Source organism: Cricetulus griseus, chromosome 8 (assembly GCF_003668045.3).
Source record: "Cricetulus griseus strain 17A/GY chromosome 8, alternate assembly CriGri-PICRH-1.0, whole genome shotgun sequence".
Taxonomy (NCBI): domain Eukaryota; kingdom Metazoa; phylum Chordata; class Mammalia; order Rodentia; family Cricetidae; genus Cricetulus; species Cricetulus griseus.
In genome coordinates this window covers 28926195-29168584 of record NC_048601.1, presented here as the reverse complement: position 1 = coordinate 29168584, position 242390 = coordinate 28926195, and the positions used below count along the sequence as shown (strand labels likewise).

The 242390-nt window shown below is 48.2% G+C and overlaps 7 protein-coding genes, 1 non-coding gene and 1 pseudogene across 21 annotated transcripts; 4 read left to right on the top strand and 5 right to left on the bottom strand.

Annotated features, from left to right (window-relative positions):
• The first annotated feature begins 33909 nt into the window (after nt 1–33909).
• On the top strand, nt 33910–34143 carry LOC107978802 (annotated as a pseudogene).
• A 9794-nt stretch (nt 34144–43937) lies between these two features.
• Nucleotides 43938–78063, bottom strand: Tmem40 (transmembrane protein 40). 10 transcript variants are annotated; one of them, XM_035448844.1, is made up of 13 exons: nt 77789–78063; nt 66713–66844; nt 56755–56835; nt 56022–56147; nt 52866–52940; nt 50596–50649; nt 49003–49038; nt 48648–48680; nt 48256–48303; nt 45829–45900; nt 45655–45729; nt 45102–45164; nt 43938–44483 (listed from the first exon to the last, which is right to left on the bottom strand). In XM_035448844.1, the coding sequence occupies exons 2-13, from the start codon at nt 66723–66725 to the stop codon at nt 44464–44466; spliced, it is 696 nt and encodes a 231-aa protein (XP_035304735.1). In that variant the 5' UTR covers nt 66726–66844; nt 77789–78063; the 3' UTR covers nt 43938–44463. The 10 variants fall into 10 exon arrangements, with proteins under 10 accessions (XP_035304735.1, XP_027284973.1, XP_027284974.1 ...); XM_027429172.2 differs by lacking the exon at nt 77789–78063 and adding an exon at nt 72281–72371; XM_027429173.2 differs by lacking the exon at nt 66713–66844.
• Nucleotides 78064–88275: 10212 nt separating this feature from the next.
• Nucleotides 88276–116643, top strand: Cand2 (cullin associated and neddylation dissociated 2 (putative)). Its single transcript, XM_027429178.1, has 15 exons — nt 88276–88343; nt 94267–94410; nt 95028–95182; nt 96163–96286; nt 98525–98790; nt 99428–99533; nt 99706–99848; nt 101614–101906; nt 103456–103597; nt 103933–105435; nt 107774–107869; nt 109932–110101; nt 111972–112136; nt 113399–113506; nt 115545–116643. The coding sequence occupies exons 1-15, from the start codon at nt 88276–88278 to the stop codon at nt 115770–115772; spliced, it is 3711 nt and encodes a 1236-aa protein (XP_027284979.1). The 3' UTR covers nt 115773–116643.
• Nucleotides 116644–118407: 1764 nt separating this feature from the next.
• Rpl32 (ribosomal protein L32) lies at nt 118408–122636 on the bottom strand. Its single transcript, XM_027429179.2, has 4 exons — nt 122528–122636; nt 121558–121658; nt 119973–120154; nt 118408–118588 (listed from the first exon to the last, which is right to left on the bottom strand). The coding sequence occupies exons 2-4, from the start codon at nt 121651–121653 to the stop codon at nt 118459–118461; spliced, it is 408 nt and encodes a 135-aa protein (XP_027284980.1). The 5' UTR covers nt 121654–121658; nt 122528–122636; the 3' UTR covers nt 118408–118458.
• Nucleotides 121727–121866, bottom strand: LOC113837062. Its single transcript, XR_003487677.1, has one exon. It is a non-coding gene; the product is annotated as a small nucleolar RNA SNORA7 (small nucleolar RNA).
• A 2023-nt stretch (nt 122637–124659) lies between the features above and the next one.
• On the bottom strand, nt 124660–147273 carry Efcab12 (EF-hand calcium binding domain 12). Its single transcript, XM_035448636.1, has 9 exons — nt 145548–147273; nt 137979–138427; nt 136772–136957; nt 133778–133934; nt 130543–130739; nt 129258–129471; nt 128180–128336; nt 126027–126086; nt 124660–125083 (listed from the first exon to the last, which is right to left on the bottom strand). The coding sequence occupies exons 1-9, from the start codon at nt 145564–145566 to the stop codon at nt 124822–124824; spliced, it is 1701 nt and encodes a 566-aa protein (XP_035304527.1). The 5' UTR covers nt 145567–147273; the 3' UTR covers nt 124660–124821.
• A 482-nt stretch (nt 147274–147755) lies between these two features.
• Nucleotides 147756–158582, bottom strand: Mbd4 (methyl-CpG binding domain 4, DNA glycosylase). Of its 2 annotated transcripts, none has more exons than XM_027429180.2 (8): nt 158306–158582; nt 155957–156178; nt 154386–155218; nt 151231–151305; nt 151005–151139; nt 150226–150375; nt 149765–149868; nt 147756–148284 (listed from the first exon to the last, which is right to left on the bottom strand). In XM_027429180.2, exons 1-8 carry the CDS (start codon nt 158389–158391, stop codon nt 148207–148209), a joined length of 1683 nt encoding a protein of 560 aa, XP_027284981.1. In that variant the 5' UTR covers nt 158392–158582; the 3' UTR covers nt 147756–148206. The 2 variants fall into 2 exon arrangements, with proteins under 2 accessions (XP_027284981.1, XP_027284983.1); XM_027429182.2 differs by lacking the exon at nt 158306–158582 and adding an exon at nt 157766–158201.
• Nucleotides 158583–158740: 158 nt separating this feature from the next.
• On the top strand, nt 158741–227943 carry Ift122 (intraflagellar transport 122). 4 transcript variants are annotated; one of them, XM_027429183.2, is made up of 30 exons: nt 158741–158929; nt 168977–169043; nt 170629–170713; nt 177108–177186; nt 179001–179077; nt 182659–182725; nt 183488–183634; nt 184669–184845; nt 186668–186743; nt 189647–189838; nt 189983–190121; nt 192350–192552; nt 193607–193744; nt 195069–195233; nt 197592–197789; nt 201165–201305; nt 204619–204672; nt 208390–208551; nt 212582–212748; nt 214840–215011; nt 216454–216556; nt 218473–218613; nt 219679–219776; nt 222507–222607; nt 224192–224357; nt 225052–225163; nt 225501–225626; nt 226576–226655; nt 226950–227114; nt 227478–227943. In XM_027429183.2, the coding sequence occupies exons 1-30, from the start codon at nt 158889–158891 to the stop codon at nt 227565–227567; spliced, it is 3729 nt and encodes a 1242-aa protein (XP_027284984.1). In that variant the 5' UTR covers nt 158741–158888; the 3' UTR covers nt 227568–227943. The 4 variants fall into 4 exon arrangements, with proteins under 4 accessions (XP_027284984.1, XP_027284985.1, XP_027284986.1 ...); XM_027429184.2 differs by having other exon boundaries at nt 219682–219776; nt 227478–227567; XM_027429185.2 differs by lacking the exon at nt 184669–184845 and having other exon boundaries at nt 158742–158929; nt 227478–227567.
• Nucleotides 227944–234119: 6176 nt separating this feature from the next.
• Nucleotides 234120–238834, top strand: Rho (rhodopsin). The gene is given in 5 exon segments (NM_001244407.1): nt 234120–234480; nt 235943–236111; nt 237196–237361; nt 237475–237714; nt 238724–238834. Coding segments are annotated over 5 exon segments (1047 nt in total).
• Nucleotides 238835–242390: the final 3556 nt, after the last annotated feature.

The window sequence follows — 242390 nt, the reverse complement described above, 5'->3', positions numbered from 1 at the left end:
GGGCGGGCGAGCGGGCGAGCGGGCGGCCGTGGGTGCAGCCCGGGTCGGGCCACCCGCGAGGCAGTGGGGGAGCCCGTCTGTGGCGCTTCCTCTCTGAAGTTGGCATCCACGGAGAACGGCGGTTTAGGGGTGCTTTAGGAAAGCCCTCCTACTATTAATATTAAGCCTGGGGTTCCTCGTTTGTAAATGAAGGTTTTACTGGTTGACCAAAAGCTAAAAGTATGGTGGTGTTACACATCTGTAATCCCAGCGTTTGGGAAGTGAAGGCAAGAGAATCAGGAGTTCACGGCCCTGCTGGGCTTCGTGAGACCCTGTCTCAAAAAAAAAAAAAAAAAAAAATTTTAATTGTCAAGCCAATACGGCCCACCGTGAACTGAATCCTGTGGTGCGCCTTCGTACAGCCCTGGTGGAGTAGACACCTGGCGGGCAATTTGATACCGTCAACGTTTTTTTTTTTTATTTTTTGTCTTTGAAATAGAGACTTAATTCGGGGCTGGTCTTCGCCTCTTTTGTAACTATTGTCATAGCCATTTTGGGACCCGCAAAGTGGCTCAGAGAGTAAAAAGTTTGCAGAGTATATAAAACCTGATGACCTGAGAGATCAGTCCTCTCATCCCCATTATGGAAGGAGAAAACAGACTCCTGAAAAGTTATCTTCTGACCTCGATGGTACGTGTGCAGCCTGCAACCGCACTTACAAACACACATACAGTTTTTTTTTAAGTAACCATTTCTAAGTAAACATCTATTGGCATTTAGTACATTCACGGTGTTGTGTAACCGCAACTTTAGTTGCAAAACATTTCCATCACTCTGAAATAAAACTATCCACTTAAGTAGTTTCTCACTAGCTTCCCACCCAGGGGCAATCACCAATATTCATTTTGCTGCTGCAGACTTAACGTTTTCTAGATTATCTTGCATGTGTGGATATTTCTAGGGTGTGAGGCCTTTTATGACTTATGTTTTTCACTTAGCCTGTTTCCAAGTCCATCATCTGTATTACTTGTGTGCTGATACTTCATTTCTCTTTAGGGCTAAACTACTCCATCATAAGCTTACACCAGATTTTCTATATCTGAGATAACCATAGATACTAGGCTCATCCCATCCTTTGGCCAGTGGTTTACTTTTCTGGTTTCTGTGACAAAACACTGGACAAATTACAAGGTAGAAAGAAAGGCCTGATGAGATGGTTAAGTGGTTAGAGCACCAGCTACTCTTGCAAAGGACTCAGGTTCAATTCTCAGCACCCTCATGGTGGTCACAACCACCCATAAAGTCCAGTTATTGAGGATCTGATGCCTTTTGCTGACCTCTTCGGACACCAGACACATAAAATTTTTAATACAAAAAAAATTACATGCAGGGAAAACATTCTTACACATAAATAGATAAAGATAATAATAATAAAGGAAGGGTTTGTTTTGGCTCACAGTTCAAAGACACAGTCCATTCTGGTGGCAGAAGATTAAGGCCGCTGGTTATGTCTTGTCCACAGTCAACACAGAGAGAGAAATGCAAGTCTCAGATCACTTCTTGTTTGCTTGCTTTTTCAAGGCAAGGTTTCTCTGTGTAACAACTCTAGCTGTCCTGGAACTTGCTTTGTAGCCCAGGCTGGCCTTGAATTCAGAGTTCCACCTGCCTCTGCTTCCTGAGTGCTGGGGTTAAAGGTGTGAGCCATACACCTGGCCCTCACTTCTTTTTATTTGCTTTTTTTGTTTTGTTTTGTTTTCTATTCAGTCTGAGAGCACCCAAACATGAAATAAATGGTGGTCACTTTTAGAATGGGTGTTCCAACATCAGTTAACCCAATCTAGAAACTCTCTCACAGACACTCCCAGAAATGTGCCATCCAGGTGATTTCAGAACAGTGGTTCTCAACCTTCCCAACACTGGACTCTTTAACACATTTCTGCATGTTGTGGTGGCCCCCAACCATAAAATTATTTTCATTCTTATTTCACAACTGTAATTTTGCTACTGTTACTAGCTGTAATGTGTTTTCCAACGATCTTAGGTAATCCCTTGAAAAGGGGGCATGACCCACAGGTTGAGAACCCCTGGAGCTTGTGCCATTGGCAGTTACTAGTAATCATTACAGTTATTGTGAATGGTGGTGCTAGGAAGAGTGTATTGGGTGTACTTGTTTGAGTTCCTTTTCTTCTTCTTCTTCTTCTTTTTTTTTTTTTTTCTTGGTTTGGTTTGGTTTTGATTTGATTTTTGAGGCAAGCTCTCACTGTGTAGCCCTGGCCAGCCTGGAACTCACTATGTAAACCTAGCCAGCCTGGAACACTGAGAGAGATTTGTCAGCCTCTGCCTCTGGAGTGCTGGAATTAAAGGTATGCTCCTGGCTAAGTACTTGTTTTGTTTTGTGTAAGGTTTATTTTTAATTATGTGTGTATGCCAGGAGGGGTGGCATGCACATGTCAGTGCAGGTGTTCATGGAATCCAGAAGAGGGTGTTGGATCCCTTGGAGCCAGATTTACAGGTGTTGTGAGCCACCCAATGTGAGTTGAGGACGTGAGTACTAGGACTAGAACTCAGTTCCTGCAAACTGAGAAGCACATGCCTCAGCCACTGAGCCAACTTGCTAGCTCCCTGTTGTTCATTTTCTGGAGTATATATCTAAGAGTGGAATTTGAGGCGATGCTTTGCATTCTGCTGGTTTGCATGTCCCCACCTTGGAGACCTAGTTTGTTGGTAGGCGTGCTAGAGTTAATTAGGAAAGACTGGCAAGAGGAGCTGGGTGGGGGCTGATAAGTAGTTTGAAGAATGAATAAGTGGTGTCAGGTCGGGAGGGAAAGAATGGAGATGTCACAGGAGAAGAAGGTGAGAGCGAGGGCTGAAGCAGCCTTTGCCAGTGGCAGAATGTCCCCAGAAGTGGCAACGCTAATGTGCAGAGATTTGAAAACTGATGCTAATGTGTATAGATGTGAGAAAGTTATACCTTTCTCAGCTCAATAAAATTTCTTCTAGAAGATGCCACAAGCTCTAAGCCTGGTAAAAGGATTTTTTTTTTTTTTTTTTTTTTTTGAGTGGCTGGAGAGCTGGCTCAGCAGTAAAGGACATTGCAGTTCTTGTAGAGAATCTGGACTCTGCTCCCTGCACCCACATGGTAGATCACAACCATCCATAACTTCAGTTCCAGGGAATCCAACACCCTCTTCTGACCTCCTCAGGCACCATACACACAAAATTAAAAAGTTTAATACAAAAAAGTTACTTTAGTCGGGCGTTGGTGGTGCACGCCTTTAATCCCAGCACTCAGGAGGTAGAGGCAGGCGGATCTCTGTGAGTTTGAGGCCAACCTGGTCTACAGAGTGAGTGCCAGGACAGCCTCCAAAGCCACAAGGAAACCCTGCCTCGAAAAACCAAAAAGAAAGTTATGTTAGAGATGAAAGAAAAAATATCTGTCATTTATGAAGTCTTATCATTTATCATGCATTTTCCCAGTCTCCAACACACAGCAAACGAGAATTCTTCAGAGATTATAAATAATGAATGCAAAGACAAAGATGGTAAAGGGTGCCATAGAAATTCAGACCCATTCATTTGTCCTTGTTCCTTTCAGTTAAGGATCCATGTAAAAAACTCAGGCCATAATCGTACACACCTATAATCCCTCACTCAGGAAGCTGAGGCAGAAGAGCCGAAAGTTCAGACCAGCCTGGGGTACGGGGAGAAAACTTGTCTTAAACGTGTATATAATGCCAGGTATGCCATGCCAGACTCTGTGTTAGCCTTGAGCCCATAGCAATGAGCAAGCCAAAGTCCCTCAAGGGGGCTAATGCATCGAAATAGCACCAGACAAGCAATCCGAGTGCCTGTGAGGCTGGTTAGTGAAGATGATGATGGGAATGGAAGGATGGGATCCAGGACAGGCTGGTCTCCCTTAGAAGACAGTTAAGCTAGGCTCTGAGGATGAGAAGAGGCCAGGGAAACAGCACTGTAAGCAATCGAAAGGGTACGTGCAGGAGAAAGGCAAGCATGTTGACAGCAAAGAGCCAGGAGGAGATGGAGCTGGCAAGGTGAGCACAGAGGACAGTCATAACCAGTCTGACACCCACGCCCTGGCCCTTCCTTGCCATCTTGCCTCTCCAGTGAGTTTAATTTTAGTCACAAATGAGCTTGGAGTGTGGGCCCTGCCTGGGCTGGGTACTCAGAGAGAGACAGCCATGTAAATAAACAGTTACCCTACTGGGTGAGTGCGAGGGCACCCAGAGGAGGAAGGGAGAGATGGCCTCTGTCACAGTGGGTCAGGAAAGCCTCCACAGGGGCGAGGCTCATCAGATGATGAGTCGGAATTTTCCAGAGAGAAGGGCAGGAGGCCAAGCAGAACAATCAAGAGCGCAGAGTGTGGCTGGCCAGCATGGCGTATTGGGGAACAGCACACCACACGGTCATCTGGTGGGAGATTGCTTCCCAGGGCAGGGAATGAAGAAAGGTGAAGCGGAAGTTTGAAGGGCAGAGATATCTGGCCCAGCATCAGTTCCCCTTGGGCCAGGACATGCAATCTGTGGTGTGTGGTGTCACTCAAAGGAAAACCTAATGCAGCCACTTGGAGAGCAGAGCGCCAGCCCACAGGGAAGAAGCAGGCTAGTCCTTTGCGAACTAGTCACCTACAGTCTCTGGGCAGGATAAAACAGTCACAAGCACATTCACCCACCATCAAAAAGAGGAAAAAAAAGACACCACCTCTCTAGGGCAGAGTGAAGTTACTTGGAGTCCTATGGGGCAGGAGCAATGACTGCTGTCATCTTTGGAAAATAGAATCAGCCATATATATGAGCTGCATTTTAATAAATCTTTTATCTTGTAAAAAGCATCACAAGGGGCTGGAGAGCTGGCTCAGCAGTTAAGTACCCTTATCTCTCTTCCAGAGAGCCTAGATTTGATTCCAGCACCCACATGGAAGCTAACAACCCTCTGTAAATTCAGTGCCAGGGGCCTGACACCCTCTTCTGGCTTCTGTGGGCACAGCATGTATGTGGTACACGTACATACATACACATAAAAATAAATGCAATCTCCAAAAAAGGTCTTAAAAAGCATCACAGACTGTCCTTAAGTTGCAAGGGAGGATTGAGTTTAAAGTACTGCTTTGCTGAATATAATGATGAACACATCATCCTTGGTGGTTATATGCCTATTCAGCATGCATAAGTACCACAAAAGGAAAAAAGCCAAAACCAGAAAACACTTAAAGTGCATCATCATCATCATTTTATACCAACTACTTACAATTCAAGCATGAGACCAGAAAAAAATACAGCAAAATAAAAATTATATCGGGTATTTAAAGGGGGAGGGGGTCTTAGGCCTCTCTCAGCACCTGGGGTGAGTATGACTAAGTTAGTGCCTAATGTGCACTTCTTTTTATTAGCTAAATGCTAACAGAAGAAGGCTTATTGGATGACTAAACCCTTGGATAACAAAATCTTCTTTTCAAGTTATTTCATTGTTGCTGTTATCCGGAGTCTAAAGTGGCTGGTTTCCCTCAGTAGATCACATTAACTGTTCCAATACAGGGACAAAAGCCAGAGAATCAGGGCTGAAGATGCCCTAGTGTTGATGTTTGCTAAAATTGCACAATCAAGCTTTCTTTTTTTGGAGGTTAGAGCTGGAGGGTTTTTTGAGACATGGACCCATGCAATCCAGGCTGGCCTCCAACTGGCTATACAGTCAGCTGTGGCTGTGAATAGTGAATCTGTCCTCCACCTCTCAGGTTTCTGGGATTACAGACATGTACCAATAGACTGGGTTTTCTTTCTTTTCTTTTTAAAAGATGGATTTATTTATGTTTAATATGAATATGTATGTGCCTGTACTATGTGAGTCCCTGGTGCCCAAAGAGGCTACAAGAAGGCATTGGATCACCTTGAACTGGTTTTGTAGGCACTTGTAAGCCTACATGTGGGTATTGGGAATAGAACATGACCCTCTGCAAGAGCTCTTAACCCCTGAGCCAACTCTTCAGCCCTTTTCCTTTAGATCTTTTTTTGTTGTTGTTTTTTAGAGATGGAGGTGTGTTATTGACTATTACTTTAACTAGGCAAAGGTGCATTACATTTGTTTATGCTGAATTTGTTCAAGATGTAAAGGTGCGTTACATTTGTCAATGCTGGGCTGCATTTCTTCAACACTATAAAGATGTGCTACAGCTGGGCACACGCCTATAATCCCAGCACTCAGGAGGCAGAGGCAGGTGGATCTTTGTGAGCTGGAGGCCAGCCTCGTCTACAAAGTGGGTTCCAGAATGCCCAGGGCTACACATAGAAACCCTGTGGGGGTGGGGGGCAAAAACAAACAAAGAAGACATGTTATATATGCTTATGCTGCCTTTGTTTAATTATGTAACAATGTGTTGCTGTTTCACCTTGCCTGCCTCAGTCACCTGATTGGTCTAGTAAAAAGCTGAATGGCCTGTAGCTAGGCAGTATGAGTAGGAGAAAGAATCTAGGCTTGAAAATGAGAGAGGTGAGAGAACTAGGGAGGGAAGGGGGGGGGGGCAACCAACCAGGTAGCTGCCAGACAGACAGACATGGAGGAAACAGTGAAAGTAGGACATACAGAATGAAAGAAAGGTGAAAAGGCCCTGAGGGAAAACACAGAGGAAGAGAAACAGGTTAAATAAAGTTAAGAGCTAGTGGGACAAGCATAAAATATGGTGGAGCATTCATAACTAATAGTGTCCTTGTCATGATTTGGGAGCTGTTTGGCGACCCACAAGAAAAAGCCTGTTAGAGGATTACGGTTGTTTCTCTCTATGTAACTTAGACTGATGGAGAACTCATATCCATCTTTCTGCTTCAGCCTCCCAAGTGCTGAAGTTATCAGCACGCACAGCACAGCCGGCTTCGTACTAGTCCTCCAGTTCATTCTCCACTATCTCCAACGGGCATTGACTGAGCAAGAACTGCATGCTGGACACCAAACATGGAACTAGCCACTGAAGATGCTGAGACATAGAGCCCTAGGAGGACTCACTGTGTCCTGTGGAGAAAGAAAGAAAAAAAACAAATAACAACAAAACAGAAAACAAAAGAATCACAGGCCTGTACAAAGAGCCCAACCATGAAAGTTTTGGCTCCATGTTGTGTTGTGTCACATTATCATATGCTTAAAATCCCAGCACTAGTAAGGCAGAGGTGGGAGGATGAAGAGTTCAAGGCTACCCTGAGCAACATAGTGAGATATTGGCTAATAAGGAGGGGGAGAAGAATGAAAAAATTTAAAATTAAGAAAGGAAGAGAGCAGGAGTGAGGTACTGGGTAGGGATGTAGCTCAGCTGGACTGCTTGTCAAATGTACACAAAGCCCTGGGTTTGATTCCCACAACTTCATAAAGTTGGCATGACTAAAAATAAATCCCAATTGGTCCTGAGCCCAGTGGTAGTACACTTGCCTTAACATGTACAAGGCCTAGGGTTTAGTCTCCACCAACACACACACACACACACACACACACACACACACACACACACACACACACACAGACACTAAATGATTGTAGGGCCAATGGATAAAGACACTTGTTGCCAAGGCTACCAACCTGAGTCTGATCCCAAGGACCTCTATGGTGGAAGGAGAGAACTGGCCCCTTCAGGTTGTCATCTGACCACCATGAACACTGCTGCCCCAAAACAAAACAAGGAAAGAAAGTATCAATATACTCTAAATAATTTCAAAACAAGCATTGCTCCTGGCTGAAAGCCCCAAGGCTGAGGGGCAAATGAAGTGTGTCTAGTTTCTGCTCACTCTCTGCTTGTATAACAATAAAGAGCCTTCAAAGCCCAGACCTGAGGGAATCTTAGCAACACTTCACTGTGAGCACGGTTGGCAGAAGGACCAGCCGACCTGAAAGCTGGTTCAGAGTTCTGCCTCCACACAGCAAGAGCCCAGGGCGGTGGAACCGGACAGACCATCCAGGTCTTTTGTAAGCTCCTATGACCTTGACAAAGGCCTAACCCTACAGAGCTCTGGTTTCCTTATCTGTCATGCAGGGAATTAAATGAGATAAGACACACAAAAAGGTCTGCATCCACTAAGAATCCCACAATTGTTGTTTCCCACCTTCTCAAATAGCTTGTCCATACTTCAGGTTTTTCCTATGTAGAATAAAGAAAAGCTGAAAACCGGGATTAACTGGCATAAAGCGTTTTATAGCCCTTGATCTATGTTGCTAACCTGTCTCCTTTAGGTTACCAGCTGAACTGCCACCACAAGTACATGAGCCTGCCAATCTCAATACACTGTTGGCAGCACAAAATATTAGAAATGTTTCCTATTGGCGATTAAAAAAGGGAAAGTCCTTTATCATGTTTTAAGTTGTAAGTCTTTGGTTAGTCATGGGAATGAATATTTTCCCACGTATATGTTCCCTGTTCAGGATTTATCTGTTTGTGACCTTTGCCCATTGGAGCATTGCTGGTTTTTCTTATCAATATGTGTGAAATATTTTGTGTGATAACAAAGTTAACTTCTTATGATCTGTTTGTAGCAAATGTTTCTTCTGGTCTTTGGTTTGCCTTTTTATTTTTAAGCGGTTTCATACTTGATGACTTGGTTGGGACAGTTACTACTGCATGATGACAGGTTTTGAAGAATTCCATATAGGGGCCTTGAATAGATTAGGCACACTCTACCACTAAGCTAAATTTCTAGCTCTGGGTAATTAAAAACAATTTTATTTGTGTGTGTGTGTGTGTGTGTGTGTATCTGTCTGTCTGTCTGTCTGTGTGTGTGTGTGTCTGTGTGTCTGTGTGTCTGTGTGCGTGTCTGTGTGTGTATCTCTCTCTGTGTGTCTGTGTCTGTGTACCTCAGTGTGCCTTTGTGCCTCAGCATGCCTCTAGAGGTCAGAGGACAACTTGTGGGACTTGATTCTTACCTTACACCTTGAGGGTTCCAGGAATCAAACTCAAGTCATTAGGCAAGTGTTTACACCCACTGAAACTTTGGTTGTCTTCTTCTCCTTCTTCTTCTCTTCTTCTTCTCTGTCTATTTGGGGGCTGGAGGCATGCAACACCACCGCCCGGCACGAGGTCAATTTTCAAAATACCTTAAATACAATCAAAAGCCAAATTGGATTTTGAAAAATTGCAAGGTTCCTAGCAGGGAGATACCAATGGTCAAAAATGTGGTTTGGAAGCTGGGCAGTGGTGGCACACGCCTTTAATCCCAGCACTCGGGAGGCAGAGGCAGGTGGATGTCTGAGTTCGAGACCAGCCTGGTCTACAAGAGCTAGTTCCAGGACAGCCTCCAAAGCCATAGAGAAACCCTATCTCAGAAAAAAAAAATGTGGTTTGGGGGCTGGAAAGATGGCTTGTCAGTTGTGAATATTGGTTGTTCTTGCAGAAGACACAGGTTCAATTCCTAGTACCCACATGGTGACTCACAACCATCCATGACTTTCAGGGATCCAGCACCATCTTCTGACTTCCTCAGGTACCAGGTACTTACATGATGCACAAACATACATGCATATAAAACTCAAATGCACATAAAATAAACAAATAAGGTTTTCCTAGCTTGAAGCTCATCTATTCCAATCAGGATATGCTGACCCTGCAATTTGCTCAACTCGCATAGTTTCTGATAGTGGGGGACTACATTCCAGCTCTTCTCAAAAAAAAAAAAAAGTCAGGGCCCGGAGTGGCCAAAGACAGTGCATGCCTGTCTTTGTATGTTTGAGACCAGCCACACTGAATTTTAGCTCAGTCATACATAGTGAGACCCTGTCTCAGAAAACAAAACAACAGCAGTTCAATCCTATGTGAAAGATTCGTTCCTGAAACAGAAAAAGAGCTCCAAATATCAGTCAGAAACCAGAAACCCAATAAGGGGAAGAAAAAAAAAAAAAGTAAAAGGAAGCAGGGCTGGGGATGCACCTCACAGGCAGAGAACAGGCTTGCCTGGTAACTTGAGGCCTGAGTTCAGTACCCATTGCTGTGGCAGAAGGGAGAGGTCATCAATATGAATAGATAAGCTGCAGAAGGGAACATAAAATATCAAAAAATGGAAATCTCAGGATCACCACAATAGGAAAGAAACACACTGTGAGACCCTGAGGTCACACCCCATTTCTCCCCTGCCAAGTCAAAGGCATTAGAACATTTGTGTTTTGTGCCAGAGGTAGAACCAGGATCTGGAGAGATGGGCAAGTGCTTTCCTACTGACCCCCCATGTCCAGCTCTTTCAAGTACTCTTTTTGTTGCTGTTTTTATTTATTCATTTATTTTTAAGTCTATGAGTATTTGCCTGTATGTATAGGTACCACGTTGTGCAGTACCTGAGGAGGCCAGAGAGGGCATCAGATTCCCTGGAACTAAAGTTACAGACATCTGTGAGTCATCATGTGTGTGCCGGAAACTAAACCCAGGTCCTCTAAGATGCCCCATTGCTATTTTTCCTTTGCTTCTTTTTATGCTGGGTCTCAAGTAGCTCAGGCTGGCCTTGAACTCACTATGTTGCTGGGGATGACCTGGAACTCCTCCTACTCACCCAGATTCCACCTCACAAGTGCTAGAGCTACAGTTTTGCACTACTATATCCACCTGTTCTAGGTGTACATTCTTGCCTGGGAAAGGCAGAGGTTAAAACCAAAAAGGCTGGCTGACCCCTTAACATTCTTTGGGGTGCTGGGGTGTTGCAACTAACTGTGCTTGTTTGGCTCTCGCTGTTGATCAAGAAACCAGCTATAATTAAGAAAGGACTGGCCGGGTGGTAGGGGTGCACACCTTTAGTCCCAGCACTGGGGAGGCAAAGGCAGGTGGATCTCTGTGAGTTCGAGACCAGCCTGGTCTACAAGAGCTAGTTCCAGGACAGCCTCCAAAGCCACAGAGAAACCCTGTCTCGAAACAACCCCACCCCCCACCCCCAAGAAAAAGAAAGGACCAATAGTGTGTGGTTAGCCATGTGTAACTGTGCTTTTGAGTCCTGGTTCTGTCACCTGCTACCTTAAGACGCTGGGTAAAGTGTTAACCTCTTTTTTGTTTCTGATTATTTGGGACAGGATCTCATGTAGCTCAGTCTGGCTTCTAATTCCCTTTGTAGCTAAGTATGACTTTGAATCCCTGATTCCCCTATCTTCACCTCCCAAGTCCTGGGATTACAGTCTTAATGCACCACACCAAACTAAACAGTTACTCTCTGAATCTCAATTTCCCCATGTGTGAAAAGAGGCTAGAGAACACAGTGCCTATTTCATTGGGTTGCTAGGGCAATAGGTGAGTTTATATAAGGAAAGTATTTACAACAATGCCTGGCACATAATATCGTACCATTGTTGTTGTTGTTATTATTAATTACCACAAGGTGACCCTAAAGTCTGGATAGAGAGAGAACACCAACTCATGTATTCAGGAAACCAGACATGGTAGCCATCCTGTATGAACTAGGGTCTTTAAAATGAGCCATGTTCATCAATTCTCCAATGTTGGTTTAAGCTTGACTTTGTTATTTTCATTTTACTAAAAGAAAAAAGCAAAAGGTTAGAGAGGTAAAGTTACCTTCTACATCACACAGTGCAGGAGGACCAGGGCCAAAACTGAAAGCCAGGTCTGGGCAGGTTCTTTCCACCTGCATGAGACCATAGAGCAAAGATTATCTTTTCGGCCTCCAGGAGCACCCTCTTGTCCACTGAGGCTGGAAAAACCCAGCCTAGTACTAGATGCTGGGCCCCAACTGGAATGCCTGCCAGGTTGCTGTGCAGTCATGTGATCATCTGATTTATAGAGAAGTTGGGGAACATTCCCGAACCCCAGTCCCACCCCGAGGCTGGATTCCTCGGGCCGGAGTGGCGCCTTCACTCCTTAAAACTTGGCTGATCAGGAGCCAGACGCCTATGGATGCTCAGGCCTTGTGAAAGGCTGGGCTTTCCTCTGCTTGGAGCATAGGTCTGAGGTCCCTCAACACACGTGCAAAGTGTGCAGTGACCTGTTTCTAAATACATCTCATTTGGGCCGTGACTTTGAACGCATGCCAACAGGCACCAACCAAAAATAGACAGCTTACTGCACTGTTATTTTCATGGCTTAAAAAAAAAAAAAAAAAAAACCTGCAGAACATAGCGAGTATTTTTATCCAGGGCCTGGCTTAGAATAGCGATGCCTATTTACTGGGAGGGTGGAGACTGCGGTTGGTTTCAGGCTGGGACTGTGGGGCCCCGTGGATCAGCGCATGAGTATCCTCTGCCTCCCAGGGACAGGCCACAAGCCTGCAGCTCCTGGCCTTTGCCCCCAGATGAATAGCGACCCTAGTCTTGTTTCTTCAGAAGGAGTCTCAAGTAGCCCAGGCTGACAATGCTGAGAGTACAGGTATGCACGCACGACTACTACATCTAAGCCCTCCTCCCTCACCCCCCTGACTGCTGGAATCACAAGCATGGACCGACATGCTCATTTTAACACTTTTTTTTTAACTACCAGAAAAATTAAGATTAGTTTATTTTGACAAAAATAAGTAAGAGAAAGCTTGCATTCCCCTGGAGGAAGCATCGTGTTGCAGTAGTCAACACCACACATTCTGGAGCCAGACTGCCTGAGTGTAAAAGCAGACGCTTCCCATCTGTGAGGCCCTGAGTCACGTGCTGAGTGACTCTTTGCCTCCCTTCCCTCACTCCTGGACTCCAGGCTAACAATAGCTTTGACCTCACAGGACAGGCACGAGGCCTTATATGCAGAGAGTGATGGAAACGGTTGCTGACATGCTGTGTGGGTTCTGTAAACCCTGCCCTCACTGAACCCTCAGACCAGGGAAGGCAGGAGAGGTCCAGGTGGGGCCTCAGCTAGCAGCTGTTAGAGCAGGGAGGAGAGGCCAGTGCTGTGAAGCCTTTTAAGGTTTCTTTGTAGCTCACATTGACTGAGAAGACTGAGAGGGGGTAAAGGGCCCTTAAGCTTCAGCCACAACACACTCATGTGTACTCAAGTCTCTCAAGCTCAGGAACCCTGACGGCCACTAGCTGACCAACAGGAACCACACAAGTGCCCAGGCACTGGCCCTTTAAGGAGAGGAGGTGCTAACCAATCCAATGGTAATTTGCTTCTTTGATTTACAGGTGAGGACACCCAAGGTGGCTCAGAGATGGGTAGCAATTTCCTCAAGGTCACAGAGTATCATTATACTTCATTAAGGGGACACAGAGTCAAACCGGGGAATTGAACCCAGGATCACAATTGTGAATGCCAGGCAAGGGCTCTACCACCGAGATACATTTGTAGCATTCTCCCGTGTGATTTTAGGGCAAGCTAGGGTTGACAGGCTGTGATCTCGCTCCAAGTGATTCATTGACTTATTCATTTTTGCACCGAGTACCACATTCCTGGACAGGAATGTGAAGGATTGGCTGTCAAGAGGCTGACACAGGCAGATCTCTGTGAGTTTGAGACCAACCAGCTCTACAGAATGAGTTCCAGGCCAACCAGGTTTATATAGTGAATTCCTATCCTATAAAGAAGGAGGAGAAGAGGAGGTAGGGGAGATTGGGTAAAGAAATGAAAAAGGTAAGGGCCTATCCTTATAGGATCCATGCTTCTGCAAGGGAGGGGAAATGCTCCCTAGCCCTCTCTGCTTCATTAACTGAGTCCATACAGTAAGCCAGTCACAGACAGGAAAAAGCCATGAATGAGTGAAAAGGTCCAGAAGTATATAACATACCTGGGGCATCATAAGGAGCGAAATGAATATTCCAAACCCAGTGAAATCTAGACACCTCCATCTACCCGCTGCTGGGCAAGCAGAGAGAAATGTAGACTGCAGAGAGGTGAGCTAATGGCTCTGAGAGCATCTGGCATTTGGAAGTTGGTCAGCCTGAGTGTGCACACTTTCAGAAAAAACACCCCACACAATGTCTCTTTAGACTTCAGGAACAATGCAAGGAAACTACCCTGACCGAATCAAAGACAAACTCTCCAAGAGTACAGGTGTCACTCACCCCCTCCTGAAGTCTCACACAGCAAGGAAGATGAACTCACCCTGGGGATGGAGACAGGAGGCTAACTCCACCCAAGACTGTCAATAGCCAGTATATATATTCAGACCTTGTATCAAAACAAAACCCAAACAAATAAAAATGCAATACCTAGGGACTAGAATATTTCAGTGATTAAGAGTGCCTGCTGCGCCGGGCAGTGGTGGTGCACGCCTTTAATCTCAGCACTTGGGAGGCAGAGGCAGGTGGATCTCTGTGAGTTCGAGGTCAGCCTGGTCTCCAGAGCAAGTTCCAGAACAGCCTCCTAAGCTACAGAGAAACCCTGTCTCAAAAAACAACAACAACAAAAACAAAACAAAAACAAAGTAATACCTGGCATGAGTTTTTCTTAGGTTCATTTAAATCAAACCATCATTTCCTGGTCTTTGTCTAGTATAGCATGAACTCTCTTAGGACTTAATAATAAAAACCCAGAGTCAGATATTAGGGGGGAAAGCTGAAGGATCTGAGAAGCAGAGCAGCCAGCCATTAGTTCTTACCTCTACCAATGCTCAGACCAAAGGGGTGAGCCTGTCCTCAGACTGCATCTTCAGACTGCACTGCCTAGACTTCTTCAGACTGCCTGCTTCAGACTATCTACTGCCTCAGACTGCCCTTAGCCTCTGTCTCCTCCTGCCTTATATTCCTCTCTCCACCCAGCCATATCAATCCTGTCTCCACCATGTCACTCCAAGTGCTGGGATCACCTTTGTGTGAGCTCTGTTTCTCTTTTAGACTGGATCAATTTCGTGTAGCCCAGGGTGGCCTTGAACTCACAGAGATCCTTCTGCCTCTGTTTCCCCAGTGCTGGAATTAAAGGTTGTGCTACACTGCCTGGCCTCTATGGCTGTGGCTAGCTTTGCACTCTGATCTTCAGGCAAACTTTATTTGTTGATCTTTAAAAAAAAAAATCACCACAGTCTGGGCCCAGCTTCTGTCATTTATCTCAATCTTTTTCTTTATGTCCCTTATTCTGAGACAAAGAAAATTACTCAGTCTGGCTGTGTATAAGGTCACTGACATCCTCGTGATCTCTGACACTGCAAAGCCTTGGGAAGATGGTTCTAAACGGAACATCTTGAGTTAATTGAAGTGTGTTGTGAAATGTTTGCCTTAGTTCCCTAAATAACCAGTGTTGGCAGGGCACAGTAAATTTGCATGAACCACTACAAAAAAAAAAAAAAAAAAAGCCAGTACAGAGAGAAACTACATGTCAAGTTCCCATTGTGGGGCTCATCACGGAACATAGGTAAATGGCTCTAAACAAGAAAAACAAGAAGTTGGCACTTTCTCAGGGAGAATTGGAGGATGGGCCACACCTAGGCCAGAGCATTTGCAAAACCTGTCCTCAACCTTCCTCCCTGATTAAAGAATCCAACAGGAGAGAACACACAGGAAAGTCTATCAGAAAGGGAGAGGCCCGGTGACCCACTGTCCTAGCTGAGTTCAGGTTTCCTTGTCTCCATCATGTCAGTAGTCATGTACATGAGCTATGTTGGGCATTTCCCGGCCAGTTAAGGCACAAATCCTTTCTGTCCCCACTAGCACGGCATGGAGCTGAGCCCAGGCTATCTGAAGACACTTCAGTGATCACCATCATGTCCCCTGAAGCTTGCTGGCCTGGTCCCTAGGTGCCCATGTACATACACTGTACAGCCCAGAGGAAACAAGAGCCTAGCTCAGAAAGTGATATTAAGTGTAGCTTTATTTTTTAAGGAGACAGGGTTTACTATGGAGCCCTGGTTAGCCTTGAACTCGTGGCAATCCTCTTGTCCTAGCATCTCACCTCTTGGGATGACAGAGGTGAGCTGTCACTCCAGACTAAGTACAGCTGTGTTGGAGTTGGTCCTAGTGACTGTCTTAGTTGGGATTTCTATTGCTGTGAAGAAACACCATGACCACAGCAACTCTTATAAAGGGAAACACTTAATTGAGATGGCAGCTTACAGTTTCAGGGGTTTAGACCAGGACAACAGGTGCTCTAGAACCATCTCTCCAGCCCCTACAATTTTATTTTATTTTAATTTACATGTATGAGTGTTTTGCCTGCACTTGCATGGCTGATAACCACAGAAGCCAAAAAGTGTGTTATATCTCCTGGAACTGGAGTTATAGTCAGTTGTAAGCTGCCATGTAGGTGCTGGGAATGGAGCCCAGGTCCCCTGCAAGAAGGAAATTTTATTTGGGAAGGGAGTGGGGGAAGGGAGAGGGAGAGAAGAGGAAGAGAGAGAAGAGAGAGAGAAGAGATAGGAGAAGTCCTGCCTGCCCCTTCAGAAGAACAGTGGGGGGGGGTGGATAGAGAGCAGAGGTGGGTGAAGTTTGCCTCTTAAAGGAACCTTTGGCCGGGCGTTGGTGGCACATGTCTTTAATCCCAGCACTCGGGAGGCAGAGGCAGGTGGATCTCTGTGAGTTCGAGGCCAGCCTGGTCTCCAGAGCGAGTGCCAAGATAAGATCCAAAGCTACACAGAGAAACACTGTCTCAAAAAAAAAAAAAAAAAAAAAAAAAAAAAAAGGAACCTTTGAATCTGCAAAGTGACATAGCAGCCATAGGACCCTGGGCTGGCCAGGGCATTGGTTGAATGCATCTTACCAGGTGACAGAGGACAGGCCAGCATAATGTCTAAATCCTAACAGTCAGCATCTGTGATTCAGGCATAAGAGGCATAGCTCTCCACTGCACACCCTCAGTAGCCCAGGGAATCCCCTGGACCTTTTAGGGTCCTTAACTCAGGGCAAACAGATGTTGGTGGCTTCTACAACACAGAAAGAATTTCAGGACTATCCAGTTTATGAAGCAGAGTTGGGGTTAAATATAGATATATTATAGGGTGCTGTAAAGATGACTCAGCAGGTAAAGACGCTTGCTGCCAAGCCTGATGACCTGAGTTCAATCCACAGGGCCTACATGGTGGAAGGAGAGGACAAACTCCTGGAAGTTACTCTCTGATCTTCTATGTGAGCCTTTGCCCAAGTGCACATACACACAACAAAGAAATACAATGAAAAATTCATTAGCATAGGCTTAAGAATAAAGGTTAAGAGAAAGCAGTGCTCAGAAAGAAACATAAAATGAGCAGAAAAACTTGGATGTGGGCTTCACATCCAGATGAGTCTCTGAACATAAGATGTATCCAATGCGGGTGCGGCTCCTAAAGGGAGAATGGCTGCTCAGTGTTTTTACGATAGTTACATATAGGAATTTCATCGGTTTGAAGTTACTATATTCAGAGGGTTGTTAAGAAACCTAAAATAGCTGGGTGGTGGTGGCACACATCTTTAATCCCAAGGCAGGAGTCAGAGGCAGATGGATCTTTGAGTTCTAGGTCTATAGAGCAAGTTCCAGGACAGCCAAGGCTACACAGAGAAAACACAAGGAGAGAGAGAGAGAGAGAGAGAGAGAGAGAGAGAGAGAGAGAGAGAGAGAGAGAGAGAGAGAGAGAGAGAAGAGAGAGAGAGAGAGAGAAGAAACCTAAATAAGGACCCCAACACTGCAGTATACCCCTTTAAATCCCAGCACTTAAGAAGTAGAGGCAGGTGGATCCCTGTGAGTTTCAGGCCAGCCAAGGGTACATAGAGAGAGAGAGACCCTTGTCCCAAACAAATAAAACAAAGAAAGGTAAATGAGGTCCTCCGGTGGGTCCAGAGGGGAGGGTCCCAGTTGATAAGGTAAAGTCCAGCCCCCAGGGACACAGGAATGTCAGATACCTTTACTGCAAACACAGGTTTTGTTTGAGATTCTCAGGCCCTGTGGGGAAAGGAATGAAGCCCCACCCAAGGTCACATATGCCCAGGCATTCAGCCTGGGTCCTTGCTACTTTACATAAAATATCTGTATGCCAAGGGAACATTCCTTTGTGAGAACAGCCTTTACAATAAACAAGGATTATGTTAGAATCCTTGCTTCTCTGCGGGAGGCAGGCTCTAGTCAGATTCTTGTGTGAGGGGTTCCTTTCTCTCCCTGTGTCCCATAACGTTCCTGACTTCTGTCTGGCCTCAGATAGGTGGGGTCTGAGAACTTGTCACTTGGGCTCACAGGCCTTTCACCCCAGGGCCTCATCAATAGTAAATGACAAACTTTACCTTAAACCTAGGTCTAAGGCTGAACTCAGCTGAGATTTTGAGGGGCTATGGAAGGTGGGAGAATGTAGGAGATACTGCTTGCTGGCCAGCCTACCCAAGCCACAGTTGCCCCTGCCCAGGTGCCCAGGCCAGCCCGTATGAGCATGCAAGGCAGGCACTTCCTCCCTGAACCATGCCTGCCTCTACACCAGAGACTGCTGATGAAGAGACACCTGACCCAGAGACAGGACCCTGACCCTGATCCAGAGAAAAGGACAATACAGCAGAGTCAGTCACCTGAGCCAATGGGACTTTGGGTGGGGGTATAATGCAGGCCTAACTTCCTTAATAAATTAGTCTGCAGCACGCTCTGCTACTCACTGACTCCCAGTGCCTGAGTCCTTGGTGCTGAGTCTTCTCACCCTCTCTCCCAAAGGATATCTGAGCTAGGTCACTTGCAACAGGAGAATAGTTGGTTTTGCACATGAGAGTTATAGGTGCCATGGAAGGCCAGGAGAGGGCTTCATTTTCCCCTGGAGGTGGAGTTTTGAGTGGTTTCTGTGCTACCTTATGTGGCTGCTGGGAACTAATCATGGGTCTCTTTGAAGAGCATCAAGTGTTTTAAACTGAGCCTCCAAAGTAGACTATGTTGACTAATCTCCAAAGACAACCCCTAGTGAGTTTTGCTTCTCAGTGCTCATGCCTTTGGGTAGATTTCTCCCATGTGGGACCTGAGCTGGTCCTATGGCTTGCTTTAGCCAATAGAAGGAGGTGGAAGTAATGTTGGGCCAGCTCTGGATTGATATTGAAGTCCTAGCAGGGTCAGTTGAGGGAACCATGACCGACCTTGTGTTAAATTTTTGTTTAAATTAAAGATAAAGAAAAAGAGGGAGAGGATGAGACATAAGACTAAGAGACATATTAACCAATTTATTATAGGCCTGGCAGAGTAGGAAGACTAAGAGAGAAGAGGAACAGGGGTAATGGTTGAACGCCATGGCTGGTTGCCATAGAGAGGCAGAGAAAGCGCATAGGTGGAAGAAGAGAAGAACAGAGCAGAGAGAAGAGTAAAGAAAGAGAGAGTAAAATGAGGGTAAATGGGCAGGGTCTGTCTTTTAAACGGGTCCTCTGCACCTGCATGCAGACTTAATTCCCATGGAACCCTGGACTGACCAGGGTACTGCCTGTTCCGCCAGGTAACAGGGGCAGGCCAGTATCATGCCTGAACCTTTCACCTTGAACCAAGAAAGACTTCATAGAAAGCTTTGAGAGGAGGAGAGAAGACTGAAATGAACTGCTAGAGAAAACCCAGCAGAGTCTTAGACATTGTGGTGGTTTGAATAGATGTGACTGACCCCTTAGACTCATGTTTTTGAAAGCTTGTCCCATAGGGAGTAGCACTATTAGAAGACGTGTCCTTGTTAGAGTAGATGTGGCCTTTTGGAGGAAATGCGTCACTGTGGGGGTGGGCTTTGAGGTCTCCTATGCTCTAGCTATTCCCAGTGAGGCACACAGTCTCCTTCTGCTGCCTGCAGATCAAGATGAAGAACTCTCAGTTCCTCCAGCAACATGTCTGCCTGCATGCCACTATGCTTCCTGCCATCATGATAATGTGAGACGTGAGCCTGTAGATTAAGATATCTTTATTCAGATAATACCAGCCAAGCGCAAGCCAGAGCGTACCCAGAGGCAGCAAGCTAGGGAGGCCAGAGAAGAGGATCTTCCACGTGTCTCCCGCACCTTAAGAACCACCCCCACGTGTCATCCTGTACATCCCCTGACCACGCCCTGACAGTCGTGGTTAAACACACCTGTAGCCAGCCCTTAGGAGGCGTGGTTACGGTGTCTCCCTACAATAATGGACTAAATCTCTGAAACTGTAAGACAGCCCCATGTAAATGTTTTCCTTTAGAAGAGCTGATGTGGTCATGTTGCCTCCTCACAGCACTAGAAACCCTAGCTAAGACAATATCCCTCCATCCTAAGCTCCAGCTACTTGGATGTCTCCCCATAGACAACTGCCAAGCTTGACAGTTGCATAGCTGGCCCCAGTCAACCTAAAGAGCCCCAAGAAACAATAAAAATGAAGGCATTTATTGTAATCATTCTGTCTCTTTGAGATAGGGTCTCCTGAGCCCAGTCTTGTCTTGAACTCCTGATCCTCCAGCCTCCTTATCTATCTTAAGTACTGGAATTAATAGGCATGCATCCGGTACCAGCAAGTTCAAATGCCATTTTTAAAATTGTTGTTGTTTTACATGTTTTGTTTTGCTTGTGCATATATGTTTTTGGGTTCAGGGATGTGTGTCACTGCATGTGTGTGGAAGTTAGATGACAACTGATGGGACTTGGCTCTCTTCTGGAAGCTGGCTCTCTCTCTCTTGTGGAGTTGGTTCTCTTTCTACCCTGTGGGTTCCTGGATTAAATTCAGGTCATCAGGCTTGGTGGCAAACCTGATTTTGTTTTGGGATTTTTGTTTGGTTGTTTATTTGTTTGTTTGTTTTTTCAAGACATGGTTTCTTTATGTAACAGTACTGGCTGTCCTGAAACTCACTCTGTAGACCAGTCTGGCCTCAAACTCAGAGATTTGCCTACATCTGCCTCCCAAGTACTGGGATTAAAGGCCTGTCTCACCATGCCCAGCTTTGTTTTTGGTTTTGAGACAGGGTCTTACTCTGTTGCCCTGGATGACTTGGAACCTGCTACCGACTGGCCTCTAACTCAGCAAGGGCTGTGACAAAAGGCGTGTGCCACCTTGCTCAGCAATGATGGCAATTCTTTTTTAAGCTTTTTAAATAAGATTTATTTTTAATGGAGCTGGAGAAATGGCTCAGCAGTTAAGAGCACTGACTGCTTTTACAGAGGACCTGGATTCAATTCCCAGCACTCACATGGCAGCTCACAGCTGTCTGTAACTCCAGTTCCAGACACCCTCATGAAGACATACATTTAGGCAAAACACCAATGCACATACTTTTTTTTTTTCTTGGTTTTTCGAGATAGGGTTTCTCTGTGGCTTTGGAGGCTGTCCTGGAACTAGCTCTTGTAGACCAGGCTGGTCTCGAACTCACAGAGATCCACCTACCTCTGCCTCCCAAGTGCTGGGATTAAAGGCGTGCGCCACCAACACCCGGCTCACATACAAATTTTTAAAAAGATTTGCTTTTGTGGGGAGGGGTGGGAGAGGGAGAAGGGATTAACAAGTGAAGCAAGCTTGTTCCTAATTTGAACTAATAAAAAAAATTATTTGCTTTTATTTTATGTGTATGGATTTTTTTCCCTGCATGTGTACCACAAGCATGCATGGTGCCCATGAAAGTCAAAAGAGGGCCCTGGATCCCCTGAAACTGAAGTTCACAAATGGTTGTGAACCACTGTATGGGTGACAAGAACTGAACCTAGGCCCTCTGCAAGACCAAGACCAGTCTTTAATCTGATCCATCTCTCCAGCCCCCATGCGGGTCATTTTAAGCCATTAAGTTGCAACATAATTGCAACACTCCTGCCAAATTTATTGAGCACTTAGAACAAAGAGACCCACTAAAAGTGCTCTGCAGTCAACTTGAGGCCAGTGTAGGCTAGAGAGTAAAACTGTCCTCAGAAATGAAGCAAGACCATACTCCAGTTAAGGGCTAAGGTGAGCTTCTCCGAGTAAGATAGAGTCAAGGACTGATGGCTCAGGACTCCCAGCACCTAACCAACAGTCCGGCAAAGGATACAGGGACAGCGAAGAGGTGGGACTAACCTGACTGTGCAAGGCAGAAAGACCAAGACAGAAGCTGCAGGAAATGTGACCAACCAAATCGTTCCCCAAAGCTTAGAAGTCCAGTCACAGGACGGCTGAGGACATTGATCAAGGTGAGTGGCCTCTGGGAATCCATTCCTTCTTTCTTTTTTAAAAGATTTTTAAAAGTAAATCTCTCTCTCTCTCTCTCTCTCTCTCTCTCTCTGTGTGTGTGTGTGTGTGTGTGTGTGTGTGTGTGTGTGTGTGTGTGTGTATTCATGTAGTGCCCACTGAGATCAGAAGAGTATCAGATCTTCTGGAGCTGCAGGTAGTTGTGAACCACCCAGTGTGGGTTCAGGGAACCAAACTTAGGTCCTCAAAAGAGCAGTATGCGCTCGTAACCCCTGAGCCATCTCCAGCCTCCCATTTCCATTTTCCTTGAGATCACACCTGCACTCATCCTCCGGTCAGCCAGCATGAAAGGCAAAGGTCTATAAAATGGGGACTGCAAGAGTGCCAGGGGTGTTTCCAAAGAGCGTCTGAAAACACAGGTGTTCAGCATCACTACTCACTCCAGAAACATAAGTTAAGACTACCACCAAGCTGCCTATGCAAGACTGTGGTTCAATCCCCAGAACTAAATTAAAAAACAAAACAAACAGACAAAACTACCCAAATTGCCATGATGTTTCAGTTGACACCGACAGCACAGTTATAAAGGAAAAAGAGCAATCTCAGCACTTCCTAAGGATGCTGAGCAATGGGACTCTCTTCTATTGTAGTAGAAGGGTAGTGTGCGTGGTACCACTCTCTAGGAAACAGCCCAGCATCAGTAGGTCTGATTAAAGATGCATATTGGGTTTGTCAGGTTCCCTGGGAAGCAGACTCTGAACAGGAGATTGAAACGTGGGAGATGCCTTAGTTACTCTTCTACCTTGATAAAACACCATGACCAAGCCAACCTATAAAAGGAAAAGTTTATTTGGCTTATGGTTACACAGGGATGAGTCCATTGTGACAGGGAGGCACAACAGCAAGCAGCAGACGTGGCGGCTGCAGCAGCAAACAGGAGGATCACATCTTGAAGCACAAGCTGAAGCAGAGAGAGTCAACTGGGAATGGCGTGTAGCTTTGAAAGCTTGAAGCCCACCCCCAAGTGACAGCTTTCCTTCAGCAAGGCCACACCTCCTAAATCTGCCCAAACAGCACCGCCAGCTGCTGGCTTGCGAGGGACAGTCTCTTTCAAGCCATCACAGAACACTCAGGAACACAGGTGAGGAGTGGAGGACGTGAAGTCTCACACAGGAAGATGAAGAACTCCAGCACCGCTTTTACAGAGATTTCTGCTATTGAGATGGCCCTCAGAGTGTATAGTAATCACGGCTCTTGTCACTGTGACCTGCAAGAAGCAAAGACAGATGTATTGTGGCTGTCAGTTTGAAGAGACACGGTCTATCCTGTCAGAGGAAGCAAGGCAGCTGGCAGCTCCATGGTGATGGGAGCACAGGGCTGCTGGCTCATATTTCAGGGTGCTGTGGCCAGCTGCTATTTCCTTTCTGCTATCTGCTTTCTCATTCACTCTGGACCCCCAACTGTGTGATGCTGCTGCCCACATTTGGGGCAGGTCTTCTCCACTCAGCTGTGCCTCCCTAGAAAGACTCTCAAAGAAAGATGCACCCCAAATTGCACCTCACTGATGGCCTGTGCCTTTCTTAGTCCAGTACAGTTGACAATCGACATTGTCCATCTCAAGTTCCCATGACTTTGGGCTTCTCTGTTGGCCCGTCGTTGGCTAGGGCATGCCCCAAAGAAGCAATAACCTCTTCGTTGGCTGATAGAGAGCAAATACCTGGCCCTGTTGAGATCCAGGCAACACAACACAGTTCAGCCTCATGCAAGATAAATATGAAAATATGATCTCACTTCGTAAATCAATTTAACCTCATCTGAGATCAGGTCCTTTGTGACCCTGATTGTGTGTGTGTGTGTGTGTGTGTGTGTGTGTGTGTGTGTTTGTGTCTTGCAGGGCCTCTTGCATGCTAGGCAAATGCTGTAACACACTCCTAACCTTAGATTTATTTTCTGGGGTAACATAGGAGGATAGATGGGATGTCTACAGCTCTCAGGCTACAGCTGGCCTCAGGTTTCTACTGACGGTTGTTGTCTCCCCATCGACTGCCCATTCTGGGTCGCCTCTCCCTCAGCCAACATGTCGGCTTCTCTAGGCACCTTACCTAGTGAGATAGTTCTGAGCTGTCTATGCTCCTGGACACTGTGCCTGTGTTACCTAGATCTCCTCCTGGCTGCTATATTTTGTTGATTTACCATCAAGAATTCCAAGAATAATCATGGAAGAAGCAAGGGGTCCCTCCAACAGTCAGCTAGTGTGAGTCACATGTACTCTTCCCTGCCCTTGGGTGAAGAGACACTACTTCCAACTTCTTCCATATAAGAATGTTCAATTAATTTGCAAGACCAATAACTGTTTGTGACAAGGTGACAGAGTCTTGCTACATAGCCAAGCCCGTGTGTGCTTTCGTGAGTACATATGTATTGTATGAGGGTATGCCAATGTTCAGATGACTGTAGAGGCCAGAAGAGGGTGTCAGGTCCCCTGGACTTGGAGTTAGAGGGTACACAGGATTGAACTCATGTCATTTGGAAGAGCAGCAAACACACTTAACCACTGAGTTTCTCTCCAGCCCCACAGGATGATCTTTTAAATATTTGTTATCAGTATGTGCAGATATAATGTGCCTGTGAGTATGGACACCAGTGTGTCATAGTGCACATGTAGAAGACAGGAGAGTCAGTATTCTCCTTTCCCCATGGATTCTGAGGATCATACTGAGGTCTCAAAGCATCCATGGCCAGTGCTTTTCACCCACTGGGCCATCTCACTGGCTTTTGTTTGCTGGTCTTGGCCTCCCCATCCTCCCAGCTCAACCTCCTGCCGGCCTGTGCTGCCATGTCTAGACGGAGCAGTCTTAGGAGAACATGAGTCCAGGCAAGCAAAGAAAGGCACAGGGTCTGCATGGTCACCCCAGGTGGCCCCAGGATATCACACTCCTTCAATGTGTCATCACAGCCTCTAGAAAATGACACATCGAAGTGAGAAGTGGAAAACGAAGGGTACAGAGTGGAGGGTATCCTTCGTCAACTTTCTGTTGGCCATGTCTTTTGGACAGAGAATAGAGTTCTTAAGGGATTTCTAGGCCGAAAAGAAAGAAAGAAAGAAAAACAAAAACAAAAACCCAGAGATGAACAGAAATGGAGTCTGAGTCTCCTTCCTCTTGCCACAGTTCCCACCATGGCCCTGGAGACCTGAAGGGAGTCTGCAGGGAAGGTGAAGGAGCCACAGAACCTTTGGCTTAGGTGGGCTGATAGTCTTCCAGGCACTGATAGAGAAAACCTCAAGGCAGACAGGGGGCCTTGGGAAGCAATGATGCTCCAGGGAGCACAGCTGAACTGATCACATGCACTGAAGAAAGAAGGGACAGGACCAGGAAGAGTAAAGAACTGCACCGCCCAACCCTTCTTCCGCCCTTTTCATCATACCTGTGGAGTAGAGGGAGGTGACTAGCCTCCAGATGGGCTGGGAAAATGCCAAGAAACAGAGAGAGAGAGGGAGGGAAAGAGAGGGGGGGGACAGAGAGAGACAGACAGAGGAAAAGAAAGGTAAGAAGAAAGAAAGAAAAGAAAAGCAAAGAAAGCAAGCAAAAATGCCTGAGGGTCCATGAGGAGCTTGGATATAGGCTACAGTTCCAAAGTCCTCTAGGCCAGTGGCTCCTGGGACGAGTCCATGAGTCATATGCAAACCACTGGACCACCTCAGCTGACTCAGGTATGCTAGGATATTATCTGAGATCAAATCTTTAGATTGTATCCTAATTTGGTCCTCTGTTTCAGTGATAAAGAGCATTACCAAATCAACTTGGGGTGGTAAAGGTTCCATTTAGCCTACAAGTTCCAATCACAGTCCATCACTGAGGGAAAAGTTAGAGCAGGAACCACGGAGGACCAGTGTTTGCTGACTTGTTCTCCATGGCTTGCTCAGCTTGTTTTCTTATATAGTCCAGGACCACCTGCCCAGAAGTAGCACTGCCCACGGTGGGCTAGGCCCTCCCACATCAGTCATTAATCAAGAAATTGCCCCACAGGCTTGCCACAGGTCAGTTCGATGGGTGGAGGCAATTTCTCAGTTGAAGTCCATCTTCCCTAGTGATTCTAGTCTGTGACAAGCTGACATAAACCAGCACAGACAAATATACGCTGGTCCCTGTCTAGATGACTGACTCTGGATTAGAAAGACCTCATGTTATTACTTTGTCACCAAGTGATGTGGCCTTCCTTGAAGGATGGTAGTCATGCTAAGGGATCCTTCTCAATATGTGTCACTGGAAAATCAGACATTCCCAGTGGCCGCACCTAGACTGTTACTAGTGAATTCAGAACCTTTGACCATGCCATGCGATTCCTTTGTTCATGAGCCCACAGATGTGGCAAGTGACAGAGGCCAACTTGAGCACAGACTGACTCATGAATCAGCTTGCTTAGGTGGCACCAACCAATGACAGATGCTTTCTAGTGACACAGACACGGGATGCCGACACCTTCGCACTTTGCCTGTCTTGAGTCCACTTCCTATTGCTAGAGCAGAATACCACAGATTGGGTGATTATAAAGGAGTTCTGCTCAAGTGATGGAGGTTGGGAAGCCCAAGGGCACGATGGTGGCATCCAGCATCCAGCCTCACAACTGAGCAGGAAGAGGAGGAAAGAGAGCCAGGAAGAGGGTGGGGCCAGAGCTGGGCGTTTTTACAATAACCTACTCTGGAAAAAACCAAGACCCCAGATGACAACATTAATCCATTCATGAGATGCCATCCTTTCAATTCAATCACCTTCCACCAGGAGTCACCTCTCTGAGTTTGGGGGACACACCCAGACTAGAGCAAACCCACTCCCAGGTCTGCCCACACCACTTTTTCAGATTTCCTCATCTCTGATTCTGTTATAGTTCTCCTTTGTTTTTGTTTAGTTCTTTTATTACATTTATTTATGTACATGGAAGGGGCACACACCCCTGGACACGTATGAAATGAAGGACCAAGGATAAGTCGCTGGAATTGATTCTTTCTCTACATCATGTGAGTCTCAGAGACTGAATTCACGTTCTTGGGCTTGGCAGCAAGTACCTGCCTAATCCTCCCATTTTCACCACTGGCTTTCTCTCTTGCCCGGATGGATGTTGCTAGACACTGCCCTAAAGCTGTGCCTGTTGGTAGGCTTGCTCCTTATTTTTGACTTGATTGGTCACTTCAGCACCTTGTCTACTCTCAGTTTGTACCTGAAAACCACACGCACTCACCTGTGAATCAAACATGGCCCTCCTTGACTCCGAGTCTGAGGAAGACCCACTGTAGCCGTGGTGGACTGGGGAGACATGCTGGTATGCTGCTGATCTGGGGAGCTGGGCTGCTGTGAGGGTCTTGGGAAGCCTTCTTGTGCCCTGAGACCCTGCTTGAGCCTGAACTCATCTGTGCTATCTTACTAGAGAATACTGACAGGCAACATGATATAATGATTCCTAGGGCCTGTGACAGGCTGTAGGGTCAGTTAAAACCTGTGGTCAGATGTCTATGAGGGCCCACTCTAGGAAGTTTCTCTGCCCCTTCCTTCCTTCCTTCCTTCCTTCCTTCCTTCCTTCCTTCCTTCCTTTCTTTTCCCAAGACAGGGAAGACAGGGTTTCTCAGTGTAGCTTTGGAGCCTGTCCTGGAACTCATTCTATAGACCAGGCTGGCCTCAAATTCACAGAGATCCGCCTGTCTCTGCCTGGGACTAAAGGCATGCACCCCCAACGCCTGACTCATCTGCCTCTTTCTTAAAGTCTTATTTATTCATTATTTGTGTGTGTGTGTGTATATGTGTGAGTTTATGTGCACTGCAAGTGTACAGGAGTCCTTGGAGGCTAGAAGAGAAGGCATGGGACCCCCCCTAGATCTAGAGTTACATGCAACAGTGAACTGTCACATGGGTGTTGGGAACTGGACATGGATGGGTCCTCTGCAAGAGCAGTAAACACTCTTTTTTGTTTTTTGTTTCATTTTGTTTTTCGGGACAGGGTTTCTCTGTATTGTTTTTGAGGCTGTCCTGGAACTAGCTCTGTAGACCAGGCTGGCCTCAAACTCACAGAGATCCTCCTGCCTCTGCCTCCCGAGTGCTGGTATTAAAGGCGTTCGCCACCACTGCCCAGCCAGTAAGCACTCTTAACTGCTGAGCCATCATCCCAGCCTTGAGAAGTTTTGCAACTGGCAATGATTTATGCTGCAGACTGAATGGTCTTGCTTGGAATTCTAGGGTTCTAGATGGTGGTTTTCACATCGTAGATCCCACTGTGACAAAATTCCTGAGAAAAGCAACTGGAGAAGAAAGATGTATCTCAGCTCACTGTTTCAGAGGGTTTCAGTCCATCACAGCTGGGAAAGGAATAAGGAACAACTGTGGTGGCGGGAGCATGTGTCTAAGGCTGCTTACATCACAGTAGACCAGGAAACAAATAGCCACACCAGAACCAGAGGGGAGTCTATAACCTTCCAAGGCAAGACCCACCAGACTTGACTTCTTCACCTAGTGAGGTCCCACACCCTACCTGTTCCACAACCTCCCAAAGTAATGTCATCACCTCAGAAACAAAAGGAGCTGTGGGGGACATCCCAGGTTCACTGCTACACTCTCATAATACCAGGTCATCCGGATCTGATGGACTAAGATGGAAAGCTGCTTATATCAAAGCCTGGAGCAGCTACAGAGCTCTTGTTTGCTCTGGGACCTGCTCAAATCCCTTGTTGTTCAGAAAACTAATTAAAGGAATAAATCAGCCCTTAGTGTACATGGGACTGCTTCTAGGATTTCCAGGGAGGTCCAAAGCCTCATTCTGTCAAGTGTTTGCATGCCACCTGGGTATATATCCTCATATGCTTCAAACCTTTAGATGACTGTATAATCCATACAATGTAAATGGTATATTAATAGTTATTATACTGGGTTGTTTGGAGCACTGGAATAAGGGAAAAAATGTGCACCTGTTCTGTACAAGCCCAGGCTAGCCTTGAACTCACAACAGTCCTGCTTCAGATTTCTGAGTGCTAGGATTGCAGGCATGAGCTGCCACACATAACTAGATGTAAAATTACCCTTTCAAGTGTTTTCCATACGTGGATCATTGAATTCAGGATGTGGAACTCATGGACGTAAAAGGCTGGCTGCATTCCTGAGAAAGTGTGCTGACACTGGACCCTGAAGAGGTCATGGGTGCTGTGCTTCCTTCCAAGGGAGGCACAGGAATGGTCACTGGCCCTTCACTTCAGAGAGGACACCCTGTCTTCTCCATGTCCACACATATCTGTATAACGAGAGCCCATCTGTAGTCCGTATGGTTAGAGATATCTTTATTCAGATAAACACCAGCCAAACGCAAGCCAGAGCATGCCAGGACAGCAAGGCAGCCAAACCAGGGAGAAGGGGCTCCCATGTGCTTTGCCACCCCTTAAGAACCCATCAAGCATCATCCTGACCTCACCTTGACCACGCCCTGACAGGCGTGGTCAGGCACACCTGTAGCCAGCCTCTAACAGGCATGGCTTATTGTCCCCTACACATCTGTTGTGTCTTTTAGTCTAATTATTTATTCATATATTTTGAGACAGAATCTCTCCATGTAATCCTGGCTGTTTTGGAATGCTCTATGTAGACCAGGCTGGCCTTGAACTCAAAGGGATCCACCTACCTCTGCCTCCTGAGCACTGGGATTAAAGGCGTGTACCAACACACTTGACTTGTATTAAAAAACAAAACAAAAACCCCAAGATGTGTCTATCTTTATTTTTATGTCTGAGTGTTCTACCTTTGTGTGTGTGTGTGTGTGTGTGTGTGTGTGTGTGTGTGTGTGTGTGAGCACACACATTCATGCTCGTTTGTGCACCATGTGTAAAGTGCCTGTAGAGGACAGAAGAAGGTATCAGATCCCCCTAGAATTGGAGTTACAGACAGCTGTGAGCCATCATGTGGGTGCCAGGAATTGAACTTGGGTCCTCTGGAAGAGCAGTCAGTGCTCTTAACTGCTGAGCTATCTCTCTAGCTCTCCTCTGCCTAATTTTTTAAAAGCAGTAAATCCGAGCTGGGGAGGTGGCCCATCAGTTAAGACTGCATAGAACTCTTCCAGAAGACCCAAGTTTACTTCCCAATACTCTGTGTAGCAGCTTACAGCTCCTGTGGTCCATCTGCAGGGGATCTGACACTATCTTTTTGCCTCCATGGACACCCCCACCATACACAGACAAACACACATAAACACAAATAAATAAATATTCCTTAAAAGTGGGAAATCAAACTCAACATAAAAAGTGTTAGCTTTTACTCCTGGCAGTGTTTGGATAGGCTCTCTCCCAAGCTATATAGCAATACATTTCATCATTTGATTTTGTTTACAGGATTGTAATGGAAAGGAGAAAAACAAGTTGTACCCAAAATTAAAACACCATCTCCCCCAAGATCCAGAGCATCCCAAGGATGCTGGAGGCTCCTCCCCCAACCCCAGACAGGGTCTTCCTGTGTATACATAGCCCAGGCAAGCCTGGAACATACTATGTAGCTCAGGCCGGACTTGAACTCCAAATCCTCCTGACTTGATCTTTCCTGGCTGTAATATTCTGCTGGCATTACAGGTGAGCATCACCACCCTCAGCTCAGAGACACACAAATGTACCAATGAGGGAGCAGTCTCTGGCAGTGTTCTCTGGCAAATCACCACCCAGGTCTCAGTTTCCTCATCTGTACAATGGGCATACTAATAGTACCTACCCTTACATCGTGTTCAACTCTGAATTCCCAAAGTACTTGACACAAAGTATCATTTGACAAGTACAGATTGCATTAATTAATTACTGCCTTTTGAGTATTAAATGACACACACACACAGCCCACAGTACATGGCAATCATTATATTCTAGGGCCTGAAACACATTCCTATCTCTCACACTCCTACAAGGTCTCACTTATATACTTATAAAACCAGGCTGGCCTGGAACTCACTATGTAGCCCAGGCTGGCCTCAAATTGGCAGTAATCCTCCTATCACAGCCTCCCTAGTGCTGGGCTTGTGGTGTGTGCCACCACACCCAGCTCACACCTGTCTTCTGACTCAACAGCTCCACTTGTAGAATTGGAGACAATACTAATAATTTAGGTAATTAAGGGAATAAATGAACAATTATGATAATCTTATTCAGGTGATTGGTAATTAAGGACACACCAACAATTTAGATGTAAGGGAGCCACTGGAAAGGCAGGCACCTATCTTTTGAGGGGTGAGGAGTGTATGTATGCAGCACACTAAAAGTCACAAATATGCACAGGGGTGGGGGTGTCTTATGTAGCCCAGGCTGGCTCCAATCATATGTAGCTGAGGATGACCCTAAACTTCTGATTCTCTGGCCTCTGCCTCCTGCATGCTGGCATTACAGGTGTGCACCGTAACAACCAGCTCCATTCAGTGTTTCCTGGATGCATGAAATACACTGGCCTACATCCTCAACCTGCAGAGAGACCCCACGGATGATAGATACACTAAGGTTATGGTTCTCAAAGTCGGTCCAGGGAATGGCAGTATCAATGCTACTTGGGAATGTGTTTAAAATTTTATGTTTACAGGGGGTGGGCCTAGGACCTATCCCAAAGGATACAATAGACTCTGATGACACCCTATGGAAGGCCTCACCATCCAGGGGGAGCAGAAAGGATATGTGATAGGTAGGGTTTTATTTGGGGGGATGGGCAGGGGAGGAAGGGAGGGAGAGGGAACTGTGATTGACATGTAAAACAATCTTGTTTCTAATTTAAATAAAAAATGGAGAAAAAATTGTGTTTAGTAGATGTGCATATACATGCCCATGAATGTGTAGCTCTGTTTGGAGGCCAGAAGCCAATGTCAAGCATCTTCCTTGGTCACTCCACCTCCGTCTTTGAGATGGGGGTCTCTCACTGAGCTGGAGCTCATTGATTTATCTAGGAGGGGTGGCCAGTGAGCATCCTTCTGTCCTGCATCCCCAGTGCTGGGATAACACTTGCCAGCACCACACCTGGCCTGGCATGAGTGCTGGGAGTGGAGACACTGCCTTTGCGTGTGCACAGCAAGCACGTCACTGACGGAGCAATCTCCCCATCGCCCTTCTCCATGAATTTGTTTTTGTTTCTTCTGAGAGAGGCCCTTACTATTTAGCCCAGGCTGAGATGGCGCACACTGTGTAGCTCAGGCTGACCTCAAGTTTTCAGTACTCCTCCTATCTCAGCCTCTCCAGTGGTTGAAAAACAGACATGAGCTTCCACATTCAATTTAAGACATGTTTAGGGCAAGGAAGTTGCCCTCTGACCTCTGAGCTGTGGCAAGTGTGCACGAGTGTGCAATCTCGAACACACACAAATACATAAATACACACGTAAATAAATAAATGTTAAAGACTTTCTTTTAAAAAGGTGATTGTGATGTGTGCCCAAGTTCAAGGACCACAAGCCCTAAGATGTTTCTAGAGTGTTTCCTTTTCAAAGGAAGCATACATTTTTTTTTTCTCAAGATAGGGTTTCTCTGTGTATCTCTGGCTGTCCTGGAACTCACTCTGTAGACCAGGCTGGCCTTGAATGAACTCACAGAGATCTGCCTGTCTCGGCCTCCCAAATGCTGGGATTAAAAGTGTGTACTGCCACCACCACCCAGTGAGTATGTTTGTTTGTTCTGAGACAGGGTTTCCCCTTGTAGCTGTCTTGGAACTAACTCTGCCTGCCTCTGCCTCCCAGGTTTAAAGGCATGCACTGCCACTGCCTAGTGAGTATGAATATTTTTTAATATTTTTGTTTTAATGCTTTTAATCTTCCTGACTTTCTTGGCACAAGCATGCCTTACCAACTGATGATAAACTAGGTGTAGTAGTGAGCGCCTATAATCCCAGCACTCAAAAGGCTGAGACAGAAGAGTTGCACATTTGAGGACAGTCTAGGCTCTGTAGCAAGATTGTCTCAAAATAAAACAAAGACTCAATGGTGGTGACTCAGTGAATAAAGGTGGTTACAATAGCCTGAAGACCTGAGTTTAATCCCCAGGACCACATATGTGGTGGAAGAAGAGAACTGTCTTCAAGTTGTCCTCTGTCTTCATTAGGGTTTCTATTGCTTTGAAGAGACACCACAACCATTTACATGGGGCTGGCTTACAGGTTCAGAGGTTTAGTCCATTATCATCACGGCAGGAAGCACGGTGGCACGCAGGCAGACATGGTGCTGGAGAAGGAGCTAAGAGCTCTACATGTTGATCTGCAGGCAGCAGGAAGAGAATACCACACTGGGCAGGGCTTGAGCATCTGAGACCTCAAAGTCCACCCCCCTCCAAGTGACACACTTCTTCCAACAAGGCCACACCCACTCCAACAAGGTCACACCTCCTGATAGTGACACCACTATTGGGAGCGATTTTTATTCAAACCATAACATCCTCCAACCTCCACACATGAACCAGGGGATGTGCACCCACCACCCCCAATAAAAACTACATGTAAAAAATAAACTTTGTTTTTTTAATTTAAAAAGATGCTTGAACCCTTGGCTTTGGGTCTTTTCTCAGCAAAAGGAGCTGATACATTTATTTATTTCTATTAGTACTTGGGGTGGGGTTGAGACAGCATGTATCTCTGGCTAACTTGGAACTTGCTAGCCTTGAATTCATAGAGATCTGCCTGGCCCTGCTTCCCGAGTGCTGGGATCAAAGGCCTGTGCCACTTTACCAGGCCTGAAAAGGTGTAGCCCGGGTTGGCCTCTATCCCTTTAGCATATCCTGCCAGCTTGTCCCACCAACAGCAGCTAGTAAGTTGATTTTTAAAAAATATTTTATTTATTATGTATACAACATTCTGCTTCCATGTATATCTGCACACCAGAAAAGGGCACCAGACCTCATAAGGGATGGTTGTGAGCCACCGTGTGGTTGCTGGGAATTGAACTCAGGACCTCTGGAAGAGCAGTCAGTGCTCTTAACCTCTGAGCCATCTCTCCAGCTCCATAAGTTGATTTTTTAAAAATTATATTATAGGCCGAGCCCGCAGAAGAGTCTCCATGAGCAAGGCCCACCCTCCCAAACTGAAGAAACTTATGGACAAGAAGTTATCATTGAAGTTAATGGTGGCAGACACGTACAAGGAATGCTGCGGGGCTTTGATCCCTTTATGAATTTTGTGATTGATGAGTGTGTAGAGATAGATGGCAACTAGTGGGCCACAGAAAAACATCGGCATGGTGGTCGTACAAGGAAACAGCAGCATCATGCCAGAAGCCTTGGAAAGAGTCTAAACAATGGCTGCTCAGCAGAGGAGTTCACATCCTTCCCCAAAGGGCTGTTTTGACGGGGGTGTATAATTGGGTCCTGTACATTTTCTTTTTTTTTTTCTTTTTCTTCTTCTTCTTTTTTTTTTGTTTTGTTTGTTTGTTTGTTTGTTTGTTTGTTTTTCGAGAGAGGGTTTCTCTGTGTAGCTTTGGAGCCTATCCTGGCACTCGCTCTGGAGACCAGGCTGGCCTCAAACACACAGAGATCTGCCTGCCTCTGCCTCCTGTGCTGGGATTAAAGGCGTGCGCCACCAACGCCTGGCCCATGTACATTTTCATAAGAAACTTTTTGCTAAATAAACCTTTGTGATACTCAGAAAAAATTATATTATATACATATATATATATTTAATTTTAAGGCAGGCATATCTCCAAGTTCAAGGGCAGCCTGGTCTACAGAGTGAGTTCTAGAACAGCCAAGGCTACACAGAGGAACCATGTCTTGAAAAATCAAAAAGAAAAAAATATTTCAGATTTCTTTTATGTGTATGGATGTTTTATCTGCACCACATACATGTCTGTTGTTCACAGAGGACAGAAAAGGATGTCAGTCGCCTGGGATAGGAGAGTTATGGGTGTTTGTGACCTGTCACATGCTGCTGGAAATTGAACCCATGCCTTCATGATTGTTAGGCAAACCCTTTGCTGCAATCACCTAACCATGAGCTGTCTCTTCAGCCCAGAGTCTCAATTTATTTCTCCACTTGTTAGCCAGATTTCTGCTACTTTGACAAATTCTGCAGAGAAACAAATTAAAAAGACGAAAGCTTCATTCTGGCTCTTGGTTTCAGACATTTGGGTTTGCGGTGAGGACAAACATCGAAGCTGGAGCCAGACAAAGGAGCCGCTAGTCTCCCCGTGAGCGGTGAGCAGAGCCGGTGCAAAAGAGAGGCAGGAAATGGCTGGTGCTGGGTAGCAGATGCCTCAGAATCCAAACTTTCCCTCCAGGGTGGGGGGCCCTCGGTAGACCGCAGAGGTAAACAAAAGGCCACATTCTGGGAAAGTGGAAACTTGCAAGATTCTGGAAGGCCCCTCCCCAGCTTTGGAATAGGCAGCTGTTGGAGGAGACTCGGAGCAGCCCAGCTGCAGAGGAGGTATCTCGGATCTGTCAGCTGCCTGCATGTTGTGCAGACAGCTCCAGGGTTGCAGCTTTTGTGAGTCCTCAGCCTGTTGGGTTCTTTGGTGCTGCAGCTGTTTTTGAGTCACACCTGCTCCTGTAAGTAACCCCTCACACATACTCCTGTTAGTAAGTGCAATAAAAACTCGCTAGTTTATAATGTTGGACCTTGGATGTTACTTGGGTCTGTCATGGGGTTTCCTTCCTGGGAGAGAGAGAGAGAGAGATAGAGAGAGAGAGAGAGAGAGAGAGAGAGAGAGAGAGAGAGAGAGAGAGAGAGAGAGAGAGAGATTTCTTTTTTGTCCCTGCCTGCGCGTTGTGTCTCCCCGGGAAAAGACTGCCACAGGACAACTGGTCCATCTGGTCCCTTCAAGGACATGAACCCCTGACATAACATCTTTCAAGTAGACCCCGCCTCTTAAAGGGCCCAGCACCTTCTGACAATGCCACAGGACCAGTCAACATCCAAACTGTAGCAATGCCTGTACTGCATGCAATACCAGAACACTCAGCCATGGAGCCCCGCCCCAGCCTCTTCACAGGGATTCTTCCCGTGTTTGTTATTTTACTCTACAGGATTTACCTAATACTTACCAAAATTTGCCTAATACTTACCTGTTAAAACAGTCTTCATCAACAAACCTGAGAATGTTCATTGCATCCCAAATCTTTCTATTTTTTTTACAACTGGTAGTCTCAGCAGGCTGGAGGCAAACTCCCTCCTCTTTATATGCCTTCCTTATTTCCCTAGGGATTTGAGGGAAACACCAGGGGTTTTTACAGAACCAGGAGTCTTACCGAAAAGATCGGGGAAGAAGGCAGAACAAGGGCTCCGCACCTCAGCCCTACAGATCTGACCTCACATCCAGGAGAACTCCATTTTCCCACAAAAGGTCAAGGACACTCAAGACTCAACAGAAGTCTCCAGGTGCCAGGAGCGAGCCTGCCCCCAAGCAGGTGCAGAGTTGAAAGGAAGTCTCAGAAACTTCCCGCTCAATGTTTTTCTCCGTTGCTAGGGAACCTGGCTCCCTTCACTGCTCACTGGTTAGCACCCCCTCTTGTGTCCATATACAGTAATAGACTCTACAACTGAGCAAACTTCCCACTTCCCGCTTGCCCTCTCTCTCTCCCTCTCCACCTCTCTCTATCTCTTCCTCTCAATCTCTCTCTCTCTCTCTCTCTCTCTCTCTCTCTCTCTCTCTCTCTCTCTCTCTCTCTCTCTCTCTGTCCCTTCCTCCCAGCCTCCCTCCCTTCCTTCCTGCCCCCCCAAGACACTTTTTAAAATTTAATGCATGGTTTAAATATTTTTGTGTTCAGTGCTGGGAATCCAACCCAGGACTCCATGTATGCTAGAAACATCCTCAGCCCTGATTATTTTTTAAAGATTTTATTTTTAATTACGTGTATGTGTGAATATCTGTGTGCCTGTGGATGCAGGTGGCCTCAGAGATAAGATGAGTTGGAGTTATAGGTGATTATGAGCTGCCAAAGAAACACACCCTGAGAAGAGCCAAAGAAACACTTTGGCCCTGAAACCAGAGCCAAATCTGACCCTAAACCTGTGCAGAAAACCAACCAATCCCTGAGCAGATCTAGCCATTCTGAGCTCACTGAAATCTGATCAATCCCCACCCTGGAAATCTTCCTGGAAAAATTCTGCCCCCTAAGAATCCCTATATAAACCCTGTGCTGTGTCTGTTCAGCTTCTGGCTGGTCAGGCTGCCCAGCTGTCTTCTGCCACCCTGGATTCTTCCCTTCCAATAAATCTCTTGAATGAGGTTTGGGTGAAACCTCTTTTGCCCGGCAGACCATGGGTGGAGTAGAGGGGAGTTGTAACACTTTTTGCGGGGGGCGGGTCGGGGGACGGGTCGGGGGACGGGGACGGGTTTGGGGGCGGGTCGGGGGACGGGGGGGAGAACGGGGGGGGGACACGGGGACACGACCTTCTCTTAGGGAAGCTAAATTGTTACACTCCACTCTCCAGGGGACTAGAGCAGAACTGTAACAACTTCCCCCTGGAAACTCTCTCCTGTCTGAGCAGAGCTGATACACTGGGGAAGCTTTCCCTGAAGCAGGGCCGTAAGCTGCTAAGCTTATTGTGACCTGTGGTATTCCTTGGCTCCCGATTACCAGAATACCTTTCCATTAGAGCTGTAACACTTAGTATTCTGTGGGTCCCCAGTGCCAGAATGCTTTCCATCTGAGCTGTAGCACTCAATATTCTTTGGCTCCAGTGCCAGAATCCCTGTCTATCCCATCCAAGCTGTCAAAATGCTTACAGAACCTGGGTCCCCTGGAAGAGCAATAAGTACACTTAACCACTGATCCACCTCTCCAGCTCTAGCTCTTAATTTTTATTGTGGAATTTAATATATAGAAAAGTATTCAGAAGTCTGGCATGGCAGATGCCTTTAAGCCCAGCACTCATGTTGCTAAGGAAAGTGAATCTGAGTTTGAGGGGATAACCTGGGCTATCTGTACAGGCTGTATCTTAAAAACCAAAGAACTAGATCTTGGTCAATACCTTGGGCAACACCTGCCCAGGGAATCATATGTTTCCCCCTAGCTGCAGGAGTGTGCTTGGATCTCTTTGCTTTGTGTTTAATTACCAGAATAAGTATCTTTAAACAAGATAGTCTCTGTTTGGGAAGTTTGTATAAATAAAGTCAAATATTTCACTCAATATTGTGCTTGTGGGCACTGGAGAGAAAGTTCAGACACTGAGAGCAATTAGTGATCTTGCAGAGGTCCAAAGTTCAGTCCCCAGAACCTTCATGGTGGCTCACTACTGCCTGTAACTCCAGGCTCTGAGGGTACCAGGCACTCATGTGCACAGACCCACACTCAGACACTTACACACCGTTAAAAATTAAAATGACCTGACAAATCACGTCTGTGAGGTTCATCAGTGCTATTGCATGAAAATGTGCTTTCTCGTTTTCTTTTAAAATTAATTTATCATTAGTGTCTGGGTGGCTGGTGTAGGGGTTCTGGGGTACACACTACAGCATGCACATGAAGGTCAGAGGACAATTCTATGGAGTTGGTTCTCTCCTTCCACTTTGTGGTTCCTAGGGTTGGAACTCAGTTTTCCAGGCCTGGGTGGTAAGTTCTCTTACATGTTAAGTCATCTCACTGGTCCAGATCATTTATTTTCTTTGCATGCCCAAGTATCCTGCTGCCTCTGATTCCCAGCACTGAAATCATAATTGACACTGCCATGCCAGCTTTATTTAGTTTTAAAAGATTTGCTGGGTGCCCTAGAGTTCCTACTACTGCAACGAACCACCATGCATCTTTTAGGGTTTCTATTGCTCTGAAGAGACACCATGACAATGTCAACTCTTATAAAGGAAAACTTTTAATTGAGACTGACTTACAATTTCAGAGCTTTAGTCCCTTATTGTCATGGTGAGAAGCACGGCAGCATTAGACAGACATGGTATTTATTGGAGAAGGAGCTAAGAGTTCTACATCTTAATCTGCAGGCAACAGGAAATGAACTGTAACCCTGGGCATGGCTTGAGCATATGTGAGACCTCAAAGCCCATCTCCACAGTGACACACTTCCTCCAAGAAAGCCACACCTATTCCAACAAGGCCACACCTCCTAATAGTGCCACTCCCTATAGGCCAAGCATTCAAGTTGACCAAGACCAGGTGAGCACCTTTAATTGGATTACTCAGAGGGCAGAGGCAGGTGGATCTCTTGAGTTCAAGACTAGCTTGGTCTATGTAGTGAGTTCCAGGACAGCCAGAGCAACAGAACAGAGAGACCTGTCTACAAAAGAATTATTATTTTTAATTTGTGTGTGTGTGTGTGTGTGTGTGTGTGTGTGTGTGTGTGTGTGTGCGCGCGCGCGCGCTCTCTCGCAAGAGCACGCACAAGAGTTTATGTGCACCACCTGTGTGCAGATGCCTGAGAAGGCCAGAGGGTATCAGTTCCCTCAGAAGTGGAGTTACAGGTGATTTTGAGCCACCATGTAGGGACCAAACCTAGGTCCTCTGCAAGAGCAGTAAGCACTTTTAATTGCTGAGTCATCTTTCCAGCCCTGCCTTTTAATTTGGGTTCTGGGATTGAATCCAAGTTCTATGTGTGTGGCAAGCACTTCAGAGATTGAGCCTTTTCTGAATCCCTGATTTGGGTTTTTTTAGACTGGGTCTTACTCTTGTAAGTCTAGGATGGCTTGGAAGTTATTACATAGTCCAGGCTGGCCTTGAACACACAGTGATTCTCTTGCCTCAATCTCTTGGAGCCACAATGATCGTTTCTGTGACAGTCTCACTCTGCAGCCCAGACTAGTCTTGAACTTGCAATATTCTCCTGCCTTGGCCTCCCTAAGTAGCTGGGATTATAGACATGAGCCACCATCCTGGGTAGTATGTTCTACAGAAGACGTAATGTGTAGTCAGCCTTCAGTGATCTGCAGCAGTAACAGTCTATCTTGGGTGACCCTGGGAACTTTCATGCATGCTAGCAAGCAAATCCAAGTGAGCACGAAATAAAAAGTTCTCAGGTGTCTGGAGAGATGGTTCATTGGTTTAGAGTACTGGCCACTCTTTCAGAGGACCTAGATTTGATTCCCAGCACCCACATGACAGAGCACACCACCTGTAATTCCAGTTCTAGGGGATCCAGCACCCTTTTATAGCCTCCCCAGGTCCCATGGATGCAGTCAGTGCACAGACACACATGAAGGCAAAATGTTCAGACACATAAAAAGTAAAATAGAAAGTGCTCTGACTCATTAGTAAACAGAGAAATGCAAATTAAAACAGAAGGCACCCCCTCTGCCTAGGATGTTGGCCCGTAGTGCATGGTGGGTAAACACTGTCCACCACACAAACCGATGAGGAGTAAGAGCTAGAAACAACTCAGAGAGAGTCTGATGAACTTTCACCTCCATCTCCTTCCTGTCAGTCTCCAGTACCTCATCTTTACTCTTCCAAAAACCTCAAGCCCCAAGCACCCCTTAGCACCCTCAGTAAGGTCCCCAGTCTAGGCATAGGCTGTTTCCACTACCTTTAGCTGCTCTAACCCCAACCCTCCACCTGGGAAAACATGAGATTCAGGACAGAGAAACCCAAGTCCTCAGGCCTCAGGAAGAAGAGGTGTGGCTCTTAGCTGAGGCCGTGGAGAAGACCCTCTGGGGATCTCCAGGTGTCCTCTCTACACTGTTTCCCTCTGATGCTCTGCCTTGAGAACTCCAGTTCTCTTGACCTCCTCGGACCCCAAGCTTCATGTCTAGACTTGGTGACATGTTTAGACTACCCCTTTATGTCAGTCATGAAGTATCTTAGACTCTGGTGGCTCATACAGTGGAGGAGCCTTGCCTCTCGTAGTCCTGGAAGTTGCGTCGGGGCCCCAAAAATATTGACTATAATGTTTTAGGGTCCAAAGACATCAGTCTGGAATAAGTAGCCTCTGTAGCATGGGACTAATACAGGCCCTGGCAAAGCTGTTAAGTCCAAAGTCAAGCTACCAGCACAGCTGGTTTATGGTGGAGTGGCCGTCTTTCGTGGTCAATAGTGGCAGGAGAACACTTTGACGTCTCTCCTGATTTGGGCCCTGCCGTTGCGAGCTCATACCTCATCACATCTTCACAGTCTCCACCCCCAAGTACAGCCTGATTGGGGGTTAAGGTGTCAGTAGGAATCAGAGTCAGGGGCAATCTCAGCTCAGTCTACAGCACCTCTCTGCCCTGGAGATAGAGAGTTGAACCAGCTGTTGGACTGGGGCGGTTCTTTTCCAGTCTGTGGGACCAGCACCCTCCACCACCTTCAGACAACCAGTGTCTGAAGACAGCTGTCCATCCACTGTGAAATGCTGAGTTGCTTCACACAGGAGGTCAGGACAGCTCAGGCACCGCTCTCCTTCTGCCTCTCTGCTGGCTTTACAATAGGGAAGGCTCTGGGATTCTGGATGTGAGGCAATGGGAAGAGCACTTGCCTAGTGTACAGGAAGCACCAGGTTCCATCCAGCGCTACATAAACTAGGCAAGGTGTCACAAGCCTGTAATCTCAGCTCCGGGAAGAGTGGAGGCAGGAGCATCAGAAGTCCGAGGTTATCCTTGGGTGTATATGGACTTTGAGGCCAGCACGGGGTAAAAGAGACCTTGTCTCACAAACAAACAAACAGGAAGGATGTGGTGTCAGGATGTCAGGCTGCTCCTGAGCCACACTGAGGACAGAATGCAGGTGGAGACAGACGAGAGAGAAAGAAGGATGGAAAGAAGACACTGAGATGCAGAGTAGAGACACTCAAATAATTCATCCCGAAAGGCTGTCCCAGGGCAACCCAGATCTTTGCACTGGCCTGAAGCCTTCTCTGCTATAATCTACTTATCGGTGAGGGAGAATAAATTGAACAATTTTGAGCTACTCCAACCCTTGTAGCAGCACACAGTCCATCTGTCATTTATTCACTCATCAAACCTTTATTTGCACCCTTCGGGGTCACATGTGTGCAGTGTCTGAAGAGACTAGAGGGTGTCAGATCTCCTGGAAACTGCAGTCATGGGTGGCTGGTAGCCATTGTGTGGATGGTGGAAATCCAACCTGGGCCCTGTGAAAGAACAAGTGCTCTTAACTGCCGAGCCATCTCTCCAACCCTATTGCACTTTTTAAAAGATTTTTTTTTCCCATTCTGATACTTTTTCAAATTTATGTTTGTGTACCTACTTGTCTATATGTGCTCAATGGAAAGCGGAAGAGGACACTGGATCCCTTGGAGAAGTTACAGACAGTTGTGGATTGCTGTGTTAGTGATGGGAACTGCCTTAGTTACTTTTCTATGGCTGTGATAAGACACCATGACCAAGACAACTTATGAAAGAACGCGTTTAATCTGAGCTTACACTTTCAGAGAGTTTGAGTTCATGATGGCTGAGCCAAGGCATGGTGTCAGGAACAGCTGACATCCTGAGCCGCAAGTACAAGGCAGAGAGAAAGGCACACTGGAAATGGCACCAGTCTTTTGAAACCTCAAGCCTGCCCCACAGTGACACACCTCCTCCAACAAGGCCTTTTATAGTCTTACTCTAGTCTTACTTTCTGTGTGTTTTGAAACTAATTTTTCAACTTAGAATACGAAATAATTGATTTTGTCATCTTTTTTTTACTCCTAAAAGAAAAAAAAATCTCAGTAAGTAGCCATTTCTAGCTTGGAAATGTAGATCAGGCTAGCCCCCAGCTTGCAGTGACTCTTCTGCCTTTGTCTCCTGAGTACAGGTGTACAATGGCATGCATGGTCTCTTTGTGTGTTTTCTAGATTGTCATTGTTGCCCTTGATATAAAGTCTAGAGCTGAATCAGCAAGATGGCTCAACAGGCAAAGGCACTAGGGCCAGCCTTGCATACCTGAGTTAGATCTCCTCTATCCCACAGAGTATGCTCTGAGCTGGGACTAAAGGCATGTGCCACCATGCCTTTAGTGCCAGCACTTGAGATACAGAAACAGGTGGATCTCTATGAGTTCCAGAGCAGCCTGGTCTACATAGTAAGTTCCTAACAAGGCAAGGCTACAGTCTCCTTTGGTATTTGTTGATCTCAAAATACCAAATCCCTGACCCCCATTATTTTTTGACATAGGATCTCATTAATTCAGACTGCTCTTGAACTCCCTATGTAGCTGAGGCTGGTCTTAAACTCCTGATCTGCCTGCCTTCACCTCTCCAGTGCTCAGGATTAGCAGCATGCAAAACCGCAATACCATGCCCAGTTTGTGTGGTGTTGGGGTTAAATCCAGAGATTTGTGAACTTGAGGCAAGTGCTGAGCCCATCTCCAGTACACACACACACACACACACACACACACACACACACACACACACACACACACACACACACACAATTTTTTTTTCTATAGGAATGTTTGCAAACTCCCTCCTAACATCCTCACCTGTGCAAATGAAGTCCTGAATTTTGTGCTATGTGTACATTCTTATTTATACTCTATGCAATTAGATAAGTGCTCACTCACCTAGATGGCTTCAAAGGAGTCCCCAGATGTGTTCTCACGCTCATGAGACCTAAAGGAGTGCCAGGGATATAGCTCATCTGGTATTCACCTACCAGGCACAAGGCACGGGGTTCAATTCCTAGCACCATGTTACAATGGGTATGGAGGAATACACCTAAGATCCCAGCATTCAGGAGGTGGAGGCAGGAGAAGAAGGAATTCAACATTAGCCTTGGCTACTGTCTTAGGAGATCTGTTGCTGTGAAGAGACACCATGACCATGGCAACTCTTATAAAGGAAAAACATTTAATTGAGATGGCTTACATTTTCAGAGGTTTAGTCCACTATCATCATGGTGGGACATGGTGACATACAAGCAGACATGGTGCTGGAGAAGGGGTTGAGAGTCCTACATCTTGACTCAAAGGCAACAGAAAGTGGTCTGAGACACTGGGCGTATCTTGAGCATGGAGACCTCAAAACCACCCTGCAGCGACACACTTCCTCCAACAAAGCCACACCTCCTAATAGTGTCACTGCCAATGAGCTTATGGGGGCCAATTACATTCAAACTGCCACAGCTACATAGAGAGTTTGAGCCAGCATGGGCAACATGAGAACCCATGTAAAAAAAGTAAAAACAAAAAAGAAACTTAAGGAATATTTAGTCTACTCTTTTTAGCATAGAGAACAGAATATTTATTTGGATTTTGAAGACATCCAAGGGCAACAGGGTGGTCACTGGGTGATGGGAGCACAGCTTTAGTCCCAGGCATCTTACCTGCAACAGGTTCCCCTAGGGACCCAGCCTGGTAGCACCCTGCAGTAGACCATTTGTCCCAGGATGGCTCTGCAGGAACTATGAGCTCCTGGGCATGGCCTGAGGACACAAGAGAGACCGGAGCCCACAGATGCCAGCCTCAGTGCCCAGGACTCATGTTGCCCCTAAGAGCAATGGTGTCCCAGGACCTTTCTGCTGACTTATATACCATCCCTTCTCTCTTCCCCATAGAGACTATGCGTTAATCTGCAGAGGGAGAGCCTGCCCACTGGTGCCAACACTGAGACCGCATGGAAGGAAAGAGCTCTTTATTGCCCAGGCAGGGCCTCCTGGTGTCTTCCAGCATGTCGTCTGTCTTCTGGACTCAGGTATGGCAGTGGTTACAGTGGTCACATTGGGGACTGGCTCAGATGCCATCAGGCAGTGTTCTCAGTCAGTTCTCCTGAACCCTGGAAGGCAAAGCCGGCAGGATGATATAGGGTTCTGCAGGCAGTCAAGTCCTGCCCCCACCCCCACCTCAAATGACCAAACAGCACAGTGACGATAGCAACCTTCCTGAAGGTTCTGGGGTGCCCTGTGGTCCATAGTTATGGAGATATTACCACCTCCACCCTCAGCACAGAGACACACTATCCCTGCCTGGCTTCCAGACTCTGAGGCACAACACCACTAAATACAAAGCTGCAGGGCTGCTGTCAAAGACAGTGGGTTGGAGTGTGGCTCTGCAGAGCAATTTCTTAGCATGTGTGAAGCCTTGGGTCCCATCCTAGCCAAACCACACACACACACACACACACACACACACACAGACTCATGGAGACTTTTCCAGCTGGGAAACCTGAGGTTCAAAGAGGCTGCAGACAGGTGGGTTGCAGCTTGTCTAGCATGCTGCTGGTCTTGGACTCCATTGCCAGCACAGAAAAAGGCTGTCTGGGGTCACAGAACAGAGGCAGAACTTGAACCTGAGCCTCTTGCCTCTAGGACTTTCCCTAGATGGCAGATCTCTTTCCAAGATAAAAGCCCTGACCAGGAGAGAGTTTGGATGGGGAAATGTGTAGCACCATTACCTGGCAGCCTGAACTTCTGAAGGAGGGGGATGAAACCCTGAAGTACACTGTGGATCCGGTACACTGCTCAGAAGCAAGGGAAAATGTTGGTCAGGAGGCTGGCCCCTCAAGGGCCCCAGGGTCAGGCTCACTCCCTGTCTCCCCAGGACCGAGGCACACCCCACGCAAACAAAGCCTAACATGCAATTTTAGGCTAACGTCAAAAACAGTGCTGTGGTTATTACACGGAAAAGAGTCACAGGCAATAATAACAGGGACAGGAAACCCAGCGACCTCGATGCCTGGCTCCACTAGCTTGTTTTCAGTATCTGAGGAGCTATGCGTGTTTGCCACTTTAAACTGTTTTTGTGGGGCTGCCCCCTTTTTCCACAAGGTTCTGCCAAGGACCTCTCACTGACCTCACATGCAGTCAGGAAGAAAACACAAACATGAGGAATTTATTCTTAAAAAAAAAAAAAGTTTAAATCGTGACTCTTGGTGGGTATGATGGCAGCTACCACTCCAGCCTCCAGAAGCCTTCCAGTCTGTGTAGCTTTTCGACAGGACCACTTACCCAGCCCGAAGTAGATGCCAATGGTCTCCAGGGAGGCAAAGGTGAGCAGGCCAACCCCAAGGGACATGAACCAGTCTTCAAGGGTAGCAAGGAAAGAACAGTCAGCATTTGGGCTGTAGGTCAACTCCCTGACCTCCCATGCAGCCCCTTCGCAGGTCCCCAGGGAGTCCCCACCTGCGTAGTAGTGGTAACACACCAGCAAGGCTCCAATGGCGAAGCAGAGGAGGACGAAATGGAAAAACTCATCTGCAAGAAAAGAGCGGAGGCTGCTTTCTCTCTCTCTCTCTCTCTCTCTCTCTCTCTCTCTCTCTCTCTCTCTCTCTCAACTAAGGCCATCACCACAACCCCCTGGTTTTTATTTTTTGCTTTGTTTTCTGAGGCAGGATCTCTATGGAGCCCAGGGTTACCTTCAACTTAGGATTCTTCTGCTTCCGCCTTCAGAGTAAGGGTTCCAGGTGTGTGTCACAATGCCATGCCTGTTGTCTTGTTTTAATTTGGGTGTGTGTGTTTGTTTGTTTGTTTTACCCTGTAACCCTGGATGACTTGAAACTCTCTGTGTAGACCAAGCTGCCCTTGTTATCACAGAGGTCCTCTGCCTTCAGAGTACTGAGATTAAAGGTATGTGCCACGATGGCCAGCTATTTATTTATTTATTTGAGATAGTGTTTCACTAGGTCACCCTGACTGGCCTTGAACTCACAGAAACCCGCCTGCCTCTGCCAGCCTAGTGCTGGGATTAAAGGTGTGTACCACCATGCCCAACTGTTCTTTTATTGTATTTGTATGTAGGTGATTGCATGCCCCTACATGAGAGTGCATCAAATACCCACAAGTCAGAAAGGGGCATCACATCCCTTGGAGCTGGAGTTACAGGCATTAGTGAGGGACCTGATATGGGTGCTGGGATCCAAACTGCAGTCCTCTGACAAAGGGGAAATGCACTTAACTGCTGAACCATCGATCCAGCCGCTTCTTGTTTTATAAATGATAGCGATCCTGCTCCTGACCAGGCTGTGTTAAAGAGCACCCCAGGAGCCCCCCTTTCAGCCCTATCTTACTTCATTATTTTTGAAACATGTACAGCCACACAGCTTGGGTTTTATTTCTGTGTTTATCGGTTTCCTCCTCCCTGGGCTCTAGGTCTTCGAGAAGGAGGATCCCAGTGAACCTCCTGTCTGAGGAAACTCAGAAGTTAGAGCAGCCATACGGATGCTCAGAATTCATTTGTTGAGTGAGCATTAAAAATAAAACAAAAAAACCACAACTGTGAAACATGCAAAGGCACTGAGTGCAAAGTTCTGAGGCTAACAGGCATTCGAGAGGCTGCACCTCGGGTGCGAGGCACTGAGGGTAGGCATCTCACCCGGGTCAATAGTGGTCTCCCTGCTTCCTCATAGACGAATACAAAAGAAAGCTTAAGGGAAGTCAGGAGTGGTGGTGCATGCCTGCGATCCCAGTACTGAGGAAGCTGAGGCAAAAGCACCCCAAGTTTGAAGTCAGTCTGGGTTACGAAGGAAGAATGATCAAGACAAGACTCAACAAAACACTGCCTCCCACACACTAACCAAAACAAAAGCCAACCTAGAACAGAGAGCGCAAACCCTGCAGTCTGGGAAAGGGTCTTTCTCAAGGCTGATGAGTAGGGCCAAGGCTAAATCAAAGACTCGAGCTTCCAGAGGCAGAAGGGAATTGCCTTCCTTTGGAGCATAACACACTCTACATGTCCTGAAGCAAGTACGAGGTCTGTACTTTGAGACTCTGGGTTTCAGTCCAATGAGCCTTTTTATGCCTAGCCCCACCCCCAGCCAGAGTGCTCTGGTTGTCAGGGATCAAGACTAAGAAAGGGCTTAAGCCCAGGTCTCTCCTCTGAAAAAAATGGGAGTGTATGGGGACCTTTTGAAGTAACTCAAGATTTTCCTAGAACAGCTACCATTTGTTGAATCAAAAAGCATGGTGAGAGTCTGGAGAGATGGCTCAGCAGTGAGTACTACTGCTATTGCAGAAATCCAAGTTTGATCACACAACCCATCTCTACCAGTGTACAGCCAGCCACCTGTAACTCTAGCTTCAGGGGCTCTGACACTCTCTTCTGGTCTCCTTGGACACATGTACTCATATAAATATTTTTTTAATCTTATAAACAAATAAAAAACCAAAGTCACGCTTTCCTATCCTCACGGTCTTCCAGGAAGTCCTCATGGATTCCAGGCTTGGAGCAGAGGAAGGCCTGGAGCTCTCATCACTTCTTCAGTGGAACCTCATGAATCCCACAGCCTGACTATGTCCCACCACAGAGCATGAAACATTTATCTCCCTGTGTTTGCATGCAGAGCAAAGAGAGCTTTTGACCAGTGTCAAGCCCAGGCCATTCCCTTCAGCGCTATTGGAAGGCCCTAACCAACTGTGGGCCTCCGTTTCTACATGACAAGATGGGCATCACTGCTTGTATTCCAACCCCACCCTCCCAGGTGATTAGAGCTGAGGACTTTGCTAACTGTGGGGTGCCTGGCAGAGGTGACTGGGGTTACTGTGGTTCTAGTTGCACGCACAGAAATCTGGACCAGCCAGGTGAGCATGGCTCCTGAATGCCGAGTTACTTACCATCCTTCTTTATGTTCAACCTTCTTAACTGAGATGCCTCCATTTCTCCTTCAGAATTAAAGAGAGAGATGTGTTTTGTAGATTGCTACTCTGGCCTTAGAGACTCGAGTGCTGGGTGTCTCTGGATCAGGCGGTGACCTCAGCAGGAGCACCAGACAGGATCCTGAAGATAGGGGTGGCTGTCCCCGGGACCCTCGCTGACTTCCTCACCCCTCTATAGGCCTAGCCCTGTTCTTCCTTCCATTTCCCTTCTAACGGAGGCTTCTTTCTAAGTTATATGGGTGCTGACATCCCTGCTAGAACTGGCCCACCCTCTCAGGCCATTTGTGCTCCTCTCTGGACCCTCTGGGATCCACACAGCCTCCTACTGTCCTTGGAGCTTATATATTTACCCCCTGTTGAGCCGGAACCTCTTCTTCGGAGTCCTAGAAATGAGAGACTCAGTGTTAGTGCCAGGTTGGCCCAGGCTCCTTGCCAGGGGCTTTCACCCCCGTGACTAGCAATCCAGAGGTGACTAAGAGAAGGCTCTTGGTAATTCTCCAGCCATGGGATCCAAGGGACCTTTCCTAACTGGCTGATGTCTGCTTCCTCTTGCCTGGGCCCCCATCCATTGTCCCACAACTCCTCTCCTGTCCATTGCATGCAGCCAGGTCCCTAAGTGGCCCTGGAGTTCCCATGTCTCACAGCCGTGACCCTGAGAGTGCTCATCAGGACAGTGCCCAGATGACACTCAACTCTAGTACTCACCTGACTCCCCAGCAAGCACCATTTCCCCAGAATCACCTGCATGGAAGGAGAATCGGTGAGCACACACATGATGGTGCTCTCCCGAGAAGGGGTACTATGGAGGGAAGTAGGGCCTACTTGGAGTCTTACAATGATCTAGTGTAGGCTGGGTGGGGACCGGAGCTGGCTGAAAGGTTCCTGCGCTATCTAATTGGCAGTCACCGCCCCCCACCTCAAGCCACGTAAAACTAGTACTTTTTATGTAAAACAAAATAAAATAGGGACCAGAGAGATGGCAGAGTATTTAAGAGTCCTAGATGCTCATAACCTCCTGTAGTTCCAGCTTCAAGGGAATCTGATGCCCTCTTCTGTCTTGTTTTGGCACTGCACTCATATTCATAAACCACACTCAGGCACATACGTGTGTGCGTGCCTGTGTGTGTGTGTGTGTATGGGTGTGTGATACAGGAGAAATAGCACCTCTTTCAGAGGACCTGGGTTTGGTCCCTACCCTCATGGCAGCTCAAATCTGTTTGTAACTCTAATTCTAAGAGATCCAACTCCCTCTTCTAGCCTTCACAGGCATACACATAATAAACAGACATACATGTAAGCAAAACACTCATAAAATAAATAAGTGAAATAAAAATAGAAAGTTAAAAAAAATCTTTAAGACAAAGTAAAAATAAAAATCTTTTAAAAATCAAACTAACAACAAAGAAAACATTCTTGAATTCAGTCTCTAGTACTAAAATAAATGAATACATTCAAATAAACAAATAAGACAATATAAAGAGCCAGGTGTTGGTGGCACACGCCTTTAATCCCAGCACTCGGGAGGCAGAGGCAGGCGGATCTCTGTGAGTTCGAGGCCAGCCTGGTCTCCAAAGCGAGTGCCAGGATAGGCTCCAAAGCTACACAGAGAAACCCTGTCTCGAAAAACCAAAAAAAAAAAAAAAAGACAATATAAAGATCCCTCACAATGCCAGCGCTAAAAGACAGCTGTGTGTTATATTCCAATATGTGCTCTGAGTGTACTCAACCCTTGTTTCTTGCTGTTTCTCTGGGTCATTACTAGGAATTGGGGGACGAGGTGGATTTTGGGGGCCCTGGCTCTCACTGGGTAGTGCGCGTCTGCCAGGTTCTTTGATGAACTAAGTCAATCTGTAGACTTCCCTCCTTCATTGTAGTGCTACGACCAAAGTGCCCCAGTATTTGCCCTTCATTTCCATGTTTCCTACGCCTCCTCACCATCGTACAGGGCTCTTGGAAACAGTTCATAAAAGGGGACTGGGGTCTGCCATTCTTAAACAGTACAGGGTTCCAAGAGAGTGAAGTGGATCACTCCCATTTTGCTGATGGCAAAACTGTGGCCCAGATCTGTTGGGTGACCAGTCAACTGTGCTGAAAGCAGGGGCTCCAGTCAGTAGAGAAGACTGACTGTCCTTGAACCGTCGTAATTGCAGTAGAGGGCACCGGGGTCCCACCTGGATTGCTGTGGCCTCACTACCTCATCTGTCTGCCTGGGAGTCTTCCGATCATGAGACTCCACCCTTGTTCTGCCCACTCGGCCCTCATGATTCTCTTCTTCAAAGCCAGGGGACCAGCAGTTACCTCCATAGAGCTGAAGGTCATCTCTCAGCACCTCCAGTTCCCCGTGGTCAGCACCTGGGTGGAAACAAACCTTGGTCAACTTTCCCCAGTGTCCCAGGGCCACCTCCATATCCCCACATCTGGTCTCCAAAAGGTAAACAGAGTCTCAGGTACGTACTTACCCTCAGTGCCCCTAGAGGCTACTATGCTCTGTTACTGATATGAAACTGCAGGCCTGGCTGGGCCCAAGGCTCAGTGAAGAACAGTCAAGAACAGTTACTGCAGTGGGAGAGGTGGCTCAGAGGTTAAGAGCACTAACTGCTCTTGCAGAGGGCCCAGGGTTCAGTTCCCAGCATCCACATGGCAGCTCACAATTGCCTGCAATTCTAGTTTCAGGCAATCTGAACCCTCTTCTGGCCTCTGTGGGCATAGGCATGTACATGGTACGAATACATATAGGTAGGCAAAACACACATACACATAGATAAATTATATAGTAAGTTATATAGTAAGAATGCTTGTCATTTACTAAGCTCTAAGGTGTGCCAATGGTGTACTAAGTTATTTCTTTCTTTCTTTTTTTTTTTTTTTTTTTTTGGTTTTTTGAGACAGGGTTTCTCTGTGTAGCTTTGGAGCCTATCCTGGCACTTGCTCTGGAGACCAGGCTGGCCTCGAACTCACAGAGATCCACCTGTCTCTGCCTCCTGAGTGCTGAGATTAAATGCGTGCGCCACCAACGCCCGTTGTACTAAGTTATTTCTATTAAATGTTTCCTTTGGTTCTCATTGAAAGAGTTCTCAGAAGGCACCAATGCACACCTATCTATTCTGCAGACAAAGCAGCTGAGATGCAAAGGTTCAATTACAGCTCAGGGAACAGCTTGGTGGGAGAGCTCTCCTAACATGTGTGAGACACTGATCTGATCCCAGCACAGGGATGTGGGGTGATGGAGAGAAAAACAAAAAGTAAAATGATTCTACCAAACACACACAGTAAGGAGTGACTCTACAGGTCTCTCATAAAACCTCAATTCTTGGTTTGGTTTTTTTTTTTATTTGCTGTTATTTTATTTATTTATCATTATCATTTTTGGTGTTGGAAATACAAGGCTAAGCACAGACTTCACAATTGAGCTCCATACCCAGATCCCCAGCTAGCTGTAGCTCTAGAAATAGAACCTAGGCTCAACTCCAGCATTTATCAAGCACTTTGTGCATACCAGGCTCAGCAATAGACATTCATTCATTAATTCTCATTCTTTCCCCGATGCTCTTTTCTTTTCGCAAAATTTATTTATTTTGGCAAAAGTGATTTTCTAGGACTAGAAAGATGGCTCAGGTTAAGAGGTTAAGAGCACTGGCTGTTCTTGCAGAGGACCCAGGTTCAACCCCCAGACCCCATCTACCAGTTGGTCCAAAACAATCTGTGGCTCAAGTTCCAGGGGATCAGACACCCTCTTTTGGCTTCCCTGGGCACTATGCATGCATATGGTACACACACATACCTGCAGGCAAAATACTCATACATATAAATACATATGAGTGATACATTTTTCAAAAGGGGCAGGTTGAGGTTGGAGCTCAATGTGGCTCAGTGGAAGAACACTTGCCAGAACCCTGGGTACCACCCCAGTATTGCAAAAATACATACATAATAAATATGCCTCACAGCTTCACTATCATAATTACTGTTAATATCTTTATGCTTTGTAAACTATTCTTTTGAATATTTATTTACTTGCATGGGGCATGGATCTCATGCCACGGAGCCCATGTGGAGGTCAGAGAACAACTTTTTGGAAGTCAGTTCCCTCCTGTGTGGGCATGCAGCTCAGGTCATCAAGCTTGGAGTCAGGTACCTTTAGCTTGCTGAGCCATCTCAGGCCCCTTCTTCCTGTTTTGTGTAAGATTTCTTTACAAATACATTTGAGGTCAAGTGAGTTCTGTGATTTGCCACCCATCATGCCAAAGCTAGAAAAGTGCTCATCAAAAACAAACAAAGCTGGGTGTGATGGCACACGTTTTCCCCAGCACTCCGGAGGCAGAGGCAGGCAGATCTCTGTGAGTTTAAGGCCAGCCTGGTCTACGGAGGGAGTTCTAGGACAGCCAAGGCCACACAGTGAAACCCTGACTCAAACCATACAAAAGGACAACCATGACTACCACCAAGGCAGAGCCCAGGGGGGTGTTAAGTAGGCTATTTCCGACTAATATGGCTGCAAACAGCATTTTGTGACGAACCTTCTCACATGGCCCCACTAGCAAAGGAAAGGTGAGGAGCCTGCTGCCTACCGGGAGAGCTGTCCCTGTGGGGCTTCCTTCGGTGTTCCCTGGGGCCTCTGGGGTGCTGGTCCTCATCGCTGCTGTCTGTGAGGAGCAAACACAAGCTGTAGGGCCTCAGGCTGGAAGGCGCCAGGCCACTGTCACTCTGATAGACAGTCTCGAAGATCCCACTTTGAGGAGAAAGGAATTTTGCCCTGCTGAGGACAGTGGCCCCTAATTTTCTATGTCACTCTCTTCTTTGTATTTTCTGGCTGAGCCCTACTTTTGCTGCTGCCCAAGGAGGCTTTCCTGAAGAGGCAACCAAGTTCCATGACGTGCCATCTTATGGAGAGTCCACCACACACACAATGCTGTTAATCATGTCTGTCCTGGTGATGCCACAGGACTCTGGGTTTCTGCTCTGCTGGTGTGTGTCTGCTGGCCTGGAACTCTTTCCCACTTGTCTCCCAGATTGTGAAGCTGAGCTGATGTCACATGTCCTGTAGGAACCCCATTCATGTTGTTCAGACACTCATTGACCTTATCCTTCCCACCTGGGGTTTCTATGGCACTGTCTTGTGCCTGAGTCAGTCACCGTGAGGGATAGACAGTGTCTGTTTTTCCCACTATCTGAGCTCCTGAAGGCCACAGCCTGTATCTTCCATTGCCTCAGGTTGCCTAGCCTGGAGCAGGAGGCTGAAGGGATATAACCCATGGCTGAGTTGTATACATCTTAGACTAATCAGTCATTTGTCCCTGGCTACAGGGCTTTCTCCTAGGACTATCAAGATGGCCCCAGATGAGTTCCCTCAGTGTGCTTAGGGACTTCCTTATCAACCATGGATTCATTAAAATTCCAGGAAGCCAGTCAGCTGTGCTTCCAAGTCAGTATTCACGTACTTTCAGTTGACACAGTGCAAGAGCTGGCTGGTACTACGGTTGTCCCTTGGTATCCATGGGAGAAGGTTCTAAGACTTGACACATACACACATCAAAAGCCACAGACACACCAGTCCCTTATACAGGACTTTGTAGCATTTTGTATGGAAACTGTATGTGTCCTCTTGTGTTATTTTTCTTAATTTAAAAAGTATGCAAGCCGGGCATTGGTGGTGCATGCCTTTAATCCCAGCATTTGGGAGGCAGAGACAGGCGGATCTCTGTGAGTTCAAGGCCAGCCTGGTCTATAGAGCTAGTTCCAGGACAGGCTCCAAAACAAGACAGAGAAACCCTGTCTCGAAAAACCAAATATAAATAAATAAATAAAAAGTATGCATTTATGTGTGGTCAGGGAAGCACATGCCACAGCACATGTGTGGAAGTTCAGAGTACAACTTTCAAGAGTTGCTTTTCTCCTTTTACCATGTGGATCACATGGGTCCTAGGGATTGAACGTGGGTGGATAGCTTGGCAGCAAGCACCTTCACCCACTGGACCATCTTGCAGATCCCCCTTTGTTATTTAAACCACCTCTAGATTACTTGTAATGCTTACTATAACGTAAATGCTATATAATTCATACTTGGTGTTGTTTAGTAATATGGCAATAAAACAGCCATCTGTGTTCAATATAGACAGTTTATTTTTTTTCACCCCTTGGTTGGCTGGATCCAAGCATGCAGAGTTCATGGATGTGGAGGACTGACTGCAAATCAAAATAACAGATGTGTGTTTACCTTTTTTTAAAAGATTTGTATTTATTTATTATGTATGCAGTGTTCTACCTGCATGTATCCCTGCACACCAGAAGAGGGCACCAGATGTCATTATAGATGGCTGTGAGCCACCATGTGGTTGCTGGGAATTGAACTCATGACCTCTTAAGAGTAGGCAGTGCTCTTAACTTCTGAGCCATCTCTCCAGTCCCTGTGTGGTGTTTATCTTAATGAATAAAACAGTCTGGAACTCATTATGTAGAGCAGAATGGCCTCAAATTTGTGGCAATCTTCTTGCCTCTGTCTCCTGAGAGCTGGGCTCACAGGCATTTGCCACCATGCCCAACTATCTCCTTCTTTTCTATATTTTACAAATATATATCAGTAAGAAGCCAGGCAGTGGTGGTGCACGCCTTTAATCCCAGCAGTCAGGAGACAGAGGCAGGCAGATCTCTGTGAGTTCGAGGCCAGCCTGGTCAAACCCTGTCTCATATATATATATATATATATATATATATATATATATATATATATATCAATGAGAAAGAAAAAAGTTCTTCATTGCAAAATATCAAACAATATGGAAAATATAAATGAAATAAAACTCTAGATTCTATCAGCCAGGGACAATGTCCATCAACAGGTGATTGACAGTTATTTTAGCTTTGCTTATGATTTATTCATAACATAAGTTAGGTGTTTAAAGAGTGTGTTTATTTTCTGTTTGCTTGGGGCAGTTTCTCTGTGTGGCACAGGCTAGTCTGGGATGGCCTGCCCATCTTTCTGCCGCTACCTCCCAAGTGCTGGAATTACAAATTTATATCACTCTCCTTGGCTTTATTTAGTGGCTATTCCTTCATGTAGCCCAGGCTAGCTAAGGATGATGGATGCTCCAGCCTCCACTTCCTGAATGGTAGGATTATAGATGTGTGTCAGCATACTAGGTTTGTGCTATGATGGGCATGGAACCCAGAACTTTGTGCTAAGCAAGAACCCAACCATGCAGAGTTATACCCTCAGCCCAAGCCTGGGAATTGTAAGCTCAGGCCCGCCGTGTAAAATAGATCAGAGTGCAGAAGCTCCAATTGACCAGTCAGAGAATCCACTCCCACAAACTCCCCAGTCCCAGAAAGACCTTCAAGGACTTTCAAGTTTGCTACTTAAAGCAGGTCACGTAGCCTCCTGTGCTTCACCTGTAAAATGAGACTTCCAATAATATTATATCTTCCTTGATGAGGTCCTGGGACAATTGAGTTCTTAAGTGTAAAGTACTTGAAAGAGTACCTGGCAGTAAGCACTCACTAAATGACAGCTCCAATGTTGTTATAAATTCAGCCCTGTATGTTTTCTAAATATATTTCTATTACTCTCTCTCTCTCTCTCTCTCTCTCTCTCTCTCGTGTGTGTGTGTGTGTGTGTGTGTGTGTGTGTGTGTGTGTGTGTTGCTGGGGATGGAACCCAGGGCTCTGTACATATGAGGTAAACACTGTACCATCAAGCCACACCCCATTCCTAAGAATGTTTGCTATACCTGAGGAGGAGGAGGAAGATGATGAGGAAGAGGAAGAGGAGGATGAGGAGGATGAGGAGGAAGACTTGTCTCTCTCACATCGTTCTCGGGCCTTCCCATCTTGCTTGTGGAACTCTGTCTCTTGGTCTGGAGGCGCACAGGCAAGGTGGTGAGCACTTCCTGACCCCTGACCCACCCCTGGCAACAGTGCAGCCTCTCCATGGAGCACTCATGGAGCCAACAGGGGGGAACTATTCCCCTGAATATCCAAGGCCAATGGAAGGTGTCCAAGATCAAGATTCTCAGAGACCCCTGGGTAGAGGTGCCAAAGACAGCCCAAGGCAAACATTCCTCTGCTTACAGACCCTAGAAAATAGTCTTCTAAGCTCCCTTTCCCCCGTCCCCACTATCCCACCTGGAGATCTCCAGACTCAGTACTGGTTCAGGGTTCCCTCAGTTACACAGAGGGCAGCCTGTGGTCAAGCCCCAAACCTTCCCTTTCTTCAAGGCCAGATGCATGAAATCCTTCCCACTTTCTCGAGATGCTCCCCACTTCCAAAACAAGCTGCCTAGAAACTTCTCAAAATCTGGGGAGCAACTGAAGACCTGCTCAGCTAGGCAGTGTGGGGAACAGTCTGGAACGGGCATGTGACTGGAAAATCACATGACCTGGGCGGGGTCTTTGATGGCCTCACCCATTCTGCACCCACGTCCCCAGAGGCTGTGCTCAGAGGGTCTGAGAAGATAAACTTACAGTTTAGATTTTCTGTTTCTCTGTGGATTCCACTGGCCTCTTCAGACTGGGAAGAAGATCCTGAAGCCTCCATCTCTTTCCCTAGAGGAAGACCAGCAAGCTGTTTACTTCACTTTAGTTAATATCCTTCATATGTAAAGAGCTTGGCAAATGAATAAGGAAAGGGAGGAAAACACACAGCATTTGAAGTAATATGATTTTTTTTTTTTTTGGCAGTCTGTCTATGTAGCTCTGGCTGGCCTGGAATTTGCTATAGAGACTAGGCTGGCCTTGAAGTGACAGAGTTCCACCTGCCTCTGCCTCCTGAGTGCAAGGACTAAAGGCATGTGCCGCCATACCCAGAACCATTTTTATTTTTAAAACATATTTGTTTGGGGGCTGGAGAGATGGCTCAGGGTTTAAGAGTACTGGATGCTCGTCCAGAGGTCCTGAGTTCAATTCTCAGCAACCACATGGTGGCTCACAACCATCTATAATGACATTGGGTGTCCTCTTCTGGCCTGCAGGCAGAACACTGTAAACATAATTGCTGGGAGCCAACCTAATTAACAGGTAAAGATCCTGAGCAACGCCATTGTGATAGCCCTGAAGCTTAAATCTCTGCTTCCTCTTCTTAGCACTGTTTCTCAAATGACTACTTGCGGTTGAGCAGGCAGGCAGGCGATAGCACATTTTCTTACAACAGTTCCTGCCTGGCTGAGCATTCCTTTACTGCCACCCCACCCTGGAAATCACTCCCCCCACCCACTGCTATAAAAACCCTGCCCTTCGTTCTAATAAATTCAGAGCTTGATCAGCTTTTCCAACTTGTTCTCATTCTTTGTGTCTCCTGTCCTTCATTTGTCTCCCCCACCCAGTTTCCTGCGTTGATGAGTGTCCCACGGGCCGGGTCATATAATAAATAAATAATCTTTTAAAAAAAAAACTTGTTTGTTGGTTTGTTTAATGTGTTGCTTTCAAGAGCACAGCACTTATGGAGGCCAGAGGACAACTTATGGAATCCGTTCTCTCCCTCCATCATTTGGATTCCAAGGACTACTTTCTGGCCATCAGGCTTGGCAGCAAGTGTCCTTTACCCACCAAGCCATGTCACCAGCTTCAAGAATATAATTTAGGGGAAAAAAAAGAGTGGGTCAAGGACACACAAAGATATATTTTCTCAAATAAGCAAAATGAACAAACAAAAAACATGCAGTAGGGAAATTTTGAATATTGACCATCTTTTGATGATTTTAGAGGCTGGAGAGATGGCTCGGTGCATAAAGCACTTGCCTCATAAACCTGCTAGCCTGAATCAGATCCCTAGAATCAACAGAAACGTCATTGGAATCTGTAATCCTAGTGTTCCTCTATACCAGTAGGAGACAGGAGAACTGCTGGATCGCAGACTAGCTATCCCAGCAGTGAACAGCAGAAACACCCTGTCTGAAATGAGACAGAGGGCAAGGATCAACAGGCAAGGCTCTCTCTTCTGATCTCCCACTCTATATACATGCCTGTGAACAGACATGAACCCTTTTTTAACAAAGTGGTAAGTGTCCGTAGTTCCCACTTTCTGGGAGGCTGAGGACAGGAGCATTGTCTGAGGTTAGGTGTTTGGTGTCAGACTATGAAACAAGACTCTCAAAATCAGCAATATCAACAAAAACATCCTTTAAAGTGTGATATTTATGTTAGTATTAGGTTTTTTGTTTTATTTTGTTTCTTAAAGACAGGGGCTCACCGTGTAGCCCTGGACAGTCTGGCACTTGCTTTGTAGAACAGGCTGGCCTTTGACTCCTGAATGCTGGATTCAACGTGTGCCGCCTGCCCAGAAGTTTTTTTGGTGTTGTTTGTTTTTAACATTTATTGTTATGTCAGTGTATGTGGGTTCGTGTGAGTAGAGGTCAGAGAACAGCTTTCAGAAATGGATTCACTTTTCCACCATGTGCATCCTGGGGATTGAACTCAGGTCTTCAGGCTTGGCATCAGGTGTGCTACCCTCAGAGTCATCTCACCAGACCTGTTTGTTAGTTGATTTGTTCATTTGTTATGTAGTCCAGACTAACCTCAACCTAATGACAAGTCTTCTGCTCTAGCCTTTTGGCCTTTTTACTTTATATGATCAGAACCATGGAGCTGAGCCTTTTGGCCTTCTTATGTCTCTCTATTTTTTTTTACATTTGTTTATGTAAAGATAGAAAAACAACAGGAGTTGGGGAGATGGGTCAGCAGTCATGAGCACTTGTCTTGTTACAGCCGGGCATGGCAGCACCCAGCAGTTGGGAGGCAGAGGCCAGGGGATCTTTGAGTTTGAGGCTGGCCTGGTTTACATAGGGACTTCTAGGCCAGTCAGAGCTACATAGCAGGACCCTGTCTCAAACAAACAAAGTAACAACAACAACATAAAAGAACATTTGTTGCTCTTGCAGAGAAGCTGGTTTCCATTCCCAGCACCTCCATGATGGCTCCCAATTGTCCATAACTCCATGGGATCCCTACTCCCTCTTCTGGCCTTGGAGGCGCACTGCAGGCACAAGATGTACAGACATACATGGAGGCAAAATGCCCGTACACATACAATAATAACAAACACACATGCCACCCCCCGAATCTGTATTATGTCAATCATGTTACAAAGGACATATGTCCACGATTCCTCTGCACTGCTGACAAGCAAGTCAGGTAGGAATCAGCCCTCACCTGTGAATTTCCAGGCAATAAAAGATCTTTTAAAGGATGGTCTCATTTGACCCTTACAATAATCCTGCAAGGTCAGCTGTTGTGGGATATTTGATCACATTGTGTTAATCTTGGATCAAGGGGCGGTGCCAAGGACTAGTTGACAAGAATTAGCCATAGAGAGGATGGAAGATCTGGGAAGGCAGATAGAGCTTCTCTGATCTAGCAGATTTTCTTTCTTTTTTTTTTTTCTCTCATTTAGAAATGTTTTAATGAACTTATTGGAGGCTATAATGCTAAGGATGGTGGGGGAAATAATATCCACAGAAGACAGATCACAGTTGAATAATGACAATATTGTATGCTCAACATCAGTTCTTTCCTCAGTCAAAGTTAGTGTTCAAAAATGCTTCTCTCATCTGAATCAATGAAAATATATTATTTTCAAATAATTCCAAAACCCTTGAGATCTAGCAGATTTGCACCCCAATATCTGACTCCTGAGACTTATTGGTAAATAGAACAACATAGATTAAAAACAACAGTCAGGGAGGGCTCAGGTTCAGAAGCTGCAGCCTGGGCAGGAGTGTAGTTCCGTGGCATAGTGGGCAAGGTCCTGGGTTCCTTGCTAGCACCATAGAAACCAAACCATATAACACGTGATTGCCTTTGAGCTGAAATGTGCCCTGTGAAGCTGAGAAAAAGAAAAGTGAAGAGAGAAAACGGAAGAGAGAGAACATAGCTTGTCCTGTTACCTGAAGTGCTGAGCTGTGCTCTATTCTGATTTGCTGTGCTGGGGATCAAACCCAGGACGTGCTAAGCAGACTCTCTGCTGCTGAGTGACACCCCAGACCCTACCTGTCCCCTCTTATCTGTTTGTTTGGTTTGGCTTAGTTTTTAAGACAGGGTCTCACTATATAGCCCTGGCTGGCCTGGAATTCTCCACGTAGACCAGGCTGGCCAAGAAGTCACCGAGTTCTCCCTGCCTCTACTTAAGTTCTGAGACTAAAGGTGTGTGCCACCTAGCTGCCTCAGGCCCACTGGGAGGTGCTGAAGACCGCAGCAAGTGCTCCCAGCCTCACCACTTGCTCCTTCCAAGCCACTGTCACACCACCCAGGAGGTGTGGAGGTACCAGAGGATTCTGTTTCACAGAGGGGAAAGCCAAGGCCAGGAAATAAAGAAACGTATGAGGCCACTTCTGTGGTCTGAATGTGTGGCCGAGGTTCATTGGGAAACTTCATCTCAAAGCAACAGTGCTCTGGAGAGCTCTAACAGGGAATCAAATCCCTAGGATCTGCCCTGGCCATCACACTGACTTGTAAAAGCAAGTTTGTCAGGCATGGTGGTGCACACCTTTAATTTCAACACTCAGGAGACAGAAGCAAGTAGATATATGTGAGTTTGAAGCCAGCCTGCTCCACATAGTGAGTTCCAGGACAGCCAGGGATGCATAGTGAGATCCTGTCTCAAAAATAAAAAGGAGAATGAGGAGAGAAGGAGGGAGGGAGGGAGGGAGGGAGGGAGGGAGTAAAGAAAAAATGAAAAAGCAGGACAGGGGCTGTGTCTCGGTTGGTAGAGTGTTCACCTAGCATGCACAAGACTCTGGATTCACCTCCTGAATCATATAAAATGGTTATGGTGTCACAAGCCTGCAATCCTAGCCTTTGGGGGATGCAGGCAGGAGATTCCAGAATTTAAGGTCATCTTTGGCTATACAGAGAGCTGAAGGCCATCCTGGGCTACATGAGAATCTGTCTTAAGCAAACAGCAATAGCAACGAAACAACAAAGGAAGCCTGGCCCTGGTTTGTTTCATCCCCTGTTAGGAGGCACAGAGGTCTTTGTGCTCACAGATAAGCACACAGATACTCTGGAGTGTGCCACCCCGTTCTTGTGGGTTTTCACCCACAAGATTTCATTATATAGGTGTGACTGGCCTTGGTGACCATCAGTTGTTCCTCCAGTCCCTGGATGAACGTCCCAATCCTCCAATCATACCTTGCCTTTCTAAGACCTCATCAACCTCCACTATTCACTAGGATGCAAAGGCACAAGGGCCTTGGAGATATTGGGGATTTCAGGAAGTACAGGACAGAAATGGGGGAAAAATCAAATAGACTTTACAAGACCATACCACCTAGGACCTGGTTCAGTCCCTTGAGCCTTTTTTATGACTTCTGTAAGAAATGTTCACATTTGCCAGGCGGTGGTGGCGCACGCCTTTAGTCCCCAGCACTCGGGAAGCAGAGGCAGGCAGATCTCCGTGAGTTCGAGGCCAGCCTGGTCTACAGAGCTAGTTCCAGGACGGCCTCCAAAGCCACAGAGAAACCCTGTCTCAAAAAAACAAAAAAACAAAACAAACAAACAAAAAAAGAACAAGAAATGTTCACATTTACAGTGGCTCAAAACAAAACACACTTAGTAATTCACACAATGTTAGAGGGAGGTCAACATGGGCTTTTCTTTTATTTCAGTGCTGGGGATTGAACCAGGGCCTCAGCATGCTGGGCCAGCATCTACCGAGCTTACACCCTCAAATCCTATTTTTTTCCTTTATTTATTTATATGTTTATGTACAGAGGAAGGAGGGGGAGGAACAGCCAGATATAAGATAGATATTTCTGGGCTAGAACCTAGATGTAGACATTCCTCTCTGGAGGCTCTCCTGAAGACTTTTTTTATTTACTGAGAACAGATCTTATGCATGTCAGACTGGCCTTGAACTTGCTATGTAACCAGGGCTGACCTTTGAGCTCCTGATCCTCCTGCCTCAATATCCCAAGTACTAATATTACAAGCATGAACCACCCTGCCCACCATAAACAGATTCTTTTTGTTTTGTCCTTTTTCTATCATCCAGACTAATGTCCCCCACCCCCTGTCTCATGCCTCACACCTGCTCTAGGGTCCCCAAAACATTCTTTTGCCTTCAAGATGTACATGGTCAGTTCAAGTCCTCCTACAGCCTTGCTCTGCCATCCACCTGTTGCCCCCTGTTGTCTGCCCATCTTCAGGAACCCTTGTGGGCATGCCAGGCCCAGGCTGGAGTGCAGTGGCTATTCTCAGGTATGATCCCATTACTGGTTGGCATTGGGGTTCGACCTGCTCTATTTCCAGCCTGGCTGGCTCCCCACTCTTTGGCAACTTGGTGGTCTCTGCTCCTAGGAGGTCACCATATTGATGTCAAACAGTGCAAATATCCAATTAGCATAGCACACTATAGCCTAGAACTCCTGGATTCAGCTTCCTGCTTAGCTGGGACTATAGAAACGCACCACCACACTTGGTCCAGGTACAGTTTTAAATCCCTGTGGCCATCAACTTAATTTACAGATTCTGGCATTTGAATTCGAGCACTATGGAGGACCTACTTGATCTGGTTCTTTGTTTGTTTTAAAAATATTTATTTTAGGGCTGGAGAGATGGCTCAGAGGTTAACAGCACCGACTGCTCTTCCAGAGGTCCTGAGTTCAATTCCCAGCAACCACATGGTGGCTCACAACCATTGTTATGAGATCTGGTGCCCTCTTCTGGTGTGCAGACATACATTGGAAGCAGAATGTTGTATACATAATAAATAAATAAAATCTAAAAAAGATATTTATTTTAAGCTGCATTTATGTGGGTGTGTACACTTGAGCACAGCTCTGGTCTCCCATGGAGACCAGAGGTATCAAATCACATCCCCTAGAACTGGCTGTTGGGAGGCATGGGAATTCAGGTCCTCTACAAGAACTGCACATGGGTCTTAACTACTGAGCCATCTCTTCAGCCCCAAGGACCTACTCATCTGTAACTCAGTTTCTAGCACAGAGGCATCCCAGCAACCATGAGCTTCCTTCTTCCAAAACCAGCTACTGTGGCTACTGTGTGTGTGTGCATGCATGCGTGTGCACCTATGTGTATGTGTCTGTGCATACATGAGCGACTGTGCACGTGTGCTCATGTGTGTGTGTGTGTCTGCATGAGTGAGTGCATGTGCACATGTGTGTATGTGTCTATGCATGCATGAGTGTGCACGCATTTGTGTGTGCATGTGTGTGTGTATGTGTGTGCACTTGCATGTGTATGTGTACATGTGTGTGTGCAGATGTGCTCACTCGTGCATGCATGTGTAGATGAAGAGGTTGGCATCAGATCTGCCTGTATTGCTCCATTTGTATTTATTTGGATTTATTTTTTGAGACAGGGTTTTCACTGAACCTGGAACTCCCCAGTTTGACCATAGTGACTAGCCATCAAGTCCCCAGGGTCCGTTGGCCTCCTCTCTCCCAGCACTGGCGCATGCTACCATGCCTAGCTTTTTATGTGAGTGGTGGGGATCTGAACTCAGATATTCATGCTTGTATAGCAAGCTTTTGCCCACTGAGTCACCTCCCCAACCACCAGGTTTCTTCTCTGAGCCCATCATGCTCCTGGAACCCCAAATTCCAAGGTCGGGAAAGTCAAAAGTGTTCCTTCCTCACTAGCAGCCAAAGTCTGAGAAGGCTCCAGAAGGCCTGGTCCACTGTACCTTCCCATGAGGCCCTGGAAGGGGATCGGATTTCAAAACTGTTCACTGCTGATTTCTTGTCCTTGTCTCTGCTGCCCCACCTGTACAATGGGGAGCTAATTTCTGCTGTTTAGAACACTATGGGAGTTAAATTATAAAGCCTAAAATAAACTGGGCATGATGGTATATGCCTTTAATCCCAGTACTCAGGAGGCAGAGGCTGGTGAATCTCTGTGAGTTGGAGTCCAACCTGGTCTTCAAAGTGAGTTCCAGAACAGCTAGGGCTGTTACATGGAGAAACTCTGCCTTGAAAAACCAAATGAACAAACAAACAAACAAACAAACAAACAAACCTAAAATATTGCACATAAAACATAAGCCTCCTCCTTTCTAGATACGAAATGTCTCCTAAGTTTAACTAATGATCTGGTTTCGTGGGAGCATGGTGGCCATGAATTCCTGTGACTCTCTGGTTTTTAAGTCAGGAATCCAACGTCAGGAGAAATATCAGGTGAGAATGTGGTTATCTAATTGTTCTCCACCTGTAGCTAGACTGTGGCCTGCTTCCAGAACCTCTCCCATATGGCCGACCTGCTTCCAGCCTCCCCTCTCCAAACTGCTGGATTGCTTGGGACCTGTTTCTCCATCTCTGTGGTGCCCTTCCAGTGCAGAGGAGTACTCCCTTCTAGATAAAGCCTTCAAGGTTAACCTGTCTAATCACAAAGAACCTTGGGGCTCAGGCATGATAGGACCTGTCAGAGAAACTAGAACAGCATTTAACAATCTTGGGAGGACAGCAGGGAGTTTGAGCTTTATTGCATCATCAGGCTTGTGCAATATCAATATTAAAGGCTCTGAGGTCTGCAGGAGAGAACTCTCCTTCATGTGGTCTCTCCGCTAGACTATGCAGGAGCCCAGTCCTTCTCCCCAGAATGCAGTTAGTCCACTGCTTTCCACACAGCCTTGATAACCTCAGGGTTGAATTCTGCCCCTGGAATCCAGCCTGGGTACTGTCACTGCCCACTGTGGACAGTACCATCAATCAAAACAGCTGGGGCACACAGAATCAAACATAACCCTTGTGGCTCCAGGACACAGACCACAGAGGTCTTTTTACCAGCAGCAGGATCTGAGGTGTGACTGACCAGTGTAGGTACCTTTGGAGCCTGTCCCACAGCAGGGCTGCAAGACCTGCAGAGGAAACTGAGTCAGCAGGCCAAGAGACTGACCCTGGAGTATCTCAAGGCTACCACTATCTCCTCTAAGCCAGTGGACATGTCACTCACCTCCTCCATATCCCTCTCCTCCTATACAAACAGGGACAAATGCAACCACTGGTCTTTGGAGCTCATCGGGCTGCAGGCCAGAAAGTGCACAGGCTCTGATACCTTTTGTCTTATTCTTCAGAGACAGGGTCCGTCCGGATTAGGCCATTCTAGTGTGTGTGTGTGTACAAAGCCTGTGTCCCCACTTCACTCCCACTTTGCCATTTCGCTTTTGCAAGTCCATTCCCCCCCCCCCCCCCGTGTGTGATGGTTAGTGTTATCATTATGTCGCAAGGGCTTCTATGAGGGTTGAGCTAAGGTCAGTGAGCTCCTGTGAGCAGGAACCAAGTGTTTCCCACACACAGAAAGTGCTTCACGATGGGTTGTACACGCCTTTAATTCCAGCACTTGGGAGGCAGAGGTGGGAGGATCTCTATGAGTTCAAGGCCAGCCTGGTCTACAGAATGAGTTCCAGGATAGGCTCCAAAGATACACAGAGAAACTCTGTCTTGAAAAACAAAACAACAACAAAAGAAAATGCTGCATAAAAAGCAGTTCTGAATTTAAGAGCTGAGGAGATGGCTCAGTCAGTAAAGTGCTCAGCTTGAAAGCATAAGGACCCAAGTTCAATGCCCGGAATCAATGCAAACAGCCAGGCTTTTGATGCACACTTGTAATCTCAATGCTGGAGAGGCAGAGACAGGCAGATTCCTAGGGCCTTGATGACCGCCAGCCTCACCTAATCTTTGAGCCCCAGGACCAGTGAAAGATCCTGTCTCAAACAACAAGATAGGTGGCTGGAGATGTAGTTCAGCAGTTAAGAATACTGGCTATTATTCAAGAGGACCTGAGTTCAATTCCCAGTACCTACATGACAGCTCACAATCATCTAAAACTCCAGTCCCAGGGATCCAATGCCCGCTAGGCACTCTCATGCAGGCAGAACACCCATACACATAATAAAACAATAATAAGAATTTCAAAGAACAAATAAAGTGCGTGGAATAAGAACTGAGCTTGTCCTCCAGTCTCCACAAGCACACGAGCTGATGTGCGCATGTGCAAACACACACACACACACACACACACACACACACACACACACACACACACCTGGAAGAAACAAGCCTAAACTGGCAAGGAGGCTCAGTGGGTAAAGGCACCTGCTGCAAAGCTGGACAACTTGAGTTCCATCCTCTGGACTGGCTCCCACAAGTCGACTTCCACATGCATGCCTTGGAACACCGTGCACACACACAAATAAGTAAATAAATGTAATTAAAATTGTGGGGTTTTTTGCTGTTTTTATTTTAAAGAGTGCACTTGCCACATTCTGCAGCTTCCCAGTAGGAGGGGCCTATCAGGAAGGAGCTAGGTCACTGGGAGGCTTGTCCTGGGAGGGGACCGTGGAACCCTGGCCTCTCTGGCCTCACTCTCCCACACGCTCCTGCCATGCTGTACCTCTGGACCACAGGCCCAAAGTGAGTTGGTCATGGGCTAAAACCTCCCAACCCCTTCCCTTACTCCACATCACTCTCACCTTTTTCCATCATTTCTTTGGGCTTCCCTCAATTCTTTCAGTTGTCTGAAAATGACCTTGAACTTCTGATCATCCTGCTTCCACCTCTCCCATGCTGGGATCATAGGGCCACCATGTATGGTTTTTCCAGAGCTGGAGAGAAAACCCAGGTCCTCATGTATGCTAAGCAAGTACTCTACCAATTGAGCTGCATCACCAGTCTGTTTTTTTTTTTTTTAACTATTATTTTTTTCTTGAGATAAGGTCTTGTTGTGCAGCCCAGGCTGGCACCTTCTGCCTCGGTCTCCTGCGTGTTGGGATTATAAGCATATACCACAGGTCTGGCAAACCTTCTCGTGTAAGTAGATTATTTCGGGTATTTTGTTATGGTGATGGAAACCTGGATGAAACAGAACTGCTCAGAGGGAGAGAAGGAAGACATCACAGTTTCTACTTTGTATACTGTTTTGTCCCAAGTCAGGCTAGAGGATCTAATAGTGGGACAACAACCCACACTGTAAAGCCAACCTCCCAGACTAGATTGACCTGTGGCTATGGCAGAACTAAGGATGCTGCCAGGGCTTGGGAACTACAGAGGGTCTGAAAATGGCACCTAGGCTGAACCAAGATGATGAAAGGGACTATCGAGGGTGACGCCCCTGATTACAGCTACTGAGAAAGGATGGTGGGCCAGCTTGAAGACTGCTCAGACAGACCTAAGGTGGGGTTGCTTTTTGTTTGTTTTGCTTCATTTTCTGAGGGAGGAAGGGTTTCTTTTGGCTCATGATTTGATCCATGGGGAAGGCTGGAAGCAGGAGCCTGAGGAAGCTGGTCACACTGTCCTGAGTCAGGAAGCATTGGGAGATGAATACTTGGTGCTTGAGGTTTCTTTTTTATTTGACCTAGGACCCCAGCCCAAGAGGCTGGGAAGCCCACATTCAGGGTGGGGCTTCTCACCTCAGTTAAACCTTTCTGGAAACATCCTCAGAGGTGTGTTTCCAAGATAATTTTAAATCCTATCAAGTTAATAATCCAGACTAAGCAATTTAGGAATGCTTTTGTTTTCTACTGAGACATGCATGTAGCTCAGGCTGGCCTCCAATTTATGACCTTCCTATTTCAGCTTTCCAGGTGCTGGAGTTACAGGTGTGCACCACTACACCAGGCTTAGAGCTCATATGTTTGTTTGAGAAAGGATTTCATGTAGCTGTCTGGCCTTGGACTTCTGAAGATCTGAGATTTTTAAAAGATATCTCAAAAGGTAAGCATCTAGCATTATGTGCAGCACATAGTAGGTGGGCAGCTACTGCTAAAGAGGCAGTATAGACCAACAAAGCAGCAAGCACAGAGCCAAGCTAGCATAGCCACATGAACAGAAGCAGAGTCCACAATGAGGGAGACGAGCCCCATTTCCCCACCTTTCTTCCTTGGGTTCATGCTCTGCACAGAACTCGATCTGGAGAGACCAACAGAACCCAGAGGGTGTGGAGGCCCAAAACTCCATCTAACAGACATGCTGGAGGAACAGGGACTCAGGGATGAACACCATCTGAACAAGCCCAAGCTGCTACCCAGGGTCAGTGCAGGGTCACTCCCATTGGGCTGTGAAACCATCCTGCTCAGTACACGAAGTAATTTTTTCAGAACAACTGCTTTGGGTGGCCCTGAGCACAGTCAAGTGTGGAATCAAGTAGCGGTTAGTGACCATGTTCTCAGCCCAGCACCTGTTTGTCCTTGGGACAAACATCTCTAGGACAGAAACAAAGTCTGTTTGTCTCTTTCTACTAATTTGATTTTTGAGACAGGGACACTGTGCATCCCTGGCTGTCCTGGAACTCACTATGTAGAGCAGGCTGGCCTCAAACTTAGAGAGATACACTTGACTCCTGGGGTACTGGGATTAAAGGTGTGTACCACCACACAGAATGCTCTCTCTCTCTCTCTCTCTCTCTCTCTCTCTCTCTTCCTGTGCATTGGTGTTTTGCCTGCATGTATGTCTGTGTCAATACATCAGGTTCCCTGAAACTGTAGTTACAGACAGTTGTTAGCTGCCATGTGGGTGCTGGAAATTGAACCTGGCTCCTCTGGAAGAGTAGCCAGTGCTCTTAACCACTGAGCCAACTCTACAGCCCCAGGATCCTTTTTCTTCTGCATTCTTAATGAAAAACAGCTAATAGCACATAGTACAACTCTGCTGCGCACTCTTAGTCCGTGTCAGGCAGAGTACAAGTGTCCCTGTGCAGTGTCTCCAAGACCAGTGAGGAGCCGCACAATTCAGGCTGAGGCGCAAACAGTGTGCAGGAGCCCCACTGAGTAGATGAGACTCAGACTATACAGTTGTCACTGAATCAGCCCCAAGGGTCAACAAGTGGCTTCAGAGTCCCCAGAAAGAAACCGCGGATGGAGATAGAGCTAATCGTGGAGGTACAAGGGAGCACAGGAAAAGCTCAGCTGGCCCAGCTGCTGCACTAAGTCCTCTGCCAGCCTTGCTATCATTGAGGACATGCAACTCTCACCTGTACAAAATTGCTTATTGGATCAATAGCGAGAAAAGTGCTTTAAAAAAACAAAGAGGCTCTTCCCCCTTTCAGTAGCCATCTTCACTGCCTGTGGATACCAGCCCTCTGGACACGACTGCATGACACCCAACGTGTAGACTCAGATGCTTACCAGCTTACAGTGGGATTGGGTCCTGAAAATACACTGTGAGTTGGATGTTAAGTTGAGAATGCATTGCTGTACCTAACCAAAGCTCGCCAGCTCAGCCTGAGTGCTGGGTATTCACCAAGTGGCCAATCTGGAGATGGCTGCTCCATGATCTGAAGTGGACTAACATTTGCTCTATATGCCTCCTGGCTGGTTTGTGTTGTGGCTGGTTTATGTGTGTGTGTGTGTGTGTGTGTGTGTGTGTGTGTGTGTGTGTGTGTTGCAATAAAATGACATCTAGCCCATTTTAAAAGTGGGCAGAGGATATGAATAAATGTTTCTTGTACACATAGCCAATAGATCTCTATGTCATTAATCATTAGGGAAATACAAATCAAAATCACAATGGGATTCCACTTCACTCCCACTAGCACGGTTAAAGTTAGACAGACAGTAACAAGTGTTGGCAAGGATGAGGAGACACTAGAGAGAGCCCTCATGGATTGTGGTGGCAAGTTTGTGTAGCCTGCCCTGGAGAACAGTTGGGCAGTCCCTCAAAATGCTAACCACGGTTACCAGCTGATCCAGGATTCCACTCCTAGGTATACACTCAAAAGAACTGGGTTCTGGGCTGGTAAGATGGCCCAGTGGGTTAAGGTGCTTGCCACCAAGCCCGACAACCTGAGTTCAATCCCCAGGACCTAACAATAGGAGAGAACCAACTCCAGCTAGTTGTACTTTGACCTCTGCACATGGGCTGTGGCATGTGCACACACACTAAATAAGTCAGTGTAATTTTAAAGGAAGTGAAAACCCCTAGCTATACAGAGACCAACAGGTGAATGCTTGTGCTACATCATTTGAAATAGCCAAAGAGTGGTGACAGCACAAATCGCCACCAACTGGTAAATGACATAAACACAAAATAAGGCATAAACGGAACTGTCCAGCCTCGCAGGGAAAGGAAAGGTGACCTGGTACAGTGTGGGTGAGCATCAAGTCAGAAGGGACCACATACTCCATGCGTGTGAATTGCCCAGCCACGGGCTAGAGAGCTGGCTCAGAAGGTAAAGATACGTGACACCAAACCTGACAACCTGAGTCCCATTTCCCATGACTCACACTGTAGAAGGAGAGCACTGGCTCCCAAAATCTGTCCTCTGATCTCCACATTTGTGCCATAGCATGCACACACATGTACCCCATACAAATCTACAAATAAATAAACACATTTTTACAGAGTCTGAAATGCCAAGCTACATCCATTGGGTCAAGGCAATCAGTTCTCATTGAGGAAGTACCATTGTGGGGCACCAGCTTTATCTAAAAAGTGTTTTAAATTTGATAGTCAAGGTTTTATAACTCAGTGAGATATGAGAAACCTCTGAACTGTACCTTGTAAAAGGGAAAGTTTGCCGGGCATGGTGGCACCCGCCTTCAATCCCAGCACTTGGGAGGCAGAGGCAGGCGAATCTCTGTGAGTGTGAGGCCAGCCTTGTGTACAGAGTAAGTTCCAGGCAGCCAGTGCTGTTACACAGAGAAACCCTTTCTCGGGAAGAGAGAGAGACAGACAGAGACAGAGAGACAGAGACAGAGAGAGTGAGAGAGAGGCAGAGACACACAGAGACAGAGAGACACAGAGACAGAGATGGAGAGACAGAGACAGAGAGACAGAGGGAGGGAAGTAGGGAGGGAGCAAAAGAGAGATTATGGCAAGTAAATTCCATCTGTCAATAATGTAGTTTTGGCTGGCAGAGTCAGGTGAGACAGGGTCTCATGTAGCCTAGGCTGGCCTTGAGTTTACTATGTAGCTGAGGGTGACTTTGAACTCCTGATCCTTCTGACCCCACCTTTCTAGTACAAGGATTAACAGTATATGTTGTCATACCTGGTTCAATAAAGCTGTTTCAGAGAGAGAATGAGAGAAACAGAACAAAGATAGACAGCAAGAACAGCCATGGCTGAGAAAGCAGCTTTAGGGGAATTTCAGAGTCCAGGTGGCATTGCAGAGAGCCATATCACCCTGAGTCCAGCCCTATTCCTTACAGACATGCTAGCTTGACTTTAAACAGGACCCCCACAAGTTACGTTTCACCATGCCTCTCCTAGCACAGGCTCCCAAGCTCTAGGTAGGGCTCTGGAGTCTCTGGGGGCAATTTTAAACAGAACAAAAGAAAGCAATAACCTCTCGGATAACCTCTCTGCCCCCTTAAAAGGCCTGTTAGAGGCTTGAGGACCAGGATGCTCTGGGCAGAGACCACAGGGTGAGGATGGCTGCTATGGAGAGAAGTGACCCAAGAGGGGTGGGTGGGACTGGCTCCCTGGGGTCTGCCAGAACCCTCCCCCCGGGGGGGGGGTGTCATCCCTGAGAGGCTCTGCTTGGGAGCAGGGTCTGCCTGCTCCATGTCCCCACTGTGTTCAGCATTTTCACTCTACAGGTGCCTTTCAGCATAGGCTTCTACCATGTCTCCCAACCTGGCTGGGTCTCCTGAGGGGGAATGGGGAGGGGTTACCTGATCTAAGCCAGAGGCAGAGACCCTTTGCATCCCTAAGCTGGAAGGTTCCACAACAGCAGGGTGAGAAAAGCCTATAAATACTTAGTTAAACCCTTCATTTCCAAACAGGGAAACTGAGGTTCAGTGAGGTCAGAGGTTTTCTAAAAGTCCACACAAGCCAGTGACAAGAATCAGAGCTGGTCATGGGCGGTGGGCAAGCCTAAGCTGGTGAAGTGTCAAAACAACTCTCGGCAAATGGTTCATCCTGCCTGACTTCATCCACAACGGAGACTAGGGGCCTCACCCGCCCAGAAGAAACAGAGTTGGGCTTCCATCCCAGGTCCCCAAAGGAAGCACACAGAGCCAAGCCTAAGGATCAACCATGTCTCCTAATCCTCCTAAAACTACCCACCTACCCCTCTGCCTGACCAGTCCCATGTCCCATTACCTGGAGTCCCTGGGCTCATGTAAGCAGCAAGGCGAGTCGGTGTGCTGATTGTGAGTGTGGCCAGGCTAGGGAAGGAGAGGCCATGGCATCCTGACAAGCAGAGGGCGGGGCAACCATGACGTTGCCCCTGGGCCTCACTGGCTCACCGGGGTGTTGTGGCATTCCTTCCTGTGGTGCTATCAGCCCCCAGGCCTTCCTGTCTGACTTGCCTCTTCCCCCAGCAGGCTAGGAGGGGGCAGATGGGGGCATATGCATCGCAGCAGATCCCAGGATCCCACTGTAACCTCAAGCCCCCAGTGGCAACCATGTTGGGTCGCCCTAGGTTGTGACAAGCTCCCAGGAAGGTTTGTCTTGGGCAACCCCTCTTTGCTCAGGAGGTTGATTCAGGCCCCAGCCATGTGTCCTGACCTGCCCTACAAGTTAGAAGACACTGTCATACTCCCTGCTCCTGGAAGCTGAGGCTGTAGTGGTATGTGTATGCAGAGGAACAGAGAGCTCAGGGACCATGGAGAGGGGCTGAAAGCTAGGAGCAGTGCTTCTCCCGGGAAGGGAACTGAACCAAAGCTAGGGCAGAGCAGGAGAGAAGCACCTGTCTAGGATGGGTAGGAACCAAGTCTTCAAGAGGCAGGAAATATCACACAACTGCCACCTTTGTCTTGTCACCCTGTGCTGCCACTGTCTAGGGGAGTACCAGTCAGCAGGGACAAAAGGCAAAGCCACGAGCTTTCTGGAAAAGGAGCCACCCACATCCTAAGCTCAGGCCCAACCCTTGACTATTCTCTCAAGCTTAGTATACACTTGACCTGTGAGGCAAGTCCTACTGGACAGCCTCTGATTTGTCCTAAATCTGGCTCCCACTCACTTCCACAGCCACCATGTAGGTCTGCCACTACCATCACTGTCACCTTGCTTCTGCCATGCCCTTCACTGTTGTCCAATTGGGCAGCTACTTCAGTTCCATACCCACTATGCAAGCCCTCGGGTTCTCAGGACACAGCCCAGATAGATACCCACCTCAGGGCCTGTGCACTGGCTGTGCTATTCAGAACACTCTCCCCTAGAAAGCCACCTGGCTCTTTCATTCTTTGTCTCGGTTTAAATGTCACCTCCCCCAAGGGGCCTGCCTTGATCAACCTGCTAGAACAGGAGCCCCAATTCTACGTCCCCTCAGCTACTTCACTCATGGTTCCCCCCCCCCCACACACACACACATGTTATTTTCTTGTACAGATTTCCTCATAGAGTATTTGCTGTAGGACCTGGGACAGTGACCACTGTGTAGTAGGCATTCAGTCAATTTTGCTGAATGAGTGAGAGATCTGAATAGCCTGATGTGTGTGGCGGCAGTGGGGGGTTGGGGGGTGGGGGGAGTGAGGGGCACACCAAGAAGAAGGAAGTAACACACAGATCATTCCATAGGGCTAGGGGGTTGGGGATCATGGAGTTAAAAGAGACAGAGGAAGCCAGAGAGGCAGGAGCTCTGAAGCCACACCAAGGGGTCAGTGGGGTGCCACATGGTCAGGTCTGTTCAGAAGACAGCCCTTGGAAGTCATGCTGTGGACTGACAGGGGTGTCTTGAGGGACAGAGAGACAGGGGACTAGGGGCAGGGTCATGGGAAGTTCCAAAGTATGCTGAGAAGGACTGTGCCTGCCAGCCACAGAGATGACAGGGCCTGGGGACTGGGACTGAGTTAACTGAGATGCATGCGTAGGGCGTGAAAAACGCATGCTGAATTGTAAAGGCTGGACAGAAAATAGAGAATGATTCTTTTTGAGACAGAGTCTCACTATGTAGCTATGGCTGTCCCGAAACTCACTATGTACACCAGACTGGCCTCAAATTTACCGAGATCAGACTGTCTCTGTCTCCCAAGATTTTTTTTTTTCCTTGGTTTTTCAAGACAGGATTTCTCTGTTGTAGCTTTGACTGTCTTGTAACTCACTCTCTAGACCAGGCTGACCTCGAATTGACAGGTATCTGCCTGCCTCTGCCTCCAGAGTGCTGGGATTAAAGGTGTGTACCACTGCCCGGCTTCCAGGGCTATTACTGAAAGCACGCACCACCACCACGCCCTGCTCATCCTTCCTTTGTTTTTTGCATTGATGATGTTAAATGAGTTACTGTTGGGTAGACTTGGTTTATAAAGTATGTTAGTGAAAGGGGTAAACTAAACTCAAAGGTTTCACTTTTAATAATTTAGAAATAAAGGGACCAGACCCTCACTAAGCCCCTGCTTTAGCAGCCATGACAGGAAAGATACATAGGCCTCTGAAATAGGAAACTCCAGATCCTCTGGTCTCCTGGAACCTAGAGCTAAAACTGAACACAAAGAAACTCCAGACACCCCCCACCCCACCAGCCTCCTAGGTACTTGGTTCCTGGGAACTGTTTGGCCACAAAAGGAACTCCAGAGGAGACCAAAACCTCCCCTGTAGTCTCCAGGATACAGTTCTAAAAACTATTGGTATCTATGTACAACATGCCACCTGCAAGTAACAAGACAAAGCCATAGAAACCACAGAATGTTCCCTCTCAGCACTGACCAATAGAATACCTGGTACACAGGTATTTCATGCCAAAATATGACTTTGAGAAATTCTCAAATTCTCCCAAATGTCAACCAATCAGAAAACAACCCGTACCTACTGATGTAATCCTGTAACTTTTGTTTTTAAAATCTAGCAGTAGAAAGGGACTTCACCCCCTCTGGAGGCTGCTGTGTCAGCTTGCTAGAAAGGGTCCCTCTCGAGGTAGGATGGACAATTTAATAAGCCTAGTGCATTAGCATCAGTGGTCTGTCTCCCTGGTCTCTTTGGGGATCCTTGTGACTCGGGCAATGTTTAGTAGTTGCAGTGTATGATGGGGCTGATTCGGAGAACACAGCAGCCCACAGGTCTCAGTAATGTGGGGGTGAGGATGTAGGGGTGAGGGAAGCCCACAGACTTAACTGTAACTCTCCCCCTTTCTCCAACAGTTCCTATCTGATGAGACTGTGTGATTCAGAGGCCCGGAGATGAGCCTGGATGGCCATTGTTCAGGGGCACACAAGCAAAATTCCACCTTTCAAATAAGAACTTGCTATGAATGAAATGTGTTGATAGGCTAGGCCATGGGCTCTCCTCCTAAGAGCAGTATATAAGAAACTTCAAGACCCCTATTTTTTTTGTTTGGTTGTTTTTTGAGACAGGGTTTCTCTGTGTAACAGCCCTGGCTATCCTGGAACTCTGTAGACAAGAATGGTCTCGAATTTATAGAGCTCTGCCTCCCTTTGCCTGCCTCTGCCTTCCTCTGCCTCTCTCTGCTGGGATGAAAGGCCTGCACCACCACCACCCAGCTCAAGGCCCCTTTTAAGACAGTATAAGGAGGCTAGACTAAATTAGGTATTCTTTTTTTTTGGGGGGGGGTGGTTTCGAGACAGGGTTTCTCTATGGCTTTGGAGGCTGTCCTGGAACTAGCTCTTGTAGACCAGGCTGGTCTCGAACTCACAGAGTTCTGCCTGCCTCTGCCTCCCAAGTGCTGGGATTAAAGGCTTGTGCCACCACTGCCCGGCCTTAAATTAGGTACTCTTAAACTGGCCATAGTAGTTCACACTTATAATCCTAGCCCTCAGCAAGTTAGTCAAGATGATCTTGGCTTCCAGGCTAGCCTGGGCTGCATGGGGAGCTTCTGTCTCCAAAACAAACAAACAACTGACTTGGTTATTTTCATAATGTCTCACTTCACTAAAGGAGCAAGAGACAGAATTACCCAGAAACCTCTTAGACACTGCTAAGTCCCCAGGCTCCTTCCCAAACACTAAAGGAGCAAGAGACAGAATCACCCAGAAACCTCTTAGACACTGCTAAGTCCCCAGGCTCCTTCCCAAACACCCAGACATGCTCAATCTGCAGAAGTTGTAGATCCCCAGGCTCTCTTAGCACACCCATGCTGACATCTGCTCATGCCCAAGGCCTTCTGCCTTCTGTAGTTTAAATGCCTAGCACACAGAAAGTGCTCCCCCAAAGCCATCCTCTATCTTTGGTTTGCCTTCTAATCCTGTCATTAGGCACCGCCCTCCCCGAGCCTCAGTTTCTCTCTCTGCCTCTCCTGCAGCACCTGCTTGGCTAATTTCCTGGAGCATGACAGATACAGATACATCTGCCCACGTGGGCAGATGTCACAGTCAGGACAGACCTGTCTGAGGTGTCAAGGAGCCCTTGCTCCAGCTTAGCTCCACCCAGGTGACTTCAGTGCCAGAGTGTGGGTGATTCATGGCACAGCCTCCCACCATGATGGAGTGCAGCTGACAGTCCTGGGGAGTCAGCACAGCAGCTGAGCATGACTTATGGCTTTCCCGCATTCCAGAACTGCTAGCCAGGCCCCTGACTCAGCAGGCATGTATTCTCTGCAGACAACTGTCTGACAGCTCAGCCTCAGTTTCCCCATTTGTCAAAATGGTGAGGCAGTAGCTCCCTACACATGACAAGGGCACTTATGTATACTGCCCAGTAACACTCAGCCTTTGCTATGCCTTATTGTTCTTGGAATGAGGCCATGGGGAGTCCTGAAGAAGTCCCTAGTGTCTTCTTAGGCCTGACACATATGTCCATAGATGTAGAAGGAAAAGAAAAGAAACCACGTACACTGTGAGCACCAGGCCTCTGTCTGTTTACATCCTCCCAGAAGGATGTCTGCGGTGGGGTGGGAACAGAACATATCTTTACTATCTGAAATTGTCTAGTGAATGAATCCTCTAAGGCCAGGAGTGGTGGCTTAAACTTGTACTCCCAGTGTACAAGTGTACTTGTACTCAAGGGCTGAGGCAGGAGGATCTCTGTGAGTTTGAGGCCAGCCTGGTCTACAAAGGGAGACCTTACCTAAACAAATTAATTAATTAGTTAATTAAGTATAACACAAACAGGCACTAGAGAGATGATTCAGAGATTAAGAGCACTGGCTGCTCTTCCAGAGGTCCTGAGTTCATTTCCTAGCAACCACATGATGGCTCACAACCATCTGTAATGAGATCTGGTGCCGTCTTCTGGTGTGCAGTCATACATGCAGGCAAAACACTGTATACATAATAAATAAATAAATAAATAAATAAATCTTTAAAAAAACTAACACAAACAAACACAACCCTAAGTTATACAGTATTGTGTCCTTTTCATGGATATGGAAAGTGAGTGGAAATGATTTTTCTCAAGGTCACAAGGCTGGGTTGAGAGTTACACCAAGGTCTCTCTGGCTTGAAACCCCAACCCTTTCCATTCCTCCATGGAGAAACTCCAAGTTAACCTACAGGCTTACACAGCCCCAGTTTGTGCCAGTCAAATCTACATCTGAAACCTGAGCTTTCCCCTCCTCCTCCTCCTCTTCTTCCTTCTCCTTTCTGTGGTACTTGGGATTAAGCTGAGGACCTTGTGCAGCGAAGCAAGCCCCCAGCACAGAGCCACACCCCACCCATTGGTCTCCTGAATCTTTCCCTAGTGGCTGACATGTTGGACACCTCTCCATACGCTATTTACCTTTCTCTTGGTGAGATGTCAGTCCATACCTCTTGCCTGCTTTCTGCTTGCTCTCTCTCGTTTTTTGCTGCTGGGCTAACAGATTTGAATCCTTTGTCAGCTCGTGGTGGACAGATATTTCCCGTGTCCACAGGCCGCCCTCTGAAAGTGCTGAATAGCCATTCCTTGTCTATTCACAGCAGTGAAGCAGACTGAATGAACAGTTTTTTAGCGGTTTGGATCCTCCCCTCACCCCTCCAGAGCTGGGAATAGAATGCATGCCAGGCAAGGGTACTGCTGAGCCACACCCTGAGCTCAGCACCTCACTGGTGGGTGCTGGGCAAGAGTTCTATGAGTGAGTCAAGTCTCCAGCTCCTGAATAGTCATTCTTTTCCAAAACAAAGTGTCACTGTGTGGTTATGGCAGAGTAGAAGTGTTTTGTACACCATGCTGGCCTTCAGCTCACAGAGATTCCCCTGTCTCTGCCTCCCAAGTGCTGGGATTGAAGGCGTGTGCCACCATGCCTGACCCCCGAATAGTCACTCTTAGGCTCACTTTACAGATGAGGAAGTCTAGGCCTAGAGGTAGAGAGACCTGCCTGTGAATGCCAAGGACTTCGGGGGCAAAGGTGGGACCACAAGTCAGATTCTCTGACCTTCAAGCAAGCCCTCATGGGCACTCTGTGGAAGGAGACACTTTGCTTGCTCTCCTCTCTCACCTCAGACAGGTGTGCATTGCACAAAGCCTCTTTCCCTAGACTAGCTTGCCAAAGTGAGAAAAGGCAGAGGGGTCTTACACAAGGCAGAGAGGCCACTGTGGCAGGGACGGGCCAACCTCCCCAGAGCAAACGAACGTCAAGGTGACCCTTATGCCAAAGGTAAGTAACTTATTTGAGGTCACACAGTCATTACTGGTAAAATTTGGAGGTTCCAAAACAGATGTGGTGGCTTGTGCCTCTAACTTGAGCACTGAGGCGGATGAGGCAGGAGGATTGTGAGTTTGAAACCAGGTGGGATAATATGTGGAGACCTTGTCTTAATCCAAATAACAACAAAGGAATATATCTGCGAGTTAAGCTGACCAGGCTCACTGTGGCTCCCTCCATTTGGCACAAACACTAGCTTTCTATTACTGAAGGAAAATAGAGCAGCCAAATGTAGCTGATAGAAACTGGAGAGACAATTCATACAGCAGCCAAATGTATCCAATAGGTCCTGAAAGGACCAACCTCACAGAGCAGTCAAATGTATCCAATAGGTCCTGGAGGGACAAACTTCACAGAGCAAATGTATCCAATAGGTCCTGGAGGGACCAACCTCACAGAGCAGTCAAATGTATCCAATAGGTCCTAGAAGAACCAATTTCATAAAGCAGTCAAATGTATCCAATAGGTCCTGGAGGACAAACTTCACAGAGCAGTCAAATGTATCCAATAGGTCCTAGAAGAACCAATTTCATAAAGCAGTCAAATGTATCCAATAGGTCCTGGAGGGACAAACTTCACAGAGCAGTCAAATGTATCCAATAGGTCCTAGAGGGACCAAGGTCTGGATTTCAGGGAAGGGGAAAGACTTTTCTTAAAGTCAAGTCAATAGGGGCAGTCATGAAGAGACCCTTTTTCCTGGGGACCAGTGCACCATTAGGAAGGGACAGGGATGGCTTCTAAGGTGGCTCAACGTGTGTGTGAGGTACACATCGTCCGGAGGTGGAGTTACAGGTGTTCAGAGTCACCCTACCTGGATGCTAGAAATTGAACAATCTAAATGATCAAATAAGAATTCCTTGTTTTGTTTTGTTTTTTGTTTTGGAGACAGGGTTTCTCTGAGTAGCCTTGGCTGTCCTAGAACTCACAGAGATACACCAGCCTCTGCCTTCCCAGTGTGCCACCACCACTGGGCTGGTTTTTTGTTTGCTTGTTTGTTTGTTTGTTTGTTTTCAAACGAGAGGAGGAAGAAAAGAAATTAGACTGGAAGGAAGAAGCCAGGAGAGAGGGAGGAAGATGGAAAGAACATTCTTATGAGTTTCATTACATTTATTTATTGAGGAAGAGTCACAGTGCGTGTGTGGAGGTCAGAGGACAACTTACAGGAGTCGGTTCTCCCCGTTACCATGTGCTTTCCAGGGATCAAACTCAAGCTTGACTGCAAACACCCACTGGGCCCTCCCACTAGCCATGTAAAGGTTCTTGAAGAATAATTTGTGATCAGGGATTTGGACCAGGGTCATCTCTGTATCCAGACCCTGCTTCCAGCCCTGAATCCTCCAGTAACTACAAGTGACTCCCCTAGGAGTAGCGTCTCAGCACAGCTCAAGCCAGGGCAGGTATCCTACACCTTACCATGGGTGTGACAGGCAAGGAGGGCTTGTGGTGTGAGTCTGTGTAATCCCTCTCCCAAGCCTGCCTCTTGTCCTCCTCCCAAGGCCTTGTCCTGGCTTGAGTCACTGCTTCCCGCAGAAAAGAACCAATAGGTCCTACAGGCCTATGATTGTGTGACTTCTCCTGGGAGGACACGAACATACATCAATTCACCCCACAATAGGACGGACACTCGTGACAAACTGAAGAAACAATTCCACCCAAGTCCAGTTGGGAGGACCAATGAGTTTATTGGGTTTATTTAAAGAAGCATGGGTGGCCCCTAGGCAGCCACATTCCCACCAGCATCCGCCCTAGGAAGGCTGACTGCCTCCCACAGCTGCATAGATGGAGTATGTACCTCTCTCCCCACCACCTTCCACCTTCAACACTGTGGTGCTTCCCCAGACCACACTGCAAAGGGGGTATGTATGGGGAGCAGGGGGCGGGGACTGACACTCAAGAGAGTCTGACACTCTACATCTCTCCTAAGTTGTCAGACTGATCTTGTGAGGTTAGATACAGCTTCTCTGATTTCAAGATGCCAGAGGCCGTGTCCTGTCCAAAAAGGAGACTTCCACAATATACACAGAAAGAGATGACTCAGCAGATGGCTTGGGTGGGTGGGTAGGTGGGGGTAAAGAAAGCACTTGCTATCCAAATGTGAGGATTTGGGTTTGAACCCCCGAAATCCATCTTAAAAATAAGCAAAAGCCAGGTGTAATGGTGTACACCTCAGTGGTAAGAGAATCGCAGGTGAGTTCAAGGCCAGCTTGGTTCTCATGGAGAGTTCTAGGCCAGCCGAGGATCTATAGGAAGACTTTGTCTGAAAATGAAACCAGGCCAGGACAAGCTTTGGAGTAAGCCATAGACCCAGCACTAGGATGCTAAGACAGGAGTTTCGGGGGCTCATTAGCCAGCTAGTCTAGCCAATCATTGAGCTTCAAGTCCAGTGAGAGACCTTGTCTCAAAAATAATGTAGAGGGGTTGGTTAGATGGCTCAGCAGGTAAGGAACCTGCCACCAAACCTGATGACATAATTCCATCCTTAGGATCTCCATGGTAGCGGGAGAACTGACCCCTGGAGGTGGTCCTCTGATCTCCACTGGTGTGCCCCTGTACCAATGCACCCACACACATCCCAACACACACAATAAGTGAATTAATTAAATACAATATTTTAAAATTTTGTGTGAATGTGGTATACCTGCTTGTTCATATGTGTTGCAGAAGCCTGCAAAACCAGAAGCCATTTGATCTTATGGGGCTGGAGTTGTGAGCCACTGTGTGGGTGCTGGGAACTAAACCCTGGTCCTCTGCAAGAGAAGTAATATTCTTAACCTCTGAGCCATCTCTACAGCCTTAATAAGTTAAATTAATCCTAATGAATAAATAAAGCTTGGTAGGGTGGATTGAATGAGAATGCCCCCTTCGGCTCATGTATTTGAATGCTTAGTCTTTGTTAGTGGAGCTGTTTAGGAAGGATTCAGAAGTATGGCCTTGTAGACAAGGTATGTCACTGGGAGTGGGCTGTAAGATTTCAAAAGCCCATGTCTTACCCAGTTAGATCTGTCTGCCTCATGCCTGTGGATCAGGGTGTAACTTCTCAGCTAGCTCTAGCAACACCTCTGCCTACTGCCATGTTCCCCACCATGATGGAGTCTAACCCTCTTTTGTTTAAAATGGTTGTGGTGTCTCTTCACAGCAATAGAAAGTAACTAAGACACTGGGCATTGTGGCACATGCCTTTGAGCCCATCCATTGGGAGGCAGAGGTAGGCAGATCTTTATGAGTTTGAGGCTTGTCTAGCCTACAGAGTAAGTTCCAGGACAGTTCAGGGCTACACGATGAGATCCTGTCTCAAGATTAAATAAATGAATAAGATAAGTTCATATTGGTGGTGTGACTCAGCTAGGAAACACACTTGCTTTCCAGGCTGATCATTGATGTTCAACTCCTGGTACATGCACTGGAGAAAAAAGAGAACTGACTCCTGGAAGTTGACCTCTGACCTCCACACATGCACCACCCTGGCTGGGGAGGCATGGTAGCAAGTGGGCAGAGCAGGAAGCGCATCCCAGTAATACAAAGGAAGAAAGAGAGTGAATCTGAAATAAGGCAAGGCTGTAAACTCTCAAAGCCTGCCCCCACTAACACACTTCCTCCCGTATCACACCAAATCCAGTAGATTCTGTGTGACGAGTTCCACAGACTGAGGCGATAACTTCAAAAGAAGGAGGTCTCCGGGAACTGGTTGTGAAACTCTCTGTTGGAGAAAAATATTGGGCTGTGATTCTCGTGGCAATTTCTGTTTGTTCTTCTATTCCTTTTTCATTTTAACAAAATGTTCCTAAAAGCCTATGCTGACATTTTAAGCAAAAGAATAGATAAGAAACCATCCCCTGAGATGGGGTCACTAGCCATGAATGACCTCATCTCAGGAAAAACCAGCGCTTTCCAAATCATTCATGTCATTCACATAAGTACAAATAGTAAACACTTTCCCAACAATAAAATTTCATATGGCTGTACATATGTCATAGAGAGTGGGCTTAAGTGTCTGGTAAAAAAAAGCTTTTAATAAGAAAGAGTTAAAATATCTCAATGTTTCAAAAAGTCACAGGAACTAGGTAATAGATGTTAAACAATAACTGACCATAAAAATTTATTAATTTTATTTAAGAAATATGTGGTTAATCAAGGATGATTTTGTGTTTTGATTAATGCTGGATGATTCTATGTTTTGGATTTCTGTGTCACTGTGCCAAGTAACAATAAAGTCATATGTTTGGGTTTGCTTAACAAAAACATCCCCCGAGAAAATATCTCTATAGAAAAAGCCTTGTTTGAGAGCTGCAAAATATACTCAGATTCAAAGTGCCTGTGTGTTTGTTTCTGTTTGTCATTGCTAAATCCTTACTCACCTAGTCTTCCAGGACCCTAAATTCCAGGGACTCCCATACCCAGCTGGGGTGGTCCGTGGCACTCCAGCCAAGCTCCATGTCCTAAAAATTCCATCATCTGGCTTGCAGAGATGACTCCTGTGTTAAGAGCACTTGTTGCTCTTTAAGAGACCCAAGTTCAGTTCCCAACAAGCATACAGGGCCTCAGAAACATCCATTAACACCAGTTCCATGGAATCTGGTGCCTTCTTCTGACCTCCCCAGGCATCAGGCATGCCGGTGGTGTACATGAAGGAAAAACATTCAAGCAAATAAAATTAAATAAATAAAAATGGATGGGCAGTGGTGGCACACACCTTTAATCCCAGCACTTGGTAGGCTGAGGCAGGCGGATCTCTCTGAGTTTGAGGCTAGCCTGGCCTACAGAGTGAGTTCCAGGACAGCTAGGGCTGTTACACAGAGAAATAAAATCTTTTAAAGGAATTCCAAAGCGTCACCATACAGTACTATCAGTAGGAGACAAAGTGTTCAAATATATCAGCCTACGAGGGGCGCTTCTCATTCAAACCAGGATGCATAGGTTCCAGGGTTGAACTCAGGTTGCCAGGATTGCTCAGCAAGTGCTTTGACCAGTTGAACCATCTTGTGAGCCCTACACTGTTGGGTCTGAGGCTGGGTCTGATCAGGTCATACCCACTTTCAGTGGCCTCTTTCCTGTAGCTGAGTAAAGGAAATGGCAAGGCTGGTACCCAGATCCTACCTATGAGTCTATAAACAGACTCCTCAGGCACCCAGATTCCAGGACAATGACAGGTACCAGCTGCACTTCCTCAAGGAAGTGTACAGACCTCAGGTTGCCAGAGTCTGAGGTGTCAGAGGGCTACTGCACATCCCTAGCCTGGCATGGTCACCATCTGTGCAATGAAAACAACTCAACTAGGCATGCCCCTCCTCCCCCACATCCTTAGAGTAACACGTTCCTTCCTTCCCTTGCTGCTTAGGAATCAGGGAGAGCCCGTGAAACCTGGGCTCTGTCTCTGAGATTTGTAAGAAGTATAAACACCCTCCACCACTCTGCCTTCTGGGCCAGAATTCTCATAAGAGCTCCTACCATGCTGTCTGTCTGTCCGTGGCATTAATAACTCTCCTAATGCACTCATTACCCAAAAGGACAATTCACCTCAGTCTGTCCCTTAAACCCCCAACTGGAGACCGTTTATAAATCTACAGTTTTCTAGGAACTGCACAAGAAACCCCTTCTACAGTAAAAGTCATGTCCTGAGTCCCTTGTGGAACCCTAGTGTCCTGGCTTTACTTTTTCAGATTATAATCACACCCAGGGCACCCACCTCTGAAGCCACTCTAGAACCTCAATTATTGAAACGGAGAACAACTCTCTGTTTCCTGTGTGCATGTGAAATATGGTCTCTCTGCTTCCTGACTGCTAGTTTGGCTCCCACTCTCCTGCTGACATGATGGTGTTTTCTGTACCCCTTCTGGAACTCATTACCAACGGCTAGCAAATTTCTTGAGGTGCAGCCTGGGCCAGGAGATAGGCTGAGGACTCTGTTCAGATTCCAGAGACCCCTTCCTTGGCCTAGCAGACCTAGTCCAGTGCCTCCTTCTTGCCCCTCAAATCATCAGCCTCCACAATTGCCTTTCATCCACAAGAGGCTTGAAACAGGTGTCTCCCATAGGGTTGAGACATCAGGGATGGAAGCAGACCCATTCACCTTCAAATTCTATGGTATTCATCATGGTGTCTCCACATAGGCATCAAAGAATGAAGAATAGTTACAGAAGGATGAGTTTCTGACTTTCCCACAGGTCAAATGCAGTCACCTGCTATTAGCTACAGTTTGTTCCCCAGAGTCTAAGCCTAGTCGGAGGAGGGGCAGAAGGGACTTTAGTGTCTCACATTTCTGCATCCCTGACTGCTCCATATGACTCAGGACAGGCTCCTTTCCACTCTGGCTGTGGGCTTGGCCCTGTGTCCTTGATTTTAATTAGATTTCTGTTACTGTGCTAAAACACCATGACTTAGGCAACTAATAGAAGTAAGAGTTTATTTGGGCCGGGTGGTGGTGGTGCACACCTTTAATCCCAGCACTTGGGAGGCAGAGGCAGGTGGATCTCTGTAAATTTGAAGCCAGCCTAGTCTACAGAGTGAGTTCCAGGACAGTCTCCAAAGCTACACAGAGAAACCCTGTCTTAAAAAAAAAAAAAGAAAGAAAGAAAGAAAAGAAAAGAAAAACAAACAAATAAAAAATGGATTTAAAAAATAAATCCCAATTTTTTATTTTATTTTGTTTTGCTTTTTCCTAGTGCTGAGATTAGAGGAATTTTATTTTTTTAAAGGATTCTGGGGAGGAAATATGGCTCAGTGGTTTAGAGCACTTATTACTCTTGCAAAGGACCTAGCTTCGATTTCCAGCACCCACACTGTGGTTCAAAACCATCTGTGTCTCCAGTTCCAGGGGACCTTACGCGCCCTCTTGTGACCTCTTTGGGCACTGCATGCACACAGGTGCATGGACATACATGCAAGTAAAACATTCATATACATAAAACAGAACCAAAAAGTCTTTAAATTCCTTTAAGAAGTGGAATACGGGCTGGAGAGATGGCTCAGCGGTTAAGAGCACTGACTGTTCTTCCAGAGGTCCTGAGTTCAATTCCCAGCAACCACATGGTGGCTCACAACCACCTTGAATGAAATCTGGTGCCCTCTGCTGGCATGCAGGCAGAAGACTGTATACATAATAAATAAATAAAATCTTAAAAAAAAAAGAAGCAGAATACAGCAAGATGCTGCACCCCATAGTTAGAAATTGAAAGCTTTAATCCAACACAAGCAGAATGTTAACAAGAACTATTCACTCTATCATAACTATCATAACCAGAGTCAAGCAAGCACTAGGTAGGATTCTGAAGCTCTAAACGGTTTACCAGAAATAGCAGCCTTTGCTTGCATCAGTCTAATGTTGTAAGAAGTAAAAAGGAGAGCTGGAGGGCTGGTTCAGTAGTTAAAAGCATTTTCTGCTCTTGCATAGGACCTGGGCTCTGCTCCGAGCACCTATATGGCAGCTCACAACAGTCGGTAACTTCAGTTCCTTAGGTTCTATTGCCCTCTTCTGGTCTCTGTGGGTATGACAAACACATGGTACACATACGTATGTGTAGATAAAGCATTCATGTGCATAAAGATAAATAAAAACAATAAAATTAAAAAAGAAAAGGATCCACCAGGCGTTGGTGGTGCATGCCTTTAATCCCAGCACTCGGGAGGCAGAGGCAGGTGGATCTCTGTGAGTTTGAGGCCAGCCTGGTCTCCAGAGTGAGTGCCAGGGTAGGCTCCAAAGCTACACAGAGAAACCCTGTCTCAAAAAAAAAAAAAAATAAAAAATCCAATTTTGGCTTCACTGTCATTTACTGAGTCACTGCCCAAGGTGCCAGGTGACTGCTATGTTCCTCCCTAAAAGTATTCACAGTTCCCTGAAGGGCTGTCTCCCCTTCCCACTCATGAAAAACCGACCTCCTCTGGGATGGCCAGATGGGTGGTGTGATTAAGGCAGGAGCAGGGAGACTAGAGGAAATGTAGAACCCATCTTTCTGTCCCAAGGCTTAGGGACTTTGTTACCACCATTCAGTCACTTAGGGGAAGAAAGGTTGTAATAGGGACAGGAAAACAGATGCCATTAAAATGAAGTATATTTTTTCCTTTACTTTTTGTTTTGATTTTTGAGCCAAGGTTTCTCTGTATAGTCCTGGATATCCTGGAACTCACTCTGTAGACCAGTCTGGCCTCAAATTCACAGAGATCCACCTGCATCTGCCTCTTGAGTGCTGGTATTAAAGGTGTCTGCTACCTACCCAGCAGTTTTTTGTTTTGTTTTGTTTTTTGTTTTTGAGTTGTTTATTTGCTTTTGTCTTTTGTCTTTTTTGTTTTTAATGACAGGATCTATATAGCCAGGGCTGAACTTTTTATTCTCCTGCCTTCCTGCCTTCACCTGCCAAGTTCTAGAATTACAGGTATGAGCCATCTTGACCCCAGAAATTTCCTTTTACCAGGTTGGGTGTGTAGCTCAGAGGTAGAGCAGTACCAAAAATAGATTTTAATACATGTAAGATAAAAATTTCTTTCTAGGAGTTGGTGGTACACACCTCTATTGCCAGCACTCTGGAGGCAGAGGCAGACGGATCTCTGTGAGTTCAGGCCAGCCTGGTCTACAAAGTGAGTTTCAGGACAGAGAAACCCCGTCTTGAAAAACAAAACAAAATAAAAAAGATATAAGCTTCTTTTATGAGGTTGTGACTAAAAATAGCCAAGAGAGGTTGTGTGACTCTCCCAAGGCCACCAGGCGGGGAAGCAGCCTACAGAGATTTGAAGTCAGGCTTCCTGTCCTGTTTAATGAGTCCTCCTGGGGCCGGAGAGATGGCTTAGCGGTTAAGGGCACTGATTGCTCTTCCAGAGGTACTGAGTTCAATTCCTGGCAACCACATGGTGGCTCACAACCACCTTGAATGAGATCTGGCGCCCTCTGCTGAACTGCAGGCAGAAGTCTGTATGCATAATAAATAAATAAAATCTTTAAACGAGTCTTCCTAAAGATCTACACTCCCATCACTCCTGATCAACTTCGGGGAATGGCTGTTACCCAAGTCTTTAGGAAACATCGGTCAATCCCGACTACAGGTTCACTGGTTGTGTGCCCTTTGGTTCCCAGGGCACAATTAAATTGTAGAATGAAAAAGCTCATCCTGGCAGGGTAGGGACCTGGTATGACTGAATGCACCCTCCATGTGGGTAAGTCTGGCTCTGGACAGGCCACCATGGGAACTTAGAAGTCCAGCGAAGGGTGCTTAGGCTTGCTTGACTAGCTCCTGTTTCCTGAATGATTGTAGATGAGAAAGTTGAGGCTCAGAAAAGTGAAGCCTAGTGGAATCTGGGACTGCCATCCCACATCCAAGCGTGCATGCATGCCACCGAGCAAGGTCAAAGATCCTCGAGACAGAACCAGGAGGTGTAGTCAGTGCTCGACGGTGAGCTCCCTGTCTCTAGAGTGTGCAAGTCAAGCTGAGCAAGGTTCCCCAGGAGAAGGGGCCAGGTCCTGCAGTCCAGCCTTCCCCGGGACCGGAGGGGTGAGGGTGACCGAAGGGGCGTGGCCGAGGCGGAGGGGGCGTGGCGGAGGGGAGGGGAGGCCGCGCCGCCATATTCGTTCCCGCCCGCAGCCCGCGGCGCAGCAAGCATGAGTACCGCTGCTTTCCACATCTCCAGCCTGCTGGAGAAGATGACGTCCAGCGACAAGGACTTCAGGTGCGCCCTGCGGCGGCCCGGGGCTCCTTTCCAGGGGCCTTAGCCCGTTCCGGCCGCCCACCCCCACCCCCCTGCAGACCCCCGCGCGTGCCCCCAGCCTCTTCCCTGGGCCTGGCTAGGCCTGCTGCCCTGCTGCAACAGCCCCGCCCCCAGCCTCTTCCCGCCTTTGCTGTGCTGGACCCTCAGGTCCCCCCACACTGGGCGCCCCCCGGGCCCTCCAATTAAGTTCCCGTCGGCTTGTGGAGATCCCAGTGCAGACCTCCTTTGACCCGCATTGAAACAGGCCCCTTCCCTGTACCACCTCCATCCTTTCTGATACCCGATCTTCTTTATCCAGTCTCTAAGTAACCCCATCCCCCAGCCTGTATCCCTGCTGGGTCTCCTAATCCTAACTTCCCTTTCTTTCATCTTTTTCTCTTCATCCCCCCCCCTTCTCCCCGGCCCATTACCATCCATCCTCATTCTTGTCCTCTCCTGAGAAGTTTAGTTAAGCATGGTTTAAAGGCAGGAAGCAAAGGTTGGGGTAAGGGCCACGTCTCCCCCATTCTCTTTCTCCTGTCCCTCCCTCCAAGCATTCCAGAAACACAGGAACAGAGCCATCAAGAAGGATGGAACCATCTGGTACAGCGCAGCCCTCATCTTGCAGGGAAACTGAGGCTCAGTGACAAAAAGGGGTTGACCCATGATCCTATAGCCAGTTCTGTACCCTCAAGTTGAGAGGACACTGCATCCACTGAGTTTCTGTCACTTTTACAAGCAGGGATACTGAGGACCGGGGGAATGAAGGGCCTGGGTACAATGCCAAAGGTAGGACCAAGCAGAGATGGAGGTCTTAGTGATGTCTTCAGTCTAACCTGAAGGGGTCTTATCCCTACTGTGTCCAGTAAGCCCATTTCTCGAAATTTCTGCAGCCCCAAGTCCCATGGTGGTAAGAGGGCTTTGGGCCCTTAACCCCGGCTTCAGATCTTGGCAGCCATAACTTGCTGGCTCTGTAAGTGATGGGCAAATTTCTCCACTCCCTCTGAACAGTAGCTACTGTTTGTGGTTTAGGTACCAGGTAAGTGCTTTGTAAATGGCTGCCCCTATGATTCTGCATACTTTCTCTCTTTTCTGGATGTTGATTGAGCATCTCTTCACTTCTGGCTCCCACTGAGTTGTTACCAGGGTGCCTCTGCAGGGGGACAGGGTAGGTCCTAGTGGAGTGTTCTTTGGTCTCAGGCCCTTCCTGTTCTCCAGAGGCCTGAAGGGGGCTTTGGTTTACCCAAAGTCACATGTCCTGCCAGAGCTGAGGGACCCTCTGTCTCCTGGGCCTCTGGATTGGGGAGTTGGCCCTTTCAGTCAGGGCCAGATAAGTCCTTTAAGCCTGTCCCTGCATGCAGCCTCGAGGACACTTAAAACCACCCTGAGCATATGAGAATAGTGTCTATTTTTAAAAGTCTGAATACCAGGAAGCTGAGTCCCCTGGCCAGCTGTCCAGGCACCATGTGGCCCAGTGTCCCAATGGTGCTGCCTCTCGAATGACAGGAGACCATGGCCTGTGGTTCCCGGAGGGGAGCGACTGACTGGGGTTCCAGGCAAGGGACAGGAAGCCTTGTTTCCCAGATTTGCTGGGGCTCAGACTCTGACAGGGAAAACCAGGGACAGAGATCTGGCAGGAATTTTTGAATCTTCTCATGGTGATACAATACTGTTTGAGGAGGCAGAAGATCCATCTCACACTGGTATTCTCTGGTGTTCTGTAACCTCTTTGAGCCTACTTGTCCCAAGTTGACCTATTGAAACCCTCAAGGATGCTGTGGGAGAGAGGCAAAGGAAATTTTCATTTTATTCATGGAATAACTGAGACTTGGAGTTAAGGAGGCAGCTGGCCAAAATTTACCCCCCTGATAGAGGCAAGACAAGTATGTTTCCTTAAAGCCCCACTCTGTTTGGAGTTCTAGCCTATCAAATTGTTATCACCACCACCCAGCACCGTGGTGTTTCCTCTGAGAGTGGTGTCTGCAGAATTCAGGTGTCTGAGCTGCTGAGGCTTATTTGCAAATGCTGATTTCTGGGTTCGGGTTTCCAATAAGGACTGTTGAGCACTAAGTCTTTCCTGCCTTCACCTTGCTTCCTGGTCAAGCCTTTTCTTGGTAAGCTTGGAGTATTGGAGGTGAACCTGCTGGGTATCAAGCATGTATGTGCACACTTATGTGTATATGTGTGCACAGGTGTATGTGTGTGTGTGTATGTATGTATGTATGTATGTATGTATGTGTGTACATGTGTGGAATTACATGTATTTGTGTGTCCGTATGTGCATGGTGTGTTCTTGTGTGGGGGGGATTGCTTGTGTGTGTGTATGTAGAGGGTATTGTATGTCTGTATACATGTGTGTGCATGGTGTGTGTGGGGATATTGTATGTTTGTATACATGTGTCAGTGTATGTGCATGGTGTGTGCTTGTTGGGTGGATTGTTTGTGCGTGTATGTGGGGGATATTGTATGTCTGTATACATGTGTGTGCTTGTGGGGGGGTATTGTGTGTCTGTATATGTGTGTGTGGGGGGGTATGTGCATGGCATGTGCTTGCTTGTGGGGGGATTGTGTGTGTATGTCTGTGTGTGTGTGTCTGTGTGTGTGTGTGTGTGTGTGTGCATGGCATGTGCTTGTGGGGGGATTGTGAGTGTGTGTGTGTGTGTGTGTGTGTGTGTGTGTGTGTGTGTGTGTGTGTTTGTGTGTGTGTGTGGTCATGGTCTATGGAGCACTCTCACACATTCTTTGCTGCACAGGAGAGAAGTGCTGTAATGGAGGGGTGCCAAGTCCTGAAGTGACCTGTCTAAGGAAACTGTAATGCTTAGGTGTGTACACATCACAAATGATCATGGTCATCCCTGAGGCAGAAACATTTGAGTTAAACGCTCTCTCTTTTTTTAAATTTTATTTATTTATTATGTATACAACATTCTGCTTCCATGTATATCTGCACCCCAGAAGAGGGCACCAGATCTCATAATGGATGGCTGTGAGCCACCATGTGGTTGCTGGGAATTGAACTCAGGACCTCTGGAAGAGCAGTCAGTGCTCTTAACCTCTGAGCCATCTCTCCAGCCCCTGAGTTAAACTCTTGATGGGTGTGCTAGCTGGGTTTTTGTCAGGTTGACACAAGCTAAAGTTATCTAAAAGGGAGCCATAATTGAGGAAATGCCTTCCTAAGATTGGCCCGTAGATGAGACTGTGGTAGCTTTTGTTAATTAGTGGTTGATGGGGAGGGCCCAGACCATTGTGAGTGATGCCAACCCTGGGTAGGTAGTCCTGGGATATATAAGAAAGTAAGCTAAAAGAACCATGGGCTGCAAGCTAATAAGCAGTGTTCCTCCATGGCCTCTCCAGGCATGGTGGTGCACACCTTTAAACCTCCATGACCTCTGCCAGTTCCTGCTTCCAGGTTCCTGCCCCGACTTTCTTCAGTGATGAACTTTGCAAGCTGAAACCCTTTTCTCCCCAAGTTGCTTTGGTCATGATCTTTATTGGAGCAATAGAAACCCTAACTTAGGCAGTGATGAATAGGAGTGTGACAGGTACATTCCCTGGTTGTTGGGCTCACCCTGTGCCTCCTGGAGTACATTCTCAGGGTTGCCAGGCCCTTCTGGGCCCCATGCAGCAGAAATTCAGAAAAGCCCAAACACAAACTTTAAATCCTTTCCCTTAAAGTGCCTGGGTGGTGGATGGGACAGCAACAGCCCCCTCCTCTCCTTCAGCTCAGCTTCCTGCCTTCTCTCAGCAGCTTCAGGCTGATCTGGCTGTTAAAATTAAGAAATGGTGGCATGGACAGGGTCCCTCCAGGCTCTGTGGGTTGCCATGACATCAAACAGCAGGTCTGGGCTGGGGCCCCACTCCAGTGGTGACAGACTTTACCCCAGGAGACTGGGACAGGAAGCGGCTTTCTCTGGACCTCTCTTTATAGCATCTCTTCCACGAGTCTGCATTCAGGCGCTAGCAAGCATGGCAGTCTGTGGGAATGGCTGCACTGGAGAAAGGGCACTTGTCATCTGCAGTTACTGCATTAGGTAGAGACTCAGTGGTATTGGGATGTTGTTCCCAGGAATTAGAAATCACTTTAATGGTGTTCAGATGGTGATGAGTCATTCAAGCTGGGGAAAAACGTGTGCAACCTGGACACAGCTGAGGGTAGCCAGTCCAGTCCTCTGCTCTGTTGTCTTCATTTTAGCTGGAATGATGTCCTGTGAGGCCCCTTCAGCCCCATTCTTTGTTGCTTTCTGACTACTATTGTAAGCTAAATGATAGGGACAGAACAGCAGGCATTTTTTTTTAGAAGATCTTAAGAACCCTGGGGAGTGGGAGGTGGGTGAAGCCCTTGGCTCTGGTTCTATGGCTAGGAATGCACTGGCTAGCTGTTGACTCTGGTCTCCAAAATATCAAAATGTGCCAGTTTCCCATCCATGTGACTTTTAAAGTGTTCATGACTAGCCAGGCATGGTGGCCTATGACTTTAATTCTAGCACTTGGGAAGCAGAGGCAGAGGCAGAGGCAGGGGGATTTCTGTGAGTTTAAGTCTAGCCTGATTTACAGAGTGACTTCCAGGCAAGCAAGGATTACCCTGTGAAACTTGCCTCAAACAAACAAAAAAGCAGGTTTGTGACCTGAATGTCACCTAGGAACTTGGAAATACAGGCTGAGAGGCTGGGGTGGTGCTTGTGGTGATGAACAAGCCCCTTGGATGAGGGGCTCAGGTTCTGATGCTTCCTAAGGGCAGGATGTCTGAACAGGGTTCATCTGTGCATCTAGAGGTGTTCTTTTCCACACCTGACTCTGCCATGAAATTGTCTATCCCATACTCAGGTATTCATGAGCCGCTTAGTACTGTGAGATTCGAATGATGTATGCCATTATCGTGGATCCCACAACTCTATAATCAGAGCCCAAGTCTAATTCCTTTTTTTTTTTTTTTTTTTTTTTTTTTTTTTTTTTTGAGACAGGGTTTCTCTGTGTAGCCCTGGCTGTCCTGGAACTCACTCTGTAGACCAGGCTGGGCTTGAACTCACAGAGATCCTCCTATCTCTGCCTCCCAAATGCTGGGATTAAAGACATGCACCACCACTGCCCAACTGTCTAATTCCCATTTTTATTTCTTTTTTTTCACCTTCAATTAAAAAAGATATTCTAAAAAAGTCTATTTTTATTTTCTGTATATGAGTGTTTATACCACATATGCAATGCCCATGGAAACCAGGTGAGGATCCTGAAACTAGAGTTACAGATAGTTGTGAGTTGCCTGGTGTGGATGTTGGAAACCAAAACCTGATCCTCTACAAAAGCAGCAAGTGCTTTCTTTCTTTCTTCCTTTCTTTCTTCCTTCCTTCCTCCCTCCCTCCCTCCCTCCCTCCCTCTCTCTCTCTCTCTTTCTTTCTTTCTTTCTTTCTTTCTTTCTTTCTTTCTTTCTTTCTTTCTTTCTTAAGGACAGTGTCCTGGTCACTATGTAGACCAGGCTGGCCTTGAACCCAGAGATCCAACTGCCTCTGCCTCCCAAGTGCTTAGATTAAAGGTGTGCACCATCACTTCCCGGCCAGCAGGTGTTTTTAAACACTGAGCCGTCTCCAGTCCCTGAATTCCCATTTTTTCAAATAGATAAACGGAAGCCAAGAGAAGGCAAGTGACTTGCCCGAGTTCCCACTTTGGCAGTGGCAGTAACAGGAGCCCTCCTCCCTCAGGCCATGAGCATTAAGCCACCCTTTTGTTTTAGTCTCCCACCCTGTGGCAGTTGGTCTAGTTGAGGTGGTTCAGCCCTGCCTGCAGCCTTGGCTACCCACCTGCCTTTGAACCCTTGCACTGAGCTTCAGTTCTGGGGAACTCCGATACACCCACCAGTCTATCAGGGCCTGGAAGCTGCTAGACAGCACTCCTTCTCCCTGCCCCTCACCAGGTTCATGGCCACCAGTGACCTGATGTCAGAGCTACAGAAAGACTCCATCCAGCTAGATGAGGACAGCGAGCGCAAGGTGGTGAGGACGCTGCTGCGGCTCCTGGAGGACAGGAGTGGTGAGGTGCAGAACCTGGCTGTCAAGTGGTGAGTGGAGAGGGGTGACTTGGGAGAGGGCCGCTGCCCCTAGGATGCAGCCTGTGAGAATAATCAGGCACTTTGGGGGCAACAGTAGTTTCGAACACTTAGCCGGTATTGCTCAGAGGTAGATCCTGTGCCAGGAGTTCGAATCTAAGTTATGTGGGAGGTTAGCCAGGAAATAGGAAGGGAAGTGGGAAGAGGAGTTGGGAGGGGAAAGAAAACCTGCAGCGGGGTTCTGTAGCTCTGATATGTCCTCGGGTGACAGTCTGCTACCAGGCTTTGAGAAACGAGGCTCCAGATCTCAGGTTGATGACCAGCCTCAGCCGGTGAAAACCAGTTAGCCAGGCATTGGAAGGCACCACCACCTTCAGGGGTTGCCCAGCAGTCTGTGTTTAGTAATTCTCTAGGGCATATGACACCAGCTCAGGTGGGAAAACCCTTGCTTTGGGGCACTATGGAGCCACAGGGGGAGGTGCAAGTCATAGGCTTGGTTGCACCAGCTTCCTAGCAAGAAAGGGCCCTCTGTTGAACTGAGGTCTTCGTCAGGGTGTGTGTTCCCACAAGCCTGACTTAAGACATACCTGGGGGCTTGGGGTCCTTCTCCCTCCCTCCCTGTGCCTCAGCCTGGGTCCCCTGGTGGGCAAAGTGAAGGAGTACCAAGTGGAGACCATTGTGGACACCCTTTGTGCCAACATGCGTTCAGATAAGGAGCAGCTCCGGGACATCGCTGGCATTGGCCTGAAGACCATCCTCTCAGAGCTGCCTCCCACCACCACAGGTACCCGGTGCTCAACCCAGCTATGTTACTGGGGCCAGGGGATTCTTCTCTGGGAAGCCCACACCTATGTTCACAGTGTGCCTTCTGCATGCCTCTATTTCTCTTCACCAAGTGCTTACACCTATATGAAATATCAGTAGTGGCCCACACCTTTAATCCCAGCACTCTGGAGGCAGAGGCTGTGGATCAGTGTGAGTCTGAGGTCAACCTGATCTACATAGTTCTAGGACAGCTAGGGCTAAGCAGTGAGACCTTGTCTCAAAATAAAAAATAGAGAGAGAGGACTCAGGGAAGTAAAGGGACCCACGAGGTGTCCCTCTGTGGTAAAGAATTCAGACCCAGATCAATTTAAATTCATGGCTGCCTAGTTGTTAGGAATGCTTCCTGCCACAATTACACAGTGCAGATTCATGGTAGCTTAAAGACTTGCCCTGATCTCTCTGGAGGACTGCTGCTGCTCCTCTCCTCCTTCCTCTCCCTGTCCTCCCTTTCTTCCTTCTTTTCCTCCTCATTCTTTTTCCTGGTGGTAGAGCTAGAGGTCTGTATGCGCCGGGCCAGGCCACTCCCATTCTTGTAGCTGTTGTTCTGTAGCTCAGAACCACAGGGTCACACTCTTCTCCCATATCCTCCCTCCTTTGTAAGAAAAAACACTTTTTCCCAATCCATTCTATCCCATGGCCAGAGCGGGCCACTGGCTGCTGCTAGCTGAAAGGGACTGGGAAAAGAAGTGTTTAACTTGCCCCCTCCCTAGTAGAAGTATGTGAGTCAGCCAATAGCTCAGCCATCAGTTTGTCATCTCCTCTAGCTGATTTCTGTAGTTGTTCCTTAAGACTCAGGTCAACCGTGGACCACTGAAGCCCAGGCTTTCCTGGACCACTGACTTCTGGGGGATGTGGGCTCAGAAACCAGAGCACAAGCAGGCCAGAGTTGGCTGCCCTCCCAGCCCAAGGCCTTACCCTGTCCACTTGTGTCCTGCACAGGCTCAGGGCTGGCTATCAATGTGTGCCGCAAGATCACAGGCCAGCTCACCAGTGCCATCGCCCAGCAGGAGGACGTGGCTGTTCAGCTGGAAGCCCTGGACATCCTCTCTGACATGCTGAGCAGGTGAGCCAGGCCACTTTGGGCAAGAAAGGAGGGGATAGGCAAGACCAAGATGAGTGGCCTGCATGCAGTAATGTCACACTACAGAACAGGCTCTAGGAGGTCATTAGCTCCAAGGTCACACAGTCAATAAACCTCCCATGGCTTCTGCTCTGGGGGCAGGAAAAACCAGGCATTAGCCTAGTGGTGGGCCCTGCCTTGCTCCTGGATTCATAGGCAAGTTGCCAACTGAATGTAATAGTAGAGCAGATAGGTCAAGTCAGGGCCCAAGCTCAAAAGGCCCTACCTCAGCTTCTGGGAGGCTTCTTACTGGAGCAGAGGCTTTGGGGGCCTAACAGAGCTAAGGGCATCACAGGGCAGGGGCAGGAGAGGATCGTGAAAGGTTTTGGGTTTGGGGCTCAAGGGAACACTGATGCAGATTGTCCTTTTAATTAAGAGTAGAAGGGTTGGGCGTGGTGACATACACCTTTAGTCCCAGCACTCATGAGGCAGAGCCAAGAGGCTCTCTCCGAGTTCAAAACCAGCCTGGACTATGGTTACACAGAGAAATCCTGTCTCAAAAAAAAAAACAAAAAACAAACAAACAAACAAAAACCAAACAACAACAATGAAACCAAGATCAGAAGAGTTTTTCATGGCATGGAAAGACAGCATGGTGGGCTCTGCTTGGAGTTCAGGCCCATGTGGCAGAGGGGTCCCTTAAAGGTTTCAGAGGGGTTGGGAGTTTCTATACCATGTTGGTGATAATAGTCCATCGTTGGTGCTTGTACTCTGGCCGCCTCTGATCCAGGGGTTGGGGAAGGAGTCTTGGATATGGAGAAAGGAGTGTGTGACCTTCAGGGAGTCCAGAGGTGGGGCCTATTGATTAATATGTATCTATCATACAGGGCTTAGCCTGGGGCCTCTACACCATATCAGCTACATATGATCATGACCTAAGCAGTCTCTGCTCTGGGTTCTAACAGACTTGAGCCCAGGGCTCCTGCCTGGTGAGCTGACTGTGGAAGCTGGTATTCAGGGATGAGGCTGGAGAACTGGGCAGGAGCCCCAAGGACAGACTTCCGTCTTCCTTTGCTCTTTCCTTCTGTCATCTGGACAGGCAGGCTGGGGAGGAGTGTCTTTGTCTTTATGTTCATGGTGGGATTGAACCCAGGGCTTTACCCATGCTGGGAAAGAACCCTACCACTGAGATGCGTCTCTAGCCATTACTTTTTATGTCTGAGACTCCATCTCTCAGAGTTGCTCAGGCAGGCATTGAACCCTGTAATCCTTCTTCAGCCTTCCTAGCAGGTGAGGTTATAGGCCTGTGCCCCTAGGCCTGGCTGGGCTTCCATGTGTTCTCTGAAAGAGTACAGGATCCGGAGCGGGCAGACTAGAGGCTGGCCCTATCGGTTTTAGAAACCAGGAGATAGAGGATTGGGGTGGGGCTGCTCCAGGAGCAGGTGGGTACAGTAGGAGGTGATGGGTTCCATCTGAGCAAGTTGAGTTTGTAGTGTTTGAAAGGCACCCCTCAATTATGAGCTCCTAGAGCCAGAGTCTGTCCTTAGGGTCCGACCTCCAGCATAGGCTTTATCACCCAGCAGGTGAAGAAATAGGTAAAGACTGCAGCGGAGTGATCTGGGCTGGACTCGGGACAGTGAGGTCGCGGAGGGCAGCAGAGCAGGAGGAGAAAAGGCCTCAGGACATTGTGGAACCAAACTCACCCAGAGCTGGTTTGATTATGGAGAACGAACTGGGGCCATGTAGAGCCAGGTTCTGCTTGTGGAGAAACTATCGGAGGGTTGTCTCTTGCCTTGAGTTCAGAGCTCAGCTTATCCAGAGGACACTAGGGAGCCATGGCAGGATTAAGCAGAAGACTGAAAAAGTCTTAGGTTTTATACCACTGCAGTCTCAGTAAGGAGGATAGACTTTCTGAAATGGGTATTAAAGCAGACCTCGGGCTCCCAAGAATTTGGAACATACTCACTGGAGACCCCATGCCCACCACACTCCTCCCTAAGCTGACAGATTGGACACCTGAGCTCAGGTCTTGGACTTACACTGTTGACTGAGGAGCCTTCTTCACAAGGCAGTTTCTTTCCGTTTTCTTTCCTGTAGTAAGCTGCTAAGTCACTCCTCACGGTTGTCACTTTCCCAGGGCCTTTGAATATCCTGAGAGAGAGGTACAGGGAGGATGGGGGTGCAGACTCAAGTTGCCTGCTTGTAGTATCTGGCCTGACATTCCCTCCATCCTGTCCCCAGGCTAGGTGCCCCACTGGGCACCTTCCATGCAAGCCTGCTGCACTGCCTACTGCCCCAGCTGAGCAGCCCACGCCTGGCTGTTCGCAAGCGCGCCGTTGGGGCACTCGGACACCTGGCAGCCTCCTGCAGCACCGACCTCTTCATTGAGCTTGCTGACCACCTGGTGGACCGGCTTCCCGGCCCACGTGCGCCGGCCAGCCCGGCAGCCATTCGTACCCTGATCCAGTGTTTGGGCAGTGTGGGCCGCCAGGCCGGCCATCGCCTGGGTAAGGGGATGGGGCTAAAGTTCTGAGTGGACCCTGGTGGGTGGGGACAGAGCCCTAGCAAGAACACAGTGGCTTCCCTTTTCAGGGCCTTATACCTCTGTGTGGTCTTCCGGAAGTAACTTCTGTGGAGGTTCAGGGATAGTCCTCGCCAGTCATGATATCAGACCCTTACATAAATTGTGTTTGAGCCTTCTGTTCTGACAAGCACACCTTAACCTGTGAGCCTGTATTAAAGGGTTGAAGCATTAGGAAGGTTGAGAACCACAGGCCTGGGGACCATAGGTCCCTCTTGTTCTCCCATCTGCAGCTCACATCCTAGGAATAAGACATAGCCCTGGCTGTGACTCAACCACACATGCTACTTATTGCATGCCTGATCTATGCAGGGACTGGAGCTAAGCTCTACCTGCATCATTGTTCATTGGCTTCCATGCGGTGATAGTAGACGGAGTCAGGAAGTCTTGCAAGTGGCCCACAGCCCCATGATACATAGGTAGCCACCAGGCTAGACCCCAGTCAGCTTGGCCCCGAAGCCTCTAAGTTGAATTTACTTTGCAAGGGCGAGCAGTTGGGCTGAGGCTGTGGGCTGGTGACTGAGGGAAGGTGTGGCTACTTTAGTGACCATTTGGCTCTGCAGGGGCCCACCTGGCTCGCCTGGTACCCTTGGTGGAGGAGTTCTGCAACCTGGATGACGATGAGCTGAGAGAGTCCTGCCTCCAGGCCTTTGAGGCCTTCCTAAGGAAGTAAGTGTGCCAGTTGCACTAGAAGCCAAGCCGGGGAGCTGCATGGGGAGTTGGGAGGGATGGGGGACAGGATGACAACGTCAAAAGAGTCAGCTCTCGGCACTTGTTTTTGGGCTCAGTCCTTGCTCTGGCACGCTGGGTTCCAGTGAGGACTCCCCTCCTTGTCCCTCAGGTGCCCCAAGGAGATGGACCCTCATGTACCCAATGTGACCAATCTCTGCCTCCGGTACATGAAGCATGATCCCAACTACCATCATGACAGTGATGAGGATGAAGAGGAAATGGAGGCTGAGGACAGTGAATTCAGTGAGCAAGGTAGGTGGACAGCCTGTTGAGGAAGAACGGGGCACAGCAGCCAAAGCAGGGGCTACATCAGGCCTGCCTGGCTGGGAGCTGCTCTTCTCTAGCTGTGAGGAAGGCTGTGCAGTCATCCTCCTGCCTGCACAGGAGATCAAAATACTTGGGAAAGACATTGGTCTGTACCAACACAGACCAATCTGATGTGATAGCTGGCATTAGGATGTTGGTGTTGTGTCAGGGTTATAAGTGACTTTTAGAGGTGACTTAAAGCTGAGAGGGAGTGTGTAGGGAATGTGTGACCACCCTCAGGTGTCCAGGTTCCCACAGGTCCCAAGCAACAACTCTAATCTTCACTTCCTGAGCATCCACTGGAGTTCCAAGCACTTACCTCATATTCCTCATGGTGACCCTAAAAACCTAGATGTGACTGTCCTCATATTTCAGACAGGGAAGCCGAGGAACCACCAAGTATCTAATCAGGATGTGGGCCAGCTCTGACAGACTCTCCACCTCCACACTACCGTTTTTATAAATGGTTTTCAGGATGATGCTTTTAGCCCAGCACCAAAGCTAGAGGTAGAGTGGGGGGACTTGGAGGGACAAGTCCAATGGGGGCTCTGTGGCCTCTTCCCTCTGGGCCTGAGGTCATCCATCATTCAGATTTCCTAAAGGCAGGGTAAAGATGGAGACTAGGGACTTAGGCCCTCGTGGGCGCTAAAACAAAACCAGGCAGGCATCCTGGAGCCTTGAATGCTAAGCCAGGAGTTAGGGCATTTTCTTGTCAGCCGTAGAGGGCTAGGGATATTTCTGGAGGCTGGCACAGGGTCCATTAAAGGAGATGTCTGCTGAGCTGACCAGTGGGCCCAGCCCACCATGAGAGTCTTAGTTGTCAATGGCATGGCACAGTAGGAACACGTGGTCTCAGATCCAGGATAAAGAGGTACTCCTCATCAACTCTGAGCCTTCCATTTTCCCCCAGCAAGGTGGATGGGATTGAATCTCTGCTCTGCAGTTTCCTAACTATGTTTTCTGAGATCTCTTACTCTCTCTTGAGCCTTGGTCTTGACGTCTGTATAATGGGTCCATTAGCTCCTTTTTCTAGTAGAGTTGTCATTTGCTGACTCTCGGGCCTGTTGAGCAGAAGGCCACACATACCCATTCTTTCTTTGGGGTTTGTCTCATTTGACACCTTTTAGATCAAGGCTTTTGATTGACCAAGACTGGGTTAGCACCAAGGCCACAGTGAGATCACCTTTCTCTTTGAAAATGGCCAGACCTGAAACCCGAGGATGTGCCTCTAAGCCCCAGAAACCTTTTCCATGTCTCCACTGCAGACTTAAGAGTCCCTGTCATTCTTTTTTGGAAGAGGGCAGAGTCTCACTAAGAGGGCTGGCCTTGAACTCATGATCCTCCTACCCCACCTCTCAAGTACTGGGATTACAGGCCTCTGTTAGCATTTCTTCTGTGTAGTCAGACAAGGATCTGGAGGCAGGAAGGGTTGTAGCTGAAGTGTAGACTTTGTTTTTTACATTAGATCAAGCTACGTCTTGCCTCTAGGTCCCAGTTCTCTGCAGTGGGGATTGATCCTTGCCCCACAGGAGAGATTGTGGATAGAAGGGCGTGGTGCCATCCTGAACACACCACAAGTGTTCACTAAGGGTAGTGGCATTCCCGGTAGGCTGTGAGTACCAATCTTCAGAAGGTAAAAGCCAGAGTAGGGCATTTACTGTCTTCTTCCCTGAGCTGAGAGACGGCTCTGTGTGTCTTACTCCTGCCTCAGAGAGTGAGGATGAGTACAGTGACGATGATGACATGAGCTGGAAGGTGCGCCGAGCAGCGGCCAAGTGCATGGCAGCCCTGATCAGCTCTCGTCCCGACCTCTTGCCGGATTTCCACTGCACTCTGGCACCAGCACTCATCCGCCGCTTCAAGGAACGGGAGGAGAACGTCAAAGCAGACATCTTCGGGGCTTACATCATGTTGCTGCGAAATACACGGCCACCTAAGGGATGGCTAGAGGCTGTGGAGGAGCCCACCCAGACTGGCAGCAACCTCAATATGCTGCGGGCACAGGTGGGCTATGTCCTTAACCCACTCTCCCTCCTTCCATTCCTCCTCCCCACCCCCACCTCTTCACTGGCTGAGGAAGGTGGCCTGAGCATCTCTCTGTAGCCAGCCTGGGTGTTCAGATGGAGTCCTGCCTCATCCTTGGTCTGTATAGTGCAGGCTTAGGACACGTGGGCTCCCAGGAGCGAGAAGGGTTTCATTCATTCCAAGAGTGAGCAGCTACAGGAAGGGGGAAGCAGAGTTTCCTTCACTTTAAAGAGCTCTTCTGGCTCCTGGGTGGGGAACGGATTGTGACAGGATAAGAGTCATGGCTGGTGACCAACAGGAGGACATTACAACTGTGTCCAGGTGACAAGAGATGGTGCCTTAGGCATAGTGGAAGCAGAGGGATTGACTGGCTGTGCAAGCCTGAGAAGTGGGTTTTAGAATGAACCATTGGACCTTGCTAATGATAGGTTGCTTGTGTCTGGGATAGGCAGATTGAAATCAGTTGATCTCTTGGCCTCTGAGATAGGGGACACTGAAGAGGAGGCGACATCTGCATCTCTGTATATTTATGTTGAAGTCCTCATTGGCTATAAGTAGTGAATTTTCTGTTAGTATAATAAAATGCCAGAGGCTGGGTCCCTACTAAGAAAAGAGGCTTATTTAACTCAGGTTTGAAACAGTCCAAAAAGCAGGTCCCTGCCCTGGTGTGGATTGCCCTAGCTGTGTGACATCTTTGTAGATAGCATGAATATACAAAAGGAAAACGTCCCATGGTAAGACAGGAAGCCAGAACAATGAGACTAAGCCCTAATTTTGTAATAAATCTGTCCAGTAGAACTAGTTCATCTTTCTTAGTGACTTCCTGATATTGCCACCTTTCAAAGGTCCCACCTTTTCCTAATACTAAACACCAGACTGTGAACCAAACTTCTACTGTGTGGGTCCTTATGGCCACAAACTTTATCCAGACTGTAGCAGATGCCTAGGTTGAGCTAGTAGGTAGGCAGAAAATGTGCAAGCTGGAATTGGAGATACAAATCAGGGTGGCACTAGTACCGCTGGATTCAGGAATATATTGGGAGTGTAACTAGGTAAAGAAGAGAAGGGGTCAGGGGCTGGAGAGATGGCTCAGAGGTTAAGAGCACTGACAGCTCTTCCAGAGGTCCTGAGTTCAATTCCCATGGCTCACAACCATCTATCATGAGATCTGGTGCCCTCTTCCGGAGTATAGGCAAACATGCAGATAGAACATTGTATATGTAATAAAAAATAAGTAAATAAATGTTTAAAAAAAAAAAAGAAGAAGAAGAAGAAGAAGAGAAGGGGTCATAAGCTGAGGACAGCTAGGCCTCTGCTTCTCCTTCGTAGATAGAGGTGACAACCAGACTGCTGGGTCACCTTGAGCCAGCTCTTTGTCTGCATTTATAAGATGGAGGCAGCCGTCACTGTCTGCAGTCTGAATCAGGTGATTAGTAGAGACTGGTGGACACTGAGGTGTCCTGTCTGTGTTGGAATCCTCCCTGGGGAGGCCTCCTGGCTGCTTCCTGAGCTGCCCGCCTGCCCACAGGTGCCCGTTGTGATGAAGGCCCTACAGCGGCAACTTAAGGATCGAAATGTTCGGACCCGACAGGGCTGCTTCAATCTCCTCACCGAGCTGGCAGGCGTTCTCCCCGGCAGCCTGGCAGAGCACATGCCTGCATTGGTATCAGGTAGGCTGGGCTACAGCTGGTTGTCTACTTTTGGGCCTCTTCCAGAATACAGACCCCCTACCCTATATTGAGCCCTCAATCCCTGAGAACCCAGGCATGGTTTCTGGGCAGAGCTCTGCAATGATGGCCCATGAAGGTTCACCTCTGACCACAGGGAGAACAAGGCTGCTTCTAAGCCTACTTTGTGGCTTCAAGTGAGTTCTAGCCTTGCTTCCCTCAGCTCTGGTGGCCTCTGGGAGCTTTGGAGGCTCTGATTCAGTGCAGATGCCTTCCTTGGCCATGCATCCCCAGACTGAACCAGGCTGGAGGGCCCTAACCTTGGTTCCCACCCACAGGTATTGTCTTTTCACTGGCTGACCACTCCAGCTCCTCCACCATTCGGATGGATGCCCTGGCCTTCCTGCAGGGGCTTCTGGGTACAGAGCCAGCAGAAGCCTTCCACCCACACTTGCCCACCCTCCTACCATCTGTGATGGCCTGTGTGGCTGACCCTTTCTATAAGGTGGCAGCTGAGGCTTTACTGGTGCTTCAGGAGCTGGTGCGGACTCTGTGGCCACTGGGTAGGCCTCGGATGCTGGACCCTGAGCCATATGTTGGAGAGATGTCCACAGCTACCCTAGCACGACTCCGAGCTACTGATCTAGACCAGGAGGTGAAGGAACGAGCCATCTCTTGTGTGGGCCACCTTGTGGGTCACCTTGGTGACCGGCTTGGGGATGACCTAGAGCCCACACTTATGCTTCTCTTGGACCGCCTACGGAATGAGATCACCCGGTTGCCTGCTGTCAAGGCGCTGACACTGGTGGCTGTGTCCCCATTGCAACTTGACCTGCAGCCCATCCTGGCTGAGGCACTGCCTATCCTGGCTTCGTTTCTGCGCAAGAATCAGCGGGCACTGCGGCTGGCCACGCTGGCTGCCCTGGATGCTCTGGCTCAGAGTCAGGGCCTCAGCCTGCCTCCACCTGCTGTGCGGGCTGTGCTAGCTGAGCTGCCTGCTCTGGTCAGTGAGAACGATATGCATGTGGCCCAGCTGGCTGTCGACTTCCTTGCCACTGTGACCCAGGCTCAGCCCACCTCTCTTGTGGAAGTCAGCGAACCTGTCCTGGAAGAGCTGATGCGGTTGCTGCACTCACCCCTGCTGCCTGCTGGGGTGCTGACAGCCACTGAAGGCTTCTTGCAGGCGCTGGTGGGAACCCGCCCTCCGTGTGTGGAGTACTCTGAGCTCATTAGCCTGCTCACTGCACCTGTTTATAACCAGGCTGAGGATGGAGGACCCGGCCTGCACAAGCAGGTGTTCCACTCACTGGCCCGGTGTGTGGCTGCCCTCTCAGCTGCCTGTCCTCAGGAGGCAGCAGGAACTGCCAGCCGCCTGGTCTGTGATGCCAGGTCCCCCCACTCAAGCACAGGAGTCAAAGTCTTGGCATTCCTATCACTGGCTGAAGTGGGCCAGGTGGCTGGGCCAGGCCCCCAGAGAGAGCTGAAGACCGTGCTTCTGGAAGCCTTGGGGTCGCCCAGTGAGGATGTGAGGGCTGCAGCCGCATATGCCTTGGGCCGTGTGGGTGCTGGCAACCTGTCTGACTTCCTGCCCTTCCTGCTGGCACAGATCGAGGCCGAACCCCGGCGACAATACCTGCTGCTGCATGCACTTAGGGAGGCCCTAGCGGCTGCCCAGCCTGACAACCTCAAGCCCTATGTTGAGGATGTCTGGGCGCTGCTCTTCCAGCGCTGTGAGAGCCCTGAGGAAGGCACTCGGTGTGTGGTGGCTGAGTGCATCGGGAAGCTAGTGCTTGTGAACCCTCCCTTCCTCCTGCCTCGGTTCCGGAAACAGCTTGCTGCAGGTAAGGGCACAATGGCCCAAGCTGGCCCAGCACAGGGTGGGCACTTGGTCCCCAAGCATCTATACAACTCATGCAAATCACCGGAGTCACGTGTCTGTTAATCAAGGAAAAGAAGCCAGATAGAAACATGCTTCCCAAATGCAGCATGGTGTGGGCTCTGAGATAGAAGAACAAAGTCTTTTGGTTTTTCTTCAAGAATTATTTTATTTTATGTGGATGGGTGTACATATGCATGCAGTGTCCTCAGAGGCCAGAAAAAGGCATCAGATGCCCTGGAACCGGGGTTAAATACAGCTGTGAGCTGCCATGTGGGTGCTTAGAAACAAACCCAGGTCTCCTGCAAGAGTGGCCAGTGCTTTTAACTTCTGAGCAACCTCTCCAGCCCAAGGGGACAGGGTTTTTGGTGTGCCCCTTCCTCAAACAGACCTCTCACCCAGGGGGGTTTGCGTCATAAATTCAACTCACCTGAATCAAAAATAACCCAAGAAAATATTGCATCTGTACTTAACATGTGCAGGCATTGGTGTGTGTGTGTGTGTGTGTGTGTGTGTGTGTGTGTGTGTGTGTGTGTATGCTCTCATGTTGCTGTGGCATACATTACATATAGAGGTCACAGGACAACTTATGGAAGTCAGTTATTTCCTTCTGTCATGTGGATCCCAAGGATTGGTAACAAGGGCATTTATAGCAAGTGCCATCTTACAAGCTCCTCTTTCCTAAATAGTATAGAGTAACTACTATTGACGTGTTTAATGTAAACAACATAGAAAAGATTGGAAGTACATGGAAGAGTGTGCCTAGGTTCTGTATAGACACCATGCTGTTGTGGAAGGGGCTTGTTGTCCTTGGGTTTAGTATCCAAGGAGATCCTGGAGCCTTTCCTCTGAAGAGACTAAGGGGTAAAAATACAATTTAAAGTTCCATGATGGCATTAGGCATATGGGATTATAAATATATAACTGTATAATTAGGAATATATCCTAGCTACTTCGGAGGCTGAGGCAGGATTATGACTTCAAGGCCTACCTGCTTATGGAAGTTGAAGACTTTCCTGTACAATTTAGTGAGACTTTGACTCAAGAAAAGAAATAAGAGGCTGGGGCTGTAACTCTACTTGGTGATAAAGGGTTTGACTGTGATACATGAGGCCCTGGGTTCTGTTCCTAGTGTCTCACACAAATAAAGTGAAATAGAGCCAGGCATGGAAGTGTACAACTTAAATCCCAGCACTCAGGAGGCAGAGACAGAAGGATCTCTGTGAAATATACATCAGCCTGCTGTACATACTGAATTCCAGGGCTATATAGAAAGACCCTGTCTTTAAAAACATCATCATCAAAATAATGATGTCATTTTCGTAATCCCTGCTGTGGACATGAGCAATAGTAGTTACTTTTCTCACTGCTGTGACAAAATTACCTGATAGAAGTGACTTTAGAGAGGACAGCCTTTTCGTGGGTGGGAAAGACATGGTGTGAACAGTCATGGCAGTGGGGTTTACAGCGAGGCTAGTCCACATCTCAGTGGATCAGGAATCAATTAGGCTGGTTTCAATGGCAAATGGAAACCATCAAGGCCCACCATCAGCAGCCTACACCTGCCAGCTGGGTCCCAGTCCCAAAGATCACACATCACTTTCCAGATGGGGACCAAGCTGAACTGTGAGCCATGTTCTGGCATCACCCTCCATCCTTAAGGATCTGTGTAAGCCCTTCGTTTCCCCAGCTACTTGAAAGCCTGCAACAAAAGTAAAATAAAATGAGTCCTTTAGGGGACTTGAGTTCTGTAGGAATATCATTGGCCTCCAGCTTCCAAAAAGCTCCCCTGGCCTCTGCTATGTGACCTTAAATGTGAGCTTGGCCTCTCTGAGTCCTTCCTTCCTGTGTGAAACACAGACCAATAGTCCTTCATAAATCTGTTTTTGAGACACCAGCTGACTTTGTATCCTAGGCTGACCTCGAACTCTTGAAGATACTCCAGGGTCCTTGGTATGACAGGCCAGCGCTACCACACCAGCTTCCTTGTTTTAATTAACATTTCACTATTATGTGAGTTTGAATGGAGAGGATATCTGAAAAACGCTATGTAGTCTCAGCCAGAGGCAGGACTTTTCCCGGGTCCTAGTGTTCTGTTTGCCCTGCAGGGTGGTGCCAAGACCCAGGTGCTTACTCTTCTACCTACAGGAGGAAGAACTGGGCAGATTCAAGGCTGCCACAGGGAATAATAGCATGAACTTCCTGGGAGGAGGTTGTTTTTCAAGGAGGGAGAGGGTGTACTGTGTTTCTACCACAGGCCTCCAGGTTATCCGCTGCCCTACCTGTCGCCTCTCCTCTTGCAGGTCAGCCATACACCCGCAGCACGGTCATCACTGCAGTCAAGTTCCTCATCTCAGACCAGCCACACTCCATCGACCCCCTCCTGAAGAGCTACATTGGTGTGTCCCCATTCCCTGTCTTGGCTACAGTGAGCTAGTCCCTCACCCGGGGTATGGAGCTTGGTAGGATGTCTTACAAATTAGCCAAGGGCGTCAGAGACCCAAAAGTAACTCTCTGTGATGGGCAGCAGGGGCAGACACTTGAGTGAAGAAAGAGATCTGCCTTCAGATCCCCTTGTCACCACCAAGGCCCTGGTAGGCCTAGCATGCCCCTTCTTCCTGATGAACCTTGCTTCCCCATCTGTCAATGGGTATGAGAAGTTTCTGGAAAGGGTTTTCTTGCCTTCAAAGCCAAGTGCCTGCATCTTCTCAGGAGGCCACAGCAGAATCCCAGCCCTCCTCACCCAGTAGGTAGTCCTCCAGCCTTGGCTGTGAATATTGATTTGAGTGGGCAGGCCATTTCAATCTCAACTATAAAGTGGGTGATGACTCAACATGCCAGGGCGCTGTCTGTGGCAGACCACAGGGTCAGTGGCATGACCATCAAGTAGAGAACATATCCTTGTGTCAGTTATGTCATGGCCTGACCTGGATGGCCATAGGCAGATTCCCAGCCTTGAAGAGCTGCTGTGGTTGCATGCCCAGGGGCCCACCAGTTTTTGCCTTATTATGGTTTGTTTTGTTTTGATTTCTGTTAGTTTGTTAGTGTGAGTTTGTGTTTAATATTGATTTGTATTAGTATTTCACTTGTACATGTCTGTGTACTATGTGTGTGCCTGGTGCCTGTGGAGATCAGAGAGGGCATTGGATTCCCTGGAACTGAAGTTATGGATGATTGTGAGCCACCATGTAGGTGCTGGGAACCAAAATCAGGTCCTTTGAAAGGAGAGCTCTTTTTTTTTTTTTTTTTTTTTTTTTTGGTTTTTCGAGACAGCATTTCTCTGTGTAGCATTGGAGCCTATCCTGGCACTCGCTCTGGAGACCAGGCTGGCCTCAAACTCACAGCGATCCACCTGCCTCTGCCTCCCGAGTGCTGGGATTAAAGGCATGTGCCACCAATGCCCAGCACAGCCAGTGCTCTTAATCTCTGACCCATCTCTGACCCCCAAGACTAGTTTAGAGACCGAATCCATATAGTCCATGCTGGACTTAAACTCACTATATATAACTAGGATGACCTTGAACTCCTGATCCTGCCTTTGTCTCCTAAGTGCTGGGATTACAGACATGTACCACTGACTTTAGCATGTTTGATCCTCAGTTTTTGAGCTCCCTGAGTTGGATACCATGAGATGCTCTTGGATAAAATACTCATCAGTTCTCATAGCTCCAGCCTACTAAAGGGCATTGGTCCCACTTTACAAGTGAGGAAACTGAGTCCCAAGAGAGGGTTCACACTTGTCAGATTCCTAGGCCGTATTCTCACAGAAGCAGGACCCTAGAAGCCAGCATAGCACCATGGGAAGGGTCCCAGTCCCAGTGTTGTTGAGTCCTGCTCTGCTGGAAGACAGCCGGTCCTCCCGGTGGGGCTCATCAGGGGTCATGTGGCTGCAGTGGAGACTGTTGAGTTTCTGTACTCTTATTTTTCTGGATAAAGGATGCTGCTGGGTGGTAGTACGTGTGCTCAGCATGTACAAGGCCCTGGGCTCCGTCCTCGGCACTGTCCCAAATAAATAAAACATGCTCCAAATTCCCAAATTAAACCTTTCCAAAAGGCCTACTCAGAGGAACCGTTGAGTCCATGTAGACTCTTGTAGCCATGTCAGCTTAGCACTTCAGACTCTGTCCTCTAGGTGGTGCTCACTTGTCATCCTGCACTCAAGAGGCGGAGGCAAGTGGAGCTATTCAGTGAGGACCTGTCTCAAAACAAAACAGTCTTTCTTCTGTGCCAGCTCTCAGCCCTGTGCTTCAAAGCTGCTGTCATGTCTTCTTCCTAAAAACCCTGCTAAGAGGTCAAGGCTGCCCAAGGCCACAGTTAGTGGGAAACCCAGCATTCTTATGTGGACGGTGAGGGTGCTTGTGTCTGCCCTTTGGCCTGCACAACTCACAGTGCCTAGGTCACCAGGTACAGCATGAGGTGACTTTGTGTCCTGCTTCTACATCCTCCTTTGTCCCTCTGCAGCAGAGTTCATGGAAAGCCTGCAGGACCCAGACCTGAATGTGCGCCGGGCCACACTCACTTTCTTCAACTCAGCTGTGCACAATAAACCATCACTGGTCCGGGACCTGTTGGATGACATCCTACCCCTCCTCTACAAGGAGACCAAGATCCGCAGGGACCTCATCCGAGAGGTACAGGGCAGCATGGGCACCTGGCATGACATAGTCCCTTGTTAGCTGTCCCCTTGAATTTCCTGTGCCTTGCTGGCAAGGCTTAATGAGGACTAGGAGTGAAGCCCACACAGGCACCAGGGCCACATGGCCCCAGTCATGTCATGCCATGCCATGCCCCTCCATCCACTCCCCAGCTGTGACCCAGACAGGGCAACCTAGTGCCCCCTGACTTTGGCTTCGCTGGAGCTAAGTGACGACAGCCACCTTGCCTGTACCACAGGAATGTGTCCTAAGAACTTGGGGCAGCTCTGGAGCTTAGTGCGCTTGTTCATTGTGAGCATCCTAGTTCCCAGATGTGCTGCCACCTGTGACTTCCTATGACAGGTCCTAGTTAAAATGTAGGCATCCTACAAATACTATCTGCAACTGTTCAGGCCTATGAAGAAGGGGCTTGGAGGCTGGAGAGATGGCTCAAAGGTTGAGAGTATTGGCTGCCCTTCCAGAGGTCCTGAGTTCGGTTCCCAGCAACCACATGGTGGCTCACAGCCATCTACAATGAGATCTGGTGCCTACTTCTGGTGTGCAGGGATATATGCAGGCAGAACACTGTATATACAATTATAAATAAATCTTAAAAAAAAGAAGGGGCTTATTAGACATAAATGGAGACTGCATTTAGACTTGGGTCCCTTCTCCAAGATTTCTCTTTGAAAGTGCAAATATCCCAAAAATCCACAGTCCAAAAAAACTCCAACCTCTGAACCTCAGGCTTCAAGCATGTAGGATTTTTGGACTGTAATGTCAGCAACAGTTGTCACTCCTCCAGAATGTCACGTTTCATGACTCAGACAGATAACACCGTACTTGACACTGCCACCATGGTACTCAGCTTGACCTCCAGGAGAAGAGGGGCTTAGGAGGGCCAGACTTGTGGAGAGAGCTAAAGGGGTAGGGGGTTGAAATGACTGACAGCCAAGGTATCTCATGGAGGGCTGAGGAGGAAGCAGTGCTCTTGAGAGGGGTTAGAAGGCAGATCTCATGGTTAAAAGCTTTAGAGGCCTTGGTTCTTTGTGTCTGGTTCTGTCACTTACCAGCTGTCTTTGAGCATATCAGTTATCTCTCTGAACCTAGTTTCCTTGTTTGTTGAGTGAAATTGTCAGTAGCGCCTTCTTCCTAAGGCCTTCGCATTGTTCTTGAGGCAGTCTTAGATAGTCTAGGTTCCTAAGGCTTTCGCTTTGTTCTTGAGGCAGAGTCTTAGATAGTCTAGGTTCCTAAGGCCTTCACTTTGTTCTTGGGGCAGAGTCTTAGATAGTCTAGGCTGAGAATGACCTGAACATCTGCTCCTCCTGCTTCCACCTTGTAAGTGCTGGGTTATAGGGTGTGCCATCAGTCATGTTCTGTTTATTCTGTGCTGGAGATCAAACCTGGATCTCTGTGTGCCCGGCAAGCACTCTACTCTCTGAGCCTTTTCCGGACCCTCTTAAGGTGTCTTTAATACTCAAGTAAGGTGTCATCTGTCAGGCGAGGTTATAGATCAGTTTCAGAATGTTGCAGAATGTGGTCAAAGTACATGAGGTCCTACACACACACACACACACACACACAGAGAGAGAGAGAGGGAGAGACAGACACACACACATTCACACATACACGCACGCGCGCGCGCGCGCGCACACACACACACACACACCACAAGACCTTACTCTGCCTGCTCAGTAGGTGTGACAGTTGGGAGAAAGGGTGCAGCAAGCTGCTGAGCTGATATCTGAAGCTTGAGAACTTAAGGCATGACTTGGGACCAAGATGCAATGCTGAGCAGGTAGGGTGAGTTGCAGAAACTAGGGGAGGGGCTTTGCACCCCCAAAACCTCTGTCCTTCCTTCCTGCAGGTGGAGATGGGGCCCTTCAAGCATACAGTAGATGATGGGCTGGATGTAAGGAAGGCAGCCTTTGAGTGCATGTACTCGATGCTGGAGAGCTGCCTGGGCCAGCTGGACGTCTGCGAGTTTCTGAACCACGTGGAGGATGGGCTGAAGGACCACTATGACATCCGAGTAAGATGTGCCCTGCCAGATGCAAGCCCAGCTCAGAGCATAGGGAGCCAGGCACCATTAGGCCCCTGCCTATTCTTCCCTCCTTTGGCACCCCACGAAAGCGGCTCTGCCGCTTCCTGTCAAGTACAAGGAACTAGTCTTCAGATGTCTGTCAGGTGTGCACTCTAGGCACGCTATTTCCAAATCTACTAGTGTTGAAACAAACGGCTTATGCCATCTTTGCTTTGTATTAATTTGTTTTAAGTGTAACTACATTTAAAAATCAAGAGATTTTACATAAAAAAACAGTTGTTTTTTTTTAAAAAAAAAAAAGAATCTATAATGCTAGGTAAATTCTCAGATTTCCATTGTATTAGTCTGTTTTCTGGTTCTTTTGTTTTTTGGTTTTGTTTTTGGTTTTTTGAGACAGGGTTTCTTTGTGGCTTTGGAGGCTGTTTTCTGGTTCTTATTATTACTTTTGTTGTTGTTGTTGTTGTGTTGTGTTGTTTTTGGTTTTTCGAGACAGGTTTTCTCTGTGGCTTTGGAGGCTGTCCTGGAACTAGCTCTTGTAGACCAGGCTGGCCTCGAACTCACAGAGATCCAACTGCCTCTGCCTCCCGAGTGCTAGGATTAAAGGCATGGGCCACCACACCTGGACTGTTTGATATTGGGAAAAAAAAAAAAAAGCTGTGCCTGGGTGTTGGATGTCTCAAGGGCAGGCACCTGCACAAGTGTTCACATGGTATAGTCGGGCATGAGCCATGTTCATTTTATCATTCACTTTTGTGAGAACCCATGTCCTGTGAGACCTAAATAAACTCCTTCCAACATAGCCACATCCAGCAACCTAGTCACCTCCTGCTGAAGGTTCCATCACCCCTCGGCATTGTATCCTGGGGATCGAGCTCCCAGTACATGGACTTTTGTGATCCACACTCAAGCCTTATCTAAATGCAGCATGTCCAAGCTAGTGTCCATGGGAGCTGAGGAGCTGCTATGTTCCTTCTCAGGCCTGTGCCAAAGGCTTGTGAATATGAGAACTGCCCCTCCCTGTGTCGTTTGTTACCCAGCCATCCTCACACAGCTAAGAGTAGCTGGCAGGATTCAGCATCACCATTTACATCTTCCATAATAGGAAACTGAGACCCAGAGAGGTGGGAGCTTTGGACAGAGCCCTGGAAGGACTTGATTGTGGATTTGTGGGGTGCAAGCCTCTACTTCCCTTGGGTCTGCTGCTGTCTGGGGGCTATTTCACCAAGACTTCCATCTGCTTCTTTGGGCAGATGCTGACCTTCATCATGCTGGCCAGGCTGGCCACCCTTTGTCCTGCACCTGTCCTACAGAGAGTGGACCGGCTCATGGAGCCACTCAAAGCCACCTGTACTGCCAAGGTATGCCCTGCCTTGCCCTGCCCTGCCCTGCCCTTCCCTGCCTGGCCTGGGCCCTGGAGTACCTGGCAGATCTAGTCACTACTCACTGCACTATGTGCTCTGCAGTGGTGGGCTAGCTGCTTCATCATCCCTGTTGCCCAGGGCTACACAGCTTCACAGGCTGAGATTCCTCCATTAAAATACCTCCTGGGTGCTGGGCTGTGAGAGGGACCCAGGGTACAATGCTATACATGCTAGCTTCCCCACTGTCTATGCAGATTCCAGCTGGGGAGCTGGGCCTGATTCCTGTGAATGACTGATTGATTGATTGATTGATTGATTGATTGATTGATTGATTGGCTGCTCAAGGGCAGAGCCACTGGTTACAGGGAGTGTTTCAAGGTCTTGAAAGGAATCTGGGGTGAAGTTGTCATGGAAAGTTGGCATGCTCAGAGTCCCAATGAAGACCTGTTACATGAAAGAACTTTGTGTGTGTGTGATTTGTTTATGTGTATTGTGTTTCTAGAGGCCAGAGGTTGAACAGTTGTTTTCCTTGATCTCTTGACTTTTTTTTTTCCCATACTGTTTCAGTTTGTATCCCTGGCTGTCCTGAACTATGTAGACCAGCCTGGTCTAGAACTCTGATCCACCATCCTCTGCCTCCCAAGTGCTGGGATTAAAGATGTGTGCCACCACACCCAGCATTTTGTTTTTGTTTTTTGAGACAGGGTCTGTAGCTGAACTGGGTTCATTGGTTCAGTTTAGCTGGGTGACCATGAGCTGCAGGGATCTACTTGTATCTGCGCCATGCACTCCATGCCTGCTCTTACATGGGATCTGAACTCCTTAAGCTTGTACAGCAAGCACTTCAACAACTGAGCCATCTCCCTAGCCCTCCACCCCACCCCCCATTTGAGTGAATTTTGAAAGGATAAGATTTGGCCAGAAAGAGGCCCAAGAATGTCAGTTGTTTTTTTTGTTTGTTTGTTTGTTTGGTTTTTGAGACAGGGTTTCTCTGCACTCACACTGTAGACCAGGCTGGCCTCGAACTCAGAGATCTGCCTGTCTCTGCCTCCCAAGTGCTGGGATTAAAGGTGTGCACCACCAATGTCCAGCAAGAATTTCAGTCTTAAGGAGAAACTGAGAGTAGTGGTTTTGTTTTCCTTAAAAATAAATTTATTTTTTTCCTAGGTAGATCTCAAAGAGATCCTTTCTTCCCCTCTTGCCATCCATGTAGTTGGGACTACAGGCCTGTGCCACTAGGTCCAAATTATTTTTTCATTTTCTTTGTGTGGGCTGGGAAGGGGAAGGGAGGGGTTAGGAGGGGAGACAAGACACAGATTGTAGCCCAGGCTGGCCTTGAACTCAACACAGAACCAAAGATGACTTGAATGACTTGAATTTCTAATCCTCCTGCCCTTGCCCCCAGGTGTTGGAATTACCAGCTGTGTACAACTACATCAGATCTTACATGGTGCTGGGGCAGGTTCCCCCCTCCTCCCTTTGTTTTTTTTGTTTGTTTGTTTTGTTTTTCGAGACAGGGTTTCCCTGTGTGGCTTTGGAGGCTGTCCTGGAACTAGCTCTTGTAGACCAGGCTGGCCTCGAACTCACAGAGATCCGCCTGCCTCTGCCTCCCGAGTGCTGGGATTAAAGGCGTGAGCCACCAACGGCTGGCTTGTTTTGTTTTTTTGAGATAGGGTTTCTCTGTAGCTTTGGAGCCTGTCCTGGAACTCACTCTGTTTTCCAGTGGCCTCGAACTCACAGAGATCCACCCAAGTGCTGGGATTAAAGGCATGTACCACAACCGTGGGCTCATGTTGTCGGTGTGTGTGTGTGTGTGTGTGTCCGTCCATCCCACCTTGTATATGCCAGGTGAAGCACTTTATTAGCTGAGCCTCATACCTGGCCCCAAAGTTGTGATTTTTCAAGTAGCAACACACTAGCAGCAAAAGATGAAATCTGATGTGAATCTGATTGAAATTAAGCAGTCATTAATCTGAAACCTGTATGTTTAAAATGGGTAACATGGGCTCAGTAAGGACACTGTCTCCCTCTGCAGGTGAAGGCCGGTTCTGTGAAGCAGGAGCTGGAAAAGCAGGATGAGTTGAAGCGCTCAGCAATGCGGGCAGTGGCTGCCCTAATGACCAACCCTGAGGTACGGAAGAGCCCCAGTGTGGCTGACTTCTCTGCCCAGATCCGATCCAACCCAGAACTCACCACCCTCTTCGAGAGCATCCAAAAAGACTCGGCCTCTGGTCCCAGCATGGATTCTATGGAACTCAGCTAGCTGTCCCCAACACAAGCCTCCCCTCCCACCCCACGGGCCTTGGCCACCACTGTCCTTCCGAGTCAGCCTCAGTGCCTTCCTATTCACAGGCCTCAGGCTCAGTGCCAGAGCTGGGCCCCTTAACTCAGGGTATTCACAGCTGGGGAAACGTTCTGCCACCTTGACACTGCACCCCTCCACTTGATTAGAAGCCAGGATTGGTCTGTAGGGGTTGCTTCCTACTTCACTTACTCTCAACTCCAAATATCAGAAATTAGCACCCTGGCCAAGAGGAGGGCTATGTAGAGCCCAGGCAAGTTCTGGGCCTGGGCCCATGAGACCCAGTTTATACTTTTTTTTGGGGGGGGGGCGTCGAGACAGGGTTTCTCTGCGGCTTTGGAGGCTCTCTTGGAACTATTTCTTGTAGACCAGGCTGGTCTTGAACTCAGAGATCTGCTTGCCTCTGCCTCCCAAGTGCTGGGATTAAAGGTGGGTGCCACCACCACCCGGCTTCAGTTTATACTTCTTAAAACTCAGAATGCCTCATTTCTAGTTAACAGAGTAAGAATTGCTTCCAGGGAAGATAGTGTAGGTCACTGGACAGGCTTGGGCCCACTGTTTGAAACATCTCTGACTTCACCAAGGCATTTAACAGTTTGTGTTCTTCCCAAGGTGTATAGTGGTTAGTACTGAAAATTCAAGTCTAGATCACAGGCCAGAACCACTGTCACCCCCTGGACAGTTTCTGTATAGGCTGGGCTGTTGTGGAACTCACTCTGTAGACCAGGCTGCTCTATAGAGATCCTCCTGCCTCTGCCTGGGATTAAAGGCATGTGCTGCCACTACCACCAGCTGATCTGAATTAATAAAGAACAGATGTAAAGTTCCCACATTTTTAAGACAGGGTTTCTCTGTGTAATAGCCCCAGCTTTCCTGGAACTTTGTAGACCAGGCTGGCCTCAAATTCAGAGATCTGCCTGCTTCGGGTATGCACCGCCATGCCTAGCTTCCTCGTTATTTTTATCCCCAGTAGTTACTTTATTCAATACAGTTCCCAGGTTGATTTGGTCTTGAAAATGCCAGGGTGGACAGCATAGACCTGTTACCCCAGCCACTAAGGAGGCTGAGGCAGGATTTTACAAGTTCAAGATTATAGTGAGCAATTTAGTAAGACCATATCTAAAAGCAACAGGACAGGCTGCTCTTCCATAGGACCTAGGTTCAATTCCTAGTCTTGATGGCAGCAACTCCTCCCATCCCAATGGATCTGAGGCTCTCTCAAGGCAGACACAGCAGGCAAAACACAAAATTAAATGCACACCACCTTAGGTTCAACCCCAGCACTACTGCAAGGGGGAAAAATTCCTTAAAATAATCATGCCACCAATTTGTGGGGATGTGTGGATATATTACTTATGATTTATTAAAGCTTGCTTGAGGATTCAGAAAGCAAAGTCAGCCACAAGCCATAGAAGCCAGGCACACACTTTTAATCCCAACAGCCTCTATTTTTTTGAGACAGGATTTCTCTGTGGCTTTGGAGGCTGTCCTGGAACTAGCTCTTGTAGAGCAGGCAGGTCTCAAACTCAGAGATCCTCCTGTCTCTGCCTCCTGAGTGCTGGGATTAAAGGCATATGCCACCAACGCCCGGCTGGTACACACCTTAATCCTAGGACTCAATCTTAAAAGGTAGATTGACCTAAATCCAAGGCCACCCAGATCTAACACAAGACTGAAATCAGTCTACAAAAGAATTAGTTTACACCTTTTATCCCAACATTAGGAAAGTATAAGACAAAAGCAAGGTCTCAGAGGGGCATTCATACTCCAGCCACTCTAAGGTTACAGTCTGAGGTTTGGTGAGAGCTCATGGAAACAGATCAACCCATTCAGCCAGAGGTAGAGGTAAGCTGCTAGTAGTCAACTGCTTTGCTTTTCTGGCCTTCAGCTTGTCTGAACCTCAGTACCAGTCCTCAGGGTCGTTACAGGGATGAATAGACAGCTGCATGCAGACTAGACATTCAACTGAGCTAGCTATGCCCCCAGTTCTATTTTGACCAGACCTATAAGGTATTTTTAAATCTACAGAATTTAATCCAGACCAGCCTCATTTCTAAAGATGACAACAGTAGGAAAAAAATAAAGGGATGCATTTCTGTCTAGTCACTGTATCAACTGCTACACCACTCTAAACTATACTGTCTCAAAAAAGTGGAGTGCTGGAGACCAGCCAGTGCTACAGACCATGGCTCATGACTAGTGTATTTTTGGATATGTAGCACTGTCCCTGTAACATCTCACGTGGCAGAAATACACCTACCAGTTTCATGAATTCTCAATCCTCCAAAGAACCACACCGGCTGTCAGTCCTGAGTGAGACTAAGCAGGAACCCTGTTCCATGTAACAGCTGGGGCAGGGTAGAATCAGAGGCCGGCCTATCCCCAGACTCCTCACTCCATGCTTGCTTCACTCTGGATTCCCAATGTTGCCAAGCCCTTCCCCCTCTTCCTCACACTGCCTTTGAGCAACTGAGGCTAGTATGGGATTCCAAGCCCTTCTCACTTATGCACAAACCTTGCCAACTGGAGGTCCCAGTGGGTACTAAGAAGCAAAGAAAAATCTCCAGTGACCAAAAAGGCAGAAAATACCAAGGCATCAGCTTTTATGGTTTTATTTAAACACAAATAAAACATGCACACCAGCCATCTACTCATTTTCTTCGCTGCGAAGCCTGGCATTGGGATTGGTGATTCTGATGGCCAGCTGTGCTGCTCTTTCTACAATGGCTTTTCGGTTCTTGGAGGAAACATTGTGAGCAATCTCAGCACAGTAAGATCTGAAAGAGAAGCATGGCAGTGAGCAAGGAGCAAGCCAGGAAAGGTCACCAGGGAGACACTGACTCCTGGCAAATGGCTTAATGAGCCCCGAAGGCACCAAGGCTCCTGCAGTGGTCTACAATAGTGACAAGACTCAAACTAGACCCACACCTGGCAAAAGATCTCTCCCACACCTGAGTGACTAACCCAGAACTCTTCCATGGGAGCCCAAAAGCTTCCCATGCAACCACTGTCAGGAACACAGTTCAAGCAGAGTGAACAACAAACACTGCCCATGTTACTCCAGAGTGTTGACTGTCCTAATGCACACATTTCCGGTAATGGATATGATCATGAAGCCCCAGACTGCAGCTGATGAAGCAGTCACACAGTGATGTGAGTAGCAGGCAGTTTTCCCAAAAGGAAAGCAGCCAGACAGCGAACACCAAGTCCAGACAGACCCTCACTTCACACAGAGCTATCTACACTCAAGTATCTGGGGACAGATGGAATTATCCCTTCAACCCTGAAGCCCATGTCCCTGGCTACCTGCATCCACAAATATAACCGGCAAACCAGGACTCTACCACCCAAGCACTTCCTTTTTTGTGTTTTTCTTTAACTGCCTTTCAACTTCCCTGTCCCTCAGTTATACAGGGGAAAATGCCCAGACAATGCAGGGAGCAGGGGCACCTGCAGGCTTTGTTTGATAAACAATGCCAAGCTGCTCTCATCAGGCAGCTGAGGTGTATCCATAAGAACTGCAGCACCAACCAACACTGCACCCAAGGGCAGAACACTGCCACCAGCCTGCCTTCTGTACACAATCAACTCCCCATGCTGACTCCCTCCATCTGTATTATAACCACCTCAGAGAACAGATTTTATAAACTCTCCCCCAACCCCCAATCACTCTCTGCAGTCCTGTTTTACTTAGGAAAAAATAATGCAGATTCCCAACCCATTTACCAGGAAGGAAAAAAAACTGCATACCCACCCAGACCCAGTGTCAAGGGCATTTCTTAAGAGGTCCTGGCTTTGATGGTGCTGACCATGCATCTCACACAAGGGTTTCAAGTTGCTCCAATTGCTCAGAAAACCCCACAACTTGTCTGTCTGCAGCCTTCTTTTCTCTACCTCTACATATCGGCACTACTCTGCAAATACCCATGTCTCGACAGAGCCAAGCTTTGCTTTGGTCCAAGGTCAGAATCCCTCCCAGTTCCACATCACCACAGTAGCATTCCAGACAGTACACCCACTGCATCAAAGGAGGCCCTCCTCCTCCAGGCTCCACCTTCTGAGCATACATGCCCCCTCTCCTAAGCGGCCTGTCTACTCTGGTGCCTCACAGGGGCTCTCAGCAGGCAGGCACACCTCTAACCAGGCCAGAACCCAACTCACTTGTTGCACATCAGCAGCACTTCCAGCTCCTTGACATTGTGAACCAGAAACTTCCGGAAGCCGCTAGGCAGCATGTGCTTGGTTTTCTTGTTGCTCCCGTAACCAATGTTGGGCATCAGGATCTGGCCCTTGAATCTTCTCCGAACTCTGTTGTCAATACCTCTGGGTTTCCGCCAGTTTCTCTAAAGACACACGGGCAAGTTAGTCTCTGTGCAAACTGCCAGCTCTTCCTTGACAGGAAGGAGAGCTAAATTCAAAGGGGACATGCCATGGGTAACACACCTTCCTACTTCTTTACACACCGTTGTTTCCGGTCTTTTGGTACAGGGTTTCTCTGTGTAGCCCTGACTATCCTGGAGCTCACTCAGTAGACCAGGCTGGCCATGGAACTCAAGTGATCCCCCTGACTCTCAAGTGCTGGATAAAGATTAAAGGCGTGGGTCATCACCACTACCCAGTTTCTTCATATACTTTTAATGGGGGTGGGGAGAGTTCCCAAGGCTGTGGCTCAGCTGCAGAATCTCCCAACGAAATCAAACCTTCCCACATCCGACCACAAATTCAGATCCACACAGGTCAAAGTAAGACAAGACTGTATGTGCCGTACAATGATTGGTATGCGTGCCGTTCTTAAGACCCCAGTTTACCGCCCATTAAAATACAGTTAGTACAACGTTTGCTTGGCTTGCATGAAGCCCTGTGCTCCATCCCTAGCACCTGAGTCAGAGCTTCAACATAACCTCCCACTTCTGATTAAGTTTCAACAAAGGGACAGGGCCCTCCCTGAGGAGGGATCAGCTAAGTGCTGGCTGTGCATGGCCATCCAGCCTACTGGTGACCTCTAGGCCCAGCGAGTAGCCTTGCCTCATAAAAAAAAGGTAGGCATGGGGCTGGAGAAATGGCCCAGAAGTTAAGAGCACTGCTGCTCTTCCAGAAGACCCAAGTTCAACTCCCAGCACCCACATAGCAGCTCACAACTGTCTGCAACTCCAGTCCAGAGGGCCTGACACCCTCACAGACATACAAGCAGGCAAAACAACAAAACACGTAACCTTAGGTGGAAAAAAGCTGCACTGGCTTCTCTTCCAGAGGTCCTGAGTTCAATTCCCTGCACATAAATCTGATGCCCTCTTCTGATGTGCAGACAAACCCCCATACACAAAAATAAATACATCTTTTAAAACTATGGTTAGGACTGGGCGGTGGTGGCGTGCGCCTTTAATCCTAGCACTGGGGAGGCAGAGGCAGGCAGATCTGAGTTCAAGACCAGCCTGGTCTAGAAGAGCTAGTTCCAGGACAGCCTCCAAAGCCACAGAGAAACCCTGTCTCGAACCTCCCCCCCAAAAAAACCAACCCAAAAAACCTATGGTTAGGCTGCAGAGATGGCTCAGAGTACATTAAGTGCCTCCTGCCAAGCTGACAACCCAAGCCTTTTCACCTGGACCCACATGATGGGAAGGAGAATCAACTCTTGATCTTCACACACACAAAAATACTGTCATTTTAAACGCAACTTTAATCAAAGGACTGCCCAGAATAGATACCAGAAACGTGTGCTTAGACCTTAACACCAGCACCCACATACCTTAATTTTGACATATCGGTCTGACTGGTGCCGGATGAACTTCTTGGTCCTCTTTTTGACGATCTTGGGTTTCACCAGAGGGCGGAGGGCAGCCATGATGCCTATAGAAAGAGGCAGATCCACGTTATTGAAGAACCAGGAAGGGAGAGCTGCTCCTGCAAGGCCCGAGTGATGTTGCAGAGTGTCTTCCAATCACCAGCTACTGAGCAAACTGGGAATGGAATGGGTACCTCTGCTAGGTTTGTTCTCCCTCCTGATTCCGAAGCTGGAAGAATACTAGCCACTCTCCAGACGCGATCTCAAGAGGTCAGGGGTCACCTCGCCCATTCTGACATCAATGGATGGCAGCAGCTGACCTACAACCACCCCAAGCAAGACATTCTATCGGGCAAGGGGCACCAAATCCCGCCCCACTAACGCTTCGCAACCACACGGCGGTCGTAACGTTAGGACTTTTGCGCCCTCAATGAAGAGAAAATCAGACCGTTTATCTTACACACCGCCAGACAGTGTGTCCCTCCAGGATGGCTTCGGGGCACCAACAGAAAAGGGACCTTCTCTGTTGCCTCCACAGACAACCTGCTTTGTCGGGCAAGCACTAAACACCCAACGAACATAAATGTTCAGCAGCAATCTCTGCTCCCTGGCACCTCGAAGGCAAGAGAGCCGAGGCCCTTCCCGCAACCAAGGCTGCTACCAAGCGGCCCGGCACCGAAGGAGAAACGGCGTGCGGCCTCCCAAGTCCCCCGGCCGCATGGCAGCAAACCGGCCCTGGCCGCTACCTGGCCCTGGGCGGACGCCGTAGCAGCGCGGGCGGCCAGTAGGCCCGGCCCGTGCGCGCTCGCCACAGCGGCGCCAGCGCGAGCCCGACGCCGCGGCTTCCCCACCTGACGACGCTACGGCCTCCCCACCCGGCGGCTGGGCCGCGCCGAACCCACAGACGGGCAGATGGCAGGCGATGCAGACTTACCGCAAAAGAGATGGCAGCCACCTCGCAGGTAGCGCCGAGGAAGAAGGAAGGGGCGGGGGCGCGCAAGGGATGATGGGAAGGAGCCTCAGGTCCTGGTAGAGAAAAATGAAGCATTTCCGGTTCTGGGTCCTCTAAAGGAACTGATAGTAATGCTTAAAAAAAGGGAAAAAAAGTGTTTACCAGTGTTCTATAGCATACATTAACATCTTGGAGCTAACTAAAGACGGACCTTTCTCTTGGGACTACTTAGGAAATTTGGAATTCTTTCTGAGCTAAGACCTATTAGGTCGGCATCTACTTCCGCCCTAAGTGGAAACTCATCAGTTTTAAATATATGTTTGCTCCCTTGTGCGCCTCCTCGTGGCTAGGAGGTAGCAAAACAGATACTTCTTTGACAGGTCCCCCAGACGGTTGGTTGAGCAACCGTCCTAAAACATCAGAATATACAGTTGCTCAAACCCCTGGACTATGAGGTGCTACGAAACCTGCCCGCATCTTCCGTATGTTCTAAATCCTCTCGTGGTACGTACTTAGGGCAATGTGTTAATTAGTGCTAGATTGATATATTGCTTAGGAAATATTGACAAGAAAAGTGGTGGTACACGCCGTTTAATCCCAGCACTTGGGAGGCAGAGATAGGCCGATCTCTTAATTCAAAGCTGAGGGAGTTCCAGGCCAGCCAGAGGTACGTAGTAAGACACACAGACACAGACACAGACACACACACACACACACACACACACAGTCTGTGTACTTAATACAGGTACAGTTTTATTTTGAATATACTCATTTTTCAGTTGGTTGAATCGGTGAATGTACTTGTGGAACAAGGACTATGGAGGGCTAACCTTCCTTATAAAACAAGGCTATAATAGCCAGCCTTCTGTGGGGTTTCACGTCCTTGTCACAGCTGCACGGGAGGATCCTGTTCTTTCCTTCATTTGTTATATGTGGGGAGTGAATTTGGGAGACATGGCTCCAAGATCCCTGCCTCCAATCTTTCATCTGCCTCACTTTAAAATTGCCCTGGTCTATTTTGCTTAGCTTTTGTTTGTCAGATCATTATGAAAAATCTAATTTTAGGAGGATATAAAATCAAACCAAAGGCTGGAGAGATGGCTCAGTGGTTAAGAGCACTTGCTGCTCTTGTAGAGGACACAGGTTTAGTTCCCAGCACCCACATGTTGTCTCACAAACTTGTAACTTCAATCCTAGGAGATCCAATGTGCTTTTCTGTGGGCACTACATGCATGTGGCCCATACACATGCATGCAATGCAGTCAAAACACTCAAGCACATAGAATACATCTTTTTTGTTGTTTCTGTTTTTAAAAACAGGGTTTGTCTGTGTAGCCCTGGCTGCCCTGGAACTCACTCTGTAGACCAGGCTGGCCTTGAACTCAGAGATCTGTCTTATCTCTGCCTCCTAAATGCTGGGATTAAAGGCAAGTGCAACCACTGTCTGGAAGAATAAATCTTACCAAAAAAATTAAACAATCTTGATTCTACAACTCGAACACAGCAGACATCACTGGTGATCTTGACAGTGATTCCAGGAGATGGGGACAGATGCTAAACTGGATGTTTTGCCCCAACAGGAAGTGAGATGGGATGGGATGAGGGCAGGAGTGCTGACAACTCACCTTGAGGTACTGCCTGTAAAGGGGAGTAGAGACCCAGAAAGTAAAGCGTCTTGCCTGAGATGGCTGGCTAGCATGCAGAAGGGTAGGCCTGGAGCCCTCCTGTGCCTGTGTCTTGCCCTCTCTTCCCCAGGACTGCTTTTCTAACAGGCTACATGGAATCCAGTGGTATGTGGAGCGTGGAAGTGCACGGCTAATGGCAGCTTGCAGGGTACATTTCACAAAGGGAAAGTGAATCAGGGAAGGCCATACAGAGAGTGTGGCTCTGATTTTTGAGAACCCACAGGGATTGGGGTCCCCAATCTGATGGGGAGATAAAAATGCTGCTACCTAATTTTGCAGTGGACACTCTGTTGCATCCCTGTGGGCACTAATGTCCCAGGGTGAAAGGTGTCTTGGGGAACCTGTGTCTTACACACTCACATCTTCAAGTTTCCCAGTCTTTAAGCAGGAAATGACATCCACTATGTTACAGCTCAGTTATAACCTGGTTTATTTCAAAAGGGCAGAGGTCATCACAGGGTAGCAAGCACATGCACACTCCCAGCCCTGGACACTGGCATCAGGGGACACGGCTCTAGACTATCCCTGGGAATGTTTCTTTTGCATGGCTCTTTGGTATCTTGTGTCTGCAGCTGTGGGCCCCCGGTCACCCTAGTTGATGGAGTACACCTTGTTTGCATCGTAATTGCCATATACCATGTATGCCCAGTCTTTCATGGGCCACCACTCCTTAGAGTGATGGGTAACGGAAGGGCAGGCGAGGCGCTTGTGTTCCACACGGCTGAAGATTGCCAGGCTGTTGTCCTTGGCCACAGTGGGCAGAAAGAGCCGCAGCTTATCCAGAAGGTGACCAGGCCAGAAGTAATTGGGGTGTGTACGTGAGGGACTACCAAGCCTCTTGGCCTTCAGCTTCCTGCAAAAGGAAAAGACACAGGTCAGGTTGCTGTGGCAGAGAGACCAGGCAGGGCTCCTTCTCAGCAGATCACATGAGCTGTGACCATGCTCTCCAAATCATGAAAGCACTACACACCTCAAGTCCCCTCGACAGTAAGGACGCAGAGGTCTAGAGACCAAGGCCACACAGTGAATGAGTGGCTAAGTTCAGGCCCCAGTCACTGCTTCTTAGACCCAAACTTAGATGTGTGCTGTCCTTGCCCTAGAACAGTGTGTCTCAACCTTCCTAACACTGCAAACCTTTAATATAGTCCCTCATGCTGTAGTGACCTCCAATCATAAAGTTATTTTCCATGCTACTATTCATAACTGTAATTTTGCCACTCTTATGAATCGTAATGTAAATAGGTGTTTCCCGATGTTCTTAGGAGACCCCTGTGAAAGAGTCGTTCAACCTTCTAAGGGGTCACAACCCACAAGATGAAAACTGCTGGTCTAGAGTAACTTCCTTCCCCCCAACCCCACACCTTACCTGTGCAGTGTTGGGTATAGAAATCAGGGTCTCACATGCTCTAGGCTAGTGCCCAGCTGCTAAGCCACACCCAGCCCCATCTGGAAGCATTTGGATATCACGTCTGGAATCTAGCCTTAGGAGTCAGCCTCCCTGGGTTCAGTTTCTCGACTGTGTGTCATTGTCCTCTCCTATAATTGGAATGTGCAGAGCAACTCAGGCGTGTTGGTAACACCTCAGATGAGTTCACTCATAGGAGGCCCCGGAGCGGCCATGCCTGGCACTCTGAATGTTCTTCTGCTGCCGCTTAGGCTCTGGGTCTAGAGCCCCACACCAGCCCTAGGATCTTGTCCAATGTGCATGGGTCCCAGAGCTACCTCTGGTTGGAGGGGAGGCCAGCTCTCTTATCTTCACCCCTGCCCTCCAACAGACACACAAGACCACTACAAACCTAGTAAACTGCTCGAACTCCTGGAAGTGCATTTTCTTGAATTTCTTTGATTCAGTTTTCCTAGCAGGGAATAGAAAGAGGCATTGTTAGGAGAGAGAAACTCCAGGAGCTGGGCAGTGATGGCACACATACCTTTAATCCCAGCACTGGGGAGGCAGAGGCAGGCAGATCTCTGAGTTTGAGGCTTCCTGGTCTCCAGAGTGAGTTCCAGGACAACTAGGGCTACACAGAGAAACCTTACCTTGAAAAGAAAACAGTAGACTTTGGGGAGCAGGTGGGGCCCATTAACGGGTGCATTTCTGGGTCTCAGACCAGAGTGCTGAACATCGTTCTTTGTGGTGAGGCCCTAGCCATGTCTCCATACACCAATGCGTTTAACCAGATAGGTGGAAGGAGGAGAACTTTGGCTTTCTTTGTCTGTGGGAGGGAGGCCTCCAAAATAGTTGATGTGATCAGCAATCGGTAGATGCTGAAGCCTAATTCCCACTCCCCGCTTCTAGAAGCCAAGTTCTGTGGGACAAGCATGGTAAAGAATCACCTTCCATGCCAGTCGGTGGTGGCGCACACCTTTAATCCCAGCACTCGGGAGGCAGAGCCAGGTGGATCTCTTGTGAGTTCAAGGCCAGCCTGGTCTACAGAATGCATTCCAGGACAGGCTCCAAAGCAATACAGAGAAACCCTGTCTCAAAAAACAAACAAACAAACAACAAAAAATAGCCCAGCAGGCATCACTGACTGATCACTGATTCCTTTCCAAGCCCACATCTGGCTTCAGAATCTCTGGGGTTTTTTTTCTTCTAACATAAAGGATTGAACTCTGGGCCTTGTATACTCTCTACCCCTAAAGCCTGACCTCAGGATTGTTACAATCTAGTAGTCTCTAGTGGTGAAAGAGAGTCAATGTCCCTCCTTTAGTTAGGGACCACCCCCCCCCCTCGCTGTCTGTTTTAAGATTTTATTTATTGCCTGGTGGTAGTGGCGCACGCCTTTAACCCCAGCACTTGGGCAGGAGAGTTTGAAGCCAGCCTGGTCTACAGAGTTAGTTCCAGGACAGGCTCCAAAGCTACAGAGAGAAACCCTGTCTCCAAAAACAAAAATAGGTTTATTTTTTATATATGAGTGCTCTATCTGCATGTACTCCTTTATTCCAGAAGAGGGCATCAGATCCCGACTATAGATAGTTGTGAGCCACTATGTGATTGCTGGGAATTGAACTCGGGACCTCTGGAAGAGCATCCAGTGCTCTTAACTGCTGAGTCATATCTCCAGCTGCACGTGCCCCCCTTCCCCCTTTATCTTTTACACCTGTGGCTGGCCAAACAAGCAAAATTCTCTTTCCTGGGCAGCTGCCCACTTCCTGTATTCATGGCTTAAGAATTGGTGACAGCCAGCCACAGGTTAGAAGGCACATCTCAGAGGCCCTCTAAGCTACTACCAGCCTGGGTCACCCTCAGGCTACAACTGCTGTGGGCCTAGACTGCAACCGTATTCAAAAACACCAGGACAAGCGCAGCATAAAGCATCAGCCTCACGGTGGCCCTTGTCTAACCCTCTCGGTGTATGATAGGAGTGCCAAATCCACTTTATACGTGAAGATGCTGAGGCTTAGGGTACAGTGAGGCTATTGACAGCCTGTCTGATGGTCACTCTGTGGCACTGAAGCCTGTCCCCAGGCATTCTGCCACTCCACCCCATCTGTCATCCTCTCTTCTGCAGTCACTACTAGTGTTAGACACAGTGTTGCCTCCTGCTTGGTGCACATGTGGTGGGAGTGAAGGGGACTTGACTTTGGGTCACTTAAAGGAGGGTTACTTTCAGAGGACTCAGGCTAGTCTAAGGGTCAGGGCAGCATTTTGTTTTCCCAAGGGCTACACAGGGAAGGAATTAGTCCCTGTCCTTTGCAGAGTCCCCCAGCTTGTGCTGCAGGGTAAGAGAACACCCCTTGGAATCTTTTCCACTGGCCTTCTGATTGTATAAGCCTGTGGTCAGGAGAGTAGCTGTGTGACCTGAAGACATGCACTAAGGGTGATCTTTGGGACTGGCTAGTTGGAAGTGACTAATTAAGAAGGGGAACAGAGACTGGTATAACATGACACCCCCATGCATGCCAGTGTCCTAGCTCCTGCAGCTGACAGGACAGCCTGAAACTCAGCTTGTCTGTCGTCTTCATCCCAAGCTTGTGGAAGCCCTGGATCCCGAATCCAGTCAGGCTATGGAGAATATTCTCATCTGTGTAATAGCCTCCAGGCTGCCGGATCGGGCGGACTTCTTTTCTCAGAGAAATGATCCTGTCTCCTGGATACAGTAGTGCTGTGGGCAGCAAGAAAGACAGCAGGTCCATTAGCCAAAGTTGCCTACTTTAGGGTCACATGGGAACAATTGAAAAACATTAGACTTCTATTTAAAAGAGTATTTTTTCTGAGCTATCAGGATGGCTTGGTGAGCAGAGTAGTAAAGTGCACACGCACAGCCAGAAGCCAGCCCCGTGGCGTCTGCTCCCTCCACAGGCATGCGGCTAACTTCATGGGTTAATTAGGCCCATTTATATGTATGTGTGCTTGCATGAACGTGTGTGGTGTGTGTGTTTGAGTGTGAGTGTGTGTGAGTGTATTTGAATGTGTGTATGTGTTTGGGTGTGTATATGTGTGTATGTTTAATACAATCTATCACTGAGCTCCATTCTCAGACCTTGGAACTACTTTGGTAATTTTTTTTTTCTTTCAAGACAGGGTTTCTGTGTGGCTTTGGAGACTGTCCTGTAACTCGCTCATGTAGACCAGGCTGGCCTCAAACTCTCAGAGATCCACTTGCCTCTGTCTCCCGAGTGTTGGGATAAATGATGTGTGCCACCACCACCCATCCAGCCCTGTTTTGAATTTGTCTTACAGGTGTGTGTGTGTGTGTGTGTGTGTGTGTGTGTGTGTGTGTGTGTGTGTGTCTACATGTTCATATGGGTGCCTGTGGGTAAGTGGGTACAAGTGTGTGGAGGCAGAGCTCCAGAATCCAGCCCTCCCCCCATCTCACCATAAGGAGCCCATGTGTCTCAGAGCCTGTGCTCTCGGAGTCCCACCTAGCAGTCAGGCTGTCTCTGCCTTCCCTCCTCCTTCTCAGTGTTCCCACCAAAGGCCATTGTGGGCTTGGCTGGGCACATGTATGGGGAAGCCAGTGTCAGGCCAACTCCACGTTAGTTGTGGCTCAGGCCCCAGGCTCTCCTTTGAAGCAAGCCCCTACCTCTCATGAGGATGTCCTCAGTCAGTGGGATACCATAGGTCTGGCAGAGTTCCCAGCACTGCAGGTAGACCAGGAAGACATCCCTGCGGGCCTTGTTAAGCAGCTCCTCCATTTCCCCAGAAATGGTGGACGGTAGGCAGTGATCATCAAAGGGCTTCTTCCCAGATCGAACCAGGCGGCAGCGCTCCATGTATTGGATGGAGGGGAGACAGAGCTGCAGGGAGAACAGAGGCTGCTCTATCTTGTGTCTTCGTGACATTCATAACAGCTGGAAGGCAGCATGGCACCTCCCACACCTCCCTGGGAGAGGCCCCCCCATAAAGAACAGTGAATAGTGAGACTGCAGTTCAGGTTCCAAAGGCAGCAACTAAGAGGTCAAGGTTACCCCTCAGGGCTCTGAGCACTTGGCACCTGAGTCCTGGGAATAGAGCCTCATACCGAGTGAGCCCATGTGGTTCTAGCATCAGTAAAGGCACAGTAGCAGTAAGTGTCTCAGAAGAGTCCTGCTGAAAAATGGCTGCAGGGGACTCTAAATCAGGGTTAGCCACTTGTGTGTAATCCTGAGGTGGACGTCACATAGCCAGGGCAGAGGGGCTGAGAAGTGTCATCCACTGTCACTGGCTGCCTTTTCCTTCTCTTTTGTTTCTTTTCTTTTTCTTTTTTCTTTTCTCTCTCTTTCTTTTGTTTTTGTTTTTGATACAGAATCTCAATATGTAGCTCTAGATGGCCTGGAACTCACTGTGTAGGCCAGGCTGGCCTCAAACTCACAAAGATCTGCCCACCTCTGCCTACCCAGTACTGGGATTAAAGGCGTGTATCCCATTTGGATTTTTTTCTTTTTCTTTTTTTTTTTTAAAGATTTTATTTATTTATTATGTATACAACATTCTGCTTCCATATATATCTGCACATCAGCAGAGGGCACCAGATCTCATTACAGATGGTTGTGAGCCACCATGTGGTTGCTAGGAATTGAACTCAGGACCTCTGGAAGAGCACTCGGTGCTCTTAACCTCTGAGCCATCTCTCCAGCCCCTTTTTTCTTTTTCTTAAAAGACAAGATCTTTCTATGTAGCCCAGGCTGGTCTCAAACTTATAATCCTGTGACTAGATCTCCTAGGTACTGGGATTATTGGGGTGTTTCACCACACTCAGCTGCCTACTACACAGATGACAAGGGCTGAGGGGAAGTGGGACCTTCCCAAGGGCTCCCCAACTAGCAGGTGTCAGTGCCAAGTCTTGAACCCTGACCTGCCCAGTTCCCAAGCCTATGCTAAAGAGGTACCTTGTATTGCCTCCGCCTCTCTCGGTACCGCTTGCCCACCTCCTCCATGTCTTCTTCTGTCATGGGCCGCGCCTCCTTCTTTGTATCAACCTCAGGCACTGTCAGCAGGTCCATCTTGTAAGGCTGCCGGGCTGGGCCAGCCTGCTGCTTTTGTGGGGTATGTTTCAGGGAAGCTTTCTTTGTGGCCAATTTGTAATCTAAAATTGGAAGGAAAGATGGAAGGGCTAGGAGGATGCTCAGCTGTGGATCTCAACCTGATGCCATTGAGCAGATGCCAACATGGTTTTCTGCCCCCTTCCCATACGTCCAGCCAGTGCCCATCTGAGGGGCACTGTGAATTTGTCCCCTCCATTGCTATGAAGTCCCCTATCTGCATATCCCATATCCCTTCCCTGCTCCTTCTTCATTCTCTGTCACCTTGTTCCCACCAAGTGGCAAACAGAACCCTTATAAAACAGCAGCCAGGCATGGTGGTGCATGCCTTTACTCTCAGCACTCTGGAGGCAGAGGCAGGCAGATCTCTGAGAGTTCAAGGCCAGCCTGGTTTACAAAGTGAGTTCTAGGACAACTAGGACTGTGACACAAACCAAAACCAAAGCCAACAAGCAAAGACTGTAACCAATATCAACTCAAAATCCTGGCTCCCCAGGGAACACATTCTAAAAACAGACTCCTTTCCCTGGACCACAAGGACCTGTGGGAATCTGTTTCAGCTGCCATCCCTCATCCTGTAGTTACCCCTTATCCATGCCGTTCTCATCTCCTGTACCCTAAATGTTTTTCCTGCCTCAGGCCCTTGACCTTGGCAGTTCCACCTGCCTTGGATGCCCTTTGCAGACTGGCTGTGCACCAGTCACTCAGGGGTCAGAGCAACAGCTATGGCTCAGGGGCTTTGCCTGCCTGCCACCCTGGTACACCCTCCAGTTGTCTCCAAGGCATCCATTTCTGTGGACATCACCTTACCATGTGTGAGCTGATGGCACCAGGGCTTGGGCTATTCCACTGCGGTTTCCCAGTTCCTACAAGTGGCCTAGAATTTGAGAGATACTTCCAAAACAGGGACCAATGAAAGGACTCTGTCACCCTGCCATGGTCCTGGTGGCAGCCTCATGCTGAGGTGAAATCTTGGCTTCCCTCCTCCTGACACTCCATACAAGAAGCTCAACCTCTCTGGACATTTGCTTCCTCCATGGAAACCATGCATAGCAACCCTACCCTCCAGACAGCCAGGATAAACAGTGTCATGCAAATATGACCAGCCCACATGGTGCCCTGGAGATGCAGGCTCCTCCTCTTCTCTGAGTCCAGGTGCCCAGAAGCTTGTTCCTTTAGACAAACTGAGAGACTCTCTCCCAAGTCCACCTGTCTTATCCACTGCCACCTTCCAGGAGCAAGGAGTTCTGACCATGCTGAAATAGCATCAGTCAACAGATAAATGATGCCTGCCTTCAAGTCAAGATGGGGCTTTGTTTTGTTTTTTTAAGTGGGGTGGGAGAGATGTGTGTATGTTGAAAAAAAAATTTTTTTTTCGAGACAGGATTTCTCTGTATAACAGCTTTGGCTGTCCTGGAACTCACTCTGTAGACCAGGCTGGCTTCAAACTCACAGAAATCCACCTGCCTCTGCCTCCCAAGTGCTGGGATTAAAGGTGTGTGTGCACCACCACCACCACCACCACACCACCCACCTCCCCCACTCCCGTATTGAAATCCTTTGACTATAGCTAGTATTGCTGAGCACTGTGCTGTAGTGACTCCAGCCAGCTGTGAGATCCCAGCAGCTCTGGGCATTCATAAGACTCTGGGAGGAGCACAGTGGAGAAAGTACCACCCAGAAGTGGTGCTGGCCCTGGGCCATCGAAACTATGAGGGTGCTTGGGTTTCCTGGGTTCTGATGGGTCAGGGACCCTCCTGGGAGTGAGGGTGGAGTTGAGGGTCAGTGTGTCCACAGGACTGCCTCAGACAGGAAGTCTGAGAGCCAGAACTGGGGCACTTGCACCTAAGGGCACCACATCAGGGAGACACGACATGCCCTTGGTGTGGCTATTCAGCCCAACTCTAGAAACCCTGCTTCAACTTGGCACCCCTGCAAGGAAGACCCTCCAACTGCTTCCTCGTGGCTTCATTTCATTTCAAAGGGACAGAACTCCCCCTCCCTAAAATGTGTCTGAAGTTAATTTCCTACCAGCATGGTGGAGAGGGGCAAAGGGGGACCCATTCAACTTAAATAAATGAGGATGTGCTTTATTTGAAAGGGGGCTGGGTTCTGGGATAAGGAGCGTTGCTGTTGTCTGTGGTCCCCTCCCTCCCCGCCAAATAATAATAAACTTAAAATAAGAGGGGCTGAGGGGCACTGATCTATCGGTAGAGTACTTGTCTAGTGCTCAGAGCCCTGAGTTCAACACCAGCACCTCCTAGAAACCAGGCATGGTGGCATACACCTGTATCCTGGCACTTGAGAGGCAGAAACAGGCAGATCTCTGTGAGTGTGAGACCAATCTGGTCTACAAAGTGAGTTCCAGGACAGCCAGAGCTATGTAGAGAGACCCTGTCCCAAAACAAACAGATAGGGGCTGTAAATTCATAGCCCACACATTAGAGAGTCCTTTCTAGTTTGTCTTCTGCTGCTTTGGGGCAGATGTAAACCATGAGCACATGTGACATGTACAGCATCCCTACTTAAAACATCCATGAAAACAGAAAGCCCAAACCAGCTTCCTTCAGTCTTCATTCAGTTTGTGAGCAAGCTAATTCAGTTAACCTTTCCCTTTTGTTTTCTTTCATTTTCTTTTCTTTTTCAGATAAGTCTCCTGTATCCCACACTGACCTCAAACTTTCTACACAGCCAAAGATGACCTTGAACTTCTGACCCTCCCACCTCTACCCTGAGTGCGATAATTGTAGGTGCGAGCCACCATGCCTGGTATCTGCAGTGCTGGGGATGGAATCTAGGGCTTTGGACATGTTAGACAAGCATTCTGCCAACTGCTCTACATTCCCAGTCCTCAGTTTTGTTTTAAACTAATCATTTATGTTCCTCTAAGGACAGAAGCTGAACTCATCTTTGAATAGACAAGAGGGCAACTGGGCCCTTGAGAAAGTATCTTCTTCCCCGTTGACCTTTGTGTCTGCAAACTCCAGAGCTTGGCAAACCTATAGCAAGCCAGAGAAGGAGGGTGCTACTTGAGGATGTAAAGGGGAGAGCCAGCCTGGCTCTGAGCAGAGAAGGCACGCACACTCCCTGGCAGTGGACACGGTGCTTCTCTGCTGGGCCAGTAACCACTGCTTGTAGGTGTTGGTCAGGGCGTCGGTGGTGATGGCGTTCTGGTTCCCGAGAGTGCCCAGGTAGATGATTATGTCCTCCAGCTCCAGGTTCTTCAGAGGAACTCCAATCTGAGGAGGTACAAGAGCTTCCTGAGGCCTACCTCATCCTAACCGATAGGCTTGGCCAACCTGCTCAACCCTCCAACTCCTTGCTGCCACAGGAGTACAGAGCCCTTGCCAGATCCCCAAATGTACTCTGAAATTTTTCACACCTTGCTTTTGCACAGGCAGTTTCCTATTTCTGCCTGAAAAACTCCTATCCCTCCTTCAAAACCCAAGCCAGATAAGCTTCCATCTTTACGAAGTCTTTTTCAGTTGATTAACATACTGGATAGGAAGAAAGTCATACATCCACCATTCTCCCTGAGGAACAAGTATGCCTGCCCCAACGGAAGTATCAGAAATCTATACACCTTTTTCTTTTAAGGATGTGATGGCTATTCTTGGTTGTCAACTTGACTACATCTGGAATTAACTAAACCCCAAGTGGCTGGGTATGCCTGTGAGGGATTTTTCTTAACTAAATCATTTGAAGTGGAAAGATTATACCACAGACCTTTTAAGGTGGGAAGATCCACCTTTAATCTGGGCCACACCTTCTGCTGGCAACCTATATAAAGGACATGGAAGATGGAAGCTAGCTCTCTTTTTGCCTGCTTGCCCTTGCTCTAACTGGCAAGTCTGGCATTAGAGCCTACTTCTTCCTTTGGGATTCTGGCACATACTGAAGCCCAGCTGTGACACCGAGCCTTGTGGATTGAACAAACACTGGGTTCTTGAACCTTCCATCAGGAGACTGTTGGAATAGTCAGACCATAATCTGTAAGCTGCTCTAATAGACACCATACATGCAGATTTGTTTCTCTAGAGAACCCTGACTACCACAAAGGACAACAGACAACTTTGGAGGTACACAGTGTTTCCTAGAAACATTCAATGTTCAGAAAGGAAAGTTTGAAAGGAAACATAATTGTGAGTATAATTGTCTTTTCATTCCCTTTAGACAACAGTCATTTTGAACTGTCCCTGAGACAATGGGAGATTCAGGCTCCTGGAAATGGAGCAGACCCCAGTACTTTACTATAATCAATAATTTTTGGGCCCTGACACTTGGTCCAGCTCAGAACTGTCCTGGTGCTAAAGGGCTTCATATTTAAACATTTAAAAAAGATTAGCCCGGAGTGGTGGCTCACACATTTAATCCCGGCACTCAGGAGGCAGAGAGGAGGATCTCTGTAAGTTTGAGGCCAGCCTGGGCTACAGAGTTCCAGAACAGCCAGGGCTATTACAAAGAAGCCCTGTCTCAGAAAAAAAATATTTTATGTATTTATGTTTTGCCTATATGTATGTAAGTGCACCATATATGCATGCCTAGTGTCTGAAGAGGTCCAACGAGAGTATCAGATACCCTGGAACTGGAGTTACTGATTGTGAACTGTTGTGTAGGTGTTGGGACTAGGAACCAAACCATGGTCCTCTGCAAGAGCAGCAAATGATCTTAAACTGCTAATCCATATCTCCTGGCCCAAGATTTAATATTTAAACTATGTTTTTTTGGTATTTGAAGACATTTACTTTTAAAAAATGTTTTGGATGTTGTTCATATTTCTTTCTTTCTTTTCTTTCTTTCCTTCTCTCTCTCTCTCTCTCTCTCTCTCTCTCTTTTTTTTTTTTTTTGGTTTTTCGAGACAGGGTTTCTCTGTGCAGCTTTGGAGCCTATCCTGGCACTCGCTCTGGCGACCAGACTGGCCTCGAACTCACAGAGATCCACCTGCCTCTGCCTCCCAAGTGCTGGGATTAAAGGCGTGCACCACCAATGCCCAGCCATGTAATTATATTTCATAAAAATGTTTGAAAATTGGTTATTTGAAACTGTAGGTCAGGGTATATAGTTCATTCAGTAGTAGTGAGTTTGCTAGTCTATGCAAGGTGCTGAGTTCTAGCCCCAGCTGGAGAGACTGATGGGCACCTAGAGAAATAGCTCAGCAGTTAAGCATGTGTGCTGCTCTTGAAGAGGACTTGGGTTAGGTTCCTAGTACCAACATCTGGCTGCTCACAACCATCTGAAACTTCAGCTCCAAGGATCTGATGCCCTCTTTTGGCTTCTGCAGGCACCAGCACAAATGTGCACCTGTTCTCACACAGACACACACAGACACTATATTCAAAAGGAAACACTGGGGGATGGCCAGTGGTGACATACACCTTTAATATCAGCACTTGAGAAGGGTTACTTAGATTAAGGTGGCTTCTGGCATACCTCTGGGGTATTGTCTTGATTTAGCTTAATTATAGTGGAAAGACCCACCCTGAAGAGCGAAAGTATAAGAAGTGGGTCCTAGAGTTACAGGTGGTTGTGGCCACCTGATGTGGGTGTTTGGAATTGAATTCTGTCCTCTGGAAGAACAACGAGTGCTTTAACCACTGAGCCATCTCTCTAGCATCAGATATGGCATTGGCTTTTGCTTGACACTAGTGATGCAATGATAGGCCTTGTGCATGCTAAACACAGGTTCTACCACTGAGCTGCACCCCAGTGCATGGTGGAAGGTTTTGTTGTTTGTCTTGTGTGTGCATATGGATGGTTTACTTGCACTTCTGTCTATTTGTGCACTGTGTGCATGCAGTGCCCGTGGAAGCCAGAAGAGGGCATCGGATCCTCTGGAAGTGGAATTACAGGTGGTTGGTTGTTAGCTGCCATGTGGGTGCTGGAAACTGAGCCATCTCTCCAGGTTAGCCTGGTGCAGAGGTGGTTTTAAGGCTGTGATCTGACTGTGGGTTGTGCCATGTTTTCCAGTGTGGCTCTGCAAGTATGAGGTTGGTAGTGTAAACCCATGTGTCTGAGAACCCCAGAGCCTCCAGAGGTAGGGTACACCCCAGGCCCAGTGGAGAAGCTTGTACTTAACTGTCTTCAGAGCCATGATAAATTCCTCCCTGGAAATTCGCTGGTTCTCACCCCGGTCCACCTTGCTAAATAAATCCAGAATCCTGATCTTTTGGCTACGCAGGTAGGAGTACAAGTCCGCCAAGGCAGAAGGCTTGGGCAGTAGCAGCATGGGTAGAGGTCGACGGACCTGTCTGGGAGCCTTAACCTGGAAGAGGAGAGTGTGGCAGATGATTGAACTGCTTAGATGTGCATATCCCTAGCCCTCTAGTTAAACTTTAATCTCACTTCAGAACCCAAAGAGGGACTGGAGGGGAGGATGGATTGTATGTCTTTGTCCCTCTTTACATTAAATAAATCTTTATCTGTTCTTTATTATCAATAATTTGGCTGCTTTAGTTGACTTATGAGGATGGGTGACTGAACTTCGATTCTCAGGGTACAAATCACGACTCCAAGTTAGGTGATGCCATCACCACGTGGTAGTCCTCCTCACCCTTACCTCACAGCTGTGATCCCCAAACTAGCCCACAAGCACTGGTTAGCACCTGTCCCTACCAGCAGACAGGTGTTCACATTTAAGACTGACTGCTAGTGTGCCCAGCTGGGGTGCTTTTAAAACTCATCTATGTGTTCTCAGACTGTCTCCTTGCCAAGATGGAATTCCTTTTCCATCCCCATGGTGCAGGCAGTCCTCAGCGGGCTCATTCTGACCTTGTAGACCATCAAGACCAGAGCCTAGGGCATAATAGCACTATGACTTCCTCCTCCCTCTCTGTTCTGGAAGGCTCACGCTGGGGGCACCTAGCCTTCTTATTGTGAGAACTTGTCTGCAGCCTCTGGGAGGTCCCTGAGGAAGGCAATAAAACCTCTCGTCAATAGCTGTTTGAACAAGCTTGGAAGGCAGTCTGTCTTCCTGCACTGGTCAAGTCAGAGGCTGTCCTTGGGTCACAGTCTCATGATATGGAGACAAAGCCTCCCAGCTAGTTGACTGCTAGATTCCTGAGTCACAGACACAGCTGTATGCAATAATAAGGATTTGTTTAAGTCCCTCTGGGGCATTTGTTATGCAGCAATAGATAACTCATACACCTTCCTTTGGGGAATTGCTTTTGCTCCTCTGGAAAAAAAAAGGGGGGCAAACTACCTTGTCCTGTCTAATCCAAGGAAACAAAATGGCAACAGATCCCTAAAGCCTTCAGCATCTTCTGGCCATCAGGGTTTCTCACCTTGGGTTTCCCTGTAATGTAGGTAGCTCTGCGGGCTATTTGCTCTTGGCGAATCATCAACAGAACCTTGGCCTCTGATGGTGTTATGTGAGGCTTATTCTCTAGCCAGGTCTTGACATCACCAAGTGACTCCAGCTGCCTCCGGAGCTTTGCCCTCTGGCTCAGCCAGACCTTCCTGTCCACTGGTTGCTCTTGGATGTCTGTAAAGTCTAGAGTTTTGTAGGTAGGAATGGGTGGAGGGGGAGCTTTAGGGGGCAACGTGGGGTGGGCTGGCACCTGGTCCTTTGTCCCAGGCACAATGATGATTCGCCTGCGGCACCGTGGCAGGTGGAAGTCTTTCTTGAACTGCCTGAAGCAGTGGGCAGTGACCAGCTCAGGATTGAAGACAGGTCCTTGGCTGGGGGCTTCATCCATGTCATCATCCATCCAGGTGTAAGATGGGAAGGTCCCTTGGAAGAAGAGGGTTACAAAGTGAGTTCCTTTTTGGAAGATGAATAACAGAAGCCAGGGAAGGGAAAATGTTGCCTGGCCTGGCTGTGTATCACAGTGCCTGGTCCCTGCCTGGCTCTCATCCCTGCATCATGATGGTGAAGAAAAGGATGTTAGCATGTTGTGTCAGGTTCTTGGAGCCCAGAGACTAACCCAAGGAGTCGACACTGATGTAAAAGCAAAAGGTTTCTTTTTATTTCAAGCTGGCCAGCAAGAATCTCACTGCATGTCGGGCAAATGAAATGCCAACCAGCCAAAAAGAGAAGCTTTTAAAGGGGCAGACCATAAGGTTGAAGGCCATAAATTTCAGAGTTTCCATGGTTACTTAAGGTCATACAAAGTACAGAGTAAAGCAGTAGCCATATATTTTAAGTGAGATACATTTAAATGGGATAAGATAGGGCATGGGCTTGCAGGGTTATAAGGTCACAGGGTCTGTCAGTTATCCCCTGGGCTGGGGGATCTTTATGACCAGCAATTATCCAAGGAATGTTAACAGGAGTGGTGGACAGTTACCTCCCCTTCTCTGAGAGCAGGGGATCAGGTGCTAGCCATGGCACTCCTGATTTAAGGAGTTAAATTTTCCCTTATCATTAGAAGTTCCCTTTTCAGGGCCTAAGTTTTTAAACTTGTATTAATTTTTGCTCCCTCAAGCTAATGTGATCTGCATGCCAAGCTAATGTGATCTGCATGCCAACAGAAGGCACAAAGCCAAGGGTTTCCCACAGTATCCAACTCCCGCTACATTCTGCATGTGCTCCGACCCTGTCTGACCATCCTAGGCACCACAGCGGCACCACAGCGCCCTCTGGTGGGAGCAAAGGCTCTGATCCAGAGAGCCTGGGTCAGTGCTGGCCAGCTTCCTGCTCAATCTGTCTCACTCACTCTCTCTTTTATATTTAACTTTATTTTATGTGCATTGGTGTGAAGGTATCAGATCCCCTGGAACTGTAGTTACAGACAGTTGTGAGCTGCCATGTGGGTGCTGGAAATTGAACCCAGGTCCTCTGGAAGAGCAGTCAGAGCTCTTAACCTCTGAGCCATCTCTCCAGCCCCTCACTCTCTTCTTTAAGATGGGGATAATGGGGGCCGGGTAGTGGTGGCGGCAGTGGCAGGACACACCTTTATCCCAGCGCTCGGGAGGCAGAGGCAGGCGGATCTCTGTGAGTTCAAGAGCAGACTGGTACAAGAGCTAGTTCCAGGACAGCCTCCAAAGCCACAGAGAAACCCTGTCTTGAACCCCCCCCCAAAAAAAAGAGATGGGGATAATGGATACCTAATTTATCAGGCAATGTAGGTGTTTATTAGCATTGCTTTGTACATAAGTGTACTGCTATATATGTATCTATATGTACACATATATATACACGCACATCTACGTTCATTACATGCAAGTTCTCTTCTTCATGATGGTAAGACATGAACCCAGGGCCTGGTGCTTGCTGGAGAAGTACTCTGTGCCACTTACATTCCTCAGTCCCCAACTTGTAATGACATGGTGGGCAGGTGAGTGGATAAAGGTGCCTGCTGCCAAGCTGGACAACCGTGTTCAATCCCTGGAACGCACAGGGTAGAAGGAGAGAACAGACTCCCACAAATTGTCCTTTGACCACACCTGTACCATGGCACAAGCTGTCCTCTACCTGCTGAAATACACACACACACACACACACACACACACACACACACACCACATATATATATATATATATATATATATAGAGAGAGAGAGAGAGAGAGGTTGGAGAGATGGCTCAGTGGTTAAGAGCACTGGCTGCCCTTTCAGAGGACCTGGGTTCAGTTCCTAGCACCCACATGGTAGTACACAGCCATCTGTAACTCCAGTTCTAGAGGGTCTGTCACCCTTCTCTGGCCTCTAAGAGTACCATACACACATTGTTCACAGACACACACACAGGCAGAACACCCATATATATAAAAGCTATAGCAGACCCTCTGTGCAGTTGTTAATGGAGACAGTTAGGCATCCTAGGGACAAAGTCACCCTCCTCCCAAGTAAGGACTGGCTGAACTGCTGCACAACTAACCTGCCTTCTGTCATATGCTTTTCTAGAACTTGGCCTGTGGGGAAGTCTTTGGTGCATTTTCTTGATTAATGATTGATGTGCGAGGTCCCAGCTCACTGTGGATAGTACCACCCCTAGGCTGGTGATCTTAGGTGCTATAATAAAGCAGGTTGAGGGGCTGGAGAAGATGACTCAGAGGTTAAGAGCACCAACTGCTCTTCCAGAGATCCTGAGTTCAATTCCCAGCAATCACATGGTGGCTCACATCCATCCGTTATGAGATCTGGTGCCCTCTTCTGGTGTGCAGATATACATGGAAGCAGAATGTTATATACATAATAAATAAATAAAATCTTTAAAAAAGAAAAAGAGACTTTGGAAAAAAAAGTAAAAAAAAAAAAAGCAGGTTGAGCAAGCTATAAGGAGCAAGCCAATAAGCATCACTCCTCTATGGCATCTGTATCAGCTCCTGCCATGACACCCCTGGGTGATGGTCTATAAACTAAAGTAAAATACACCTTTTCCTTCCCATGTTGTTTTTGATCATGGTGTTTATCACAGCAACAGAAAAGCTAAGACACAATTGCATGCACTCAGAGCTGCACATTGGTGGCCCTCACATGGTTGGACACTGCTTAAAAAGTCTCCAGTTGAGCCTGGAGCATGGCCTCTCCAGCTTGCAGTACGTCTCCACAATTCCATTAAGCTCAGTTCATTTAATAACTGCTTAAGGGGGGCCTTGCTGTTTGAGGCTCATGGTGTATTCCTTGGTTGTTTTTCTAGTAAACAGTTCCATGAGGACCATGACCTTGTCTGTGTCTGATTCTCTGCTTCCATGTAATGGGAACTCATTAAACAGTTTATGAATGAAAATGTAGACATGGGGTTGGTGCTATGACTGGCCACATTTTTCAGATAGTGACAGAGGCCCAAAGAGGTCCAAAGTCCCTGGGTTGATTACTAAAAGAGCTTAATTAGCCCCACAGACGAGTTCTTTGTTTTAGGATTTCTTTTTAACATGTGTATGAATGTTTTGTGTGAATGTATGTATGTGCACCACATGTGTGCAGAGCCAACAGAGGCCAGAAGGTATTGGAATTCTTGGAACTGGAGTTATAACTAGTTGTGAGCCTCCATGTGGGAGCTGGGAACTGAACTTGGGTCCTCTGCAAGAGCAAGTGCTCTAAACTACAGAGACATCTTTCAATCCTGCAGAGCCAGCTCTTCCACTATTTGCTATGACCCAGCTGTCACTTGATCTCCTATCTCAAGACTTTCATTTCTAAATGGTTTGTGCCAGGGACTGGATTGGACACAGTGCAATCTCACTGGCCCCTTGCCTGTATTTGTACCAACAGTTCCGACTAGCTCACTGCACAGGAAGCCCAGTTCACACACATACTGCCCCACCTCCTTTACCTAAGTATTTCTAACTTAACTTTTGTCTTCCCAGCTCCTTTCCCACTCCCCTGGGTTCCCGGCAGCCCCCACATGCAGTCTCATCACACAGCATGGTTTGAGCCAGGGTCTCATCAAGTAGACCAGGATGCCCTGCTTTCCAAATGCTGGGATGACAGGCTTTCAGCACCAAGGCTGGTTCCTTAGTGCCCCTGGAGTTAACATACCTCCTGCCATGACCTAAAGCTCTTTACCCCTATTCTCCCTTGTGATTTCTTACCCTCCTTGTCCCATTGTCTACATTTGTCCTTTCTGCTCAGTCATGTCTCTCTGCCTGGCCCTGGGGTTCCATTTACCCAGTTGCTGTGTGCTCTAAAGGGAATGGTGTTCCTTGAGGCTTTCCATCCTGTGGTTCACAGAAGAGTGTGCTGGTTTGAATAAGAATGGCCCTCACAGGCTCACATGTTTGAATACTTAGTCATCAGGAAGTAGAACTGTTTGAAAGATTAGGAGGTGTGGTCTTGTTGGAGGGAATGTGTCACTGGAGGTGGGCTTTGGGGTTTTTGTTTTGAGACAGGGTTTCTTTGTGTGGCTCTACCAGACCTGGAACTAGCTCTGTAGATCAGGTTGACCTCGAATTTATAGAGATCCGCCTGCCTCTGCCTCCTGAGGGAGGGCTGGGATTAAAGTTATGCACCACCACTGCTGGGTGGCATTGAGGTTTTAAGTCCACACCAGGTCCAGTCTCTCTCCCTGCTTGTGGATCAGGGTGTAGCTCTCAACTACTTTTCCAGCACCATGGCGGCATGCCACCATGCTGACTGGCCATGATAATGGATTAAGCCTCTGAAACTGTAAGCCAGCCTTCACTGAATGCTGCCTTTCATAAGAGCTGCCTTGAAGAGCTGTGTCTCTTCTGGGCAATAGAACAGTGAGCGACTAAAACAACAGGGATCATCCTAGCCACCAGTGGCCTGCCCACCACCCATTCTTCATGGCACTTCTTTCTAGTGCCCTTCAGGGCTGTGACCATCCACAGGAGGTGGTCTCTTGCAGTGACAGGCTAAGGCTGCCATCTTGGCATTAGAAGAGATGGTGGAATTGGAAAGGGAGGAACTGAGTTCCAGCTCCTGCCCAGGACAAGTGTGCTCTCTGACGTCAATGGCTGTCACTTTGGTTTTGTTTGTCCATTCCCAGGGACACAAAGACCTTCAATGGTGGACCCCAAGTTCTGGAAAAGACTCCATTCACTGACCCAAATGTGTTTCCCCGGAGCACCTGCTGGTCTTAGAAAACACACTCATTGTCCTTTTATGATCCACACTGCTCAGCTGCTGCCTCCCTTTCTGCCTCCATCCTAGGTTCCTGTTGTCCTGTTCATTCCTAAGCATCCACACTTTACATGGGACAGTGGTTTCCCCCTACCTATCTCTGTGCTGAGGACCCCCATCCCAGCACTGCCACGAATCTAGCTGCTCTGCAAACATCTCACTCCAATACTTTACAGAGTCTCAGGTGTCCACCAACTAAGATTTAATGTGTACCCTGGTTCCAGTACCATCTAACCATCTCCATGAGAAGTACCCTCATTTACCAAAGTCTGTGCATGTCAACTGGAATGCCACCCGACTAATCCCCCCCCCCTTTGGCCTCCTGGTGTATTTGGTCAGGGTTTTTGACCAATTCTTGCTGGGTTCTGGGGAAGGGTGGCCAGGGAAATCGGCATTACTCTCTGAAACATTAGATGGGTGGGAAGGAGACATGTGGAGGGCTCCGGTCTGCAGGTCTGCTGGTTCCACATCTCCATTCGTCTGTCTGTGTCCTTCACCTTTCAAATTGCAGTCCTTTGTCGAAAACTCTACTGGGCATGGACAGTCGACTTCTCCAGATCTCTTCTTCAATATAGGATGCATTGTTGCCCAACCCAGAAGTATTCAGGGTCCCAGGCACAAGAGCTTGGGCTCTAATTCCAAGCCAGGGGATTCAGCCTGCTCCTCAAGCTAAGTCCGGGCATGGGAACCCTGGAAGAGTTTGTGACCTCCTGAAACTCCTGGCAACCCTTCTCGCAGAACTGAGACCGCACAATGTGGTTTCCAGCCTACCCTGGCCCTCCCCCAATGGCCCTGCCGCTGGGAGCCAGCAAATTCCTGTAGATGGCGCTGTAGAGCAGACACCAGGCTTAGACGTTTGATGCAAATTAACTTCCAAGTGTTGCATTAGGTAGCAAAAGTTGCTGAGCGAGCGAGAAAGCCCCGTTGCCATAACAAAGATGCTTTGATCTGATTGGCTGAGCGCTCCCACGTGCTGGAAGAAAACCAGGAAGCTGGGTGTGTCCGACTTAGACCCAGGCTGGCCCCTCCTATAAGGAGGCCACAGACACCTTCCTGTGGCTTCTGAAAATGAAGTGAAAATCCCCCTATTTTGTTGTTTCCTGGCAGATGTCCCCATCTTCATTTTTCTCATTCAAAAAAAATGTGCTACATTCCCTTGGGCTGTGAGAACCCTAGTCAGTTAAAGATGTATTTGGTACTTTAACTGGGTGCATCACAGTTATGGTGGCACACGCTTAGCTTATATCCCACTGCTCAGACAAGTAGGAGCACAGACAGAAGTTTGAGGCCAGCTTGTGTTACATGATGAGTCCCAAGCCAGCCCGAGATACACAGTAAGAACCTATCTTTAAAAATCAAAATCAGAAACAGACTGGGAACCAGTCCTAATAATAACCCTTTGAAATGTCCACCAACGGGTGAAAAATGGGGTGTGCATGCAAAGACACGTGAAGTACTGACACGTGCTACATGGAGGACTCCAGCTAACGAAAGGAGCCAGATTCAGAGGCCTCACACTGTAGGGTTCTATTTATACGGTGACCACAACAGGCAAGTCTACAGACACACAGTTAGTTCCGCTCCTGGTGACAGCGATGGGGGTGGGGTGGGGATTAACTGGTAACTAGAACCTGTTGGGTGATGGGAATGTCCTGAAATTAGCTAGTGACAGTGACTGCACAGCACTGCAGATGTGCTAAAAACAAAACAAAAACTACTTAATTCAATTTGAATTGAAATTAAAATTTTTCTTTAAGTGGCCAGGTGTGGTGGCACACAGGAAGATCTCTGTGAGTTGGAGGCCAACCTGGTGTACACAGAGAGATCCTGTCTCAAATAACAAAGTTATTTTGCTGCTGGGCACTGAGCCCTAGGCCTTATGCATGCCAGGCAAACACAACTCTTTAATTACATCTCTGACCCTAAAACAATCATTTCTAAGCTTTATGTCAAAAAACAAAGATCAACATTTGAACAAGTTCTCTGTGCTGGGGACCGCCTTCACTAGACATAACATCTTCCTAACCCTCTACAACCCGAGGAAGTCATGTCATTTAAATACAAAACTGTGAGAACTAGGCAACAGGATCCTATTGAGATATGAGGAAAGGTGTGGAGGCCCAGTGATTTTTATCTGCTGAAAGGGAAGAGGCAGGCCTGGAACCCCAGGGGCCAGCCAGGCAGAGCTCCCTTCCGAGGTGACAGGGGAGGGGGCCTTGCTCTGCAGCCGTACCCCCTTAGCTGATGCTAGAGAACTTTCTCTGTGGCCCAGATTTCTCTGTACTCTGAGCTGCTTGTGCCTGGGTGTCCACCCTCACACTTACGCCTTTTGCTGTCTTCCATTACTATTTGCACTGTTCTCTCGTCCTAGGAGGACTCCACAGGGCCTTTTCATCTTTTTGCCTCTCTCCAGCACAGGGCTCTGCACTTGTGTGCGCTGCTGTGATGTCTGTAAAATGTGATGGGTTATTGTGAAGTGGACAGGGAGGTCAAACTGCATCTCTCTTTACATTATGTGTACTTATTATTTTCATGTATGTATGCATACTACCCATGTGCCTGGTGCCAGAGGAGGGTAACAGCTTCCCTGGAGATGCTGGGAACCGAAACTGGCTACTGTAACCACTGAGTCATCTCTCCAGCCCTAGCATCTCTCTTTAACAGCTGCCACTTGTTCACCAGAGGGGAAAATCAATTAGCCTGCATCATAACACATCTGTCTGTGCACATGCTATCCCACAACAAATGGCCTCCTGACAGTTGGTTTACTTTGCCTTCATTTGATTTAATTTTCAAACTAAACCATTTGGTGATTTCTAAGGCAAATACTTTGAGGTTAGAACCACGACACTACACCACCTGTCATGGAAATGGTACTAACATCAAAAGGTCCCGAGCTTAACTGGGAGAGGAGATGAGATTTCACAAAGAATCATGGTTGAGGGAATGAGTTGCAAAGGAGCCACAGGCAGACAGATGTTCACATCCTCACAGTGATGCTAAGGTCAAATCCAAAGTTCCTAAGAGCCAGTGTAAGTGCCCAAGAACATTCGATGCCAAAGGAACCTTCCTTTTTAATAAAAATATTTTTATTAATTACCTAACATACAATGTGAAACCTATTTGTACATCAAATCTGAAGAATTCCATTAAACAGGGATGGACTGTGGTGGCACACACCTTAAATCCCAGCACACAGGAGACACAGGCAGGAGATCTCTGAGTTCAAGATCAGTCTGGTCTACAGAGCTAGTTCCAGGACAATCAAGGCTACATAGACATACCCTTTCTCCAAAAACCAAAGAATTCCATTAAACAGGACAACCAGCCATTTCTCCAGACATAGTTTTATTTAGTCTAACAAGTTCAGTTTATATTTTTTGACACAGGATTTTGATGTATAGCCAAGGCTGCTCTCACATTCACATAAGCTAGGGTGCCTGGAATTTCCAGCAGTCCTCCTGCCTCAGCATCCCAAGTGCTGGGATTTTATGTACGCTCCACAATGCCCATCTGTTTCTTTTCTTACTGTGTGTGCCACGGATGGATCTTTAAGGTTTTTTTCTGAGACTGGGTCTCCCCATGTAGCCCAAGTTGTCCTAGAAACTACAATGTGGTCCAGGCTGGCCTTGAACTTTACCATGATCTTGGCCAGACTCCCAAGTGTTAGGATTATAGTAGTGTATCAACATGATTGGCATAGGTGAACCTTTGTTACTGGATATATTAGAAAATATTTTGTTAATGAAAAATAGGATGCAATATTTTGCATTTTGAGTGGATATTTGCCTTGAGGAGGGAGAGGTATAATTTAATTTTCAGATTACATCTTAAAATAGTTTAGTAATTAGGACTTAATTTTTATATTTTTTAAAAATGTATATGCACATAGATGCCACATGTGTTAAGGTACCCACCCAATGAAGCCAGAGGAGGGTGTCAGAGCCCTAGGAGCTGTTGTGAAAGGCAGTTGTGAGCTACCGATAAGGGTGCTGAAAACTGAACTAGATCCTCTGGAAGAGCAGCAAGCTACAAAACCATTGAGCTATCTCTCTCCAGACCATATCATAAAATTTTTAAAAAAAATATATGTATGTAGGGCAGGAGAGATGGCTCAGAGGTTGAGAGCACCGACCGCTCTTCTGGAGGTCCTGAGTTCAATTCCCAGCATCCACATGGTGGCTCACAACCATCTGTTATGAGACCTGGTGCCCTCTTCTGGTGTATAGATATACATGGAAGCACAATGTTGTATGCATAATAAATAAATGAAATATTTAAAAAAATATATTTATGTAATATGTTTGTGTGAGTCCAAGTGACGGTCAGAGGTCAACCAACAGGAGCTGGTTCTGGGGATGGGATTCAGGTCCTAAGGCTTAGCAACAAGTGACTTTATTTACTAAGCCACTTCCCTGCCCTGTTTGTTTTTTGAGACAGAGTCTCTCTTAATGTAGTACAGTCTAGCCCTCAACTTTCCATTCTCCTCCTCAGTCTCCAGAGTGCTGGGATTACAGGTGTGTACTACTATGTGTTGGTCAATTAAGTTTTTATTTGGTGATTTCTTTCTAAGGTAAATGCCTCACTACTTAAATTATAACGCAGCGATATCCATAAGAATGGCAGGTTCTTTCCTCATGTGACAATTGTACACCCTAGATTCACTTTGTACAGAAAGAGAATACATGTTTAATCTTTCTTCAGCAGGAATGCTGATAACTGGTGCTGAGCACCAATGCACTGTTCATCACTGGAAAAACAACACACTTTTAGGACCATTACCCAACAGTTACCTTTTCAAATTCAAAATATGTCTACAACACTCACTGACAAAGATCTACTGGTGGCAGAGGCTTAGGACACACATGGACTTCTCACAAACTGAAAAAATCTACATGCCTGGGAAGGGAGCTCGCTGTCCATCAGAGGATCTTAGAAAAGGAAGCACAAAGCAATGCATAGCAAACTTCAAACAAGGCACCTTTAAGACAGACTTAATTTTTCATGATTTTCCCAAAGCCAGTCATGGTATTTATTTAACTTGTGGTCTTCAGGGTGCACCTGGAAGAAAGCAACATGTCAGTCATAAACACTTTTAAAGGTTTGGTGAGGTAGTTTATTATAATAATGTATCTGACATAAACAGGGAACTTAAACCCAGTAGCAACCATGACTGTACAATTATACCTTATGTGAGAGAAATCCTGCATTGTTTTATTTATTTAGTATATAGTGTTCTGCCTGTATGTCTGCCTGCAGGCTAGAAGAGGGCACCAGATCTCATTACAGATGGTTGCTGGGAATTGCTCTGGAAGAGCAGCCAGTGCTCTTAAGCCCCGAGCCATCTTTCCAGTCCCAAGAAATCCTGCGTTGTTTACAAAGAATTTTCCAGTTCAGAACTAACCCAGACCAGGAGCAGAAGGTAGTGACAACATGAGGCAAGTGTTAGCACCCAGCTTTTGGAAGGTTACAGACCCTGTGAGGATAAATGGATGGCTCTGGTGGTGAAGGAGGAGGACTGTGGCCCTTCAGCCTGGGTTTCTCCAGACCTCAGTGATTTAATATGTTAGGGCAAGAGGATGGGGTGCCAGGATAGCCTCCAGCTGCCAGGCTGCCATCAGGCTGCACCAGTGCTGGGCACAAATAGAATGGGTAGTTGACTAGGACCCAGATGCCACACTCCAGTCTGAGATAGGAGGAGAAACCTGACAATTAGGCACTCTGAGTCCAAATATCTGCTCTCCTATGGAGAATCCTGTTTTTGGTATGTGTACAGGCACGAATGCCTGAGCATGTGAGAGGTCAGAGGACTCAGGCACCTTCTACCTTCAGAAAAAAGTTACAACTTTATTAGTTGTGCCTCTGAGGCATGTCTATGAAGGTCAGAGCACAATTTTTTAGAGGCACTCTTATGTGGGTTCCAGGGATGGAGCTCAGGCTGCCAGGCTCGTGCAGCAAATATGTTGACTCCCTAAGCCACGTCCCTGGTCTACCCTCCACATTTTGTTTGAGAAATGGTCTTTCACCGGCCTGGAACTTCACCACACAGGCCAGGCTATCTGGTCTATGAGCTTAGACAGGGCTACCCAGAAGCTTCTAGGCACCCTCCTGTTTCTGCCCCACACAGCCGGGACTGCAGTTTCGTGTGGCAGGCACTGCCTGGCTTTTATGTAATTTCTGGGATCTGAATTTCATCTTCAGGGAAAGAGTTTTACCAGGTAAACCATCTCTTCCCAGCTCTAGGGGCCCCTTTTAACAGGAAGAATCCCTGTCGGTGTTAGACACAGAACAAGGGTGGGAAAAGACAGCAATAGGGTCAGGAATGACAGACTGCTCAAGTCAGCAGAGGCCACAGCAAAGGGACTTGGGCAGCACCCGAGGAGTCTCTCCTACAGTTCATAACCTGCTGCTCCTTGAACTGAGGGCAATTCTGCTTGGGACTGCAACAGGGCTCATGTCTCATACATCTAGGCAAACTGGTGGAAATACTTTGTCCTGGAGGCAAATGTGCTGGCTATGTTATGGCTAGCAGTGGGCTTACCTGCTTCCACTCATTGACACAAAAAATCCGGTAGGAGTCGTTGCCATATTTACCAATCCCATGAAGTTCAATTGGATACCTCCACTGCTTCGTCAGATATTCATCTGAAGAGACACACCCCACACATGTGGTCAGCCTCAAGTAAGTCACCTTCCCTATACTTGTGAAGGGGCAGCACCCTTATCACCTGCCTCCTCCTACCCATTCTCTTGTGCTTTGCTAAGTAGACAGAGGAAATGACTTCCTGCTTCTATGCACATGGCTACTTCAGTGTTGGGCAAAGATTTATGGTTTGGGTCAGCAGGAGTCTGTGGTGTGGGACAAGCAGGCTGTTTTACATGTCTTTGGTGCTTGAGCTAAATGACCTCAATTAATAGAGCATCTGAGGGCATTAAAATTTAAGGTGTGGCTGCCTTCAGTGGGTACAATTTGCTTCTTCCTTTGGGACTAGGGGAACATACCTGAAAACTTGATAATGGTTTTTGCACGGAGATCATAGAGACCAAGAGGCTTAAGAAGTTCTGAGACATCCCTCCAGTCAGCAGTTCGGGCCACCTCAGCTGAAGGGTACTTCTCTAGAAACTCCCAAAGCACAGGGATGGCCATCTTGCCTGGGAAGCAAACAATGGGAGACATGTCTTAGGAAGGGCTGACTTCATGTCTAGGTAGTTTCTCATCTAGGAACTTCAGGCAGCAGCTTTCTTGTTACTGTGTTTGTGGTGCTGGGAATGGAATCGGGGTGCTGTGCATGCTGGGCAAGGGCCCCACTGACCTACATCTCCAGCCTTGCTTGTTTAGCTACTGTCAAATCATTACCTGAACCAGTAGCCACTTAAGAGACAAATACCAACACTTTCATCTACTTGGTTACAGGTCCAAATTATACTGAAACTGGCCCACTTTTCAAAACATTAGATCACTAGGTAACCACTATATGCATTCAGTGAACACAGAGAGCTTCCAAGCAGGATAGACGGATGGGAAAATATTATCTGTTCCTTCACTGATGATCACAGCTAGTCTAGAAGCAGAAAATCAACGACCACCTGGCCCTCAGTATTAAAAATGATGTTGGCTGTCATCCATTTTAACATTCCCACAGGTGAAGAGTTCTTCGGGCTGAAAGGGAAAGAGGGCTTGTCCAACGTCACAAACTCAGAACGGATCTTGAACCTGGGCCTTTTACCCAGTTTGGTTCTCTCCCTCCTCACCAGGACACAGATGACAATGACCCACAAACCTGAGGTCCGATTGAGAAATATAGTTGCAATGAGGAGCTTCCATGGATCATGGAAAAGTGTTTCTTGAACAAGATTAAAAGGTGACCGAGGAGGAGTCCATTTCTTGAAGGCTTTCCGTCTTGGGGGGCTGAGAGCTACAAAAACATAGGGGTGTCAAAGGTGCACTCATGAAAGATTTTTGATCCCCCCCACCTCACCCCATACTGCCTGGGGAAGGGTGAGCACCTTCTTTGTTGTACTTGCTGGAAAAATACAGGCTTGTTTTCCTTTTTTCTACTTGTGTTCGTGGGATGCTGTCTTCTGAAAAGAAAATTTAGAGAATCTATGGTTTATGGAAGCATGAGGCAGGAGAATAGTTTGAGGTTAGCCTGGGCTACATAAAAAGCACTTACAAAAATTACTCTAATTTTACTAATACCCTGTCAGCTGGGCATCATTTTATCTCTACTTTATACAAAAGGAAACTGAGGCACAAAGAACCTAAATAAGCTCCAGGTTACAAGCTAGTATAAGAGCTGCGATGGAAACCCAGGCAGTCTAGCTCAAGAGCCCGCACCTTTGCAGATACTCTGGTTTACATGGCCAGCTCACAGTATGGAAAAACTGAAACAGTATGAATACCCTAATGCAATTGCATGGTGTGGTCATTAAAATGTTTCTGACACTCTTTCATGAATACTTTCCCACTGACATATATTTCTTTTTGGGATGAGGTGGGTTCCAGACAGGGTTTCTCTGTGGCTTTGGAGGCTGTCTTGGAATTAGCTGTTGTAGACCAGACTGGTCTCTAACTCAGACATTTATTTCTAAATGAAAAAAGTCAAGATTCTACATATGATCCCAATTTTATAAACATGGATTTATATGTGTATGTATGCACACACACATAAAGACACTGAGAATAGAATTCAGATGGTATAGTGGTTGGTAGAAGAGGTAATTTTTTTTTTCTTCTATAATTTTATGCACTTTTCAAAGGTTCCACAGTTGTAGTTAGCAAAAGGGTGGAACACAGGAGAGGCTGAGGAACAGATACAAGCTCAAGGCCAGTCAGGGCTACATAGTAAGATTCTGTCTCAAAAAATAAAAAGGGCCTAGAGAAATGGTTTACTGTTCAGAGCACTTGCTGGTCCTTCAGAGGGCCAGAATTCAGTTCCTAGTACCAACTGCCTGTAACTCCAGTGTTAGGGGATCCAAGATCCTCTTTTGGCCTCTGTGGGAACCCACACCTATGAGGCATTCACACCCACTCAGCCACCCACATCAATACAAAATAAAAATCTTAACCAATGTTATCAGACCTCTCAATTTCTACAACCGTCATCTATTTAAATGGTCATACTTCACACCCTCTGAGTATCCGTTACTAATATCTTACTTACATTTGCATATTGTAAAACCATCTTTTTTCACTTATTTTTACTGCACTATTACTATTTTGTTACTGTTTTGAGACAGTGTTTCATGTAGTCCAGGCTTGCCTTAAACTTGCCATGTAGCTGTCCTTGAATTCCTCATCTTTCTACACCTAATTCCCAAGTGCTGGGATTATAGATATGTAACACAAAACTCAGCTACCTTATAATATTCTTTATTTTTAATTTATGTGTGGGCACCTGTGGAGGTCAGTGGAGGGCATCAGATCCCTTGGAGCTGGAGTTTTAGGCAGTTAGAAGCTACATGACATGGGTGCTGGGAACTGAACTCCTGCCCTCTGCAAGAGCAGGAAGTGCTCTTAACTGCTGAGCTGATTTCTTTTGTCTTGATGTGAAAAATGGGACTAGTTAGGGTTATTGCTTAAATTTTCAGAAACTAAGGCTTAAATTAAACTAAGGCAATTAAATAATTGCCAGAAAATGATACGGAGGTTGACTAAACACTGCAACAAATATCCAGGTCTCCTAATGATGTCAGTGTCTTTTGCTATTCTAGTCTGGGCAGGTCAAGCCCAGAAGAAACTCTGAAACAGAACAAAGGAAGCTGATCTTATAGAAACTTGATGTTTACTATAGGTTCTTACACATAACTACCCAGCCTCCCTTACTACCTGTTGGTTTGATACTTCTAGCCAAGCAATTGTTCCACTGAGCACCTAGTAACCCTGAGGTAGTTCCTCTTACACAGAGAACTAAACTTCAATACAGGATGAATTCAATACATCCACATTAGTCAAGGGAGGATGCTTCTAATATTTAACCAGCCTGTTATAATAGCAGTAAATACAACCCGATGCTTTCTTTAAGAACTCAAAGGACATACACTGAGGAATTCTTAATCATTCCTTAGTTATATGTGGCCATCTCCTGTTAAAGACACAGCAATCCCAGGCACAGAGAGATGCACCATTATGAATGGGACTGAAGCAGAAATCAAGAGTTATCCTGGTGCAGGCTGTTTCCCTGAAGGAGTCTCAGTCAAATTAAAATTACTATTCTTCTTTAAGGGAGTTATTCATTATGCCATAACAGCATATGGCATAATGAATAACCAGAGCTGTTCGTATCTTTTATCTATTATTCACTGAGGCACTGTATAGGCAAAACTGCCAAGGCCTAGACTCTGTGTGAAGAGCACAATACAAATAATACATGAAGTAAGCAATTATATTTTTGAATTATTGAGAGCTCCCAGGCCTTTTAGAGCAGCATCAGAATGTAACAGAAGAGAAAGGGACTGTGATGTAGATGGAATTAAATGGGGGTCGCACATCAGCAGTCCAGGAGGGGCGGGAGGGTGCTGACTACTCTGGGTCAGTTTATGCACAAAAGGAGTCTAACCTACAGTCTTCACAGAGAAGCCATTTAATTTTCCTTACAATCTTAAGATTGCTGTCTAGAAAGAGGGTGGCAAGTGGGGAAAGCTCCACCTCCCAGCTGCTGCCCAGGTGAGGTGGGAGCAGCCATGACACACCAGTCTTCCTTTGCTGGGCGTCCTGGATGTAGCCAGCTGATTCCCTCTCTGCCATAATTAAGGGCTTGATGACCAGCCAGCTCAAAGATCAGTTAGGAGATGGGTGTGTGGCTTGGCTGATAAGAGCACGTGCCTACCACACATTAGGCCCCGGATCCCATGCCTGGCATCGCATTAAAAAAGTAGCATTGTGGCACATGCCTTTAATCCCAGCACCCATGAGGCAGAGGCAAGAGGATACAATTTCAGTTATTTTCAGCTACACAGTGAGATCCAGGCTAGCCTGGGATACTTGAAACCCTGTGCCCACTTAGAGGGGGCAGATAATGGGATCAACTGGGAAAATATATTTGACACCTGTCTCTTCTTCACTACACTCCCTATCTCAACTACATCCAAGCAAGGAAAACAAGTTCCAGGAGGGTAAACTGGTCACCACAGAGTTAACAGCACTTTCATGTGCCAAGTACCTCGAAATGTCTCAGAAGTGAAGAGTTTCTTGGCTTGTGAGCAGCTGGGCATTTCAGAGCCCTGAAAAACGTCGATATGCAAATGTGTCTCCCCCTCTTGGTCTCCCTTCCGTCTGATTTCCTCTAATTCTAAAACAGTCTGCTCACACTTCGTATTGCCTGCTTCTTCAGTTGAATGTAATTTGTTTGTGATGCCAGAAGTTACTTGTGTGGAATGAAGATCTGGTCCTGGACTCGGTGGCTTTTCCTTCCCTAGGCCCTTTTCTCCCGCCACCAGGCTGACAGCCTCCTGGCCTGCACAGGTATCGGCAGGGCAGAGGGTCCTGTTGGGCCGACATTCCTGTGGAACCAGCTCACTTTCAGTGCCTGCTTTCCGATCCACAGACTCTCTTTTTCTGTTACTTTGAGCAGACGTTGAGAGGCTCTTCCTGCACCTTTGCTTGGTTTTCTCACTTCCAATTCCTTTCCGAACAGCTGCCCTTCTTTTGGGCTTCCTCATCTTTCCAGGGTCAGCATCATGAATGTGTTCATCTTTCAATAGCAGAACAGAGTTAGACAGACTGCTGCTACCTGGCAACTCTGAATCACCACCTGGTGGAGGCAACACATTTGTTTTCCACTTGCTTCGTGTCCTGAGATTCCGGTTTGAACTGTCACTTTTCTCTGGTTGCTGGGAAGTCAGAGCTGCTGAGCTTTGGTCTTTATAACCTGACCTGATGCCCCCTTTTGATGGCTCAGTAAAATCAAAATCTTCAAGCTTGAGGAGAGTCTCTCCATTTTTGAGAAGATAATTAGCAAGTGAACGTTTTGATCTGAACTTCAGTCCTTGTGGGCTAAAAAAAAAAAAAAAAAAAAAAAAAAGAAATTAAAGGAAAATTATGCTAGTTAATAGGAGTGACTTTTAAATAGAACTGAACCACATTTCAGATTTCCAATTAACAGTTTCTAAATGTCACCAAAGATGCTTGCCATTTTAAAGTAACAAAAAGTAATAATTGGCCCTTTTCAATAGATTCCTCTATGACGATATAAAATCAACATACAAACATGTATCGTAAATCCAAATGGACCATTAGAGCATGGATCGAAGGGTCAACAACAAGTATATGTGACTGTCCTCAAATCACTTGATAAAACCAACCAGTGACAATGAAGGAATAGTGGTTTCATAATGAGTTTTTTTTTAAATGTGTGTGAGTGTGGCGTGTGCACATGTGTATATGAGTGTTTTCATGTGTCCCTGTTAAAAGTAGGTGTCCTTGCTCACTCTCCACTTTACCTGAGACAGTGTTTCTCACCGAACCCAGAGCTCACCAATTGCTGCTAGTCTAGCTAGCCAGCTTTCCCTGAAGACCCCTCCTCTGGCCCTGAGGGCTGGGACTGCAGGCAGCTGCCACACCTATTCAGCTTTTTTGATGGGTTCTGGGGATCTGAACTCAGGTCCTCATGCTTGCTTGGCAAATGCCTTACCCCCTGAGCCATTCCCCAGGCCATAAACCTAAGATTCTTACGAACCTTTCCTATGACGGACAAAAATCAATTGGCTGTATTTTTATTCCGTGAGTGCTTACCTGATAAAGTACACATCATATCTTCCCGCAGTTTTCCCAGACAGTCTTTGCTTCACAACTCTTTCCCATCCTCTTCTGATGGGCTCGTGGCACTCTGTCACTGCAGTACCGCTAAACAGAGTAGAGGTAGCAGGTTCCTGGAGAAAGGAGCTACACTCACTGCTGATCACAAGTTCCTTTTCATCTTCTACTCTTTCCAGTCCAACGGCAACATCCTCCTCACTGGGAAAACAAAGCCCAAGTGGTGAACTCATTTAAAATTTCTTTTACTCTGCTTACTCAATTTCAACCCACGGCAGTATAGGACTACATAAACTACTCAGACCATGGTAGATAAGACTAAAGTCAGTGATCTAGTCTTGGGCTGACAGCGTCTTGTCCTCCAACATGGGTTCTTAAATGCTAGGACTCACCGGCACTGGTGGCACACGCCTTTAATCCCTGCACTCAGGAGGCAAAGGCAGGCAGATCAAGGCCAGCCTGGTCTACAAAGTGAGTTCCAGGACAGCCAGGGCAGTTACACAAAGAAACCCTGTTTAAAAAAAAGAAAGAAAAAAAGAAAAGAAAGGAATCTCTGCACACTAACAGTTCAAGTACCCGCTAATTTTTTATTTTTGTAATCATTCAACCCATGGCTACTCTAAAGGTTTGTGGTAACAGCTGGCATTCGCCTGACATCAGCAGAACTGTTTAAATGGATCAACCCTCTGTCCTGCAAGTAAGCGAGGGGAACATTTCATATACATGTGCATTTTTGAGGAACAATAGCTACCACTTTCATAAAACAGTGTAGACCCTCCCCCACCAAAAGGTACATGACTTCCAAAGGGTAAGAACTTCCAAATCTTTTGGTCTCGATTCCCATTAGTTATTCTTATTCACAAATTGTGTGATAATGAAATCCAGTCACTTGCAGAACTGATACCAGAGCCCAGGCCTACAGAACTGTAGCCTAGTAGCTCTCATTATGGGGGGTTCGGGGGAATCCCTACAAAACCTTCAGTACAGTGTATCCCCCCTTTAAAGGACTTTATATGTGTGCACCATGTCCATGCAGATGCTCTGAGGCTAGAGCCCTGGAGCTGGGTTATAGGTGGTTGTGAACTGGGCTGTGGGTGCTGAGAACCAAACCCAGGTCCTATGGAAGAGCATCTCTCTCCAGCCTTGAGTACAGTGTGCTTTAATCACTAAATTATATATACATTTTAAAAGGTGAGTGAGGGTCTGGAGACATGGCTTAGTGGTTAAGAGCTCATATTCCAGAGAACCCCAGCTCAGTTCCCAGCACCCACATCAGGCAGCTCCTAACAGCCTGCAATTCTATTTCCATCGAATCTGACACCTTCCTCTGGTCTCCACCAACACCCGTGTACAGATATGAAGACACTCACAAATAAAAATAAATCTCAAGAAAAAAAAAAGTGAATGAGTCTCTGGAGAGACCATTTAACCCCATCTCTGTTTCCTATAAATAGGGAAACCAAGCAAGAACTAGTGGCTGACCACAGTCAGAACCACGGCACTCTGATGGAGTCTGGGGTTAATAGCAGGTAGAAGAATCTTAGAGACAAGGCACCTGAAACCTGGGGGAAATCGCCACAAACCCTTAGATTAACGCACTGGGTGGAAAAACTAGCTCTGCTATTTATTATTAGCTGAGCTTCCAAGAGAAAGCACTTGGAGCTCAAAATCCCCTTTCTCCATCTGTAAAAAGGAAGGAATAATTCTTAAAAAAAGGTTTCGTTGCTATTGTTTGCTTTTGAGACAGGGTCTTATGCACCCCAGGCTGGCCTTGAACCCACCACGTACCAGAGACTCATCTTCAACTTCTGATCCTCCTGACTCCACAGGCCTGCGCCAACAAGCCCGGGTATATGGTGCTGCCGATCGAACCCACGGCTTCGTTTATACTAGGTAAACACTCTACCAAGTTAGTTAAATGCTCAGACCTTAGAATTGTTTTAAGCGGTCAAGTTTTGAGATATGCAAATAGGTGCATCATTTTAGCCCCGACACAACAGTAGCTTCCTCTGTGACTTCCCACATGGCTGTTTTTGATGTACCCCGGGGCACTGAACGCACCTTTTGCTCCCACTTCTTCCTAAGCCCTCCCGACCCGGGCTAACCTGCTTGTATCACAAAACCTCCCTTGTCCGCCCAGTCAAGCTCCCCAGTCAACTGGGCCAAGGAATCGGGTACGGGTACACCCAAGATTGTCCCCACAGGGGCGACAGCTCCATGTGTCTGTCACCTTGGGTTGGAAAGAAGACCCACATAGAAGCGATTTCCCTGCTCCCATTCTACAGATGGTGAGACTGAGGATCGACTCGAGAGGGGTTAACAACTTGCCAGAGGTCCCAAGGCGGGTCTGGAACTAGGTTTTCTCTAGGGGTGACGGAGGGGGCTGAGCCGTCCCCGGGGTGTGGGCTCTCCATCCCTGTCGCTGTGGTCCACTGGGCCGCAGCTGCAGCTCCAGGCCGAGAGGCGGAGTGGAAGTTGAACACAGCTCAGAGCACTGGGTGGAACCCAAAGAGCGGCAGGAGAACCCGTCGGTCCCCGGAGCTGCTCTCCCCCCGCCGCCGCTGCCGCGCTGCCGCCGCCACCGCCGCCTGAGCTACGGCCGCCATGGCCAGGGCCCCGCCAATCACAACCTCCGCCGGCGAGCAGCCCCGCCCCACCCACCTTCCCTGACCAATCGCGAGTGTCAGACTTCCGTTTCCGCCTCCTGCGTCCCACCCCCTCCCGCGCGCTCGCCGCTTCAGCCTCGAAGCCGGGCTCCCTTTGGACATGCGCACTTAGAGCTCTGCGCCCTCGCGCGCAGTTCATTGCGCATGTGCGTTGCCAAGGGTAGCGCAGGTAGCCGAAGTGGTTTGCCGAGAGAAGACTGTTGCTGTCGAGGCAGGGAGGAGGGGCCCGAAGCGTGAGGGGAGCGATGAGGGCCGTGTTGACGTGGAGAGACAAAGTGGAGCAATGGTGAGAAGCGGGACGCTCCGGGATGGCGGGGGAGGCGGCGGGAAACGGGTGCGTTGCCATGGCAACGGGCCTGCGGCCTGGGCCGAGGACTCTTGATGCTGCGTCTCCGACTCCTCAATGGAAAGAGAAACCGAGATTCCTGGAGGGGGCTTGGGGATCATCCGAGGGTGGCGGTCTCCGGGAGCGCTCCAGTCTTGCTCCTAATCCCTCCGGACTTCTCCAACCCACCACAGGGTTTCTCAGCTTCCTAACCTTTGATACATCTTCCAAGTGCCCAAATTTTGGTTCCCTGACATTTTTAAAATTTCTTCTCTCTCTCTCTCTCTCTTTTTTTTTTTTGGAGACAAGGTCTCACCTTAAAGCTCTGGCTGGCCTGCAACTCTCTGTGTTGGCCAAGCTGGCGTTAAACTCACAGAGACCTGTCTGCTTCTGCCTCCCCAGCACTGGGATTAAAGGAATGCACCACCATGTTCAGCCTACCTCACTTTTATTTAAACATGCTTTCTATGCAGAAAATTACTCCATGCATGAAGAATCAATATCATTTGTCCCAAGTGCAATAACTAAAACATTTAAGCAAGAACAAACATAACAGTGTGAGTAACTTGCATCTAGGTAGTTAAAAGGGAGTGTTTCCACCTAAGCTGAACCATTTCTACTTGCCCTACTGTGTCTCAAGTTGGACATTGCCACGAAAGGTCAGAGAGACATGTAAGATGAGCATCAAATAAAGACATTCTCCTGATTAGAAAGCTTGAAAAAGGGGCTGGAGAGATGGCTCAGGTTAAGAGCACTGCTTTGTTTTTCCAAAGGTCCAGAGTTCAATTCCCAGCAACCACATGGTGGCTCACAGCCATCTGTAATGAGATCTGGTGCCCTCCTCTGGCCTGCTGGCAACATGCAGGCAGAACACTGTATACATAATAAATAAATCTTAAAAAAAAAAAAAAAGCTTGAAAAAAAAAAAAAGGCTTAGTAAAGTTTAGAGCAAGTACTTCCTGCACAAGCTTGAGGACCAGAGTTCTGACCCCAGCACCTAATATAAAAAAAGCCAGGTGTAGTCCTATCCAAGCCTGTAATACTGCTACAGAGAGGAATCAAGACAGGATAATTGATGGGGTTTGCTAGCCACCAGCTTAGCTGCGGGGGACAGGGCCTCCAGGTTAAGGGAGGAAGAGGACACCTGATGTCCTCTGCACACACATGTGTATATTCACGCACATTTACACACACACACACACACACACACACACACACACACACACACACACACGCACGCACGCACACACCCACGCACGCACGCACACATGGGCACACAGGCTTATAAAAATAGTTTGATAAAGGATGGAAAGAAAGCTGGGCCCAAATCTGTAATCCCAGCACTTCTAGAGGAGGAAGCAGGAGGATTGGGAGTTCAAGGTCATTCTCAGCTACATAGTTTAAGGCCAACCTGGGCTCTATGAGACCCTGTTTCAAAAAAAAAAAGAAAAAAGAAACTGGATTGGGAAAATGGATTGAGAGGCACTGGCTGCCCCGTGACAGAATCTGGTTGAAGGAGAGAACCAGCTGCACAAAGTTGCCCTCCCACCACCACACCAGTGCCATGGCATGTGTACACACACAGTTACACATAAATAGTAAAAAATGGCTGGGCATAGTAGTGCACACCTTTAAACCCCAGGAGGCAGGGGCAGGAGAATCTCTGTGAGTTGGGGCCAGCCTGGTCTACAGTGTAAGTTCCAGGACAAGTAGGGCTACACAGAGAAACCTTGTCTCGAAAACCAAAATAAATAAATGAATAGTAAAAAATGTTTTATAAAAGAAAATGACAGTAGAAGAACTTTGCCATCTTAATAATTCAATGCTGTCTGATGTCTGCTCTATTTTGTCACCAAAATTCATCAGCCAAGAACACATTTTGGGAAATTCTGGCTTATTGACTAGTTCTCAGCCTGAATCTTCCTAGGTGGTCTGTTCATCTTCACACTACTCTGTCTGTCCCGAGGCCTTTCTGTGTATGACACTGAGATCCTAAATACCCCTCAAGGCTCGCTTTGGAGAAACTTGCACAAGTAACAGCTAATGCTGAGTTGTTCCAGACATTGCCTAAGAACTTTGTGTCCTTTACCTATTGCCTCTTCACAGCGGCTCTGAGGGAGGTACTATAATTACCTCCATTTACAGTGAGGAAACAGAAGTCTAGAGAGGGTAGGTAAGTGTGTGCAAGGGGGAGCTAGCTCAGCTGGCCCTATTTCAAAGCCAGTTGTTTCAGCCTCTACCTGCAAGTAGTGTGAATAGGCCGTACTTAAATGTAAGGAATTTCTATTGCTTGCAGGACATTCTCCTGCACCCTACTTGAACTGTGTCACTTTGCTAGTACCTTTCATTTTAATAAAACCCTTTTTGGTGGTGAGCAGTAGGATGCTCAGCAGTTGAAGGTGCTTGCTGCCAAGCCTAATGACCCGAGTTTGATCCCTAGAGCTCCTGCAGTGAAGGAGAGAACCTACTCCTGCTAGTTGTCCCTCTAACCTCCAGAAGCTCTCCATAGTACACATGGCCCCAATAAATAAAATTTAAACATTAAGCATGGTTTTGGTCTTACTTTTTTGAGACAGGGTCTCATGTATTCCAGACTGGGCCTGGGTTTCTGGTTCTCCTGCCTGAACCTCAGCAGTGCTGGGTAATTGCATAGCTTTATTACTTTTCTCTTCACTCTAGTATAAGAGCACTCACAGCCAGGGGTGGTGGTGGCACACACCTTTAATCTAGCACTCAGGAGGCAGAGGTAGGTGGATCTCTGAGTTCGAGACCAGCCTGGTCTACAGCGTGAGTTCTAGCATAGCCAGGACTACATAATGAGACCCTTTAGTGGCTTTCTCAGAAAACAAAACCAAACAAACAAAAAAAGAGCACCCACAGTACAAGCTGGCAATAACTGGCAACCAAGCATTTGGCTTCTGTGTCAGAGAGCAATAGGGAGTGGCAAGGACTATGGCAAACTGGAAGGCTTACAGTCTGCATGAGAGGGGCAGCTGCTGCTCTGCTCCTGCCAATTACCACTGCGTAGGAATTTGGCCTGGTGTGTGCAGATCTTCCTATTTTTACCAGAAGCTAGGAATCTGCGTTTTAAATGTGAAATGTCCTAATTTTTAAATGTTGGCACCTAATTAGAAAAAACAAAGTAAAACACCATGTGGGCCAAACAAAACATTTGCTGGTCAAATGCAGCCTGATCTGCTCTGTTCTCAACCCCTGGCACAGAATTTGGTTCATTCTGCTCTTGTGGTACTTAGAGTCTGTTGGGTGTGAGAGTTATGTTTTAATCTGTTTATCCCAGAAGTCTACAAACCTTGTAAAAGCAATGGCTATATCTTATTTCCAAATGTTTCTGGAGCCTGTTACTATTTGGTGAATAGATGTGTGTAAGCATGAGTGAATAACCAAGTGAATGAACGACCAATGAAGACTGCAAAACCATCTAATAGAACAGGAGGTGCAGAGGTTCTGTAGGCCTGCAGCCTGATGATGTCTACATGTGCAGGCTGGTGGAATGGAACAAAACAACAAAACTAACACCTAGGTAGTAGATCCACCAATCCCAGATGCCTTTGACTTGCCCTCCAGCCAGCATGGGCTCCTGCTCTGCACTTTTGCTTCTGGTCTGTCTTTGACCCAGCAGCAGAACTCACTCAAGACCTGCTGCTGTGATTCTGTCACTCTTCTCCTCGTAAACCCACGGTCACCTCTTTCATGTCAAATTGTGCATTTTGCTGGGTGGTTCCCTGGCCTCCTTCCTTCTAGGCTTGCTAACATTTAGACTTGTGTTTTGGAGCTTAGCCAAAGACTCCATTTTCCTACCGAAGATCATCCTCAACTGATCTTCCCTCCCTCCCTCCCTCCCTCCCTCCCTCCCTCCCTTGCTCTCTGTCTTTCTTCATGTGTGTAGTGTGTGTGTGCACATGTGTATACAGATGTGTGCACATGAGGTTAGAGGGTGACACTGGGTATCTTTGTCTATTTTTGTCCACCTTATTATTTATTATTTACTTTCTATGTTATGTATATGGCTGTTGTGGCCACATGTATGTCTGTGCACTACCTAAGTGCCTGGCACCTGCAGAGGCCAGAAGAGGGCATCAGGTTTCCTATAACTGGAGTTACAGACAACTGTGAATTCACATGCTGGCCACTCATGTCTTCTACAAGAGTAGTAAGTGCTCTTAAATGCTGAGTTATCTCTCCAGCCCCCAACTGTTTTTGTTGTTATGTTTTGTTTTTTTGCTTTTGATACAAAGTTTCATCACAGACTTTGAAGCTAACCATTTAAGCTAGACTGGCTAGCCATCCATCCCCAGGATCTGCCTGTTTCCACATCTCCATTGGTGGGGCCACAAGTCTGACTTGTCATGCCCAGGTTTTACATGGAATAGTGGGGACCCACGCTCAGGGCCTCATGCTTGCTTGCACAGTAAGTGCTTTACCCATTGAGCTATCTCCAAGCCTTTAAATTTTCTCTTATTTTTTTTTCTGAACTCCTATTTTCTTTCTACCTTAAATATGTTGCTCTAGGTTCATCTCAATCACAATGCCCTTTTAGGCTAGCCCATTTTATTCTAGGGAGGCTAGCTAGTATTGAGATTGATTGAGGAAGCTGGGGGTATGGTTCACTGGTAGAGAGCTTGCCCAGAATGTGTGAGGTCCAGGATTCTTAGAACAACACTAAAAATTTAATGAAGTGATACATAATTTGTCTAAGATTGCAAATGGCGGGAGCGGTGGGTGTATGGGGTGGGGGAGGAGGGTTGGGGTGAGGGGAGGGAGAGGGAGAAGGGACTTGAAATAAGCTTGTTCCCTAACTAGAACTAAAAAGAAAAAAAAAAAAAGATTCCAAATGGCTGCTACTCAGGAGGCTAAGACTACGAGATTGCCACTCTAGTAGAATGTTTGTCTCAAAAAAAAGTGGAGGCAAGCCTTGAATTTCATCTAAGCACAACAAACAAACAAAAAACCAATCAGTAAGCAGGGTAGCATGTGTGGCTTGTGATGGGTTTGAAGAGCACCTTGGGACTTCAGTATGTAGAGGACAGTTGGCAGGGCTCACCTCTCATCTCTCAGCAGTGAAATCTCATCATGTAGGTTTGAAAGTTTATCTTTTTCAAAGAAGAGTTGGGAAAGAGCCTGCCGTGGTAGCATAGACTGTCAGTGGACAGGAAGTGTGGCCCTGGAGTGTGCCGGCTGAGGCTAGATGGCTGTGTGGAAAGAACATTTGCCCTGGGTGAGGTGTTGCCCTGGGTGAGGTGTTGGCTGGGTGAAAGTCTGAGTGCTTTCCAATTTGGGGATTCTGTGATGTCGTAATATCATTAAAGCCTGAGGGAGGGGTCTAAACATAAAATCCTGGCAGGTTGCCTGTTATGGTTAGTATTTAGAACTTGTAAAACTTGGTCATTGCCCCTGGAGCTGCAGATGGCTGTATTAAGGAGGCATAGTATGAAATAGTCAGGTTCAGAAGACAATGCTTGAGAGTGAAGCTGGGTTGTTTGGATTCCGAGTGCAGCAGGAGTGAAAACGGAGCAAGTCAGGCAGAACAATTGCTGCTCTTCCTCCCAGTGGCCCTATGTTTGGTTCCCAGCACCCATGTTGGGTGACTCTTAATCAGAAATTAGATGTATATGCTGTAATTTAAGAAAGCACATTTTAGGGCATCCAGAAAGTGAACCTTCCCATCTGAGAGGATTGTTTAGACTTAGCCCAAATGAGACCCTTAACTTGAGTGGCTGAGTAGGTAAAGGTGCTTGCTGGTGAGTCAGATGAACTCATCCCTGGGACCAACATGATAGGAGAGAACCAACTCCTGCTACTTGTCCTCTGACCACAAATGAACCATGGCATTTTCATGCCTCCCCAAATGAATAAATAAATAAATAATAAAAATGATTTGAAGCCAGGAGTGGTGGCTCAGTGATTAAGAGCACTGACTGCTCTTCCAGAGGTCCTGAGTTCAATTCCCAGCAACCACATGATGACTCACAGCCATCTACAGTGAGGTCTGATGTCCTCTTCTGGCATAAAGTTGTACATGTATATAGACTCTTATATACATAAAATAAATAAATAAATCTAAAAAAAAGAAAAAGAAGTTCAAGGTCATCCTGAGCTACTTGAGCTTCGCATCGAGTTTGGGAGCAGACTGAGCTGTGTGAGACTGTTTCAAAGACAGCAGCAAAAACGCCAGGTGAGGGGGTTCATGTCTGTATCCCAGCATTTGGGAGGGGGAGCACTTAAGTTCAAGGCTAGTCTAGGCTATAAGGGTTCTAGGTCAGCCTGGACCAGAGTAAGAAGACCCTGCCCCCACAAACAAACAAGACAAACATGAATAAAACTAATTCACCCACAGATAGCTCTTGGAAAAGAGGTCTAAGAATCATTATGGCTAGATTGCATGTATACAGGAGGGAAAGGGAGCCACAGCAAGGACTAGATGAAAGGTGCAAATCCATTCCAAGCTAATGTCTCCTCATAAAGATACACAGATGCCAGGCACTTTATACAAGGCTGGCCCAAGACCCTTGTTGTTAGGAGAGTAGCTCTCTACCACACTTTATAGGTAAGAGTGAAATTCAGGGGCTGGAGAGATGGCTCAGTGGTTAAAAGCACCGACTGTTCTAGAGGTCCTGAGTTCAATTCCCAGCAACCACATGGGGGCTCACTACCATCTATAATGAGATCTGGATTTTCCCTTCTGTCATGCAGGCATACATGTTGACAGAACACTGTGTACGTGATAAGTAAATCTTTTTTTAAAAAATGAAATTCAGATAGGTGAGCTTTCCTGGTCTGAGCTCCTCTCTGCTTTTCAGTCTACTACTTGCTTCTTTGAAAGTGAAACATGTCAAGGACATTTGAAACAAGGAAGAAGCCCAGGCCTGCTACCATGTAGCAGTGAAGAAGGACAATGTAGAACATGGGCCAGGATTTAATTCTATGCAGTATGCTAAGCTGGGAAGCCCATCAGCCAGCTGTGCAACAGAAGACAGTGTCTATGTATCCTTCAGTTTCCTCAGTGGGCCTGTCCTGTGTGCTCCATTGTGCTATGGTATGCGCCTGTGGGGTAACATAAGCTTTCTCTGTCACAGCTCTCAATTGTTAGTAAGTGTAAAGAGTTTTTATTCAAGGAATCATCCAAGAGTCAGTAGCCTGTGATGTATGATGTCGTGGGTGGAATCTTAAGTAGACAGACACATAGAAAGGGTACTCACTCCAGAGGTATAGAAGGGGAGTATTCAGAGGCCAAGGGTGTAAAGCTAGGTGCATTGTTGCATGTCTGCCTTTAATTCAGAGTCTGAGACGTGAGGATTGCCTGGAGTTTGAGGCCAATTTGAGCTAAATAGCTAGCACCAGGTCAGCCAGGGATATGTGTAGACAGATCTATGTCTCAAAAAACAAAACAAAACGAACAAATAATCAAATAAGGGCTGGTCAGATGCTTTACAGATAAAGGTGCTCGCTACACGAGCCTAATGATCTGAGTTTGATCCCTGGAATCCATGTAAAGAATTTGGTAACATACATCTGTTATCCCAGAGTTCCTGAGGTGAGACAGGAAAATCACCGGAAGCTCATAGGCCTGGAATGCACTACACGGTGTGATTCACCACACGGCAGAAACAAGAGGGCCTCTGCCTCAACATGGTAGAAGGTGAGAACTGATTCCTGAAAGGTGTCCCCTTCTCACATGCTCGCACACTCACACAAAGACACAAGAAGTAAATCAAACAAACCGCAACTGCGGACAAGGATGAGGAAAGGGAGGTAGTCATCCGAGGGCTCTGGGGCTCAGTTGGAATGGAGGAATACATTTCAGCAGCCACATGAGGGCCACGGCTATTCATTGTATGTTTCAAAATGACTACATGGGTAGATTTTTAATGTCTCTGGAAGTAAATGATAAGTCGAGTTGCTAGACACATTTATTAGCTTTCTGTAATACATATTATATTTATATATTATATAAACATATGCACTATATGCACAATTATTATTTGTAAGCTACTTTCTAAATTCTACATGGAATGCCTTGTGTAAATGGTAATACCTTTGGGGGGTCTTCTGAGAAGGCAAGAAAACCCTTGTGGATTACTTCATCAACCATGATGTAACAGCATTAAGGAAGGCTACAAGGACTGAGGGAGGGTTGACACATGGTCTTTAAGGTCTGGTTGCTGGGATTGGAATCCTGGCTTCACTTATTCTCTGTAGCAGCTTACTTTCAGGCAAATTGTTTACCTTTGTAGTTCTCTTATCTGCAAGATAGGCTTAGAGTTATGAGGTTGAGAGAACTTAGACAATTGAGCATTTAAACTGTATCCTGTACACAGTAACACATGTGCTCAATAAATGTCAGCCGCTGGGAAAGCATTCAGGGAAACATTGAACCCACCTGGCAGGAATCCAAGAGAGCAGAGGCAGTGGGGGTTAGGAGCCCAGGCTTCAGAGACCCTTTACTGGTTGATTGTGGGAGACTCCTGCCCAGCCTAAAGTGTGTATTATCTATAAGCAGAGTCCAGTTTGTCCCTTCATGTCCATGGGGGAGTTGTTTCAGGAACCCCAAAGGTACCAAGCCGGCAGACGCTCAAAGTTCTCTGTTTCAGACAGCATAATGTCTGCATGGGAACTTGCAGAGGACCTAGACCCACCGCTGTGCAGTAAATCACCTCTAGATCACATGGGAATGAATGCTGTGGAAGTCACGTTTACATTGTGCTGTCAGGGAATACTGATAAGGGAAAAAGTGCAACTGTTCACTACAGAGGTGGTTTTCCTCTTCAGTGTGTGCGTGTGGTGTGTGTGTGTGTGTGTGTGTGTGTGTGTGTGTGTTTGATTTTTCAAGACAGGGTTTCTCTGTGTAACATCCCTAGCTGTCCTGGAACTACCTAGGGCTAGCCTTGAAATCACTGAGATCTGACTGCCTCTGCCTCCCAAGTGTTGGGATTAACGGTGTGCACCATTCTTTTTTGTTTTGTTTTTAAAGATTTATTTATTTATTATGTGCAGTGTTCTGCCTGCATGTATGCCTGCATGCCAGAAGAGGGCACCAGACACCAGATCTCATTATAGATGGCTGTGTGCCACCATGTGGTTGCTGGGAATTGAACTCAGGACCTTTGGAAGAGCAGCCAGTGCTTTTAACCTCTGAGCCATCTCTCTAGCCCCTGTTATTTTGTTGTTGTTGTTTGTTTGTTTTTTGAGACAGGGTTTCTCAGTGTAACAGCCCTTGATGTCTTGGACCTTGCTTTGTAGACCAGGCTGGCCTCAAACGCACAGAGCTCTGCCTGCCTCTGTCTCCCGAGTGCTGGGATTAAAGGCGTGTACCACCACACCTGGCTGCAGTGCAGTTTTGGTGCAGCTCCTTCACCAGTTTCATAGTATTCCTCATTATTTCACCCACTCTAAGAGGGCCTTGGTTTTAAAATACCATTTCATGCATATCAGTATGAAAGCAAAAAAAAAAAAAAAAAAATGCCATGCCTCACTGACATGTCATCACTTAGAAAAGCATATTCTTTGAAGTTGGTGCCACAGGAGTCCTTGGCCAATGTGTCTGCTTCATACGTTCCCATTTCAGTGGAAATTCCTGGAGGGTAGAGAGTGATCTGCCAAACTCCCCTGTCTGTTGATGCCCTGTACCTAACAGGTACTTCGTAAATATCTGGGTAGCTGTCCTGCCTCACACTTTATCTGGGGTGTCCCTCCTTTCCATAGAATGGTTGGAAGCGCCTTTGTCCTCAGCTGTTGACCCTTTGAGTCATTTCTGGCTTCTGCACGAGAGGAAACCAGGACGGAGCTGACTGCCGAGCAGATCATGATTGAATGGGCTCTGCCAAGGTGTGGTGGTTGAGTGGAATTTGCAACCAGATGCAATTGTTAGCTATTATTTTTCCCCCAGCACACACACAGTGTTTCATAATGGAAATAAAGTTTGCTTTCCTGGCCATTAGCAGACCTCATCGTTTCAGTTCCTAATTGTTTTTTTGTCTTGTCTCCTGTTAGTATCTACGACCTCGCATTTAAGCCTGATGGAACTCAACTGATTCTGGCTGCAGGAAACAGATTGCTGGTAGGATTTTCTCTGAGTTTCCATTCTGAGTGCTTTTTTTCTCCCTCCCTCTTGTAAGTACTCTGAAATTTGACCCCCTTTCTTTGAGATAAAAAAGGCAAGGGCGGAAAAACCAGCCATTCCTTTTTAATAAGGAAGGAAATGGTGTATTTAAAACAGGTAGGCCAACTGTCTATCAGATAGGAACTCGTGAACAATGCCTCCTTTGGAGTCATTTGTCCTTTTCCTTTGAGACACCCATGAAATGGTTGCAGACAATTAATCAAAATGCCTTTGAAACTGGGTGGGTGTCAGTTCTTATGTTGTTGGACCAAAGTGAAATAACAAGGCTAAAGGCTATCCTTCCATGAGTAGCCAGAAAGCTGGCCTTGACTTGTGGGCTCGGGTGCCCCTAAACAATTCCATATGAATGCTGTCCTATTGTTCATAGTTTCAAAGAACACGGGCCCCCTCTGGAACCTATGCTAGTTCATAAGAGTAATCTTCAGAGACTTCTTTCTGTTTGACCTGAAACCTTTGTAATAGACCTTCTTCCCGTAAGCTGTCGTCCTCTCTGCTGTGTCTAGATATGCAGACTGATGGTGTCCATGTTCTATGTGTGAACCACATAGTCTCACAACCGTAGTTGAGTTATTCTGCAGACTTCTCTCCAGGGTAAACAGCATAGATCCTTTTCACTTCCCTCCATGGACTTCCTTCTCCAGTGTTCTGCCTGTGTGGGAGAGCTCTGTCCTCATTTCTCAGATGCTCTGTTTTTTACATCTCCACATATTTAGCCATGTTGCACAACTATAAAATACCCTAAATGCACATTGCAGCTGGGTTTTATAACACTCCCTCCCCCTTGCAAACCCACGTTTGTTATATCTGTGACTTTGAGACGTGGTAGCAAGTATGATGCATCTGTGTGTACTGACATCCGTGGCAGTGTTGTCCCTGACAAGTTAGCCATGCTGTCCACAGCTCTATATGTGTACTGGCTTTGTTAACAAGGGCCTGCCTTGATGGGTCATTCATCCAAGCCCATGTCAGAATGAATGAAATTGACCCAGGCCTGGTTGCACAGGCTTATAATCTCAGCTTCTTGAGAGGTGGAGGCAGGAGGATCAAAGGTTCAAAGGCCAGCCTGTGCAGCAGAGGAAGTTCAGAGCCAGCCTGAGCAACTTAGTCAAACACTGTTTCAAAATAAAAACCAGGAGAGAAGCTGGGAATGTGGCTCAGAGGCAGAGGGCTTGTCTGGCATTGTACAGTGCCCCAGATTCAGTCCCCAGTACTAGGTAGGGAGGTGGGGAGAATGGGTGAAGTTTGCAGAGCTTTCCCTGGAGTGAAAACCAGTGTCTTTGCTGTTTCTCCACCGTTGATGGTGTGTGCCTGGCCACACAGAGCATGGAGCTGGACCTCCTCTTCCTGCTCGCTCTGCATTAAGACATATTCATTATTGTTATGCTGTGCTGTCTCTACTTGATACTAATTTAGGAAATCAACAACTGTTGTGTTATAGAAACAAAAATAGCAGTAGCACCCTGCAGGAATTTTGAATAATGGATGTCACACAGATAATCGATATTTTTACCCCTTTTGACAGGTTTATGACACCTCTGATGGCACCTTACTTCAGCCCCTCAAGGGACACAAAGACACTGTGTACTGCGTGGCGTATGCAAAGGATGGTAAGAGGCCTCTCTGGGTTCTGGTCTCTGTCATGGCCTTGTAGCTGCTCATCTTTCTCCTTGGGAACTCTGTAATTATCTTTAAAATACAACCTGCTTGCTCAGAGGATAGGAAGTAGCTTAGACTTTAGCTATTCACTGAAACAGATGTTTTTGCTTGCCTTTTGTGGTGCTGGGGACCAAGCCCAGGGCCTTGTGCTCTGCCACTGACTTACAACTCTAGTGTTGTTAGCTATCCACTGTCAGGCACTGTCTCAAGTTCTTGGCTTATTTCAGAGAACAAAAGAGATGAAGGGCTTGTTGGGAGCTGGGGAGGAGGGAGGGACCAGGGAACACGTAGCATGAGCATAGTCAATAAGGTAACTAAGTGCTAGGCTGGCCAGTGGACAGAACATGAGGATTGGGAGTGCTGGGTGGATCAGAGGTCTGGTGCATTTTCCCATATGACTGTGAGATGGGCCCATTCAGAAAGGACAGCTGAGCAAATACTTGCAGGCCTGAGATGGAGAGGTTTTGACATCAGGTATTTGGGAAAAGAGAGCTTATTGAAGATGGAAGAGCCATTGCAGAAGCCCTTGGGCTGGAGTGCTCCTCTTGGGAGCTAGGACAAAAAGAATGGAAGAGAAATGGGAGAGGGGATAGAAAAGAACAGGTGTGGGGTGGCCAGATGGTGTCAACGTCATCAGAGCCCTCGGTGAAGAAGTGAAGACAGCACCATTGTTGGGGTCTCAGTGGAGGAGGGGTCTGATCTGATTTCTATCTTATATTTCCCTTGGAAACAGCTTAGCAAAGATGAGAGCCACAGGAAGCTGAGTGACAAGCATCTTCCGGGACAGGGGTGACAGGTAAAAGAAGTGGTGAGAAGTGATTAGGTTCTGAATAGCTTCGGGGACAGAGCAGACGGGATTTTCTGTCAGGTTGGGTCTAAGTGTGAACATTGCAGGCAACTCCACAGCCCTTGACCAAATGACTAAATGGTGGAATTACTCTCTACCAATTTGGGTAATGCTGCCGTGGGGCAGTTGCAGTGGAAGATCAGAGTTCAGGTGTGCACAATTGCACTTGATGGAGAAAAGGGGAAAAACTTGCTGGGATGCAAGCATCAAGGACACAGATAGGACTTTGCTTCAGAAAGAGGCATGACAGTGGGGCCTGTGACAGTAGGGATCTAAAGGACACTCTCTGGTTCCTTCATGGTTTTAGTGTAATGGAAGGCATTGGAACTGAGAGTGAGGACTGGGAAGGAGATTTTAGAGTTGAAGGGAAAGGAAAAGTAAGCTGCAGCTTTGGCGAGTGAGAGAATGAATGGACTTGGGAGGTGCAGGGAGGCCTCCAGGGGCTGGAAGGATGTACTTGAAGCTGGTAGTCATGAATTGCAGGTGACATCACTTTGTGTGGTTTGTCTTCTCCAGCCACTCTGAGCCGCATAGTATCACGAGGAGAAGGGATGTTTTAGTTGGATGCAGTTTTACAGACAAGGTGAAGTGAGAACAGAGCGGAGAGGCTGAATGGTCGTATGCAGTGACCTTGGAATGAGTGGAGATGGGCTGAAAGGGGAGAAGGGCAGTGAGAGGAGGTAGCTCTGGGGTCGAGGGATTATTTTACTGGGGGCACCTGGAAGCTTGGGACAGAGAGGAGGTGGTTAGAGAATTGGTGTGAAAGTGTGAAATTGAGATGGTGAATTAAAAGTAAATCCATGTGGGCTGGGGACATACCTGAGTGGTGGAGCACTAGCCTAGCATTCTCTTGCTCAAGACCCCGAGTTTCTTCCACAGCAAAAATTATAGTAAAATGAAGAGAAATAGATGGTAGATAGGTAGGTAGAGTGTTATGCCATGGAAGTTCCAACCTCAGCCCAACCCAAAAGCTATGTGACTTTTATTAATTTATTTGTTAATTTGTTGAGCATTTGTACCAAACCTGATTTGAGTTTGATCCCTGGTATCCACTTGGTGAAAGGAGAGAGCCTACTCCTGTAAGTTGTTTTCTGACCTCCAAATGTGTACTGTGGCATGCATAAGCCCACACACATATACACTCACACAGAAAATAAACAAATAGATCTAAATTAAAATTTCATGTCTTATTATTGTGTATGGGCACATGTGGGCATATTTTGCATGACATACCTGTGGAAGTCAGAGGATAACTTCAGAGAGACCGTTCTCTTCATCCACTTTTCTTTGGGTTCTGGGGACTGAGCTCAGGTGGCCAAGCTTGTGTGACAAGTGTCTCTATCTGCTGAGCCAACTTCTGGCCCCAGCCCTGACTTTGAGCTAGTTATTGTCTCTGTCACTTCCTGGATCCCATGTAGGACTAAAGAGGATGCTTTGATCACAGTTGGAGTCCCTACATTAAAGGCTACAGAGCTTAGATGAGCCTAAGACCCAGGTTTGTAATTTCTTTGGATGGCAGGCTTCTTTGAGAATTAGATGAAAGTTGTAAGCTATATGCTCTGTAAGTAAATGCATGTACTTCATGTATATGAGTGTATTCAGCTCTAGCCTGCCTTAGCCTAGTTGCTTCACTTTGGGAGAACTTTGACTTGCTAGGTCCTGGGGCAGGTTAGTGAGAGACAGCACACATTTCTGGCTTTGTGGTCAGGTGTCTGTGCTGTGGCAATCTGAGTTCAAGTTGAGAGTGATGGATGCTCCAAGGAGACCAGTGGCAGGCAGCAAAGGTTCAGGGGCTGCTGGGTGTCCCGGGTGTATGAGAGATGCCCTGTTGCCTGTGACTCTGTTGAGCAATGGTATGTGTCAACACTCTGCAGAACTCTGTCACACGTTGTTCCATGTGACCCTTCTTTTAGCCTCTGAAGCATGCGGCAAAGGCACTTTTACTTCCTCTGGCAGAGGGACAAATTGCTCCAGGCCTGGAGCAATTATAGAGCCTGACTGATGTTCTCTGCCTGTCGTACCTGGGTTTTCCTGGTGTCTCATGCTTTTTGTGACACACAATGATTAGGAAGTCTTAGTTCCTCCAAATTTGTCTATGCCCTTAGATCTGAAAGTAGAGACGTAGAGATTATGGTTTTACTCTTTCAGTCTGCTTGTTTCTTCTGACTTCTGAAATTTTCCTAAGTCATTAATGCGTCACCATGATTAAAAGTGTGTACAACAGAGTTCCTTTTTCAAGAACTTTCAAGAAGACAATAAATCAGTGTGAAGAAAGAATAACAGTGGCTATGTTTCTAGGTCAGTTCTATTCCAGGCATTGTTCTGATTTTTTTTTTTTTTTTTTTTTTTTTTTGGATAGGGTTTCTTTGTGTAGTCCTAGCTATCCTGGAACTCACTCTGTAGACCAGGCTGGTCTCAAAATCAGAGATCCACCTGCCTCTGCCTCCCAAGTGCTGGGATTAAAAGTGTGTGCCACCACTGTCTAGCTGTTTCTAACATTCTACATGTGTGTGCACGTGTGCACATTCATGTCCTTCTTCTCATCTACTATGAGGTAAATTCTATTACTGTTCATTTTCACATGAGGCATTGAAAGCCTGGAGGTATCCTATAGCTAGTTCCGGTCACATAGCTGCTTAGTGACATCACTAGGGATTCTGACGCAGAATTCTGGCCCTGGAGCCCACACTTGTCATCCCCTGATGCTCACCAGGTCAGGGAGGGGGAGGGAACACCTGATAACAGAGCATCTCTCCGACCAGCATTTGCTGCAGGGCCTCGGCTTCACCTGCAGTCTCCCGTATGAGCTGATGGTGAAAGGTCTTGCAGACACTGTCTGAGCTGACTCACACAGAGCCTCTGAGGGAGGACTTCTGCTCCCTCTCTGTTTCAGATAGGGACACTGAGGCTCTGGGAGCAGTGGCTCCTGAAGGTCACCTTCCACTTGCCCTAAGACTAAAGTCTGAAAATCTGCAACGGGTTGGGCTGGCGAGATGGCTCAGCAGGTTAAGGCACTTGCTTTTGCCACCAAGACTGAAAACCTGATTTTGACCAGTGAGAGCCACATGAGAACTCCCAAAGTTGTCCTAATGTGCACCATGGTGTCTTTGTGCCCCCCTCATGCACACAAATAAGTAATAAAAACGTAATAAACGTCTGCAGTTGGGTGTGCAAGCCCTGGCCCATGCTTGCCTTGAAGTCCTCCTCTTACTGCAGGACTATAGTTTTGTTACTGTTATGAATTGTAATGTAAATATCTGATACACAGGCTGATATTCAACCCTTGTAAAAGGGTCATTTGGCCCCCAGGGGGTCGTTACCTACAGGTTGATAACTGCTGCTCTAGGAACTACTGACCCAAGAGCACAGTTTCAGTCAAGCAGGATGGGTAAGTTTTTGAGATCTGTTGCATGGTGTGGTGAGCATAATAAACAATAATATATATTTTAAAGCTGCTAAAAGAACAGATTTTAATGTTCTCATCATTAAAAATGTAAGTATCTAAGGTGATAAATATGTTAATTTACTTGATATAATTATTTTACTAAATGTATCAAAACGCTGTACTGTACCCCACAAACATATCCAACTTCGGGGGTGAGGGGATGGCTCAGTGGGTTAGGTGCCTGCTGCACAAGCATGAAGACAAGAATTTGCATCTCCAGGAGCCACATAAAAACTTGAGCACACAGTATAGATTTGAGGAGAAATCTGGCACTAGGGAGATTTCCAGAGATCTACAAGGATGACACCAACTGGTAATCTAAGCAGTAGTGGGAGGCTACCTTAAACGCCCTTCCCCATAATGAGACTGATGACTACCTTATATGCCACTCTAGAGCCTTCATCCAGTGGCTGATGGAAGCAGAGACAGACACCCACAGCTAAACACTGAACTGAACTCCTGGATTCCAGTTGTAGAGAGGGAGGAGTGAAGAGCAAAGGGGTCAAGACCGAGCTGGTGAAACCCACAGAAACAGCTGACCTGAACAAGGGGGAGCTCATGGACCCCAGATTAATGGCTGGGAGGCCAGCATGGGACTGATCCAGACCCCTCTGAATGTTGGTGTCAGTGAGGGGGCCTCGGCAATATATGGGACCTCTGGTAGTAGACCAGTATTTATCCCTGGCATATGAATGGACTTTGGGAGCCAGTTTCACGTGGAGGGATACTCTCAGCCTGGACACATCAGGGAGTGCCTAGGCCCTGCCCTGGATGATATGATAGACTTTGGCAGTTCCCCATGGAGGGCCTCACCCTCCCTGGGTAGCAGAGGGGGGATGGAGGGGGATTGGTGGAAGATGGGGGAGGAGGGGAGGGAGAGGGAGCTGGGATTGACATGTGACGCAGACTTGTTTCTAATTTAAATTAAAAAACAAAACAAAACTTGGGCACAGTGCTGTGTCTGCTCTCCCAGCACTGGGGAGGCAGGGACAGAGGAGCTCACTGAACAGCTAGTCGGGCTAAGTCTGTGAGCTGCAGTCTATCGAGAGAATCACAGATAAGTGGAGAGCAATAGTGGAGGATGCCCGATAAGTGGGGGTGAAAATAGCTTTCACCCCACACTCATGTGAGCACGTGCATATCCACACACACCACACAAACACGTGAAGAGAAGCTGGAGAGATGGCCTCAGCAGTCAGGCGCACAGGCTGTTCCTCCAGAGGATCCAGGTGCAATTCCCAGCACCCACATGGCAGCTCCCAACCGCCTGTAACTCTAGTTTCAGGGAATCTTATGCCATCTTCTGGCCTATGCAGGCACCAGGTATGTACATGGTACACAGACATACATGTAGGTAAACACCATACACATAAAATAAAAAAAATAAAAATAAGTAAAATCTTTTTAAAAAAATGACAAGTTTAATGTTAGTTCTGCCAGTTACTCTCTTTCTATATAGGACTCATCTCCTTCCATATTGTATTTGCATTGGATAAACTTAATGTCTGCTTCTTGGACCAGATACCATGGAAATGAAGCTTTGATGTTTTAATTACTGCTCAGCCCTTACTGCAGAACATGGCACATAGATGTAGCCGAGCCTCAGTGAGGAAAAGTCAAGCTGCTCCCATGGATGATGAGACGCAACAGAAGGGCTAGGGTTATGGCTTCTTTGTGAGGAGGATGCTCAGTATGTGTAGGCCCGAGGTCCTGTCCCCACACCGCATCAAAAACCAGCAGAGAATAAAGGGACACTTACTACTCTTTAAAGATGTTTTTTAGGCAGGGTCTCTTGTAGTCCAGGCTGGCCTCAAACTATGTTGCCAAGGATGACTCTGAACCTCTGCTCTTCTTGCCACCACAAGTGATGGATGATACCAGTACACTAACTACCACTCCCAGTTTCTCTGGGGCCTCTTGCATACAAGATAGCTAAATGACCTATGTTCCTAGCTAGTTAGGTGCCTTGAAGAATTAGTTTCCTTGGACATAACTGTCTGGAAAAATGCTGGTTTAAAATACATGTGATGATTTTCTTTTTAAAACCTTTTAGGCAAGCGCTTTGCATCTGGATCTGCTGACAAGAGCATCATTATCTGGACCTCAAAACTGGAAGGCATTCTAAAGTACACGTAAGTGACCCTGTGCGTGACACTGTCACAGTTTAACCCGGACTGCTTGGCTTGCTTGAGGCAGGGTCTCCCTCTATGAGTCAAGCCTCAAGATTACACCCTGGCTCTGTCTCAGGCAGCTGGGTTTACAGGTGTGCCCAGCTGTAGACCTGGGCTCTGCTCTGACTGCTGTTCACTGTGGCCACAGCTTCGTGGAAACTGTACAGAGAGCTCTCCTTCCCAAGATGAACTTGAATTCAGCATGGGGTTGGGTGGGTAGTGAACGATCACTAACTAGCTTAGCCAGCACTGAGCTGTGTTTCAGCTAGTCTGACAGCACAGGTCTCTGCCACTCCCCTCTCACCCAGCCTGTCCTCTTTGCATCTGCCCAGTGTCAAAAGCTAGAAAAGCCAGTGTGTTCTAAGCTTCCTGCTGCTTAGGAGCTGTGCTCAAATCTCCCCCTTTCCTAGCCAGCCCCCTCCCCCCATCCTACAGGTCTCAGGTGCAGCTGTCCATGCTGCTAGCCTTCTCCTTCCCCTGCAGACTCAGGAGGGCCTGTCCTGAGCATTTCTTACAGCTGTGGTCTTAAGTACTCTGATCATTGAGCGATGCCACCCATTGGCCTGTGGGCTCTGGAAGGTAGACACTACCCCTGCTTTTGCATGCTTGTATTTCTGGCACCTAGCCTGGTCCACAATAAGTACTTGACAAACAACATTCGTTATTTTAAGTTGTAGAGAAGTATCCCAAACATAAACTGTGTCATTGCCACTAGGTGATATGTACATTAACACTGTTATGCAATCAAACTTTGGCAAGTAAAGTCTTCAGAACCCTTTATCTTGCTGAGCTTAAACTCAGTGCTTAACACCTTCCACTCTGCCCCATCTCAGCCCTGGCAGCTGTCATTCCCCTCTCTGACTGAAGGAGTCTGTCTCCTCTAGGTGCCTCATATAAGTGGGATCATATAGTATTTGGCATTTCGTGATTGACTTATTCTGTGTAATGTCCTCATGGCCCAAGCCTTCCTCTTTAAGGCTGAGTAATACTCCACTGTGTGTCTGTATCCCATTTGGATATAACCCAAGAGCTGATGGACACTTGGGTTGCTCCCACCTAGTACCTACTGTGGATGATGCTGCTCTGAACACAACAAGCAGTGTTTTAGCTTAACAGTGAGTCAGGTCATGCATACAGTGTCACCAGAGAATGAAGGACTGGAACTGGAACTGAGATGCCATGGAGTGCACCTGGCCTGCACTGTCTTCTTCATACTCTACCTTGTATTTCTGGGCCACCAGAAATGGTCAATTAGAACCACGAATAAAGCATGCTGTCTGCACTGGGCACTAAGCTGGTTCTCTGTGTCTTTACCTCAGAAGCCCACCAGGGGTTCAGGAGGAAAGCCCTGGAGGAGAAGGAGCTTCGGTTGGGTGGGATACAGAGTGGGTGGGAACTGGTGGGAGAGCACTCCTGTAAAGGAGTCCCTGAGCTGGCTATTGGTTCCTCAGAGAGGGGCTTGCAATGTGTCACCAGAGGCTTCAATTCTGTTTTTTTTCTTTTTAAATTTATTTTTAATTTATTTTATGTATATGGGTATTTTACCTAGAAAGGCTAGAAGAGGGCATCAGATCTTTTAGAACTGGAGTTACAGACAGCTGTGAGCTGCCATGTGGGTACTGGGAATCGAATCCTGGTCCTCTGGAAGAGTAATAAGTGCTCTTACCTGCTGAGCCATCACTCCAGCCCTCTCAAGCCTGCTTTGAATCTCCAGTTGTAGCCATAGAGACATTTGTGGTTTGCTATGGAATAATTTTCAGTTCTTCACCTTCCAGGCACAATGACTCTATACAGTGTGTCTCCTACAATCCTGTTACCCACCAGCTGGCATCCTGTTCCTCCAGTGACTTTGGTAAGTTTCGATTCCCAGCCCCCCTAGTGGAGAATACTGAGACTCACACAGAACCTGCTGATCTGTCCTGAGAGAGAGGCCTCTTCTCCATCTGCAGCATCTGAGGGGAGGTTCATAGTTGTCCTTTAAATTTACAGAAGAGGGGCAGTGAGAGATGATGACCCTGAGGGTGGTAAGACATCTGAGAAAGATGAGCAGTAGGGTCCTAGGGAGGAAATGGGGGTGATGGACAGGAGGGCCCAGAAGACTCTTAACCTGCCCCAGCAGGTACTGTGTCTCTGTCCCCACATATGGGAAGTCAGCCTTTCAGCTGTGCTGCTGACACTCAGTGTGTCCTTATTCTTGTCTCTGTGGCAGTGGCTTTGCTTCCTGGGGACAGCAGACCTTTGTCCCCCACAGATGCCAGACAAGGCTGGCATGTGCTGGGACAGGAGGTGGCAGCGATGTGTCTATGAAGGGAGGAGGGAGGCTTCTGGCTTCCAGCTCCATGCCAGGGGACCCACAGGACAGCCACATGGTTAGGAATCCAGAGACCTAAGCCTTCTCAGTACCTCAATGTCCTTATCCACAAGGGATGTGTTCCCTACCTTCTCTGTCCCACTCATATGGTTCTAGCATCCAAAGAGAATGCAAAACAACACAGTTTATCAGTAGTGAAAGAACTGCCATTTGCTTAAAAAATTTAGCTTGCCAGGCGGTGGCGCACATCTTTAATCCCAGCACTTGGGAGGCAGAGGCAGGCAGATCTCTGTGAGTTCTAGGCCAGCCTGGTCTACAAGAGTGAGTTCCAGGACAGGCTCCAAAGCTACACAGGGAAACCCTGTCTCAAAAAACCAAAGTAAATAAATAAATAATTTAGCTTATCTTCTTGTGGGCCACTGATCTGTGCTTATTTTGGAGGAGTTAAAATATCCCTGCTCTCAAGCTTGTGGAATGGGGAAGGTAGGATTTGTAAAAATGTTTTAAGTAAAAATAGTTGGGCTGGGGAGATGGCTCAGTGGTAAAGAGCTTGCAGCAGGAGAACCAGCATTCAGATCCTAGGTACCCATGTACAAGCCAGCTGTGGTGGCTTCTGTCTCTAACCCCAGTGCTGGCGGCAAGACCACCAGATTCCAGGGGCTTGCTGGACAGACAGTAAAGCCAAAATGGAGAGCACTAGGTTCAGTGAGGGACCCTGTCTGAAAATAGAGTGATAGAGGAAAACATCTCAAGGTCAGCTTCTGCTTCCCAGGACAAGCATCCCTGCACACAGACCTCACTGTGCATATACACGCAGCAGACCTACAGAATGTTTACGTACAGTGTGGGGGGCACTATGCTGATGGTTTACAATGAATTTTTTAGAACGAGAATTCCTGTGTTTTGAGAACTATTTTAAAAAAGTTCTGAGTTCTGTGCCAACTCCTGAGGTCAATTGTTTCACTTATTTCTACTCTCCTGGTGAAGGAGAAAACACAGGGGCTCAATGTAGTTCCAGGGTTACTTAAGGCAGTCACTTAGCTAACATTGGAAGAGTAGGGGTGAGGCCCAGGCTGGGCAACTATGCGCAGGGCTTGAGGGAGGCTAGAAAAGAGGGGTTCCTGCAGCTGAAGGCCCTGTGCATTTACAGTGAAGCACAGAAACGTACACAGGTGGGGTGGAAATGTTTGAAAGAAGAGAGCAAAGATTCAGCCATTGGACTGCGTTCCCGAAACCTTGCTCCGCCCCAGGGACTCTAGGGACTCTCATGACTGGGGCAGCAGGGAATGAAAACAAGAGAAGACACAGATATAAAACTGGGGTCAGGTGGACCGCAGCATCCTGGAAGCCCAGTGTGTTTATAGAGTTGAACAGAGAGGCAGGGTTATTGCTTGCAGCTGAGTCAAGGATGCAGGGTTAGCACAGACAAATACGGAGGCAGGGTTAGCACAGACAAATACGGAGGCAGAGTTATCACAGATAAATATGGAGGCAGGGTTAGCACAGGAAAATACAGAGACAGGGTTATATACAGCTGGATCAAGGAGACAGGTTTAACTGATCTCAGTCAGAGCAGTTTCTGTAGGGAGCAGTCTTCAGGCCAAAGGTATCTTGGGAGAAAGCTATGTTGAACCTTTTCTGAATCTATTGTCAACATCTACACGTGGACCCGAAAAGGAAGGCTTTGCCATTTCCCTCAGTTTCTCCTCCAAGGAGAAGGCTTTGCCGTGTCTGTGGGTCTGAGGCTGTGGAGTCCTTGACGTGGCTGTGCCTATGTCAACAGCACACATTTACTCAGGACTTTACTCACGCAGAACTTCCTCTGCTCTCCTTACACGCGCTTGGCTGTGGAAACTTTCATGTGGCCACACTTCACAGCTCAGCCAGAGTAGAGTTTGCTTTTGTTGTCTGTTGTCTGGGGACTGGAGGGAGCAAGCCTAAACTGGCCAGTGTACATGCACAGTGCACAGCGCAGATAGCCATGTGCAGTGACAGAGGCCTAGAAAGTGGACTCTCCAAAAAGCTTGTCATTACTTAGTTTATTTTACCATGACATTTTCAAACAAAATTCGTTTTGTCGTCCCCCCCACCCCCCACCCCTGAACTCTTCCCTATCCCTGCTTCCTCCCTCATGGGGATAGATGGGGCAGGAGCCTTCTTTTTACTTTCATGTCATGGCCATTCCCATCCTCCAAACCTCTTGTTCCCTTGCTCGGTTTCCCAGTAATTGCGTTGTCTATACCATTGTCACACCCCTTGTTTACAAATATTAAAAGTTAGGCATGAAGACACATGATGTTTGTCTTTCTGGGACTGGGTCAGCTCACCTAATGGGAAACTTCACAGCTGCATCCCTGCACATTCCATTTCCTTAACTTGTTGTTTCATCTGTCTGTCTGTCTGTCTTTAGGTTTTTAGAAGCAAGGTTTCTCTGTGTAGCCCTGGCTGTCCTGGACCAGACTGGTTTCGAATTCACAGAGATCTGCTTGCCTCTGCCTCCCGGGTACTGAAATCAAAGGTGTGTGCCCCCACTGCCCAGCTTAACTCACTATTTTAATGCTGAGTTCTTCTCTGACTGTCATGCCCCAGCTATGAGCAGCTAAGTTGTCCTTTTCTTTGAGATTTAAATCCTGGAGAAATTGGATAGAACTTCACCATCTACCTTTTTTAAAAAAGTAATCCCCAGTACCTTGCAAAGACAGTACGGAGCAACCTCATGAATTCTTCACCCAGTTTTCCTAGTGGATGCACCTTGGGCAGCTGTTGGGCAATATAGGAGCCAGGGAAGGAGGTCACAGTGTGTTTGTGGTTCTGTCATTTCATCAATTGTGTGGCAGTGTACTGCCACTGCAGTACAGGATCCCATTCCCATACCAGTGCCTGCCACCCACCATCCCCTGCCACCTGGCATCTGAAATCCTAGTAGCTGTAGATCTGTTCTCCAGTTGTGTAATTGTCATTTAGCATGTTGTATATATACATGGACCCAGAGTGTATTGACTTCTGGAAGTTGGCTTCGCCCCTTAACTCAGCATAAGACTCCAGACATTTGAGTTTTGTATGAATGAATAGTTGATTCCTCTCTGTTGCTGAATAGTCTTTTCTTTTGCCTGGTTCCAAAGGGCTGTGGTCTCCTGAGCAGAAGTCTGTCTCCAAGCACAAATCCAGCAGCAAGATTACCTGCTGCAGGTAAGCTAGGGGTGCTCTGACCCACACAGGCCACTCACTAATTTCACCCTGCAGAGAGTGTGGTGTCTGCCAGTTGGTATAGGCTCCTGTGTTTCCTTTTTCTTTTTCTCTTGTCTCCTTGATGGGAATGACTTGTGCCTTTGGTCATCTTCACTTGGTAAGCTGGCATGGGCTTCTTCACCAATGAAGTCAGGCAGGAACCACTGACTTTGGTGCTAGACCCAGATCAGAATCTGGGTCTTGTGACTGATAGGCCTGTGACCTTAGGAAAGTTACTAAGTCTCTCTGAGTTGGAGCCTTTGGGCCAATGGTAATAACAACACCATTGCTGGGAATGTGCATAAACGCCACAGCACAGCACTAGGCCTAGACACTAAAACTGAGCAGCTTCTGGGAGGACTTCGGGATTCAGCATGTTGAATGACATGTCAGGCCCTGTTCTAGGGCTAAAAAGACACAAGACATTGTGTTTACTGGAAACCCCTGAATTGGGAGGGGTTGAAATGCAAAGCAGAAGATGGGGGCAGGCTGTCATGGAGATGTGCACAGAGAGCCAGGGGAATAGATACCCTCTGAAATAAAGGCCACTGCCTTAAGGTCTCACTAAGCCCAGATGTGAGTGGCAGTCCAAGCTGGTGTCTAGTTCTATGTCAGGAGTGGCGAGACTGTAGTCTGGCTGCTGCTGCCGCCTTCCACTGAGCTTCCTGCTTTGCCGTCTCTGTCCTTTCTGTCTCCCATGCTCTTCATTGGTTGTGTGTGCAGCTGGACAAACGATGGTCAGTACCTGGCTCTGGGGATGTCCAATGGAGTCATCAGCATACGGAACAAAAATGGCGAAGAGAAAGTGAAGATCGAGCGGCCAGGGGGTTCCCTCTCCCCAATATGGTCCATCTGCTGGAATCCTTCAAGGTACCCATGCTGTCTTTCTCCTGGCTGGCACTGTTAGAAGAAGCTCTGAGCTCCTTTTCTCTTCTTGACATCTTTGTAGTTAAAGTCCTCTCTCCCCACTTGCCTGGTCTTTTGGAACTAGTTCCTTATAAATGAAGTTTTAAAAGAGCCTGTATTGGGTTTTGGAATGAATCCCAGAGATTTAGCTAAGCTGATGAACTATCTAGGCCAGCTGAGAGAGAGAGAAAGGGAGGGAGAGAGAGACAGATGCAGAGACAGACAGAGAGGGAGACAGACAGGCAGAGACTGAGAGAGCGAGAGAGAGGCTTCTTCACGATAGTTGTGATCTCCCCGTGTTTCTTTTCTTGCTGCATGGCTCTTCCTCCATGTCCCAGGACATGCACCCACCCACCTGTTACACTAGTAACAGAACAGTGCTTTCGTGAGTGCTTTTCTAATTTTCCTTGTCAAAAAGTTAAAATTAAGCCTACAAATAACCCTAAAGCCCAAAGATCTGCAGACAGTTGGCACCTACCTGCTCAAACCGTGCACACACTTTACTTTTATGCCCATGTGACTTTGAGGGTAGACTAAAAGCTTTTCTGGCTCTTTGTGTAATCCTATAATATTATTAAACCTATCCCCATGGAGTTCTCTGAGAGTAAATTAAAGGACTCAATTGTTTACTGTCCCAGTGTTATTTTACAGGTGGGCGCCCGTTTGATTTAGGAGGCTGTTTAATTCCGTTGCATTTCTTACAACAGGTTATTATAATTCTTCCTGAATAATCCTGTCCAGCGGAGGCCCTCCGTGTGTATATAATGCCTTCAAAGGCCATTAGCCTACCCCAGAGTTCCTGCTGTTTGATTTTGTGGCCACAGATGACTTTGTGGCTTCAGGCTACCATTTTTAATTCATGAGGAGCAGGATGCCCATTGTACCTGGTGGCTGTCCTCTTCCGGGCAGGGTCCAGGGGCTCCTTGGCAGGTTTTGAAATTATAGCTATAGTGTAGTCCTAGGCAATGTGATTGTGAACATCCGCTTACTGTCTACAGCCGATGGGAGAATATCTGGATGAGCAGAGAGAACGAGGATGCTGAGGATGTCATTGTCAACAGATATTTTCAGGAAATCCCTTCCATTCTGAAGTCAACAGTGTACAATAGTCAGGGTAGTGAGGCAGAGGAGGAAGAGCAAGAGGAAGAGGACGACAGTCCCAGGGACGGCAACTCGTGAGTGTGTCCCACAGAGTGAGGACCCTCCTCGGGAGGGCCCAGACCCCCACACAGACCTGCCAAAGCAGATGCTGCTGAGAAGATCTTTGGCCAAGGGCAGCAAGCAGGGCCAGGGGATTGTTGGTGTGCCCCACACTCAGAAGGGAAGCTCCCCCTAAGAAGCGTGTGTGGGTGGCAGCTAGTGCAATCCTCTGAGAAAGGAGGAGGAGACTGGGTCATTCAGAGGAGGACACACCTCTGTAAACTGCCATCTCTAAAAAGGCCCCGGCACCTCTGACTTCCATGTGTGACTATCATAACCACTCCTGCTTCTTAACCTCCGAGTGAGCCCTTTCCAGCAGCAGTAGACAGTGTCTGACGCCTGACTCACAATGTCCGTGTAGGGTCGCCATTCACCTGATATTTTTTGTTACTGGATGTATGCAAAGGGGAAGCAAGCCCTTAGCTTTCACCCCCTCCCACACCTGCAGGCCTGGCTGCTGGGCAGCCTCCTCTCAGTTGAGATGGCCTGTAAGGGAAATCCTTGCAGGTAGAGTGGGAATAGCTGAGGCAGCCAGGATGTTGTGATTGGGCAATCTTGTCCCAGCTTGGGACCCTCCTCACTGCAGCCCTGACACCAAAGATTCATTAGAGGAATCCAGGTTTGTGGGGTGGGAAGTGGGGACAAAGAAAGGAGGAAGGGTGGCCTTCAGGTTCCCATATCAGTTTCAGCCCCTTTTTATTATTCAATATGGGTGTTTTGGTAGAGCCCCACTGCCCACCATTGTGGGTGGCTGGGCTGGAAACTCCTAGTCTAGTGTCTAGCAGCTGAGTCAAACCTAGCACTACACATGGCCTCTCCCCTGGGGCTTCACTGGTGGCTAGGGTTTGGACTTCAGCATCAGTCATCACAGTTCATCTGTAAAGCCTTCTGCTAGCATCTTCTCTACTTTCTTCCCTTTTTCTTAATTCTGAATTAGTGTCTATGGTGCTTTCCTCCCTGCTTCCCCTGGCTGGGTTTTGCAGACCATGCTTCACGGAGCATGCTTATGTGGCTAGTGGTGCTGCCAGGTGACTGTCAGACCTGGGCTCGGGGAAGCAGGGGTTAATAAAGACTCAGACACCTGGGGAGGCTTATGGTCCAGCACTGATGCTGGGAAGCCTCTCTGTCTGCATTCTGGGTGGCTGGCTTCCCATCTGAGTCTCAGAGGCTTTTCTCCTGGGTTCTGGTTCTGAAGTCCCATCCCAAGACACAGATCTACAGGCCTGTGTTCCATTGGCAGTTTTTAGTCTTCAAAAACTTCAAAAAGTTGGTTATCTTCATTCAGATGCCATTTCATCTTTTCAAGAACCCTAACTGCACGAGAACTTGGGTGTGGGTGCCATTCTTCCTCTGCAGGAAGACTGAGCAATTTCCCATCTACCAGAGCAGTCTAGCCTCCTCACTATAAGCTATATCTCCTAGCTACTCCCTACATTTTACACATGAGAAGAAGGTACACTTGGATGTGCAGCCATTCTCACCCTTCAGGTTGCTCCCCAGGAACTCTGATATGAGGGGTTTACCTTAGCTGCTGTAGCCATGTCCTAGCCCAGGCCACTCATGGCCAGGAGTCAGTGAAATACCAGATCCCAGGAGGGCCAACCCTGTCTCTACTTTAGTCTTGGGACTGATTGATGCTTGGCCTGATGGTAACACTGGCCCTAGTATGGCTGTGTAGCATTTGGCTCCCTGACAGCGTAGCCAGGACTTTCTTTTTCCTGTTGTTTGTTAAGCCCCTAGCCACACTCATCAGCAGGCTATGCCCCCTCATAACCTCTTTTGTCTTCTGTTGATTAGAGAGGAACATAATGACATCCTGGCTGTAGCTGACTGGGGACAGAAACTTTCCTTCTATCAGCTGAGTGGAAAACAGGTATGTAGCACCATGCACAACCGTTACCCAGGTCAGCTGTGGCACACGCTGATGGTGTGCACACGTGGTCCTTGTTAGCATCTGCATAGTGAACATTTGCTGTGACTCCAGGTCCTGGGCCCAATGCTGTCTTCTCTTCTTCAGCTCTTCAACCCAGTGCGGAGAGACTTTAATGACATACTTTTAGAAATGGGGAGACCAAGACCCGAGCAGTAGGTACCACACAGTTGGGAAATGGTGGAGCCTGGGATTGAGACCCAGATCAGACCAATTTACTGATTCTTTGAGGATTTCCAATATGTAGTTAAGAGGACATGCCCAGTGACATGTTTCTTTCAACTAGGTCCCACCCCTTAAACTTTACCCCCTTCTCCATAATGCCATTGACTGGGGACCAAGCCTTTGACATAGAGTTTCTGAGAGTTGTTTAAGGTCCAAACCATGATACAGTGGTACTTGTTTGGGACAGTGAAGTTATTTTCTTGGTTTTGAAGTGTCTTTTCAACTCTGGAGTGAATTGGGATTAAGTATAGGACAATGATTGATAAACAAAGCCCAACTTTTTGTCAGGCTTGGTAACATTTGTGTCATTTTGGTCTTTTAGGCATCTGTAGTGCTTGATGGGGCCCTGGCTTAGTAGCCAGTTGGTATTCCCTGGTCCAGACATTTGTTATGCGATTACAGGACTAGCTCCTTTAGTCCTCAGATCCCCTCTGGAGGAACGGCTACCACATTTTTCTACATGTAATGAAATGGAGGTCTTAGGCTTCCGCTGACCTCAAGAGCACCGCTTAGTCTGTGGCCACACCTAGTTTGGTACCTGGCCAGATGGGTGCTAGAAATCTGTGTTTGTATATCTACCAGATTAGTCTAGTGATGACTACTTTAAAAGTATAATTGAATTAAAAACTGATTTCCATACAACTGATTTTCAATGGGAAGACAAGAATTTTTATTAAGTGCCTAAGCAATATCAGACTTTAAAGAGAATCATTGTATTTTCCTACTTAGGATTCACTAGGCTTAAAAACAAAACAAATATATACATATATACATACACACACACACACACATATATACATATATATATACACACACACACACACACACAATATGTTCTTTTAAAAATATGATGAAGAGAGAATAATGAAATTAAAAGACAATAATACTCTGGCCATCATCTCTTTGGGTACTTTTTCTTCATTCTTTCTGTTCCTTCAGATTCCAGTCACTTCTTGAGTCTCCATAATTTTTTTCCATGTCTGTTAAGCTTGTCCAGTGAGTTGATTTAGTCAGTATGTTCTTCGATACCGCGTGGGTGCTGGGGACCCAGTTCAAGCCCTCTGCAGGAGCATTAGATTCTCTTAACCACTGAGCCATCTCTCCAGCCCCTTCCTTAATATTTTCAACTGTGTTATCACAGATGTTTTAAAACTTTCATCTGCCCATTCTAATTTCCGGTCATCTGGGTCTGGCTTTGTTGATTGTCTTTCCTCAAGTATGATTCACATTTTCCTACTTTAAAAAAGTTTTATTTTTATATTTTGCCTACTTGTATGTGTATCACATGTGACCAGCAGAAGGCATAAGAGCCCTGGAACACAGTTACAGATTCCAACAAGCCACCATGTGGGTGCTGGGAACCAAACCCAAGTCCTCTGCAAGAGCCCCACTGTTTCCTACTTTTTGAACATTTGAATTATATTATGGGCCTTGTAAACGGTACATCATAGAAACTCATTTCTCTCCCATTCCTCTGCAGGTGTATGCATGTGCACAGGTGGGGTGGGGGTGATTGCTGGTCTCATAGCGTTCTGGTCTGTATTTTCAGTGGGTAGCAGCTGAGATCTCAGTACAGCTCTCTGGCTTCACTTGTGAGTCACACGCATGGGTAGCTGAAGGTTTCCAGAGAGTTAGCAGAGCTTGCGTGCAGAAGGGGCTTCCTTCTGACCTTCCTTTCTTCCTCACTGTCCAGCTCTCAGATGCTGTGCCCACCCAGAAGGGAGCTTACAGGCCAGCATTCGGAGAAGCTTGCTTGAGGCTGTCTCTCTTATCTAGTTTCTGCCTGCTTTGGGCACCCACCACTGTTTTAGTTGGTCCTTGTAGTTGGCCCCAAAGCTGATAGTTGTTGCTTTCAAGAGGAAGTCCTAAGCCCCAGCCTGCAGCTGTCAGCCCTCAGTGTCATGACAGGTGCCGAAGTTTTCTTGTTAGACTTTGTAGCATTGGGAGGTAGGAGGGAAGCTTTCGGTTGTTAGGCATTTGAATTTCCTAAAAAGGAAAGGAAAAGTGAACATACTAAATTTATAATTGTAGTTTAAATTAGTTGAAGGGAATTAACTAAGTTGAAATTGGAGCTGACTATTTCAGTGGTTTTATATGTTCAAAATTGCATTCATTAAACTGTCAGCATCAATTGATTGCTCACTTTTACTAGATTTATAAATAGGAAAACATTTGTAAATTGACCCTAAACCTTAAAGCAAGATCCAGGTTTTTTAGAGTTGTTTTCCTTAAGTTGAATAAAGAATAAAGGGCAGTCTTTTTAAGTGAATAAGCCCAGAAAATAAACAGACAAGAAGTTGAGGTGAGCTGCTGGCCACGTGGGAGGTGGGTGAATGAGAAAGACTCCTTGGCCTCCAGGTTGGCTGAGGAGATTGGGTCCACTCTGCAACAGTTAGGTCAGGCATTGGTGATTTTAGGAGCCAAGGATTTAGATGGGTTGAGGAGGGAGATGTGGGTGTTCCAGAGGTGGAGATGCCTGTGCAGGTAATGGAATAGCACAGGAGGTAAGGCTAGGCAGCCCCTGTCTTTCCAGCACTCCCCCAACCCCACTGATATTGGTGGGGAAGCCCTTACTGGGGTCCAGGAATGTCTTTCACTTGGTGTATGGTCTCTTTCCTCAGATTGGAAAGGATCGGCCACTGAACTTTGACCCCTGCTGCATCAGCTACTTCACCAAAGGAGAGTACATTTTGGTGGGGGGTTCAGACAAGCAGGTATCTCTTTTCACCAAGGATGGAGTTCGACTGGGGACCGTTGGGGAGCAGAACTCCTGGGTGTGGACCTGTAGAGTGAAACCTGACTCCAACTACGTGGTGAGTAGAGGGAGTTCATTCTGCAGAGCCTTGCTAGAGGACGCCCTGAGCATCAGTCAGCCAGGCAGATTCTTGGCCATCGCTCCTAATGGGGGTGGGCTGCTTGTCCTCCCAGCCTGAGATTGACAGCTATTTTCCAAACAGGTGGTAGGCTGCCAAGATGGCACCATTTCCTTCTACCAGCTTATCTTCAGCACAGTCCACGGACTCTATAAGGATCGGTATGCCTACAGGGACAGCATGACAGATGTCATTGTACAACACCTGATTACAGAGCAGAAAGGTAAGAGGCAGGCTTGCCTCTGCTTATAGACACTAGCATGGGGCTAGTGACAAGACACACAAAATAATAGGAAATGTCCGTGTCTCCTATGTTTTTTTTTTGTGTGTGTTTGGTTTTGGTTTTTGGGTTTTTTTGGATTGTTTGAGGCAGGGTTGGTGTCCTGGACCTCAGTTCTTCAGTCAAGGTTGGCCTCGAACTCACAGAGATCTGCCTGCCTCTGCCTCCTAAGTGTTAAGATTGATTAAAGGTGTGCACTACCACCACCACCACCCAGCATCTCTGCTGGTCTTGCTTTAACTTTTTGACAGTAGAAGGAGGATGCAGATCTCTTTGAGAATCTAGCAAAAGCAATAAAACGCGTCAAAACAAAACAAAACAAAAAAAAGTACCAAGTCTCTACATTTTATAAATAATTCCAAGGTATAAGTGGACAAATGGACTCCCTGAGACACAGAGACTGACAAGTCAGAGCTGTGGTGACTGACCTGCATGGGCTTCTGTGAGCCTTTACCCTTTCTGGTCAGAGCCACTTCTGCATACCTTTTCCTCAGTTTCTGTTCATCTCTTGGTAGGTCTGTCTACTAGACAGGTAGGGCAGTGGACATGCTCAGGCTTGGTAAGAGGATCAGGGGTTGTCTTGGTTAAGGGTTTCTATAGCTGTGAAGAGACAACTATTTTTTGTTTTGTTTTGTTTTTCTTTTTTTAAATATTTTTATTTATTTATTACGTATACAACATTCTGCTTCCATGTATATCTGCACACTAGAAAAAGGTACCAGATCTCATAACAGGTGGTTGTTAGCCACCATGTGGTTGTTGGGAATTGAACTCAGGACCTCTGGAAGAGCAGTCAGTGCTCTTAACCTCTGAGCCATCTCTCCAGCCCCTTGTTTTGTTTTTTGAGACAGGGTTTCTCTGTATTGCTTTGGAGGCTGTCCTGGAACTCGCTCTGTAGACCAGGCTGGCCTCAAACTCACAGAGATCCTCCTGCCTCCGCCTCCTGAGTGCTGGGATTAAAGGCATGCGCCACCAACGCCCGACCTATGGCAACTATTTTTAAAAGGAAACATTTGAATGGAGTTGGCTTACAGTTCAGAGGTTCAGTTCTTTATCATCATGGCAGGAAGCATGGCTGTGTGCAGGCAGACATGGTGGTGGAGAAGGAGCTACATCCCAGCTAGCAGGTAGCAGGAAGAAAGTGACACTAGTCCTGGCTTGGGTATCTGAAATCACAAAACCCTCCCCACGTGGCACACTTCCTCCAGCAAGGCCACATCTACTCCACAAGGCTACATAGCCTCTAGTGCCACTCCCGAATGAGTCTCTGGGGGCTATTTTCATTCAGACCACCACAGGGATCCAGCCTCACAGTCTATTCCCCTTCTGTTCTGCTGGTTAATATTTCCACTTAGCTGTGTTCATATCCAGACGTGCTGATCACATATGCTATCTGGATACGGCTAACCAGAGATGGCCAGATGTCTTTGTGTAGAGGTCCCAGTTAGGGACTGTCTTGCAGATTCAGTTTGTCTTCTTTTGTCCCTGCCTGGATAGATCTATGTTTTGAAAGTTCCATCTAGGTGGTGGGAATGTAGCCCCTGGGATAGCTCAGCAGTGTCCTCTTTGGGTTGTTTACCCCACTTGGTCTGTAGAGGCAGAGCCTACCTCATGGAAGTCCCTGTGGTCAGGAAGGTTGCAGGAGTGTAGGCCACTGTGACATTGTCTTTTTGCTGGGCTCCAGATCACTGGGGCCTTCTTTGCTATGCAGAAGAAGGAGCTCAGAAATACAGGACAAGTGGTGGTGGCACTGACCACTTGCCGGCCCTCGGGCTGCAAAGTCATAGCATATGCAGCTCTGGGCCCCACCTAGCACAGCTACCTGCGCATGGCCGGTTCCCTGGGAAGAATTTTTAAAATGCATTTACTTTTACTTTATGTGTATGTCTGTGTACCATATATGTGCAGTGCCAGAGGAGGCCAGAAACTAGAGTTACAGGTGGTTGTGGGCCTCTCTGTGGGCCTGGGAACCAAACCCTATAGTCTTCTGTGAGAGCAACAGTGTTCCAACCACTGAGCTGCCTCTCCAGCCCCGGGAAAGACTTTTTAATGAGAGTGTCTCACTTTAATTGTCAGGAGCATTAAATAAATAAATGATGGCTTTTAATTTCTCTGCCTTTCACCTTACTTAACAACCTTTTGCTAGAGCCTTTTCCCCCCCCCTTTGACAGTTCGGATTAAATGCAGAGAGCTTGTCAAGAAAATTGCCATCTACAAAAATCGATTAGCTATCCAGCTGCCAGAGAAGATCCTCATCTATGAGCTGTACTCAGACGACTCGGCAGACATGCATTACCGAGTGAAGGAGAAAATTGTCAAGAAGTTTGAGTGCAACCTGCTGGTGGTGTGTGCTGACCACATCATCTTGTGCCAGGTGGGCAGCTGGTCTCCTCTACCTCAGGGTTTTAAAGCTGATCACGGTTCAGCGGCTGGCCATTGGCTTCTACTGAAATGGCATCTAGATGAATCACTTTTTAGAGGGATGAGGGCCAGAGCTACAATGATTTTGTACTGTGGAACATTTTGTATTGTACTGGGATTAGACGTATTTTAAGGTGTTCTACATGAAGGTTTATTTATTTATTTATTTTGAGATTGCTCGAGCTGACCTCAAATTCATGATCCCCATGTCTACCTCCTGAGTGCTGAGTTGAAGACATGAGTCATAACTGTCTAGGATGATTTTTTTTTTTTTTCTGAGATATTGTTTCTCTGTGTAGCTTTGGAGCCTTTCCTGGAATTTGCTCTGTAGACCAGGCTGGCCTCCAGCTCACAGATCTGCCTGCCTCTGCCTCCCGAGTGTTGAGATTAAAGGTGTGTGACACTACCTCCCCCCCACCCCCCACCTCTTTTTACTTTTAATTTTGAGACTGGGTTTCGCTAAGTCTACCTTGCTGACCTTGAACTTGCAGAGCTCCTTCCCAGCCTCAGGAGTACTTGGAATTACAAACTTGTGCCACTCCACCCCCACCAAAGTCTCTAAGAGTTTTTTTGTTGTTTTTTTTTCCAAAGAAAAATTTTTTTCTTAGCATAGACTTCTAAGTCTCTAGGTCAGTGCCAAGAGGAGTTTTGGTACTTAAATCAAGAAAAAGCCTACTGTGGGTGGACCTTGCCCGGGCCTGTTAGGAACTATCAAAAGGAAGAAATCCTTTAGGAGCCATTGTAAAACTAATATCAAAACCTGTGTGAGAGTCTTGAGCCTCCTGCCACTCTGGGCTACCCCAAGTTAGAGAATAGTTGTGGCAAGTTGTTGTTCTGCTGTCCCTGACTCTGGAGGTCCAAGCTGAAGATGGCTAGAAGCCTGTGGTGGATTAGCCCTGGGAGAGCCAGGGCTAGATCAATGCTGATGGTGTAGGATGGTTTCTTCAACCCGGGAGCTGGAGCACTCATTCTCTGAACCTCCATGCTGAGCCTGGGTTGCTTCCTAGGAGAAACGACTGCAGTGTCTGTCCTTCAGTGGAGTGAAGGAAAGGGAGTGGCAGATGGAGTCTCTCATTCGGTACATCAAGGTGATCGGTGGCCCTGCTGGAAGGGAAGGTCTGTTGGTGGGCCTGAAAAACGGCCAGGTGAGTCTTCCCCTGCTACCATTGTGTTTGTAATTCAGGCAGACACAGGTTTCCTGTCTAGGATGATCTGAGATGGACTGTGGACAGCCTGCAGTTTGCTTTCATAACGATAGCTTCAGTCTGTGGCCCTCAGACTCCCAGCATGCTCACACCTGGCAGTTGGTGCCATGGCCCCCAGGCTGCACGTAGCAGAGATTAGTGGGTTTAAGGTCACCCCAAAGGTGGGATTTGTTGGAGCCACAGCTTTAGTGGATTTCCAGAACGGCAGGCAGAGATTGTTCACGAGGTCAGAGCCCTATTAGACAGTGCCTGGATTAACCAGCACCCCTCTTTGGGTCCTAGATAGTGCTTGCTGGTCCTTAGGCTGTTACTAGAAGCTAAAAGAAAAATGGGCTGTTTGGACAAGTGGATTAGGAAATCTAGGCTATATGAAAGTTGAACAGATTTGTGTGTGTGTGTGTGAGTGTGTGTGTGTGTGTGTGTGTGTGAGTGTGTGTGTGTTCATCTGCATTCTTTGCTCAAAATAAGAAAAGTTCTATGTGGGCTACATAGAAATTTGAAAGCGAAAATATAGCTGCATTAGCCTGAGAGCCAAGCTGTGTAGCAGATGGCTTGTGGCTGAGGCTTGTCAGGTCTTTGCTGGGGACGGAAGTTGTGGAGCATGAGAGCAGTGGGAGCTGTCAAGCAGAAGCACCCAAGTGGGGGAGAGTCTGCCCCCCGCCACCCAGTCAGCTGTCAGGTCTCAGGTGAGACTGAGCATGACTTTGGGGTCATGTTAACCTGGGACCACATTCTTTCTTAGCTTCCCTCTGGCTGTATGGCCCTGGGCAGATCAGTTTGCTCTCTGAGGCTCAAGTTTTCCAAATAAGGACAATACTATGATTGTTCACAGGGCTGTCAAAGCCAGGGATGTCCGTGAATGGCAGCTGTCACCATCAGCAGCATCATTATTACTTTATGCCAGATGTCTCGCCTGTGTTTACAGTAGCCCTTCCTGTGTTTGTGTATGATTACCTACCCTGCAGTTTGAGCAGTGTCATTAAAAATGACCCCAGTCCACACAGACATTAGAGTGAGTTTGGCATGTCTCAGGCCTGTTGTTGCTTCAGTGACCTCCGATGAACTGTTCCTCTGGTCTCTTAAGGATGGTCCTCCCCTCCCCCACACACCCTGCTTTATTTAATGAGTCTTTTCTCTGCACACAGCTTCTGGAGGAGTTAGTGGGTGTTGTTCTTGTAGAACACATGGGACGCCAACAGCCTGGCAGTGGTCCAGGGTCTGGTTGCCATGGTGACTCACATTTATTTCTCTGAAATTTCGCCAGATCCTGAAGATCTTTGTGGACAATCTCTTTGCCATTGTCCTGCTGAAGCAGGCCACAGCCGTGCGCTGCTTGGATATGAGTGCCTCCCGGAATAAGCTGGCTGTGGTGGATGAAAATGACACGTGCTTGGTGTATGACATCCACACGAAGGAGCTGCTTTTTCAGGTGAAGTCCTGGATCGAGGCACAGTCCTTGGAACAGGACTGAGCTTCCCAGTTGTGCAAGAAGATACCCAGCCCTGTCTGAGAGGAACAGCAAGAGGCTGGAACCCAGCACAGGTGTAGATTCTGAAAAGCTCCAGGGAACAGGTGGCCAGGCCAGCCTCTTGAACACTGGTTTCCTTGTTAGTAACACGTGGTTCACATAGCAGTAAACTGTACTTGGGATGATGGTGACGAGTCTGGTGGCCAGGTTAATGTATGGTGGTGATTCTTTTGATGAAGTCTGTGACTCCAATACCCGAGACTGCCAGTTCCTACCAGTGCCTAGGGCACACTAGGAAGGGCAGGTGGAGGCTCACCCTCAGCTTATTCCACAGGGTGCTGTAGCACAGTGGCTGCATGGGTCACTGGGGATGGGCATTGTTTCCACACCCTTTGGTCCTGTGGATGAGTAGTCCAAAGACTGTACCCAGTACCTAGCAGGCTTTCTGCCAGGCTAGGGCTGTTCTTGACCTCTTTGGGGCATTGTAAGTGGTCAGAGCTAATTTATGTGACGTGAGGACCCCCTGAGGCTTGAACCTCTGCTCTCTGGTTTCTCCTTGCAGGGTTTCACAATGTCATGTGTAGACATGGATGCTCTTCCAAGGCCCTCCTTGTCCTTGGCAACAGAACCAGCAGGGTAGAGGCAACAGAACCAGCAGGGTAGAAGTGTGTGGCTTTCCTCAGTCAGTTGGACAGGGATACTTGGCTGCCAGTAGCCCCCAAGTGACTTCAGTTATTAGCACTTCATGTCACAGAGAAAGCAGAGGGTTTAGGGGAAGGGACAACTGAGCTGGGTTCATGGACTTCTTTGAGTCTCAATTTCACCTATGGCTAACATGAATTTTTTTTTTTTTTTTTTTTTTTTTTTTTTTTTTTTAAGACAGGGTCTCTCCATAGCTCAAGGCTGGCTGTCAGCTCTCTATATAGCTGAAGATAAACTTGAGGGACATCCTCTACCTCCACTTCCTAAGTACTGGGGCTAGAGATGTGTACCACCACACCTGATTTATACTGTGCTGAGATCAGACCCAGGGCCTTGTGGGTGCTAACTAAGACACATTCTCTGCCCGTGCTAATATGAAGCTAGGAGTTTCCTTCTCGTAGAGTTACCACAGAAACAGCACAGGATCAAACAAACAAGATGCTACTGTGTGCTCAGTGTGGGGTATAACTAGCCTTACATGCTGCCCTTCTCCCCAAACTCTACTACTTCTGTCTGGGTCTGGAGGTGGTTAGCAGGTCTTTCAGTGTGTCCTGTGTGGAGACTGGAAAGGTGTGTAGCTCTTCGCCCTTGCTGTGGCTTTCTGGGGAACTAGTGAAGGTGGTTCTCGGGTATTTCCAGGAGACATAATGTTCCTAGTCTCTTACCCATTGCATTTGTCCCTTCAAATGAAAACTACTGACTTTTCTCATTAAAAAGTAATCCATGCTCTTGGTAGAAGATTCTAGGCCAGTGGTTCTCAACTTTCCTAATGTTGTGACCCTTTAATACATTTCCCATGTTGTCGTGACCCCCCCCCAGCCATAGAATTATTCTTTTTGCTACTTCATAACTATAATTTTGTTAGTTATGAATCATAATGTAAATATTTTTTGGAGATAGAGATTTGCCAAAGGGATCTCAGGAACCACTGTTCTAGGCAGAGAGGAATGAGCCTCTGATAGTCCTAGGCTTCCAGGGTTGAGCAGAACACTGGCGGAGAGGGTACCTCCCATGGTGACTGTATTTTTAGTGTAAGAGTGTAAATGCAGAGACAATGTATTATTTTCTAATTTTGAAAAGAACTCCCCATGCTTTTGCTTATTATAAAAAACAATGGGTGTTCTTGACCAAAGAAACCAGACAAGCAAGCATAAGTAGGAAAAAAAAGACAAAGAAAATAGAAATTCTTCACAATTCCACTCATCCAAAAGCAGTCACTGTGTGAATCTCCAGGGATAATATTTTTGGCCTCCTTCCTGGGTAGGTAGGGGCATGTGTGTGTCTCTGTTTCTGTGTGTGCTGGGGAATCAACTGCCACAGAGCAGCACCCCATTATCTTCCTTTAATAGAAATGGAATCCTACCTGGTTGAATTTCCACTTACTGTGGAGTGATTAAAATATGGAGGGGATAGTAATTTTGGAAATAGCACATATCCAAAAATTCTGTCACGCCACCAGTACATAGAGGAGTTTGCCTCATCCCTTCTTTTCTGGGCCCCTTTCCTCCTTTCCTTTCATCCTGCTGTCAGTACCTCAGTGAGACTCAGGCCTTCCGATGGGGATGGGAGTGGAAAACGGGAGTAGTGCCAGAGTCTTACCAGGCCTTTGTCCCTCAGGAACCAAATGCCAATAGTGTGGCCTGGAACACCCAGTGTGAGGACATGCTTTGCTTCTCCGGAGGAGGCTACCTCAACATCAAGGCCAGCACCTTCCCAGTGCACCAGCAGAAGCTGCAGGGCTTCGTGGTTGGCTACAACGGCTCCAAGATCTTCTGCCTTCATGTCTTCTCTATGTCTGCCGTGGAGGTGCCACAGGTAACCTGGGTGCACGTCACTCCTCTCTGGCTGTAGGACACACAAAACAAAATGGTCAGGCCTCATACTGGTGCTAAGAGAAGCAAAGAGAGGGAGGAGGGAAGTATGGAATCTGTGATGTTGCAAGGTGCTATGGTCTTGAATGAGTTGTGCCTAACTGTGTAGCCATGCATCTCTGGATAAAGAGCTCAGCCCCGTCCACGGCCTTTTGTTTTCTTTTTGTTTTTTAGAGACAGGGTTCATTATTGGCCCTGGCTGCCCTGGAATCCTCTATGTAAACCAAGCTGGTCTCAAAACCATGTACATCCACCTGTCTTTGCTTCTGAGGGCTGGGATTAAAGGTGTGTACCACCACACCTGGCTGCTCAAAGCTGCTGCTCTTGTGAATAGTGGGTGTCTGAATAGTGGATGTCTTCCTAGTATCTGTCCTGACTTAGTGTAAATTCCAAGAAGTGCAGTTGGTGGGCCAAAGGCCCTGTACACTGAAAGATGTTCAGATGTTCTAGACTGCCTCTCCTCAGGGCTCCGTTAGTCTGCCTAGTCTATAGCTTCCGCCTGTGTCTTCCCTGGAGCCAGGAAGGCCCTTGTTAACTTGCTGCTGCAGGGGTTACAGCAGCAGTATCCACACCAGCTCCTGACCCTTCTGGAGAGTGTTGAGTGAGGGCAGTGAATTCTGATGTGAGTGAACAGCAGAAAGAGGAAAAGCATGAGAGATGGCAGCAGGGTGGCATGTGGGACCAGGCAAGGCAAACATGGCCTGCTGGGCTTTTGCCTGCCATCCTCACCTGCTTCCTGTCAGCATCCTAACCCCAGAACCAATGCTCAGGGCCAACTCTTCCTCATCTGTGCCAAACAGGCTTTGCTTATTCAAAGGTTTTCTCCCCAGACTGCCATCCTAACCTCAAAAATAAATGCAGTTGTTGCTCCTAGAATCTGGCCAGCCAAGAGGAGCCGGAGGGGCTGCTGGGGCTCCCTCTGCCAGGGCCTCAAGATTCAGTAGCCAAAGTCTCTGTTGGTTGCAGCCAGCCTTCCTGCTGATGCAGCAGGCCAGAGCTGCCAAGCATTGGGAAAGGCGATCTGGAGACAAAGGCTGTTTATCTGTCGCCTCTGCCTCCAGTCGTCTTGCGGTTTGGGCCTCCAGACCAGGCAAAAAGCCCCATTTTGCTCTTGGGATTTTTTTGGTTTCCTTTCGAAATTTGTATCATCTTGTGCAAGAACTGGTGTGTCCGAGCTGCCAAGTAGGACAGCAAGCCTCAGTTGTGCTCCATCACGTCATGCTTGGAATACAGCAGCCAGATAAGGGGTTGCTCAGGGGGCCTGGCTCGTCAAACCCTCACTCAGGTTGTGCCTCCTGCCTGTGTTACCAGTCCGCCCGCTCGTCTCGTGCTACATTTTCATGTCCCCCTGTCCTGGAACAGTCAGCATAGCAGAAGTTCTGCAGCTTGGGGAAAAGAGTCCTGAAACCTGGTCCAGCTGCATCCTCAACACCCTATTTCTGTCTTTGGGGCCTCATTTCTTTTCAGTGTAATGGGGGTATTGGTTTTGGTTTTTGCATTTGTTTTGTTTTGCTTGAGACAGGCACTTGCGGTGTTGCCCAGGCTGTTCTTGAACTTGAGCACTAAAGCGACCCTCCCACCTCTACTTCCAGAGCAACTGAGACTGCAGGCTTTACCACTGTGAAATGGGGTTAATTACACCCATTTTCAGGTTTTGCCTGCCCCAATTCCTGTTATTATTTCTTCTTATTACAGACAGTCATGAAATAGCAAAAGCCACAAAACAGAGCTAAAGTGGACCAGAGGGTATTCGAGTCTAGAAAATGAGCTCATTGTTGAGGCAGAATGGGTGGAGTCCGAGAAAGCTTCAAGGACGCAATGAAACCTGTGTCCAGGGAGATGAGTGCCTCATTGGTCTACTGTAGCCTGAGTGGGCAGAGCCTCTAAATAGAAGGTAGCACGTTTTCCCAGGGGGCACCTGGCTAGGATGTGACTGAGCCAGACCTGGGTGCTAGCTCTGCTGCTCCTAGTCTGTGGGCAGCTGCCTCCCTACAGTAAGGGGAAGTGGATGGTGTGGCACCACAGGAAAAACACTACCTGGGAACAGTTTTGTCTTACTGTCAGAGGGTAGACCGGCTAGAAAGGAAAAGGGTTTCTTTTCATTTTGAAGTTAAAAAAACAAAGGACCGGAAATTTCGAAGATAAAGGCCCCAAATGGAGAAAACAGTATCTCCAACTCCACATTTGGGAACCATTAGCACAAAGGTACTGCTGATTGATCTCCACTGCCCAGGAATCCAGAAGGGAGATGTGGGCCCCTGACATAGTGACTGCCTCAAATCAAGACAGGGTCTCTTATTGCCAAAGATGCCAGGCCCAGCCCAGCTTTAGTCTAACGTGTGCAAATACATGTCCACGCTTGTGTGACACACACAATAAGATGGAGCGCAGGACCTGGAATATCAGGTCACCTCTTGCTCTAGCTTCAGGTTTTTAATTTGTGAGGTCTGTGACCTCAGGCAAGTTGTGTGTCCTCCAGGAGTCTCCCTCTCCTGGGTGTTATCAAAGGGAACACCTCCTTACACAGGGCTGTTTGGATAACTGCAAAGTCCTTTATAGCCTTAAAGAAAAAGAAGTCAATAGGGAATACTTGTAGATAGATATTCTTAGCTAGGAAGCTTGGTCTTGAGGGGGAGAGTTGGTCTTCAGCCCCAGAGACCTCAGGATCTTGTCCTTAGAACTTTCCTGGTCAGTCTGGAGCAAATTCCATATCCGCGTGCCTTTTTTCAGATTCAGTCCCTCTGAGAAAAGGCCACCTCAGATGTCTTCCTCCTGGTCATATGACTCACTCCTCTGGCCTGGGATGGAGGGACTGCTGGAAACTAAATACAGCCAAGTTTCTGCCACAGGGTGTGCAGGGCTTCACCCCAGAGTTCCATGTGGAATTAGGGTGCAGCACAAGGTCTATCTGCACAGAGGCCAGGGGCAGCTCAGGTACCTCCTCTTGGGGCACAGAGAGAAAGCAGGGAAGAGTTTCCTGGAGGGACCTTCTAGCAGAGCTTTATAAAGCCAAGTAGACATTTCCCATGCAGGGAGAGTAGATTTTCCCAGGGAAGGTCACTTTTAGAGTCAGGTAGACCCAGGGAAGGAGACAGCAGATGGCAGCCAGAAGTGTGTGTTGGGAGTGCTATGGCTCAGCAGGAGATGGTGGTAGAAAGGACACACCCAGGTGGGCCCAGGACAAGGTTGCAATGATGCAGGTTGAAGGCATTTCCAGTGATAATACTCTGACCATCTGGAAGTGGGCCTGTTTGGAGTTCAACTCTTTCCAGTGCTCTGAACAGACTGTTAACTTTCTCCCTTTTCTGAAACCCCACAGTCTGCTCCGATGTACCAATACCTTGATAGGAAAATGTTTAGAGAAGCCTACCAGATCGCCTGCTTGGGAGTGACAGACACTGACTGGCGTGAACTGGCCATGGAAGCTCTAGAAGGATTAGAGTTTGAAACTGCAAAGAAGGTACGCATCTAGTCTGTGTGAGCCAAAATTTGGTTCTTGGAGGGTCTTTTGAGGCAGAACGGATACAGGTAACACTGGAACTGCTTGTAATGGGCTCTGAAGTCAGACTTCCCTGAGTCACCCTCAGTCTCCTTCTCAGTCACCCTTCACTGTGGGCCTGGCAGTAACAGCTTTCCCAAGGTTCTTTCTCTGGAGGACTAGGCCCTGTCCTCATGAATTTGGGAAGATCTTAAACAGATAATGCCAGTAAAACATCTGGTTGACTCTGGCTGTCAGTCTTGGTAACAATCATTTATGTAAAGAACCGAGATAAAAGCCTGTCATGCCAGACATTCAGTAATCAAGTATCCCTTAGGCTGGGTATGCAAAGCAACCTCCTATCACAGCACCATTGTCCTTAGCCCTGGCTTAGTGCAGAGCTGGTCAGGCTCTGATCCCCACACCCTCATGGTGTGATTCATACCCTCACTTCCGGTCTGGTTAAAGCTAAGGGAATGGTCAAAAGCAGTGAACCTTTGTCTAGGCACACAAAGCGTCCCAGGTGCATCTATCTGCTAGACTGAGGGAGACGGACCAACTTCCAGCCTCTCCCTCCTCCTCGCTCCCTGTTTTCTCTTCCATAGCCAAGTAGAGAGTCTCCCTTTGCCCAGGCCACTGGCGTTGAAGGACCTGCCTCCTGTTAAAACAGGAGGACTGAAGCAGCGCACATCTCAGAGCTGCCCTTTTCCCTTGCCGTTTCTCTCAGCCTGACCTCCCTCTGCTCTAAAATGGGGTTGTGAAAATGCATAGTGCTCTTGCTGCGTTTTGGACTCACTCTTCAGGCCTCCCCAGGCCTGGTAAAGGGCAGTTTGGAGTCGCTGTGCAAATGCCAACTGTATACACAGACCTGGAGGCCCAGCTCCGTGGTAGAGCACCGGGTAGCATACACAAGGCCCTGGTTCAATACACAGCACACGAGGAAAAATAAACCTACCCAATAGCAACTTGCATATTTGTAGGTCAGATAAGCATTGGGAAAGTATAAGACTAGGGCTTTGGGCATTCAGGGGCGAGGGGAGGCTTCTCCTGGAAGAACTTACTTCTTCTGCCCCACTCAGAAATGCCAGCATGTGAAGAATAACAACAGGTTCCAAGGACGTCTTCTGTTTGTAACTAGGAATAAATTGTCTCCCTCTAGGTTGTCCCCCTTTTCACTTAGAACCTAAGAGCCAGATCATGCTACTATTGTCCTGCACAGCCCAGAGCATGGTCTATCATTTGCGGAGCAGATGTCTAAATAGAAGGAACTAAACTAATTCAGTTCATCCCTACCCTGCAACCCAGAACACTGAGAATAGACACCATCGTTTCAGAGCACTGTGTGCCTTGTTAGGATAGTGACAAATGAAAATTGTGTGAACATTGCTTATGGGCAGCCTGCTATTTAGAAAAGGAACAAAACTTTGACCATAGACCTTGACCAGTGTTTTTATCTTCCTCCTGAATCCCTGGCTGTCCTCTCCCTGGGGTGTCAGTCACTCAGTACTCAAGAGAGCCTAGAGAGGTGTCCCCACTAGATGGCACCGGAGAGCTGCTTAGTGCGGCATCTGTTCCCGCTCCCCACTTCCCTCTGTGGAAGTTGTTCACAGTCTTGTGACTGACCACTCCAAATAGCACGGTGACTCTGCGGTGTATCAGGGCTGAAGGATGTCAATGGCCGATTTATCACATTCAAGAATCCAGTGCCCAGAACCACAAAGACTCTTGGAGAGGGCCTCATTTGCCTGACCATAAAGAAGGTGGCTGGAGCCAAAAGGCAGGAAGAGAACAGGTTCAAGGTTCTGCCTGGGCTCAGAGCTTGGCTGAGACCTGAGTCTCCTTTCTCTACTCTGCCCAGCACCAGGGACCTGTTCAGGAAGGCAGCTCGTGAGACCTTTGGCGTAGTCCCACAGGGCCTCTATTCACACTGCTGGTAAACCCTTTTACCAGTTCTTCAAGAAAAGCCAAGTGCTGGGCACTGTGGGATGTACCTGTCACCCCAGCTTCTCAGCAGGCTGAGACAGGAAGATCCCCTGAGTGCAGGAGTTCAAGGCCAGCCTAGGCAACATAGTAAGGCCCTGCTTCAGAAAGAAAGCCACTTGCCAGGTCCCTCCTGGGCAGCGCTTTGTCTAATCCTGCAGTCTGCCACTGCCATGTTCAGACAGGAAGTACCCTCCCTAGGGTATCTGCCTCATGTTTGTGTAGCTCTTGGCTCAGGGAGATTTAGCTCTCTGTTTAATCTGCCTAGCTTCCCCTTTCCACTGTGAACCCCTGAACTAGGAAGGGGGACAGAAGCCAAGTGAAATTCCTGTGTCCCTAGCCTTTGAATAGATCCTGGCCCTGTAGGGTGAGAGGATGAAATCACCCTGTGGTCATCTGTGAGGCAGCCGGAAGCCAGATGACTTGATCACCCCCACCCTACCCGATTCTTCTAGCACAGAGGGTGCCTTGCAGTGGCCAACGGCTGTTGTGCATTCTAGACCATAATGGCCCAGGAGCTGCTGCTCAGGGCATGTGTCAGTCCATTTTACATGGGCAATGCAGGAAGCACAGCTGGGCAGAAATGTTGCCAGCAGAGCACGTGAAGGTCAGTTCCCCTAAGCCCCTTGTGGTACCTGAAAGCAGCCAAAGGCTCTTCCTTGGCACCAGTCTGCCTGGCCTCACAACCTTCCAGAAATCCATGCATTAGAAATCTACCTCTACCGTGAGTCTAAGCAGACGATGCATGTTCAGGGTTAACACGCAAGTTTGCTTTCTAGAGACTGCGAGATTATTCCCTGCTGTCCTCCTTCAGAACCATTCTTCTTTCCTGACCTTTTCCCTCCTCCTCTCCTTCCCTTCAAACTGTGTGCCCCGAAATGCAAAGCACCATTGGGTTAGCAGAGTTGTCTTCTGCTTCCCATCCAAGACACAGGGACAAGCGTGCGGGCTCTTGTCTCCGTGTCTTGCCTACTCTGCAGATGCCATTGACTGGAATCAGCCCAGCCTGCCTTTCCATTATGAGCAGTGTCTGGCAAGGGCTTTCACTGCAGACTACAGGATCATAGTTCTGTTTTACCTAATCCCAAAATGATTGATGCTCCCAGGACTTTCTTTACAGTTCTTTGTAAGGACTAATCCTTGAAATGAAGACAGCCTGCGCCTCGCTGGGTGGCACACCTCCCAAGCACACAATGATGAATCAGACTTCCCTTCCCTGCTTGCCGGCTCTCTTTCTAGAGCTTGATGTGCCCCCACCCCACCAGCCTGTGGAGAACAAGTAGGCAGCTGACTCTATTCTTTTCCCTTTCCATAGGCTTTCACCAGAGTCCAGGACCTTCGATACCTAGAGCTGATCAGCAGTATTGAGGTAACTGATGAACCCTCTTCCTTCTCAGGATGCAGTGGCCAGTAGTCCCAACGACATGGGGACACAGGCCTGTAATCTGTTGTGGGAGATAGAGTGGCCACATAGAGACAACAGCCCCTTAGTCACTTGGTAGAGGCAGAAGGCTTGGATCTCTTTTAGTATTTGGTTCCTTGTTACTAAAATGGGGTCTAGCAATAGTGGGGCTCACCTTTAATCCCGTCACTCGGGAAGCAGAGGCAGGTGGATCTCTGTGAGTTTGAGGCCAGCCTGATCTACAGAGTGAGTTCCAGGACAGCCAGGGATAACACAGAAAAACCCTGTCTTGAAAAAACAAGATGAGATCTATCCTTCCCCGGAGGAGTTTGAGGCAGAGTCAGGCTCTTGGAATGTGATACCCTTCTCTGGGATGACTGTTCCCATTCTCCTGGACTCAAGTAATCTGCCAGCGGTTGAAGCATTTCCTAAATGCTCCTAAGCTGCTCTGAGACCTATCAAGCCATCCTCCTGCCCAGAAGGCCTGTGATGGGCTAAAGAATTTGGTTCTGACTGTACCAATTATGGGTGATGGAAGACACTATTTTTAATTTCTGTGTATCGCAGTGCTGTCTGACTGTCTGTAAAAAGGCATACATATTTTTTTCTCCTGAACAGATTTATTGTAAGGCTAAGGGAATGTGAGACACATTTGAGCTCTCAGTTGGAAGCAGTAAGGAAATTGCAAATGTCTTGCCCCTCTAACTCAGTTCAGCAGAGTAAACACTTGTCGTGGGCCTCAGCCTTGTGCAGGACCCAGCCTTGTGCAGGAACCAGCTTTGTGTTGGACCCAGCCTTGTGCAGGACCCAGCCTTGTGCAGGACCCAGCCTTGTGTGGGGGGACCAGCAAATAGAGCTGAGACAAGGGGAGGCTATAATATCCAGTCTATTCGTGTGCAACCGAAGTATGACCTACAATGCACAAGATCCATAGTGTGATGAGGCAGGTGCTGTTGTGATCAACCCTGTTCTGTGGGTGAGGAAAGGAAAGTTAGGAGAGGATGGGGCATATCCTCGAGGGCCATATTCAAATTCTCAGTTGAAACTCAGACTTAGTCCCCACTTTTCCTTAAGCTCTGCCGCTTTTACTTTGTGAGCCCTCCCTACCTCCTTGTCCAGCAGGTCATCTATTGTCAGTGTCTTCCCACACAGGTGGGCAAGGGCTGGTTGGGTGCCGTTGTCCCCGGCTGCTGTCTCTCAGGGCGGGTGCTTGGTGTTGCCAACTGGGCCCTTGGAATCTTCATCCAAAGCCACAGAACCTCACTTTTCTTTGCTCAAAAGTAGCTGGCCTCTGTGAGCTCTGATCTTATCCCTTGTCATGTCTTACTCAGTTCCAAAGGTCTGCCCCTGCTAGTGATCTGAGGACTGTGCTAATGGCACCGTCTCAGGGAAAAGCAGAGTGTGCTCAACTAATCCCTTGTGACTGTCCTGAGGCCTCGGCTTCTGGCTTCCAGGTGGCCAGCATTAACCAGGGAGCTGTGTGCCTCAGAGGGTTCCTGTTGAATAACTGGCATGATAGCATGGTGGCAGAATAATCTGCTCATGGTGACAGTCCCACTTATGAGGACAGCCTGGTCTACAAAGCTACACAGAGAAACCGTGTCTCGGGGGAGAGAAAAAAAAAAAAAAACAAAAAAAAAAAAACGGAAAAAATGTTGGCTTATTTGGTTGATTAGCCTGCACTATGTGAAGGTTTAAAAATTATTTCTGTCACTAGTGAGGCATGTTGTCTCCAGCTGCTGAGACTTCCACCAGCTTGTCTAGGAGTTTGATTCTGTGTCTCATCTTCCTCCAGTGTGATCCTCTTGATAGAAAACAAGCAAAAGGCAACTGCTGGGGCTGAGGGACTGAGTGCTGGCAAGTGTTTACAGATACTGGAGCTGTAGACTAATGAGAGTTCCCGACACAGGCAAAGTGTGTGCGGGTGCTTCTCTTGTCTTCAGCATTGCTCTCGCATGTACACATGTATGTTCACACAGGTGTATGTGTTAGGGATCATCCTTTGTTTCAGAAGGTGGGATCATGGGACATGAAGAGCGAGCTTTGTGTGACCTTGACTGTGCAGTGGTTGGTGGTGCTGGGGTCACTGAGAGCAGTAGAGGTCTCCTGTATGACATGGACATGAGCACACAGTGTCTTAGTTAGGGTTCTGTTGCTCTGATAAGTTCCTAAACAAAAGCAACTTGGAAAGGACCTGGTTTATTTCCGATTACAGCTCCACATCACAGCCCATCACTGAGAGAAGCAGGGCAGGAGCCTGGTGATAGGAGCTGAGACAAAGGCTGTAAAGGATGCTGCTTACCAGCTTGCTTCTTATGGCTTGCTCAGCCTGGTTTCTTTCTTTCCTTCCTTTCTTTCTTTCTTTCTTTCTTTCTTTCTTTCTTCCTTTCTTTCTTTCTTTCTTTCTTTCTCCTCCCTCCCTCCCTCCCTCCCTCCCTCTCTCTCTTTCTTTTTCTTTCTTTCTTTCTTTCTTTCTTTCTTTCTTTCTTTCTTTCTTTCTTTCTTTGGTCTTTCTTTTTTTTTTTTTTTTTTCAGCCTTGGCTGTCCTGGAACTTGCTCTGTAGACCAGGCTGGCCTCCAATTTATAGAGATCCTCCTGTCTCTGCCTCCCGAGTGCTGGGATTAAGGGCATGTGCCCCCATCGCCATGCTCTTAGCCTGCTTTCTTATAGCACCCAGGAATACCAGCCCTGGGGTGGCACCACCCACAGTGAGCCGGACCTCCCCCAGCACACACACACACACACACAGACACACACGAGTCAAGAAAACACTCCCAGTGAGCCGTATCTCCCCCCAACACACACACATACTAGTCAAGAGAACACCCCAGTGAGCCGGATCTCCCCCGCCCCACATCAGTCAAGAAAACACCTCAGTGAGCCAGATTCCCCCCCCCCACACACACACACCAGTCAAGAGAACACCCCAGGCTTGCCTACAAGCCAATCTGGTGGTGTCACTTTTTCTTTCTTATTTTCTGTTTTTTTGTTTTGTTTTTTTGTTTTTTTTTTTTTTGAGCAGGGTTTCCCTAGCTGTCCTAGACTCACTTTGTAGATCAGGCTGGCCTCAAACTCACAGAGCTGCCAACCTCTGCCTCCCAAGTGCTAGGATTAAAGGTGCAGGCCTTCACACCTGGCTGGGGTCATTTTCTCAACTGAGGAGCTTGGGGCAAGTTGACATAAAACCAGCCAACACATAGAGTGTTTCCTCTTCTCTTAGAAACAGGAGCATAGCCAGATTTATGATCCTACGTTATGGCCTCCATTTTGGTTGAAAATACCAAACTTTGTCCTTGTCTGTCATCACTCTGCCACACAGGTGTCTGGGGCCTTGGGAGGTTTGGGGAATGTAAGGGCCATCCCCAGCTGGAAGTGCACACTGTCCAAGCTATCCTGTGGTTGCCTTGGGCAAGCATCCAGGAAAGCAGTCCTGTGGAATTTCCACTGAGCAAACAAAGGTTCGCCTCTTGTTTGATCTTCAGTGGTCTGACAAAAGAGTCTGCTTTTGTTGTTGAACATCCCCCAGAGAGACATAGGTGAGAGACACAGCAGCCCAGGAGCCAAGCATGGGCTCCAGTAGGAAGACCCAGGGGCTTAGCCCAAAATAGCAGCAGCTAGCCTTTGTACAGGCTGCTTCCTGCCATGGCTGTGGAAACCATTTCCCATGCTTCTAATTTTTCCAGGAGAGGAAGAAGCGGGGAGAGAGCAACAATGACCTGTTTCTGGCAGATGTGTTTTCCTACCAGGGGAAGTTCCACGAAGCTGCCAAACTGTACAAGAGGAGCGGACACGAGAACCTCGCACTCGACATGTACACTGACCTCTGCATGTTCGAGTACGCCAAGGTAAACCCACCACATCCTGGGCCCAGCCTGCCAACAGGAGTTCCCAAGGCTCTTACCTGTGGTGTCTCAGGTCATGTGTCCAAGCAATGATGCAGACAGAAAAGGGGGTCACCTCAGAAAAAGGGTGGGTAAGTTAATAAAAGAGGGACCTTCAGGGCTACTGGTTGAAATGGACTGAAAGCTGACCCTGGAGGAAGATCTCAGAGGGACTTCAAGGTACCTGTCAGCAACAGCTGTGCTGCTACCAGGCACTGAGAGCTCAGGACAGTCTACAGATTCCTTCAAATCTGAGTCAGGAGCCACCTTGACCTACCACAGGTCCTACCTCAAGGTCAGTCTTGAGGTGTAGGGGAACCTGTAGCCAGGCCTGCTTGGGGGCTGGCTAAAGGTTCCCCTACACTGAGGTTCTCTAGACTTTTGAAGGTGCTTCCTAGGCACATGGACCTATGTGAGAATGAGCCCCCACTAAGAGCTAGAGCCCTCCAGGAGTCAGCAGCTCAGCCTCCAGCAAGACTTAAAGCCTGGGTGTGGAGCTTTTGTATCTCTTCTTTCTGGGCACTGGCAGAAGAGGCTCTCAAAAGCCAATGGAGTCCTCAAGTCCTAGCCACAGCCATTCAGTGGCTGTCAGTGCTAATCACCTAGCTCACCAGCCCCAATTAGGATGACTCTGTGTCTGTGCCTAACCACTGTTGGTTTCTTTTCCTAGCCATCTGTTAGATCCAGTGACTCCTTCATACAGAGATGAACCCCTAGGCCACTCCTGGTGCTCCCTCCTTCACAACTCAGATCTGGGCTTCAGGTCTTTTCATCTTCCTTAGCCTCTATGTTCCTTCCCATACATACCCAGGATTACATGGAATGCTCTTTTCACTGGGGAGAAAGCATTAAACTTAAAAGGGATAGGTCCTAGGGGTAGAATTTAGGCACCATGGCCAGCCAGCCCTGGTGGTTCTTTAGGACTGATGCCCTCCTTGGAGCTGCTGGTGGGCAACTATGGTGCAGCTGAAATGCCTGCTTGGCATCCAGAGTGCAGTATGATTATGGAGTACACAGTCTCTAGCGGTGAAGACTCACGCAGTTCAGACTTTGCTTCTTTCTCAAAGCATAGCAGAGCTATAGCTCAGTGTAATTCTGACAATTGCACATAACAATGCATAAAACCCTAACATGCTGAGCTGTAGAAAGAGGAATAGTCAGGCGTGGTGGCGCATGCCTTTAATGCCAGACTTAAGACAGAGACAGGCAGATCTCTGTGAGTTGGAGGCCAGCCTGGTCTACAGAGCCAGTTCCAGGACATCCAGGACTACATGACACACTCTGTCAGGAAGAAAGAAAGGAAGAAAGAAAGAAAGAAAGAAAGAAAGAAAGAAAGAAAGAAAGAGAAAGAAAGGGAAAGGAAGGAAAAGAAAAGAAAAGAAAGAAGAGAGAGTGCTATGTTGAGATTGAAATAAAAGTCCACACCCAGAATGTGCCTTAGTGGTAGAGCAAGTACTTAGCATAAGAGAGACAGACCTTGGTTCCATCTCACATTCCATGCAGGGCACACACGACATAAAAAGATTAGGAGATGACTCCAGGGGCGGTGTCTCTCTGGCTGCCCTCCTCCCAAGGGGCTCCTTCCCATGGCTCGCCTGCACTTCCTGCACTCACGGCTCCCACCCAGCAGTGCAGCCGTTCACACACTCCATCTGGTGTGGCTCTCCACGAAGGTAAATACTCTGGGCTTGTTTTGACTTTAATTTTTGATCACAATCCTGAGTATGTTGGTTCCATCTCAAACACACACACACACACACACACACACACACACACACACACACACACACACACACACACACACACACACACCCCCCACCCTGACATAGTAGTCTGCATTTGGGAAATGTGTGCACACACACATTATGTTGGGGGTGGGAGATACAGTGCTTATTAACATGGCATGTTTTTGTTTACTCGAAAATTGCTTCCCAAGATTCAATCTGGTTTTTGGAAAATTTTTAAATTGCATTCCCACGTACAAATAAATTGTATGCTTTCCGGACAAGTGACATGTTTATGTGGTGATAAAGGGATTATAGTGCTCTTAACTCTTGTGTAGTGCGTCCTTATCAGAAGCACCAAGCATGAGAACCCTGTTCAGTCTCATTCATCACTCAGCACGGCCTCTTTCTGTCCTCTCCAGGACAGAATCTTTGCTGTGGCCCCAGATAACGTGTAAATTGGCTTCATGGAACCAAAAAACCTTTGAAAACCCACTTGGTTGAGCTTTGGAGGAACTATTTAGGCTCAGCTTGAATTAAGTCACAGCCTCTGAGATGACTGCTGGGATTGAAGAGGTTGCCTCCTGTCAGGGAGGTCTTGGCCAGCCAGTGAGCTGTGAGCCTTCAGTCTCCCCTGGGGAGCCACCTCACACTGTGGTCTTGTAGTTTTGGGTCTTTCCCTTTGTCATCTCACTTGCCAAAGTCCCTCTGAAGGACACTTCTGTGCTTTTATTCTGCCCATCTCTGCTGCTAACTTCATGCAACTAGCTGAGCAGGAAAGCTTTGTGTACACGAAGAGTTGATGTCATAACTTCGAGGAAAGTGTTTCTGTAATGACCCAAGCCAGGTGTCCTCAGTGGCTGTCCCTAGCCCTTTCTCTGTGTGCCCTAAGGGGAGGCAGAGGCCAGCTCCAGGTGACCCTGACTTTATTTGGCCTGTAACAGGTAAAATGTTGCCCTTCCTCCCCTTCCTGAATTATTTGGTTGTCTTAGGCCAACCTAATATATGGTTTTAGGGGCTACATAATTACCCTGAAAGCAAATGGAAAAAGAAATGAGCTAATTGTTCAAGTGGGTTTCAGCATACATTGACTGTACTTTCCTGACAAATGAATGTTAATCTCGAGGAAAGGAGTGCTTTTTTTTATACTTTATGAGGTTGACACAGAGCACTCTGCAAGGTACAGTCTCTTAAGACAAACCACTTCTCTCTAGTAATGCAGATCTGAGCTGTACGCCTCAGTTCCCCATTCTGAGAAGCCCCGCCTTGAAAAATGTCAGCACTGAGGCAGTTTCAACCATGGCAGCTCTGTCCTGAAAAGCGGTGACATTCTGAAGCTGTTTCTGCTACATTTGGGATAACACAGGGAAGCTGGTCATGGCCCTCAGGGACTCCCTTTTCCCCTAATTGGGATAAAAGGAACTCAGGCCCTGCCCAGTCTCTGGACCTTCAGGAATGAGTGACTATCCCTTAATCTTCGGCTTCTGCTGTCCCTCCGTGGATCACATTCCTTCTTGTGCAGACCTGACCTCAAGACAAGATCTGGTGTCACTTCATTAAGAAATGAACCACTGAGCAGCACTGGGAGGCAGAGGCAGGCAGATCTCTATAAGGCCAGCCTAGGCTACAGAGCAAGTTCCAGGACAGCCAGGGCTACATAGTGAGACCCTGTTTGAAAAAAAAAAAGAGAGGAGGAGGAATGAGTGAAAGAGTGTTTTGCCAGTTGTCTGTCATAGACATATCCCAGGAACAAAGCCAACAGAGTGAACTGAGTGCAGGCCACAGAACAGCTGAGGAAAGAGGTGAGGATGGCACTTCAATGTGGCAGCCAAGGGGGGGCACGAGGGCCTGGACCCAGAACTCTGTGCATCCTTGTGTGTTTTAGAGGACCATGAGCTCAGTACTAGTCTAGGGCATCTGGTGTCATCCAAAGTGTGTGACCAGTGATTGTAGGACTAGTATTTGTAATTTTGCAGCCAGTCATGTTTCTATCAAACTGTGTGGAGGTCCCAGGCTAACCTGCAGAGTCTGTAAGGTGTTTAGAGCAAGTGTGAAGGGAAGGAAACATGAAGGTCCCTGTGGCCTCAGCAGCAGTCCCTTCCTGGACACCTGGAACTGTCCCACACTCAGTCACACAAGGCTGGGTTCTCATGCATCCTGCTCCTGTGCACAGCCAAGTGAGCCCTTCCCTGCTCTGCTTTCAGGAGCTGATGTAATGCTGGCACAGGAAGTCCTAATCCGGAGTGTTTTTGTTTGTTGTGCTTCCTCAGGATTTCCTTGGATCTGGAGACCCTAAAGAAACAAAGATGCTCATCACCAAGCAGGCCGACTGGGCTAGAAACATCAACGAGCCCAAAGCTGCGGTAGAGATGTACATCTCAGCAGGGGAGCATACTAAGGCCATAGAGATCAGTGGCAGCCATGGCTGGGTTGACATGTAGGTTTCAGCCCCTGCCTGTGAGCACTTGGCAGTGTGTCAACTCTGAGTTTTGACTGACAAGGGAAAATTTGTTTCTCTAAATATCTGAACCAAACATGAAAGCGACTAGGTCCTCTGAAGATGAAGAGCCCGAACAAGGTAGCACTGCCTTGGTGGAGCATGAGAAGTGGGTAGTAGGGACCTAGCAGGGCACACACAGATGTCCCTCAGGTGCCGGGTTGACCTTGCAGGCATCTGACTCTCCCCTGCACCAGCTTGGTATTTACATTCATCTGGCAAATGAAATCAAGGGACTCATGTGTCCTCAAAGGCCAAGTGTCTGGGAAGTCGCAAGGCTAAGATTTAGGCTCTGACATGGGTGGTTTCAGTACCTCTAATACTTAGCGTGAGAGTTCCGAATGCACAAGAAGAGCCCTCTGTCCATCAGGGAAGTGGACTCTCTGGGAGGAACCAAGGCATCTTTTCTTGAGTCGTTCTGTGAAGTGGCCTTGTTGAATTTTCAGGTAGAGATAATTAGAGGGGAAGGAATATAGTCAGGAGACATGGTAGGCCAGCAGGGACTGTGGTGGCTTGAGGCCCCAAGGGAGAGTAAAGGAGCTGGAACAGAGAGGAATAGAAGCCAGATACAAGGGAATGGAGGAGGGGGAACTGTCTGGGCTGCAGTTGTGTGCCACGTGATGGTTCTGTCTTAGGACTTGGCATCCATCCTCCAGGTGCCCTCTCAGTTAGAAGACTCTATGCTAAAAGCTACTGGTTGTTCAGGAGGACCACCTACCTGTGGTCCACAGATAGACACCATTGGCATAGTCAGGCCCTTGGGAGGACAGGTTAGTGTGTGGACCTTTCACCAAGGGACCTTTGTGGGTAACCTATCCCCAACCTTCCTTTGTCTAGGAATAGTATCTGAAAGACGCAGGCTTAGATCTTAGACTGTGCCCCAAGTATTCTCACTACAAAATGGGTGGTGCTGATGGGAGCCAAGCAGGCTCATGGTCTCCACTTCCCCCACTAGTTTCTCATATGTCACTTTGATTTGCAAGTGCTATGTATTAAGTTCCCCTGGGGACACTTAACTAGTTCAAGGAAGAGACATTAGTGTGTTCTGTCCCTCTTTTGGGTCTGGCTGTAACAGGCACCTTTCTCCTGGGAATGTCGGTTTGGTGGGTGGGGCTTTCAGGCTCCGGGGGCTGCCTGTTCTACCTTTCCCTAAAAACATGTCCCTTTGCTGCTGAGGAGTGTTATTTTTAGACGCCATTATTATTCTGAGCATAGACTGACAGGCCTCCCTGAGCCTGCCTGCCTGTCTGAAATTCGGTCTGTTAGAGCCTCTTCTGTTCTCACACAAAGCGGGCTGGGTAGCGCCCTCATCACGAGAGCTGCTTTACTCCAAACTCTGGGCTGCCTAGACCCCAAAAGTATTGAATCCAGTCTGTGTCCTGATGGGCATAGGAGGACCCGTCACTGCTGGGAAGTTATGAGTAACTGGGCCTCAGGGACCCTCCCTGTGGTCAACACATGAGCCAGGAGGACACAGCCAGGGCTTCTAACCTCCCTTCTGGCCCAGGACAGGCTTCACACTTGTCTCTTCCTCCAGGCTGTCAGTTGCTGAGGCATTCTCCTGCCCCCCAGCTACTTCCTGTGGGAATTCCTGACAGTGCAGGAACAAACACTCTGCCACTTCCTGCTGTGGAGTCTTGGGCAGGGTGATTTACCATCTGTGTAGTTCAAACTCAAGCCATCTCACCTGCAAAGGGGGAGTGCTTATTCCTCCCTCTCAGGGCGGGAAAGATGATTCTGTGAGACCACATCCTGAAGATCTCATGGGCCTTCTCAGTATGTGGCAGTGGATCCCAGATCTCACTGGTGTAGGAGGCACGTGAGGTATGGGCAGTGGCAGCCACTTGTGGGCCCTGTCATTGCTTCTGGAGTGTAATCCATTCTTTTCATAACTGCCTGTGGAGCCCCTCCCAGGGGTTTAGACCACTGTCAGCATGGGCATAGCAGAATGAACCCGCACAGAGCGGGTCCCAGAGTCCTCTCGAGCCCTCCTCTCTCAGACCCTCACAGTTGTCCTCCCTCCCTTTCCAGGTTGATTGACATTGCTCGAAAGCTGGACAAGGCTGAGCGGGAGCCCCTGCTCATGTGTGCTCGGTACTTTAAGAAGCTGGACAGTCCTGGCTATGCTGCTGAGACCTACCTAAAGGTCGGTGACCTGAAGTCTCTGGTGCAGCTGTATGTGGACACCAAGCGCTGGGATGAGGTGAGAGAGAGTGCACTTACTGGCGTTGGGATGCTAACAGAGCGTCTGGCCACAAGCAAGTGGGTACTGAGCAGCTGGGGGCTAAGATGGAGAGAAGTTGCCCTCATGATAGAAGGGCCATTGCCTAGCAGTCAGATTTTGCCTCAAAGTCTCTGAGACAGAATATCTTGGAGGGCCTTTTCACCATAACTTCCCATTTGTTCATTCGTTCATTCATTCATTCAGAAAATTGTTAGTAGCCACTAACAGGGGTTACTAACGGGTTACTACAAAACAGTTCAGGGATGGAAGCAGGAATGGCTCCTCAAGATAAACATTATCCAGCAGCCAGCAGTTAGCTCCTCATCTAGTGGCCAGCTCTGGGCCAACCCTGTGACAGGCACTACGGCTTCGAGGGTCAGCGTGACAGCTCCAGTGCCTGATGCTGGTCTGAGCCATCTCTGACCAGTGCCACAGTCTCAGGCTCCCTCCAAAGTAGGGATACACCAGGGTGGCATTTAAAACCTGTGTGGCATTTTGGCAGGAAATGCCAACAACATTTTTCAGATACAGGCTACCAGAGCTGTTTCAAGGGCATCTGTCCCCTTCCCTCATCCCTCTTCCTAGTCTTGACTCCTGTGGTGTGAGAGGACCAGTGAGGAGAATCAGCCAGGCAAATCAGAGAGACATCGTCCTGGAGCCAAGGCTGGCTAGGCTGCAAGGGCAGAGCCTCTCTACCTGTGCCCTGGAGAGAATTAGTGGTGTCCAACCTCCATGACAGTCTCTTACAGTCATAGCAAGGTACTACCTGAGTAAGAGCAGCCTGCCTCCTGTCTGCTCCTTCCTCCCCCCAGTGGCTCTACTTTCTGAGGTGACAGGCCACAGACAGGAAAAACAGTTCAGGGATGGAAGCAGGAATGGCTCCTCAAGATAAACATTATCCAGCAGCCAGCAGTTAGCTCCTCATCTTAGACCCTCCCATGCCTCCTCTGCTGCTCTTCTGGCCTGGCAAGTGGCTCAGTACTTTAATGAAGCAGTCACCAAGTCCCATACAACACCGTGTCCGCACTCCTCTGTGACAGCTAGTAAGCAGTGATGAAGATAATGTCAATCCTGTTTCCTTAGGTGTCGCCTGCAATTAAAAGAAATCTGTTTGCAGCGCTACAGGAGCCCACGCAAACCCTCAAAATAAAATGTTTCCGATTCTGTGCTGCTTCTGTGGTCCAGAAACAGACTGTGTTGTTATTGAATCCAGTCGGTTGCATATTGCCGTTAATTGCCTTTTGTTTTCAAAGAGCTGCTTTGTTTTTGTGTTGCTGGGGGTGGTTGGAGGGGGAGACACTCTCCCCCTCCGAGTTGTCAGGCTGGCAAAATATGACATCCCTAACAGATTCAGCCAAGTGCCACATTTTCAGTGGCTGCGGGGGCTGCTTCATTAAGAATGCCTCGACTCCTCCCTCTAGGCCTTTGCTTTGGGTGAGAAGCACCCTGAGTTCAAGGATGACATCTACGTGCCCTATGCTCAGTGGCTAGCGGAGAACGACCGCTTTGAGGAAGCCCAGAAAGGTAGGCCACACACACTGCACTGTGGAGAAGGGGTGAGGAAGGCTGCTGAGACATAGTACGGAGGCTGCCTGGCCCCTCCCTCAGCAGGTCCTAGGATGGGTACCTTCATCCTGGCTCATGATGTGCTTGCTGTGAAAGACTTCAGAACAAGGACATGGACGTTGAAGCCACACCCCTTGAGCCCATTGCTTACTTGTTCAGGACCCCAGCCAGGTCCTAGCAGTTTCCTGTTAACCTTGCGTAGCACCTGCATTCCAGTGTGCCTTCCCTTTAATCTTCAGGATGCTCTCTGGTATGGGCAGCAGTGTTATTTACATTTTGTGGATGAGGAAGGGAACTGAGGTTGAAGGAGGTAAAGGAATTTGCCTGTGGTTCACTCCCTGGGAAGTTGCAGAGAGGTCAGGAGCCAAAGCATACATGGGCAGGACAAAGGAGAGACCTGCCCTTGGTGTTGGGCATAGTTTCACCTGCCTTTTCCTCTACTGAGATGGAAATGGACTTTGATTCTGGCTCGGGCAGGCCAAGCAGCCTCTCTGCCCCTTGGTGTTTCTGTTGGTGAAATGAGCCGTACACAGGGTGTGATGGCATCTGAAATAGAAGCCAAAGCAAGTATGGCACATTAACTGATAACGTTCATCATCGGTTAGCCACGTGACTGCCTCACTATGGCAGGTGCTGGCTGGGCACTTAACCTGCATAACCTTGAGTCTTGCCAATGGCCCTGCCGCGACGCAGACGCTACATGTGCTGTGTGAAGCTAGCAAGCGGCAGAGCCGGAATTGGATCGGGATCTGTCCAACTGGGAGCCTAATTCTTACGCCTGTTTAGAGAGTCTCCTAATTGAAGTGGGTGGGTCGTATTCCATAGCATCTCATTTACACTTCTATATGGTAGCAGTTGCCACCTCCTGACACACTGCAGAACAAATGTCCCCCTGTTGGAGCTCCTTGGTTTAAAAGCCCCTGTGAAGGACAGCATGTTCTCTAACGCCTCAGCATTTCCAGAGCACCCAGTTGCTGAAGTATCTGCATGTTTGGGCAAAACACATCAACCTATCCATCTGTCTGTGTCGCCCTTCCAAGAATCCATCGCCATAGTAACTTGGTACTCAGACAAGAGACGGGAGATGAGAATGAACCAAGGCCAGACCTTTTCCTTCTCTGCAGGCAGGGGATGTGGGTCATAAGGATGCCCACACGTGCACAGGTGTCAGAGCTCCTACTCTTTGTCTGGCAGTTGCAGGTCCCCAGAAGTTGGCTGCATGGTAGTGAGGGGCCCAGGAAATTTCTGTTAAGCAGACACAGGCACGATTGAGAAATTCTTCACTTGTTTTCACAAATGTCTGGTTTTGTGAGCTGAGCCAGATCTTTCCAGGTTGGTGGTATCTGAAAGCACACAGCTAAGATGGGCTCAGGACTGGAATGGCTTCTTTCTCTGACCTTGGGTGTGATGCTCTGCCCCACCTGGCAAAGCCCATCATTTTCATTAGAAAGGGCTGGTTTTCTTCTTTAGAATTTTGTTCTGGGGATTTAATGCAGTAGTTAACAGTGGAGGTGTTTGGTGACCCACCAAGCTCCTCAGAGTAGCATGGGTCCTGTGTCTCATTCTGGAGTGGAGTGGAGGCAAGTTCCCTGTGGGCAGTGCCAGGCTTTGGTGCCTCAGGTTTTCTCTCTGCCATGCCTTGCTAAAGTAGGTTGCCATTTCCCAGCCAAAAAGAGTGTATCTCCCTGTGCTTATTTCAGGATGTAGCCTTAGTTATTTATAGCCTGCGGCCTGAGAGGCGCATCTCAGCAACGAGGCACCACAGATGCTCCAAAGAGTGGCCTGCCTCCCAAGCAGCCTCATGTAAGCCCTGCACAATCCCCCTGCTTCATGTCTGACTCCCCATGACATGCATATGCTTTTATGTCCCCTAGCATTTCACAAGGCCGGGAGGCAAGGGGAAGCAGTCCGTGTGTTGGAGCAGCTCACACACAATGCTGTGGTGGAGAGCAGGTTTAACGATGCTGCCTATTATTACTGGATGCTGTCCATGCAGTGCCTCGACATGGCGCAAGGTGAGTGAGCGACAGCCGGCTGGCCTCTTCCCTGGCCCTTCTCTGGCACCAGATAAAATCAGAAGAGCAGGGCCATTTCATTAAAGCCCTGGGCTTGTTTATTGAGTGTGCTGTCCCTGGGCATGCCTTGCAGTGGCACAATCTGGCCTGCCATCTCTTTCAAGTTTGCCTGTAAGTAGGGCTGGCTGGCAGTCTGTCTTCTGGGTGGGAGGGCCCACCCTGCGCTGCTAATTCAGAGCATCTCCCTCTATTGCTACCTGGGAGTCTGGAGCTGGGCCCGTGTGAGCCCTGGCTTAAAAATTTTTTTTAATTAAATGAAAAGATGAAGAGATCACCTTACAATAACCCACTCCAGAATCTCCTTCATCCCAGGTAGAAGGAGAGTTTCAGAGTTGCTTTTATTCCCATGGCTTCCCATGGTGCCCTGAGGACTTCTGAGTGCAGGGAAGGGAGATAGCTGTGCCCAAGGCTGTGTGCAGTAGTGAGAAGAGCACTGGACACAGAGTCTGCAGCTCGACAGTGCCTTCCTTAACTGCTCTGCCCCATGTCCCTTCCCTCAGGTCGCCCTGAGTCACAGCTGTCAGCTCCCAGTCAGAACCATCAGGCCCAGGTGTGAGATGGGGTTTCTTTCCTGGCCTTTGATGTGCACTTCAGATAAATAGCTGATAAGCAGAGGGGCACCGTGAACACAGACAGCCAGTGAAGACACCATCTGCCCACCCTGTCCTGCCAGGCTGCTTTGGTGTGTCTGGGCCAGGAGCCTTCCTCCACTGCTGGCCGTAGCAGGTGCTGGCCCAGTGGACAGCGCTGGGAAAGTACAGGGTATGGTCTGGGAGAGATCTGTTATCAGGTGCTTCCTGGCCAGGAGCTCTGCCTGGCTGAGACTGTTATCATCATCCTAGATGTACCACTCCTAAGCAGAGCACCTGTCCATCACTGCTCTCTTGGCCCCTCTGAGCAGCCTAATACTGTTTGACACATTTCTCCTTCCTTCCCTCCTCCCCTCCTGTCCTCCTCCCCTTCTCTCCTCCTGCCCTGCCCCCCTCCTGTCCTCCTCCCTCACAGCAGATCCTGCCCAGAAGGATGTGATGCTTGACAAATTCCACCATTTCCAGCACCTGGCTGAGCTGTACCATGGCTACCAAACCATTCATCGCTATACGGTAAGATGGTCAGGAGACTGGGGGATGGCACCTTTGGGCCTCACATGCTCAGCAAGGGCCTCTGGAGAGCAGTGCCTGTGGAGCTGTGATGAACTGCCCAGAACCCTGTTCTCCCTGGGAAGAGAGGGGCTTCTCCCTCCCCCGCCACTTTTCTGGCATGAAGCAAACCTTGGGGCTCAGGATTACAGTCCAGGGCTGGGATAGGTCTTTCCAGTTTCTAGTTAGTCTCTGATGCCTCCAGATAAGTAAAGGCTCAAAGTTCTCTCTCTGGCCCTCAGTCTCCTCTATAAAGTGAGAGGCCTGATCTCCAGAGACCCACGATTGGCTGAATCATTCCCTGACTCTTGTGATGAGGGCACGTTAAATGAGTCACATCTGCCTCATCCCATGTCCCCTTAGCATGCCAGTCTTGATTAACCCGCAGTGTGAGCTTATCCTGTGGCAGCGAGCTGGGCTATGCCAGTGACCCCCGTCAGTCACTATATGTTGGACACTGCTATATGTTGGATACTGTAGGCTCTCTTGTAGTATTCATTTTGTCCTTCGCCCATACTGTGACATAAGTGCATCACCCTCATCTGCAGATGGCAAAGCCCAGGTTCCACACAGAGAGGAGCCACAGTTAGTAAGTGGCAGCGCCTGGGCTTGAGTCCTTACTGACTGCAGTCTGTGCTCTCAGCCTCTAGGATGTGGGTTCAGAAGATGACTCTGGATGCCACACGTCCCACCGTGAAAAATGACCTTGGCCCATCCTGCACCTTCTCTGTACTTCAGTTTCCATGTCTATGAAATGGAGATGATAGACGGATGGGATGTCTATGAGTTCACTTTGCAAATGTGGCTCTGGTTCCCTTCATCCCTCGGGTGGAAATTTCATAGCAGCTTTCACAGCCTACTCATTTCAGTTCAGTGTCAGCTCCCTGGCCTCTCAGAGGCCCTGCCTTCCCCAGGTGCCCCTGCCCTTTGTCTGCATTCCTCTCTGCCCTGTCCTAGTCTCTGGGAAGCATTAGATCTCACTGGGCCTATCCATAGCCCTGTGCCATCTCTTTGCCAGTAGCATCTGTGGGCTCAAGCAGACTAGTCTTCCATTTAGCCCCTTGTCCCAAGCAACTGAAAAGCTACGGAAAAAGGAGCTTGCACACAGCTTGGGGTTGGAGGCAGACCAGGGTCGGGCATGCTAAGCTGCCTTGGGTGCCTAGCCCTTGGCTTCTGAGTTCCCAGCTTGCCTGCTTCTCCCTGCTCTATGTGTCTGTGCAAGAGTCGCCTCACGTAACAGCTGAGCTCTGTTTCTGATGCACACAGTGCTGAGCTAGGTCCACCCTTGGGACTCAGGCTGGCCTCCAGGCCAAAGCTGCTTTCTTGGGCTATTCCTTCAACCAGTGCCAGTGTGTCACAGTCCCTGTGATGAGGCCTGGAACACAGTGGTGAGCAAGACATAGTCCCTGCCATAAGGAACTCACAGTGTAGTAAGTGGGACAGCCCTGAAGGGAAAAACTCTGAGGTGGCTTTTTTGAAGAGGTGGTCCGTCCACCAAGGAGAGGGACAAGTGAAGAAGAGGAGGGAAAAGGATTTGTGGCAGGCAGGCAGAGACCAGGGCAGTTGAAGATTTGGCACTGGGCCATGCAGCCCTGAGTGAGAATGGATTATTGTAAGACAGCAAAGAGAAACACAGACCCTTCTAGGGGCTCAGGGCTTCTTTCCCAGAGAAGCAGTGGCGATCTGGACGCTTGCTTCCCTAGTGCCTGGAGTCCTCAAGCTCACACCCAGGAGAGCATGTGTCTCAGGTTTCCCTCCATTCCTGGGGCCAACAGAAGCTGCAGAAGTGCGTAAGGCAGCATGGTAGCACATGGCAGCCCTCAGGAGGTGGAGTGAGGAAGATCACCCTTGGCTACATAAGGAGGCTACAGCTAACCTCAGCTAAAGACCTTTTCTCAAAATAGAAACAAACAAAAAGGAAGAGGAGGAGGAAAAAAATGTAATTAGGAGTTCAGGAGAAGTCGCTGGAGAGAAGTCGCTGGGCTCTGAACCAAAGTAGAAAGTCACTTCTCACAGCTTTGAGCCTCCCCAGGGCCAAGTCTGGTGGCTGTTATTCGAGAGCCTGGCCAGACCCTTAGGGAGAGCTCTGGGTGGGAGGGAGCTGGTCAGCCCGTCCATATCTGAAGTGAGGTTTGCACCTGTAGCCTGATGGCAGTGTCAGACTCCCCCAAAACAAGTCCTCGTCACAAACAAGCCCTGTGGATAGATCCTTCCCTGATGGGCTTGGTCATACTTCTGGAAGCCCCTGGGTGCAGTAGGTCTGTTCATTCCACCAGTGGTGGTGGAGACCACCTGTGAGAGCCTGGGCCAGCCTGGGTGTCGTGTGCATTTGGTGGCACATTTTGTATCGGCAGCCATTGAGGAACAAGGAAGAGGCTTGCTTTGTCCTGCAGGAAGGGGTTAAGTGCTCCACTAGGTCATGTCCTCACTCCTACAGAGGCCTCAAGCTTAGCAAATGGAGCATCCCAGGGACACTGCAGCTGTGAGAAGCACATTCTCTAGGGTTGTGGGGATAAGCCCTGGGTTTGAATCTCACCTCTGTCCCATTCTGGTGAGTGACATGGACTATCACTTCTCTCCCTGGTCTGTCTGTGTTACAGGCTAGTGGGCCCAGCTGTCATGGCCAGCACACAGTAGGTGCTCAGAGTGCCCCTCCCTCCAGTGGGGAATGTTATGTCCTTTCTTCTGCTGTAGGAGGAGCCGTTCAGCTTTGACCTCCCCGAAACCCTCTTCAACATCTCCAAGTTTTTGCTGCACAGCCTGACCAAAGCCACCCCCTTGGGCATCTCGAAAGTGTATCCTCCCCCGCTACCCTCCTGGCCCACTGTCTAATGGCCCTGGTTCTCCACAGAGCACTTTACTGGCAGAAGCGCCCTCTCAGCAGCCACTGGGCAGTAGGGAGAGGCTCAGCTGGGCAGCCAAGCGGCCAGTGCCAAGGGGAGATTAGCTTTCAGGACAGTCTAGTTGCCCCCCGGCCTGCAATCTGGACAGCACCTTGTCCCAGGCCTCCCAGAACTCACAAAGAATGGTGACACGGGGACCAGGAAGCCCAGGCAGGCCTTCTGCCAGAATCTGCTGGGGGCCATGTCAGCCCAGGTGACAAAGCTGCCATCTAGTAGGAGCTTCAGAGATATGTATACTGTGCCTGGGAGTAAAAAACGGAGGTAAGGTTGGGTCTAGTCAGGGACGGCTGCCCAGACGAGGTGACCTCCGTGCTCCAGACTAAGGCAGTGGGGAAGACTATCGAGAGACCCCATGAGGTAGGTGTGGAGAAGCCCAGCTCCTGTGCGGGGTGCTGTGAGTCCCTGTGAGTCTACTTTTCCCCTGCCAAGGAGCTACAGAAGGGCCAGAAGCACAGAGGGGAAATGATCCAACCTTTCACAAGCCGTTTCCCTGTCCCCATCCGGCTTGTCTGCCTGCCTCCTGTTGAACCCCTCCCAGAAAAGCACCCTCAGCTCACACTAACTCATTTCCTGGAGGGTCCAGACTCATTGTTTACTCTTTAGGGGAAATGTCCCAAACAAGTGGCCTTCACTGTGGTAACTCCTTTCAGCAGCAGGTCAGGCTCACCAAAGGAGTGCCACAGCCATCCCTGCTACCCTCTGTCATGAAAGTTGTATTGTTGAGCATCTTGGTTGACTTGAATGCTGAGCCTTCCCTGGTGTTGTCCAGTGGAAACACAGAAGTGCTGCTGATGTGGTCCATGACATGGAGGAGTTAGAGACTCACCAGCACAGTTGCTGGAGCCATGTGAGAGAGGTCACACTGAGGAAGGAGAGGGAGGGCCATGCCACTTGGGATGCCAGGGACAAGCTGCTTTCCAGGGAGGCAGGGAGGAAGAGAAGGGCTTGGGGACAGCCTGAATTGCAGGTGACCTCGTGTGGTATACAGAGGTTTGTTGTCCTTAGATGAGGAGCTCAGAGGGACCCCAGAGAGCAGGGGAGTCTTCAGTGAGCCAGTCTACACCAGCTGGTAGGGCTAGGGCAGGAGAACACCTGGTGCCAGGTGTCCTGGATCTGGGTTGGCAGGTGCAACAAGGCAGGGAAAACTATAGGAGAGGAGGCCCAAAGAATCTTAAGTCAGGTTATGGCTGTTATGTCAGCACCAAAAGATTGTGGCTGGCCTAGGCTACAAACTGAGACCATGATGCCTGCCCTCCCCCCCCCCAAAAAAAAAGAGGCCCCAAAAGACCCTGTATCCCTTTGTCTCTGGAAAGATTCCTGGGCCTTGCCATCCTAGAGACACAGATCTCAAAATGAACAAATATCCCTTCAGTCCCGGCCTATGGTCTGATACCAGCATAAGATGCTTTCTAGCCCAGGGTGGGCAGGGTTGGCTCCTAGTCACACCTCGGCTGTCCTTAACCTTGCCAATGGCAGGAATACCCTCTTCACACTGGCCAAGCAGAGCAAGGCCCTGGGTGCCTACAAGCTGGCCCGGCATGCCTATGACAAGCTACGGGGGCTGCAGATCCCCGCCAGGATCCAGAAGTCCATTGAGCTGGGCACCCTGACCATCCGCTCCAAGCCTTTCCATGACAGCGAGGTGAGAGCTTGCCTTTGAGTCTGGTCTGGGGTCTGTTTGAAATGGCTATTGTGTTCTCAGGACTCCCCTGCCTGTGGGCTGGCTCCCCCTCCTGCTTAGCTGCCCTCTGACCTCTGCTCCCCACTCAGCCTGCTGTGCTCCAACCCATCCTGACCTGGAGCCCTGTCACAGCCCCTCTGTGCACAGAGATTGTCTCTTCCCTCAAGCCTTGCTCAGGCCCGACCCTTTTCCTAGGTGTCCCTGTGCTCTTCCAGTCCCCATCCCAACAAATCTCCTGCCGCTGCAACAACCCAGATCTATATAGTCCTGATTTTAAGCTCAGAGGAGGGACTTATCACTAGGACAGGGTTCAAATCCTAGGTCTTCTGCTTCCTAGCCGTGCTTTAGTTTACTGCTCTGTCAGGTGGGTGTCTATAAACCTCTACAGGTGGTAGGAGGCCACTGTGCAGCATAAGTGATGTGCCTGCCACAGTGCCTCGAGCCTGGTGAGTGGCAGGAAGTGACAGTGGTTACAGTTGTTCCTATGAAGACAACTATGAAGCTGAGGCCTGGCTTGGAGGAGGTGTCTGGGTTAGTGGGCCTCAGGGGTAGTGTCAGTTGTCCAGCCTCCCCACAGCATGCAGCCCTTTGCCCTGGGGGAAGTGGATGTGTGTACCTCTGCTTCAGCCTGGGCAGACACGCGCTTGTTTTGTAGGAACTGGTACCCTTGTGCTACCGCTGCTCCACCAACAACCCGCTGCTGAACAACCTGGGCAACGTGTGTATCAACTGCCGCCAGCCCTTTATCTTCTCCGCCTCTTCCTATGGTGAGCCTCTCTGCTGCCAAAAGACACGTGGCACTGCATAAGGTGACGCCACCATGCCTTACATGCAGAATTGCTGTCAGGATCCACAGAGACAGGGCCCAGGATGTCCCCAGCCAGAAGCCCCACTCTCATCCTGATGACAAGCCGAGGTCCATCGTTCAGGCTAGGAGGCTGCAGGAGCTGTCCTGGCCCTCTCCTTCAAAGCAGCGGCTGTGGGGAGGGGCTGCAGACGGGGGCCTGGTCCTCCTCCCACATGCACTGTCCACTTACCTGTGGACAGGCTGCCTGGGGAAACGGCATGCTCTGGCCATCCCCCAGCCCCTCCCTGTCCCTCCAGAGGTACTGCACCTGGTGGAATTCTACCTAGAAGAGGGAATCACTGATGAAGAAGCTGTTGCCCTCATCGACCTGGAGGCCCCAAGACACAAGAGGGAGAGCAAATGGCAGGAGGTTGCGAGCAATAGTATCCTGTGCTCTAGGCCTGGGCCAGGCAGGGCGCGGGCCTCAGTCTGGGCTGTGCCAACAGGCAGGGACAGAAGGAATGAGATCCCCACATAGTAAGGACTGACATCAGAGATGGGCAGAGAGCTGGCCAGAGCCTGCAGGCACAAGGAGGGTGACACCTTTATGTTCCTGTGAGGTCTCCCTACCCTGTTCCTGAAGGCCCTGATCCTGCATCTGGCCCATAGCTCAGCAGAAGGCATAGTGTGTATGCTTGAGGGACCTCCAGCTTTTGGCTCAGCTAGCTTTTTCATGCAATAGTAGCAATCACTACTCAGGCTGAAGCTCCTGGCTGTCCACTCCATCCTCATGGAGGCCTCTCTGTCCCCCTGGTTCGGCTGTCCAAGTGCTTTGTCCTTAGGTAGTTACAGAGATGGCCAACAGTAGTATGGCTGAGACCCTAGGACAGCTGCTCCCCTGTAGGTATTTCAGCACCCTTGGTGCTCCTCACTGGAACAGTTGGCCACACTCACCTAATCCCGACATGAGGCCCTCCTACCTATGCCTTATACCAGCTCCATCACCACTGGGTAGAGGGAAGGCTGGTAGGACTGGGTTCTCTAAGAGTTTTCGCCCTTCTTTCCATGGCTGTGACTGCTGAGTTTCCTGAGCTGCAGCTGGGCCAATGGTCTCCACCTACTCAGGGCCCTTGAATGGCCACTCCCTGTGAGCCCTGGTTGTGACTAGAGGGTAGGGAAGCAGATGATCCCATGGGGCCCCTTCTCCTCTGGCCTGTGCCCTCCTCCCCATCTTCCACCTGGGGACCTCTCCCAGCCACTGAACCATTCTCCCCAAGTCTGTGAGAGAGGTAAGACCTGGCTGAGCTCTTTTCTGGGAGTGAATAGGTGGCTGGAGGGTGGTGCCTGTGCCTCACTGGGCCCTCAGTTTCATCCTTGACCAGAACCCTCCAGATTCACAGATGCTGAAGCTGGATGAGACCATGGACTCCTTAGGTGATGATGACCCGTTCACAGCCAAGCTGAGCTTTGAGGTGAGACACCTCAAGAGTGGGAGGGTGTTGAGATGCCTGGGGGAGAGCCATCAGTCCTTTTCCCCAGGCACACAGGGACCTCAGTTAGTGTGGCAGTCAGCTACAACTTCAGACATGGCAGTGGGAAAGAGAACTGGACAGCTTCCTGTGGTGACTGGGTGATTCCGAGGCTACTTCAGTGCTGGCATGAGGAGCATGTCACTGTCAGGGCTGCCTGGAGTTGGTGTCCCTTTGATCACCAAGGATCCTAGGATCAGGCCAAGGGCATAGCACCCACGTACATCTTCCTCACAGCAAGGTGGCTCTGAGTTCGTGCCTGTGGTGGTGAACCGATCAGTGCTACGTTCCATGAGCCGAAGGGATGTTCTCATCAAGCGCTGGCCCCCGCCACTGCAATGGCAGTACTTCCGCTCGCTGCTCCCCGATGCCTCCATCACCATGTGCCCCTCCTGCTTTCAGGTACCCAGCCTACCACTGGCAGTTTCTCCTGCCCTTCCATTCTCAGTATCCCCCTTGGGAAGCCGGGCATGTAGGAGAGGATTATGAGCTGGCCACAGCCTTCCCCTTACTTGCATTTGCCCAGCTGGCTGCAGTGGGCCTTACCTGGCTCCTGCTCGGCACTGCCCTGAGTGAGGGATGATGTACCTCAGTTCATTCAGAATATAGAGCCCCCAGTCCTCAGGCCAGCACACTACAGGTCTGCTGTTGTTGGCAGCAACTCACCGCTTAGCCACTGTCCCTCAGGGCAACATCACAGCCCAGGCTCAGGGCTTGAGGGTCACCTGGCCCTGCTTCCCTGTGTCATAGGCTGTCTCTCCTCAGATGTTCCATTCGGAGGACTATGAGCTGCTGGTACTCCAGCACGCCTGCTGTCCCTACTGCCGGAGACGCATTGACGATACTGGCCCATGAACACTGACTGGCCTCTGGGACCACCTGCTCACCTGGCCTCCTTGCTGTCCCCAGACTGTCGTGGAGAAAGAATTAAACCCTCAGAATATGTCTCCTGCCCAGATGAAGTTTGTATGTTGGGGAGGGGCCTCGCCTTGTGTAACCACAGATTTCCTATTTATGGCATTTCATGCCTTGTAAATAGCACCAGGAGATGGAGAAGAGAACGTACATATATTTTCTAAGAAAAAAAAAAATCTGTTACTTTTAGAAGGGCTCAAGTGTTCATGGCAGCCTGCTGGAGTCCACAGATCTGTCAGACCTAACGTTACCGTGCACACTTTGCCAACAGATTGCCTCAATAACGACAAATAAAAGGGCTACTCGTTTTCATCAGTGTCTGCGTTTTAGCAAATCCTCATATTGTCTGCAACTTAATTTCCTTATGCAAAAGTGCACCTGTTTCTAATTTGATCTGAAAGGAACATTGCTTTTTCGTGCTCTTAAAATGTAATCTAATCAAATGGCAGCATGGGCAGGGGCAGGGGCCCGGGTGTGTTTGTTGTTGTTTATTTATTTTGTTTTAATGAGGATCCATTTTGACAAGAAAGTAAGATACCTGGCTTGTTCTTGGAGCTGCCCTGTACACCAATCATGGGGTCCCTTCCACAGGTACTCAGCCTTGTGGCTCCTTCCTTTCCTTCCAGAGCACAAAGCCTGGGGTTCCAGTTGGGATCCATAGAATGTTTCAGGAAGAGTTATCAGGCAAATCTGGAAGGAGAACTCACACTGGGCACCTCTGTGCAGCCACACCCCCTGTGCGGTTATGACTAGAAGAGCAGCAGGTGTCAGGGCCTTGGGCTTCCAGCCATGAGTGGGCACCTAGAGCATAACCTCTGAAGTCCTCCCACCTGCCACCTGCCCAGGGACAGGCAGCAACATCCCCCACCGCACACACACTGTGCGTTAAGTATCTTAACGGTGGGAGCAGGGAGACTGAGCAGGTGGGAACCATGCTGAAGACCCCTTGTGAGGCTGGCTGTAGGCAGCATGTCCACTTCATGGACAGAGATGAGAGTAGAGTGCGCAACAGAGGTCAGACATGGTCCAGGCCCTTCCAGCCTCCCTCTGACTCTGTGGAGATGAGGAGGGAGCCAGGCGAGGTCCAGGCCCTCCCCACCCCCTCTGCCTCTGTGGAGATGATGGAGGGGAATGAAGGAGGGAGCCAGACAGTTGTGCCAACACAACTCCTCCGTCGAGTGTCTAATTGCTTATGATCATGCATGCTCTCTCTCGCACTAAACATTTATTAATGTGTTAGGATTTCCATTAGCGAGTGCCTTGAACTGAAATCATTTGCATATGGCTGGGAAAAAAGTGGGGCGAGAGAGGAAACAGCGCCAGCTACCCAACAGGCGTCAATCACAGTGACAGATCAGATGGTCTAAGGCTGGGGGTGGGGTGGGGGAGGATGTCTGAGATGCCGGCATGCATCCTCTCAGCCCATAACACAGAAATTCGGGAGAGTCCTCCTGCTGGGAACCACGCCCCTGAGGCTGGGGCTGGCCACCTCTCCAGTTCCTGCCGATGCATGGTCATGTCTGGTCTGAGCAGCTTCTGGGGTGCCCACACACAGATGGTGAAACTGGGGCCCAGAGGCTCTCCCTGTGATGAACAAATGTACCTGCTGAACCACAGGTGGACCCACTGCCATATGCAGCCTTTCACCGAGCCCCACATTCTGCTCTCTTCCCTGCCTGGATCCCATTCTCACCTCTGTACACAAGGCCCTTCTTCAGCTTGAATATGGGGTTTTCAGCTGTAGCCAGCACCTGTGAGTAGAGCTCACAGCGGGAGCTCTACTGACTGAAGGAAGTTAGGGTAGGCACCAGTTTTGTCAGGAAGATGATGAGATCAGGGAGGGGTGACTGCTGGAGCCCCGCAGTTTGGTAAGACTGTCATGGTTTGTGTCCTGATGCTGTGTGTCTTGTCCACAGTGAGGACAGGAAAGATGGCAACTCACTAACTGGGCCCTAACCAGCAGGGTGTCTGTGGTTCTCCATTCCTTATCCTCTCCCTCTACATGGCCGCTGAAGCTAGGAGTCCCCCTTGGTTCTGCCTCACAGGTTTGACTACCTCTGATGTGCCTCTCCCCTGGCCTGGGGCTTACCCAGGAATGGCAGAGGTGATTGGAGCATGGAGGCCACCACCAGGCAAGGCTCCTACACTCAGCCAGGCCCCCACCTGTTGTTGGCTGTTTTTTACTCTGAACTCTTTTGGGGGCCTGCCACCCAGCTCCCAAATAAATCACATACACACAGAGACTTATTCTTATGAATGCTCAGCCTTAGCTTGGCTTGTTTCTAGCCAGCTTTCCTTAAATTATCCCATCTACCTTTTGCCTCTGGGCTCTTTCCTTTACTTCTGTAATATTACTTTCACTTTTACTCATTGGCTGGGTGGGTGGCTGGCCCCTGGAGTCATCATCCTCCTAGATCTCTTTTTTCTCCTATCTATTCTCTCTGCCTGCCAGCCCAGCCTATCCTTTCTCCTACCTTGCTATTGGCCATTCAACTCTTTATTAGACCAATCAGGTGTTTTAGAAAGGCAAGGTAACACAGCTTCACAGAGTTAAAAGCAATGTAAAAGAATGCAACACATCTTTGCATCATTACACAAATGTTCCACAGCATAAACAAATGTATCACAGCTTAAAATAATGTTCCACAACACCTGCCCTGGGACTGCTCACCCATCCTTCACCCAGACTCCAAACATTTTCCGAGAGCACAAGAGCAATTGTGCTCCTTCCCTGCTTGTGACCAACAGTGGCTTCTCAGAGCCAGCCAGCAGGCCCCCAGGCTCGTGGGCCTGTCCCAAGGCTCTGAGGCTACCCTCTGAGGTCTGCAGGACCCCTCCTGGCCACCTGTGCTCCTGTGGGACTTACATTTCTATAGATTCTGTCTGAAAGGCAGAAGTCCCCTCCCCTGCCCCTTCCATGGCTCTGCCTCAGAGTTATGCTATGTCTCCTGGCTGACTTCCGGTTTACACAGCGAAGACAGAGCTAAGCAGGACAGGTCGGGCTAGGAGCAAATGGCTACTTCTCCCTGTTAGTTCATCTGTCTGCTCCCTGAGATGGCACAGCACTCAACACCATAGAGTGTGTAGCAGACATCAGGAGTGTAAGGAAGGAAAGGAGAACGCCTGTCTCTTTCCAGGTTCTCCTGATGCCCTCAGCAAGGCCTAGGTGACACAGCCGGCAGAACTAAGCCACAGGTGAGAAGGAAGGGAGGGGCCTGCTGACCCAGCAGCACTTTTTCCTTCTGAGGCTTAGGAGCTATTAGCACTGGTGGCTAAATCCCTAATCCTCCATTCAGTGCCCTGAGACTTCCCAGCTGCCCCTACGTCTGAGCAGCCAACATGGCTGTAGCTAGCCTCAGAGATAGCTTCCCAGAGCCCTGGCAACCAAGCACCTCACAGTTCTTCGCAGCCCAACCCCTGTAACGCACACTCTTTTGTAGCACTGATCTTTTCAATACCCCTCACCTGAGAGGGCGAGAACCCAGGCTGCAGGTGGGGCCAGACTGCCTACTTCACCTCTACTGAGGGTTCCTAGCCTACAGGGATGGTGTCTTAGACACTGCTGTGGGCCAAGAGCTGAATGCACAGAAGCAGGCGCAGCTGACCTGCATTCCAGATATACTAATAAGTTTGGTTCAGTAGCACAGCAAGACTGTCTAGGTCAGTGGTTCTCAACTTTCCAAATCCTGTGACCCTTTAATACAGTTCCTCATGCTGTGGTGACTCTCAACCATAAAGTTATTTTGTTGCTACTTCACAAATGTAATTTTGCTACTGTTATGAATTGGAATGTAAATATCTGACATGTGACCCCCCCAAAGAGTTCGTGAACCACAGGTTGGGAATCACTGGTCTAGGCGGTGTCAATGCAGACAGTAGACAAGGCGCACAGTGGGGCCGGGCCCTGGTGTGGAGCGTGGTGGTGTTGGCTCTCCTTGGAGACCTGAGGGAGGAGCAGAAGGATCGAGGTGACAAGTTCCATCAGCCTGCAGAGGCAGGTGATCAGGAAGGGTGCCACTGTGCTGGTTCAGGGCCCGAGTGGTCATTAAGTGGGTGCAAAGGAGCCAGGGCACATCAGTTGTGCTGGTGCGGACAGCAGGCCAGCCTCAGTCTGGATATGGTTGTTGTGCCCCAGGTTTCCCAGACCCAGCAAACAGAGGCCCAAAAGGGGGATGTGGGATTTTCCAGGGTATCCTGCTGACTCAGAGACACAGGGCAGAATCTGGTCCTCCTCTTGGGTGCCCATTGCTCCGTCTGAGTCTGTGTGACTCAGTGCAGGCGCTTTCCTCTAGTGACTGTTGCTTTGATGAGGCAGAGAGGCACAGCCTCCCCTACGAACTATGTTTTCATGTGGGAAGGAGAATGGCAATGGAAACCCACAGAATTCTGTAGACTGTGTGGTTGTAGCTCTGGCCGTGGCTGGCCAATCATGTGACTTCAGTGACCCACTGTGGACTCCAGGCCTCAGTCTCTGCAAGTGAAGATGCATAGCCAATCAGAGCTAAGGACTTCTAATGACCGTCTCAACAGACTCTGAACTTGCCTCGCTGAATGAACACACTGTACTGACTGCCGTGTCCCCCCTCATCTCAGTGACAGCTTTTGACCTGTGAGGCAGCGTTCCTTACCTCAACTTAGAGACAGACAGTGCTTCCAGAGGAGGCCTTGCCTGCCCACTTACTCACTGGGTCAGCAGGTGTTTACTAAGCTCCTACTGTGTGCCCACTCCACCCTGCAGGTTCACATAAGAGCCTAGGGGATGGGCAAAGCCAGCTGTCCCCAGCATGGGGTGGCTGCCAAGGCTGCTGAGGTGCTGTTGAGCTGGTTGGGGGTCAGGGTAGATCAGGGGGGTGACCACCAGGGTCATGTCTCCACCTTGACCTCATTAATGTTGGTCTTAATCACCAAGCCAAGCTCCTTAAACTGCTAGAGGCCAACTCTCACCCCCGACACATACCAGTCCTGTGTTCTTTTTCTCAGGGAACCTGCAGGGAAGGGGTTGATTTTCTGAGCAGACAGACCTAGGAATCCCAGGTGTGAAGAGATGAGCAAGAGAGAGCTTAAGGGCTCAGAGGCTCAGAGGAGAACACTTCCCTGGCCAGGTTCCTACCAGGGCTTCAGGGCCTGGGTACCTGTGTGGCAAGTGGCATGGCGTTTTCTCCCGTCATCTGCTTCTTAACTCAACCCTCACCTTGTCAGAGAGGTCTTCATAAGTGGTATAACTTCGGCGTTGAGGGACCTTTCCTCCTGTTCTTTGACTAGCTCTTGTAACTGCCACTCACCACCATCTCTCACAGGGTGTTGGCTTCTTGCAACCAGTGCTTTCTTGTCTCCTGTGGGCCCCCAGAATCAAATCCCTTGCCTGGGACTTAGTGGGTGCTCCAGGCATATGTCATCTGGACAGTAGTCCTAGAACAACTTACACATGGGGGTCTCCAGGGACCTCAGCTATATGGCAGATATGCTGGCCCCATATCCTCAGACACTAGGCTGGTCCAGGACCAGCCTCTCCCTCAGACTGGCATCCCCAGCAGGCCAGTGCCAGCATCTCTCAGCCTACACAGGGTTCTGACACCCTGAAGCCCCAGGTGTCTGATTATCCTCTCTGCCCCTGAGTTCACCCAGTTTTATGTCCATTGCCTTCTATATAAGGCAAAACTTCTTAGGCCCTCACCATGGCCTCTAGGTCCCACGCACTCACCTGAATAACCTGGCAGCCTGCTTCCTCATGGGGGGGGCCCTTGTTCTTCCCCACCCTAGCAGGCCACCCTCATCTCTGTAGCCCGTGGTCATCCCTCCCTGGACTGGAATGTGTTTCTTCCTCTAGCTGAGCCTTGCTCAGGCCAGAAGCGCTCTAAGCAGGGCCATGGCCTCCTCCTTTGTCTCCCAGGTGGCTGGCTCATAAATGTTTAATGAACAAGTGAGTGAGCAAATTCCAATTGAATGCAACAAATAGTTATCGAGCTGCTGAGCCTGGGGTGGGGTGGGTGGTAATGGACTGAGCTGACTGTGCTCAGATCTGTCCAAAGGAGCTCGTGTCAGGGCCAGGGGACTGGGAAGGGCCGGGGTAGGTGAGTTCAGGGAGAGGCATTGTCGGTTGAAGCATTATGGAGAAATGGACTTAGGGTCCTAAGCCCCCAGTTGTAGCCTGAGGCCACTGGACTGACATGGGTAGAAATTTCCTGGGGAGGACTCTGGGGAAGACAAGATGAGACACCCTTCCTTTACTCAAGGGCCTCTACCCGGTGTCACCTTGGCCCCTTTGCAAGCCAATTAGGCCCCAGTGGCAGCAGTGGGATTAGTATTCTTAGTATGATATCTTCCCAGATGCTGAATCAGCCTCTGGCTTAGGGAGAGAAGGTCACTTTATAAGGGTCTTGGGGGGGTTGATGCCTGGAGTTGCGCTGTGGGAGCTGTAGGTGGCTGAGCTCGCTAGGCAGCCTCGGTCTCTATTGACGAACAGCCCCTGGGGCAGCCTCGAGGGCCACAGCCATGAACGGCACAGAGGGCCCCAATTTTTATGTGCCCTTCTCCAACGCCACAGGCGTGGTGCGCAGCCCCTTTGAGTACCCGCAGTACTACCTGGCTGAACCATGGCAATTCTCCATGCTGGCAGCTTACATGTTCCTGCTCATCGTGCTGGGCTTCCCCATCAACTTCCTCACGCTCTACGTCACCGTCCAGCACAAGAAGCTGCGCACACCACTCAACTACATCCTGCTCAACTTGGCGGTGGCTGACCTCTTCATGGTCTTTGGAGGATTCACCACCACGCTCTACACCTCACTGCACGGCTACTTCGTCTTTGGGCCCACAGGATGCAACCTCGAGGGCTTCTTCGCCACACTGGGCGGTATGAGCAGAGGGACTGGGGTGTGGCATGAGGGCCAAGGGGGCACGGAAGGGCCTAGGGAGGGACTGCAGCTTGGGAGAAGCAGCTTAATGGGCCTCTCTCCACTCCTCTTTAATCGGTATCACCCAAAGGCTTTGCTTATTCACTGACAACACTGATGCTGAGCTGGGCATCAGTTGTTTAGAGCAAGCGTCTATCTCATGAGTAATACAAGAATCGAGGCTCCAGAGAGGTCAAGGGCTCACTGGGGAGTCACAGTGTGAGAGGGAACCCTCTGAGGCAGCTAAGCTGGGGCAGAGTCAGATGAGCACCAGGATGAGCTAGAAAAGGCACACAGGTCCAGGTGACAATTGGGTCGGTGTACTGGGCATCTGTCTGACTGCCTTCCCAGCCCCGTGGGCCTCCATCATGAGTGCATGCTCCATACACTGGGAATCTAGAGGAGTCATTTGTGGTTTTTTTCTTTTTCTTTATATCCTTGGGGGAAGACAACAGTCTCCCATTGTGCAGACTGGCCATAAACTAAGTGAGGATGCCCTTGAACTCCTGATCCTCCTGCCTCAGCTTCTCAAGTGCTGGGATCACATGGACCACCTCGCCACACTAGGGGTTTCCAAACATTTTTCTCTCATTTGCCTGGAAGATCAAAGAGGCTACTACAGGGACAATGGAGCCTGTTTAGCTGAGGCAGGGAGCAGGCAAAAGACTCATTTAGAGATGTGACAGGGCCGGAACCAGAATCAGGGTCCCCTGGCTGGGACCCAACATTGTTGTCAGTGGATGTTAGAGGACACAGGAAAAGTGGGCATGACAAAGCTCAAGGCCAGAGCAATGGGTCTAGCTTGCACGAGTCTCAAGGATGAAGTCTTATCTCCCCATGTATAGGATGCTGCCTTGGTGGCACTGTTGGGTATCTTCTGTGATCACAGTCCCCCAGTCTTTGGACAGAAGCTAGGATGCCATGCTAGTGAGTTTGTCTCTGTGGGGTCAGGCTTAGGCCACACCTGTCATCCAGAAATTCTTGTCAGTAGCACTCCTATTATTCAGCAATGTCCCAGGGCTGGTTTATTTTGTGGCTCTTCTCCATACTGAGTTTCTGTGGGTGACATGTGGACTGGAGTCTGGAGTTCCCTTGCCCCTCTCTTCTTCCCCTGCCAAAGCACTAGCCAGTATGTGGCCCAAAGCCACAGTTCCAGCCATTCCAAGGCTGTGTCTCTCCTGAACCGAAAGCTCTAACCAAACAGAGAGGCTCTTGGTTCTTTGGAGTTCCTTTGCTCTCCCCGGCACATGGGTTCTTCATTCTGCCCCCTCTTCCTGGCCAGTCCAAACTTGCTGCATCTATAAGGCTTGGCTCAAGTTTCAAAGCAGAGACTCCCATGCTACCCTGTCCTCTCTGGGGGTGTTTGTTCTTTCTGGTCTGAGGTCAGAGCTGGAGGACTGATAGCTACCAACTGCCTTACAGGTGAAATCGCCCTGTGGTCTCTGGTGGTCCTGGCTATTGAGCGATACGTAGTGGTCTGCAAGCCCATGAGCAATTTCCGCTTTGGGGAGAATCATGCCATTATGGGTGTGGTCTTCACCTGGATTATGGCGTTGGCCTGTGCTGCTCCCCCGCTCGTCGGCTGGTCCAGGTAATGGCACTGAGCATTGGGTCTGGCAAGGCTTTTGCCCAGTTCCCATTCAGAACACAGAGCCTGTGGGCTGGTTCCAAGCATTCTATAACATGGCCTTGCCCCCTAAAACCATCCTGGTGACTTTCCCAAGCCAAGGTCTAAGGCAGGGGAGAAGGGAGGGGCAGTGATGGTACAATGAGTGGATTCCATCGCTGAACCCCATGGCAAGGGGAACCCTGGACACTCCAAGCCTTCACCTTGGCCGAGCTCCTAATCCTCAGCTAAGCCAAGGCCAAACTACAATCCTCTTTGGTTGAGTTCTCCTGGGTATGGGACAGCTCTCTCTGACCTTGGACCTCAGCCCTATGGGGAAGCTGAACTTTCCCAACATGCATGGTGTCATTGTAACTCCAGGAACTGGCTCCCATCCAGCTCCAGGCTACCATCTCCAAATGTAGGCAGGACAAGAGAGGGTAGGGACAGTGGTTTGGTACCCAGAGCATCAGAATCTCCTTTCTTGTCTTACATCCCTTCCCCACCTCCAGGAGTCCATCTAGTGACCCTTGTTGAGTCAGAGCCCATCACACCATGCTGGCCTCTTCCCTTATCTTCATCTTCTGGGCTTGACAGGCCTCTACAGATACACTCAGTGGACACTCTGGGGTTTCTGAGTGCAGCCCAGTCTCACTATCCTCAGACATCATCACAAAATCCTTGTTTCTAAAAGCCGCACCAAGTCCCGGAGATGGCTGCAAGCCCATCCTTAGTGTAGACCGCGTTGCTGTTGCTAGGAGACCCACATCTCCAAACTACTGCATTAACAGGACAGTCCTCAGCCCTCCTCCCCAGCACCTTCTGCCAACTGACTTAAACCACCAAAGGGCAGCAGGCTGGTGGCAAAGAGCTGTGCGGTCAGGTGGTAGGAAGCTTGAGAATTGCCCTAAGGGCAGAGACTGCTGAGTCTCACCTGGCGATGGGGCCAACAGGTAATGACACCAGGCTTCCCAAGGCCCACAGGGACTCCAGCCTCCATGGGCCCCACACTATGCCCAGCTGAGCATCTGTTCCCCTTCAGCTGTATTGCCCCTTGCCCCATCCTCAGGTACATCCCCGAGGGCATGCAGTGCTCGTGTGGGGTTGACTACTATACACTCAAGCCCGAGGTCAACAATGAGTCATTCGTCATCTACATGTTCGTGGTCCATTTCACCATCCCTCTGATCGTCATCTTCTTCTGCTATGGGCAGCTGGTTTTCACAGTCAAGGAGGTATGAGTGGGGGCTCTCTAACGTGTGTCCCCAGGCCCATGCTGGGTGTTTAGAGCTAGGTGCCAGGGTATGTATAGACCCCATGGGCTGGACACAGGTCTGTACCCCTGTAGGCGGCTGCCCAGCAACAGGAGTCAGCCACCACACAGAAGGCAGAAAAAGAAGTCACCCGTATGGTCATCCTCATGGTTGTATTCTTCTTGATCTGCTGGGTTCCCTATGCTGGTGTGGCCTTCTACATCTTCACCCACCAAGGCTCCAACTTTGGCCCCATCTTCATGACCCTGCCAGCTTTCTTTGCCAAGAGCTCCTCCATTTACAACCCCGTCATCTACATCATGATGAATAAACAGGTGCCTGGGATGAGGCCGGGGTGGGGGTTGGGGGGGGAGTGAGAGAAAGAAGGGGAAGGGGAGGGGACGGGGCAGGATTGAGGTTCCATCCAGACTGCTGGCAGGCCATGAGCTCTCTGGTTGAGCCTCCCAGTCTCTGGGTAGCCTGGGAGTAAGCCCTCCAGGTGACCAGATGACCTGACACCTGCTCCTGGGAAATACATCTGACAAATCGTTCTGGAAGTTTTCTTGATAAGTCAGCTGGAAGCCAGGCACAAGTACGATCTAAACCCTGAGGCAGGTAGATCTTGAGCTCCAGGTCAGCCTGGGCTACATGGTGACGTGAACCCCCTCCAAAGCAGGGTGTGGTTGTACACCTCTTTACCCCAGCATTCAGGAGGCTGAAGCAGGCAGGTCAGAAGTTCAAAGCTATCTTAGACCATACAGTAATCTGGCGGCCAACCTGGGCTACAAGAGAGTCTGTCTCAAAACAAAAACAAAACAAAAACAAAAACAAAAAACCAGAAAATGTCAAGTAGTTCCAAGGCCAGGAATGGAATGATCTCACTATTTGTAAAGCTGAAAAAGTTGCTGAAAATGCTAGGTCTGGGAGGAGGGGGAACAAGCTGCTGTTAAAAGCCATGGTCTCTCTGCAGAAAAGGTGTGGTCTCTGGACTTAGACTCCGGGTTCATGTCCTGGCTCTGTCATGTCCAGGCTGTGTGACCTTGAGAGAGTCAGATGTCTCCCTCCCTGGGCTTCGGTTTTCCTATTTACAGGAAGGGCCAAATCCTAAACTCAATTTGCAAGAGATCTTTCACAGAAGGTCCTAAGCATTCACAGGACACCGTGGAATATCATTTGATGAAAACCCTTGTGTTGGGTTCCTGGCATCTCTGACGGTGGGGCAACATACACTTAGCAAGCTCCCCCAGGGAGCCAGACTTAGTGAGGGGACTGGCTGTGGGTGGTGGGGCTGAGGCTGGGCAGGGTGGTGGGGCTTGGTCCTGACTGGAGCCCTCTGCCTTCCAGTTCCGGAACTGCATGCTCACGACCCTCTGCTGTGGCAAGAATATACTGGGTGATGATGAGGCCTCTGCCACTGCTTCCAAGACGGAGACCAGCCAGGTGGCCCCAGCCTAAGCCTGGCCAGAGACTGTGGCTGACTATAGGAGTCTCCTGTCCCCACCCACCCCAGCCACAGACCCCACCAGGAGCAGCACCCGTTGGAATGAGGTCATGCAGACTCCCGCAGTGTTCTTTGCTTTGTTTTTAATTAATCCATGAAAGAAAAATGAGGCTCCCCACTCAACAGGGACAGCCCAAGAAAGGACATCCATCCACCCAGACTCCCGACCTGGAGTCCCCAATCCCCCGGGGCCAGCGGGATCTGTATCCCTTCCCCCCAGCTTGTTTCTCAAGAACATGACGAGTGTCCCAGCTTAGGGTTAAGTGTCTAGGACAGAATGGAGCACACAGTAGCTGATTAATAAAATGCTAGCTGGATGAAGGGAGGAATGAGTGGCTGAATGATTGGATATGTGAATGAGGGGATTGATGGAGGGGAACATGTACGTCCTGAGGTGCCCAACCTGGCAGATCCAGTCATATTTGGCTGGAATCTATAAGCAATTGTTTTTACATCCCTGCCCTGGTTGTCTTCCACCACCCCCAGATGGAAATCCCAAATCCCAGGTCCTGACATGTGGCTGCTTCGAAGACAGAGAGATGGGGGAAGGGGAGAGAGAGAGAGAGAGAGAGAGAGAGAGAGAGAGAGAGAGAGAGAGAGAGAGAGAGAGAGAATGTTTGTGTATGTATGTGAGTGTGTGCAAATACTTTGTATATAAACAGCACAGCTAGTAGTTGTGTTACAAATAATATCAATTAATAGAATTAATTAACCATCCTTATTGTCTCTGATTGTTAGTGACTGCTTGGGAATTGGCTGGACCCAAGCACTCAGACAGGGTGTTTCCCCCAGCTCCAGTAGACTTTTACCAATGACCCAGGCCTTTAGGCCTGTGCAGGGCTGGAGCAGGATCATAGGGATGACAGTGACAGCAATGTGGGCTATAGCCATTAGGACTGAGAAAGCATTGTGACCAGGGGTCTCAGGCAAGGCCTGGGTCCTGCCTTCAGTGTGGCATCCTTGGTGCATGTCTTCCAATCTTACTTGGCCTGAGACCCAGCCCTCCTTCTTGGCTTCTGGAAACATTTGTTCTTCCACACCAGCAACCAGGTAGCAATGGTTCCAGGCCAGCATGGAGTTCTAGAAGCCATGCTAATCTGCCTACCCTCAGGGAGTGGCTGAGTCCCTGATGTCACCTTTGTTCTGAAGATTTCAGAAACACAGTGTGAGACCTGACTGGGCCTCATCCCTAGGATGCTCATGGATCCAGCTCCCAGCTCCCTTGCTGGATATACTGTTTTCCTTGGCATCTGGTCTTTGTTCTTCCCAGAGAATTTTGGGCTTGAAGTCAACAGGAACGCTGGGCCACCAGAACTGAGCAGCTTCAGTCTGCATCCCTCCTCCACAGAACCACAAGTGGACCCCCAGCAGGCCCAGTTCTGGCTGGGGAGGGAGGCAAATGGGGGCATTAAAAGCTCAGCTCCTTTACTTGGTAGCAGTGGTGGTCTGTTGCTCTCAAGCTCTTTACTTACAAAATGAATGGAAACTGAGAAGCTTCTGTGACCCCTGTCCAGGGAGGGCCAGACAGTGTGGGGACAGCAGTTTAGGTCCCTGGGGAATGTGATGGAGCAGCCCCATCAATCTGAGAAACCCAGTTTGGGCAGTATAGAGACAGGGTGGCCTCTTTAAGCCTCTGTGTCTGCAAAGAAGAGCTTAGACCTGCCCTTGAGGGGGATTAGATGAGAGCTAAGGGACTTATGTGGCCAGCCCACTTCCTGGCATGCTGAAGACATTGGTACATTCTGCAATTCTAGGCCTTGGCTCAGACCTGCCCTTACCAGGACACCCCCACCTAGCAAGGGAATGAGACAGAGCCTCAGATGTTGAGCAACACCATCCTCAAAGGAGGAAAGGGTGCCAGGGTTTGGGATGGAAGCCCCTCAGTGCTGTGGTGAGCAAGGGCAGGGGTTATCTGCTATGCTGTCAGTGAGGGTTCATTTGGTCACAAGTGACAGGAAATCTAACCCAACTGCTGAAACAGAGAACTGGTTTCATTGGCTTACAGATATGAAACCTCCCCCTCCACTTTAGGCCAGCTGGGTGTAGAAGCTCAGACCTGTGACCTTTTATGTCTGTCTTCTGTGTTGACTTTACTCACAGGAGGCCTATCCCCAGAGGTGGCAGAATTGTCTGCAGCAGTCCCAGGGCCATTAATCCCTCCAGAAAGCAGCTTTCCTGCCCCTTATTATAACCATGGTGTCAGACCAGGTTCTTAATGACAGATCTAGGTCACCTGATTATCTCTAACCCAATCAGTATGTCTAAAATAGAGATTCTTCTTGATTGGCCAAGGCCCAGCCACCTGATTACCTCTAAGCCAATCACCATGCCTGAGATGGAGATTCATCTTCTGATTAACAAGACCTGGGTCATCTGATCATCTCTAAGCCAATCACTATGCCTGATTTGGGATCCCACAATTGTCATGTGTTCCTATACCACAAAATAAAGTTGACTTCACATATTTAAGAAATCTATAGGATGTGTTCCCCAAAAGAAACCAGGGGAACAGGATCAGGACCAGCATAGAGGGGTGGGGACTGGGATGTGCTAGACAAAGCTCCTGTATGTGGTGGATCAGGGGTATTCCCATGGCTGCCACAACTCTGGTTGTCTCCCAGGCTTTATGGGCCAGAGTTGGCTGTTGGCGGTATACTTTAGTTGCCTGGTCTTCTCCTACCTCACTCTTCCATGCCCAGTTCATTCCTGCCTTCTCCTGAGGGAAAAATGCCCCTTTAGAACCAGAATACTCTTGTTGTCATGGTGAAGAGCAGCCTCAGCCTCCCCTTGTCACTTGTCACAGTGGGTATAGGGCTAAGGGCTAAGCTGAGCTGGGATCTGGAGTTCCCACAGGGCCACTTGCAAGGCTCTGGGCAAGCAGCATTTGTGTGGAACATACAATCTACTCATCCAATCACAGGTCAGACAGGGCTATCACCCCAGGAAAGAGACACCACCTCAGACAGCCTGGGGTGCCCCAAAGAGGCACAGTGCCAGTTCCAGGGCAAGTCCCTGGACTACCCAGGCCATGACTCTGAGCTGAAAGTGAGATACATCTCACCTGATGAAGGGTTAGAAAGGTACTGTGTCCATCCCTGGTCCCTTTGCCTGTGAGAACATTGAGTGTGAGCCCAGATATTTAGGGAATCTGGAGCACAAGTCAAACACCTATGGATAATTATATAGAAACTTACTGTAAAATAAGTCTTTGGCATATATACAATCTTACAATTGATTAAAGATTAAAATAAATTTGCATACTAATGAGATGGATATGCCTAGTTTTTCACAAGGAATTAGATCTTGGCTGAATATTTAATGATGTAGGACACAGCATCTACAATGTTCTTCAGAGCTGATTGATATTCTGGTTTTATAATCATCGATGCTAAGAATGCCTCTTTGAATAAATAGCATAAATACATAGTATAACATGACAGAAGTATGTCTAGGCCATTTCAGGAATTGTTGGAAATTGTTTCTTTATCTCAATCCAAAAGTTACTGAACA

Bases quoted from the DNA above. Each gene is read 5' to 3' on its own strand.
- Tmem40 (XM_027429171.2), bottom strand. The intron at 52,941-56,021 runs GTATAGCAAACA...TGCTCCTCACAG, and splicing joins ATCTTCCTCCTCCTCCTCAG to ACAGCAGCGATGAGGACCAG. The intron at 44,484-45,101 runs GTAATGGTGCTA...TTTGCCTTCCAG, and splicing joins TCAGAAGTTCAGGCTGCCAG to GGTTCAGGAGAACTGACTGA.
- Cand2 (XM_027429178.1), top strand. From the start codon at position 88,276: ATGAGTACCGCTGCTTTCCACATCTCCAGCCTGCTGGAGAAGATGACG. The intron at 96,287-98,524 runs GTGAGCCAGGCC...TCCTGTCCCCAG, and splicing joins CTCTCTGACATGCTGAGCAG to GCTAGGTGCCCCACTGGGCA. The intron at 103,598-103,932 runs GTAGGCTGGGCT...TCCCACCCACAG, and splicing joins CATGCCTGCATTGGTATCAG to GTATTGTCTTTTCACTGGCT.
- Rpl32 (XM_027429179.2), bottom strand. From the start codon at position 121,653: ATGGCTGCCCTCCGCCCTCTGGTGAAACCCAAGATCGTCAAAAAGAGG. The intron at 120,155-121,557 runs GTATGTGGGTGC...GTGTGTCTTTAG, and splicing joins ACCGATATGTCAAAATTAAG to AGAAACTGGCGGAAACCCAG. The intron at 118,589-119,972 runs GTGAGTTGGGTT...CTTCTCTTTCAG, and splicing joins GTGCTGCTGATGTGCAACAA to ATCTTACTGTGCTGAGATTG.
- Efcab12 (XM_035448636.1), bottom strand. The intron at 136,958-137,978 runs GTGAGAAACCCT...CTCCTCTTCCAG, and splicing joins ACATTACAGGGAAACCCAAG to GTTAAGGCTCCCAGACAGGT. The intron at 133,935-136,771 runs GTTAAGTACAAG...GTACCTCCTCAG, and splicing joins TTATCATGGCTCTGAAGACA to ATTGGAGTTCCTCTGAAGAA.
- Mbd4 (XM_027429180.2), bottom strand. From the start codon at position 158,391: ATGGAGAGCCCACACCCCGGGGACGGCTCAGCCCCCTCCGTCACCCCT. The intron at 150,376-151,004 runs GTTTGTGGGTCA...TTTGCTTCCCAG, and splicing joins ATTTCTCAATCGGACCTCAG to GCAAGATGGCCATCCCTGTG. The intron at 149,869-150,225 runs GTATGTTCCCCT...GTGTCTCTTCAG, and splicing joins AACCATTATCAAGTTTTCAG to ATGAATATCTGACGAAGCAG.
- Ift122 (XM_027429183.2), top strand. From the start codon at position 158,889: ATGAGGGCCGTGTTGACGTGGAGAGACAAAGTGGAGCAATG. The intron at 169,044-170,628 runs GTAGGATTTTCT...CCCTTTTGACAG, and splicing joins CTGCAGGAAACAGATTGCTG to GTTTATGACACCTCTGATGG. The intron at 219,777-222,506 runs GTAAGATGGTCA...CTTCTGCTGTAG, and splicing joins AAACCATTCATCGCTATACG to GAGGAGCCGTTCAGCTTTGA.